This window comes from Megascapheus bottae, chromosome 10, assembly GCF_031878675.1.
Source record: "Megascapheus bottae isolate mThoBot1 chromosome 10, mThoBot2.hap1, whole genome shotgun sequence".
In the NCBI taxonomy this organism is placed as follows: domain Eukaryota; kingdom Metazoa; phylum Chordata; class Mammalia; order Rodentia; family Geomyidae; genus Megascapheus; species Megascapheus bottae.
In genome coordinates, this window is record NC_143518.1 from 7837845 (window position 1) to 8079697 (window position 241853).

The window sequence follows — 241853 nt, forward strand, 5'->3', positions numbered from 1 at the left end:
GCGGTTCAAGTGGTAGAGCGCTAGCCTTGAGAAAACTCAAGGATAGTGTCCAGGGCCTGAGTTCAAGCCCCAGGACTAGAAAAAAAAAAATATATATATATATTATATATCCTCAGGGAAAGTGATTTTATGCTGTAGCTTTTGTGGTTTTACATCTCTTTCTCTCGTGTGTAGGCCTGTGCTTCGGCCCCTTCCACAGTTACTTTGTTTTCTGCTCTGCTGGGTCATTTCTTGTAGGTTTAACCACATGTTCAAAAATTAAAAATAGAACCACCATATGATCCATCTATTCCACTTTTGGTATATATTAAAGAAAATGTGATCAGTTTAATGAAGATACACCCACAGTCACTATGACACCATTCAAAACATACAGAATCAACCTAAGTGTCTATCAAGGACACTTGAACAAATGGATTGAAGAAATGATTTGTTGTTTTTTTGTTGGTCCTGGGGTTTAAACTCTGGACATGGGCACTTCCCTGAGCTGAGTGGTAGGCTAGCACTCTACCACTTGGGCCACAGTGCCGCTTGCCACTTTTTCTCTGATTAATTGGAAATAAGAATCTCATGGACTTTCCTGCCCAGGCTGGCTTTGAACTGCCATCCTCAGATTTCAGCCTCCTGAGTAAGTAGAATTACAGCAAGCCACTGGCACCCAGCCCAAAGAAAAATGAATTTTTAAATGCTAGTTATCTTTACAATTGAATTCTAAAAAGAACGAGGGCCAGATGTGGTAGCATATAGCTGTAATGCCAGCTAAGTAGGAGGATAACAGTCCAAGATTAGCCTGGGCAAAGTCTAGATAGACTAAAAAGCAAACAAAAAAAGCATGGCTTAAGTGATACAATGTTTGCCTAGCAAGCACAAGACCTTGGGTTCTATTCTCAGTATAAAAGAGAGAGGGGGAGGGAGAAAAAGAGGGGGGAAGGAAGATAAAGAGAAAAATGCAAGCAAGCTAAGGGAACAGATAAAAAGACTTCTTGAAAGTAGGAGAAGACATTTGCAAATTATGGTTGACAAAGGCTTAGAATCTAGAGCATTTCATTATAGTATGTCTTTTTCTTCACTATAGCCTGTCTTTTTCTGAGTGTTCACAGTTGATTTTGGTTTTCTGATTTATTTATTTATTTATTTTGTCAGTCCTGGGCTTGGGCTCAGGGCCTGAGCACTCTCCTTGGGCTTTTCTCAAGGCTAACACTCTGCCACTTGAGCCACAGCACCACTTCCAGCCTTTTTCTATGTATGTGGTACTGAGGAATTGAACCTGGGTCTTCATACATGCTAGGCAGGCACTCTACCACTAGGCCAAACTCCCGGCCTGATTTTTTTTTTTTTTTTGTCATGTGGCTTGAACTTAAGGCCTGTCCCTCCTCTTTTTTGCTCAAGGCTACACTCTACTGCTTTGAGCCACAGCTCCACTTTTAGATTTTAGGTGGTTAATTGGAGGTAAGACCACTAGTATCTAGCTTTGTCCATAGTTTGCTTTAAAAAAATTATTTTCTTTGTAAAGGTGCTGTGTAAGGGGGTTACAATGACAGAAGTTAATTCTTCCCTTATTTTCTCCCAGTTTTTTCCCTCTTGACCCCTCCCCCCACGTTGTATAGTTCATTTTCAACAGGGTCTAGTGAGTATCATTGCTGCATTTGTTCACCCTTTGTTTCTATTCACCTCTTGTTTCCATTTCTTGGAGTTCATCTAGAGAGACATCATTTTACATGATCATATGCGCATAGCTATTGAGTCTTTATGATCCTCTCCTGAGAATATTCTTTTTCAGTTTCAGTGTGTGAATATTTAGAATCTTATGTAATTTGTCATGTTCACGTGAATTTTTTTTCTTTTACAACCCATTGTGTTTACTTGTGGATTTATAGGCACATTCTAGTTATCACAAAAGAGGGAAACCATACAACCTATGTTTCTTTGGATCTGACTTACTTTGCTTAATATACGTTCTTCCAAGTCTTTCCATTTCCTTATGAATAGTACAATATAATTCTTTCTGATGGAAGCATAGAATTCTAACCAGCATGTCAGCACCTTAAGATACGCTAAGAAGCAGTACACATGGGTCTCAGGAGTAGAAGGTGAAAGGCTCAGAATACTCAGGAGGCAGTGAGCAAATATAATGCATTTGGGCGTTATTGCTGAGTTTTAATTATGATGAAGGCATATGATATGCAAGATCACTGTGGCTCAAGTAGTAGAGAATTATAAGTATCCAGAGGCACTAAATATTCAGTATTACTAGGCATACAAGAGTCATTGAATATTCAGGATAACACTAATTATGTAAGAGGCACTAGACATCATGGTTACTAAGTATATAAGAGGTTCTCCAAATTCAAGATTATTAGGTACACAGGAAACACTAAATATTCAGACTATATAGTAGGCATGACACAAAACCTTAATTCTGTCACTGGCTGGGGACACATATGTCAGCCCACCTGTCCCTTAGACACAGCCAAGGAAGTCTGTTCCTGCTCAGTAGAATCACACACCTATGCAGGCTGCTCTAGCTTACTCCTGAGCCATGAGGTTCTATGGATACCCATCTATCCAGATGCTCCTTGCTTCTGATGCCCATGGATGAATTAAGGGATAAGATGCCTTATTGTATGATATATTCGCCACCCTCATGTTTTCAAAACTCTCACATTTCTGGCCTAAGGAGCTTTACCTATTTGGTTCCAAAGCTCTTGAAAGTAGGTCATTTCTGCTTACTTCAAGGAACCCCATGCAGATACTGTACATATCACTCTCAGAAAAAAGCCTGTTTATTATGACTTTATCCATGTACTTTCACTTTTTCACAGCCTTATTGAGGTATTATTAACCAATAAGTCCATGAATATTCAAGGTATGCAGTGTGATTTGGGGAGGGGATAGAGCTGGGAATCAAACTCAAAGCCTTGTGCTGTAGCACTAAGTTATAATTCGAACCTACAGAGTGATATTTGCTGTATGTTTTTCCGGGGTTAGTCTTTGATACTAGTCTGCTCTCTTTCCATGAATTAGACCTTTATACTTTTCACATATAAATGAGAACAGAAAGTATTTCTCACCTGGTTTTGGTGGCTCATGCTTGTAATCTTAGCTTTCAGGGGGCTGAAATCTGAGGACAAAAATCTTGAAATTTGTCAACCAAGTGGTTGAACATTACCTAAGTAAGCAAGGGATCAAAAGATAAAGTGTGTATGTGGTGTTCACATATGTGTATGTGTACATGATTTATGGGGCCTGAACTCAGGGCCTGGACACTGTCCCTTAGCACTCTCCCACCTGAGCCACAGTCCCACTTACAGTTTTGTTTTGTTTTTGTTTTGTGCCAGTCCTGGGGCTTGAAATCAGGGCCTAGGCACTGTCCTTGGGCTTTCTCAAGGCTAGCACTCTACCCTTGAGCCACAGCACAACTTCTTGCTTTTTCTGTGTACATGTTACCAAGGAATTGAACCCAGGGCTTCGTGCATACTAAGTGAGCATTCTATCAGTAGGTCATGCTTGTGGGACCTTTTTTGGTATTTAATTGGAGGTTAGAGTCTCATGGACTTCCTCACCCTGACAGGCCTCTGAACTACAACTCACAGATCTCAGCCTCCTGAGTAGCTAGGAATGCGCCACCAACACCTGGCTTACATGTGGTATTTTGTTTTGTTTCTCCACCGTCCTAATTCATAACTCCATAGTCCTTGTTATTTCCTAGCATAATAAGTGTTCTTCTTTTTGTTCAAGTATTTGAACTTTCTGTTTTTAATTTCTGAATTAACTTCAGAATAGCTTTAGAGAAGTAAAGGTAAAAGATTATCTTTGGTATAATGTTGGGGCACTTTAGGTCTTTGAAAGTATACTCTCTCTCTTTTTTTTTTCTCCCTCCTTCCCTCTCATTCTCCTGCCCTCCCTTTACCTGCTTTCTCTTCTGAAGGCAAGAAGGCAGCCTATAGAAACTAAAATTTTTCTTTCCCTAGGTAGGTCACAGAAACTGAAAATATCCCCTAATTGTGTCCCACTTTTCTGTCGATGGAGCTGGCCATACAGACATTATCTAATCTACAGTGCCTGATAATAGCTCACAAAACCCAAATTTTGGAAAAGTCCTGCCCTATACACAAGAGGTTAGAATGTTGCTCAGAAAGACCTGGGAGAATAAGAGCAGACAAGCCTCCATGAGTTTCCCATCCAGTCCATTAGTTTTGGGTCATAGTTGGGTCCAATCACATTTATACACAACTGTCCATGCTTTAAATGTATGCAATGAAAAGGATAGGGTTCAGGAGCTTCTGAAAATGAACACATGGAGGCTCCCAGGAAAGTAAAGTAGTCCACATGGCACAAGGTGCACCCAATACTACCAGGAGAGAAGCTTTGCACATGACCTTTCTAGACTATATCCTATGTTTGTCTTTGTCTGGTATTTGTACACTTTAAGATCATATTTATACTAAACCGGTAAGTTTATTATCTTGTATGTTTGCCAAGTACAGACACATGCCTGTAATCCTAGCTACTCAGATGAGGTTGAGCTGTGTGGTGCAAAGCCAACCTTGACAGTAAAGATAGCAGGACTCTTACCTGCAGTTAGTCACCAAGAAAGCTAGAAATGAAGATGTGGCTAAAGTGGTAGAGCACTAGCCTTGAGCATAAACACTCAGAACATCCAGGTCTAGAATTTAAGCTCCAGGACTAGCATCAAAACAACAACAAAAACTTTAAATAAAATCATAATCAGTTGTTCATTCTCATCCTAATAAAACAAGCAGCATTCAGTGAAAAACAAAGACAAAGACTCAACATGTTCAAAGGTGAATTACATTTCTTTCCAAGTGATAATCTGTGTACACTCAAAGTGCAGTATATACTGGGGCCATTAGCAGGTAGGAAGCCTCCAATGGTCATTCTGATTATTTTGGAGGCTGAATCTGAGCCAGTTCTGATGGTAAGAAATTCCTAGGAGTTTGTTTGTTTTTGAATTTCTGAAAAAATTGAATTCCAAAAGTGTGAGACTGGTCGTCCATACTTTTAGGGACAAGTGAGATATAGGGTGTCCTGTGGCCACAATCTCTGAGAATCCTCAGAATGTTCATGGATTCCTTTAACCATGGCTATTTTTCAATATCCCAGATCCAGGGAAAATTCAGTATTGTCAGCATGTGAAGATGGTGGGAAAGAAGATTCTTTTCTTGACCTGTGGGGAAGGTTTGGAAGAGGAGCTTTGAGAGAAAATCATGGTTTAGAAAGCAAAAAGGTGATATCCACTCCCCCGGGCCATCCAAAACCCACTCCGGTCACATAGGTGCCAAATCTAGTAGAGACAAATATAAGACGCAGGTGGCAAAATGGAGCACCCCATGAACCAATTAGAGTGCAGCCTGCCATCACGCCACTGGGAATTCAGCCACTAGGAACATTGCAAGCTCTATAAAAGCAGGCACAGGAGGGCTCAGGCACTCTGGAAGAAGCAGAAGAAAGGGCCATACCAAGCAGACAGCACTCAGGATCAACAGATCACAAGGTTCCTTGCAAGCAGCTGGCCACCAAAGTGGCCTGCAAGAGTGCTCTAGCCACTGGCAGTGTGAAGAAGCCACACCGCAACTGTTCTGGTGCAGTGCTTGTTTCTCCCTGAAACCCGCTACTACCAGAAATCTACTGAGCTGTTGATCTGCGAGCTGCCATTTCAGTGCCTGGTTCTGCAGATAGCCCAGAACTGACCAGTGCTTCCAGAGTAGGGATCTTTGAAAACACCACCAACCTGTTCCCATCATACTGAAAGATACCCAGCTGGCCTGCCGAATCTGCTGAGAATAGCGGAGGCCATGCAGGCTCCTGGCTTTGCAGATGTTAACCTAGAGGCTCTTTTCAGAGCCATGCACTTGATCCCTAAAAGTAGTTGTACAGTTTGGGGCACAAGAAGATCATGGGGAGGTAGCAGGAAAAAAAGTGTATTATACAGATTTGTCAGTGACTTTCCTTTGATAAGGAGTTAAAGGTTTAGTTCTTATCTTGAAACAGAGATCAAAGGCAACTTAGAAAATTCCCTTGAGGATTTGTATTTCATTATAAAACGGTCACTTCTCCATGTTTCTAGTTTGTTCTGTTTGCTGTCCTACAAATTTATCAGCTTGAAATAATCCTTATGCCAACAGCATATCTGGTGTAGTGTATTCTGGGTTCCCACAGTCCTCTGCTACTCAGCTTTTTTTGCTTTTTTTTTTTTTTGCCAGTCCTGGGCTTAAAGTCAGGGCCTGGGCATTGTCCTTGAGCACTTTGGCTCAAGGCAAGCACTCTGCCACTTTACCACCATTTCCATCTTTTTCTGTGTATGTGGTACCAAGGAATCAAACCCAGGACTTTGTGCATGCTAGGCAAGAACTCTACCACTAGGCCAGGCTCCCAACCACTCAGCTTCTTTAAATATGACAAAACACTGGAGATAATCATCTTAAAGGATGAAAAGTTTATTTTGATGTATGTTTTAAGAGGTTTTAGTTGTAATTGTCTGGCTCCATTGTTTTGGGGCCTTGGGGTGACAGTACATCATGATGGGAGCATGTGCTTCATGGGAAGCAAAAATGAGGAGTCATTGAGTATCCCCTTTAAGGCCATACTCAATGGCTTACACTAGGTTCCATTTCTTAACCATCCAGACCACCTCCAAGCAGTGCCACACTATTGCTAGCAACATTTCAGATTCATTCCAGAGGAAAGCATATTGCAGAAAGCCAGCGGGTCAGGTGGGATCAGGACATGTTACCTCAGTTTATACCACTTTTGTATATTATTTTAACCTGAAGGCAACTTAGAAACAACAGGCACAAAATAATCAATTCTTTATCCTTTTCCACATGAAATCAAGGTACAGATTTCTTTTTCTTTTTTTCTTTTTTGGTGCCAGTCTTGCAAGCTTTGAACTCAGGGCCTGGGGGTGCTGCCCCTGAGCTTTTTTGCTCAAGGCTAGCACTCTAGCACTTAGAGCCACAGTTCCCCTTCCAGTTTTTTAGGTGGTTAATTGAGATACAGGTCTCATGGATTTCCTACCCAGGGTGACTTCAAACCGCAATCTTTACGTTTTAGCCTCCTGAGTAGCTAGGATACAGGTATGAGACACCAGCACCCAGCTCAGATTTCTCTTTTGTAAAGGAAATTTCCAGGAATGAAGGTGTTTCCCATCTTGCACCAGAAAGAGAAGCAGATGTATTACCAGATGTACCTAACCCCAATAAGGGTGTTCAGGCTGGCACCCCATCCTAAGCGACCCCTCAGCAGACTCTTCAATTTCCCCACCTCTCCTGCCCCAGGCCAGGAGACTCCAAGGAGCCCCACCCAAGTTCTCCATCCTTCTCCCATCACCCGTTTTACGCACCCAGCACCCCACAAGTCCTGCCCCATCCTGTCCCCACCGTCGCCAGTATCTGGCTCCCCTCGGGGCCGTGAGGCCCAGCGGTTCCCCACCCCCAGCCTGGGACCCCTCCCCGGCGCGCAGATCCAAGACTCCGCCCCCGACGACGTCACAAACCCCTCTAGGGGGCGGGCCCCAAGCCAACCTCGGTGTTGGGTTCATCGACACAAACCCAGCTTTTCCAGGCCGCAGGAGCACTTGGGCCCACAATCTGTGGCAGCGCAGGACCCCTCCTCTGTGAGTACCAGCTCCTCTCCCGTCCCCCAGAGGCTACGCTTGCTGCGTCCAGAGGAAGATCTCCATCCACCCCCGACGCCATGGCCCCGCCGTCCTGTCCTCGGGGAGGTCACACGTGAGCTACTCCGACCACATGGGTCCCCTGGACGAGCCTTCATCTCATAAAAGTACATTCTTGGGGCTCTAGAGTTGACCAGAGTTCTGAGGACTCCGTCCCTCACGTCATCCTGCCTCGGCTTCTGACAAGGTAGGCAGCAGTGTCACCCCCATCTCCGCTGAGAACCCCAGAGTTAGAACCACCTGTGCTGCTGGCACAAAGCTCTGATAAAATGAACGTGGTGCCCACTCCAGGATATCTGTAGAATTCAAAGATCCCCCTCGAGGCCTTAGGGATTGAAAAGAGCGGAGCAGAGAGCCCCTGGAGTTTACACAAGGGATTCACAGCTCTGAATCCATTCTAATAAGAGTAGAAAGAGTAAAAAGCATTGGGGCTCCATTACAGGAGGTGGAACATTCAGACTCCAAAGGGTGCCAATGAATGGGTGATCTGTTCATGGCATAGATTTGTTTCATGTGTTCCTGTACGGAGGTAGTACATGTGTGTTTACATGTCTGCTGAGCAGTGTGAGCATGTATGTGTGAGCTTTTCCGTGTACATGCATTTGTACATGTTCATTTCCAGGCATATGTAAACGCTGTGAACATTTTGTGTGGACAAGCATGTAGACACCTGTGGGTTTTCAATTGTGCATTTTTGTATGGTGTGTGCATGCATGTCTGTACAGGTAAGGCTTGTATTTGTATATACATATGTTTACATGTACACAGATGAATGTGCTTGTGTCTTTTCTGTACTGAATTTAGTTCCATAATAGAAAAGGTCTGCATTCCTCCTACAGTTCTCTTTTCTGGTTGGTACTAGGGCCTGTTTTAAAAAGAAGTTTTATAAGCCTCTTGCAGTGGGAGTACTGCTTTATGGGGGAAAGGTAGTCATTCTCTTCAAGCAGGAAGACAGCCTACTGGGCTGCCACTGGGCATAGCCCAGCTCAGTGCTGGTGACTCATACCTTTACTCTTAGTTACACAGGAGATAGGAGGATCTCAGTTTGAAGCCATCTTAGGCAGAAAAGTCTGTGAGACTATTTCCAATTAACCAGCAAAAAGCCAGAACTGGACATCTGGCTCAAATGATAGAACTCTAGCCTTGAATGTAAAAGGCAAGCAAGAGTTCAAGACTACTCAGTACACACACACTCTCTCTCTCTCTCTCTCTCTCTCTCTCTCTCTCTCTCTCTCTCTCTCTCTCTCTTCTCTCTCTCTCTCTCTCTCTCTCTCTCTCTCTCTCTCTCATACACACACACACACACACACACACACTCACTCAACATTCACACAACTGAGAATAGACTTTGGTTTGGGGAATGGTAAACAAAACAATGAAGAGATAACTTCTGGAGAAAGCAGAACACTCTTGCTCAAAAGACAGGTCAAGGGCTCAGATATCAAAGTGTCCGGGTAACTAAGCAGTATTTCCTACTTTTTCTTTTGCCAGCCCTGGAGCTTGAGCTTTCTCAAGGCTAGTGCTCTACCACTTAAGCCACAGCACCACTTCTGGCTTTTTCTGTGTACGAGGTACCAAAGAATCAAACCCAGGGATTTGTGCATGCTAGGAAAGCACTAGTCCACACTGCCAGCCCCTTAGCAGTATTTTCTTCGAAGACTTTTGGGCAGTCTGAAGTTAGGTTGGGGTTAAGCTTAGTGGACAAGGATTAGAGGTGCTTGGCTAGCATTTAGTCTTAGAGACTCTTTTCCAAGATACATCTGTGTGCTTTTTAATAAAGCTTAAAAATAAAAGCTTTTAACCTCAATTTGAACATCTTCTTTTATCCTCCTCTGTAAAGTGGCAATGGGAAAGAAGCACACACACTAAGCCAGCCAGAGCACCAGCCACTCCTCAGGAGTTGTAGGAGAAATCCTCACCTTGACCTCTCAGGAACCATGGATGCTATGGAACTTGCTAGAAAGCTACAAGAAGAAGCTACATGCTCCATCTGCCTGGACTACTTCACTGACCCAGTCATGACCTCTTGTGGTCACAACTTTTGCCGCGAGTGCATCAGAATGACCTGGGAGAAGACGAAAGGCAAGAAAGGGAAGAGGAAACAGAAGGGGTCATTTCCCTGCCCTGAGTGCAGAGAAATGTCCCCCCAGAGAAACCTGCGGCCAAACCGCCTGCTGACCAAAGTAGCTGAAATGGCGCGCCAACACCCTGGGATGCAGAAGCGGGACCTGTGTCAGGCACATCAGGAGCCCCTCAAGCTCTTCTGCCTGGAGGAACAGATCCCCATCTGTGTTGTCTGCAGGGAGTCTCGGGAGCACCAGTTGCACAGGGTGTTACCTGTGGATGAGGCTGTGCAAGAGTACAAGGTAGAGGAAGGGGGGACCCGCGCGGAGGGCCTCAAGTCAGCTGTAGGTTCGGTCAGCAGAGGATAAGGGACCCTGATTAGCACTGGGAAGGGCACCCAGGAGACAAGGAGCTCTAGTCAGAGATTTAAAAGTGGTGTCCAGGGAATAAGGAGCCCAGATCAATACTAGAGAACAGTATCCAGGGTCAAGGGCGTGGCTCAGACACCTGGCAACCTAAGCCCAAGCCAACAAAGGCAATTATCTGTGGTCAGCTCCTAGGCTCACTTGCAGGGCTCTTGGTCTCACCCAGTGAGCCACTCTGAAGGGTTAGAGTCTCCCATAGTCATGTTCTATTTCCTCCGTGAGCTCATGGCACGTGTGGCCTGGCTTGTTTAGAAATGTGCTCAAATTGTGGGAGAAAACAGTGCTAGGCTGCTGGTGAGCCAGGTCAGGAGCATAGAGCATCAGTGCCAGTGGTGTACCACACCTCCCCTCTGAGGAGTCCCGAAGGACAAGGGTTCATGGACCAGTCCTCTGGATCACAGTCTTTCCTTTCTTTTCTCTTTTCTTTTCTTTTCTTTTCCTCCTCCTCCTCCTCCTCCTCCTCCTCCTCCTCCTCCTCCTCCTCCTCCTCCTCCTTCTCCTCCTTCTCCTCTTCCTTCTTTTATATTTTGCTGATGGTGGGACTTGTTCTCAGGGTCTGGGGACTGTCCTTGAGCTCTTTTGCTTAAAACTAATGCTCTACCACTTTGAACCACATCTCCACTTCTGGCTTTCTGGTGGTTAATTGGAGACTAGAGTCTCACAGATTTTCTTGCCCTGGGCTGGCTTTGAATCCCAATCATCAAATCTCAGCCTCCTGAGTAGCTAGGATTACAGGTGTGATCAACGGGTACTTGGCTAGATGACTATCTTAATGTAGATAAAAAGAAGGAAACTGAATAATCACAATGTGATTGGACCTTAGTGGTTATAGGGTGGAGGAAGAGGTTTATCTGTACGGATTTCCATTTTCATTCATTGGTGATTAGGACAGTTTTTTCCTTGTACAAGGTGGATTTCTTCCATATGGTGGCTTTTATCCCTCATGCTATAGGAACAAAAAAGGTTCAGAGAGATTACTGCAACTACATTTATTTGGGGTATCTTGTTCTGATCTGCTTCATGGGCAAAGTGGCTTGTTTTGGGGTGGGGTGTCTGGTCCGTTATGGTCCAAGCAGCTTAAGAGAACACAACTCAGGTTTGAGCAGAAAGCAGGCAATCCATTGACCTGAATCCTGTGATTTTTCTTTTTTTTTTTTTGAATCCCACAGGTGAAGCTGGAGGAAGACATGAAGTACTTTCAGGAGGAGATAGAAAAGACAGAGAAGATGCAAGCCAAGGAGCAGCAGAGCTTAGTAGAGTGGCAGGTAGGTGCCCAGGCTGTCGGGGTTCTTCCGGGGTCTTTCTCATCCCCAACACATCCACCAGAGTGTCCTCAGTCCATTTCCACTAAAGACAGGAGATGCCTCTGACATCTTCCTATGTCTTCAATGTAGGGGCTACAGTGAAGGAAAAAAGGTTACTTCTGCCCACCAAGGTCAGTGACTGACCCAAGAATTAAGTTGAAATAAGATATGAGTATAAGAGGGCAGAGACTGTGCATATGGTAGGAAGGAGGAGCATCACACAAAAACGGATGCAGACTTAGAACACTTGAGATATATCCAACTGTGAAACCACAACACGCTTAAGGTTAGAAAAAAACCCCCACAAAAACCAAAACAGGGTTTCAAGCTGTCCTTGAACTCCTGGCTTAAGTGATCCTTCTACTGCCTTAGCCTCCAGAATTGTTGGCACTATAGTCACTGTATCCAGTTAGTTCAGTTTGGCTGGAGTTCAGTAAGTCACCACAGGCCAAGAGAAGTACATGCAGATACAGCAGAGCGATTTCTGGAGCAGAGCTTGCCTGTCCCTCAGCTGTATCACACAGATGGTGTGGTGTCTCATGGCTGGATATGGGTCCCCTGCAGGATAAAGCGAAGGAGAGGAGAGAGCGCATCCTGGTAGAATTCCAGAAGGTGGTCCTTTTCCTGGTGGAGGAAGAGCGGAGGCTCCTCCAGACCCTGAAGAAAGAAGAGGAGGAGACAGTGATGAGGCTGCAGAACAGCAAGGCCTCCCTGGACAAACAAAGCCACTCCTTGCACTCGTTGCTAGAGCAGCTGGAGGATCGGAACCGAGAGGAGCCCCTCCAAATGCTGCAGGTAAGGCTGGTGGGTTGGGGCTGTGGATATACAAAATTGCCTATCCTCAGGATTGTACACCCATCACCACATACCTGTTTAAATTGCCATGAGATTGGGGGGGTGGTATGAGTTGTCTACGCCCAGGGATAGCTAGCATTGGCTAAACTTGTGGGGGTGATGTAGCCCCAAAGAAGGCACTTCCCTTACCAGAAATGCTTAGGGCAGTAGAGTTTCAGATTTCAGATCATTGGAAATCTTTCTATAGATGTAATGAGGTATCCTGGGGAAAGAACCAGAGTCTAAATATGAAATTCATGTTTTACTGAAGTGACTATGTAGTATTTTTAATTCTCCTGTGTTCTGAGTTAACCTGTTGTATGGGGTTAGGTGTAGAAGGTTCCAGTGTGGTGTCATGTCAGTGTTTAGAAAGATTTAGATTTGGACACATTTCAGATTCTTGGGTTAGGGATGATCAATCTGCCCCATAGACAGTGTCACTTACATAGAAAAACTATATTCTCCTGTAGTCCTGGATTCTGGAAGTCTGAGAGCTGAGCTGATTCCTCCAGAAGCTGCTGTCCTTGGCTGGTAGCTGCTGTTTTCTCTCTATCCTCACATTATAATCCTCTGTGTATGTTTGTGTCCTTGTCTCCCTCTCTTTAAAGACACTGGCCAGATTGGATTAGGGCCACTCAATGCCCTCATTCAACCTCAAATCTTTTTAAAGACCCTGTCTCCAAATACAGATGGTCCCCAAACTCATGATGGTTCAATCTAGGAGTTTTGAACTTCATGAGAGTGCAAAAATGATATGTAATCAGCACAAATTGAACTTAGGATTTTGAATTTGGATCTTTTTCTGGGCTAGCAATATGTGGTATTTCTTCTCCATGTTGGGTAGCAGTAGCAAGTTAGCCAGCCATGAGATTCCAAGGGTGCGCTCCTAATATATACAGCATGAGAGCATGTTGCTAACTTGGGATGTGCAGTAGGCCTAGTTCACTATATTTTCAATTTTCAGTGGGCTTAATAAATGAAAGATCATCATACAGTCACATTCTGATGTCCTGGAGGTTAGGAAATGTCTATGAAATTTTGGAGGAAGGAAATAATTCTGCCCCTAGGAGGCTGCAACCCACATTAGTGGAACCTCCCTGCTTCCAGGCCTAAGGAAGTGGTACTGAGCACTAGGTAGAGAGTTGGAGCAAGGCCTCACCATTAGTATGGAGGAGACTCACTGCCTGGTTGCACCTGTGATTCTTCATGGGCAGAAGTGATCTGGGGGCAGGGAAGAGATACTTGCATATTATGGTCCTGGAATGGGGTAGGGATAAGCGGATCTGGATTGACACACATTCGAGTATCTGTCTCATTCAAATACACAGTGATTAGAATCTGTAGCACAGAATGCACTTTTTACTATGATCTCAAAGACACATGCATACATATATTTATGGAACTGAAGCAAATATCTCCTGCCACTCTAATTTGTCTTCTATTAAAAAGAACAGCCTGTTCAAAACTAAGAGCCAGTGGTTCATGCTTATTATCAGGAGGTTGAGATCTGAGGATTATGGATCAAAGCCAGTCTGGGCACTAAAAGCCAGAGATGGAACTGTAGTTCAAGTGGTAGAGCACTTGAACAAAAGAGCTTAGGGACACAACCCAGGCCCCGAGTTAAAGCCCCAGGACTAGAATAAAAAGTAAACAGAAAAAAACCCAGCCTGTTCATACTTACGAGGTTGGTTTTTCTTGACCCATTGGAAGGTCTTTTCTGCCTCAGAGATTGGCCAACAGGTGCCTTCATTAATAGCATGAACAGGAAACTCATACAGAACATCTGCATGAAAATTCTGTGCCTAGAGTTAGCATTAAGTTTTGGAAAGTGAAAATGTGGTTATCTTACTGTTTTTTGTTGCTGTTATTGTTGCTGTCATCGAATACCCAAGACTAGGTAGTTTGTGACGAAAGAGATTTATTCTGGCTCACTGTTCTGGAAATCCAAGATCATGGTACTGCTTCTAGCTCCTGGTTTTTGAGTGCAAGAATAGGCTCGCTTCCTGAAAACAACTACTTTCTCCACTACTAATACATTGTATTATGTATGTGAGGCCTGTGTGTGTGTGTGTGTGTGTGTGTGTGTGTGTGTGCTCACATTGGTCCTGAGGCTTGAACTAAGGAACTGGGTACTGTCCCTGAGAGTTTTTTGTTCAAGGCTAATGCTCTACCACTTGAGTCACAGCTTCACTTTCAACTTTTTTTTTTTTTTTTGGTGTTTAATTAGATATAAGAATATCATGGACCAGGCCGGGAGTTTGGCCTAGTGGTAGAGTGCTTGCCTAGCATGCACTAAGACCCGGGATTCCTCAGCACCACATACATAAAAAAAGCCAGAAATGGTGCTGAGGCTCAAGTGGTAGAGCTCTAGCCTTGAGAAAGTCCAAGGAACAGTGCTCAGGCCCTGAGCTCAAGCCCAGGACTGGCAAAAAAAAAAAAAGAATATCATGGACCAGACTAGTTTTGAACCATCAACCTCCTGAGTAGGATTACAGGCATAAGCCACCATCCATGTTGCCCAGCACTTACCATCTCTTAAAGGCCCACTACCTCTTAGTATTGTGACACATTAAATCGAGCTTTGGTGGGAATAAACTACATATACCCAAACTATAGCAAATGACCAGTGGAAAACATAAATTCCTTGAGTTTTCCAGGTCAGAGGTGTTAATGAGTGTGTTAAAGGTGTCTAGGAACGTGGTAGACTCTTAAAGAATATTTAAAATGCCCAAATGACTTGGGATTTTATTCCAAACCCTCTTCACTCCTCAAACCATGCTCATCTGCACCCCTTGCTCCCATTTTTTTTCCCCACATCATAGCTGTGTGCCTCCTGGCTGAGATAAAAGGAAGTTCTGCATATTGCCTTGACCTCCATCCACGGCTTCATTTTCTGAGGTTTCAGTTTGCCCATGGTCACACTCACCCTAAAAATATGTCATATAAAATTCCTGAACTCAACAATCCATGAATTTTAAATTGCATGTCAATCAAATATGAAATCTCATTGTGCACTTGAGGTGAGCTTTCTACCACTGAGCTATATCTCTAGCTTCTTCTTTTGATTTGTTTTGTAAGACAATATCTACTTATGTAGCCTAGGCTGGCCTCAAATTCCCCTCTTGGCTTAACTTACTTCCACGTGCCAGGATTATATGTGTGCACACCCCACCCCTGGCTGAAGTATTACTTTTTATCTTTATTTTTCTCAGTCTCTCTATCTCTCTGTCTGTGTCTGTCTCTCTCTGTGCCTCTGTTTCTCTGTGTCTGTCTCTTGGTGTCTCTTGTCTCTGTCTCTTTCTGTGTCTCTGTCTCTCTCCCCTCCCTCTTCCCCTACCTCCTCCCCCGCCCACCTTGCTTGTCCTGGGGACTTGATCTGAGCTTCTTTTTTTTTTTCTGATCTGAGCTTCTTTTGCTCAAGGCTAATACTCTACCCCTGGAGCCACAGCTCCATGAAGTACTACTTTTAATGACAATAGATTGGAATCTATAAAAATCAACAAGAAGAGGGCTGGCTGAACCAGTCCTGCTTCATCCCCACATTAGAACCTGCTCTGGGAAGGGAATGTTCTACCTCTGTGGATGCTAATGAGGAAGTAGTGCCAAGGTACAACACAGCAAACAAGAAGCAAGGTACCCAATAAAATATGCAGTTAGATCCTACCTATTTGAAATGCATGCAGGCACATACTTGTCTATACATGAAAAAGATTTGGAAGAAATCCAAAGAAAATGAAAAAATAAGCAAACAAAAAGCACTTACCTCAAGAAAGGCAGGCTGGGGAAAATGGAGAAAAACTTCCAATTGTCATCTTTTATTTCTTTTTAATAGATTTTATTTTACAAAAAAAGGAACATCTCACATTGTCCATCTCTCTGTCTCACCCAGGATGTGAATCACATCATTTGGACAACTGTATCCATACTATGTATGTTATCTGTGGACTAGTCATTAGTAACTGCTTTGGTTATCAAATCTACCATAGTGATGTAGGAAATTAAGAGCTTCCTTTAAGTGAAAACAAGAAAGCTCTGTGTCACAACCCACAGCAACCAGGGACAAGGCAGTAAAGAATACCGGACTGTGGAATTGAGGTTTGGGACACCAGGGTCCTGAAGCCTTCTGCCAGCTTCTGGTGCCCTAGCTCCATGTTACAAAATATTTATTGAGTAGGGTACAAGGACATACACACAGAAAGTGAGGTTTCAATATCCTTGAAGTCACAAGCACCAGTCATGTGGTATAATGTCACTCAAGTGATAAATAACTTCTTTAAGAAGTAAGTATAAGCAGTAAATGCCTTATAGTTTGCCTAGGTTTTTGTCTATCCCCAAGCTCCCAGAAAATTGGAGGTGGAACTAGCCAACACCTAGGATAGAAATTGGAATTCCTATCAAGCCAGGACTGACTGGCTAAGATCAACTTTTATTATAGCATATTGTTATAGTTATTATATTTTTCTAAGTTATTGTTATTCACATTTTACTGTACCTCATGCATAAATGAAATTTCAACCCTGGATTGCATACGTGGGAAAAAAAGCATAGTATCTATAGGATTTTGTACTATCTTAGGTTTCAGACAGCCATATGACCTGACAGGGTTATGTTTGTGGAATTATTGTAATCACTGCTCGCTCATCTCAAGGGGTAGACATGCTAGGTGGGGTTCCCAAGTTCTTTCCTCAATGCTTCCGCAAGACTTTCCTCAAGTTTCCTCAATGCTTCCCTCACCACTGACCTCAGACACATATCTGGCTATAGGCTGAGAGGACGGTTTAGGGTAAGGATAAACACCAAGGTCTGATAGGAGGAAAGCTTCTAGGGAGATTATTGAACTTGATTTCTTGGAAGATGATATCTTTTTTGAATGATTTTAATAACAGTGATTTTTACATCATATTTCAAATGTCATGTTTAACAAACAAGTATCCAAGAAGGGAATCTCTATAGGCAATCACTGGCACATAGATTTTAGAACATAGTTAAAATTAAGAGGGTTTGTGCGTCATAGATACATATCAATCTATATGTCTATAGAATATACATCACATCACAGGCTTTTATGTCTATGTAGTTATGTTTATATCTCCAAGACCATGTCCATAACCTTGGGTACCTGAATATTGAGTCATCACTTTTGTACTGTTTGGATCTAATATCCACATATCAAGGATACCATGCTCCTTTTGTTCCTTTGGTCTTATCTCACTCATGATTTGCTCTAGTCTTATCCACTTCCCAGCGAATGCCATTATTTTATCTTGTCTGTGGAAGATACTATCTTACAGAGAACAATCTTTGATCTCTACATAAAAAGTGGACAACAGAAAGGACTTTGAGGGGTGAGGCCAGTTGAGACCACCTCTCTCTCATTTTTTTTCTCTCACTCTCTCATTTTTTTTTTCTCTCTCTCTCACAGGATATGAAGGACACCTTGGCCAGGTATAAGGGCACCCTCAGTGGAGGTGGTGGCAGTGGTGGGTAAGGGCAGGTTTGATGCAGGCTGGAGGGGACATGAGTCTGTGTTCACTGGAGGAAGAACAGCTTGAGTGTGCAGTACCCAAAGGTGGACCTTCCCATGGCGCTTAAGACAGTGTGCAGGGTTCCTGGACAAATAGAAGTGCTCAAGAGTTTCCAAGGTAAGTGTGGACCCAGAGTCTGGCCACTGGCCACAGTTGTCTCAGCAATGCCCCATCCCCAAAGCCACAGGGATCACCATCTGGTGCGGGGAGGCAAGTCTTAAATTATACTGCCCTATTCCTGGATATTCTGCCAGAATGCACGACTTTCCTAATCTCTGTTTGCTGAACTAAGTTTATCTCATTCACTCATTGCCATCCATGTTGGGGAGTAGAACCACTAAGTCACCTCTGACTCAGAACTGGATTGTGTGACAACTTCCAGGAAGTAGAAGATGGGGCCATTTGGCCACTATCTGCCATCTGCCTGAGCCCAAGGAGGGTTCCGGTTCTCCTGCCTTTGCCATTGACTGGCCTCTATTTCTCCCCTCTGTTTACCTGGCCCTGATTCTGCAGAGGATGTAATGCCGGACCCAACCACAGCCTACCCCTACCTCCTCCTGTACGAGAGCCGCCAGCGGTGTTACCTGAGCCTTCCGCCAGAGGGCTGCGCACCCCCTGGCAAGGAACGGTTCATGGCCTATCCCTGTGCTGTGGGCCAGAAGAGCTATTCTACAGGGAGGCACTACTGGGAAGTGGGCATGAATCTCACTGGGGACACGCTCTGGGCCTTGGGCGTGTGCCGAGACAACGTGAGCCGGAAGGACAGAGTGCCCAAGTCCCCGGAAAACGGGTTCTGGGTGGTGCAGCTGTCCAAGGGACAGGGAACAAAGTACATGTCTTCCATGTCCCCTTTCCCCGTCACACTGACGGACCCTCCCAGTTATGTAGGCGTCTTCCTGGACTTCCAGGCTGGGGAAGTGTCCTTCTACAGTGTGAACGACGGATCCCATTTGCACACGTATTCCCAGGCTACCTTCCCTGGACCCCTGAAGCCGTTCTTCTGCTTGGGGGCTCCCAAATCGGGCCAGATGGTCATCTCTACAGTGACCATGTGGGTGAAGGGATAGGGGCTCAGGCGCAGGGATGCTGGAAGTGCCCAGGACTCTCCAGAAGGCGAGATCCTTTATCCACCAGGGACAGCTTCCAGGCTTCTCTCCAGCGAGGAGAGCCATCCCTGTGCCTGCGAGTCAGTTTAATCACAAAGCAGTAGACTATTAGACTGTATTAACAGAGGCTTCAGAGATAATTTTGAAAAGGGCCCCGACATTTCTGAATGGACCGATTTCTAAATATATATCTGAACATCAGATATATTGGTTTTGTTGTTTTGCCTCTGCCTCCCTCATCTTCGGCGCCTGGATTTTCCTAGCGTCCTCTGAATGTCGAGTCCTCTGGGAAGAAATAAAATCCAAAGACAGTAAAGATATTGCGGGGAGGGGGAGATCTCCCACTGGCACCCTTTCCTAACACTTCCTCTCCAAGAACGCCTCCCTCCACGGCCCTCGGTCATCAGCACCGCAGAACTCCATGGAGAAGATACCCCGGAACCAAGTACACGGTCCTTTCCCCGAGGATCTGTGCCCGTGACCCCATGCCCAATCACTCCGATTGGTCTCCAGTCCCTGACGCGTGTGATGACACCCAGTTCTGGGGGGCGCGAGCTGGGGGCGAAAACGCCAGGGGGAAATGGCTCGGGGTTCCCTCGCACGGGATTTCGGGCTCTCTGACCAGCTCCCCCGGCTCCTGAGCACCGTCCGGCACCCCATTCTCTCCCAGGGTAGAAGCAGAGCCCTGGCAGAGCGACCCCAGAATAACCCAGAACCGCCGGGCGCGGCCGGGGGAACCTGGGGAGGAAAAGCCACCACTCCGGAAGAACGCTCTCCAATTGGGTCCCTCCTGCGGGACGCGTGACCGGCCGCGGCCAATCCGAGGGGAAAACAGACTGAAAAAAAATCCACTTCCTGCTTCCGCCGCCATTTCCCCAGTCTGTAGGCGTTCCGGAAGCCGGAGCGTGGTGTTCCTCGAGTCCCCACTGTCTGGATCCAGAACTTCGCATCGCCGGAGCGCAAACACCTGCACTGCGCCCTGGAGTCCCCGTGCTTCCCCCTAAGATCCCGTAGCCGCCCGGGTTCAGGCTGCCTGCCCCGGCCGAGATCTCCGCCTTCCTCCGTTCGGCCCTCGCCATGGCTGCCCCCGATTTGTCCACTAACCTCCAGGAGGAAGCCACCTGCGCCATCTGCCTCGACTACTTCACCGATCCAGTGATGACCGACTGCGGCCACAACTTCTGTCGTGAGTGCATTCGGCGCTGCTGGGGCCAGCCCGAGGGACCTTACGCCTGCCCGGAGTGCCGAGAGCTCTCCCCGCAGAGGAACCTGCGGCCCAATCGCCCTCTGGCCAAGATGGCTGAGATGGCGCGGCGCCTGCACCCTCCCTCGCCGGTCCCACAGGGCGTGTGCGCCGCGCACCGCGAGCCGCTGGCCGCCTTCTGCGGCGAGGAGCTGCGCCTGCTGTGCGCCGCCTGCGAGAGCTCCGGGGAGCACTGGGCTCACCGCGTACGCCCGCTGCAGGAAGCCGCCGACGACCTCAAGGTGCAGCCCGGGAACCACGGTGCGGCCTGTCCGGGGTGGGGACGCCTCTCGATCCCGGACTGGGAAGCCCTGTCATGCCTGCTGGGGTCAGGAGGCTGGAGCACCAAGGGATGGGATTGTGGGGTTCCTGCTGGAGCTCTCCTGCTGGAGAGCTGAGCTCAGAGAGAGAGGTCCTCAGTATACCGGCCCGTCTCGACTCCGTCATGGGGTAGAGGAGCAGATGGATGGGACCTTCGTCACGCAGGGAAAGCTATAAGGCCCTAGCGGATAACTGTTGAGTTAAGATAACAGATCCTTATACTCAGGCATAAGGTCACCAAGTGGGCCTGTTTTTAGAGCTCCATCGTTGTGTGGTGCGCTGGGCTGAGGGGAAAAAAAATCGAGATGAGAAATTGGAGTGAGGAAGAATAACAGTTGTACCCACCCAGTGTGCTAATGTTGATGCTGAAAAATATTGTAGATTCCGAAGGGCTTGGAGCCAAGGTGAAGGGTTCTAAGTCTGTGTGGGACTGTAATACGTGTTTGTTTTAATCATGTTATCTGTTGCACACAATCTTGGAAGTTAGAAGTCTCAGCTGAAGGCATAGCACATTCTAAGTTTGTGAGGTCACTTCCTGGTTTAGAGAGAGCCCTTCTGCCTTAAGAAGGGGCTGGAGCACTTTTTATGAAGTTATTCCCATTGGCGAGGCTCTGCCCTGAATCACTTAGAGGGTTGAGTATTCAACTTAGGAGTTTTGGTGACACTCAGGTCATGGCTTCCTGACTTGGTGCAGGCCCTTGTGAGCTGACTGATTGGAAGGAAGAGGAAGGTACCTTCAGAGTCCGTCTAGGGAATGTTTGAACACTGCCCTGTCAAGAGAGTCTGGGCATGCAGGCTGTGCAGGGAGCAAGCTGGTAGCCTTGCACAGGGGTAGGACAGCAGAGTTAACAAGTGCTTGTCACACCTGTAATCCTAGCTACTCAAGAGGCTGAGTCGATAATAATTGCAGTCAGAAGCCAGACTAGGCAACAAAGTCCGTGAGACTCATCTCCAATTAACTAGCAAAAAACATCAGAAGTAGAGGTGTACCTTAAGTGGTAGAGCACCAATATTGAATGAAAAAGCCAAGTGATAACTCAAGGTCCTAAATTTGAACCCCAGAACTAGCACTCCCTCCCCCTCCCCCAAATGTTATAAAAAGGGATAAAACCCTACTGTGATCATCAGTAAACACTTTAGAAAGAGGTTGAGGATCTCAGCCTTATAGTCAACGGGAGTACACACCGGTTGTAGGGCATCACACTTTCTTGTTCTCTGGACAAATTTCAGCTTGTCCAGTGGGGACGATCTCTGAGCAATAAGTCAGATATGAAAGGGTGTATTTATGAATGGGTCTCGGTGTTGGGCAGGGGGGTCTCATGACTGCCTGGTCTCTTTTGTTGCCTTAGGGGAGGCTGGAGAAGTCCCTGGAGCACCTGCGGAAGCAAATGGAGGATGCTCTGCTCTTCCAAGCCCAGGCTGAGGAAACCTGTGCCTTGTGGCAGGCAGGTGCCAACAAGGGGATCCCGGTCCCTGGGGGCAGTGGGAGGAAGTGTATGGTCACTGCCCCAGATCAGCCTCACTGAGATGGGCCAAGTCAGGATGGGTGACTGGTCTGTGCCTGCCATGTACCTGTGTACATGTGAGCATTTAAGAAACAGACAGATAGAATGTATGATGAAAACTAGCTTTGGGTAGCAGGAGGAACAGGTATGGGGAAGGCCACTGGATCTTACTGGTGATGAATTTGGAGCCTGGCTGATGGAGGCTTTGTGTCCGGGCAGCAACAGGTGGTGGTGGTGGTGGATTTGGGGTTTCTGTGGGCTGGGTTAAGGGTCTGAGAAGTCCCAGGTGGTATACTTTGTCTAACCAGCATGCTGATTTTGGATTGAGAAGTTCCAAGTCATGTGTCTATTGATGCTACCTGACAAGGCTGTTGCTCTTACATCTTACAGAAGATGGTGGAGAGCCAGCGGCAAAATGTGCTTGATGAGTTCCAGCGGCTGCGCCAATTGCTGGTGGAGGAGGAGCAGAAACTGCTGCAAAAACTAGAGGAGGAAGAACTAGAAGTGTTGCCGAGACTGCGTGAGGGTGCCACAAGGCTTGGCCAGCAGAGCACCCAGTTGGCCACACTCATTGCCGAGCTTGAGAGCCGTTGCCAGCTGCCGGCATTGGGGCTGCTGCAGGTGAGCAGGTGGGGGTGTGTGTGTGGGGTGCATCCTTGTAAGTCCCGTGGAGCTCCCAAGGCTCTACATGGTGCATAGTGTCCATGACAGGCACATTACTTGCTTCACCAGACATGGGTGTGTTGTAGCCTCCTTTAACATATATCCCCACTTTGAACCATCATACCCACTGGCCCCATTATACTCATCACTGCTGGGTGTGCCACACAGTGTGTCCCACCAGTCACAGTGAGCTTGACTTCGCTGTCCTCAGGGCCAGAGACAAATGGATCCAGTGAGGGCTAGAGAATGAGAGATCGAAAGAAGCACTGGATAGACATTATCCAGAGGCACAGACACAGGTGTGTGAGGACCTGTCCGTTGTGTAAAAAAAAGTTGGCAGGGCTAAGCCAAATTCTCCTGTATTCTACCATCCCAAACCCAGTATGGGGGGATAAAAAAAGGAAGTGTTCCTCCTCATACTCAAACAGGGCTTTTCTTAAGTGTTTCCTTGCTGGACCTTAGAAAATAACTGGAATTCAAGGATGCTCACTGGCCTTCTGTGAAATGGGATTTGTATATCACCTTCCCATAGCCTCCCATACACCTGCAGTCATGTGTGTAGTGCCTAATACAGTGTAAATGTTGTGTACATAGTTGCTCTTATGTGTTGTTTGGCAACACATAAAAGAAAAAAAAACCCTGTATGTGTTCATTTTCAGACATGATTTCTTTTTTTCTCAAATATTCTCAATCTGCAACTGTTGAATGTGGATGTGCAGAACCTAAGAATACAGAGGGGCTGACTATACTTACAAAGATGACAGTATTTATCTCACTGTCTTCTCTTATTAACTGGCATGAATGTTTTTGTATGGACACAGCAGAGTGGATGGATATTTGTTCTGCCTGCCCAACTTGGAGATGGCATGCGGTATTTGTTCCCTGTTGCACTTTTTCTACTTTGTGACTGCCCTAAGATGACTTGGGCCCCTAAGAGGAATGCTGCCCTCTCTAACCCGACTTGTTCTCAGCTTCAGATCCATACTCCCTGTTCTGTCTTCTTCCTTAGATGATGATGAGTGCCTTCATCACTGGGTACCATCTTGGTTCGGTTGCTATAGTAACCAGACACTAGATTATTTATAAAGAAAAGATAGGGATGCTCATGGCTGCATCATAGAAAGCTGTTATGATCTGTTATCTCTTACTGCCTCACAATGGGACTTTAATCTCACATGCATTTTGAGAATATTCAAACAATAGTTGATCCCTTGGCTCCCTTCTCTACACTTTGGAAGAGTTGTTCTCAAGTATGGGTTCTTGTTCTTTGATCCTATCTCTTCTCTGACCTGGCTTGTCTTCCCTCAAGTGAGGGAAGTTTATGTCCTGTGTCCTCATGACAGCTCAAATGACACTGAACATGCTGTCTGCTCAAAAGCTTGCTCATCCTTCCACAGACTCTCTGCCTCAGTCTCTCAAGCCTGGTCAGTGGGCATTGATAGAGATACAGGAGTAGCCTCTAAGAGTCCCCATGTAGGCTGTAAGTGGCACTTCCTCCAGGCTCAGCTGGATAATTTTGGTCACACGGATATTATGAAAGTTGATTCTGCTCCTGGTGTGGTGTACTGGATGTAGGAAAGTGTCCATGTGTGATTGCAGAGTGAAGGAGAAAAGCCCAAGGCCGACCTTCCTACAGGAGGGAGGAGCCCCTGGCAAGAAGTCACAGCTGATGTGTCAGGGACCCAGAAGAGGCATCATAATACTTTCACCTTGACCCTGTGGTCTTCAATGAACTGTCAGACAGTTGGAACCTGAAAAACACTGGGGGCCTCAGTGAACCTCTAGATGGAGGGTGGAGGAGGCAGAAGCATAGGACAGGGCCTTGTGTGTTAGGGTGCATAAACTGGCACAAACTTAGGGATGTATGGAATTTTTTTTTAGGTTTTGAAACTTTTGCTTGAGTTTATGTAGCGTGCAGCATGATGTTTCTGCATTGTGTATGTTTTATATATTGATTATTAAATCATCAAGATATGGATGTACCCATCACCTCATGATTTGTAGTGAGAGCCTTCAAAACTTCCCTTCTAGCTAACTTAATTGGGAGTGTGTGGTGGTACTGGGGATTGAACTTGGAGGCAAGTGTTCCAGAGCTGTGTCCCCAGTCCTTTTGCTTTGGTTTTTGTTTTTCAAATAGTTATTTGTATATTTGCCTAGATTGCTTTTAAACCATGATCTCCCTACCTCCATTTCTGGAATAGTAGGGATTACAGGTGTGAACAGCTACTCACATCTGGCCGAAACTTTGGACCCAGTACTCTATAAACCACAACTGGTTAGACACCACAATGCTGGGAAGGGTTTAGGGGAAAAAAAAAAAAAAAAAGGTGTGACCTGGAAATGAGGCCGTAGGTGAATATAGAATTTGAGTCATAGCTAAGACCTTTCGGTGGGGAGGGCAGGTGATTTCATCTGTCTGCCTGTATTTCTTATCAGAGAGAAAGCCACCTGCTTCTCTGCCTACATACCCTTCCACTGCCACCTGCCCCCTTACTCGTATGTTTCTGATCTGCTATATCCTTCCCCACCTGCTTCCCCCACTCCTGGCTTGCTCCTTGCTCCTTTCTGCTCAGCTTCCTTCTCTGGCTCTCTGGCTTCCCCTTGCCCAGCTTTGGTCACATGAACGGCTGCTAGGACACAGTGTGTCTGTGTGGTGAGGGCAAAGAGCAACCCCAGCAGCACTGTGTCCCTGGGAGGAGTGAGCCAGTGTGAGACGGAAAGATGGGGTGGGTTATGTCCTCTGCTCTGGGTCAACAGGAGGACTGTTAGGCTCCCAGCAAGGCAGAATGGTCACCCACAGTCCTGTGGATACTCACTGACAGTAAGGGCTCAAGTGAGAGCTTGCTGACTTCCAGGTGCTCATTCTTGGGTCCTGGCAGCCAAGCCAGATGTCTTGATCTCCACAGAGCCCAAATCCCACTATCCTCCCACACCATTGCCACCCCTATCTAGGCTGACTAACCAGCAGCACACTTGTTTCCAAATAAGCAGTGATCAGGCATATTATCCACCTTGAATGAAAGGGAGGGAAGTTTACAGCTGCATTGAACATACCAGGCTTCTTTTGCCCCCCACATCCCCATGTATGCCAGTGAACTCAGTTCAGATTTCAGAGCTCTCCCTTGTGAGTCTCTTCCTTTGAAGGTATGTGATTTGTTTCCTCTCCCAGAACAAATGACATGTTTGTGGGGAAACCTTTGCTGTTTCTCCCACCTGGAGGAACCTCTTGGCAGTTGGTACAGTGGTGTAGAATGGGGAGGAGATGGGCTTCATTCACTTCCCAGTGTGAGTTGGGTCCCTGTGTGAACTGGCTACTATTCTTTTCTTCCTTTCCTTTCCTTTCCTTTCCTTTTCCTCCAGTACTGGTGCTTGAACCCAGGGTCTGAGTGGTTATTTCTTAGCTTTTTGTGTGAGGTTGGTGCTCTACCACATGAGGCACAAATTCACTTCTGGCTTTTTGGTGGTTAATTGGACTCTCTCACTTGCACTGGCTTCAAACTGGGACTTTCAGATCTCAACCTCCCGATTAGTTTACAGGCATGCTTACTAATTAAAAAGACCAAACTGCTGAGTACCCATGGTTCACACCTGTATAGATGCGCAGGAGGCTGACGTTTGAAGTTTGAAGGGAGATCAGCAAAGAAAGCCTGCGAAACACTTAACTCCAATGAAATGCCAAAAGAGATGGAAGTGGAGCTCTACCTCAAGTGGTAGAGTGCTAGCCTTGAGCAAAAGCTCAGATATGGTTCCCAGGTTTAGAGTTGAAGCCCCCAAATAGGCACACACACAAAAGGGAATAAGCCTTCTAGGAACTACCTTCCTTAAACTACCTGCCTTAAACTACAGAAATTTATTTCCATGTCATTTTGGAAGCTGGAAGTGCAATATAAAGGTGTCGGGTGGGTGGATGTGTTGATTCTTTTTTTGAGGTCAGGTTAAAGAAAGATTTATTTCGCTCCTACTTTTGAAGGCTCCAAGTCCAAACAGCATGATGCCAGCTTTGGTAGGAGCCTCTGTGGCAGCATTACTTCCTGGTGGGATGACTTCATGGTATAAGGTCAAGTATAAGAGAGAGCTGTTATGTGGTGGTGGGACCATACCCTGACTCAAGTACCTGGGCCTTGTGCTCCAGGCTTCTGTCCAGCTTTCCATTGTCTAAGCCTTATGCAAGATAGGTTTCTCACCCGCATGTATGTATTTCTTTAGCATAGAGCTGACATGGTCAGCAAAGACCAAGTTATGGTCTAGGGGTATGAGGAAGGGTCCTCAAAAAAGAGATGATAAGTGTTGATACTGAGTGCATGAACCCTTTCTCCCTTCTACAGGACATTAAGGACGCCCTGCGCAGGTATGAGCTCTTGACCCCTCCCAGGGCAGGTGGGCTGGGTGTGGGTGGGGCCAGCTGCCAGCCATGAAGATGAAGCTGGGCTGTGCCCTGCAGGGCCCAGGACGTGAAGCTGCAGCCTCCGGAGGTGGTACCCATGGAGCTGAGGACCGTATGCAGGGTCCCAGGGTTGGTAGAGACCCTGCAGAGATTTCAAGGTAGGTATGAAGGCCTCAGGTGGTTGGACTACAACGAGAGGGGCGGCTGCCAAGAACTCCAGGCAGTGAAGAATATATTCTGTACTCTAGGGTCAAAGGCTTCAAATTCTCAGAACCAGGACAGTGCATCCCTGGAGAAATGTCCTCTGCTGATGCATGATGTCAGTGGTATGGGGTTCTCCAAACTACAGTCTGCCAGCTTTGTGAACACCATGCTTTGTCAAGCAATTCGGCTCCATGCCGATATTGTCTAGGAGTTATTGTAGACTCTATAGCCAAGGACTCAGCCCTATGAGAGTTCCCACACTTGTGTTCCCTTTGCTATGAATTGGGATTTATGAATCTATGACCTTTATCCCCTTTGTGTTAGATAATTTATGAGGGTGACACACAAAATCCAGGCATTACTTGTTATTCCTGGGCTATTATAAATGATAAAGGGCAAAAACATCTGAAGAAGAGATGCTCAGGGCGTTTCTAAGGGCACTGAGCTTCCAGGCTCTCTGGGAACTATATCCTCCTGGCTCCTTGATAGGTTTCTCAACCCATAATCTCACCTGAGCCTCACGAGTTTTGGGGGAGATCCCATTCTTTGGGCACCTATGATTCCATTATAAGTCATCAATAATTAAACTCAATTTTCAGCCCCTGTCTCCTCCCAGGAGGTCAGTGAAATCTGTGTCTCTAGTTCGGTAGCTAGTCCTCTGATAAGCCGAGGCTCTGTGCCTCCCTCTCTCCTCCCACCCCCAGCAGAAGGTCAGGTATGAGGTAAGGAGTCCCGGAGAATAACAAAGGATGGTCTTATAAGGACATTCTGAGGCTTCCAGAACATTTTAGGAGCCAAGGAGAAAACCCAGATCTCTTTCTTGCTCTACTTAGACATCCAAAGCAGCCCTATCCTCAGTTGTGGCCAAGGATAAGTCTATAGGACTGCACAAACCTGGAGGTAGACAGTGGGGTCAGGATGGGAGACAGCAGCCCATGTCTGTGTGTGTGGGAGCATTCAGAACCCTACTGGGCCCATGGGGCCCAGAGGTAGAGAAGAGTCAGGTTTCCTCCAGTCATCTGATGCAATAAGGGAAGGTCAGTCTCCTGTATGTTCCACAGTGCAAGTAGAAATATAGAGGGAAAGCAGTTCTCTGGATGCAGGTCACTGGAGGGTGGAGTCTTCTGCAGGGCAAGACAGGGAAGAGTTTGGCTGACAGCCTGAGCTGGTAGGTGCTAACTCAGGCACTGCTGTGACTGAGTGACCCTGGGATCTTCTTCACAGTGGATGTGACTTTGGACCCAGACACTGCCAACCCTGAGCTGGTTCTGTCTGAGGACAGAAGATGTGTGCAGAGAGGAGAGCAGCGGCAGGCCCTGCCCGACAGCCCTGAGCGTTTTGACCCCAGCCCTTGTGTGTTGGGCCAGGAGCGCTTCACTTCGGGCCGCCACTACTGGGAGGTAGAGGTTGGGGACCGCACCAGCTGGGCTCTGGGTGTTTGCCGAGACAATGTCAACCGGAAGGAGAAAGGGGAGCTGTCCGCTGGCAATGGGTTCTGGATCCTGGTGTTCCTTGGGAGCTATTATAATTCCACAGAGCCAGCCTTCTCCCCACTCCGGGACCCTCCCAGGCGTGTGGGAATCTTTCTGGACTATGAGGCTGGACATCTCTCCTTCTACAGTGTGACTGATGGGTCACTGTTGTTCATCTTCCCAGAGACCCCCTTCTCCGGCACACTTCGACCCCTCTTCTCACCTCTGTCAAGCAGCCCAACCCCAATGACTCTCTGCTGGCTAAAAGGCAGGCCTGGGGATGCCCTAGCTCCCCACTGATATAAGAGATTGAGGAATCCCTTCTCCTCTCCTGGCCCCTGACTTCTGAGCCTGTCAGCCATGCTAGGACCTGAGGGTGGGGAGGCTGCCTGTTGAGCAGTGGGAGGAGCATTAGTGCCTTTCTCAATGTGTCTCATTAAGGCTGTACAGATGGGATTTGGGAGGACTCTACCCTCTCCCTGTGGGACTCCTCCATACTAGGGTGCCAGTTAGTGTAAACAGCCCTCACCAAAATCTTAAACCCTGGACACCAGGTCCTCTGACCTGAGCATCCAGGAATACCGCAAGCCCTTCTAGGCCAAGCTGTGCTGTCCCTCCAAGATGTGCTGTGGACCCCGAACCCCACCTTGGTGAAGATGTTGGGTATGTTAGCTGAGAACCAGGTCTAAACCTGCCAGCCTGCCTTAGGGTTTGGTCCCATAAGAGGCAGGGCTGGCAGGAGCCTATACTAGCCTGCATGTGGTGCTGCATAAGTGGGGAGCCCAGGTCAGGAGTATGGCCTAGTGTAGTGCTTGCTTAGCATGGACTAAGTCCTGGATTCGATTCCTTGGTACCACATACTCAGAAAAAGTCAGAAGTGGTGCTGTGGCTCAAATGGTAGAGCTCTAGCCTTGAGAAAACTCAGGGACTGTGCCTAGACACTTGAGTTCAAGCTCCAGGACTGGCAAAAAGGAAAAAAAAAAGTTGGGACAGTAACCTCAAGAAAGATAATGTGGGAAGATGATGAGGGTGACTAGGAATAAACTAAATAAATGCTCTGTGTGTAGACTTCCTCATCAGTACAGTGTGTGCCCATGCAAAGCTGAGAGACTCATCTCCAATCACTTGAAAACTGGGAAGTGGGGCTGTGGTTCAAGGGTAGGGTGGTAACCTTGAGCTGAAAAGCTCAGGGACAGTGCCCAGGCCAGATTCAAGCCCAATCCACCTCCTCCCCATCCCCCCCCCCCAAAAAAAAATGAAGCTTGCACATATACACCTCTTCTAAAGTCCTACTGAGTATCCCAGGCTGGATTTGTGGTTACAGACAGCTCCTGGCTCTCGTCTGGTATCTGTGGCCATGTGTGCACTACTCTACCTTGCACAGGGATGGTGCAGTCACCAGCACAGAACCCAAGATTGCTTTTATGTTACACTTCATGGAATTGTGTCCTTTTATTTATTGAAAGAATAGCACTCCCACTCAATAAACTTTGTAAATCTGCAACTCTGTTGTCCCCTGCTTATCCTGTGGTAAAATAGCAGGCACCCCAAGATGCCAGTCCAAGTGGAGAGAGTAGTCATGACACACAAGGGGTGTGTAGGCCATGGGACTGGGACATGTGGCTGCTTTCTACATTTTATTCAGCATGTACATCAGATCTATACAGTCACCAATGGTACTTTCAGCTTACCTCTACTAGTGTGTTATGTGATACAAGCACGACATGGTCTATTGTTCTATGCCATAAGTACAACCCAAGGAAACATTCTCATGTATAATAGCTACAAAAAAGTACCTATGAATAAATTTCACCAAATATTTGGAATATCTCCACAATGAAAATTGTGAAGCATTGATGAAATAAGTGAAGACAAAAAAAATTAGAGATTTCCCATGTCACAGATTGAAAGAATATTGTTTTTAAGTGCTGTTGCTATTCATAGTGAGTCCACACCAAATTGCGAATAACTTTCTTTGCAGGAAAACATTCCTGAAATGTATATGTAAACACACAAAACCAAAACAGTGATCTTGAGCAAAGTCAAAACAAGAGATATTGTCTGACTTGAAAACATTAAAGAGCTGAATCAAATGAAACAAGCTATCGGCATAAACACAGACAAATGGGACAGAGTAGAGTCTAGACATCCATGTATCTAGAGCTGGCTGATTTGTAGGCTGAGTTAAGGACATAAAAATATATTCAGAACATGTTGCTGAGGGAAACATACAGAAGAGTAAACCAGCATCCAGTTAATGAGAATCAAATGTACCAGGCACTAGTGGCTCACACCTGCCATCTTGGCTACTAATCAGGCTGAGGTCTGAGGATCACAGTTCAAAGCCAGCCTGGGCAGGAAAATCTGAGAAAATCATATCTCTACTTAGCTACCGGAAACATGGAAGTGGCTTTGTGGCTCAAAGAGGAAGAGCCTTGAACTGAACAGCTCAAGGACAGTGCCCAGGCCCAGAGTTCAAATCCCACGTCCTACCAAGAATAAAATGTGTTAAAAGATTTAAGTGCAAAATCAGAAGCTATGAAACAGGTTATTGTAGACAAAATTTTTGTAAAGAAGTCAAGTATAAGGAAAAGACATGGGATTGCATCCAATTGAGTCAAAGGAAACAACCAAAAAATAAACCGAATCTGAAAATATATGCAGACTACACTAACAAGGAGTTAATATCCAGAACATAACAGGGAGCTCCAAAAGAATAGAAGAATAAGTTCAAGCAGATAATAGATTTAAATAGGTATTTCTTGAAGGAAGAAATACAATGGCTTATAAGTACATAAAGTATTTTTGATAATCAAATTAAAATTGAAACCATAATGAGTATTCCTGTTGCCCCAATAAGAATGGCAATTATAAAAATATAGATGACAAGTGGTAGTAGGAGGTGAAGGAAAGAGAACCCTTGGGAGAACTGTTAGATACTAACAGTCATTGAGAATATTAGGTTTGTTGTAATTATCAAAAGGAACTGCCATACAATCCAGTAGATCACTAAGAGGAAATCTCTGGACACCCGCATTGCCACATTCATTGCAGTACAAAGTAGCTATCATTGAATAAAAATATGAAGTATTAAAAAAGTGCAACTAGAGCATGGGTGCTAGGCAAAATAAGATAGACAATAAATGCCACATGATGTCGCTCAGATATGGAATACAAAGTTGCTGATCTTGGAAGTGGCACTGTGGCTCAAAGTGATAGATTGCTAAAGAACTGCAGAGCTCAGGAGCAGCATTTAGGCTCAGAATTCAAGCCCCATGACAGACCAAAAAAAAGAAAAAAAAACCCCAAAAGTTAAAAATGTTGCTCTTCTGGTTGAGAATAGAACAGTGGTTTACCAGAGACTGGGGCAAATAGGGGCAGATGGAGAAATAGCTGTTCACTATGCACTCAAGACTCAGCAAGATGTAGTGTGCTGTGCGTACTAGCATGACTAGACAACAGTAAAAGCTCTTAAGATTTTTAACATTTTTGCTATTAAGGTAAATGAATAGGTTTGATCAGTGTTGTAAACATGAAATATATACATGTATCAAAACATTACATGGAAGCTGGGTGTGGTGGCTCACGCCTATAATCCTAGCTACTCAGGAGGCTGAGATCTGAGGATTACAGTTCAGAACCAGTGCAGGCACTGAAGTCCATGAGACTCTTATCTCCAGTTAATCACCAATCAACTGGGCAGCAGCTTTGAGCTGAAGAATTCAGGGACAATCCCAAGGCCCAGAGTTCAAGTCCCTCAACCAACAAAAACCAAACATTACATGGCACATCACTGACACCCAAAATCTCAGTTGAAAAACAAAATCCAAATAAAAAATTGAAAGTCTTGTGATCTATTGGTAAAATTTAATACCATTTTTAAAATTATCTGGCAAGTACAAGAATATAGAATACACAACAACCACAACAAAAGCTGTAGTTAATGCTGCTGTTTTTTTTGTCTTCAGTTTTAGTAAGGACTTCATTTAGTATAACAGTTAAAGTAGGGAGGAACAGAAAAATATCCTGCTTCATAGGCAGGAAATGGGAGTTAAAGATTCCAATATTGTGTTTCCAAATAACAGATTGAGTGCTTTGACCTGAGATCAGGAAAAAAAGCAAAATGGTTCTATGTCACCACTCATTCAGTAGAGTAGTGCTGGAAGATAGATCTGGTTAGTAAATTAGGAAGAGGAAATAAAAGCCACTAGGAAGAAATATATCTGCCTAAAAGATTACTTAATGTTTCATGTAGAAAATCTTAAGGAATCTTGGAATTTTTTATGTGTGCTGGTCCTAAATGCAAGGCCTAGGCACTGTCCCTGAGTTCCTTTTCTTTGAGGAGAGATGGGGCAGTCCTGGGGCTTAAACTCCAGGCCTAGGTGCTGTCTCTGAGCTTCTTTTGCTTAAGGCAAGCACACTACTACTTGTGCTTCTGGCTTTTTTGAGTAGTTTATTGGAGATAAGAGTCTCAGAGTTTCCTGCTCAGGCTGGTTTTGCAGCAGGATCCTCAGATCCCAGCCTCCTGAGGCTTGAGCCCTGGATGCTTGTCTCTGAGCTCCTTTCTGTTCAAGATTAGCACTTTCCCACTTGAGCTGCAGCTCTGCTTTTAGCCTTTTTATTCTTTTAGTTGGAGATAAGAGTCTCATCAGTTTTCCTCCCCAGGCTAGATTGGAACCGAAACCCTCAGATCTCAGCCTCGAGAGTAGCCATTATAGGTGTGAGCCACGGGGGCACAGCCCCATGAATTTTTTTTTTTAAAGACATTCCTAAAATAAGTAAATTTAACAAGACCATAAAGGCGTAAGACAAACGGAGAAAACAACTGTATTTCTACACTGGCAATAAACCAATTGACACCAAGATTGATAAGAATCTAAGAGGAACCAACAAAAGCAAATAGTGGAGATATAAATCTGACTGCGCAGTTTCAGGATTTACATGAAGTGAAACATGAAAGAAATCTAAATGTATAGGAGATTATGCACTTAGATTGATAAATAAGTTCAGCAGAATTTCTATCAAAATACCAGTAAGATGAGGTTATTTTAAATTCTATGGTAAGGCAAAGAAAAGTACCTTAAAATGATTACTGTAGGGCCAGGAGTTTGGCCTATTGGTAGAGTGGTTGCCTAGTATACATGAAACCTGCATTTGATTTCTCCATGCCACATACATAGAGAAAAAATCGGAAGTGGTGCTGTGGCTCAGATGATAGAGTTCCAGCCTTGAGAAAGCCCAAGGACAGTGCTCAGGCCCTGAATTCAAGCACCTGGACTGGCAAAAAAAATGATTACTGTACACTGGTTGTGCAAGGAGAATCTGTTGTAACACTTCCACATTATACTTCCAAATATATTTCAGTCTTACCCTCTGTGCCCTGCCCCTCCCTTCGCAACTTAACTTCAACTAGCCTCATTTTCTATTTGCACACACTAACAATATCTAACATATTCATTTTCATTCACTGTCTCCAGTAGCTCAATGCATTCCCCTAAATACCCACCCTCCCTAAAGAGCCTGTTTATCTTTCCATATATTCCCAATACCTTATGGATCAATAGCTCTTACTGAGAATCTTTGTGCCTCTACTGTACACATTTGCAACATGTAACAACATTATTTAGTCTCCATCTATCATTTCCCCTGTTTACAAGTAACACCTTCTTGCTCTTTTATTCTTTAAAAGATAGAGAAAAGGACTGAATTGCCCTTAGACCAAATGAATCTAGAAATCTGGAATCCATAGGCAATAGCTCTGAGTGGGTGAGCTGGATAAGTCCACTCACCCCAAACACAGGTAACCTTCAAGCTTCCTTCTGCCTGACATGCCTCTCATTTTTGTCTCTGTCTTTATCTATTGTATCTACTGAACAAATGCATCTCAATGTTCAATGTCCATTATCTAAAATGAGAGCATTTGCTAGTCATTTTATCTGCATTAAACTTATATACTCAGTACACTTGTGAATAACACTTAAGTATAGCCCACATATTTAGTAGGATGTTAAATTTTAATTACTTAATATAAGATCTTTAAACAGATATTTAAATGACCTGTGATTTCATTATAATTCCCTTAAGCAATTACAGGCTAAAGGGTGATTGCGTGTGTGTGTGTGTGTGTGCATGTGTGTGTGTGTGTATTTGGGCTTGAGCTCAGTGACTGGTCACTGTGACTTAGTTTTTTTGTTCAAGACTGAAACTTTACCACTTGAGCCACAGTTCTGCTTCTGGCTTGTCCGGTGATTAATTGTGGAGTCTCATGGACTTTCCTCCCTAGACTGCCTTCAAACCTTGACCCTCACATCTCAGCCTCTTGAGTAGATAGGAAGGATTATAAGTGTGAGCCATTAACAGAACATTTTTGAATTAAGGAAATCATGAGGAGGGAACTTTTTTTTTGTGGAGCATGGGGCTTGAGCTTGGCCTGGGCCCTGTCCTTGAGCTCTTCAGTCCTATCCCTGGACATAGACAGTGGCCCAGAACTCTTCAGCTCAAGGCTACTGCCCTATCCTTGAGCCAAGCTCCACTTCCCATTTTCTAGAGGTTAATTTGAGCCATTGCCCAGGCCCTGAAGAGGGAATTTTTATTTTTGCTGGTGGGAATGTTCTTTCAAAGGATGTGTTTCACTTCTGCTATACTTCCCTCTTGTTAGAGATAACTCAAAGCAAAACAAAATAAAACAAACAAACAAAAACAACAAACAAGACAAACCCAAAGTGCCTTCTGTCTAGCAACAAGACTAGAAGCCATAGTCCCACATATGGAGGCTCTTGGACCAGCAGGGAGGCCCAGGAAATTCAAGTGAGCCACTTCCCCATGGACAGAGGCTAGAAGGAAACTTTTGCTGAATTGGCATGACACTGACAAACTGAAATCCCCAGGCTGCCAAGGCTGGGCTTGTGTGAATCAACTCTGGAAGGGTTGGCACACAGCTGCTCCTCATTTGTTTTCCAGGAAAGATCTGGAGGAATGGCTCCCTTTGGTGGAGTTGCTTTTCCCTAGCCCCAAGTCAGGGCTTGTCCTGCACTGGCAAGTGACAATGACACTTAGGCCAGGAGGGAGAAGAGTTGCTAGTGCCTGTACTTTAAAAGTAGGCCTGTGTGTCCTTCTGCCACTTAATCCATCTTCTAGATCTGGCTTGTCGGTGTGCAATTTTTTGCTGAGGGATTGGAAAGGTCCTGGTTAGGCCGTGGCAGAGGCCTTTATGAGGGCTCAGGAGAAAGCTGTTTTGCTCATTTTGAGTCTTGTGGTTTTCTGAATCTCATCTAAAATCCAAGTATATGTATAGATGGAAATTTCATTTCATTATGACTTAAGAAAACAAAGTTGGATGTTTGAGAGGATTTTCCTCATCTCAATTCTGTTAAATGGGATAAGTACTGAATTTGTTTAAATGTTTTTTTTGTTATTGCAACTTTTTTTGTACATGTGCATATATTTAATTGGAAAATTTACTCTGAATTTCTTCAGCATGCTTCTATTAGTCTTTCAATTTGGGAACACATTATGATATAAGATCTGGTGGAATTGCGCATTATTCTAGTAAATGGTATAATTTGTGTGTATTTATGATATGATGGGATTTGTTTTGATATATCGTCATGAGTGTTTAACAGATTGTTCTGCATGCCTGCTTGTTTCATATCATGTTTGTTCTTTTCCTACCATACTTTTTCCTGGGTTTGTCTAATAGCTCCTATATTTCGTCAATTTCTTCAAGGTAACAAATCTTTGTAGAGTGAGATAGGATGTCTAGTCACAGTGTCTGGGAATGTTTGAACTTAATATGAGATCTCATTATAAATTTTGAATTTAATATCCCAAGCATTCTAAGTAAATAAAGATCAAACCTGGAGTTGATCGTTTTGCAGTGTTTCACAATGTTCTTTAAATTCACTGAGGTAAATTTCTTTGAATGGTTAAGAAACCATAGCTTGTTATCTTTTGGGGCAGAAGTGCTCCTTCATTATCCACAAATGTTCTAATCCCCATTTAACTACTCTTTCCTCAGAATTTGAAAACTTCTTGGGAACAGAACTCTGGACTCTGTGCTTCTGGGATTTTTTTTCCTTCAGAAAATAAGCCTGAAGTATGGCTTAGGGACAGCTGTTTGTAGTCCAGTTGCATGGGAAGCAGAGGCACAAGGAACACTGGAGCCAATCAGGTGGAAATCAGCAAGATATTTTCAAAAAAAAAGAAACAAAACAGTGAAAGCTTCACAGAAAGAAATTAGATGAGCTAATTCTGTAAGTTCCAGTAATTCAGTTGTTGTTATATTTTGTTTGTTGTTGTTTCTTTCAATCGGTTGATCATATGTTTTGATCTCATTTATAATTCTATTGGATTCATGGGTGAATTGAAATACATTTATAATATGTTGTTGGCTTATTTTCTATGGAAAACTTGAACAATTATACTTAATGTGTCACTCAGAATTAATTTTGTTTTGGTAGTAGTTTATATATTTTCTGCTAGTCTCATTTTATAGGTTTGTACAGGTTTGTACATGACATGTACATTCTGTCCTTTTCTCTAGAATAGTCTACATTTGTTACAGTGAATTTACATTTTTTACAGTTTTGTGTATATTTTCCTTCAACAAAATTTTCTTAAATGAAGTTTTACAGTTTAATTGTTTAAAAACAATTCATTAATATAAACCTTTTCATTTAAACAGAAGATGCATGAAACTAGCCCCACCTTAATCTAAGATTGTATTTAATTTACAAGTTTGTCATGTTTTTTCTTGCATATGAAGAATCACTAATGACCTGTAACCAAAGATATTTCTCCTATTTAATAGAAAGAAATAAAAAGCAATTAAATCAGGGTGCTAGTGGTTCACCTTTATAATTCTAGGTACTCAGTAGGCTAAGATCAAAACAGTGTGGTTCAAAGATTGCCTGGGCAGGAAAGTGTGAGCCTCTCATTTCCACTTAACCAGAAAAAAAGTTGCTGGAAGTGAGTCTATGGTTCAGTGGTACAACACTAGTCATCAGCATAAAGCTCAAGGACAGTGCCCAGACCTTGAATTCAACCTCAGGACCAGCATACACACAAACACACACTAATCTCAACTGAGAGAGACGCACACAAATCTCAGCCCAGTGCCACTGGCTGACACCTACAATTCTAGCTAAGGAGGAGGCTAAGATCTGAGAATCATAGTTTAAAGCCAGCCTGGATAGGAAAGTCTTATCTCTAATTAAGTACTGCAAAAAAGCCAGAAGCATCCAGGCCCTAACTTCAAACCCCACAACTGGCACAAAAATAAACATCCAAAGAAATCTGAAAAATTGTCTATTTCAGTGAGAAGTCACAAGTTCACTTTTCTGGGTGGCTCATCACAAGCACCATGTGAGAATAGCTAAGCTCACCCAGAGAAGCAGTCAGGGAGAGAGCAGGAAGACACAGATGTTGCCAATCCTACCAGTGCATTGTGGGCTCTGAAAGCACTGTCAGCTCAAGGAAATCAGACCTTCCTGACAGCTTCTAGAAAGACAAAATTCACATCTTCTTCATTGACTTGTGCATGTTGAGCCCCTGCTTCTGGTGTCACTTTTTTGAACTGTAGGTATATTTTAGATATGAGGCCCTTGTCTGTTGTATGGTTAGTAAAGATTTCCCATTCTGTGGGCTTTCCATTTTGCTTGACAGCTATGTTCTTTGCCATACAGAAGCTCTGCAGCTTAATGAAGCCCGATTTGTCCAAACTTTCTTTAATTTATTGTGTTTCCGGGTCTTTATTAAGAAACATTTGGCCTGTGCCAAGGAGTCCTAGTATATTTCTTATTACTTCTTGTAAAGTTTTCAGGGTATCAGGAGCAAAGAAATCATCAGTGTGGAAAGATCCTGTGCTGTTGGCTGCCTTTAATAGGAAAGACTTGTCATGAACACGATTAGACTGGTTAGGTAGATCCTAGGATGTCACCGAGAAGAGAAAGGTGAGCAGTCAGTGGTCATTGGGAACTAGACACAGGCACCTTTCACTAGCCATGACGAGAGCTTATGTGGTAGGGTGAAAGCAGGGACTAACTAGAGCCATCAGAGGCCATTCTAATAAAATGGCTCGTTCTTCACCAAGCTCCATGAGTGTCATGGTTTAAAAATTAGGGGGAATTGACAACTCACAGGAAAATTGAATTGTAATTGGAAGCTCACTGACTTTGTGAGATAGAGGATTAATGAAATTGCAAAGGAATGAACATGATCCTCATTTATCCCTCACCCTGTGCTTTCTTCCACTTAATGGCACAGTAGGAAATCACTTGAGGGGTGTGGGTGCCTTCACCCTGGACTTCCCCGCCTCCAGAAATGCAAGAAAATTAACTTTTTCTCCTTCCACATCACACAGATTAAGATCATAATAAAATGGTTCAAAAGAGACTAAGGGTATCAAGGTGTAAACAGTCAACAAATTCCAGATGACATCGAATTTTTAAACAGTGAGAATCTGCAACTCAGCTCCATTTTCATTCAAGTGATTGTCAGGAGTAGATCAAGCAAGAAGAAGGCATACAGAAAGCAGAATGGACATTCTATTAGGACATTTTGCTTGGGAAAGACAGATTTCCTATTAATCAAAATATGATATTAATATAGGCATAAATTTAATTCATTGGAACCAATTTGGTAAACTAAATTGGAGACTGATAATCTTGTTGATGTATATGACAATGAAGGACATGACATTGCTGGTTTGAGAGCCCTCTCTTCTCTCATTTCCAGATAACACACACAATACTACATGATCCCCAGTGAGATGAACACAACCTTTGAATTATGGCACTACTTAGAAAATGCTATGTTTCTCAAATTGGAACTGCGCTGTCAGCCAACATTTTCCTCTTTCTCTCCCGGGTCTTCATATTCCTTCTACATCACAGAGCTCAGCCCACAGACGTGACCATCTGTCACTTAGCCCTGGTCCACATCCTGATGCTGCTATGCACGGTATTCTTAATGTTCACAGACAAGCTCGGAAAACAGATTTTCCAAGCTGACTTGTCATGTAAGATGCTGGTCTACCTGCACAGAGTGATGAGAAACCTCTCCCTCTGCACCACCTGCCTCCTGAGCCTGCTCCAGGCCATCACCATCAGCCCCAGCACTTCCTGGTTGGTTAAGTTCAAATCTCCCTCCAGTCGTTACCTCTTCCATTGTTTGTTCTTTTTATGGTTCTTAAATTTCTCCCTCAGTAGTGATGTGGCTGTTTACATCATGTCTTCCTCTAACACATCTAGGCTGAGCCACATGATTATCAATGAATATTGTTCATTTGCTCCCACAGAGCCCATCGTCAGGGACTTGTCTTTGATACTAACGAACTTCAGGGATAGCTTCTCTGTAGGCCTTATGCTTTTCTCCAGTGCATACATGGTGAGTATCTTGTGCAGGCATCAGAGGCGAGTACAGCACCTCCATAGTACCAGCCTCTCCCCAAGAGTCTCCCCTGAGCAAAGGGCCACCCAGACCATCTTGCTGCTGGTGAGCCTTTTTGTGATCTTATACTGTACTGACATCATCATCTCAACCATTTCCACCTTCTTCTGGACCCATAACTCAATCATTAAGGATATCCAGAAGTTTATGGTTCCTGGCTATGCCACTGTCAGTCCTTTGGTGTTAATTCGAACTGATACAAGGATAATTAAGGTTTTGAAAAGTGTGTTAGGGAAAAGCCATCAACTTCCAACAAATTAATATGGTACCACAGATTCCTCTGCCTTCAGTTAGTGCAGCCTTCCAACCTTTATGAAGAGATCATCTGAGAAAGACCACATTGGTGAATTTCATCATTTCCTGGTGGGACCATCACAAAATGTACTTACTGAGTGTAGATGCTCCAATATCACTAATGCGACAGAATTCTGCAGGATTGACTGCATATATACCATCTTTGGGTTTGAACTCTTTTGCGGGGTTAGAGGAGGATGAAGAAGACATCAGGGATTCTAGCTGTTACCTCTTGGTTCCAGGGAATGGTGACTGGAGCACAGGAGCAGGGAGCTTCCCAGCTGCAGTGGGGAACTGGCATTAGCTGTTTGTTGCTTAGGCCTCTGCTCCATGGCTTTGTCTCCCTGCAGATGTAGTTATGGATGCCTTCTTAGCATGATGATGGTGATAAATGAAGCAAAAGCAGTGTGGAGAAGGGCTAAGTGATGATAAGCCCTGTGAAGACCATCAGGAGTTAGAGGCTAAGTAGTATCTGAGTGTAAATATCTATTCCTTTAGCCCTGTCACTTGAGGGTTTTCTGTTATGAATTTGTGAAACGTCACTATGTAATAATTGGTGATGCCATTTTTACAGAATCCTATGAGACAAAGCATTTTATGACTGGGATTCAATTTGAGGGACATTGTAAAAACTGAGGAATTTCAGACAACTGAGCGTGACTGCACATCACTTGAGTTCAGGTTGTAGATCTAGTGGGCATTCAGGAAGGCACTGCCAGGTGCCATCACCAGAGGTCAAATCCACCAGGAAACCTAAGTTAGATGTTGGGCTCTCAACTTGTGAGCTAAATAAATCTTTCTTTTCACATTACACAGCCTCAGATGTTCTAGTATAGCAACAGAAAATTGACGTTTATTCATTGACACTTGTTAAGAGTGTAAAACAGGAGTTAAGTAGACAGAAGCAGTGGATGGACAGAAGGGGAGACCAAGGGTTAGGGGAGAATAGTGAGTTCAGGTTTTGTTTTTGTTTTTTTTTTGTGTGGGTCATGGGGCTTGAACTCTGGTCTGGGCTCTGTCCCTGAGCTCTTCAGCACAAGGCTACCACCCAACCCCTGGGTCTGGGCATTGTCCCTGAGCTTTTGAGCTCAAGCTACTGCCCTACCCTTGAACCAAACCCCACTTCCCATTTTCTAGAGGTTAATTGGAGATGAGAGTGTTAGGTCTTTTTGTGCCCTCAGAGCTCAGCCTCCAGAGTAGCAGGTGTGAGCCTCTGAACCTGGCGTTGAGTTCAGTTTTGAAGAGGCTAACAATTTCTTACATACTCACTTTCACTTGCACTTTTCATTGGCCCAACTGCTTCCCAATAATACCCACCTGCCCAACAGGGCCTTTGTATCTTTCCCCATATCCTAATGCCCTATTGATCAATAGCTCTCTGTAAGATTCTTTAGGCCTCTTTTGTACATAGTTGCAACAGGTGACAAAATTGTTCACTCCCCGTCCTTCATTTCCCCTTTCCCCACCTCTCACCCCTGAACAGTCCATTGGTCAGAAGTGTATACCCGTCAATATGAATGTTTGTATGTATGAAAGTATATATAATATATATACATATATATTCATATTTCTGAGTATGTTCAGTTTTCCAGATCTAGCTTCCACTAAAGAGCAAAAAGGACAGGATATCTGACTTTATGAGCTTGGCTTAGGTTGCTCAATATGATGTCCTCCAATTCCACCTATTTTCCTGCAAATGAAATCATTTATTTTCTTCCTTTCTGTGGAGTATTCCACAGTATGTATTGGTGAAGATGGTGGTGGTGATGGGTAAGCGTGTGTGTGTGTGTGTGTGTGTGTGTGTGTGTGATGTCTTTATCCATTTTTTATTGGGTACATTAGCTGATCCCACTATGTAGTCTTACATAAGCATGCCAGCATCTCTCTTGGACCTTACTTTCCTTTCCTTTGAATATATGTGCAACTATAGGCTAGGTCTATTTTTAGTTTTTAACATTTATATTTATGCCCTTAGTTTTTTAACTGTATCCTCATAATTAGAATATCTTTTAAAAACCTGAAATAAAAAAGTATGCAAAATTCTTTTACCCAATTTCAAAATTACGCCTCTTCAGTAATCTAGAGTACATTACACATTACTCTACATAATAACACAGTAATCTGCATTATTGGTGAACACATGGACACAGAGACCAATAGAGCACATCATAGAATGCAGAACACTCAGAGACATGTAAGTCCAACAGATCTTTTAAAGTGAACATGTAAGAGCAATTCAATACACAAGCATTAAAAACAGTGGCAAAAATTTAGCAAATAATTGTTCATGTACTTCAAATCAAGGCTCACAGTTGATACAAGAAAGAATGATCATGGAGTTGCATGACGCTACAATGTCATTAATACAATCCTACAGGATTGACTGAGCATGTCTGTCTGCTTAGCGTCTAAAACAATAGCCAGGGGGAAGAAGATATCAGGAATTCTAGTTTTTCCCTTTCTGCTATAGGAAATGGAGAACGGGACCACAAGAGCTAGGAGTTTCCCAGCTGGAGTGGGGAACTGGCATGGCTCATTTGTGGCTCAGGTTTTTGCCCCATGGCCCTTCTTCCCCTGTAGATCTAGTTGTGTATGCTCTCTTAGTATGGGGATGGTGATAAAGTGAAGTTAATTCAGTGTGAAAGCTCACTTATGAGAACCCTAATGAAGATCTTTGGGAAGTATATGTTTAGTAGTTCCAGGGTTTAAATATCTATTGTAACAGAAGGGACAGACAATTTTTTCTTTGCCAGTCCTGGGCCTGAGCCCATGAGCTGAGCGCTGTCCTTGGGTTTTTTTTTTTCAAGGCTAGAGCTCTACCACTAGAGCTGCGGTACCACTTTTGGCTTTTTCTCTGTATGTGGTACTGAGGAATTGAACCCAGGAATTCATGCGTGCTAGGCAAGCCTTCTACCACTAGGTCAAACAAACTCCTGGCCGGGACAAACAATTTTAAACAATATTTCTTTATCCCTGTCACTTGAGGAATATCTGTTAAAAATATGGTTGAACAACATCAGTAACAAAAACTCAGTGATGGAAGGAAAGGAGAACCACAGAATGGTAAAACAAAGGACAAGGGGTGAACTACCGTACCAGTGATACTCTCAAGACAACATGTTGGAAACTTGGCAGGATGTGGGGGTTAGGGTGATAGAAAGTGGAGAAAAATGCAGTATGGGATACTAATGCTGGAGAAGAAATATATTCACTACCTTATGTACGTAACTCTGACCACTATGTATATCATCCTGACGATAAAATGAAATTTGAAAGATTCTGTTTGAATGAGTCTAAAAATGAGCTCTAGGAGTCCATTTCATAGAGGTTTATGTTTGTGATTGATAAGAGTCGCATGGACTTCACTGCCTGGCTTTGAATTTGGACCCTCAGATCTCATCCTCTTGAGTACTAGGATTATAGGCATGAGCCACTGTGCCCGGCTGTATAGGGATATTCTTTCAAGTGTCTGAGTATGTTTGTTTTCCAGATCTAGCTTCCACTAATGAGCAAAAACACATAAGTTTTGGCTTTTTGACTTAGTATGTTCAACAAGATGCATTTTCTGCATTTTCTGCAAATGGCATTACTTCAGTTTTCCTTCTTACTGTGGAGTTTTCCACAGTGTGTGTGTGTGTGTGTGTGTGTGTGTGTGTGTGTGTGTGATGTCTTCCTTCATTTCCTCATAATTAGAATAACTTTTAAAATCAGTAATTTTTTTTTGCTAGTCAGGGGGACTTGAACTCAGGGCCTGGCACTGTCCTTGGACACTTTTTGCTCATTGCTAGTTCTTTACCCCTTGAGCCACAGCATCGTTTTTGGCTTTTTTCTATATGTGGTACCCAGGGCATCATGCATGCTAGGTAAGCACTCTACCACTAGGCCAAACTCCCGGCTCTAGAACATGTTTTTGAAAACAAAGAAACACTAGCGTAGGCAACACTGGAGTTTAGATTTTAGAAAGTGAAGGGGAGGGAGGACACTGATATCAGTAGGAGCCTGGTTACTGAGGATGCTGAGATTCAGATCTCAATTCACAGCTACCATGGGAAGAAAGGTCTGAAAGGCTCATTCTCCAAACTAAACATCAAAAAGCTGGACAGGTGAGAGCATGCAGCCCTGAGTTTGAGCCCTAATATTAAAACTTAAAAAAAAAAGAAAAAGGCGACCACAATAAAATTGAGAAAATGCTCCTAGAAAGATTTTTTTTGGAGTGGGGCATGTGATAGGACTTGAACTCAGATGCTTTTCCTGAGCTCTTGCTGTTCAAGGCTAGCTCTGTACAGCTTTGAGCTACAGCTCCAATTCCAGTTTTCTGATGGTTAATTGGAGATAACAGTCTCATGAGGACTTCCTGCCTGGGCTGGCTTTGAACCTTGATGCTCAGATCTCAGCCTCCTGAGGAGCTAAGATTGCAGGTTTGAGACACCAGCTTCTGGATACAGGACAATTTTCCATAGCAACTGTGACCAGATTAGGTATCCTGTGAGTACATAATTAAGCAGACTGTGGTACAACTATTCAGTGGAATACTATGTATTAACAAGTCACTTGAAGGGTATCATGGGAATTATGCTGACCACAAAGGACAAACCAACAATAAAAAATCATATATTGTTTGATTCCATTAAAAGGACTTCAAAGAAGTTTTAGCAAGGATTTACTTTAGTATGATGGGGTTGAAGTAGGTAGAAATGGATAGGAAGATAAACAGTTCCTGCTCTCTTTGCAAGATCTGGAAGTGAAAGACTCAAAATGACGGTGCTCATTGGCAGCTATTATCCTTTCTGAGCTAGGTGAATACACATGGTGGTGAGAGATAGATATCTGACCCCAGTTAGGCAGTTAGGATTAGAAAGCAACAGAAAAAGGCCCACATGAAAGGAAACAAAAGAGGACACAAATCACCTTTCTTGTTCCCATGGCAGGTTCCAAGTCCTGGCACACACACTTAAACCAGACTCCAAAGCAGAAAGCAATGCCTCCCACTTCCACCAGGATGGGAGGGGTCCACCAGCCAAAACTTACATCCAATCAAAAAGGCCACCACTGAGTGACCACTGATTAACAAATCAAGCAGAGGATGCATCCCCAAGAGATAGGGGTACTAAAGACTAAATATGTGGCAAGAACAGACAAGTCTCAGACTTTGCCCCCTGGAATGATTGAGGGGTCTCCTACCCAATCACAGATGCTGCTTATTGTTCTCACTTTCTTTCATGGCTCTCTACTCAGAATTCAAAAGAACTCACTTGATTTACAAGAAACACTTTCCTATATTCTTTGAAGGGTAGAGGAAAGGACTGAATTGCCCTTAGACCAACTCAATCTAGAACTCTGTAATCCACAGGCAGTGGTTCTGGGTGGATGAAATGGATGCATCCACCCACCTCAAACACAGGTAATCGTCAAGATTTCCTTATGTTTCACATGCTTCTTACTTTTTGTCTCAATCCTTACCTAGTGTAGCTAATGAACAAATGCATCTCAAATATGTTCATTTATCTCACTGTCCATTATCTAAAATGAGAGCACTTTCTAGTCATTTTAACTGTTTTAAGCTTATATACTCAATAAACTTGTGAATGAATACCTCCTAAATATAGCCCACATGTTTAGTAGGATGTTAATTTTTTTTTTTTGCCAGTCCTGGGCTTAAGCTCAGGGCCTGAGCACTGTCATTGGACTTTCTCAAGGCTAGAACTCTACCACTTGAGCCTCAGCACCACTTTCGGCTTTTTCTATATATGTGGTACCAAGGAATCGAACCTGGGTCTTCGTGCATGCTAGGCAAGCACTTTAACCACTAGGCCAAACCCCCGACCTAGGATGTTAAATTTTAATTACTTAATATAAACAGTACTTAAATGATCTGTGATTTCATTGTTATTCCCTTTCTTAAACAGTTATAGGCTAAAGAACAGTTGTGTGTGTGTGCGCGCGCATGTGTGTACGTGTGTGTACGCACAAGCTTGCATGTGTGAGTGTGTGTAATTGTTTACTTGAGCTTGAATTCAGGGACTGTTCACTGTCCTTAGCTTTTTGGCTCAAGACTGAAACTTTACCACTTAAGCCACGGCTTTGCTTCTGGCTTGTCCTGTGATTAATTGTGGAGCCTCCTGGACTTGCCTCCCCAGGCTGCCTCCAAATCTTCAGTCACATCTCAGCCTCTTGAGTAGCTAACATTATAGGTGTGAGTCATCAACAGGACATTATTGAATAAGGCAATTTTGAAGAGGGAACTTTTACTTTCACTAGAGGGAATTTTCTTGCAAGGGATGCGTTTCACTTCTGTTGTAGTTTCCTCTTATTAGAGAGCACGCAAATTAAACAAACAAAAAAACCCAATAAGACAAATCCAAACTGCTGTGTGTCCAGCAGCAGTGCAAGAACTGGAAGCCATAGTCAGACACATGGAGGCTCTTAGAGAAGCAGGGAGACCCAGGAAATTCAAGTGAGCCACTTCCCCATGGACAGAGGCTAGAAGGAAACTTTTGCTGAATTGGCATGACACTGACAAACTGAATTCCCCAGGCTGCCAAGGCTGGGCTTGTGTGAATCAACTCTGGAAGGGTTGGCACCCAGCTGCACCTCATTTGTTTTCCAGGAAAGATCTGGAGGAATGGCTCCCTTTGGTGGAGTTGCTTTTCCCAAGCCCCAAGTCAGGGCTTGTCCTGCATTGGCAAGTGACAATGACACTTAGGCCAGGAGGGAGATAAGTTGCCAGTGCCTGTGCTTTAAAGGTAGGCCTGTGTGCCCTTCTGCCACTTGGTCTGTCTTCTAGATCTGGCTTATGGATGTGCATTTCTTTGCTGTGGGATTGGAAAGGCCCTTGATGGGCCATGGCAGATGCAGGCTTTCCTTTATGAGGGCTCAGGAGAAAACTGATCTGCTCATTTTGAGTTTTTTGATTTCCTGAATCTCATCTAAAATCGACATATATGTACAGATGGAAATCTCATTTCATTATGACTAGGAAACAAAGTTAGATGTTTGAGAGAATTTTCTCATCCCAATTCTGTTGAATGGGGTAAGTACTGAATTTGTTTAAATGTGCTATTTTGGTTACAACTTTTTTGTATATATGCATATATTTAATTGGAAAATTCAGTTACTCTGAATTCCTTCAGCATGCTTCTATTAGCCTTTCAATTTGGGGACACACTATGACATATCTGGTAGAATTGTGCATTATTCTAGTAAATTGTTGAATTCATTCAAATTTATAATATTATGGAATTTGTTTTGATATATTATAATCAGTGTTTATCAAATTTGTCTTCCTTCCTGCTTATTTTACATCATGTTCTTTTCCCACCAGGCTTTTTCCGAGTTTCTCTAGTAACTTTTATGTCATATCAATTTCTTCCACATAACAAATCATTGTAGAATGAGATAGGGTGCTTATTCACAGGATCTGGAAATGTTTGAACTTAATATGAGATTTCATTATAAACTGTGAATTTAATATTCCAAGCATTCTAAGTAAATAGGAAACAAACCTGTAATTTATCATTAGCAATATATGACAATATTTTTTGAATTTGTTTAAATAAATTACCTGTAATTTATCATTTAGCAATGTATGACAATATTTTTTGAATTTGTTTAAATAAATTACCTGTAATTTATCATTTAGCAATGTATGACAATATTTTTTGAATTTGTTTAAACAAATTTTTTGAATGGTTAAGAAAGCATAGCTTGTTATCCTTTGGGGAAGAAAGTGAGCCTTCATTATGCACAAATGTTTCATTTACTACTCTTTCTGCAGAATTTGAAAACTTCTTTGGAGAAGAACTCTAGACTCAGTACTTCTAGGTTTTTTTCCTTTCAGAAAATAAGCCTAAAATGTGGCTTATTGGTAGCTGCCTGTAGCCCAGATGCATGGGAAACAGGCACAAGGATCACTGGAGCTAATCAGCTGGAAACCAGCAAGACTCTGCCACAAAAAAATAGTAACAACTCCACAGAAAGAAAGTGGATGACTTAATTCTGTAAGTTTCAGTAATTCAATGGTTGTTATTTTTGTTTGCTGTTTTGTTCATTTCAAATGGTTAATGAAGTGTTTCTATTCTGATATGTAATTGTGTTGTATTCATGACTGACCTGAAATGCACTTGTAATATGTTGTTGTAGTTATGAAAATTTTGAATAATTGTAGTTAGTGTGTCATTCAAAATGAGTTTTGTTTTGGTAATGGTTCATATTTTTCTGTTAGTCTCATTTTATAGGTTTGTACATAATATGTACATTTTTTACTCTTTTCTGTGTATTTTCCTTCAACAAAATTTTCTTAAATGAAGTTTTACAGTTTAATTATTTAAAAGCAATTTATTATACATACATATTAACTTTTTCATTTAAACAGAAAATACATGCAATTACCCCCACCCTAACAAGAACATATTGAATTTACAAGTTTGTCATGTTTTCCCTTGCATATGAAGAATCACTAAAGACCTTTAACCACCAAAGGTAGTTCTCCTGTTTTGTTGGGGACTGAGTATGGGGTCAGTGACCTTGGACCTGCACAATTGAGTACACAAGGAAGTAAGCTGTTATCATGATGACTTTGGGCGATGTCAATCGCTTCTCATTTAACCCATTTGAGACTTGATTGCTGTTTTGTGTGAATGTAACCCTGGCAGTTTCCTGGTTTTAAGAAAAGTATTTAAGGTTGGAACTTGAAATAAGCTCACGGTCTTAGGCTATAGTCTTAAGCTCGCCTTAGGCTGGAGTCTTGGGCTGCTGACTTAGGCTGTAGTCCTCCCGAACCCATCTTTTTCTTGTCTATTTCTTTCCCCAGTCTTCTCTCCCAAAGTCAGGAATGCCAGTTCGCAGCTGGCTGGCTCCCACACTGTTTAATAGAAAGACAAAACAAACAATTCAACCAGGGTGTAGGAGGTTCTCCTTTGTAATTGTAGGTACTCAGTAGGCTAAGGTCAAGACAGTGTGATTCAAAGATGCCTGGGCAGGAAAGTGTGAGCCTCTCATTTCCACTTAACCAGCAAAAAGGCTACTAGAAGTGCATCTGTGGCTCAATGGTAGAGCACTAATGTTGACCAAAAAAATGGAAGGAGAATGCCCAATCCCTGAGTTCAAGCCTCAGGACCAGCATACACACAAACACACAAATCTTAAAAAAGAGACACACACACAAATCTCAGTCCAGTGCCACTGGCTTATACCTAGCTATGGAGGAGGTTAAGATCTGAGAATCATAGTTTAAAGCCAGCCTGGATAGAAAAGTCTTATCTTCAATTAGTACTGCAAAAGAGCCAGAAGCTTTCAGGCCCTAAGTTCAAGCATACAAGTGGCAAAAAAATAAAATAAACACCAAAAGAAATCTCAAAACGTGTCTATTTCAGTGGGAAGTCACAAGTTCACGTTGCTGGGTGGCTTATCACTAACACCAGGCAAGAATAGCTAAGCTAACAGAGAAGCAGTCAGGGAGAGAGCAGGAAGAAACAGATGGTGCCAATCCTACCAGTGCATTGTGAGCTCCCAAAGCACTGTCAGCTCAGGGAGAGCAGGCCTTCCTCACAGCTTCTAGAAGAAAATTCACAACTTCTTCATAAGCTTATAAGCATATGTTGAGTCCCTCTCCTTCACTAGCAAGAGTGAAGGAGAGCTACTGGGGGACACAGAGCAGCTACAGGTTAGCTGTGCTCTAGTTACCTCCAAATGGAAATCTTAACACACCTAGAAAACCAACCAGAGCCATGTATTGTTTTCTTTTTAGTGCAGTGCAAAGGAACAGGATAGGAAATAGATTAGAAAGAGTTACTCTGTTGTTTTTGGAGTGTGTGTGTGTGTGTGTGTGTGTGTGTGTGTGTGTGTGTGTGATATGCTGGTTTTAGAACTTGAACTCAGCTTCTGATGGCTGTCTTTGAGGTTTTTTTCCCCTCAAGGTTAGTGCTCTCCCTCCTGAACCACTGCTCCACTTCTAGCTTTTTGGTGGTAAATTGGAGATAATTGTCCATAAAAATTCCTGCCTGGGATAGCTTCAGATATAGATCCTCATACTTTAGCTCCCTAAGTAGCTAGGACTGCAGGCATGAGGCACTATCACTCAGCACATTTCTTCATTTCTTAAATACAACAGTAATCTCCTTTGCCGGTGGTTAGAAAAAAATTACCAGACTGAATTTGTCAGCCAGGCCATGCGGGCTCATGCCTGTTTTTTTTTTTTTGTAGTCCTGGGGCTTGAACTCACTGCCTGAGGATTGTCCTTGGGCTTTTCTCAAGCCTAGCGCTCTACCACTTGAGCCACAGCAAGCACCATTTCCAGGTTTTTCTGTGTATTTTTTTTACCAAGGAATCCAACCCAGGGTTCCATGCATGCTAGGCAAGCACTTTACCACTAGGCAAAGTTACCTGCTCTTGTGCCTGTAACCATATCTACTCATGAGTCTGAGATCTCAGGGTCATAGGACACAACTAGCCCAGGTAAAAAACCTTCAGGACTCTTAACTCCAATTAACCAGCAAAACAGCAGAGTGAAGGTGTAACTTAAGTGGAAGAGCGGGTGCTGTGTGAGAAAAGGGGAGAAGGCAAGGCCCTGAATTTAATTGGAGACTGATAATTCTGTTGATGTGTATGACAATGAAGGACATGACATTGCTGGTTTGAGAGCCCTCTCTTCTCTCATTTCAAGATATACACACAACACTACCTGATCCCCAGTGAGACGAACACAACCTTTGAATTATGGTACTATTTAGAAAATGCCTTGCTTCTCACACTGGCACTGGACTGTCAGCCAACATTTTCCTCTTTCTTTCCTGGGTCTTCATGTTCTTTCTACATCACAGAGCTCAGCCCACAGACGTGACCATCTGAGAGAATTTTTCTCACCTCAATTCTGTTGAATGGGTTAAGTACTGAATTTGTTTAAATGTGCTTTTTTTTGTTTTACAACTTTTTGCATGTATGTATATATTTAATTGTAACATAAAAAACAAATTTTACTCTGAATTGCTTCAGCATGCTTCCATTACCCTTTCAATTTATGGACATAGTATGATATAAGACCTGGTAGAATTTTGAGTTATTCTGGTAAATGGTAGAATTTGTTTAAATTATAATATAATAGAATTTGTTTTTATATATAGTAATGAGAATTTTGCATATTGCTCTGCCTGTATCTTTATTTCATGCCATGTTATAGCTTTTCCCACCAGACTTTTTCATGGGTTTCTCTAATAATTTCTATATCTTATCAATTTTTTCTAGGTAACAATCTTTGTAGAGTGAAAATAATGACCCATATTCTTAGTATCTGGAAATATTTCATCTTAATATGAAATTTCATTATAAACTTTGAATCTAATATTCTAAGTAAATAAGAAGAAAACCTAGAGTTGATCATTTTGCAATGTTTCATATTCATATTCATATTCTTTGAGTTTATTTAGGTAAATTTCTTGGAATGGTTAAGAAACCATACCTTGCTAGCCTTTGGTGCAAAAGTGCTCTTTTATTATCCACAAATATTCTAATCCCCATTTTAATACTTTTTCCTCAGAATTTGAAAACTTGTTTGGAGAAGAACTCTAGACACTGTACTTCTGGGTGTTTTTTTTTCCTTCACCCAATAAGCCTGAAGCATGGCTTAGTGGTAGCTGTCTGTAGTCTGGCTGTATGGGACACAGCTAGCCCAGGCATGGAGACGTAATTACCAGACTGAATACTGAGAGTTTTTCAATGTTAATGATATAAGGATTATCATCAAGATGTATTTTGTCAGCTAGGCTATGGTGGCATGTGCTTATAATCTTATCTACTCAGGAGGCTGACATCAGAGGATCATAGCCAAGAGCTAGCCAGGGCAGAAAAGCCTGTAAGACACTTATCTCCAGTTAACTAGAAAAAAGCCTGGAAAGTATGGTTGACATGGAAGCCTAGCAGCTGTTAGAGAAACAAGGAGCATGAATTTAAGACCCAGTTAAGAGAAAGAACAAAATAACCAAAGGAAGGAATGAAGAAAGAAAGGGAAGGAGAGACAAAGGAAAAAAGGAAGGAAGGAAGGGGAAAGAATGGAAAGCAAAGGACATATTTCGTCTGTTTTCTTCTAAAACTTACTACTTTGAGACTTTAAATTCCCTGGTAATCAGCATTTTTGCCTCCAATGATGGTAGCTTACCCACGCCTCAATATTATGATTTGTTCCAAAGACCTCTCAGAGACTTGTTTAATTGTATGGAATATATAGAATTCACAAAAGGTCATTTCCACAAACTGAATGCTAGGGATTCCTTTCTCTCTCTCTCTCTCTCTCTCTCTCTCTCTCTCTCTCTCTCTCTCTCTCTCTCTCTCTCTCTCTCCCTCCCTCCCTCCATCCCTCCCTCCCTCCCTCCAAACTCTGCCAACATGCATCTGTATATATCCTACATATGCTCTCCCATGCATATGTTCATGTGTACGTAACTTCTATGCCATACAATGTAAATGTTAGTTAAATATTTCTTATATTACATTGTTTAGAAAACAACAAGAATAAAATCCTGTACATCTTCAGTACAAGAGGAAAGTTTTGTTGCTGTTTTGGGGCATGGGACTTTAACTCAAGGCTTTTGTGTTATCTATGAGCTCTCTTCTTCATGGCTACCACTTTGAGCCACAGCTTCCAGTTTTCTTCTGGTTAATTGGAGACTGGGTCTCACGGACTTTCCTGGCCAAGATAACTTTGAACTGTGATCTGATTTCAGCTTCCTGAGTTGCTTGGATTACAGACATGAGCCACCAGCACCCAGCCAAGTGCACATTTTTTTTCGAATGTCTTTTTTCAAATCTGTGATTAGAGTTTGGTTTGTTCTTTTTCCCTCATCCCTTGAGTCACACACAAGTTCCTTATTTGATTTTTTTCATACACACTTTCCTTTTAGTACTGATTTTGCTGTATTTTATAGGGTTTTGAAAACGTGTTTCCATCTTCATGTTTCAAGAAAACTATTTTGATTTCTTCACTTAGCCTGTTGACTAGTGACAAGCATGCTTAATTTTCTGTGTTTGAACTGTTTCTAAAGTTCCTGTTGTTGACTTCTCATTTTTTCCCATAGTGATTAATTTGAAGTCTATTTTTTGGCCTAAAATAAAACGAATCTTCAGATATTTATGTGCTGATGATAAGAAATAAGTATTCTTATTGAAATGTTCTTTAGATGCATGTGGGGCCCATTTTTCTGTGATATTATTTAAGTAAGGTATTGGAAGTATTTTGAAGGCAACTTAAAGAAGCCTTCTTATATTCAAGGAGCAAAGAATTCTTCAGAGTATGGCAAGATCCTATGCTACTGGCTACCTGTACTGGGAAAAACTTGCCACAAACATGGTTAGACTGCATATATAAATCCCATGATGTCACCAAGAAGAGAAAGGTGAGTAGTTAGTGGTTATTGGGAACCAGACTCAGGCACCTTTCACTAGCCATGACAAGAGCTTACACTGGGATTCTATGTGGTGGGATGAAAACAGGGACTAACTAGATCCCTCAGAGGGCCATTCCAATAAAATGGCTCGTTCTTCACCATGTTCTATGAGTGTCATGGTTTAAAAATAAGGGGGAAACTGAAAACTCTGGGAAAACTGAATTGTGATTACAAAGTCATTAACCTTTATGAGATATGGAATTAATGAAGTTACAGAAGGATAAGCAGAATAGATTATTACCCTTTGCCCTACATTCTGCCATTTAATTTTCACATATTACTCTGCATACTGCCATTAAATTATACAGTAGAAAGCCTTTAGTGGGTACATGTGCCTTGATCTTGAACTTCCCAGCCCCCAGAAATGCAAGAAAATTATTTTTTTCATTCTAAATCACATAGATTAAGATAATGATAAAATTGTTCAGAAGACACTATGGTATCAACATGTAAAGAGTCAACTAATTCCAGACAACATCCAATTAAAAAAAATGAGTGCTAATTACAAGCCAGCTTCACCTTAGTCAAGTGACTGCTCAGGAGTAGATGAACCAGGAAGAAAGAATACAGGAAAACTGATTTGATCTTCAGTTAGGACTGTTCGCTTGGGAAAGGTTTTTGTTTTTGTTTTTGTTTTTTTTTTGCCAGTCCTGGGGCTTGAATTCAGAGCCTGCTCACTGTCCTTGGGCTTTCTCAAGGCTAGAGCTCTGCCACTTAAGCCACAGCACCACTTCTGGCTTTTTCTATGTATGTGGTATCGAGAATCGAACCCAGGTCTTCATGCATGCTAGGTAAGCACTCTACCATTAGGCCAAACTCCCGCCCCACTTTCCTAGTTTTTTGAAGATGACATTAATGCAGAATTTTTATGAATGTCAGGCATAATTTTAATTCATTGGAAACATTTTGGCAAATGAAATTGGAGATTGATGACCATGGTGATTTATATGACACTGTGGGACATGAAATTGCAAGTTTGAGACCTCTCTTGTCTCCTCTCTCTCTTTTCCAGGTATACACACCATACTACATGATCAACAGAAAGATTAACATATCTGCAAATTATGGTACCATTCAACAAATGCCTTGCTTCTCAAACTGGTACTGCATTGTCAGCGAACATTTTCCTCTTTCTCTCCCGGGTCTTCATATTCCTTCTACATCACAGAGCTCAGCCCACAGACGTGACCATCTGTCACTTAGCCCTGGTCCACATCCTGATGCTGCTATGCACGGTATTCTTAATGTTCACAGACAAGCTCGGAAAACAGATTTTCCAAGCTGACTTGTCATGTAAGATGCTGGTCTACCTGCACAGAGTGATGAGAAACCTCTCCCTCTGCACCACCTGCCTCCTGAGCCTGCTCCAGGCCATCACCATCAGCCCCAGCACTTCCGGGTTGGTTAAGTTCAAATCTCCCTCCAATCGTTACCTCTTCTGTTGCTTGTTCTTTTTGTGGTTCTTAAATATCTCCCTCAGTAGCAATATGGCTATTTATATAGTGTCTTCCACAAACACATCTAGGCTGAGCCACATGATTATCAATGAATATTGTTCATTTGCTCCCATGAAGCCCATCGTCAGGGACTTTTATTTTCTATTGACATTCTTCAGGGATAGCTTCTTTGTAGGCCTTATGCTTTTCTCCAGTGCATACATGGTGAGTATCTTGTGCAGGCATCAGAGGCGAGTACAGCACCTCCATAGTACCAGCCTCTCCCCAAGAGTCTCCCCTGAGCAAAGGGCCACCCAGACCATCTTGCTGCTGGTGAGCCTTTTTGTGATCTTATACTGTACTGACCTCATCATCTCATCCATTTCCACCTACTTTTGGACCCAGAGTTCAGTCATTAAGGATATCCAGAAGTTTGTGGTCAATGGCTATGCTACTATCAGTCCTTTGGTGTTAATTCGAGCTGATACAAGGATGATTAAGGTTTTGAAAAGTGCATTGGAGTAGAGCAATCACTGTCCAAAAAATTAGTTTACTGCCACTGATTGCTCTGCCTTCACTTAATGCAGACTTTCAATATTTTACAATGGAATCTTTGTGTGTGGGGGGCAGGTCATAGGGCTTGAACTTTGCCTGGGTGCTGTCTCTGAGCTCTTTAGCTCAATGCTACCACCCTACCCCAGGGCCTAGGAACTGTCCCTGTGCTCTTCATCTCAAGGCTACCATCCTACCCTTGAGCAAGCCCCACTTCCCATTTTCTAGAGGATAACTGGAGATAGTCTCAGGTCCTTTTATGCCTGGGCTGGCTTTGAACCTTGATCCTCAGATCTCAGCCTCCTGAGTGGCTAGGATAACAGGTGTTAGCCACCATGCCTAGCATTGAGAAAGACCACATTAGGGAATCCATCATTGCCTGATGGGCTTATCACAGACGGTACTTGGAAAATTTAGATGCTACAGTGTCACTAAGGCAATAGAATCCTACAGGATTGCCTGTGCCTATGTGCCCACTTAAGGTCTGACTCTAGATAAGGAGATCTAGCTGTGCCCTCTTGGCTTCAGGACATAGAAACTGGTGCACAGGAGCAGGGAGCTTCCCAGCTGCAGTGGGGAACTGGCACTGTTTAGTTGTGGCACAGGTTTCTGCCCTGTGATCCCTCTGGCCCTGTAGATCCAGTTGTGGATGCTCTCTTAGTATGGGGATGGTGATAAAGTGAAGTGAGTTCAGTGTGAAAGCTCACTTATGAGAATCCTAATGAAGACCTTTGGGAATTATGTGCTAAATAGTACCAGGGTGTAAATATCTATTGGAAGAAAAGGGACAAAGATTTTAAACACTATTCTTTTAGTCCTGTCACCTGAGGAACGTCTGTTAAGAACTTGGTGGAACAACATTACTAACCAAATTTTCGTGATAGTGATGTCATTTTCCACATTGCCATGGCACAAGGAGCCAGGGCTGGGATTCAATTTGAAGGACATTAGAGAAACAATGAAGAATTTCAGACAACTGAGAGTGACCACAGATCGCCTGGTTGTAGATGTAGTGAGTGATCAGAAAGGCAGTAGCAGGGGCCCTCAGAGAGGCCAAATCTCTGAGGAAACCCAACTTAGATGTTGAGCGTCCAACCTCTTTACATACTAGGCAGCCTCAGATACTTAAGTATAGCAACAGAAAATTGAAATGTTTTCATTAATACTAGAGATATTGCAAAACACAAGTGAAGTAGATATAGGCGGTGGGTAGACAGAAAGGGATACTCTGGCTTAGGAAGAGAACAGCCAGTTTAGTTTTGAAGATGCTCAGTTTTTGGTCAAAATATCCTGGGTTTGGTGAGATAATCTGTTTCTAACACACACATTTTCATTCACTCTCTCCATTAGCCTGGCCTCTTCCCACTAATACCCACCCTCCCCAAAGAGTGTGCTTATCTTTACTCACATTCCCATTGCCCTGTTGATGGATAGCTGTCATTGAAATACTTTAGGCCTTTTTTTTTGTACACAATTGCAACATGTTACAAAATTATTCAGCCTCCATCCTTCATTTCCCTTCTTACCTTCATTCCTGAACAGTACCTGGGTCCCAGTCATGTATTAGTTAATATGAATGTATGTATGTGTACGTATAAATGTATATGTCTATATTATCATGTGTCTGAGTATGTTTGTTTCCAGATCTCATTTCTACTAATGAGCAAAAAACACATGATATTTGGCTTTTTGAGCTCCACTTCATTTGCTCAAAATGATGTCCTCTAATTCCATCCATTTTCCTGCAAATGACATCATTCCAATCTTCTTTCTTGCTGTGGAGTATTCCACAGTATATATTGGTGGTGTGTGTGCATATGTGATGTGTATAGATCTGCTGTTGAGCACTTCACTATGCAGTCCTACATAACTATGCTAATGTCTCTTTGATATTAATTTATTCTTCTTTGGATATATATATACATATATATACAAGCAGAGGATAGGTCTATTTTTAGTTTTTAACATCTATACTGATGCCCTTAGTTGTTCCTCCATATCCTCAAATTAAAATATCTTTTAATTAAAATATCTTTTTCAAAAATGGAATGAAAAATAGATTAGGAAAAATCCATTTGCTCAATTTTAAAACTTATGCTTTTCACTAATCTCAAGTACATTACACATTCATCTACACAATTACATGGTAATCTGCATTGTTGGTGGAGAGCTGAACACAAAGACCCATAGAACACATCAGAGAATGCAAGACAGACTCAGAGATGTGTGAACCAACATGCAAGAAAAATTCAATATACAAACATTAAACCAAGCGGCAGCCTTTTTTTTTTTAGCAAATAATTTACATAATTGGTCACCCACTTGAAGTTAAGGCTCACAGTTGATACATGAAAGAAACCCAGAAAAGGTCATGGAGTTACATGGAAATACTAAACTAGAATATTTAGAAACATAAAAATAAAGTTCAGGCTTATGGATAGGCAGAAGTTTTTAGATTTTATAATTAAGAAAGAGAAAGGGGGTGGGGAGGTATATTGGCCAGTAGGGTTCTAGTTACTGAGGAAGTTGAGATTTAGAAATCTCCATTCAAAGCTGGAAAGAAAAGTCCACAAAATTCAGTTTCCAAACTAAACATCAAAAAGCTGGGCTAAGGGGCCGGGAGTTTGGCCTAGTGGTTAAAGTGCTTGCCTAGCATGCATGAAGACCCGGGTTTGATTCCTCGGTACCACATACATAGAAAAAAGCTGGAAGTGGTGCTGAGGCTCAAGTGGTAGAGCTCTAGCCTTGAGAAAATCCAAGGACAGTGCTCAGGCCCTGAGCTCAAGCCCAGGACTGGCCAAAAAAAAAAAAAAAAAAAAAAAAAGCTGGGCTAGGGGGTATAGATTAAGTGGTAAGGTAACAACAAGTGAGAGCATGAGGCCCTGAATTCAAACTCTGATATTAAAACATAGAAAAAAATGAAACCTCAGTAAAATATAAAAATTACAAACTCTGAGGCTGGAAATAATTTTTTCTTTCTCTTTTTCCATACTCCCTCCCTTTTCTTCCTCCTCCTCCTCTTCCTCCTCCTTCTCCCTTTTCCTCCTCCTCCTCCTCTTCTTCTTCCTCCTCCTCATCCTCCTTCTTCTTCCCCCTCCCCTCTCTCTCATGGGGCTTGATCTCAAGACCTGGGCACGGTCCCAGTCAAGGCTAGCTCTTTCCCACCTTGAAGCACAGTTCCACTTTCAGTTTTCTGGTGGTTAATTGGAGATAAGAGTTTTGCAAGGACTTTCCTGAATTTCAGTCCTCATATCTCAGCCTCCTCCGTAGCTAAGATTACAAGTGTGAGCACATGCACCTGGCAACAAGGACAATTTTTCATAGCAACTTTAATCCAAAACTAAAAACAACTTAGGTATCTAATGAGTACATAATCGTTCAGACTCTTGTACATCTATTCAGTGGAATCTTAAGTATTAACATATAACTTAGAGTATCATGAGAATTATTCTGACTACAAAGGTTGATAAAACAACAAAAATAAGTGACATTTTTATTCCATTAATAAGATTTAAAACATGTTTTTAGCAAGGATTTATTTTAATATGATAGGGTTAAAATAGGTAGAAATGGATAGAGAAGCCTAGAGTTTGGCCTGGTGTTAGAGCGCTTGCCTACCATGCAAGAAGACCCAGGTTCGATTCCTTGGTACCACATACATAGAGAGAGAGAGAGAGAGAGAGAGAGAGAGAGAGAGAGGAGGGAGGGAGGGAGGGGGAGGGAGGGAGGGAGGGGGAGGGAGGGAGGGAGAGAGAGAGAGAGGGAGAGAGAGAGAGAGGGAGAGAGAGAGAGGAAAGAAAAAAAAGAAAAGAAAAGAAAAGAAAAATCAATAGAGACAAAACCATTTCCTGCTCTCCTTGTAAGATCTGGAAGTGAAAAACTCAAATTGGCAGCTTTTATACTTTCTGAGCTAGGAGAATACACATGGTGGTAAAAGACAGATTATTTGTTAGTTAGGAAGAGAAGGCAACTGAAAAAGGCCCACATGATAGGAAACAAACGAGGACATAAATCACCTTTCTTGTTCCCATGGCAGGTTCCAAGTCCTGGCACACACACTTAAACCAGACTCCAAAGCAGAAAGCAATGCCTCCCACTTCCACCAGGATGGGAGGGGTCCACCAGCCAAAACTTACATCCAATCAAAAAGGCCTTCACCACTGAGTGACCACTGATTAACAAATCAAGCAGAGGATGCATCCCCAAGAGATAGGGGTACTAAAGACCAAATATGTGGCAAGAACAGACAAGTCTCAGACTTTGCCCCCTGGAATGATTGAGGGGTCTCCTACCCAATCACAGATGCTGCTTATTGTTCTCACTTTCTTTCATGGCTCTCTACTCAGAATTCAAAAGAACTCACTTGATTTACAAGGAACACTTCCCTATATTCTTTGAAGGGTAGAGGAAAGGACTGAATTGCCCTTAGACCAACTCAATCTAGAACTCTGTAATCCACAGGCAGTGGTTCTGGGTGAGATGGATGCATTCACCCACCCCAAACACAGGTAACCTTCAAGGCTTCCTTCTGCTTAACACACCTCTCATTTCTTTTTTCTTTTTCCTTTTTGGTCAGTCATGGGGCTTGAACTCTGGGCCTGGGCACTGTCACTGAGCTCTTCAGCTCAATGCTAACGATCTACCACTTGAGCCACAGAGCACTTCTGGTTTTCTGGTGATTTATTGGAGATAAGAATCTCATGGAGTTTGTGTCCCGGTTGGCTTTGAACCACAACCCTCAGATCTCAGCCTGCTGAGTAAGTAGAAATACAGGAATGAGCCACCAGCGTCCCACTCATGCCTCTCAGTTTGTTGTCTCAATCTTTACCTATTTTATCTATTGAAGAAATGCATATCAAATGTGTTCATTTAACTCAATGTCCATTATATAACAGGAGAGCAAGTACTAGTCATTTTATTTGCATTAAACTTGCATAATTAGAAAACTTGTGAATAAAAAATATAGACCATATATTTAGTAAGATGTTAAATTTAATTACTTAGTATAGGCCAATATAAAACCATATTTAAATGACCTGTGACTTCCTTTTTAAAATAGTTACAGGCCAATGAGTAATTTGTGTGTGTGTGTGTGTGTGTGTGTGTGTGTGTGTGTGTGTGTGTACAATTGTGCAAAAGAGACTGGGCACTGTCCCTTAGCTTTTTTGCTTGAATGAAACTTTACCACTTGAACCACAGCTCTATTTCTGGCTTGCTGGTGATTAATTGTGGAGTCATATGCACTTTCCTTCCCAGGCTGGCTTCAAACCTTGACCTTTACATCTCAGCCTCTTGAGTAGGTAGGATTATAGGTGTGAGCCATCAATAGGACATTGGTTTTTTTCTTTTTCTTTCTTTCTTTCTTTTTTTTTTCCAGCCCTGGGGCTTGAAGTCAGGGCCTAAGCAATGTCCTTGGATTTTCTCAAGGCTAGAGCTCTACCACTTGAGTCACAGAAGCACTTCCAGCCTTTTCTATGTATGTAATACTGAGGACTCAAACCTAGGTCCTCATGGATGCTAGGCAAGCACTCTATGACCAGGCCAAACTCTCAGCCCCCAGGACATTTTTGAACTAAGAAAATCATAAAGAGGGAGAACGTTTATGTTTGGGAGTAGCAATTTTCATAGAAAGGATGTGTTTCACTTCTGTTGTAGTTCTCCCTTTTAATTTTCTCTCTCTCTCTCTCTTAGATTTAAACACAAACAAACAATAAGACAAATCCAAAGTATGCTGTGTGTAGTCACAATGCTGGGGACCAGAAGCCCTGGTGAGTCACGTGGAGGCTCTTAGAAAAGCAGGGAGGCCCAGGAAATTCAAGTGAGCCACTTCCATATGGACAGAGGCTAGAAGGAAACTTTTGCTGAATTGGCATGACACTGACAAACTGAATTCCCCAGACTGCCAAGGTTGGGCTTGTGTGAATCAACTCTGGAAGGGTTGGCACCCAGCTGCACCTCATTTGTTTTCCAGGAAAGATCTGGAGGAATAGCTCCCTTTGGTGGAGTTGCTTTTCCCAAGCCCCAAGTCAGGGCTTGTCCTGCATTGGCAAGTGACAATGACACTTAGGCCAGGAGGGAGATGAGTTGCCAGTGCCTGTGCTTTAAAGGTAGGCCTGTGTGCCCTTCTGCCACTTGGTCTGTCTTCTAGATCTGGCTTATGGATGTGCATTTCTTTGCTGTGGGATTGGAAAGGCCCTTGATGGGCCATGGTAGATGCAGGCTTTCCTTTATGAGGGCTCAGGAGAAAACTGATCTGCTCATTTTGAGTTTTTTGATTTCCTGAATCTCATCTAAAATCGACATATATGTACAGATGGAAATCTCATTTCATTATGACTAGGAAACAAAGTTAGATGTTTGAGAGAATTTTCTCATCTCAATTCTGTTGAATGGGGTAAGTACTGAATTTGTTTATATGTGCTCTTTTTGCTACAGCTTATTTGTAGATGTGTATATTTTTAATTGTAAAATTTAAACAATTTTGACACTGAATTAATTCAGCATGCTTTCAATGGTCTTTCAATTTGAGGATACATTTTTTTTTTTTGCCAGTCCTGGGCTTGAGCTCAGGGCCTGAGCACTGTCCTTGGACTTTCTCAAGGCTAGAACTCTACCACTTGAGCCTCAGCACCACTTCTGGCTTTTTTCTAAGTATGTGGTACCGAGGAATTGAACCCGGGTCTTCGTGCATGCTAGGCAAGCACTCTACCACTAGGCCAAACTCCCAGCCTTGCGGATACATTTTTAAGTAAGATATGGCAGAATTTTGCATTATTCTAGGAAGTAGTAGAATTCGTTAAAATTTATAATATTATGAGATATTTTGATATGTAGTAATGAGTATTTAACAGATTGTTCTGCGTGCCTGCTTATTTCCTGTCATGTTAATTCTTTTCCCACCAGACTTTTTCTGGGTTTCTCTAATAACGCCTATATTTTATCAATTTCTTCAAGGTAACAAATCTTCATAGAGTGAGGTAGGATGCCTGTTCACAGGATCTGGAACTTTTTGAACTTAATATGAGATCTCATTAACTATAAATAATGTTCCAAGCATTCTAAGTAAATGAAAGTCAAACCTAGAGTTGACTATTTTGCAATGTTTCACAATATTCTTTAAATTAATTTAGTAAGTTTCTATGAATGGGTAAGAAACCATAGCTTATTATCCTTTGGGCCAGGGGCCGGGAGTTTGGCCTAGTGGTAGAGTGCTTGCTTAGTATGCACATAGACCAGGGTTCAACTCCTCCGTACCACATACATAGAAAAAAGCCGGAAGTGGTGCTGAGGTTCAAGTGGTAGAGCTCTAGCCTTGAGAAAGTCCAAGGACAGTGCTCAGACCCTGAGCTCAAGCCCAGGACTGGTAAAAAAAAAAAACAAAACAAAAAACAAAAACAAAAAAAAACTACTATCCTTTGGGCCAAAAGTGCTCCTTCATAATCTACAAATGTTCTGATCACTGTTTGAAGTAATTTTTCCTTAGAATTTGAAAACTTCTTTGGAGAAGAACTCTATTCTATGCACCTCTGTGTTTTTTTTTTCCTTCAGAAAATAAGCTTGAAGTGTGGCTTCATGGTAGCTGCCTGTAGTCCAGTTGCATGGGAAGCAGACGTACAATGATCACTGGAGTCAATCACTTAGAAACCAGCAAGACCCTGCCACAAAAGACAGTAACAGCTCCATGGAAAGAAAGTGGATGACTTAATTTTGTAAGTTTTAGTAAGTGAATTGATTTTTTTTGCTTGTTTCCACTACTTAATAAGTTGTTTCTATTCTCATTTATAATTGTGTTTGATTCATGGGTGAATTGAAATATATTTGTAATGTGTAGTTCATTTTTCTTCTCTGGAAATTTTGAACAATTGTGGTTAATGCATCATTCAAAATGAGTTTTGTTTTCATAGGCGATATTTTTCTGCTAGCCTCATGTGTACAGGTTTGTATATTTATTTGTACAGTTCTGTCCCTTCTTCCTAGAATGTGACTTTTTTTTTTGTGCCAGTCCTGGGGTTGAGCTCAGGGCTTGAGCACTGTCCTTGGACTTTCTCAAGGCTAACACTCTACCACTTGAGCCTCAGCACCACTTCCAGCTTTTTGCTATGTATGTGGAGTATCAAGGAATCGAACCCGGGTCTTCGTGCATGCTAGGCAAGCACTCTACCACTAGGCCAAACTCCCGGCCCCAGAATATGTGACATTTTTTATAGAGAATTTAATTGTTTACACTTTTGTGTATTTTTTCTTTAAACAATGTTTCCTTAAATAATGTTTTATTAACTAGTTTTCAAACAACTCATAGATAAACATGTGCTAACTTTTTCATTTAAAGAGGACATAAACAATCTCACCTCAATCTAGGATTATATTTAATTTACAAGTTTGTCAAGTTTTCCCTTATGTATGAAGAATCTCTTAAGACATGTAATCAAAGATATTATTCCCATTAAAAAAAAAAAACTAAGGAAAAAAAAAAACAATTCAAATAGGGTGCCAGTTGCTCACACTTGTAATCCTAGGTATTCTGTAGGCTAAAATCTGAACAGTGTGGTTCAAAGCCCGCCCAAGTAGGAAAGTGTGAGACTTCACTTACACATAACCAGCAAAAAAGCTGATGAAAGTGGATCTGTGGTTCAAGTGGTAGAGTACTAGTCTTGAGCAAAACAGCTCAGGGACAGTACCCAGGCCCTAAATTCAGACCCCAGGGCCAGCATATATACAAACAACACACACACACACACACACACACACACACACACACAGACAAATCTCAACTGAGTGCCTATGGCTTACATCTATATTTCTAGCTATTCAGGAGGCTGAGATCTGAGAATCATAATTCAAAGGCAGCTTGGGTAGCAAAGTTTTTTTTTTAACTTTGTTTTTTGCCATGCCTGGGGCTTGAACTTAGGACCAAGGCACTGTCCTTGAGCTTTCTTAAGTCTAGTGCTCTATCACTTGAGCCACAATACCACTTCCGGCTTTTTCTGTATATATAGTGCCAAGGTATCAAATCCAGGGCTTTGTGCATAGTAGCCAAGCATTCTATCACTAGGCCACAGTCTTGGGCCCAGGAAAGTCTTAATAACATCAAAAGAAATTTCCTATTTCAGTGAGAAGTCACAAGTTCACTTTGTTGGGTGACTCATCACAAACACCATGTGAGAATAGCTAAGCTCACCCAGAGAAGCAGTCAGGGAGAGAGCAGGAAGACACAGAGGTTGCCAATCCTACCAGTGCATTGTGGGCTCTGAAAGCACTGTCAGCTCAGGGACATCAGGCCTTCCTGACAGCTTCTAGAAGAACAAAATTCACATCTTCTCCATTAATTTATGCATGTTGAGCGCCTGCTTCCAGTGTCACTAGGAAAGAGAGTGAAGGAGGAGCTACTGGAAACACAGAGCAGCCACAGGTTGGGCATGCTCTAGTTGCCTCCAAATGGAAATCTTAACACAACTAGAAAGCTAACCAGAGTACATATATTGTTACTGTTACTGCAGTGCAAAGGAACAGGGTAGGAAATGAATTAGAAAGGATTACTTATTTTTTTATGTGTGTGTGTCTGTGTGTGTGTGTGTGTTATATTGGTTTTGGAACTTGAACACAGGGCCTATTTGCTGTGTTTCAGCTTTTTTTGCTCAAGGTTAACACTCTACCACTTGAACCATAGATCCACTTTCATCAGCTTTTTGATGGTTAATTGGATTTTTGATGTTTAATTGGAGATAAAAAAAAGTCTCTTGGACTTTCCTGCCTAAGCTGGCTGCAAATCTAGATCCTTAGCTCTTAGCCTCTGAAGTAGCTAGGATTATAGACAGGAACCATCATAACACAGCTGATTCTTTTTCTTAAAACAGAGCAGTCATCTCCTTAATTGATGCTCAGAGAAAAAGAAATTACCAGATTGAATTACTGAGCATTTCTCAGTGCTAGTGACATATGGATTATCTTCAAGATTCATTTTGTCAGCCAGGCTTTGGTGGCTCATGCCTGTAATCTTATTTGCGCAGGAGGCAGAAATGTGAGAAACTAGCCAGACCTAGTTCAGACCTGGCCAGGGTAGAAAGGCCTACAAGACTCTTATCTCCAATTACCTGTCAAAAAAAGTTGGAGTGAAAGTGTGGTTTAAGAAAAGAGAAACAGTTTGTGTGAGAAAAAGGGAGAGGCAAAACCCTGAACTTAATCCCCAGTAAAGAGAAAGAACAAAATAACAAAAGAAAGGAAGGAAGAAAAGCCTAGTTTTGAGCCTCAATCCTTTGATTTTAGCCTCTTGAGTACCTTCAATTACAAACATGAGCCACCAGCATCCAGACAAGTGTAAATTTTTGTCAAAGGTTTTTCATCTGTAGTTGGCTTCTTCTTTTTTCCTTGTCCATTGAGTTGCACACAAGTTTCTCAGTTAATTTTGAAACTTCTCTCTTAGTACTGATTTTCCTGTATTCTATAGTTTTGGGGGTGTAGTGTTTCAATTTTCATATGTTTCAAGAAAATGGTTATTTCCCCTTTGATTATTTCATTAGCCTATTGATTATTCACAGGCATGATTAATTCTCTGTGTTTGAATTCTTTCTAAAGTTCCTGATGTTGATTTATAGTTTTATCCTAGGGTGGTGGAAGAAGATATTGGTATATTTTTGAGTTTCCTTAATTGCTTGAGATCTGGTTTTTATTTTTTAGCCTGAAATATGGACTAGTCTACAGATGTTCATGATCTGATAATAAGAAATTAATATTCTTACTGGAATATTCTTATTGAAATATTCTATAGATGCCTGTTTAGGCTCTTTGTCTATGGTATTATTTAACTAAAGGAGGTATTTTGAAGGCAACTTAGAGAAGACGCCTCCTTACATTCAAGGAGCAAAGAATTCTTTACAGTATGGCAAGATCCTGTGCTGCTGGCTGCTTGTACAGGGAAAGACTTGTGAACACAGTCAGACTGGTTATGTAGATCCTATTATGTCACCAAGAAGAGAAAGGTGAGCAGTTGGTGGTCATTGGGAAGTAGACTCAGGCACCTTTCACTAGCCATGACGAGAGCTTACACTGGGGTTCTCTATGGTGGGATGAAAACAGGAACTAAATAGAGCCATCAGAGGCCATTCCAATAAAATGGCTCATTTTTTCACCAAGTTCTGTCAGTGTCATAGTTGAAAATTATGCGGGGATTTTAAAACTCATAGGAATATTGCATTTATTACTGCAAATCTGTTAACCTTTGTGAGATAAAGGATTAGTAATATTACAATGGGATGAGCATGATCCGCTTTTACCTTTTGCCCTTCTACATTGTTCCACTAAATGACTCAGTAGGAAAGCCCTTGAGGGATATAGGTGCCTTGACCTTGGACTTTAGAATGAAAAGAAAATTTTCTCCATTCTAACTTGTTCAGATTAAGACAATGATGAAATTGTTCAAAAAGACTAATGGTACTAATGTGTAAAGAATCAGTTCCAGATAGCATCCAATTAGAGAGAGACAATCTCTAACATAGCTTCATCTTCATTCAAGTGATTCTTTAGAAGTAGATCAACCAAAAAGAATACAGGGCATTCAGGGAAATTGAATTGACGCTATATTAGGACTGTTTTCTCGGAAGATACAGATTTCTTACTTTTTCTGAAATGACATGAATGCAGGGTTTTATGTATCATAGGAGTAAATGTAAATTCATCAGAAACATTTTGGTGATGAGAGGACAGTGAGGGACATGACCTTGCTGGTGTGAGAACTCTCTTCTCTCTTTCTCTCTCTCTTCTCCAGGCACACACACCATTGTACTTGGTCATCAGTAAGATGAACACACCTTCGAATTATGACAACCCTAAAGAAATGCCTTGCTTCTCAAACTGGCACTGGACTGTCAGCGAACATTTTCCTCTTTCTCTCCCGGGTCTTCATATTCCTTCTACATCACAGAGCTCAGCCCACAGACGTGACCATCTGTCACTTAGCCCTGGTCCACATCCTGATGCTGCTCATCCTGGCATTCTTACTGTTGACAGATGAGTCTGGGAAACAGATTTTCCAAACTGACTTCCCATGTAAGGTCCTGGTCTACCTGCACAGAGTGATGAGAAACCTCTCCCTCTGCACCACCTGCCTCCTGAGCCTGCTCCAGGCCATCACCATCAGCCCCAGCACTTCCGGGTTGGTTAAGTTCAAATCTCCCTCCAATCGTTACCTCTTCTGTTGCTTGTTCTTTTTGTGGTTCTTAAATATCTCCCTCAGTAGCAATATGGCTATTTATATAGTGTCTTCCACAAACACATCTCAGCTTAACTACATGATTATCAATGAATATTGTTCATTTGCTCCCATGAAGCCCATCGTCAGGGACTTTTATTTTCTATTGACATTCTTCAGGGATAGCTTCTTTGTAGGCCTTATGCTTTTCTCCAGTGCATACATGGTGAGTATCTTGTGCAGGCATCAGAGGCGAGTACAGCACCTCCATAGTACCAGCCTCTCCCCAAGAGTCTCCCCTGAGCAAAGGGCCACCCAGACCATCTTGCTGCTGGTGAGCCTTTTTGTGATCTTATACTGTGCTGACATCATCATCTCATCCATTTCCGTCTTCTTCTGGACCCAAATCTCAGTCATTAAGGATATCCAGAAGTTTGTGGTCAATGGCTATGCCACTGTCAGTCCTTTGGTGTTAATTCGAGCTGATACAAGGATAATTAAGATGTTGAAAAATCTGTTAGGGAAGAACTGCGAGCTTCCAAAACAGTAGTATGCTATCACAGAGTCCTCTGCCTTTATTTAGTGCAGCCTTTCAACATTTTACAATGGACTTATTCTGAGAAAGGTCACATGAGGGAATTTCATCTTTGCCTGGTGGGACTATCATAAAAGGTACTTATGCACAGGATTCTGTGCATGTATGCCCACTTTGGGTCTCTCCCAGGGGGAGAGGAAGATGAAGAAGACATCAGGAATTCTAGCTGTGCTCCCTTGTCTCTAGGGAATGGAGCCTGGAGCACAGGAGCAAGGAGCTTCCCAGCTGCAATGGGGAACTAGCATTGCTTGTTTGTTGCTCAGGTCTCTGCTTCATCGCACTTCCGCCCCTGTAGATCCAGCATTCCCGTAGATGCTTGTTGGGAGCCAGAGTGGAATCAAACTGTACCTTGATTTGCATCAGACCATGGCTTTATTGTCTTATTGTTTTCTGGCCTTATTCTGTTTAAATGACCTGAGATTTACCATATGAATGTAACACCTGGAAGTTCCCTGGGTCTCAAGGAGGGAAGAAGCTGGAGTGAAAAATAAACGCGGCAGTCTTCACCTGGACTGCGAACATCCCGGACCCGGTGTGTCTGTCTCTCTTCTATTTCTTCCTAGTCCTTGCCCCCTATTTCAGGAACCCCAATCTGCGAACCCTGGTTTGCTGCCGGTTGGCCCCGGCAGATGCTCTCTTAGCATGGTGATGATAAAGTGAAGTGAATTCAGTGTGAAGGGCTCACTGATGGAAGCCCAGTGAAGACCCTTGGGAATGATGAACTAAGTAGTGCCAGGAAGAGAAGGGACAAAGAATTTTAAGCAATATTCCTTTAGCCCTGTCACTTGAGGGATGTCTGTTAAGGACTTGGTGGAACAACGTCAGTATCAAAATATGATGCCATTGATGCTGTTGATGCCATTTTCCCAGAATCCTATGGCACAAGGACTGGGATTCAATTTAAGGAGCATTATGCAAACAATGAATAATTTCAGGCAATTGAGACTGACTACAGTTGTAGTCTGAACTCTGGTTGTAGATGTAGTGAGTGTTCAGAAAGACAGTACCAGGGACCATCAGCAGAGGCCAAATCTATGAGGAAACCCAGCTTAGCTGTTGAGCTCCAAATCGATGAGCTAAATAAATCTTTCTTTGCACATTACCCATTTGTATGGCAACAGTAAATCGAAATCTATCCATTGACACTGGAGAGATTACAAAACAGTAGCGAAATAGAGGCAGTAGGTAGACAATAGGGTAAACTTCACGTTAGGGAAGAACAGTGAGTTCAGTTTTGAAGATGCTCAGTTTTCATTCAAAGCATGCTGGGCTTGGTGAAACTTATGTGCAGCTGTTCGGTGTTCAGACATGCCAGTCTGGGGATGGGGAAATACAGTAGACTGTCATTCCTCAGCAAGTGGTAGTTACTGGGCCCCTGAGATGGCTGAGATGTGTGCAGCTAACTGCCAATTCCAATTCAAGATCCTAGGAATGCTACGATAGAACAGGCTGGCTTATGCTACATTGCAGCCGAAGAGTACACATGTTCCACCTAGGTACGTGGCTCAGAAGACTCATTCATGGGATTTGGGCACATTTGTGTCATTTGAAAGAAATATGAGGAGAGAAGGAAATGTTAAGTTAGAATGCTCTTAGAAAGTGAGGATAATTGCCTGGTTAAGTATATCAATATCGTATCCACAGGGAGGGTGTGTTTCCAAGTGTGCGGGGACCTTAGTAGAGGGCAACTTGGCTCTGCTTCATTGGGGTCTCATGCAAGGCTGAGTACTGTCAGGGTGCTAAGTTCTAAGAGAAGGACTTCCCTGCCAGTCTCCAAAGGTCTGGTCTGAACTTGTCTGTTGGCTGTATGTTGAGTGGCTTCCAAAGGCCCTCGTGTTGAAGGCTTTTACCCCCAGTACTACTGGAAAGGAGAGGCCCTTGAACTTCCTCCTTTTGCTTCCTGGCTGATGAGCTGAGAGTGTTCTCTGCCTCTGCTCACTCCATGATATGAAGGCCTTAACCAAAGGCCCCAAATCAATGAGGATACCTGATCATAGGCTGGAGCTCTCAAAACTGTTTGTAAGCTGTCTTGGTATTTTGTTGTGGTAATAGGAAACTAACAGAGGTTCTGTTTGGACAGGAAAAGGCAAGCTTCAGGGCTGTAGGTGTCTGTGATATAGTAGAAAGAAGGTGCACAGCAGTTAACACAAATGCAGAAGCCTGACGGAATATGAATTCTCCTCCAAGGGCCAAAGCTCGAGGTGACCGCGGTGAACTGCAACAAGGAAACCTGCAGCCACCGGCAATAAAACCGAGGACACTTTGGCTGGTTTTGCATTTTTAATTGGCATGTGTGCGCTTACAAATGCAAACAACTGGGAGGGGGGGGTCATCAGGCGCACGCGCGCGCGCACACATCCCAGTGCAGGGCCTGTCTTCAGCGCACTTGGGCCAGGTTGTGCCTCTTGTACAGCAGAGCCCGCCGCTTTTCTCGCTCGCGCACGAAGGCGCGCAGGCGGGCGGTGGGGAAGGTCACTGGCGCGGGCCGGGAGCCCGCTGGGCCTTCCTCAGTCAGCCAGGGACACTGCAGGAAGCTGGAGGCGCAGGGCCGTCCCCTGTGGCAGAGGGCGGTGGGGGGTGGAAGAGAGGAAGGAGTAGGGCGGGGTTTTGGTGAATGGCGGTGCGGGAGGAGTGAGAGGGCCAGAGGACTGGGGTGGGCACGGACCCGAGGGTCAGAGCGCGGGCGAGACGCAGGAGCCAGACCGAGTGGACATTCGAGGGGTGGAAGGATCGGCGCGGCGGGCGTGGGGTCCTAGAGCCAGCAGCCGGGGCGGGGGCGGGGGCGGGGGTGGGACGAGTGGAGGGGGCGGGGACAGTGGAGAGGGGAGGGAGGAGGGAGAGCGGGGAGCTGATGGAGGAGGGTCTTACCAAGGTCTCGCGCACAGGGCGCTGCTCAGGAAGGACACGGCGCCCCCGGACAGCCCTGCGTAGCAGCGGCTCAGCCGGATGAGCCCCTTGCGCAAGCCTTTCTGCAGGTCGCGAGACCCCTCGCTGCTCACCGGGTACTCAGCACTCAGCCTGCGTGGGTGGAAGGCCCCGGGACTCTACTTACCCTGGATGGACCAGGGGAATGCAGGGGCTCCGAGGTTACGATGTTGGGTGGTGGTGCGTGGGGACTGTGGTCACCCTCAGTTGGGCCCATGGGAACACATAGGACTTGGAAGAAGTCATGGTCAGGTGGCTAGGGGCCTACTCAAGGACACCTCGAAAGACTCACATGATGAAGGCAGTCACACCGATGGCCCAGATGTCTGTCTGTGGAACAGCTCCCTGGCCTTCCAGGAGCTCCGGAGCTGCAGAGGAACATAGGTGGGTGAGCACAGATGACATGTACCGATATGTGGGCACTGTTGGGTGGGTTCATTCAGATGAATAGATTCAGGCAGTGAAAACCCCTGAGGGTTAGAGGGTCCCGGTTAGAAGCTAGGCATACTGTCGCCCCAGGTAAATGGGCACAAGCATGTGGGTGTCTGTGCATCTAGGATGGGGAGGCCAGGACAGGCATGGAGGGGCCCTCCTCCCTGTCCCCACAGATCAGGTCTCCATACACACCCATGGTCTCCAGGTAATCTTTGAAGTTGTCCGGAGGCAACACCTTCTCCTGGCTGAGGCTCTGGGCATTGCCCAGGTCTACAATCTTGAGCAGGTTGTATTCCGTGACCATCATGTTCTCGGACCTTAGGTCCAGGTGCAGAATATGCTGGGAATGCAGGTACTGGGTAGCACTCAGCATTTGCCACAGGTAGTCTTTCACTTCAGACTCTGAGTAGGAGGACCTAGAGGCACAGGTGTGTCAGATCAGGCCCCGAGGTGGGTCCGATGGGCACCCATTACTGTAGGGCAGGCAGTAAGGGAGTAAGGACCGAGACTACTGTCTCACTGGGCTAGAAGCCAGCCTTGGATCTGTTGAACTACACATTGGAGGGCTCTGAGAGGCAGAGGAGGTCAGCAGTATCCACAGCCCCTCTCACAGAACTCGGCATTTACCTGTCTCCCCATCCCTGGACTCATGCCAGCTCATGCCACCTTTTACCTCTCAGCCAGGCAGGGAAGCAGCTCAGGCCCAGAACACAGCTCCAGGATGAGCACCAGGTGCCGGGGACTGAGATAGGCAGCATGGAGCTGGGCCAGATGTGGGTGGCGCAGCCTCTTGAGAGCCTCATATTCCCGAAGCACAGCAGCCTTGTCTTCAGGCCAGTAGGGGACAATTTTAGCAGCCAGTGCCCGCCCACTGGCCTTCTCCCGACATTGCCGCACCACACTGAAGCGACCCCTGGGGAAGGAATATGTGGAAAACTTGTGAGTGGTCCCCACAACACTCAGAGAAGCAGGGACCAAGCTGAGCAAAGATCAGAGGCAGGGTGCAGCGGAGGCAGGATGCACTGAGAAGGTGCTTTGACCCAGGGCAGAAGGGAGAAGGGAAGAGTATGGAAAACTAGCAGGGGAAGTTAAGGCAATGTCTTCATTCGCCAACCATCCCCAGAGGCCCCTGCACCTCCTGATTTGCATCTGGAAGGCGAAGGTCTTTGTGCTGGGGAGGGGCTGGACTGGCTGCCCCTGGCCACTCTCGTCCTCAGATGCTGTGGGAGGAGGAGCCAATGAGAGTATCAGGATGGGAAATACAGGTGGCCCTAACTCTCCTTACCTCTCCCATCCTCTTTTCCCAGGCACCAGACAAATGACCTCCCTTTAAGTCCCCCCGCACTCTAATCTCTCATTCTTCAGGCCATTTTGTGAGGGTAGATGGATAGGAGAGCTCAGAGTACAGAACCAGTCACCATTAAGTAAGTGTGTGCATAACCCTGTTAGAGAGCATTGCAGGGCAGGCCAGAGTTAACAATCCCAGGGGCCGGCAGTTTGGCCTAGTGGTTAAAGTGCTTGCCTAGCATGCACGAAGACCCGGGTTCGATTCCTTGGTACCACATACATAGAAAAAAGCCGGAAGTGGTGCTGAGGCTCAAGTGGTACAGCTCTAGCCTTGAGAAAGTCCAAGGACAGTGCTCAAGCCCTGAGATCAAGCCCAGGACTGGCAAAAAAAAAAAAAAAAAAAAAAAAGAAACAATCCCGCCAATGATTTCCTTCTTTAGTCCACATTAGACACAATCCCCAAGGAAAATTACCACTGATTCTCAAAGTAACATGAGGGGGGCTTGTTAACTTCCCAGGGGTGTGTGTGTGTAAGTGGAGAGGAGCCTGGTGGTGTCGGGAGCGTGCAGGCTTCAATTGTTGAGTGCAGTTTCTCTCTCTTAAAGGCTATGGGTTGGAGGATATCTGTGTCTAACCTGTTGCCCACACAACCATGTCCATCCAACAATGACTCACCTAGGTAGCTGGGCCCTCCCAGGAGGACCTGTTCCGAGGGGCTGCTATAGGGCCCCATGCCTGCCTTGCTGACACATGCTGTCCGGAAAGCATACACCCCTCCTCGGGATAGCTTGCTAGTAAGGTAGCAGCAGTCAGAGATGTCAGAGGCCAGTGTGGTCCAGCTTCCACCTGGTAACATGGATATGAGTGAGTAGTAGTTGAGGAGAAAGGAACAACTCCCCAAAGCCAACCATAGTCATAAAGCAGGACAAGTATCTCCCAGGATTCTTCAGTGCTGACGTTGTGTTGAGATCTGAGCCTTAGGGAGCCCCCCAGAGGAATGTGGGCAGAGGGACCATGGTATACCTTCTATGCAGCACTGCACAATGTAGGTCACGGGGCCAAAGGATTCTACGGGCTTCCAGACCAGCAATACCCTGTCCACATATACCTCTCCAATGTCTGGACGTGGCGATGCTGAGGGGCGTTCTGCAAGGGCCATGCCATGGTTAGTGAGGGACTCGGCTTCCAAGGACGTATCTCTGGCCAAGTCCTGCTGCCCCTATCACTTCCCACAGTACCTGCCAGGCTTCCAGACCAACCATCTCCTGGACTGTTCATCTAGAGGGAGCATTTTCCCAAGGGTAAGTCAAATATCTGCCAGGCCGTCCTCCTCCTGGGCTAGCTACCTCACCAGGGCATGCTCAAGGCCTTGTCCTGCTGGCTCAGGTCTGCTGAGTGCCTGAGTACAGGGCATGTGTGGTCAGTAGGCTGGGCTCTCTGGGGTTCAGGCTGGGGATCTTAGAGTTAGGCTAATGATTGCATTGTGTCTACCCCAGAAGAACCCCGAAAGCACTGGTGTGATGTCTGCAATAATATCTGATCCTTTCCCTTTTCCTGGGCATTCTGCTTCCTCTAGACCAGCTCTGAGTCCCAGCTCAAATGCTGCTGACCTTCTAAATAGTCCAGTGTAATGCCCAGCATAGTTGGGAGCATATGACTACTCTGCAAGCATCACATGATCCCTGAAATGTTAGAAGCATTTGTCAGGTGAGCCATTTGCTCAAGCCTCTAGCATCATTCACCTCAAGAAAGGAGGCAAGGTCTCCTGGTACCCTCAGCCCTACTTTCCCTGGTCTGATAGAGACCTCTGATGTAATTACACACCTGCCTTTCGGAGGACACCAGTAGTGGCTGTTGTCCCCAGTGGGTTGCTCACAGTGCATGTGTACACGCCTAGATCCTCAGCAGTCACCACCAAGATGGTCAGAAGCTGGAAGTTCTTCAGGGTGGATGAAATGAGGAGACGGCCACTGCTTTCCAGGAGGGCTCCATCTGTGGCAGACAGAGCAGGCCTTGGTCTTGCTCTTGCAAGCAACAAGTCTGGAGAGTCTCCAGGATAACTCCTTACCTTTGCTCCAGGTGGCCTGGGCGGCTGGCTGGGCCAAAACCTGGCAGGCTAGAGTCACTGACTGGCCCAAGACCACAGCCTCATCAGAGAGCTCCCTTAGGAAGGATGGTGCTAAGAAGGAACATGAGATGAGCCTTGAGGGAAGACCTCTAGGCTACAGAGTTCCGTGTGGACCCTATTCAGCTTCATTTTAACCCTCCCCTACCCCCATTTTAACAGCAACTTCTCCAAAACTGTTCAGCTCGCCATGCTGGAACCCTCTGATGGGTGTCCAGCCTTGGTGGCTGGTCCAAGAGGGGGGTTCCCAGAGGCTGCAGGAGCCTGCTAACCTTGGTCCCTGCCCTTCAGGCCAGACAGCCGGAAAGAAGCTAGGCCTGTCTTCTTCCTGGGAGGTTCCTCCTTCTCAGGCCCTGTGGGAAGAAGGGTGTTGTGGAAGCTTGCACTTGGGAGGTTTGGTGCTTGGCTTGGCAGCAACACCTTCCTCAACCTGGAAGAACTCTGTACTCCCTCAGTTTCCAGGTCCTTCTGGAGAGGCCACAACCCCAGGAAGTTTGTGAAATCCTGGGACTAAACATATTGAGACTACCCCTGCCACCCCCACCCCCCAGCAGCTGGCTATCTGGGGCAGGGAATGGAGCACAGGTGCCTGAAAGTTGGGCTTCAGGACCCAGAGTCAAAGTCAGGAGGATCTGAGGTTGGGGCGGCTCTAGGGATAAGGAGAACCTGAGATCAGAGGGGACTGGGGCAGGGGAAGGTCTGATGAAATTGTCTGCAGACTATCTTCCTCAGAGGTCACCCCTGAAGCTGTCCAAAGCCTGGGTAGCTGTTGGGTCTCAGGGCTGGTTTCAGATATTCAGTAAGGAGTGACATGGCAGGGCTGTAGAGGTGACCCCGACTCTAGCTAAGTCCTGTAGGGTTGGGCTGAGGTGGAGGGGCTGGGCAGAATTCAGCCCAGGGGCTAAGCTGATTTCAGGGAAGGGAGCCTAGTGGGATCCTGAGCTGTCTACCCCTGGTATGAGAGGGCAAGGTGATCTCATGACTGCCAAGGGAAGCCCATTTGGGAGCACTAGATGATGGGGGAAGTCACCTTCTGGTTTGCCCTTGAGGATCCGCGAAATGTGAGCCATAGAAGCCTTCACCCTCTGGCGCAGCCCGAGTTCCACAGGTTCCCTCTCTGATGGCAGGTACCTCCGAGGGAACTGGAAAAGGCCACGGGAGGGGGACCACTTTCGCTTCCTGCCCATAGCAGCCTCTCCTAGAAGAGCCTCCAGGTCATCTGGCTCCTCTGTGATTTCCAGGCCTAATTCACTGGGCCAGGGCCATGCAGCCTCTGGGAACTCAGCCAGCCCTTCCTCCACCTCAGCCTCTGGGGAGGGTGGCTCCTGCTGTTCAGGAGGCTTTGGGACCCTTCGGAAGATCATGAACTCAAATGGGAGGTATTTGATGTCATACAGATCAGAGAGGTTGAGGTAGGCAGGATCCACCTCAGAAATGTCCAGGGATATGGTGTCAGCTGCCTCCGCATCACCAGACAGGTCCCGGATCTGCACCAAGGAAACCTGTCCGATTTCTTCCCATGGGGTCAGCTCTGGGGAGGTCCTCAGGGAAACCCCACTGGCCTCCAGCATAGGTTCTAAGCTGGCATGGGCTTGGGGGCTGTCAACCCCAATTTCATCCTTCTCTTCTGAGGACTGGGACACAGCCCAGGCCATCCTGGCCCACAGGGGACCCTGGCCCAGCAAGCCCCCTGCATCCCCCCCAAAGGCAAAGGTGCCATATCCTGCTACCCCTGCATAGCCCCCTCTGGACTCCAGTGAAAATTTCCGGGTGGTTGCTTGCTCCTGAGGTCTCTGTAGGCGGGGTGGTGAGTCTGGTATATCCTCAGTCTCCTGCAACAAGCTCTCAGTGGCTAGGGATGATCTGGGTTCTAGACAGGCCTTGGGGGCTGGGCCTTGGGAACTTGAGGGGCCTGGCCAAGGCATCCCAGGTGGAGAGATATCCTCAAGCCCTTTCTTAGAGCCTGGCAGGGGGCTTTCTTGGTCTAAAGTGGGGGATATCTGGGGCTCTCCTGAAGGGTAGGGTCTGCAGGGTGTGAAGGCTGTCTCTTTGAATGACACACAGCCAAGTGGTTGTGTTGAATGAGGCCCACAGCCCTGCTGTGGGGCAGCACCAGGTTCAGGGTGACACGAAGGGGCCAGTTTCCCTCGATGGCTGTCCTTGGATGACCCCTCTTGTGGAGCAGATCCTAAGTCACCACTAATAGACAGAAATGGGGGCCCTGCCACCTGAGGTTGGCCCCTGTCCGAGGCAGAGGCCCCTGGAGGTGCTGAAGGTGGGCACTGTCCCTCATGGCAGGCCTCTGAGGGGGCACCAGTAGTGCTTGGTGGGTGGTGATCCAGGGAGCGGCTATGGCCAGGGGCCTCTTGGGCACTAGAGCTGGGCAGCCGCAGGGCAGTCTCAAAGGAGGGTGTCTTGGTCATCAACGTGGCCTGTTCCTCCTCCGCAGCTTCTTCCTCTAACACTTGGTGTTCCATCAGTGGCTCACGCAAGCCAGGAAGGGCCTTTGCAATGTACCCTCCTTTCAGCAGGTGCCTCCGCCTTGCCTGGTGCCTCCTGACCCTGGGGGACAGACCGCCACGTGCTGATCCTTCACCTGCTTGCTGGTAGAACAGGCTGCTGATGACGCTGTGCCTGGGCACAGAGCTGGGGGATGCTGGTGGTCCTGTTCCCTGTGGTGATGCAGGTGGGCTGGCTGCTTCCATGGCTGTGCAGGCCTCAGCCTCCTCTGGCAAGCTGGATGAGGGGCGCAGGAAGCCCCGGGGGTGTAGGAGTGGAGAGTGGGATACTGGGGAGGGTGGCAGTGACTTGGCCCTGGCAAATGGGGCAAGCTCATTGTCGGAGGAAGAAGTGGAACTGGAGGAACCGCTGGCTTCCTGGTGTAGGTGCCGGGCCACTCCCAGGGATGGGCTGTCAGGGGGGCCCTGGAAGAGCTCAGGAATGGAGCGCATCACCAGGATGGACTTGTAGCTCATCAAGGAGCGCTGCAGGGCAGTGAGACCAAAAAGGAAAAAAAAAAAGTCAGGTAGACACGTCTGGGCAGGGTGGTGGGAGAGTGATCACTGCTGACCACTTCTAGACCTCTAATGGGCCAGAGGAGATCCTCAGGGACAAGTGGGGTCGCACCCCACGCCCGCTATATCCACCATCAAGTTCCCATTCCCACCCCTCACGTACTCAAAAGGGCTAGATCTGAAATGACACAGTCTGGTTCTCCCTACAGCCCTGGCCTAGGTGCTAACCTATAACCAGTCCTCTCAAGGTCTTAACTTCCCTTTCCTGGCCCTCAGACCCTCTTAGAGTGGACATAAGTTACCTGCCAGCGACTTCGGGCCAACAGGAACTTGAGCTGCTTCGTGTTGATGAAGTGGGCCTCCTCAGCAGGCACGGATTTCTGGGGTGGGAGGGGAGCAGATAGGCTTACAGATGGGACACTTTGGTGCCCTGGACCCCTCCAGGATAGAGGCCCAGCTGGGCAGGGACCCTTAGGAATTTCATCTTCTCAGATTCTGTGGGTCCAGGACACCAAAGGTTCTGTCCCAGGCGTCCATAAGAGCAGGTCAAAGGCTATGTAGGTCAGAGGAGACAGTGTGCATGACCTCCTAGCAAGTGCTGTGAGAGGTTCAGATTCCTTTGCCAATGAGAATGCATGGATATCCTCTGAACTAGGGGACAGCGGGCCAGGACAATTCTGTGCTAATGGGTCCTGTGTCCCAGACTACCTCTGCCCCTGTTGACATATCACCCTCGCTGCAGAACATGGGACTGAACCCAGCCAGGCCTACTCACCAGGAACCAGGAGTGGGTGAGGCACTGGGAGGCACTAGGCCGGGCCCTGGAAGAAGAAGTCCAAGAATAGGTGGTCAGCTAGTCCTGGGGAATGGAATGATGGTACTCCAGGAAGGCGAAGGACAAGTGGACACTCACCCAGGATCCCTCTGCAGTGTGGCCTTAATGAAGTCCTTAGCATCTTCACTCAGGTGGGAGGCCACAGGGCTGCTCCAAGATACTCGTCCCTCTAGAACGTTCAGGAGGGTGGCACGGTCACTCTCACCAGCAAATGGGGATGAGCAGGTCAGGCTGAAAACATGGGGTAGCAGTGGGCTTTAGATAAAACTTTGGTGGAGTTTTATCTGCTCTTTGGGGACTCTTAGTACCACTCTCATCCAGCCCTGAGAATTAATGTCTGGTTTTTCCAGAAAGATTTGGGACACTGTGTGGAGCAGGGATTCAGTAAAGCCTGGATTGAGTATCTGGTCTCACACTAGGGTGAAGATCCAGGCTTAGGGTCAAGATCCTTAGGAATCAAGGAATGATTAGTCTGCAAAGGTTCCCTGACTTAGCCAGAGTACATTAAGGAGATACTAGTTGAAGCAGGTGTGTGAGCTAACCCTGCTGTGGTTATCTAGGCTAAGGTTGGTATAGAGACTGAGATTCATCCTGGAGTGGGCACCTGGCCTGAGCCTGGGGTGGGGACCCAGGTCTAGAATTGGACAGAAATCTAGGTTCGGCTTGGAGTGGCAAATAGTGTTAACTTGAGGGAGTTCAGGTCCCAAATTAGACAGATTCAAGGTTAGCCTAGAGTAAACACCAGGTTTTGCCCAAAGTGGGGATTCAGGTTCAGTCTGAAGAGATCCACTCTCCCTATATACCAGAAGCAGCATCCTCAGGGCAACTGTTAGGAGTGGCCTTTGGGCACCTCTACCCCACCCCTGCCAACACTTAGCTCTGCCTCGTGACAGCAAAGTATTTGTGAGAAGAGCTGTGTTGGAACCTCCGAGCAGGGTTGGCTAATGGCCTGTTCCCAAGATAGCTGACTCCTAGGTCTGGGGTCTGATCTGGGAGTTGGCCAGTAGAACACAGGGCCTTTGTGGGCCTGCAGGGAATTAGCTGGCTGTCAGGAACAAAGACTGCTCACCTGAGATAGGAGATGACCCCTATGGCCCTGTAGGAACAAAACCATACATGGTGAGTCACCCACGTACACAGGAAAAAGGGATGTGTTTACAGGAAAATTGGAGGGCTTAGGGCTAGAAGACCTCCGAGACAACCTCCTGCCCACAAACTCAGCTGTCAGATGACTCCCCTGGAATGAAGGAGAAGGTAGTTCCAGGGGAACTTCAGCCCTTCCAGCTGGCAAACCCACTCACCAGATATCGGAGCCCGGGCTCACAGGGCTCTGTTCGATGATCTCAGGGGACACAAACTCAGGAGAGCCATACTTGCTGTACTGTGGCTCTGAAGGAGTGATTTTTTGGGCAAAGCCAAAGTCACAGATCTTAATGTCTTCCCGAGCAGGGTGTACCATCAGGATGTTAGGGGGCTGTCAGGCAGAGTTGGAGAGTTGGTAAAGGCTACATCTCAAGGGGGAGGGAATTTCCGGGGCTTCCTAACTCAGGGAACACTCAGGTCCATGAAGCCAGCGTAGAGTAGTAGAGCACCCTCAAAGCAGATAAGGGACTACTTGAGAAAGGACCTTCACTCCTCCAGAGCCAAACCTCATCTGGTGACAGATTGTAGGAAGCAGCTTTAGTGGGAAGCTAGCCTTGCCAGATAACTGGACACAGAAGTACAGGCTGCACCTTCCTAGTCCATAGACCCCAGGCTCACATCAGCCCCTCTTTACCTGGATTCTTGAGGTGCAGGGGACAAATACCTTTATGTCCAGATGGAGGACATCATGGCTGTGCAGATAGTGCAGGCCCTCTACTAGCTGCTGGATGTAGACTTTGACCTGTGGCAAAGGCTGGTGTTCAGGTCAGCTGTCCAGACTCACGAAGGCCCATGCCCAGGTAAGGGGGCCCAACTCCTCCCAAAGGGCTGCATCAAGGCAAAGGGCCTGCATTCAGCCTCCCCATCCAATTCACTCCCAGTGTGCTCTGAAAGACAGGCTTTCCTCCTTCTCACTTGGTACCTGGGCTAGGCCTTACAGAACATGTGGTGAGCATAGCTTTCTAGGACCCTATGTACCACAGGGCTTGGGGATTCTCCAGGGTGAGGTATTTGAGGGAGTGAGAAGCAACAACCTGAGCAAAGTGGGATGTGGGACATGTATAATTAGGATGGGGACAGATAACACAGGATGCAGGGCTATAAAAGAAATGGAGATTCGGGCTGAGGGGCTAGACATCCCTGGATGCCCTGGGGAGCTGCTGGAAGCCTTAGATCCCAAGGGTACTGAGATTTAGGGTTTAGGGTCTGAAGCCCAACATGCAGCTAAGACAGGTGGTGGGTGGGCAGGGGCACAGTCACCTCAGCTTCTGTCACCACACCCTTCTTGAATAAGCGGTCCAGCAGTTCCTCTGATGAGCACCTGGGATTGGTCAAGGAAGAACTTCTGCGAGTTGTAACACATCTGGTTCCCGCATACCATGCTTAAGAGAAGTGGCCATGACCCAGGGGTCTTGGAGACCCTTGGGACACAAGGTGGTGACAACTATCCCCAAGGGGAGGGGCTGTTGGTAGACCCCGAACTCTGGGCAGCAGCTCAGAGGGAATGGGAATATCTTCTCTCTGCATAGAGTCTACCCCAAGGAACTCCTATTATAGGGAGAGTATGTGGACTTGAGAGTGGTTAGGGGAGGCCGATGAATCAGTAGGAGAGCCCAGCCCATGGTCCTCTGAAGCTATCACCATCATATCTCCAAGAACCCTAGTCTGGGAACCCTCCCAGGGTGCCAAGGGCAGGATACAATTCCAAAATAAGAATAAGAGTCTTCCGGGTCTCAAACTGGTCCAACAGTCCAGTGAGCAGGGGATGGCTGAGTGTGGCCAGCATGTCTCGCTCTTGGTATGCCTGGGCCCTGGTTTTGCTTCGCAGGGGGATGAACTTGGCAGCACAGAACATCTTGTTTCCTTTGTGTTGTACCCTTTTCACAAAGCCAAATACGCCCCTGAGGAGGAGGGGGGAAGAGAAAGAGAGGGGGGAGCCCGTGGGAACACTGGTGAGAACTCTTGGGGAGTCTGAAGGTCAGAGGGTGGGGGAAGCAGCTGGAGAGATACCTCCCAATCTCTTCTTTGACCTCGTAGAAGGAATGCAGTTTCCTTCGGTAGCTTTGTTTCTCTGACTCTGGCTTCCTGTCCCCTGCTGTCAAAGCACAGGAAATAGACTGCATGGACAGAGGTGGCTGCCCTGGTCCCCTGCCCCCTGGTGCCACAGGACTGGTGAAGACAGTTCATGGTGGCCCCCAGGACATTAGGTGCCACCATGGGGGAATCTAGAAAGGGTCAACTAACTCACCCTCATAAACCAGCAGCTCCGCCTTGCAGAGCACCTGCCCACCCACATTTTGGGCAAGACAGGTATAGATGCCAGCATCCTGCTGAGTCACATCTTTCAGCACCAGGGAATACATGGTTCCATCCTGCTGCTGGCTGAGCTGGGGGCTATCCACCAGCTGGACATTGTCCTAGAGGCATAGGATAGGCAATACTGCCATCAGTCCACTCCAGGGACCCTGGTACCCTGAGCCCACCCTATCCTTCCATGGTCAGCCAGAGGCAAATGTGGGACAGTGAAGGACAGTGATGCCTGCAGACCACCCCTACCCCATCCCATCTCTCCTGGGCTCCTGTTCCTACCTTGTACCAGGTCACGGTAGGCTGAGGGTTGCCCTCGATAACAGCCTCAAACTGTGCAGTGTCACCTGCCTGTGCCTGCACGTCCTCAATGGTGACCTGCATAAATGGGGGCCCTGGAAGAGGTAGGGAGGACACGTGGGGGAAAGGGCCCCTCCAGGGTGAAGGCTCCCGGATGCTCATTGTGCCAGAGTGAGCTGAGATTTGCCCCAAGGTTATAGACCCAACCTCCCCCACCCCACCAAGACAGTGTCCACTCCCTGTTTTCAAGGCCCCTGGCAGCTGGGAGGTATTTTTTCTATCCACCCCTGTCTCTTCAGCTGGCGGAACAGTTATGGAGAGTCAGGCCAATTCAAGCTGACCTTGGCTCTTACTCTTGAGGAGAAGGAGCAGCGGACACTAAGTCTGCCTCTTGCTTCTCCCCCGAGGAGGGTTCCTGCTCCTCTACACGGTCACAAAGAGAACAAACAAGGGGAACACGGACTGAGGCATGCTGGGTGACTTTAGCAAGTCTCTCATGAGAATGTTTCCTATGCTGGGCACAGATGCATACCCACTCCCATACTTGCAGCACTCGTATCCATGGCCTGGTACAAGTATGTCTTTTGTGTGGTCTCTGTAATCACTTGGCTGTGCACATCCCAAAGCAGTTGCCCTGTACCTGTGCCGGCCCAGGCTGTGCCCTCCACCCTGGAATCAGAACAAGGAGAGCCTTTGCTCAGCAGAGGCAGCTCGAGGCTCAGCCTTGAACTTGGTTTGTAGCACAGTCTCTTGATAATATGAGGATCTTACCTAGCCCCATTGGTGGGGGCTGCAGCAAAAACTGTGAAACAAGATATGCAGGCAGAGGGGACATCTCTCCCACAAGAGTTGTCTCTCTTCCTTGCCCTTCCTGCCAGCTTTGGCTGAGGGCTTGTGGCTGGCAAGGAGTAGACTAAGAGACTCCATGCTAACTCTTTCTGGGCATATGGCTAGAACTGGGAGGGGGAGCGGGCATATCCTAGGGCTTATACTCCAGGGTGTATCTCTAGGGTGACCCAGCCATTTGGGGAAGGTTACCGAATGGGCACAGTCCGCTCCTGGGTCCCAGCAGTGGTTACTGTGTCCCGCTGCAGATCTTCATCGGGGAGAAACTGTGGGACTTTTTGAGTTTCAGCTGATGAGAGAAAAGAAGTCTAGTGAGGACTTGGGTGCTACTCCCTAGGTCTGTGTGCTACTCATGGCATGGGTGCCCTGTATCACTAGGTTGGGTGGATGTAACCATGGCTAACAAAATCTCCAGGTCCCTAGGCCTTAGGTGAGAACTAGGCAGGGACCACATAATCGAACTCTGGGCTCAACACACAGCAGGCCAATCATGCATTCTGGCCACACTGCAGATGCCAGATGCGGGGACTTTCCTGTTCCCCGGTCCCGGTGCTCCTATCCAATAGCCAGGCTGACATGGGGAGGAGCAGCCTCGCCCTCCAGGTCACACCCTGACCAGCCTGGAGAAACCCATGACCATGCTGATTATCTCAGGGCTGTGAGAGCCAAAGGGTTAGAGTAGTTTTTCAGTAACAGACTGATGTGACGGCAGAACACTGAAAGATGGGTATCACCCAGCGCAGAGGCCCAGCGATGGCAGCGTGGGGCTCCACAGAAAATGGGAAAGGCCCTTGACCCGACTCTGCCAAGCAGACTCAGAGAGAAGAGGAGACACACTACACTGACTGACTAGAAAAGGAGGGCTTAAGACAACACGCAGACAGATGGTGCATCAGAGCAAACTGAATCCACAGGCAAGAGAGCAACTCTGAGACCTGCCGCCTGACGCATAGGGGAACTGCAATACTGCAGCCAGGTGTCTAGACACTATCTGAAGGCTGGGATGGGCACTGGTGAGGTATGTGCACTCCTACACCCCCCACCCCAGTGGTCAGGACCAGGAGTGGACACTGCCCATACCTGGTGCAAACAGGGCTGCAGTGAGGCCAGACTCAGGGTGGAACTGTGGTCCACACAGGAAGCTCTAGGTCCCTGGGTTCTTCCCCAGCCCCATCCACAATGTAGAGCCCATTGTCCACCACTTCTGCATCCTGCCCTTGTGGCATCTCTTGGATTCTTGTCCTTCTTGCTCACGTCTGCTCCTGCTTTGTTCACCCATACAATGCTGTGCCCATCCCCTTAAAGAGACTTTGCTGATTGATCGTCATTAGCTGCCCTCACATTCTGTTGTCTCCAGATGAGGCTTCACATGAGGGGGAGTCATCAAGGTGAGTGTGGACCTGGGGCTTCAGTGTTTTCCCCAAAGACCTTAAAGGGCCTCTGCCCCTGGAAATCCCACATATGGTTAGACATGTGAGCTTTCCTCTGCCCATGCTCCTGCCCAACCACCTCACCACTTTTTTTCCTGCAGGGTAGAGTGTCCTAGGTTTTGCTCCCCATGCCTACAAGTACAGAAGCCTAACAACCCTGGGCAAACACAGATTCCTCTCCATTTGGGCCTGGTGCCCTTGGAGTTCAGGGGCACAGGAATGTCCTCTAGGCTCTGAATTGACACATGATTGTCCTAATCTCCTCATCATGGGGCTGGTTGAACACAAGGCTTGGGCCCCAAACATGGTAGTCATTCCTTGTCTTGTCTGTCATCACCTTGGGCAGTGCCACAAAGCGCATGTCCGCAGATATAGAAGGATATAAACAGCATCTCATTTTTACCTTTGCTGTTGTGTGTGGGGGGGTGTGTCTTGCTTAGTCACTTTGGTAAGTTACTTTAGTGCAGGGACACAGTGGTTGAGCAGACAAACTTTCTTCATGTCACTTGGCCTGTCCTTCAGTGATTGTGGTCCCCTTTTACATCCTTGCAAAACAAGTATGCGTCCCCCACTGCAGCCTCAGCAGTTCCCCTCTGCTCTCTCTGTCTGAATGGAAGAGCATTTGTGACTGCAGCATCTGTTGGCCTCACTACCCGGCCCTGCCTGTGTCTCAGTACCTGTGTGTCAGTACACAGCTCCACCCTAAGCCCAGCCTCACACTGGCCCTGTCCTTTGGAGGTTCAGAGCATTAACTATCTCTGGTTCTGACCACCAGGCAGGGAGCAGGGGTGATGTCAGATGCCCACCCCAGCCTGCAGGGAGTGTCTGCACACTGCAGTCCTTGCAACTCAATCTGCATTAGGCAGCAGGGCCCAGACGATCTGTCCCCTACCTAGAGCCTCAGTTTCCTCCAAATCCACTTTCTGTCCTTGGGGAGGAATTCCCTAAAATACTCTCTAAGAGGAGTACCTTACTCACTTAAGGGAAGGGACTTGCATCACAGTGGAGGGTCCTATGGGGAAAAGCATCCTAATTTAACCCTCTTACTCTATTTGTCCCCACACTCCCTCTCCATCCCCCTTCTCCTCTTGCTCCACTCTTCATTCCTTTTGTCCTCCACTTTCTCCTTCACTCCTTGTACGTTCTCCTCCACTTTCCCCTCTTTCACTCTCCCTCCATTGAGATGTATGGGGTAACCAAGCTGGCCAAAACCCAGTATCAGAGTCTCCTGGATCTTGGGAAAGATCTGTAGTGGGAAGATCCTTCCAAAACCCAGCCTGTCCCCAACCCACAAATGAGGCCATGTGAGGGGTGTGTTTCACCTAGGACATGCAGCTCAAGGAACCATAAGGATTCCAAATCAAGGTCCCAGTGCTCTTCTACTTCATGCCCACACTTATGGGATAAGCGTGCAAGGTGACTCCTTAGGTGAGACAGCCAAAGTTTGGATCAGCTTGGGGAGGCGGGGAGAGGTGTCTTTGCAGTTGGCTCTTGTCAAGCCTCACCAGCTGTAGCTGAGGTCACCATGCCTGGAGGCCCAGGGATGGCCTCCTGGAGTGCTGTTGGCCCTCTTGAACTGGTGCCAGTGAAATCTTCTGCTGGGGATCCCAGAGGCTCAGGGCCTAGTAGTTTCTGGAGGACAGATAGGACTTTCTGGTCTGCTCCATCCAGGGCCAGGTAGACAGATTCCTCTTGGGTGGTGTCTGTGAAGTGATGGGTTAGCACAAATGGGATAAGGCAGGGAGGGAGCGGGGTTCTGACATAGCCCATGTCAAGGCAGGGTTCCCATCCCAGTGCTCAAAGATTGCCTAGGTATACCAGTCACTACTGACCCCTCCTGTTTATTTCACCCACCCATCTGCTCCTCATTCAGGAGACCAGGCACAGAGCTAGGAGGGAACACTGAGGCCCACACTGGAGGAGTCATAAGAGCTCAGGGCCCATCCTTCCCCAAACACTTTAGAGATAGCTTCTCGGAGCCAGACCCAGTCATCCATCCTCCACCCTTTTTTGTGCCCTACACAAGCTCCCATGCATCCCCCATCCCAGACTGGTTTTTCTCAAGGATGACTCTGGATCCTAGCATGCTGGGCTGCTACTCCTGAGGTAGCTGGATGCAGTATTAAGGGCTAAGTTATCCAGGTGATCATAGCCATGGACCTCTCCTAAGTACAGGTCCACCTCCCAGAATAGCTCTGGTCCTCAGCCTTCTCCACCTAAGTAGAAACATTCTACTTTCAGGCCCAGAAGCCTTCACCTGGCCCCTTTCTCAGCTTCCCACCTGCCCCTCACCTCATACTTTTCCGGACTCCTCCTAGGCATGGCTCCTGCTCTTGTCTCAGACAGACTCTTCTAGACCTGCTCGTTAGGCTCAGAGCTATCTCACCTAAATATCCCAGGAATATGACCAGTCTATCACTATTAAATTCCTTCCCATCACCTTCTCTACTCTGACCCTCCTCAGGCCCGTGCTGGAAATGATTCCCCTGTCCCCAAATGGACAGGCAACCATCCTTAATTTCTCACACTAAGATGTCAGCAGCATGTCTGAGGCAAGCCCAATGCTAGGTCCTGCCCCCGGAAAAAAATAATGGACTTGTCCTGGGGCATCTTTGTTGAAGTGAAGCCAACCCCTGGATGCTGAGTGCTCAGACCACATAAGGATTACCACATGTCACTCCCAAAAGCTCATCTGTCTTGCAATAAGCTATTCAGGGCTCAGAAAGGGCTGTTCAGCCCTCCTACCACTCCCCCCAAAAAGTCCAGAGTGACTAACCTGGCTAACCTGTGTCCCTGGGACTAGCCCCACAGCTTGTATGTGGACAAATTAGGTATATGTGCTACCACACGTCTACCCAGAGCCTCAAGAAATGCTAAGATAGGGTATATAGGTGCTTCATTGGGGGCAGGTGACTGGGAAGTTGGCCAACTCAGAGGGCCTACATGGCCCCAATGTGACCTTGGGGCAAGGAATGAGGGTAGGTGTGGATTGTAGCTGTCATGAGCCTACCCAGGACTGCAGCTGGAGGGGACCCTGAACTACTGGGTGCAAAAGCAAGAAAGAGCAGAGAAGAGTAGTAGGGAGATTTTTATTGTTTAAATCAGAGCCAAGAGATTGTCTTCCCAAACACAGAGCCTTTATCCACCTTGCAGAAAAGACCCTAGAAAATCTTTGGAGCTGGTGGTGGGGCCACACAAGCCTTGGACGTGGTCCAGGGAAAGTCTCTCAACTGAGGAATCTCAGGGCACAGTCTCCCAATCTGCAGTACAGGCTTACAGCTGCAACCCACAGTGAGAAGACAGATACCCAACTTTACATTATGTGTGGCTCCTGCAAGCCAGAAGGAAGGCGCTCAGAATTGAGCACATGCCGCTCCTTGCCCAGGCTCTCTTGAAGTGACTTAACACTTGCTGACATTATGAGGCTCTGGGCAGTCCTTCCAGCTGAAGATGAAATCCAGTGAGGTAGGAAGGGCCAGGGCAGGAGGCAGGGGTGGCTCAAGCTTCTAGGTGTAGATCAAGGGTGTTGGCTGTTGGAGTGCATAAATTCAGGGTGAGTTTGCGGTTTCCTGAGGTCAGATGAGAGTGCCCAGCAGGGTCCAAGGCTGCAAGCAGCTTCTTCTTCCTCCTGTCCCCATGCCACAATGGCAGCCTATTAAGAGTGTCTGGCCCTGATAGTCTCACAAGGATGTACACTCTCAGTCCTGGGAGGGGCTAGGAGCCTCATCCTCATCCGGGCAGATGTGCAGAGTGACTGTCTCTCCCACAGTCCCAAAGCTAACCATCTGGGTGGAAACTTCTGTTTTGAAGCTACTCTGGCCACTGTCTGCAGAACGCTGGACCTGGGCACAGAAAGACGCCATCCTGCTCACAGGCCGGTCTTGGACCTCTCTCATAAGGAAGGAGACACTCTCGGGGCTGTGAACTTGAGGCCCCAACCTGAAGAAACCAGGTGGGCCTCCAGGGCCTGGTGGGCGCCCCACATTGAGCAGGACTGGCTGGCCCACAGTTGGCTCACTAATCTCTCTCTGGAGCACGGAGACTTCACAGGGTGGGTCATTAGGAATGGAGGGTACAGAGTCCTCACAGCCAAAGTTCTCTCCTTCCTGGGGCACATAATCTTCTAGATCAGCCAGGGTTAGCGCGCGGCCATTATGTGTAAGAATTTTGGGGTCACGGCCCCAAAGGCCATCAGTATCCTCAGGCTCCTCTGTCACAAAGGTGCCTCCTTCGCCATGACTTCCCTCTGCCATCTCCATGATACTCTCCTCCTCTGGAGAGACCTGGACCTCCTCTGACTCCGGACTGGCAGTGTTCCCCGTGTGCACACAGAAAAACAGAGGCTCACCAACACTCTCCACAGCTGGGTCCTGCGCTCCAGACTCCTGGTCCAGACGCTTGTTGTTGGAGTTATTGGTGTTGGGATCCTCCCTAGAGGTCCCACTGGGCAGTGTAAAAAGCAGCTCTCCTAAGCTACCAGGGGTCTCTCTGACAGGAGATGCACCACCCGATCCCGTCTTCTTCACTCGGACTTCAATAGTCTCTTCAACCTCTAGCCACTTAGGCCGGGACCCAGCACCCCCACGAAGTGCTGGAGAGAGGGCCTCGGCTTCTGTCACAAACAGGGTGGGGACAGTAGGCTTCCGGTCTGACTCCACCTGGAGTGTGCGGGGCTGAATGGACCTCGATGGGTACAGCAGCTCAGGGGCCAGTTGGCCTGGCCTTGGAGGGCTGGCAGAGCGGCGGGAAGGTGAGCGGGAAGGAGACTTGCCAGGGGACCGTTGTCGGCCACGAGGACTCTTTACCACGGTGGTGATGGTCTCCTCTCTAGTAGGGGGAGAGGGCCCAAGAAGAGATGGGTACAGAGACCTGCAGATCTCACTCAGCACCATGCCATCAGCATATGCCAGTATGTGAGTAGGAGGAGCAACAGGATTGCATGTACTCCTACCCATGCACTTAAGCCCAGCTAGCACCACCTCTAGTCCAAAACTCAAAGAAACAGCACAAAGTTGCATGTGGCTAGCTTTAGATCTACACATGATCTTAAAACAACAGTCAAGGTTTTTGGAAGGCTCACGCCACGTCACACAGACAGGCATCTCCCCAAACCAGGTAAGATCCAGAATATAACATCCCCCTGTGCCAATATCTCCTAGCTAACCCACAAACAGGCTTTGTGCTGTGTTCTACAGGGGAGGGTGCACTGGCCAGGTCTCATTGGGCACTGTTAAGGACAGCAGTGAATACAGCAGCAGCATGCACAGGGTAAGCGCAGGAAGCAAGTTTAATAGCCTGTGCTCCTGGCCTTTAGGTTGAAGGTGTGAGGCTAGTGAGGCTCCAGCCAGACTGAAGGGTAAACTGAACAATTAGCTCCAGACAAGGCATGTGACTCAGACAGACTCGTTCCTTACTGAGTTATGTCTTCCAAAATGGGATAGGAATGGCTGAGAAGAAGCAGCATGCAACATCAGTATATGAGAGTAGATGTCAGTTATATCTTGGGACTTTACAAGCTTTCTTGTCTGTCAACCTTTGAGTGTTTTACTTTCCTTGTAGATATGAACTGAGAGGGTGAGAATGGTTTCATACTTCTTCAGGGCCAGTCAGAAACACACTAGTCATCCAGGTCCTTCTCTGGATCAGTGACCCTGAACTCGATGGGTGCCAGGACAGAGAACAGGACCAATAGGAGCAAGAACAAACTGACAAGACACAGTGCTAACTTTCCCTCCGTTTCAGGCAAATGGTGATGGTGTGGTACGGTCACCAGATGTGAACTGTGCCTAAGGCATTCCTCTCTCTCATTTGGCTATTCGTGTGAATAATTTGGAGCTTCATTTCAGAAGCAGTTGCTCCCAAGAATGGGTCAGAGACATGTGGCCACTCTATGGGATGTTTTCATCTAGTGAAAACAAAATGATCCATTCCACCTAACATTGAAACTCAGGGCCACCACCCTAGGCCTGTAGTCAAGTCAGAGCCTTCCCCAGTGCCACTGCCATTCTGCTGTCTAATGCTCTAGTCTGCTGCTAGGGCAGGCCTGAGCAGAGCTAGGCAGCTGGATCACTTGACTATTTCCCCTCTGCTGCCTTCATTAGGGCACCTGGGTCACGAATGGACACCTACCTGGGCTACCAGCTCCCCAAGCTGTTCCCTTCTAGCCCTCCTGGCCCTTGATTCCCTTCATTGTGTGATCTGCCTGTGAGGCAGGGCTGCATCCAGGGGTTTGCCTTCCTCCTCTTTTAAGCTGAGGGGCACAGGAGTAGAAGTTCCAGTCTACTCTGCCCTGGGCAGAAGTCACCTCTGAAGCTTCCCAAGTAGGGTTTCCTAGCTCTATTCCTACTTCCCTATTTCCTCCACCAACAGCAACAACAAAAAGGATGATAAAAGCAATGTTCCCCCTCTGGACAGAATGGGTAAGTGTGCTTTAATACGGTAGCCTGTCTCCGGGAATAGGATGCTTATCACCCCTCAAGCACACCTACCTACTGGTTGCCTCTTGGCCCCAAAGGAGCAGACTACTTTGAGGGGGGAATCACAGGAGGACAAACCCAGAATATTGTCAAATGTCTGACCACAGAATTATCCAGAAGCAAGGCCAATTCTGGGCCCCCTTTAGGAGGTTTCAGGTATTGGGGACACTAAGAAATTTCCCAACTTGGGGCATCTTAGTCATCTGGCCAATGGAAAACAACAGTTCCTCCTCCCCAGCCCCTGGGGGCTTGAACTCAGGGCTTGGGCGCTGTCACTGAGCTCTTTTGCTCAAGGCTAGTGCTCTATCACTTTGAGCTATAGCTCCATTTCTGCTTTTCTGGGGGTTAATTGAAAATAAGAGTCTCAGAGACTTTCTTGCCCAGACTGACTTTGAACTGCAATCCTCAGATCTCAATCTCCTGAGTAGCTGGGATAGGCTTAAAGCCACCAACACCAGGCTCTTCCCTGTCTCTGGATTTTGCAGCTTCTGTACCACCTGCATATACTACCTAGTGGAAATCCTCCTGCACTTTGGGCTCTGCAAGCTCCAATCTCTACGTGTGGTTTTCCTCAAGTCTTAAAGGCACTTGGAGGGAGAAGAAACTAGTAAACACACCAGGGAAATGGCTTTCAGCTAACTTTCAAATCTGGGCCACTCTGAGCTTCCCTCCTCATTGCCCTGAACCTGTTTCCTCCCCTTCCAAACATGAGGTTTGGGCTCAAAGACCTTGAACCGCCCAAGGACTGTCAAGATGTCTAGTGCTGTTGCAGCATTTAATTTCAATTCAAAGAAATGAAAACTAAGTAGCATTTAAAACTCAATTCTTGAGTTATACTAGACACATTTCAAGTGCTCAAAACAAACATGTAGCTACTGGCTGCTGCACTGGGCAGTGAAGATACAAGATTCTTGCCATCCCAACTTCTGCTGGACAACACTGCCCTAAATCCTCCAGGCAGTGAGGAGCAGAGTTATATCTCCGGACTACTGAGGAAAGACATTTTCAGCCTAACTCGTGGCAGTCAGGATCCAGGCCCTGAGTGAGGAGGATAAAGCTTCCCTACTGGGGAAAGGGAGTCATGGGTAAGGAAGGCATGGAGACCCTAGCAGAGATGTGAAGTGTGGGAAGCCAGTGGCATAGAAAAAGTGGCTACAAGTATCTGCTACAAGTCTTCAAGTATCTGCAAGGTGTTGGTGTTCCACAGGACAAGCAACGGCCATCTTTGCAGGCAGCCAAGCAAGCAGGTGGCCAAGACACGCAGGCAAGGGCTAGGCAAGTCCAAGTTAGTGGCATGCGGGGACACTGCAGTCAGAAGGAGGGTTAGAAACACGCCTGCACTTACATGATGACGGTTTTCTTGGGGACTTTAGTCTCCTGCTCAGTGACTACAAAGAAAACAGTCGGAACAGCAAGGGTTACCTTCCAGCCAGTGCCAGAGGTGGGGAAGGGAGAGAATGACCATCTGAGTGGCATGCCAGTGTAGAACTCTGCTCAGTTTAGGCGTTTGGGCTAAGTCCCACCTGGCCATGTTTCTCTAGCATACCCTCTGAGCTTGGAAGGCTAGATCCTTCATCTTCAAAAAAGAGGTGACAAAATCTAGTCTGGACTGTTGGGGTTACTTGGTATGTGTGACAATAATGCACCACACATGAGACTAAGACCCATTCTGCCTGTTGGGAGAACTGTCAGCACATGTCTTCCCTTAGCTTATGGGCCAGTTTGCCCTGGAAATTTGTCAAGTCTCTGGTCCCTTCCACAGACATAGAAATAATTCCTGGCCAGGGCAAATAGATGGCTTCAAGTGAGCCACACTGGAACTGGATGCAGATGCCTCTTTTACCCCAAATCCTAAAAGCCAAAAGATCAGGGGCACTGGAGCCCTAAAATGCATGCCTAAGAGGCCAGGAGCATGACCTAGTGGTATAGTGCTTACCTAGCCTTCACAAGGCACTGGGTTTGATTCCCCGGTACCATGTGCATAGGAAAAACCAGAAGTAGTGCTATGGCTCAAGTGGTAGAGTACTAGCCTTGCGAAAACTCAAGGGCATTACCCAGAACCTTAGTTTAAGCCCCAAGACTGGCAAAAAAATGCATGTCTGAGCCTGATGGCATTGGGCTACAAAAATTCTTCCAAAAGCAGCCCCCACAGGGCATTTGAGCAGGGTCTTGACCTCTGCATGCCAAGAGCAAGCTAAGTCTTCTCATAGGAGCACTCATATTCCACAAACTCGGTGGCCTCTCTTGCTTTTCCCAGCTATCTCCTTCCCAGAGCCAGCAGGATGGGGTCCCCATCCTGCTGATGGAGGACCCGAGTCACAGAGATGGGATGGGGCTCACCTGGAGCAGGTAGCACCTGGTTGGCCAGCTGGACAGCAGACAGTCTCTACCAGTACCCTCACATCTATTTAGCCTCTCACATCACCCCTTATGTGTCAAACTGAGGTGGAGGCCTAGAGCTCCTGGCCTGTGGGATTCCCTGTTTTGATAATTGCCACATAAAGGCTTTCCCTTAGGTAGCATTTTAAACCTATCTCAGATGAAGGACTTTAGTGAACTAAAGTACCTGCTGTACGCGTGCATTTGAAGATGTCTTTGCTGTGTGTCTGTGTGCATATACACGCATATGTATATTTTGCAAATATATGCAAGTACATGCATATATACATTGCAGGTACATACACACATACCTCTCATGCATATGTATATATGTGTTTGTGTGTGCATGTGTTTGTGCATGCTTCCTCTTAGGGAAGGATGACCATAGGAAGGGAAAGATTGACACCCAGCCATAAATTTCTGGTTATTTAGACTCCACGGAGCCCAGAGATGGCCAGCACATTCAGCATTTGCAAGAACAGGATGGTGAGAACGCTCAGCACCTCTTCCTCCATCCTTCCCAGTAAGCTCACACGTTATAGCTTTGAGGATGATAGACCAGGTGCTTCTGGGCTGCTAAGTTCCCAGCATCTCCATTCATGGTCCTCAGCTGCCACATGACCAGCTCTGGGCCTGAGTGAGTATCGGCAAGTACATGAGGGGTGTAGCTATGCGAAGCGGGGCTCCCAGCCTGGTGCAATACACACGAGAGAGGACAGTGCCCTCTCACAAAGGCCTGCCAGGGCTGGCAGAGCCACGGGGTTAAGGGGAAGCGGCAGGAGGCAGAACAGGAGTTAGGAAGCAGGGAGGCATTAGGCTCTGACTCCAGGTCTTCAAGAACCAGCCTCTTGCCTCATCAAAGTATCAACGATGCTTCTGGCACTGGTGGGCTCCAGAGGCCTGCTCTCCCACGCTGCCACCCCTCCTCTGTACCCAGAAAGACTCAGTATAATAACCAGATGAATGACCGTAGAAGATGCTCTGTCTCCAACAAGAAGAGGCCCCTCCCCAACCATGAGATGTGGACGTGCCGGTGGCGGCAGAAGCAGGTATGTGTAGTGCTATGGTAATCAGGTGGCGGGGCCCGCAGATATATTGGGGCCTTCAGGGGCATAGATCAGACAGGGAAGACTAATGGTAGAAAAGGACATGGCCAGTACCTGTGGCCCTTTCAGGGACAAGGGAAAACCACCTCCGTCTGTCAAGGAACAAGTCTCTGTGAGAACTATGGACTACATACATTACAAGTCCCAAGGCTGAGCTCTGGGGCTCCAAGTGGATGAGTCAGGACAGTCTTCAGATGGAGAGACCTCAGGTATTCAACCCCAAAGGATTGTGTCCAGTGGCCAAACACCTCAGAGGCCATCGGCTAGGCCTCAGAGGGTGTGAACTCTACACCTTTCTACTGTGGGAGCTACAGGCCCACCAGGGGTTGGTCCAGCCTCAAGAGAAAAAAGGTTTTCCCCAGCTCAGCAGCTCCTTCCAGGTGGCACAGCTCCAACTAGGAAGCATAGGAAAGACTCCAGTTGGGTATTTCTCCATTGTGATTGGCTGAGCCAACTGGAACCTTGCAGGAGTGACAGGTCATAACTTCTGTCACCTTCTGTTACTACTATGGTTTATTCTGAAGCCTAGTTTCCTCTCCCAAACCAATAATACCAGGTCAGGCAAAGGACACTAAACAAGTGTTCTGTCCTCTTCAAGGCCAAATCCAACCTGGAGTAGGAACAGGTCTGATACTTGATTCTGGGAATACCTTCTGCACTCTGTTAAAGCCTCTTCCCTTGCATTCTGTTCTGAGCTGGTCCTGGGGCTTGAACTCAGGTCCTTTTGATCTTGCTTGACTTTTTCACCCAAAGTTGGCCCCATACCACTTGAGACACACCTCCATGTCCAGCTTTTGGTAGTTAACTGGAGATAAGAGTTTCATGGACTTTTTTCCCTGGACTGGCTTTGAATTGTGATCCTCAGATCTCCACCTCCTAAGTAGCTAGGATTATAAGCATGAGTTACCAGTCTCCAATCTCTCTGGGCCTCTTTTGTTACTGTTGTCACCTGCACAGGGCCTCCCTGATCACTACCAGTGAAGTTCTCCAAGGCCCAGATGTGGCCTTCATGCACATTTCCTGCTGTTCAGAGGAATACAGCAGGGCTCTAGGATCCTCTGCCCTCCCAAGGCTGCTTCTCCAGTCTTCACATGGAGCTTATGGCTTAGACTCTGCCAGACCATACATTTACTGAGATTGCCTTGCAGCTGCCTTCTCCAGGCCCCTCTGCCACTCTTAAATGATAGCCCTTTCTTCCCCGAGATGCCATCCCTGGCCCTTCATCAAGAAAGCACACCCTGGTTCCTGGAGGGGTGATGGTTTCAGCTCCACTGGGCTCTGCTCAGGCCCTTGGAGAGTGCAACCCACAAGACTTAATAAGCCCAGCATGGTGGGACCTACCTTCCATAGCAGCCATGAGCTGCTCCCTGTGGCGCTGGTCTTGGGCCCTCAGTGCAGAGCTCTGCATATATAACTCTCCACCACCACGTGTTGAACCTAGCCGATTCACCAGCTGCAAAACGAATGGCAGAGGTCTCCTGAGAACCTAGGGCTCCCTAGAGGGGTCTGGCCATCTTGCTGGCCAATGTACAATGGAGTCCCCACCCTGGCTACCCAATCTGGCTCTGGCAGCTGGCCATGGAGTTAAGAGCATTTGAGTGAATATTAGAATTGTTTTTTGGCTGATCCTGGGGTTTGAACTCTGGGCCCCATCTCTATCCCTGAGCGTTTGTGCTCATGGTCAAGGCTGGTGCTCTATCACTTGAGCTATAGCCCCATTTCTGGATATTTTGGGGGTTTTAGTGGAGATAAGTCTTGTGAATTTTTTTGCCTGGGCTGGCTTCCAACCTTGATCCTTAGATCTCAGCCTTCTGAGTAGCTAGGATTACAGGGGTATGCCACCCTACCCGGCTAATAGTGAGAATCTTAACTGGGAGTGAGCTGACTTCAATTTAACCTCAAGTATCCCATGCGGGCATGCACATCTGTATTGTAAGTGTAGCTCCTGAACTAATGTTGGGCCTTTTGCTCCTTGGCTTCCCTGTGGAGCAGGCTCCCTCAGTTCATGAAGCCACACGGGCAAGAACTCCAGAAGAGCCAGGCAGAGGCCAGAGCTAGGGGCTTTTAGGACATCCACAATGAGCACCACCTACTTAGGGTCACTGCAAGGAGAGGCAGGGCTTCAGAGGCCCAGAAGACTCTGACTGGCTCTACCCACAGACCTGTGGATGGAGACTCTAGAAGCAGGGGGCAACATTGCCATCTGTCAGGCCAAAAGTCCTGTGCTGGGCAAAATCACTACATCTCTACACAAGTGATAAGGAGTCAGTTAGTGGGGACCTGATGTGGAGGAGGAAGCCACAGACAAGGGATGGGCAAGGCCAGTGCATGGGGGTGGGGTGGCTGAAGATGAAGGGTTACAATATGGTGTCCTCTGACACCAGATGATGGCTGGTGGTGAGGCGTGTTCCCTAACCCATATACCTCACCTCGCACTCATAGTGCCCCAGGTCCTCCTTGGTGGCTGCTCGTATCACCAACACCAGCACACCGCTGTGGGGCTCACTCAGCATCCGGTACTTGCTACCAGGGGTCAGCAGGACCCCGTCCTTGTACCACCTGGAACAGGTCAAGGTCATCCTCTGCTCTGTGCTCAGGGCCTTCGCTCAGCTGGGGCACCTTGTGCTGGGGACCCTGCCCTCTCGCTGTGCTGTCCCCAGATTCCATTATCCTTAACCAGCCCACCCTTGGCAAGTCAGAAGATCCAGCCTGGCTATATCCTCCTGGACACAGGGAACCCCAGATGTAGCATGAGTCTTGGCCCCATAATGTCCACTTTCTGTCCCAGCCTGAGCCTGACCCGGGGACTGTGCTACCCAACCTTCACACCACAGACAGAAGCTGTAGTCCCAGGCTTTACCTGATCTCAGGGTATGGGGCGCCTTGAACAGTGCAGGTGATCTGCGCATCCTCTCCCTCCACGAAGGGAGAGGCCCGGACCTTGTTCACAAACCGTGGGGGAACTGCAAGGTGAGGGAAATACCAAGAGGCAGAAACATAAAGGCACACAGAGAGGCAGTGAGAGACAGATACTAAATAAAGGGGCATGGTGAAAGTGAGATGCTGTGATAGTGTAGAAGTGCTAAGGTAGGAAGTTCAGTGCCCTCTGTCACATGATGCCCTTCCTGTGCCCTCAGGCACAGTGCTTCTGGCTCTAGTGAGCTGTCTATACCATCCTCTCAATGGCCCCTTTCAAATGCCCCAGCTTCTGACCTTATTTGTACCCACCAGCCCCACTGCAGTCTATCCCCTTCTCCACAGGCTGCTGCTGTAGCCTGAGCCAGAGTGGTCCCCACACTCAGTCAGGCCTCCTTGCTCACCTTGCACCAGGATCTTCCCCAGAGTACTGGCATTGCCTGCAGCACTAGCCGCAAAGCACATGTACTGGCCAGAATCCACGCCTGTCAGATTATCCAAGATGAGGGCACATGAACCATCCGGGTCTTCAATGAGGATGTGGTGAGGGTCTACTTCCACTGGCTTCCCATCTGCAAAGGAAAAGTGGGGGGCTGTCACAGGGATAATAATTCTGAAGCCAAACCTTTTCAGGTATAAAAGGCTGGTCTGGAGGTTGACCCCTTCAGGGACAACCTGTATCTCTCAACATCTTTATCACTATCTCTAGATGTCCTAGCTCTCTCCATCTAGCTTTCTCTTTATGTCTCCATCCAAACTTCTGTTTCTTTGTCTGTCCTGGTCTATTTCTGACACTACCTTAATATGTCCTTTAGTTTCTGTTTCTTTCTCTATGTCTCTACCTACCTGTCTTTGTCTCTGAATAGCTGTCATTCTGTGTTCTTCATAAAGAGCATAACCTAAACATCTGTCTCTGTGTGTCCACTATAAACACACAGTGGCTAGAAGCAGAGTCTGGCTGGACAAGCCTGAACCCCATAGAAACATCTCATATATAGTCAGTTCCTTGACTACCCTCGCCTTATGGCAACTTCCAAGGAACTCTCATATGCTGCCCATCCTCCAGCTCAGAGGCTGTAGATAGACTCATTTACTTTCAGTCCCTACCCAGCCTAGAATTTCCATGAATCGTATGTCATTCCCACCTCTATTCTTCTACTAGCTAGCCTTTACAACTAGACTTAGCACCCCAAATTTCCCCTAAAACAAGTAAGGCTTGCTAACAGTCCAAGCTTTAGTGTCTACCTCCCCAAAGTCACCCTCCCTTGCTTTCTCTTTCTCAGCTTGGTCTTGGCTTCTTCAGCCCTTTCACATGCTTTGCCTTCTCTATCTAAGGAGACCTTCCTCTAAGGCATGGAGCTGACCCTGTCACCTTAACGTAGTACTCACGCTACCATGTCTCTAGCAATCTACAGAAAACAGATGCCACTTGACTTTTAAGCATTTGTAGTTGTATGGAAACATATTTGAGGATCAAAATTCTAAAATAGAATAAATGAAAAATTTGGCACTAAGTCTGTCTTCTTGTATGAACACCCCAAACATCACTGACTGTGATGCACCTCCTTCCTGCGAGAAGTCTAGGAAAGGATGGATATTTTATTGTGGAGAAGCTCTTCCTGAACTCCATAATGCTGAAATGAACAAAACTGAATAGTCTTAGCTGGGCGTGTTGGCTCATGCCTGTAATCCTAGCTACTCAGGAGGCAGAGATCTGAGGATCGAGGTTCAAAGCCTGCCCTGGCACAATAGAGCCTGAGACTCTTATCTCCAATTAACCTCTAGAAAACAGGAAGTGGGGCTTGGGTCAATGGTAGGGTGGTAGCCTTGAGCTGAAGAGCACAGGGATAGCGCCCAGGCCGAGTTCAAGTCCCATGAACCCCCCCCCCCACAAAATAAACAAACCTGAATAGTTTTACACATTCTAATGGTTCTGGCTGTGGTCTCTCTGAATCCAGAGGAACATTAAGCCTTTTCATAGCCATCCCCGATGCAGAGACCACCAGAAAAATCTCACACTTGAATTGCTCTGCTGGAGAGGGGCCAAACACCAACCTACACAATCTGATTATAAGCAGTGAGCCCTTTGTGTGCCAAGATGAATGAATAATCTAAAAAGACCCAAACACATTCACGTGGCAAACACTTTAGCATATGTTCACCATGCATATGCTGTTCTAAGAATCTCTAAAAGACTTGGCAACTCTGAGCTTCAATGACCTCTGACATTCATCCAAGACGGATGCTTTCTGACATCCATCTTTCTCAAATGCTCTGGTGTAAATAGCGCACAGTCCACCCCCAAGGATGGCCTAAAAATGTAAGATTCAGGGGACTGTTCCTCCTACATGGGCAAAGTCACAGGTCACAGTAATCTTTGCCTCTCAGATCCCCTTCCCAGCCATAGGAGGATGCTTTGAGCATTGGGGACATGACCCCATCTGTGTCTTTATCTTGGTCCACCCATCATGCAGTTCTATGCAGGGCCCAAGCCAATTTCTGTGCTCTATAATAATAGCTCCTTTTAGCTTTACTATAGTTTAGAGCTGGGTTGAGTACCCCTGGAAGCTTAGTCTTCTGGGTGTGACACTGAGGTGGTAGAATCTTAAGAGGTGGGAACTAGTGGAAGTGAATTAGTGTCACTGGGGCACTATTTTTTTTTTGCTTGTTCTGGGGCTTGAACTAAGAGCCTGAGCACTGTCTTTGGGCTTTCTCAGGGCTAGTGCTCTACCATTTAAATGACAACACCACTTCTGGCTTTTTCTATGTATGTAGTATCAAGGAATCGAACCCGGGTCTTTGTGCATGCTAGGCAAGCATTCATACAGTAGGTCAAACTCCTGGCCCATAAGGCACTATTCTTGGAAGAGATAAGTACTGATCGCCAGGAGCAGCGAGTTGTTATAAGAGCAAGCATGGCCCAAGTTCCTCTTACTTCCTGTCTCACCACGATTGCTCTCTCCCTCACACTTCCAAGCTAACCTCACCAGATTGGCACTGTGAGATTTTCAGCCTCTCTGAAAGGAATCTTTTTGCTTTTAAAAGAACTCAGACTCAGGCATTTTGTTAGAATAAAATGGAGACTTCAGTTTTGTCAGGAATTCTCATGGTCTTTAGTAAATTCCAGATTCCTGTGACTATTCTAGCAACTGCAGCTTCTAGCAATAAGAGGTATTGTGGGGTTTAGGACCTCTTATTCCAGAGGCGGCCACCAGACGTGCCACTTTTGAAAATCAGCCTTTTGCATGGGATGGAACTTTGGCAGAAACAAGATTCCTGATACTCTGAAGCTTATGATCCCTCATTCTAGGATGGGACAAATGGGGCTCCAGGATGAGGAAGGTGAGAAAAGGAATGCTCTGCTTTCTGTTCTGCAGAGCTGCTGGCTCCAAGCCTGGCGTGGGTCACTTATCATCCAGCTAAGCTGAAACCCAGTGGTGCACACTGACCACTGTAGCTCCCCAACCTCAGCACCAACCAGGGGGAGGTGGGGTCCTCAGCTCATTATGAGAGCTCACTCGAGTTCTTACAGTTCTGTGCCATGCTACTCTCCATAGGGAATGCTGTTATATTCTTGCTGACACTGGACCTGTTGTAAACAGTCCAGATATTAGGTTTGCCATTTCAATAACTGGTTAATTGTTATCAGCTGGCAGGTTAACTACATGCTTCTTTGGGATCAATGCCGATAGGAAACACTATTGCTCCTCCATAGTCTCACAGTTGCCACTACTGTTCTTGTGTGGAGCCGCTGAAGTATAGTAAAGGCTCAGTGCAGCCCAAACAGAAAAACAATATTTAACTTGGGCTCAAGGCTCCTTGGCTGACCTCAGAGACCTCAGAATATGCTGGCTATCAAGAGTGTCTTGATTTTTCTAGGGGTCATGAGCTACAGATTGTGGACGGGGCTCAGGCTCATGCAATATCAACTTCATGTTACTTCATCAGCTTTATATCAACTTTGTGGAAGGGCTATGTGCATACATACCTACAACCAGCCCCAACATAAAACCCTGAAGTTAAGGCTTGGTGAGCTATCTGGGTGGCAACCCCTCGTGTATGTTATCACATAGTGTTATTAGTGTGGGGATGTGTCAGCTACAGGACTCAACCAGGAGAAGTACAAGGTTTATTCTCCATGATGCCTGGACCCTGCCTGGGAGCCTTCTCTCTTCTCTCACTGACTTTAATGTGGGTCCTTCTGTTGCAATAAATGATCATTATAAGTACAACTGCTTTGTGGAGTTCTTCGGCCTTATAGTGAATTACTGAACCTAATGGTACGCCCCAGTTCAACCTGTGAACCTGTCCAGGTGTGTCGTTCCCACTTGAAGGCTGAGCTGACACAGGGTCTCTACCTTTGCTCGCCACATGCTCTCAGCCACATGCCTGGTTGTTCTTCAGACCCTCTGCCTCCGTAGCCTATCCTTACCTGCCACTCTTTCCCATGCCTTTCTTATTTCCCTGGGTACCTGACCTTACATCATAAGCTTATCTTTCCATCACCTGTCCCCTATCCTACCTTGTCAGCCCCAGCCCCTTGACTTAGCCTGGCCTATCTCCCACCTTCCACCCCAGACCCCTACTAAACAAACCTGATTCTGGGTCCTCATTTCATACACAGCCTGTTTCTCTCCACTGCCTCTTCCCAATATCAGGGCTAGCACCCTTGAGAGTAAGGCTAGGGACCCTTCCCAGGCCCCAGGGGTGTACCTTTATACCAGCTGATGACAGGCTTAGGTGTGCCAGTCACACGACAGGCCAACTTGACTGTCTCACCCAGCTCAGCTGTGCAATCGGCCAGTTCCTCTTCAAAATCTGGGGAACCTGAGGATATACACACGAGGCCTCTGAATAATCTCTGTGTGAGATGCCCCCTTGAATTTACCCTGACAGGTTGTTTTAACCAATATCCCAACCCAGAATCAAGGATGAGTGAGGCAATGGCTATGTACTATGAAGAAGATTCTATTTTTGTTGAGGCTGTAAATTCAGAGGCAAGATTCCTCACTCTCTTGTCATGGAGCCCCACTATGCTGTCTTCCCACTATGTTAACTAAGTCTTCCTTACCTGAGTCAGGGACGACCGACACTTTGTTCAACTCTCACCCTGTGAGGCCCCACCATTGTATCCCCTTCTCCAGAACTGACCAAGGAGAGACAGATCCATCTGCCCTAGAAAACCTCCCATTCCCGCATGCACATTGGGGTAGGGGGCCAGAGGCTTTGCTACCTGAACATTTAAAGTCTTGGAGGGCCCTATGACCTGGATGTTACCCAGGAAGACAGATGGGGTGAAAGGTTCAAGTCATCTGTCCTTCTCAGCACCAGGACCCCCAGAAATAAAACACTCACGCCACACTGGCAGGGCCAGGCGCTGCTGGATACCAGATATCTCCTTCACCCATGAATTTTTGATGATGACCGTCCGTGCTTGCAGCAGGTATTTGCGCACAGAGTCCTCTCGCTCATGCCATACCTCAAAGGCTCGGTCATCCCCCTCTACCTGGTCATTCAGGTCGATGCTGCTCAGCTGTAGGTGAGGAGGCATCAGTGGGGAGAGTGAGGGCTGACCACCTCCTCAGGATGCCAAATCCTGACAGGCATGCCCAGACCACCCAGGCCCAGTGCCTACAGGACTGCTCCCTAGCTCCATCCTGGAGTCGGAGGGACAGACAGATCTCCCCTCTTCCACCCATTTGCCCACCAGAGCCTCCAGCAGCTTCTGGCACCCACAGACCTTCATCATATTCCGGAAGACATAGCTGAAAGTGTCTGTGCGAGAGTCTCGCCGGGGCTTGCAGATCACCAGGTGGTTACGGAAGAGGAAGACGTGGCGGTTGTGGCCCTTCCAGGGCATCCGGGCCCCTGGTGCCCCCTCCCACACGATGAAGTGGCCCTAGGGGTATGAGTGGGCAGTGGTTGGTCTGTGGCTGGTGGGGCCCATTCACAGATTCAAGATCCATTGTCACTCATGAAATCCATCAAGTGCCACCAGCCCTGTAGCCCAACATTCACCCCCACTCCCCCCCCCCCAGCCTGACCTGGCGGATGGGCTCTCCTAGGGCTTCCAGAGTGCCAGGGTAGTTCTCCATGAGTGACACATGCAGCTTATTCTCAGCGCGCTGGGGTAGGGCTGACACCACTGCATAGGCCTGTTCTAGCAACGCACAGTTCTGTCTGTTCCGGGCCTTATTTCGGATTAGTTCCTAAGGTGAAGGACAGAGGGGCAGGGTACCAGATGACTCCAAACCCAGATCTATCCTCTGGTGCAGCCAGATACATAAGACATGGCTATGCCTACCTTCAGCAGGGCCTGGTATTTCTGTACTCGCTCCACTGGTTGTTCCAGATAGTGCTGAAGTGGGGGTGGTGGGGGCTGTGAGGGGTCCTTGGCTGTAAGAGTCTCCTCTGTGTATTTCTGTGGGAATCACAAGGCAGGAATTCATGGTCCTCCCTCGCTGGAGTCACCCAGGGGCGTCACACAGACACCCCTGCACCTTAGGTGATAGCTGCCATCACCCTCTGGTTGGCAGTGGCACAGGGCTTTGGCATTTCAAGTGGGCAGCAGAGGAGCACAGAGCGCAGGAGCTCTGGCTGCATTCCTCATGAAGCTGGAACCCAAGGGATTCAGGATGGGCAGTGGGCAGGTGAGGGAGAGGGTCAGGGAAGATGAACTTCAGGTCTGGGACAATGCCTCAGAAGGAGTTTGGGCAAGGGGACCTTCAGATGGGGCTGAGAGCAGGCATCGAGGTTGGGGAGCAGTCGGTGTGGGGGCAAATAGCCATTGAGCCCAGCAGAGGGCACCTTGTAGAACTCCTGCACTGGTGTGCTGACAACCACTGACTCTGCTTGCACACGGCCCACAAGGAACTCAAGGTACTTCTCAAAGGCCTCTTGGTTCTTGATGAAGCACATGGCCACATCGTCATCTGTATCACAATGCTTCAGTTCCTGTAAGAAGCTGTTGGGAAGGGGACAGGTCAGGGCAGCTACCCACAGAAGGGCTCTAAGCCCTCTCCTTTGGGAGGAGACAGACTCCAGGATCCAGGCCCTGTGAGCGAGAGACTGAGTGATGAATGTGTACACATTCAGTGCATGGATATGTGCATACATTTCCACATATGAGTTCAGACATGTGCTGTGAGTGCATGTATGCACACATGTTAGTGTGTGCATGTGTGGGTACGTATACAGGTAGATATATGCTGTATGGATGTGTAAACATGTACATAAGGATGTACAGATGTGAACAAACATCTAAGCATAGCATGTATTATGTGCATTATATGTGTGTATGTGTAATCTCACACATTTGGGAGTGCATTGGGTAGGGGTGTATGTGAGTGTTCATATGAGCTCTTGTGTACCTTGTATGAATGTGTAACAGTATGCAGGTGCACGTAGGCCTGCACACATGTGCATGTAAATATGCATGTGTGCACACATATACACTATACATGTTTACATAAGTATGCCTTGTACATGTGTGTACATTCACACATGCTGCACATGTGTACATATAACCACATACATGTATGCCTGCATGAAATGTACATGCATATGGGCTGCACACATGCTAATTAGCAGAGGCACATTGCAGACCCTCCCAGGCCTAAGACAGGTACACATTTGTGTTTTCTGTGCACAGACATGATTCAAGGATAGATTAAAGTTGACACAGGTTTTCTTCTTCTTCAACTCCTGACTATCCATCCACTAGGCCTGGTCTGCAGCCAGCATTTGTATGTTCATGTGCATGTTATTTGTTTTTAAACCTGGGCATCTCTTTATTATTTTTATTATCTTTAAGTAGTTGTACAAAGGAGTTTTTCCATTTAACAATTTATGAATACAATGCATTTTGCTCGTGTCACCCCTTTCAATATTTCCGCCCATCCCTCCTCTACCAACTTGTCCCCTCGCTCTTTTAACTTTAACAGTGAATCCATAACTGCAGTTCTCCCTCTTCTCCTCACACCACCCCACACACCCACCTGCTGTGGAAATGGCTGATGTCTTGCACATTTCTGAAGATGACTGACTTCTGGCTGGCCACAGCAGCAGGCACACGTGGACTGCGGTCCAGATGCTGCATGTGGTGACTCTGTAGAAACTGTAGCTCACCAACAAAGGCCTGCTCTGAACTCAGCAACTCCTGGATGACAGAGCTGGTAGGACAGGCAGCCATAAGAGGGACCCAGGAATGGGGCCCAGGAGCTCCCAGTCCTGACAGCATTGCTCGAGAAGAGTTGGCGCCCCTGTGGCCCACATTCCCTCATCAGAAGAGGCTGCTATCTGCAGCCTATTTGCCAGCTTCCAGAAAGGGAGTGATGAGTGAGAGAAATAGTTGCTACTTTGTCCTTCACAAAACTGCCCTCTCCACCATGCAGTCACTTGGCATGTTCCCAACAAACAGCACCAGGCCCCCCCCCGGGGGGGGGAATAGCAATTAGGATCTGGAGCTAGCTCAGCCCCATCCCTGATAGAGGTTCCTATAAAACAGATTCATAGGCCCCCATAAAAGAAGTAGGCCAGGAGGATAAGCTACAGGTTTCTGGGAGTGATGGGCCAGCCAGTGGGAAGCCCCACCAGACACTCACCTTAGCCTGGTCTTATATTCATCTTCAGACACAGCCTCTCCGGGGAATTCAGGGGCTTCCGTGGGCCCCCATTCAGGTGACAGCTGGTAAGAAATAGGAACTCATCATAAACAGCCTGAGCTCTGTCCCTGCCACTGCTCCTGCCAAGATCAGGCTCCCAATGATCCTCTAGGCCAGTGAAGAAGGTCTAAAGTACCCAAGGCTCACTTCCCTGCCACCCCAGCCACCTGGATACCTTGAGCCTCTTGTCCAGGTAGGCAGGTGACACCCAGCCCTGCCTAGAGGGGCTGGATTTGGTGGGCTTGGTGCGTACAAGCCAGCGCAGTGGATGGGCTGAGTCGAGGACCTCCACATACTGGCCTTCTCGAAGAGTGATGGCATCCTGCTCGGCCCCCAGGGGCAGGTAGTCAGCCGTGACCACGTAGATGTCAAAGATCTGATAGCGAACAAGAATAGGGAGTTGCCGGCCAATGGCCTCTAGCAGACCCCAATGATTCTGGGGGTCTCCCAAATTCCCTAACAGTGCCCCAAGATCCCATAGAGGAGGGGCAGGGCAAGTCAGGAAACCCAGGGAAGTACCAACCAGGCCTGCCAACCCAAGCCTGCAGGAGAGATGTGCAGGAGGTCATCCTGCACATGCCCTACTCCACACATTGTGGAAAGGATGTGGAAGATCTGCCCTCTACCATTCCCAAGAGATCACTGCACCCTTCTAGATTCCTCAACTGGGGATACCTATACTTACCTACTGTTGATATCTCATTACCTGCCTACCCACCACTTGAGACCTAACAAGGAGTCTGGTACACTGGAGGCACAAATGGAGGAAGAGAGGTGAGGAAGGAGGGTGGATTCTGACACAGAGCAAGAGTCTACAGAAATGTATGTACAGATGACCAGGGTTCTCACCAGTTTCCATCTCCAGTGCGCCTTGAGTAGACGGTCTCCTCTCTCAGCCAAATGTGAATACTTCTACTCTCAAGCCTGGGATGTGACCTCCCAAGGGTCCCTCTTCACAGAGGGCCTTATAGGGAACCCTGTCCCTGTATCCCTCATCCCCACACCTTCTCTCCCAGAGGGTCAGGGCCCATTCCCACCCTGACCCCCAAGGATCCTACTGGCTCACCTCACCACGGGAGTCTCCATCCTCTGACTCTGAAGAAGACTCTTGGACGCTGGAGGAAGGCCTTGACCGGCCATGCCGTGGTGAAGCTGATGGTGTCTTGGACTCCTCATCACTGTCGCCTCCAGGAACCTGGAGCTTGGCTGTGTGAGAACAAGGATTATGACATTCCTGGAAGGACTACCCCCAATTTCTTTCTATGTCACCAGTTTGCAAGCTTAAGGATCCAGGAGAGACCCAGGCCCAACTTCAGACAGACAGATAGACACACAAACACAACACACACACACACACACACACACACACACACACACACACACACACACACACACATTGGGCCCTCACCCTGTGTAATTTTGGCAGACACCATCTCTGTAATCTGGGAAGTCAGTTTCTGTAGGAACTCCTCTGTGCCCACCTCAGCAAGAGATAGGTGACTTCGGGTCTCCTCGGCTGATCCAGCTCCTGAGGGAGCAAAAGGAACATACAGGAATCTGTGTAGTCTCAAGATATTTACTGACCATTCCCTGTATTGCAGGCACATTCTTGGTTCAGAGGGCCTCAAAGCCAGCACAGGAGACCTGGCTTCCTCCATGTGGTACAATTTGACATGAAGACCAGAAGATTCATCTAGCTGCTGGTTGGGTAGAGAGCCACCAAGGATCAACCAGTTGAAAAGTCACATTGTCTCAATGGGGATCTGAGCCCATGAGCCAAAGGGACTGAGAACAAGAGGAAGCAGGGTGGGGATAGAGAAAGAAATGGATGACCAGAGCACAGGAGACACAGACCAGGGGACAGTTCACCAAGGGCTGGTGAACAGTCAAGACACAGCAGGTGACAAAGCAATACTAGCATGAGTGTCAAAAGGGGAAGATAACATTCTAGGGACAGCAAGTGGACAGAAAACTGTGGACACAGCCTAAGAATGGTGGGAGACTGGCATGGTTACAGGTAGAGAGCGGAGGATGGAGATGATTAGGAGTCAGTTCTCCCAATGTGGGAGGAGCCTAGGGCATGGGGCCTAAGGTATATTTGTGCTCTTCCTTTCCAGATGCCTAATACCCCAGCTTCCATAGTCCATTGGACAAACTCTTCGCCAAGACCTGAGGTCCCACAGACTCTTCCACAGAGGTCAAAAATAGCTCCAATTCTTCCTTAAGCTCAGCGTTTGCCTACCAAAAGGCAGGGCAGGGGGGCTCTCTCCCACTATCCCAGCACTGCCTTTTCCAAACCCCACTCAGTCGCGGAAATGTGCTCAGAGCACCTGCATTCTCCATACCTTTTATCTGCCCAACAAGCTCGGTGAAACCTGCAGACTCTGACATCTGGGATGAGATAGTGTGTGTTGTCCTGAGGGGGAAAAGAGGGATTCTGAGAGGCTTGAGCAGGAGTTCCTGACCATAAAAGAATCTGGGGGCCATGTGTGCCAGGGATATCACATTAGAGGCTCCATCCTGGAAGGGTTCTGGGAAAGCCTTCATTTTATAACAGGGAAACAGAGTCATGAAGTGGGAAAGCAGTAAGCCCAAACTCTATGGCTTCTGAGGGGGAAGATCTGGAAGGTCTGAGGGGGAGTACTGCATTACTCCCTCAGTAATATGGCTGTTCTGAACCCCACTCCTTGATTTCCTCCATAGATATCCCTGGCCTGGGGAGCCTGGTGGCGGGGGCAGCCTCCACTCACCCCTGCAGGAAAGTGGAAATGAGAGCTTCCTTCACTTTCTCTTGCTCCTCTTCCTTGGGCACTATTGGGAGAGTGGGTGAGCCATCAGCATGAGGCCCTAGACCTCAGTGCATCTGATTCTAAGTACAGATCCTACCTGAGTTGTGTGGATTGCCCTGGGGTCCTGAACACACTCATTCCATCTGGACCCCTGGATTGAGACTATGCCTGAGCCCATCACCCTGTCCCATTCCCAGCTTATGGAGTGTCTACTCCGTAGGGATACAGAATAGGAGGCTAGCCTCAAAGTGCCAATCCACAGAAGGACTTAGCAAGGCTCAGGAGCAGAGAGCTGTGGAGGGGCCCTCAGTTGCTGTACAGAGCTGCGCGAACACTAGGTCCAGCAGAACTAATGGTCCCTGGCTTGTTCTCCAGCTTTCCCCAGCACTGTGAAAGGATGAGAGGAGATGGGAGAGGAGTCTCATCCCAGGAGCTGGTGAAGGGCAACCTTCCCCCAAGAAGTCCTCAAAGCTGTCCAGTGTTTAATTCCTGTGCCCCAGGACCAGTGTAACTACCCACCTCCTGTCTATCTTACTCACAGCCTGAGACATGCAGACTGGCAGAGCAGAGCGCCTGGCCAGCAGCATTGGAGGCAATGCATGTGTAGGTGCCCTGGTGCTGCCGGCCCACATCTAACAGGACCAGGCTGTGCTGCTGGGAAGAACTGGCCATCGTGTAGCCTGGTGTGTTGGGGCCAATCCACAGCACACCTCTCTCCGTCTCCTCCTTGAGCCAGTGAACAGTTGGAGCTGGGTGGCCTGTGGATGAGAGGATCCAGTGGGTACATCTTCGCCAAGGACAGGTTTTACACTTGGTAGAATAGAACCATCCTTCCTCAGGAACAGGCGATGGGATACTGCCCATAGCCCTTCCTAGGGTGATAGCTGTCTGTTTGAGAGAATGGCCTACCTTCTACCTTCACTGAGAATGTGATACTGGAACCCTTCTTTACTTTCTTGGGGGTGAACCGTTCCAGGATCCGGGGTGGCACCAGCTGTTCATATGCATCTGGAAGGACAAAGCCTGTGGGTAGCCCCTGGAGCTATCCCTAACCCTCCACCGCTCCTGGAAGACCCTCAGGGGGACTTCTGCATCCTGTGCCCACTGGCCTCAAGTTGCGCCTCTGCCAGGCAGCATCTTGTCCACACCTCCACTGCTAGCCCCAGAGCCATCCACTCGAGCCTTGGCAGCTATAGTCTGCTGCCTTTGCTTGCCATCTGGGTCTATATTACCTGATGCTGATTTCTCTTCTGGCTCACCAGGGCCTGAAAGAAGTAGAGGGAGTGAGACATCCAGTAGAAGAAGTGTACACACAAATGTACCTCTCCTTGGCTCCATACATGGTGCTATGTGAGTCCTGGTAGTCTTATCCATTGAGTAGGGGACTCAGGTAACTCCACCCATGGACAAAGGTCCTCAAACCCTTGCCTGAACTCTCCTACAAGGAGCTATGGTACTCACACACTCATGCATGCAAGAGACATATGGCCACATGGGCCAGACACAATGTGACACCTGACCACCCATCCTCATCTCCTCATTGGGACTCTAGAATATTGTTCTGCTGACAGGACAGGTTTGGGTCCAGCTTGAGATTGGCTTCAATGCTCAAGGTATTTTGGAAAATAGAAGACTATGTAGACTTGTCTCCCCAGGTCAGCTTCTGCTCAGTGTGCTTCTACAGGGTTGCTAACACTTGGTTCTTTGGGTCTAGAAGCTCTAGGCTCCTAACTTTGAAGGGCCAGCTTCTGGTCAACCTGTGCTACTACACTGGGGGTAATGACCAAGGCGTCCTGACCCAGGTCTGACTGGGCAGAATGTGGCAGTCAGCTCTGGTTGGAACATCTCCTGGGGTCTACAGCTTTGCCTGTTCCCTATGAGTACCCACCTTGGACCAGCAGCTGGGCAGATGAGTAGGCTGCACCCACAGCATTGCTGATGTAAGCTGAGTACTGGCCAGCATCCTCCCGAGCAACCGAGACAATCTCCAGGGTATGCAGGGACTTCTTGTCAGTCATGCGGATGTGGGCGGATGTAGTAAGTGGCTGGCCATCTTTGAACCAGTAGAGTCTTGGGGCTGGGTAGCCTGGGGCCACAGATAGGAGTGGTCACACCAGAGCCATCTCTCAGCGTGAGACAAACAAAAGTCCAGAGAAGACCACAGGGTACTAACCCAGGCAGTAGACACATGTGACCACTCAACTTCTTGCTGGTTGGGGTCCCATCCTAACTGGGGCTGATGAGAGTTCTTGATCTCATCGTGGTGTTTACCGCATCAATCCCTACCCCTTACCTTTCACTTTGAGTTGGAATTTGGCCAGGCGTGTGCCAGGAGCTACCTGGAGGTCTTTCAGTTCCTCGGTCACCTGGGGGAGCTGCCCCTCATCTGACTCAGTTCCCTCTTGTTCCCGGCTGTCAAGGAAGACAAATAATGAGGTAGCCATAAAGGGAGGAATAAGAGGGCAAGGATAAGAGAGCCTTTTAGGGGTAAGCTTCATGGATAGATTTTGACGTTCTCTGTCTGCTAAACTGAAGGCTACAAAGACAAAGTTCCAGGGCCTGGTAGAAAGCTCCAAGAATTGGCTCATTAGGCCAAAGCCCATCCCAGCAGCACAGCATGGTTGCTTCCCCAGGGGCTTCTGGGAGTATCCATCACTGGGCTCTGCCATTGCTATGGGAGTCCTACCTGGACAGGTATCCCTGGGCACTGAAGTATGATGAGGTCTCTGTAGCATCCGCTGCAGTGTCATAGTCTGTGCTTGTCACTGGGGAAGGAAGCATGGTGCTGGAACAAGGCCTGCTGCTTATCAGTCTAAGCACTGGCCTTGAACCTGACCACCTCAGCTCCACAATGTTCTGAACATTTAGTCTTACTGGGCACCACTTACAGTTGAAAGTCAGGAGGCTAACAGCTGTATTGTGCCCTGCTGGACTTTGGGCCCCATATTTACTACAAGCCTCTTTAACTCAAAACATTGTAAATGTCACATGATTTAGGATCATCATAAATGGCAATGGCAGTCAGAGAACATTCTGGTTCTATCTTAAAGAACCATAAGGAATTAAATAGATATTGGCCTAAAAACCAGTAGCTATGCCAGGCACCAATGGCTCACACCTGTAGTATTAACTACCCAAGAGGCTAAGATCTGAGGACCTAGATTTGAAGCCAACTTGGGTAGGAAAGGCCATGAAATTGTTCTCTCTAATTAACCACCTCAAAAAAGTTAGAAGCGGAGCTATGGCTCAAGTGGTAGCCTTGAGTAAAAACACTAAAGGACAATGTTCAGACTCTGAGTTCAAGCCCTGGTATAATCATGCACACAGATACACACACACACACACACACACACACACACACACACACACACACACGGTCAGCAGTCAGAGACTTGGACTTCTAGTCAAGTAAGAGTAAGATTGAATTTACCCATTGTTAAATGGCTAAATGTTTGTGTTCCCCACAAAAAATCATATTAATCCAAAAGAGATAGGGCCTTTGGGAGGCAATCAGATCACATGGTGAGATCTCATGAATGAGTTAGTGTCCTTATGAAAGGGAATCTGTCTACCACTGGCTTTCTTCCCTGTTCTTACATAAGGCTGTATTCTTTCCTCTAGACTATCTAACCTACTATGAATCTCATTTACTGTATTCCCTACCTCTAGTATGACTTAAACAGACATATATAATATGTGTAAAAGGCTAAAATTTTTGAATCCACAGAATAGTTTTACTGTCTTTTCTAGTTTGAACATTTGAGTTGATTTAGATCCATTGAGTAGATTAACCTACATATTACAGGTTTTATTTTTTTCCTGTCTCTTTACAAGTCTCTGTATGTTTGGTTAAATACTCTGACATCATAGATTTGTGGGGGGAGGGGGGCTCATGAGGCTTGAACTCAGCCTGCGTGCTGTCCCTGAGCTCTTTAGTTCAAGGCTTACACCCTACCCCTGGGCCTGGGGGCTGTTCCTGAGCTCTTCAGCTCAAGCCTACCACCTTACCATTGAGTCAAGCCCCACTTACTGTTTTCTAGAGATTAATTGGAAAGAATCTCAGGTCCTTTTGTGCCCGGGCTGGCTTTGAACCTTGATCCTCAGATCTCAGCCTCCTGAGTAGCTAGGATTATAGGCATGAGCCACTGGCGTCCAGCCTGACATCATAGATTTTATCTTATGGGAAGCTAGGTATATGATACTTCTATAGATGTAAAATATCTATAAAACATACAGTAAGAATAAGGCCAGGACTAGACCCCCTTTCTATGCTGATTCTCTGGTCTCAGAATTCTAGTCACCAGAACAGTGTGAAAATGTGTTCTTTATAAGACACCCAATCCATGGTAATTGTTATAACAGCCTGAACCAAGACCACTCCCATCTGAAACAATAACAATGGAAACACTGCCACAAAAAGCCAGATAAAAATAAGAAATATGTTCTTTAAAGTCTTTCTCATTAGGCAAGTGGAGGACAACAACAGTTAAATGGTAGGAAATATAAGCAAAACTCTATCATTTATCCAGCTTGAATGATAGGAAACACAAGCAAAACCTTTCATTTCTTCAGCTTTCTGTATTGAGTTTCCAGGCCTAGGCAGGGGAAGCAGAGACAATGTCAGTGAGAGTCCATGAGTTCAGATGCTGAGGTTTGAACCCCAATACCAGAGGGTTAAAAAGAGACAGACAGATGTTGATAAGGAGATACGATACAAAATAGGTGGCCTAATACATGTGTAAATAAAGTTCTTAAGTGAGCAAAGGTGAAGAAAATACTTAAAGAAATGAGAAAGGGTGTCAATGTTTGTGAAGTAATGTACCTTCTATTTGGTGAATATAATGTAACCCTTCTATTAATTACAATAAAAATATGTGAAAAAAAGGAAAAAAAGAAATAATAGTCATCAAATTCTAAACATAAGGAAAACATAAATCCAAAGTTCCAAGTTCAACCAACCTTAAGCACAAGGAAGATGTAAAAACTACCGAAGAACATAATAATCAAATTACTCAAAGCCAGTTCTGAAAAAGGAAACCTTAAGCTATATGGAGACCTTCCTTGCAAATGGAAAAGTTGAACCTAAAAGTCATATGAAAATGTAAAGAACCCTAAATATCCAAACAATGCAGAACTAAAACAAAGCTGATAGGTTCATTTTCCATTTTAAACTCACTACAAAACTTTACTAACCAAAAAATGTGGTACTGATATAATGACAGTCATTTAGATCAACAGAATAGGATTAAAGTCCACCAGTAAACCAATACATTTAGGAGCAATGAACAAATGGTGTTCAAACAACTGGACGTATGCATAAAAGTGTAAAATTGGATCAGATATGGTGGATCATATCTATAATCCCAGCCCCTGGAAGGTTAAAACAAGAGAACCAAGACTTTGACACCAGAATGGGCTATAGTAAGACCATGTCTCAGAAACAAATAAAGAATGAATGGAGAACCTTACCTCATATCAATTACAAAAACTATCTGCAAGTAAAGCAAACATCTAAATATAAGAAATATTATAAAACTATAAAGTGTAGATATTAATCTTTATGACCAAAGATCTTTTATGCATTCAAGAACACCATCCACAAAGTAAAAAGAAAAATCCACAGAACAAGAAAATATTTTTAAAATCATATACTTGATAGAGTCTAATATCATAAACCCATAAAGAATCCTTATAACTGAAACATGAGAAATAATTTAATTCCATGAGCAGATGATTTGAGTAAGCATTTGTGCAAGAAAAACAGTCCATTCCCATGGCAACCAACACGGAAGATTTCTGGGACCCCCAACGCGGGGATTTCTCCACGTCAGCAAGCAGTAAATCCTGCAGCAATAAACACTAACTGGTGTCCTCGAGTCGGTCTGCCTGGAGACACCATCAAAACCTCACAGGCTGGGGAATCAGGCTCCAAAATGACCCCTTTTGGATCACAAGTCTAGACCATTCCTCTGTGCTCTGATAGACCCCACCTCCTTCTCAGGTTTGATCATTTTCTCAAGTGTTGCAGGGAACTTAGGGAAGGCGTTCATTCACTGACTAGTTTATTACAAAGGACAGACCTCAGTAAAAGTCAGATGGAAGGGATGCATAGACAAAGCTTCCCGGCTAGCCCTCTCAACACCTGTATGTGTCACCCACCTAATAGTTCCCTGAACCTCATAGCTTATCATTTCCCATGGCAGCTTAGCACATCTGTTTCTGAGGGATGTAGGGGTTGAACACTCATGCTTCTCATCAAGATTCCATCTCCCTGGCTCCTGGTCACCACCCTGAAGCTATTTGGGAAACCCTCAAGAGTCACCTTATGAGAATGAAAGCTGTGCCCTGTATGTAGGACACTCCAAGGATTTAGGATCTCCAGATGAAGAAACAGGAGTAAAGACCACATATATTTTCATTCGTCCTTCATTATCTCTAAACCTCTCCTCAGAGGTTTTCTAGTGAAGTCCTTTGAGGTCATCCAAGAAAAGTCTCAACGGAGTGGTTGGGGAAGGCTGCCTGCCCATTTCCTCTTACTGCTTACGACTTCCACTTAAAACCTTCTTGGGCCTCTTTCCAGCCAACACACCTCTAACAGACAGACTTGAGTTCCCTCTACCACTTCAGCCTAACAGCTTTTGAGAGGGCTCTTGTTTTGGCCTTAGCTCCCAGAGAAGTCTCCTCTTCAGCAGCCACAATACACGGAGGCTCCAGATCAGATCCCTCCGACCCATCCTCCAGCCCAGCTCAGGAGCCCCCCCCTACCGCAGAGCGGTACTCACAGTCTACACGGAGCTCAGCCTTGGTAGAGGAGACACCCACACTGTTCTCAGCCAGGCAGCGGTAGACACCCATGTCCGCGGGCACCACAGCTGTGATGATGAGCTGGTGACCACCCTGCTGGTCCTCGTTGATCATGTAGTGGTCATCCTCCTCCAGCAATTTCCCATCCTTGAACCAGCGCACATTAGGCACAGGCTGGCCAGTCACCACACAGTCGAAGCTCACAGGGTAGCCATCCTGTACTTCTTGGTTCTGCAGCTGAGTCAGGAACATTGGGGCTGGGACAGACAGGCAGAGCACATGACGAGTTGGCCCAGTCATGCCAATCACACCCATACTCACTTTTTCCAGCAGCCACTGTCCATTTGAGTGTTCAGAGGCCCTGACTGATTAACCCTACTCTGAATCTTGCCTGCTAGGTAGCTTTCTTATCCACGTTCTCTAAGTTTGCTTCCCAAGCTACCATGAGGCAAGAAGAATGAAGAGACCGAAAAAGAAAAACACAAAAGAGGTAAGGTTGTGGCACAAGTGCCACAAACGGGGCAGGACTTTCAAGACGTGATTTATGAGATACTTATGATAATTTCCTAATGTTCTGGACAGCCAGAAGTATATATTAAGATTGACTTTTATTATTTTTAAGCCCCTCTAATTTATATGAGTTACATCTCCAAGTCTCTATTTAGGTAAAAATACAAAAAAACAAAAACAAAAACAAAAACAAAACAAGAACAAATTGTATTTCCATTCCCATTTGCAGATGTGAAAACTGAAGGTCAAAGAGGCTAAATAGCATCCCTGAGATACCCAGCTAGTAAGAGACAAAGCTAGGGTTTATACTCAGTTCTATTTAACCTCAAAGCCAGGGCTTTCCATGGCTCAGTAGGCTACATCTACGAATACCTGATGCTGGAGTGCAGGTAATGAAATGATACCCAGCAGATTCTGTCCTCTGTCAGCCTCACTCCTTCTCCAGTCCACCTCTGGATTCTAACTGTCAACCTGACCAAGGCAGAATGTGAACTCACCAGCATCAGAAGCCTGCAGGCTGGGCACAGGCTCCAGAGGCACCGCAGGGGTGGGCTGAGGGGCCACTTTGCTGATTCGCATCTCCACTCCCCTCGGCCCTTGTTCCACAAGGCCAATTTCTACTCCGATGCCCATGGTGGCAAACATCTCTTTGAAGCAGGTGACTGCCTGGCGGGCTTCACTGAGGGCCTCAAAACGGATGCAGACAAAATGTTCATCTTCACGATACGTCTGCCAGTCTGCAGGCTCCTCTGGTTCTGCAGTGCCCTCATCAGCACTGAGGAAGAGCTCCTCGTCTGACACCTCTGATGGGCCCTTGGTACGGAAGAGTCTGTGCAGGCGCCTGGCGGCTCGGCGGAAGGCATCGTCCAGCTCACCCCCGGATGAGCTCTCGGCTTCACTCTCTGTCCCGCTGACCACCACACAGGCACTGTGACTCACCTGACCAAACTTGTTGCTCACCTGACAGGTATAGCGGCCAGAGTCTGCAGGGCCCAGACCAGTGACCAGCAGAGAACAGGTACCGTCCCCAAGCTGATCAATGTGGTGATGTCGCCCATCAGTCAGCTCCACACCATCTTTCAGCCAGCAGGCCCGCGCATCTGCCTTACTGGCTACCACACATTCCAGCCGCAGGACATCCCCCACCTGTGCCTCAGTGTCCTCAAATGTGCGGGAGAACACAGGCCCTTCCTGCTGCTTCATCTCCTTCCGCACCTTGTAGCCCTTAAAGGCAGCTTGGATCTTTACAGCTGCTTTGTCCATGGAGGGATCACTCAGGTCCTCAGCCCTCAAGTCTCCCTGCAGTGGGCTCACTGCGGCTGGTTGCTCCTGCTGTTTCTGTGGCTTCGTAGAGGAGACTGCTGGAACCCCAATCTGTACGTATAGTATGTGATGTCATGGTGAGACATGAAAGCTGAAGTCAGGAGCACATAGGGTCAAGGCCCCAGTGCCAGGTCTTGCTCTAGCACTTTGGCCTCCCATCTACTGGCAACCAGACTACCTTGAGCTAGGTTCCTGCTGGATTCTGTTGCTACCCCAAAGCAAGACCACCTCCCTGAAACAGCATCATACATTCACACACATGGGAATTAACAGCCTTATAAGGAACACCAGAAAGGCCACTTTTGACTATTCAAGAAAATGTTAACAGTTATGTGGGTAGATGGATACATGAAGAATGAATGGGTAGACAGAAGGTTGGATGAATGAAAGGAAGGTGAAAGGACAGATAATGGTGGATGGATGGATAAGATGGATGGATATCTGTGTAGATGGGTGGACAGATGAGTAAATAGGTAGATAAACAATTTGACAAGTAAATAGATGAATAGGTGAGCAATTACAGGAATGATGGGTTCATGAATGGTGGGTAAATTATGGGTAATGTAATGGATGGGTTGGTGATGGATGATAGGTATGGAACCGATATATGAACCTACGAGGATGGCTGAAAACTTGGTAAACAGACTAGAAGATAAATAAGTAAACTGGCAAATAAGTATAAGAATAGTTGATTGCTGGATCAGTGAATGATTATAAGTAGGTGAATAGGTCAACAGATAAGTGATCAAACAGGTGACTAGGTGCCGAAGAGATGGTGAATGGATGTAAAGATAGTAGATAATGGACAAAGAGATAAATATTAGATGTGCAGATGGATAAACATGTGAAGGTACAGGTGGAAATATGGTGAGTAGATACAAAGGACCAATGAATAGATGGGTAGATGCAAGGAAGGATGGATGGATATAAGAACAGACAGTGGTCTGGGACTGTGGTAGATGATGAATGGGTAGTAGGAAGGAAAGATGATGTACACATGGGTGCACAGGTAAATGCAGGTGAATGACAGATGTGTGGACAGATTAATTGACAGATTAAAGATGAGCACATGAATGAATGAATGAATGAATGAGATGCCCAGGCTTCTCTGCACATTGAAAGGGCTGGGTGGGCAGGGAGCTCACCTTGCTGGCTAGGGGTGATGCCCCAGGCTGTCCCGCTTTCTTGAGGTAGGTAACTAAGGAAGGGGTGCCTGCTCGGGACTCGTCCTCAGAGCTGGTGTGTGACAGGTCGGCCTCTCCAGTGCGCACCAGCTCATCAGCTGTGGAGTAGCCCTCAGAGAGGTCAGGAGCCATTTCTTCCACCTCCCGCCGCAGGGGCTGCACACGACCATCTTCTTCAGGCAGCTCACTGATGGAGTCCAGGGTGGGCTCACGGCTCATGCGGCGTTTCTTGGCCAGGGCCTCCCACAGCAGGTGCAGGTCACCCTCCTGGGCCGCCTCAGGGGGCAGACTGGGCTGCATCGGGGCCTCATCTCCAGAGCCTTGGGTCAGCACCACTGAAGAAAGCAGAAGACTGGTCAGCAGAACAGGACTGGGATGTGAGATCACACTCATCTTCACTGATAACCAGTGTGTCACTTTGCTGGACCTCTGCTCTCCACTGGGCACCTGGCCATTTTACAAGGCCTTAGAAGTTCTGAGCTTTAGCCCACATCAGCTTCCCCTCAGTCCACCCACACAGAACACATGGAGGCCAGAGCAGAAACGACTGCAAGTCACACTGGGATTATTTCATCCCTTCCTGCCCCTTGCTGCTGAGATAGGAGCCCATATTATTTCAAGGAGGAACACAAGGTGGAGATTCATGCACGGGAATGCACAAGGGCCAGGCTCAGAGAGCGGGGGACAGACATATTGATGAGGGGTGGTGCTCAGAGGTAAGGTGCCACTCAGAAAGTGGGGAGGGGGCGTAGCTCAGAACACAGAAAGGATGCAGGAAAGGGAGACATGCAAAGTGCAAGTGGGCCTCAAAGTACAGAATGAGCAAAGAGCAGACTAAGAAAGCATGAGTGCTCAGAGTGAAGAAGGCTCAAAGCACAAGGAGAGGAAACCTCAGAATTCAAGGAAGAGAGCTGCAGGTACACAAGTTTCAAGGACTTTGAAGGGCCAGCACTAGAAAGCTGAGGGCTGCATCCTGTTCAGGGATGGAGAGGCTGGCCTAAGGCAGTAATATGAGCGCTGTCTCATCTTCTACCACGTCTTACATGGGTGTCAGAGTACTCTCAGTCTTCCTTCCAGAGCACTGATGAGGAGGAAGGCCAGGCCAGACATGTTCCCATGCCCCAGAGCTTCCCACCCCAGCCCAGAACATACCCTCGAATGTGGCAGCCTTGGTGGAGACTGAGCCCTGGGCAGGGTCGCAGCGGTACTCGCCCTGGTCTTCTGGTTTGAATCCTTTGATCACTAATATTTGCCGCTGACCCTGACAGTGGACCTCAAAGTGCCCACCTGGCTGGATGCGCTCTGTCCCCTTGTGCCAGACAACCTCACCAGCTTCAGTTGCTACCTCCAACTCTAGACAGACGTCCTCACCAGCCACCACCTGACGTCTCTCAGGGACAGGGGGTGGGGGAGGTGCAAGTTCCGTGGGTTCTGCGGGAAAACAGCATCCAGAGACAGTGGACAGGCCACATCAGCTAGAGTGGACTTCGCAGTCCAGGCCTCACCACATGGGCTCCCTTCCTCCAGCCTGGGTAGGCAGTTCCTCTCCCAGACCTGGACCCGGAGCAGTGAGACTCACCTAGCTTGACCATCTGGGGCAGGTGCACAGGCTCCCCGGCACCTGCCGGTCCCACAGCTGCCACTCGGAAGCGATAGGTCTCCCCAGGGGCCAGGCCATCTACCACACACTCTGGCCCAGGCACCAGCTCATGGCATAAACGCCACTGGCCTGTGGAACCCTCCTTCATCTCTACCCGATAGCCACATAGACCACCACCGCCATCACTTGTGGGAGCCACCCAGGACAGTGTCACAGAGCGGCCACTTCGACCCACCACCTCAGCGTCCTCTGGGGGGTCAGGGAGGCCTGAAAGGAAGAGAGAAAATCAGATTACCCACTATGGCCTGCAGCCTCTCCCATAGCCACTAGGGTCTGGTAGTGACCATAGCACAGGTACTGGGACAGGCCACTTTCCCTGAGATTTGTGTGCTGTTATACCCAGTGGTCCAGCCTTTCTCAGCATCTCAGTGAGACTGTCTACCCACAGCCCTCTCAGGATGGGGTCCACGGAGAGCCCTCAGAAACATAGGGCCTGGAGAACATCATTCCTTCTGTCTTCCTGGACTTGAATCTTCTCTGGGGCAAAAAGCAGGGGGAGTAGGGCAAGATCTCTAGGTCTCCTAGCTTCAGTTCCCAGGTCTGACCTAGACGGCTTTAGTCAGTGATGCTCTTAGACCAGCAGAGGGAGCTACCGAGCGGGGAGGGATGTGACACAATGCCACCACCTCCATTCTCTGGGTCCATCTGATCCACACAGGATGCAGTTGTGGATGGTCATCCAGCCTAAAGGTGTGCAGGAGACTTGTCCCAGCCCAACTTACAGGGGAGGGACCCCGTCAATCACTCACTCAGCACAGAAAGTCTTGCAGAAGCCACAGCATCGCGGGCAGCAAAGGTCACCTCCCCAGCATGGTGAGGCTGAGCACTGCATAGCAGCAGGGTGTGCTGGCTGCCATCAGCAGTGACTTTCCAGGCAGCGTCATCTGGCTGGACTGCAGCCCCATTGATATACCAGGTTGCCTCCCCCACTGGTACCACCTCGCTGAGCTTGCAGGTGAAGTTGGCCTGTGCACCAGCTCGTACCGTCACATCTTTTGGGGGCTCTGTGACCTCTAAACGCCATCCTGTGAGGGTGGAAAGGTGAAGAGATGTAAGGGGAAGGTTCTGGAGGAGCAGCATGAGACTCTTAGCTTCCACTGTGCCTCCAGTCTCCCACTGGAGAGGTCTCAAAAACTACACCTCTCAGCCAATTCTCCCCACCCAGGAAAGCCTCACACAGAAGGGTTTAGAAGACATTCATCCCCTCCCTCAAGACAGCCAGACTCCTAAGGGGAGGGTCCACAAAAACCAAGGACCCCTAGTCCTCTTGCCAGGTGGAAGTGTCATTGATACCCCAGTCCTGTACTGGCCCTTGTGATCTTGTCTCAACCAGATGCCAGTCTCATCCCAGACCCCAATCTTTCTGTCTCACTGAGCTAGCCACACAGACTCCTGCTTGGGGTGGGGACAAGAGATCTCAGAGATTAGCATCTCCTCACCTTGCAGAGCCTTGGGTGGATGGCATCTCAGGGGCTATCCTCTCCTCAACCCTTCCCCTCCATTCTGCATCAGGAAACCATAGTTACCTCTGACAGTGAGGAATGCAGATGTGACCGCGTCTCCAGCCAAGAAGGTCACCCGGCAACTATCCTGGGGCCGCAAGTTTTTGAGCAGCAGCAGGTGCCGCAGGCCGTTCTCAAAGTAGACCACTTCCACATTTTCTGAGGTGTGCACAGGTTCGTCATCCAGCAGCCAGGTGTGGGAAGCCACCTCAGGCTGAGACAAATGGCACTCAAACAGCGCCTCACCACCCTCAAGCGCATCCACATTCTCCAAGCCTCGAACCACCGTGTTCTTGGCTGTGGGGAGAAGGTAAGGTTCAGGATGAGTGTGGGTCTGGGAGTTTCCCACCACTCTCTTGAAAAAGTCCTCAAAACTACCAAGGGTCAAAGACCCCAGTGACCACAGGGAGGCAGTATAATCACTCTGGGCTCCAAGGCTCACAGATGAGAACTTCACAGCTGTTCACAAGATTAAAAATTCACAAACTGTCCCAGTGTCCTCAACCCCACATGGAGGCTCAGTGCTGTGCCCTTACTTGCCACAGTTTCTAAAGCATCAGGGTTGGACTCCACACCCCTTCTTCCTATCCCAAACAGCACAACTAGACTGGTTATGGTTTCTGGAACTTTCCTCACACTTACATCACTTGGGAACCTTCAGAATCTGTGCCCCTCGGTTCTCTCCTCTTGGTTAAGTGTCACTCACTGTTTCTCACAGAAGCCATAAGCTTGTAACTGGTCGTGTCCTAGCCTAAGGGCATAGTGGTGTAGATGTGCCACCTCCAGGATTATTCCCCTGCACTGATCACCTGTATTGCCAGGCTAGCTGCCACAGCTTGCCATTCCCTATGACTTCGTGAACAAAGACACACCATAGGTGTGCTGGGCCTGGGGCTGCCTACCAGGTGGCCTCACCTTGCACTTGGAGCAGTGCCACCACACAGGTGCCCGCAGCCTCACAAGAATAGATGCCACTGTCACTGGGCAGGGCTGGCCTGAAGGTCAGCCTGGCCACGGTCCAGTCCTGCTCTATGATGACACGGCGCCCATCTGCGTGAACCTCCCGCTCGTCCATCTTCCATGTGGCCTGCACAGGCCGTGAGTATTGGCAGAGGAGCTCGGCTGAGCTACCCTCCTCCACCGCCAGGTCTTGCATGGCACTGACCACCTCCACCGTGGGATCTGTCGGCCAACATGCCGGACATGCATCAGCTCCTGGGACAAACCACCATACCCACCCACTCTGCTGTCAGTGTTAGTGGGTTAGCAGCTGCAAGCTTAGCTTTGGTAGGCAATGACTTAGCAATGGCTACTGGTATAGCCAGGAAGTGGCAGCTCAGAGCACTCCACATCAGATATGCCTTGCCCCATTCATGGCTGAGGGTGCTATCAAGCAGGCTGTCTGTCCAGACTGGGCCCTTCTGGCCCAAGGGAAGCACACATATCCCACCTTCAACACTCCTGCTGGGCCCCAAGTCCCAGGCTCAGAGTCCAGAGCCACAGTTGGGATTCTCTCTCTAGGGATTTTGCTATCTCCCATTGAAACACCCACCTTGAGTTGTTGAACATCTACTCAATAAATGACTGTTACCTCAGTCATCCATGTTTTCTCCCTGAGAGCTCACAGGTGGCCAGTCAGCAAAGGCATCAAATGAAGGAGCTAAGTGGGGTCTGTGGCATTCTGCTGTCAAGACAGCACGTCGATACAAGGGTGGACAGGGACAGATTAAGAGAGGGCCTGAGACAGAGTCCATGAGCCCAGGAAAGCTCCTCAAGGAACTGACCTCTGGCTAGAGAAGTATAGCCACCAAGGTGGCAGTGGAGTCAGTAGCATGCACAAGCTGTACCCAATACACGGGCATGGGGTAACGTCCAGCTGAATGGCTCTGTGAGCCTGAACTTCCCGTTCAGGAAGGATTCCCACCTGGGGCTGCCCAGGTAGGTAGAAGGCATAGAAAAATGTGCCCTACAGGCCAATATGTGCCTGCTGCCCTGTTCCCCAAGAGCCTGCAGGAAGCATGCAGGCACAGCACGGTAAGAAGCACCAGCATGGGTGGTCCCCATTGGCCAATACCTTTGACCAACAACTTGGCTGTGGAGACCAGGGGCCCCATGCGGAAGGTGATGGTGCCTGAGTCGGCCACCCCTAGGCCCGAGAGGGTGAGAGAGTGAAGGGTCCCCTCATGCACAGCGATGACACTCTGGGGATTGTCCTGCAGCAGGGTGCCATCCAGCCACCAGCGGGCCTCTGGCCCAACCACACGAGACACCTCACAGGAGAACGTGGCCACCTCCCCAGCGAAGACATCCACATTCTGCAAGCCACGTACCAGGCACAGTGCTGCCTCTGTGTAAGAGTGCGAGAAGGAGTGCTGGGCTGGGACGCCCTGTAGTCTATCAGGTGGGAACTACCCTGGAGATGATGGGTGCACGAGTGTGTTGTAATAACAAATTTGGGTTTTGTTCACAGTTCCTGGAACACAACTCCTAAAGCCCTCAGCATATCCTGAATGGACTGTTGTTATTTATAACAAGCACTTTTGACCATATACAAAGTACTACTAATGAGGGACCCTGATCACAAGAGGTAGCTTTAGGTAAAGAAGTGTGGAACACCTACCCCTATTCATCAGCTTTTGAGAAATCCAAAAGGCTGGAGACTCATCTTCATAAAATAAACTCTCTTAAACAGATTTGATGAGATCAAGATTAGTTTCAAAATTAAATTAAGTGGGACTGAGAATGTTCTTTAGTGGGAGAGGGCTTGCTTCGCATGCATGAAGCCCTGGGTTCAATTCCTCAGTTCAAGTGGTAGAATACTAGCCTTGAGCAAAAGAAGCTCAGGAACAGTGCCCAGGCCCTGAGTTCAAGCTCCAGAATTGGCAAAAACAAAAACAAAACAAAACAGAATTGTTATATTTCTCAGTGTGTGAGGACACAACATACATACACACACAGTGTTCAAGGTGATTGTTTTGTTCTGTGAGATAATAGGAGAAAAGAAACAAGGATGTTTTCTCTAGAATTGGTGTTCCAAGTGAGATATGCTAAAACACGCTTGAGATTCACTGGAGGTCTGCTGGGTCAGGCACCAGCCTGATCAGAAGGATGGTCTCTTCCTGGGGTCTAGAAATCCACCCTGACCAGCTACCTGGCTCTGATCACAGAGAAGAATGCAAAGATCACACTCAATGATCCTGTGAATAGTGGCTCAGGCCTAGGCATGACCCATGCTCACCACTACGCTTCCCTACATAGCCCTTCAGAGAACACAGGAGGCCAGTGATATTGGCATGCCTTCTCAGAAAGCAGAAGGGACATGCCTTAAACCATGGTTGAGGCTCATCCTGACACTGGATGTCTCTTCGGACCCAGTGTGAATAGTAAGGAGGTAGCCTCTGCCACTCACAGAGAGTAGGGGTCAGCCTCATCTTACATCTCCAAGGTGCTGAGGCAGAAGCTTCTCCTAAAAGGACATTTTGTCCTGATTCTTCCAAATCTCTTCAGCCTTAGATCTCTGGGGCTCTAATGATGGATCTATCACACAGTGGGCTCCAGGCTCAAGGGACTTCCAATATGTATGTGGGGCTGTGGCCTGCCCTGTGCTCTCCACTCTGCCTTCTTGCATCCCACCCACTTTTTTGACTGCCACTCAGATGGAGGAGCCAAGAGTACTCCTAGACCACTGGGGACCACATAGATGACCCTTTCCTCCAATTCCCCACAAGCCAGAGAAAAGAACAAGATCACAGGTCTCTTTCACCACCTGCTGCCTGGAGCCGGGCATGGAAGATACGCCTGCCCTCCCCACAGTCTGTGCTTCTCTCTCAGCACTTCCAATATGCCATTCTAGGAGCTTCTTCGTGAAAACACAAACAATCCACAGTTGGACAAGTCTAGGTGTCTTTACCCCATGGGTAAGAGCCAGAGGAGTGGGCAGGGGCCTTTTGCAGAGGTAATAATTCCCATCAGAAAATCACTGGGCAGAGAAATCCCCATGCCCACCCAAGTAAGCCCTCCTTTAAGGGCCTCTCCATATTTTTTCCCATTTACACTCCATATAATCCCTCAATATGTTCTTTGATTGACTTCCCCACATGCACATCTAACCACCTTCCCTTCTTGCTACAGTATCATCTCATTTTCTTCTCCAGCACCAATGTCCAAGTGTGGCTATCATACCTACCTGGACACCCATTTACACATTCTTGCCCAGGACCTTCCCCAAGGCCTCAGGGAGGTGTCCATGTATGAATCAACTCTCTCAGGCTGGGGCCACATAGCCTAGAGAAGTGCTGAAGGACACCCCACATCTCTATTCCATCCCCCGATGAACACAGATTCTTTCTGTTGGTTCCTGTTTAAGACATTACTAAAACTCTCCCTCTTCATGACTCTAATTTAAGGGCATTGGTATTTGGCAGCCTTTCCCACAGGTCAAAGAAGTGACCATATCTAGTTACCTCTGAAGCTTCAAAAGGGCATGAAGCTAGAGTTATATGTGGCCTAGCTTGAGATCCCTCCAAGGGTTGGACAGTTTGATGGTGATAAGTAGTTGAATTAATGGACAAATGGATGGTGGGTGGATTAGTAAATAGGTGAGTGGGTAAGTGAATGGATAACTGATGCTGAATAGGTAAATGAACTGATCTAGACCATCTGATTGGATGGATGGATGGATGGATGGATGGATGGATGGATGGATAAATGGATGGACGGCTGATGAGTGGTGGTATATGTATAGATACGATAGGTGAATTGATAGACATGAAAGATGGATGATAGGTGGATGGAAAGATGAACTATATGGATGTGTAATGGGTTGGTAAGTGGATAACAGAGGGATGGTGGTAGTGAATGGATATATGAATAGGTAATGGGTAGAGAATAAATGACTGACAGGTAGATGAATGAATAAGGGGTGGATTGATGAGACCAGTATGCAAATGAAAAGGAGGATAGAAAGGAATATATAATCAAAGCCAAATCCTCAGGACTGATCAGTTCTGGGGCAAGGCATAATTCAAAAAAATTTTAAGGCTGTTTGTGTGCTGGGGCTTATGTTTACTATAGCCAAATCTATACAGTGTCATGTATACACGGTTTCATCCACATCTTTGAGCCTATTGATTGTGCAAGTGTCTATTAATAATTTTAGCCTGAGACATCCTACAACCCTTGATTTCTCAAGGAGAAGTCTGCCAGCCCACCCCAGAGTCCTCTGTAGTTCACGATCTTGGTGAACAGAACATAGAAAATAGCTATTCCAAGGCAAAATCACTATTGCAAGTCTTGACTTTTTTGCCAGGGATAGATGCTACAGTGTTGGGGAACAGGTACCCACAGGTAGATGGCTGAGTGTGGGAAGAAGCTGCTTACCTGCAACCTTCAGCTGGGCTTCTGAGCTACATGAGCCCACTTGGAAAGTGATGGTTCCAGCATCCTCGAGGGTCACCTAAGGACATAGTAGGAAGATGCTCAGTGCTGGCAGCCTCATCCTGACCAGAGAGGGCTAATTCACCTGACCAATCCCCAGTGACAGGGGTTCATCCCCTTCCCAACCTGATCCCCTGGCAGCAGGGCATCTCCAATGGACATGGACCGTCCAAGTCTAGCTGGAGCCCAGTCACCGGAGCCTACCTTGCGCAGGGTGAGTGAGTGCAGTGTGCCCTGCTCCACAGTGATGTCGTTCATCTCATTGGCCTGCAAGGGCACTCCTCCTAAAGCCCAGCGGGCCTCCTGGCCTGGGGCCCGGGACAGCCGACATCGGAAATGGGCATCCTGGCCTTCACTGAGCTGCAGGTCCTGTAGGGGCTCCAGGATGGTCACTTCAGGGGCTGGGTACAAGGAAAACATGGGCATCAGCCTGTGTCTGAGAAACACTCTCATTCTGCACAGCTCCTATGACTCAGAGGTCCTGGCACACATACACATTATCCCCCAGTTTCTGAAGACAAACAGATGGGGGCCTGTTAACTGCTTCCTGATCCAACTCTAGGCAGAGAGCATGACCTGGGCTCTAACCCATGGAGATGCCAGAGATAATGAAAGGCTGCCGTGTCACAGTACCACCTCCTGAGGGCCACGAGGCAGGGACTTATACTTTAATACTGTGTGAACCTCTGTGTGCCTCCAAACACCTCCCAACCAGCCTGAGTCATCACTCAGCCAAGAAATCACCAGCACACAGTTCTATCTGGCTGCCATCATTCTAGCCCCCAAAGGAGACTTGCTGTCCATCCCTGTCATCTGACAGGGCCTGGACTGGATGGAATTCCCCTCTTAGGTGAGGCCCACCCAATACAGCTACCTCGGACAGTGAGCTGAGCAGAGGATGAGTTGTTGCCCACGTGAAAGGAGACAATGCCGGCATCTTCGGGTGTCACACCCTTCAGCTGGAGTGTGTGGATCCGGCCATCCAAAACAGCCACCTCTGTCACCTCATTGCTCTGCAGTGGCAGGCCCTGGAGGCGCCACTGCACATCCATGGCCCCAGCTTGTGATACCTCACAGCGGAACTCCACATCATCATCAGCCTGCACCTCAGCATCCACCAGTCCCCGCACAATGGTCACCTCAGGCTCTGAGGAGCAGGGCGAAGGAACTCCCTTTACCAACCTGGGCTGAAATCCCCGTGCCCTCACCTTCAGGAATCCTTCCTGACTACTCTTCTGTGTCTTCAGATGGCATGGCACTTAGTAGGCTCACAAACACAGTAACTGGGCTTGGAGCACCTGCCTGCCCACAGAAGAAGCAGGGGCAGCTCTGTTTACAGGACAGTGGATGCCCCCCCCTCCCCGTTTATCCCAACACTACTGCCAGGCCTATTGTAACAGGAACTTCTAGAGGATCAGGGAAGCAAGGGTTTCTAGAGGAACCAGGAGGGACTCAGAGATGGCTGCTCAGGCCAGAATGGGCTACCCCACCTGCCACATGGGGGGCAGGAAGCAGGGTAACCCTTCTCTTGGAAGATTCACATGGAAGGTGGTGCAGGAATGGGGAGAGAGGGCTGTAACCCAAGGGAGGCTTGGCCAACCCTGTGAGCTACACATGCCATAGCCTGTACTCCCCAGGTGAGCTACAGGGGCGTAGGGGCTCAGTCTCCCTTCTGGGATGTCTGCTGGCTTACCTTTGACTCTGAGGGAGGCCAAGGTTTTCTGGCCGCCCACCACACAGGCATATTCGCCAGTGTCTTTCGTTTCCAGCCCATGGATCAGCAGTTCACAAGTGGCCCCTTGGCACCGCATCTCATACTTGGGGCCAGCGCAAAGCTCCATGCCCTCCTTGAGCCACTGCACTGGCACCCCAGGCTCAGCCTCATTCAGCTGGCAAGACAGCCGGGCCACGCCACCTGCCTTCTGCTCTGCATTCTGCAAGCCAGTCTTGAACTTGGGCTTGGGGGCTGGTAGGCCAGAAAAGGACAGTTAGATTCACAGGCTTTGGGCCTCCCTGTTTTCTGCTGAGCAAGATCTATTACCCTTCAACAGGGTAGAAGGAGCTGGGGAACTTGGAATCACAGCCACTCACCTAAAACAGAGAGCCTGGCTGTGCTCTGCTCGTGGCCTGCATCACAGATGTAGTCACCTGCATCCTCCTGTTCCACCTCAGACACCAGCAGTTCAACAACCCTGCCCTCCTGCACCATCTGGTACTTGGCACAGGGGAAGAGCTGCAGGGATCCCTTGCGCCATTCCACACTCCCGCCCACCTGGCTCAGCTCGCAGCGCAGGTGTGCTGTGGTCCCCTCATCCACCTCCTGGGCCTGCAGCTGCTGGAGGAACCTCACAGGTGCAGCTGCAAGGTGGGAGGGACAGCATGAGAGTAGGCCCCTGAACAGGCCCACAGGGATGCACTACAGGAATCACCAGGCATGTCCATAGTCAGCAAGGAAGGTCACAGCCATGGGAAAGAACTGAACCATGAGCAGTGCTGGGAGGGGCTAGCACCGCAGCTCAGCTACAAGACAGACTAAGAGGCTGTGGGACAAATGGCAGAGGAGCAGCACTTCGACTCAGAGGGAGGACCCCAGAGCCACAGCTACTGACAGAGACAGGACTGGGGGTAAGGAGGCAGGACCAGAAAGCCATGGGTGGGGGGGAATTAGAGAACTGTACAGAGCAGAATTGTAGAAGGGAGCACAGAGTCCATGAAGAGCAGGACCTTGGGCAGGGACAAAATGAGAGACTGCCAGGAGATGCTCAGAGAAGGAATTTCATAGACAGGAGCTAAGGCCCAGGGCTGGTTCCACCCGCTTTGCTGAGCTCAGTTTTCTTGGCTAGAACCCCAGAAGCAGGGCTGTGGCAGTGAGGGTCAGCATGCCAACCACACCCATCCCACCCCAGCCACACAGAGAGGTAGGTGGCCCTAGAATATCCACCTGTGACTGTGAGCGTGGCACTCGTAGCCTGCGAGCCACAGGTGCAGCTGTACTCGCCCGCATCCTCCCGGCGCACGTCCCGAAGTACCAACTCCACAATGCATCCCTGCTGCTGAGGCTCCCGACGCTCATCGGCCTGCAGCTCCAGGCCACCCTTGCTCCAGACCACAGCAGTATTCGGTGAGGACAGCTTGCACCTCAGGCTGGTTTTGGAACCCTCTTCCACCTGCAGGCTCTGCAGGGGTTCCTGGAACACCACCTGTGGGGCTGCTGGAAGGTAGGGAGGAGCACATGAAACAGGGTGAGTTCAGGACCCACACCTGAGTATCCCAACACACAGTTGACCAGGGTGAGAGCATCCCTGCAGTGCCTCAACCTACCTCCCAGGGCCTGCTATAGCAGGATTGGTTGGGAAAGGTGGAGGCAAAGGATCTTGGTGGGTTTCAAGGATAAGGAAGATGGGGGAGAAGCTAACAGGGGGCTAGCCCTGACTCTGATTTTCATTTTCTAATATTTGTCTCACCCTGAAGCCCTACCCCAGGAGCTGTGTTCTCAGGACCTTGGCAGGAAAGGGAAAGAGAGTGGTCTCTTTAGTCCACCCAGAAAGCATACAAGTCTAAACTTGTAGTTATTACAGCACTGTGTCAGACCCTTGATTTGTGGCTCTGTTCTTTCTAGGCTCCAGGCCAGGAACTTCTCCTTCTGATACAGGAACAGGGCTGCATCCCTCAGACCCTAGGAACAAGTGAGTCCCTCACGTGTGAAGGCAGAGCTGTATCACAGGCCCAGGTAGCTCTCTGTTCCCCCATGCATCTAAGACTCTGAGATATGGCACACATGCCACACACTGGGAATTAAAATCTGGAAGCAGGCTCACAAAGGAAAATCATGTGCACTCTGAAGACATCAGAAAAAAAGAGAGAAAGAAGGGAGAAGGAAAAGGAAGAGGGGGAAAAGAAGGGAGAAGGAAGAACGGGAAGGTAGAGGAGAGGAGGGAAAGGGAAGGAAGGGGAGGGAAGAGGAGAGAGAAGAAAAGAAAGATGAGAGGAGAGGGGAGGGGAGGAGACTAGAGGAGAAGAGAGGAGAAGAGAGCCGAGGAGAGCAGAGGAGAAGAGAAGAGAGGAGAGCAGAGGAGAGGAGAAGAGAGGACAGGACAGGAGAGGAGGGGAGGGGAGGGGGGAAGGGGAGGGGAGGGGAAAGGAGAGGAGAATGGTGTGCCAAGATGCAGATGAAGGGTGACACTGAATACTGCTGTGAAAATAGCCAGACAGAATAGAAAAATAGACATAAGGCAAGGAGAAAAAGGAACAGCCCTAAGGAACAGGAATAGTGTTGTCTGAGATCAGACAGTAAACAAGAATAGAAAGCCAAGTCACGGGTTCACAACTCTTTACCCCGGACAGTCAAAGTAGCTGAAGTCATCTGGTTTCCACACACACAGGAGTATTCCCCAGCATCAGCCACAGACAAGTCACGGATCTGGAGCTCACACACAGCTCCCTTCTGCCTCAGGCTGTATCGCCCCCCATCCTTTAGGGTCTCCTTCCCCTTCCTCCACTCCACAGCAGACGCCTTGCTCAGCTCACACCTCAGCGTGGCACTGGACCCTTCCATGGCCTCCTGGCTTCTCATGTCTTCTATGAATCTGGTAGGCAGGGCTAGGAAGGACAATCAGAAACCAGGGGACGGTTTGGAAGATGCTGTGTCACACATGGGACACACCGAGTTACACAAACTGACAAAGGACCATGGCATGAACAGGCAAATGAAGGTACAGATGGCAAGGGAGGCAAATGTTCCGCAAGGGTAGAGAAAGATGAGGGAATGCACATGGGCACAGGAACATCTCCTGGGAAAGGGGAAAGGGAGGTGAGAGCAGTCTGATTACAGGACAGATGGTCACGGGGTCACCACAGCTGTGACACATGTACAGGCAGAAAGTCAGGCTACAACATGTAGACAACAAGCCACAGGCTCCTGTGGTCACATGTGGATGCTCTTTACCCCTGATGGTCAGCTTGGCTGAGGTCTTCTCCTGCCCACACACGCAGGAGTACTCCCCTGCATCTGCCACGGCCAGGCCACAGATCTGCAGCTCACACACAGCTCCATCCTGCCTCAGGGTGTGCCTTGCCCCATCTCTCAGGGTCTCAGACCCCTTCCTCCACTCCACGGGGGCCGCCTTGGTCAATACACACTGCAGAGTGGCTGTGGATCCTTCTGTGGCCTCTTGGCTTCTTAGGTCTTCTATGAATTTGGCAGGAAGAGCTGGAAAGGGCCAAACAGCCACTGAGAACATGGAACTCCCAGAAGGACTTTGCACAGAGCATGGACTACACAGGAAACCACGCACACAGCTGTAGAGGGACTATGATGTGAACATATGACTGAAAGTCAGGTGGTTACGAGGCACACTAGAGATAGGGTTCGTGGGGTAGACATGAACTTGAGAACATGCCTTTAGCAAGGAGAAAGGGAGATGAGAGAGGCTGAGAGATCTCTGGTTACAGGGTGCTACATAGCTTGCTACATGTACAGGCAACATGTAATTGAGACACAACATGTAGATAACAAGCCACAGACGCATGTGGTCACCCACGGTCTTTACCCCTGACAGTCAGCATGGCTGAGGTCCTCTCCTGCCCGCACACGCAGGAGTACTCCCCAGCATCTGTCACAGCCAGGCCACAGATCTGCAGCTCACACATTGCCCCATTCTGCCTCAGGGTATATCTTTCCCCATCTCTCAGTGTCTCAGACCCCCTCTTCCACTCCACTTGGGCTTCTTTGTTCAGCACACACTGAAGTGTGGCTGTGGCCCCTTCTGTGACCTCTTCATTCTTCAGACCCTCTGTGAACTTGGTGGGCAGTGCTGAGGGAGTCAGAAAGACAGAGCTGTAGTCATACTCTGAGCAAATGAAGAAGAAAAGATATATAGACAGTACCGAGCAGACACAAAATCCAGTAGTTGTGGGCTAGGTACTACCTATCGATTTTGTCTGCTCTTAGGACTGAAGAGGTTCAGTCCTTGTAAGGGATATGAGTCTCATGTGTAGGGCCAGATTCTCTGCTGTTCTCTGGTGGATGGGACATAATAAAAATAAGAACTAGACAGAATGTACCAGGACAGCAGCAGAAACCCATGATGCACAGACATGGAAAGCTGGCAACAGATATGATTTCTCCTGGTTTATACAATTGCCTAGGAAATTAGGATTCCCAGCAGTTATGGAAAGATGGTGACACAAAGGAAGAAAACATGGAGTGAGCAAACTGAAGTACTTAAACATAAACACAAGAACATGGATCTACGTGGCCATATGTCTTTACCCTGGACAGTCAGCTTGGCTGAGGTCCTCTCCTGCCCACACATGCAGGAGTATTCTCCAGCATCTGTCACAGCCAGGCCACAGATCTGCAGCTCACACACAACTCCATCCTGCCTCAGAGTGTGCCTTTCCCCATCTCTCAGGGTCTCAGACCCCTTCCTCCACTCCACAGGGGCCGCCTTGGTCAATACACAGTGCAGAGTGGCTGTGGATCCTTCTGTGGCCACTTGGCTTCTTAGGTCTTCTGTGAATTTGGCGGGCAGAGCTGGAAAGGGCCAAAGAGCCACTGAGAACATGGAAATCTCAGAAGGATTTTATACAGAACATTGACTACACAGAGTCCCACACATCACTGTAGAAGGACCACGATGTGAACAGGTAACACAAAGTGCAGGTGGTCAGGAGGCACACTCCCAAGCAGATATAATAGAGAGAGGGTGGTAGGGTGGGCAGGAGCATGGAAACATGCTCTGAGTGAGGAGGTAATTGAGAGATGCTAAGAGGTCTCTGATTACAGGACGGATGGTCACGGGGTCACCACAGCTGTGACACATGTACAGGCAGAAAGTCAGGCTGACACAACATGTAGACAACAAGCCACAGGCTCCTGTGGTCACATGTGGATGCTCTTTACCCCTGATGGTCAGCTTGGCTGAGGTCTTCTCCTGCCCACACATGCAGTAGTACTCCCCTGCATCTGCCACAGCCAGGCCACAGATCTGCAGCTCACACACAGCTCCATCCTGCCTCAGGGTGTGCCTTGCCCCATCTCTCAGGGTCTCAGACCCCTTCCTCCACTCCACGGGGGCCTCCTTGGTCAATACACAGTGCAGAGTGGCTGTGGATCCTTCTGTGGCCTCTTGACTTCTTAGGTCTTCTATGAATTTGGCGGGCAGAGCTGGAAAGGGCCAAACAGCCACTGAGAACATGGAACTCCCAGAAGGACTTTGCACAGAGCATGGACTACACAGGAAGCCACGTACACGGGTGCAGAGGGACTATGATGTGAACATATGACTGAAAGTCAGGTGGTTACAAGGCACACACCCAGACACAACAGAGAGAAGGTGTTGGAATGGAACTTGAGAGCATGCTCTGAGCAAGGAGAAAAGGAGGTGAAAGAATCCCGATTACAGGACAGATGGTTACTCAGGTGACGCAGCTACAGGTAGCAATATTTCTGAGACACAACAAGTAGATAAGCCACAGGATCATGTGACCACACTGTCTTTACCCCTGATGATCAGGATGGCTGAGGTCCTCTCCTGCCCACACATGCAGGAATATTCCCCAGCATCTGCCATGGCCAAAGTTTGGATCTGCAGCTCACACATTGCTCCATCCTGCCTCAGGGTATATCTTCCCCCATCCCTCAGTGTCTCAGACCCCTTCTTCCACTCCACTTGGGCTTCTTTGTTCAGCACACACTGAAGTGTGACTATGGCCCCCTCTATGGCCTCTTCATTCTTCAGACCTTCTATAAATTTGATGGGGAGAACTGGGAAAATCATAAAGACAAAGCCATAGTCATGTACTAGCAGGCAGAAGACAGGCTTTGGACATCACCAGGAAGATAGGAAACTCAACAGGGCAAAGATCAGATGTTGGGCATGCTAAGCACAGTCTGTGGAATGTGGTTCTCCTCATGCGCCCTGTACATGGAGAGCACAGTCCTTTCTTTATTTTCTTTTTTGCAAGTCCTGGGCCCTGAACTCAGGGCCTGAGCACTGTCCTTGGGATTTCTCAAGGAGGTCACAGCCCTTTCTACAGCATCCTCAGTCCTTATACTTCTTATGCATTTTGCAGAGATGATCGAAGGTAGAGTCAGAAAGAAATAAACAATTTCAAATTTCTTTGAGATCTTTGGAGATAGGATGTGACAGTACAAGGACAAGACAGAACCCAAGAAAATTGAATCCACAGTGGTGCAAAGGGTAGAAAGTTGGCTGTAGGCCTTAGATCTCCTGTCTCATAAAACAGATCAAGAAGTAGAAAAGGAACATGTGCAATGATGAAGTGCACCAGAGCATAGGAAGAGAATGTGGAATAGGGAGGGCGCATGGGATGAGTGTAAATGGATGGCATGAGGTCAGTACTTGGGTACCAAAACATGGATCTACTTAGCTATCTGTAGTCTTTCTCCCCAACAGCCAATATGGCTAGTCTTTTGCTTCCCACACATGCATGAATACTTCCCCAAATCTCCCAGGGCCAGCCTATGTATCTGTACTTCACATATGGCCCCGCCTTGCCACAGCCTGTATTCCCTGCTTCCTCCGCAATCTCTAAGCATCTTTGACCCTTTCCTCCACTCCATAGGGTCCTCTTTTCTGAGATGACACTGTGGAAAAGCCGTGGCCTCTTCAGGGACTACTTGGGCTTCAGATCTTCAATGAATTGTATGCAGTAGGAAGAATCAGACAGAAGCCATCCCAAACCCTTCATGGGTTTGGGAGTTCATAATTTGAATAACCATGAAGGAACTAGAAAAAGGAAAACTGGAAGGTCATGGGACAAGGCAGATCAATAACTATTTTCCAAGATCCTGTATTGTGTCTGGTGGAGTTCAGTTTAGGTGAGAAATGAGCTCCATTCCAGATGTTCTCGGCCAGCATCTTATCCTCTTTAGGATCTCCTATGTCTGAATTGCATACCAGGCCCAGCCAGCTTGCAGCTTAGGTATGCAATGATGTGAGGAATGTCTCTCAGGTCATCTCCATGGCAGAAATTGCTTTTTCTCATAGATGGCAGGTAGGGAATTGCAGGTAGGGAATCCATCCAGTTCTCCTAGGCATTACTACTTCATCTGATAATTATTTGGAGTTGGGATCTTTGCACATGAAATGATGTATGTGTACTAACCCAACAGAACTAATACCTTTATAAGCAGTTAGGACATAAACCCTGGAGGGTGATCATGTGAAGTCATGTAGAAGACAGTTGTCTGGAAGCCAAGGAGTGGACTCAGACTGAACAAAACTTACTCTAATCTGATCCCAGAACTATGGGGAAATGAATTTCTCATCAAACATCCCATTCTATGATACTTTGTATGAGAGCCAAAAGAATATTGTCTGGGCACTACTGTAACAAATGCTCCAAAATATAGATGTGTCTTTAGAACTGTATAATGATTAGAAGCTAGGAGACTTTCAAAGTTCACATTAGATGGAAACAGCCCAGATGCCCTACTGCAGATGAATGGATACAAAACATGTGATACATATATATATACAATGGAATTCTACATAGCCAACAGACAAGATAAAATAATGGCATACGTGGGGAAGTAGATGAAGCTAGATCAAATCATGTTGAGTGAGACAAGTGAAGACCAAAGGAACAAAAGGCACATGGTATCCTTAATATGTGGCTATTAGATCCAAACAATACAAGAGTGAGGACTCAGTATTTGGGTACCCAATGATATGGACATAGTCTTAGAGATATAAACTATATAGATATTAATATGTACCTATGACATATAAACCCTCAGCTTAAATTTAATTATGTTCTGAAATCTAAGTGCCAGTGACTGTATATAGAGATTCCTTTCTTGAATACTTGTTTGCTAAACATGACATTTGAAATATGATGTAAAAATCAATCCTTTAATAAATCCTTTAATTAAAAAAAAACATTTTGACAGTCCTGAAGACAAGTCAAATCTGGTTAGGCCTCAAGTGGGAATGAGAAAAGAGGCACTGAACTTAGGAACAAATTGCATTCTAGTACTTTATGGAAGGTAGACTTTAGAAACAATGAAACTGAATGTTTAGCTGAGGAGATGGTTAGGTAACATGTTGAAGATGTATCCTTGTTTCTTCTTATTGCCTACAATAAAATGTGAGAACAGAGAGATGAGCTGAAGAAAGAACTGTTAAGATAGAAGGAAACTGAACTTCAAGTTTTAGAAAATTTACAACCTTGCCATAAAGTGAAACCCAGAAAACATTCACTCGAGAAAACAATGGGATGTGGTTAGTCATGTCAACTCAGTCCAAAAAGTAGAGATGAAATTATCCAAGAGAGACCAAAGAAGGATCATGTCTAATCGCTTGAAACCCCAAGAATGGCATGGAATGATATGATTTTTGAGAACTTTATAGAAGTAGAAATGCTGCCAGTTTAGAATAAAAAGGACAGAGATAGGATGAATCAGTGAAGGTTTCTCCAGTCTTCTATGAACTAGACAGGCAGGGCTGGAAAGGGCCCAATAGCTACTGAGAATATGGGATTTCTTGAAGGACTTTGTGCAGAACATGGAATACAAAGAGCCAAACACTCCAGTGTAAAGGACCATGATGCAAATATATGACTGAAAGCCTAGGCAGTTGGGAGGCACACATCTGCCTCCTAATAATGACAGGATGAGGTGGTTGGACTTCTGGTGTGAGCCAATAGAGCCAGCCAATTATACATGTGTTACCCCTCAAGTAAACCCTGTGTTATCCAGGCACTGGTAGCTCATGACTGACATCCTAGCTACTCAGGAGGCAGATATCTGAGGGTCATGATTCAGAGCCAGCCCAGGCAGTAATGTCTGTGAGACACTTGTCTCCAAGCTGGGAGTGAAACTGGGATTTAAATAGTACATCACTAGCCTTGAACAAAAACGCCTAGGGACAGCACCCAGGCCCTGAGTTCCTGCTCAGGTCCAGCAAAGGAAAAAGGAAGGAGGAAGAAGGTAGATGTAAGGAAAAGAAGGAAGAAAAAGAAGAAGAAGAAGAAGAAGAAGAAGAAGAAGAAGAAGAAGAAGAAGAAGAAGAAGAAGAAGAAGAGGAGGAGGAGGCGGAGGAGGAGGAGGAGGAGGAGGAGGAGGAGGAGGAGGAGGAGAAAGCTGATGACAACAATAATGACTGTGAAAGGTATAGGTCTGAGGTATATAAGGATGACACTGCTAACAGGGATTTTGAGATCACAAGCTTGGTGAGTGAGGCTCTCTCCTCAGTTCACCAGCACGAGTATACCTCCATTCAGGGCACTGAGTCAGAGAGGACTATTCGCTAGACATAAGCCTATTGCTTATGTTTCAGACTGGCTTGGGGCCATCTTCATTCTAACTGACCACTCTTTCGATAAGAATCCTCATCCTACACCTTTCCCCATATGATCTGGAAATTAATACTTTGCCAGGTTTCATGGGCTCCCAGCTAGGAAGACACTTTACCTCAGAGTGAAGCATCTGTGGGGTTTTGTGGTAGCCTGAGCAGACCAAGGCAGCAACTTTCAGAAGCCTAAGAATGCTTGTGAGACTCAGTAAATGCTCCAGCAAAATTAAAGAATTCCTGGCTCTTTATTTTTTCCAGCACCCCACCTTCAACATAGCTAGACACACATACTCTCAACTCTGTGGCCAAGCCCGAAAAGCTGGGGTACCTCCAAGTCCCTGGCACTATACCAACAGCTCTAGCACATCGCCTGGCACTGATGCTTAGCTACCAGTGCTCCTTTTGGCTTCTACATGATGTAGCACTGGGGCCCATATCCTGCCCCTAGACTTGCTAACAGAATGAATCCTCAGAAGGCATTTGTGGGATGGGCCACAAACACCAGTGACTTGGAATGAGGTAATGGCATCGAGACACAAGGGGAGTGCAGAGCACACATGGTCAGGAGTGTGAGTTCAGACAGCTTGGATGGCCACACGTGGTAATTACTACCCTCTACGGCCAAGATAGCAGAAGTTCTTGCGTGCGTAGACATATAAGAGTACATCTGCCATTGAAGACCTTGAGGTCCATAGCTCACACAAAGCCCCAGATTGCCTCAGGCTGTATCTGCCTCCGCCTCTCAATACTTCTTTCCCCTTGCACTGCTCCCCAGGGGCTGCCTTGCACAGTGCACACCGCAGCATGGCACAGCCCCTTCTATGACCTATTGGCTTCGCAGAACCTCTGTGAATCTAGCAGGCAGGTCTGGGAAAGGCCAAGTCATCACTCAGAACATGGGGAGAGGTGAAAAACACAGTGGATAGGAAACACGCTCACGCACACATGCGCATGCGCGTGCACATGCGCGTGCGCGCGCGCGCACACACACACACACACACACACACACACACACACACACACACACACTGCCCAAGAACAACAGCAGAATGGATGGTGAGGAAGGACAATGACCCCTGAAAAGGCCAAGGTAATGGACATTACAACAAGAACATCTGGGCAAGACAAAGGGAAATGGAAGTGCCAAGAAGACCATGATTTACGACAGATAGTAGCAGGGTCACCAAAGTGAGCCAAACATTCAGGAAGGGAGTAATATCGAAACACAATATGTACACAACAACCACAGACGCATGTGGTCACATACGGTATTTACCCTTGACAGTCAGCATGGCTGAGGTCCTCTGCTGCCCACATATGCATGAGTATTCCCCAGCATCAGCCACAGACAAGTCACGGATCTGGAGCTCACACGCAGCTCCTTTCTGCCTCAGGCTGTATCGCCCCCCATCCTTTAGGGTCTCCTTCCCCTTCCTCCACTCCACAGCAGACGCCTTGCTCAGCTCACACCTCAGCGTGGCACTGGACCCTTCCATGGCCTCCTGGCTTCTCATGTCTTCTATGAATCTGGCAGGCAGGGCTAGGAAGGACAATCAGAAACCAGGGGACGGTTTGGAAGATGCTGTGTCACACATGGGACACACCGAGTTACACAAACTGACAAAGGACCATGGCATGAACAGGCAAATGAAGGTACAGATGGCAAGGGAGGCAAATGTTCCACAAGGGTAGAGAAAGATGAGGGAATGCACATGGGCACAGGAACATCTCCTGGGAAAGGGGAAAGGGAGGTGAGAGCAGTCTGATTACAGGACAGATGGTCACGGGGTCACCACAGCTGTGACACATGTACAGGCAGAAAGTCAGGCTACAACATGTAGACAACAAGCCACAGGCTCCTGTGGCCACATGTGGATGCTCTTTACCCCTGATGGTCAGCTTGGCTGAGGTCTTCTCCTGCCCACACACGCAGGAGTACTCCCCTGCATCTGCCACGGCCAGGCCACAGATCTGCAGCTCACACACAGCTCCATCCTGCCTCAGGGTGTGCCTTGCCCCATCTCTCAGGGTCTCAGACCCCTTCCTCCACTCCACGGGGGCCGCCTTGGTCAATACACACTGCAGAGTGGCTGTGGATCCTTCTGTGGCCTCTTGGCTTCTTAGGTCTTCTATGAATTTGGCAGGCAGAGCTGGAAAGGGCCAAACAGCCACTGAGAACATGGAACTCCCAGAAGGACTTTGCACAGAGCATGGACTACACAGGAAACCACGCACACAGCTGTAGAGGGACTATGATGTGAACATATGACTGAAAGTCAGGTGGTTACGAGGCACACTAGAGATAGGGTTCGTGGGGTAGACATGAACTTGAGAACATGCCTTTAGCAAGGAGAAAGGGAGATGAGAGAGGCTGAGAGATCTCTGGTTACAGGGTGCTACATAGCTTGCTACATGTACAGGCAACATGTAATTGAGACACAACATGTAGATAACAAGCCACAGACGCATGTGGTCACCCACGGTCTTTACCCCTGACAGTCAGCATGGCTGAGGTCCTCTCCTGCCCGCACACGCAGGAGTACTCCCCAGCATCTGTCACAGCCAGGCCACAGATCTGCAGCTCACACATTGCCCCATTCTGCCTCAGGGTATATCTTTCCCCATCTCTCAGTGTCTCAGACCCCCTCTTCCACTCCACTTGGGCTTCTTTGTTCAGCACACACTGAAGTGTGGCTGTGGCCCCTTCTGTGACCTCTTCATTCTTCAGACCCTCTGTGAACTTGGTGGGCAGTGCTGAGGGAGTCAGAAAGACAGAGCTGTAGTCATACTCTGAGCAAATGAAGAAGAAAAGATATATAGACAGTACCGAGCAGACACAAAATCCAGTAGTTGTGGGCTAGGTACTACCTATCGATTTTGTCTGCTCTTAGGACTGAAGAGGTTCAGTCCTTGTAAGGGATATGAGTCTCATGTGTAGGGCCAGATTCTCTGCTGTTCTCTGGTGGATGGGACATAATAAAAATGAGAACAGGACAGAATGTACCAGGACAACAGCAGAAACCCATGATGCACAGACATGGAAAGCTGGCAACAGATATGATTTCTCCTGGTTTATACAATTGCCTAGGAAATTAGGATTCCCAGCAGTTATGGAAAGATGGTGACACAAAGGAAGAAAACATGGAGTGAGCAAACTGAAGTACTTAAACATAAACACAAGAACATGGATCTACGTGACCACATGTCTTTACCCTGGACAGTCAGCATGGCTGAGGTCCTCTCCTGCCCACACTCGCAGGAGTATTCTCCAGCATCTGTCACAGCCAGGCCACAGATCTGCAGCTCACACACAGCTCCATCCTGCCTCAAGCTGTATCTGCCCCCATCTCTCAGGGTTTCAGACCCCTTCTTCCACTTCACAGGGGCCTCCTTGGTCAGTTCACACCTCAGCGTGGCTGTGGCACCTTCAATGGTGTCTTGGCTTTTCAAGTCTTCTATGAATCTGGCAGGCAAGGCTGGGAAAGGCAAACAAGCACTGAGAACTGGAAGCCATTAGAGGTCTCTGCCCAGAAATGAAATTCACAAAGACCTACACACTCCTAAACATCACAACAAAACCCAATAAACTAACGTATGGATGGTGGAGAAATTAGGAGATGGAAGAAACAGAGACAGTGGTGGGATGACATGAGAATGAAGACATTTTGAGAGGAAGAGATGGGAGATGCCCTAAGAACACTAGAGGTGAGGGCAGATGGTCACGCATCTCCACAGGAGCTGTGCTACCTGTGAAGGTAGCAGATGCTGATGGAGTCGATATGAAGACATCAAGCCACAGGTCCATGAACACATATATAATCTTTTCTCGTGATGGTCAGCGTGGCTGAAGTCCTGTCTTGCCCACACACACAGGAGTACTCCCCAGCATCTGCCACAACCAGGCCACAGATCTGTAGCTCACACGTGGCCCCATCCTGTCTGAGGCTATATCTGTCCCCAGTTCTAAGGGACATCATTCCCTTTCTCCACTCCACAGGGGCCTCTTTGCTCAGCTCACATTGCAGAATAGCTGTGGCCCCTTCTGTGGCCTCTTCATTCTTCAGACCTTCTGTGAACCTAGCAGGAAGGGCTGGGGAGACCCAAAAGCATGGACATAATCATGCTTCTTGAGCACATGGGAAAGGTGGTAAGTCCTAACCAGACTGGGAAAACACAAAATCCAACAACACACAGGCCTGTGCTAGGCTATGTGCTTAGCATGAAGGCTCTGGACTATGCCTGCCATTGGCCTAGCCTGTTTCCCATGCCTGTGGCACATCCTATGGCTGCCAGAGGCCTCATACTTTGCATACATTTGACTAGCAGGGCTGAGAATAATAAACACAAAGAAGACAGTATATGACAGTCAACAGGGAAAAACACCCTGGAAGTTACAGGAAAGAATCAAATGGCACACCTCAAGGAAAGAACACAGTGAGGGCATAGAACAGATTGGCCAAGGCTATCCAGGTAAGGCCAGAGGAGAGAAAGAGGAGGACCTCAGGAGGAGAACAGATCACAGAATACCCACAGGACTCGTGGAGGTTGATAGAAGCACTGACCACAAGGGACAACCATGCCCTAGTCACGTTTGTGCCTGCTTTGCCTTACATTGTAACTCCAATCTGAAAGTCCCAGCCTGGCTAGGTTTCATAGATCCTATCATGCCACAGGCCCATTCTGTATTTCCTTTCTTCACAGTTTTGAGAATCTTGGTAAATTGTCAGAAACACCAGAGAGGGTACTTGAAACTTTCACAGAAAGCTATGCCTGATACCATTTCCCAGGACACACAAGGAGCATCCTGACTCAGTTGGAAGAAGTCACAACTTTAGTCCTGGAGCAGGTAAGCCACAAAGCTCCATCCCCTTGTCATTATGGGGCAGGCATGTTCCTCGATGCACTTATACTCCCGTATAAATGAATAACAAGATGCACACGTGAACAAATGAAGGAACAATCCACTCATCCACAGACAGCACGTGGCGGCAGCCAGAGAGAAGCAGAACAGGAGCTGTGGACTGAGGACTTCTGGTCATCAGCTGGAGAATGGGGACTCTGGAATGTTCAGTTTCATTTCCCTGGAGGTCGTTAATCAGTGGCTCCGGGTGTCCTTTGGATTTGGTCCAGTAGTAACTTCTGAAAATGCAAGATCCAGGCAGGCTCCTCACCAGGCCCAGCCCTTCTTGGGACATGTCCAACTCTGGAATCAGCTCCTTTAGGTAGACAGTAGCTGGCCCACTGGGATCCTCTACAGATTAGTCATGGACAGCACTTCTTGGTAAAGCAGATTTCCTGGTGACCTCTCTGTAGCCACAGAATGGACTCTGGAGGCCACATCCCATCATCTCCTGGTGGGTCTGAGGACTGGCTCACACCAGTCCTCCATGCTCTGATCCTATGTTCCGTCCAAGCAGTTTGATCCTTAGTGACAGACTGACCTTTCTACAACTGTCTCCAACATTTGTTCAAGAGCTGCCAAACGTAGGCCTGGACAAACAGGTGGCCATGCAGAGACACAAACCTTCTTCTTCTAAGAAGTCCATCCTTGAGGTAAGAACAGAGCTCTCTAGATCAACATTCCTTACTCTTACAGGCGTCTCATTCTACCTATGTTAAGATACCCGTACTACCCCTAATCTCTGTGATACGTCACCCATTATTCATCAATCTTCCCTGAGCTCCTGGATCTCTCAGGGAGATGACCCAACATGGGACCACCAGCCACACCAAGACAAAGGTGCCAGCTCTCTGGACCTAGGAACACTATGGGATCAAAAGCAGAGTGCAGCATGCTGGCTGTGGCTAATGTCTGATCCTGTATGTATGGTCCACATGTATGAAAAGCCCCAGGACCTGCCACAGCTAGCCATGAGACTCCCTATATCCTGCTAGCTATATCTGTCTGTGCCTGTGATCCCAGGCCTCTTCCTCTACCTGAGGGTGGGGTACCACTCGGTTCAGTCTGCATTGTGGAATCTATATAGGTCTTACCTATCTGTGGGCATGAAGATCTTTGAACTCTTGTAGTTTGTAGACAGGAAGTGGGACACTGATAAGGACTTTGTGGGCAATAGGACACAGAGCAGACACTGACAAAGGGAGGCCTCTGTAGGGTCCTTTCACACAGGGGACCTGATCAGAAGATCCCTATGGGAATAGCCTTCCTCTCCCTCTCACCCACCACCCTGACATACAGTGGATATACCCACACACATCTTACTCCATGGGATACACCTTCATTCTGCTGCATACTCATAGCACAGGCCCTGCTGTCCACCTGATAGCTCTCACCTTCACCTGGTGCCCAAGGATGGAACCTCACACCCACAGGATGGAACACCTTTGTGTTCAGAAATATACCTCAAGGCTTCCCTCCCCTCTTGGATTCTTGCTTTGTTTCTGCATCATCCCTCCATCTTCTGCCAACCCTTCTTTCTTTTTTTTTAATTTTCTTTTTTTGCCAATTGTGGGGTTTGAACTCAGGGATAGCACCCGAGCTCGGGTGCTATCCCTGAGCTTCTCTGTTCAGAGCTAGCATGCTACCACTTTTAGCCACAGCTCTTCTTCCAGTCTTCTGGTGGCTAATTGGATATAAGACTTTCCTGCACAAATTGGCTTTGATCCACAATCCTCAGTAGCCTCCTGAGTAGCTAGGATTATAGGTGTGAGGCACCAGCTCCTGGCTAACTCCCTTTCCTGATGTGTCCCCCACCACCCTTTCCCAGGACCTATAATTGCATTTTTCTAATTGTCTGCCTTTCCACATATCTGCTGTCCTAAACCATGACCTACATGGGGCAGGGAAATAGTCATCCATTCTTTACTGGGTTTTTTTTGCTTCTAAGATGGGTCCTAAGGTGTGAGAAATACCTAAGGGAATGAAGAAGAGACACAAAAACCACAACATAGATGGGGGTGAACACAAGGGCTATGAGAAAATGGTCAAACACAAAGCCACCCATGCATGTGAGCACACACGGTCTTTACCCTTGACAGTCAGTGTGGCTGCGGTCCTCTCCTTTCCACATACACATGAGTACTCCCCAGCATCTGCCACAGCTAGGCCACGGATCTGCAGCTCACACATAGCCCCATCCTGCCTAACGCTGTATCTGTCCCCATTTCTGAGTGTCTCTGTCCCCTTTTTCCACTCCACCGGGGATGTCTTGCTCAGCTCACAGTGAAACGTTGCTGTATCTCCTTCGGTGGCCTCTTTGCTTCTCAGTCTTCCAATGAAGTGGACAGGCAGGGCTGGAGAAAGTCAGATATTAGATATATCAGATTTGTTGTAGTCTATTGGGGAGCAGCACGTGACAGGTGAGGGACAAGACACAGATCTCAACAGGATAATAGGAAAGAACCCATGGCCCATGCATAGGAAGCTGGTTGAAGACATGTTAGTTTCCTAGTTCATACAACATCCCAGGAAGCAGAAACAATTTCTGTGGTATAGGAAGAAGTGGCACAGATATGAAGAGGGAACATTGAAGGCATTAGATAAACTACATATGGTCAGAGTTTGAGCATCAGAACATAAGTCAATTTGGCCCTATGGTCTTTACCCCTGACAGTCAGTGTGGCTGAGGTCCTCTCCTGCCCACACACGCAGGAGTACTCCCCAGCATCTGTTTCAGCCAGGCTATGGATCTGAAGCTCACACATGGTCCCATCCTGCCTCAAGCTGTATCTTTCCCCAGCTCTGAGAGTCTCTGTTCCCTTTTTCCATTCCACCAGGACTTCTTTGCTCAGTTCACATCGCAGAGTGGCTGTAGTCCCTTCTGTGGCCTCCTTATTTCTCAGTTTTCCTATGAACTGAGCAGGGAGGGCTGCAACAGGGTCAGACAGAGACAGAGAACATCATTTTCACTCTCCTATACTAAATGAAGAGTTCAAATGGGCAGGGTGGACAGGAACGCTTACCCTTTACAGTGACTGTGGCTGAAGTCACCTGGTCCCCAAAGGAACATGAATACTGCCCACTGTCCTTGGGCTGCAGATCTCGGACAACCAGCTCCAACATGGCACCCTCTTGACGCAGGCTGTACTTCCCACCAGATCTCAGTACATCGTCTCCGTGGCGCCACTCCACAGGTGCAGCCACGGATGACAGCATGCAACGCAGTGTGGCAGCCCCACCCTCTGGTACCTCCATGTCCTTCAGGACCTCCCGGAACCGTACTGGCCGTGCTGCAGACAAGAACAGGCTCAGGACAACCTCCCTAAGCAAGATCCCACCTGGGGAAGCAGCTGTGATATATAGGCAGGTCACATACAGGAGGCCAGAAGCAGGGGCCCCCAAGACCTCTGGGAAAAGGTAGGAAGTATGTGAGTGGAACAGTGAGCCAAGATCTTATCAATGGGAAAGTTGGGCTTAATGACACCTATCATCAAAGATACAATGGGAAATATAAAATAGGCAATATTTTGGTACAGGTTTTTCCGCAAGTTCAGGCAAAAAACGAGACAATTTCAAAATAATGAGCACAAAAAAAAAAGTGTTAGAGGTTTAGCTCAGTGCAAAGTGTCTGCCTAGTAAGGGCTAGGCCTCAAGTTCAAACATTAGTACCACCAACATCAATGAAGAATAAGTGATAAAGTAAAATGAGCTAATTAGAGTAGGCCCCAGTTACATAGGACTGGTGTCCTTATAAGAGATCAGGCCACAGATATACACAGAGAATGTCAGTGTGAGGATTCAGGAAGAAGACAGTATCTGTAAGTCAAGGAGAAAAGCCCCCAGAGTAGTTAGTAAGGATGAACACTTTGATCAGGACTTCTGCTCTCCACAACTGTCAGACAGTACCACTCCTGGTGTTTAAGCCGCCCCATCTTTGGCACTTGCTTAGGAGAATACAAGGAGTAAAATAGAGAAGCAAACCAAAGGATGGAAAGAGTGCCTGGAGGTACCATATAAAAGACATTATTGGCCACAAACAGAGGTTAGAAGACTAAGAGAGGGTGGGGAGTTTGGGGTGGGGGTGAGTGGGGCATGAGATATACAGGAAGGGGGCCAAGCAAGGCATGCAGGTGCCCACATAAACAACAGAGATGGAATCCTGTGGTCCTCATTATCTCATACTCCTGCTCACTCTGATTATGAATGTTTCCATAAGGCAACAGCCACGGACACTGTGGAACGCACCATGGATCCTGACAATGGAGCTGCTCCAGGCCCCGCTGGCCTCACACTTGTATCGTCCACCATCTTGAAGGGTGGTGCCAGTGATGACCAACTGGGCCCGGCAGCCCTCATAGCTCATTTGGCACCGTGCAGATGACCGAATTGTCTTTCCATCCTTTGTCCAGCACACAGGGCTTTCCAGAGTGGTAGTCTCACAGACAAGGGTAAGGTCCTCGCCTTCTGTAACTGTGACATCCGTGAGTGGCTGGGAGAAGATGTTCGGCTTTTCTAGGGAACAGAGAACGAAATGAAGGTTGCTTAAAGGTATAGAGCAGCCATGGGAGGGGGTAGCACTACGGCCAGTCCCTGATATGCTACTGGTGTCCCTGACATTGCAGGCTCTGCATGGCTCCTGTCTGGAAAGACACAACCTACATGAGCTATGCTAACCACAAACTATGAGGATCACTTAGGAGGCATTTATCCTAGAATAGCCCAATTCAGGGTCCCAAGCCTTGCTCCTGGAATTGTAGTCCCCATAATGCTGGCAGCTTAATCGTGCCTTTTCTATAAGCCCCAGAAGCGTGCTTGAACACTTCTACCTGACATGTTGCCTGTGTCTTTTCAAGGCTCCCCACACACTATGATAGGTGCCCCGACCATGGATTTCCCTGGCCTTTCAGCACAAAACCAACCAGTGACTCGCAGGGTGGCTGAGGTCCTCTGGTCACCCGCCTCGAAGTGGATGGTACCCGAGTCCTTGAGTGCCAGCTGCCGCAAAGTGAGCACATGGTAACCCCCAGGTCGAACCTCAATCTCATTGAGCTCATTGGCATGCAGCGGGGTCTTGTCCAGGAACCAGTGCACGGGTCCGTAGTCAGCAGGGGAAACGCGGCAGCAGAAGGTGGCAGCAGAGCCCTCCTGCACATCTGTGTCCTCCAGATCCTCTGTGATGAGTATTTTCTGGCCTGAAAGGTCACAGGAAGGAATGTCAGTTGCTCACTACCTGGGGCTAGATCCTATCAGCTGCCAAGAGAAGTATGCCTCTTCCCAAGATCTGATGTAGAAGGGGCTCACAAACATAAGCAACAGACTTCACTTAGCAAACTCTAATTGACAAAACAAAAATATTTGTGAAGGTCAACCAGTGAGCCACAAACTCACTACTTCCTTCTCTTAGATTCTTCTGCAAAGCTAAACTGGTTGAACCTTCTGGAAGCCTAAGCCCCTATTAATATGCTTACCAACAAATGGGCTGGGGGCAGGGTATAATCCAAACCTACAATCCTAGCTACTTAGAAAGGCTGAGATCTGACCAAGATTTAAAGCCAGCCCAAGCCAAAAAAAAAAGATCCCCAAGAATCTTATTTCCTATTAACCAACAAAAAGTCAAAAATGAATATGTGGGGCCGGGAGTTTGGTCTAGTGGTAGAGTGCTTGCCCAGCATGCCTGAAGACCCGGGTTCAATTCCTTGGTACCACATACATAGAAAAAAAGCCGGAAATGGTGCTGAGGCTCAAAGTGGTAGAGCTTCTAGCCTTGAGAAAGTCCAAGGACAGTGCTCAGGCCCTGAGCTCAAGCCCAGGACTGGCAAAAAAAAAAAAAAAGATGTGGTTTCAGTGGCAGAGTGCCAGCTGTTAAAAAATAAATAAATAAATAAATAAATAAATAAATAAATAAATAAATAAATAAATGCAAGCCAGGTGTCAGTGGCTCATGCCTGTTATCTAGCTACTTGAGCTCTGAGGATCTTGGTTCAAAGGCAGCCCGAGCACACAAGTCCATGAGACTCTTATCTCCAATTAACCAGAAGTGGTCCTGTGGCTCAAGGTGGTAGAGTGCTAGCCTTGAGCTGAAGAGCTTAGGGACAGTGCCCATGACCAACAACAACAACAACAAGCACAAAGAACTCGATCACCAGACCAACATACATAGGAAATACAAACTAGGACCAGGGCTTGAAGTCTGGAACTCAGGCTCTCATTAACCTCTCTTGCTTATAGGTTGGCACTCTGCCACTTTTAGCCACACTTCCAGTCTAGCTTCTTCGCTGGTTCATTAGAGACAGAGTCTCACAAACTTTTCTGCCCAACCTAGCTTCAAACTTCCATCTTCAAAGCTCTGACTCCTGAGTAGCTAGGAGCACAAATGAACCCAGCTATGTGCTACACTTTAAAAACAAAACCCTTCATTACTTCATGACTCTCACCTTAACTGAATTCTTGTTGTTAATTCCCCTGGGAATTCCTAAGGTCCCCTGGCTACCACCTAACCTGGGTCAGGCTTCTGAAATGACAGTGCCACATCATGTGCAGATAGATACCTGCAGAGCACATGCCTTGGCTATAGCACATGGCTGAACATCAAACAAACATACACTGAGCAAATAAATTTGTAAGTCAAAGAAGGCCATGGATTCATTTATAGACAGTTGCATTGGAAAAGCCTCAAAAATCGCTTATATGATTAATTCTACCTTAGAGATGGGAAAACTGAGGCTGGAAGCCCAGCCAGGCCCAGGAGAATCTTGATCACTGATAACCTCTGGGTCTCTAGGGTCTGTACAAAGCCTATAGCTAAGCCCACTAAGGTCCCCAAAGCCAGCATGCCAATAAACAATGCAGTAGGTATCCCTCCCTGCCTCACCCTGCACTAGGAGCCGGGCCTGGGACTGGGCCTGGCCAATGTCACAGGTGTAGGTGTCGCTGTCGGCCTTTTCCAGGGCTTTGATTGTGAGCTTCAGGGTCAAGCCCTCCTGGCTTAGGATATGTTTTCCTGAAGCCCTCAGCTGCATGAGGCCCTTGCGCCAGGTCACAACAGATGCTGGGTATTCTGTCTTGCATGTGAACACAGCTGTGCCTTTTTCCTCTGCCTTCAGGTCAGCCAGCAACTCGGTGAACTGATTTGTCTTTTCTGGGAGAGAGACAGAATAGGTCAAGGGTATAGGTTACAGATTACATGCGCACAGCAGCCCTGTTCCCTTCTTTGCCTGGCCAGAGAGAGAGAAGCAGACCTGAGTCCTTTCTGAGGCTCTGAGTAAGGTTTCAGGACAGAGATCACTTCCTGGCCAGGAGCTGGGTCTCCCAAGGCATTTACCTTCCACATGGAGGCTGGCAGTGCTCTTGGAAGCTTCTGTCTCACACGTGTACTTGCCGGAGTCCTTGAGTGTGGCCCCTCGGATGACAAGCACAGTCCGAGTACCTTCACTGATCATGTCATACTTCTGACTCTTGCGAATGGCCTTTCCATCTTTCAGCCAGCGAACAGAGGTTCCTGCCCTTGACAGTTCACAGCTCAGCATCACCTCCTCCCCCAGCGTGGCCCATTGGTCCTCCAGGGGCTTTGTGATGTCCACTGGCCTCTCTACAGAAAGCAGAAGTAGCCAAGCACAGCCATGGGTTCCAGCCACCCCCTAGCCACACACACTACTATAGCCATGGCTACACAACCACTCATCCAAAACCACGGTTGTAGCCTTGGCCTCAATCTCAGCACTAGCCAGGATGAGAGTAGGGAGAGGTACTTTGGAACATTTAGTCTTGAGACCAAGACCACAGAACCTATACAGTCCTGAAGCCCTGCGACTTTGGACCCCAAGGGCAGCAAGACCTTGAAATAGCCCTGTCAGAAAAGGTGAGACCTGGAAGTCATGGGGAGACCTGGAAATAACGGGGAGACCTGGAAGTCAGGAGCTGTGAAGCCACGGGACCTTATATTCTCAGTGACATTCATGATGCACGAGGCTGCCCTTGTGTACACAAGCTCCAATAAATATCAGTGGGGGTTTCCCAGCCACGCACCTGGCCACAAGATCAATTGTCAGACTCCCTGTATGAATGGGAGACACCAGCCAAACAGGATAATCAGGCCACAGATTGGAGACCAAATTCCTAGACTTGCTCTAGATGTGCAGCAATGCATACATTAAGCCCTTTGGATGAGTAAACCTCTTCCTACCCTAACAGGTTCTCTGAATCATTACATCCTTTCAAGTAGAATTCACTAGAAGCTGGGATGGTAAGACAGTACCTGAAGCTTCCCCCCTCACACACACTAACCCATGGAGATAAGCCCCTCCAGCCTGTGAGGCCTACCTTTGACGATGAGTGACGCCCTGGAGGTGAGGTTTTGGATGGAGAAGACCACCTCCCCAGCATCACCGAGTGCAGCCTTGAGAACAGTCAGGGTGTATTTGCGGCCCTGACATGCAGCCCGGAAGTGGCCAGAGCTGCCCACTGTCTTCCCACCAACTGTCCACACAGCTGGGTCACCGGAACTCTCGTGAGACAGAACACACTCAAAGCTGCAGCTCTCCCCCTCTAGCACTTCCGTTGTCTTCAGCCTCTTGGTAATGCCCACGTGCAGATCTGTGAGGGATGGGAAACTTGTCACAGCAGATGGCCCATAGACACAGGACCAACAACACATCACTGCCAGACCCCAAAAAGTGCCAAATCACGCTTCAGGGCTTGTGTTCCCACTCAGTCTCCCTTCCTCACCCCCAGGTTCAACATCATAGCTTGAATGACCAATGGCTGTGAGCATAATCAAGGTGGCCAAGGCAGCTGGGGCCCTCTGTGCATCTCATCAGCTTGGAACATCTGAGAAAGGACTGGTGTCCCCAAAAAGATGGCTCCTACAAATGGCCTGGACAAATCCACAATTCTCCTTTAGATCACAAGCCAGCAAAGACTATCAGACCTGCCATGAAACCAGTAACCAGCAAGCCCGTGACGAGGTGTTTTCTAAATAAGAAGTGTTGGGGACTGAGATCAGGATATCAAAAACTGAATTAGGATAGTGGGCACCCTCCCTGCAGTTAGAAACCCACACAAGCTGAGAGGGATATGTTCAAAGCAACCCACAAATTCCAGGTCACTGGGTTAGACCTGGATGCTGATACAAACTTAGAAATGTTCTGTGGCTCTATAAAGAACGAGAACTGTGTCAGTCTATAGCCACACTCACCTCCATTACCAGGCTCTGCCCTGCTCCTGGAGCCCTTCCCAGACAGCCTCCTGCCCACATCCCTCAGCACCCCACACCTGCACAGCCAGGTTCTACTCAGAAATCAGTTATTTGGATACTCACTCTGTACCTTGTGGTACCGAGCAAGTGTCTCTGGCCTGATTGGGGCCATCAAGTAGATCTATAGCAGTTGCCCACCCTTGGTACTGTGGCCTGTTGTCTACTGGCCCACCTTCCTCCACCTGGACCTCAGAGGACTACACTGAGCCCAGCTCCCGGAGAAAGCTGCTACCACAGACTTCTCCTGGCCCCTCTAAGCAGTCCTTCGGTCTCAGTGAGTGCCACAGGCCACCCAAGTTGGAGGAGGACGGCTCCCCAGTGCTGCCCACCAAACCCTTGCCTACGCACCATGCACGCTGACCCGGGCACAGGTCTCCTCACTGCCCACATGGCAGGTATACAGGCCAGCATCCTCATGGCTCAGGTCATGCACCACAAGCCCCCGGGCACCGGCCGTGTTCAGGAAGTCATACTTGTCACTAGGACCCAGCTGTACACCATCTTTGCGCCAAACCACATGGGCTTTGGGGTCGGAGACCTCACACTGGAGGGACAGTGTGCCATGTTCCTCCAAAGATACATCATCCAGGGCTTTCAGAAACACCACTGGCTTTGCTGAAGGGAAGGTATGGGTTGGTTAGAGAATGTGGGCCCATCCAGAGGGCAGAACCTCAAGATTCCCCACAACAATGACTCACCTCTGACCACCAGGCGGGCAGAGGTGGACACCTTGGGAGAGGTGACACTCACGGTGCCTGCATCAGCCTGTCGGACACTCTTCAACACCAGTGTATGACGACAGCCTTCATGGCTGATCTCATGGTAGCTGTCATTGTACAGGGGTGCCCCATTGAGTGACCATTCAATGTCCTCATCTTGATGGGACAGCTCACATGAGAAGCAGACTCGGCCCTCTTCTGTGGCTTCAGCATCCTGCAGTGGCTGTGTCACCTTTACTTGCCGAGCTAAAAGGAACACATCAGGGCCTCAGCGCTGCATTGCCAGCTGAGCTCACACGCTCTTACGGTTCTCTACCCTCCTCACAGCTCCCTACCTTCCACGGTAACCTCAGTGCTGCTCTGAGCATTGCCTGCCTGGCACCGGTAGGTGCCGGCATCAGTGGATGTGAGTCGGAGGATGCGCAGCTCTGCCATCTGGCCCTCCAATGTCATCTTGAACTTGTCCGATGGAACCAGGGGTGTGTCCTCCTTGTACCACTGCACAGCCTTGGGGGCTGGCTTGAAGTCACAGGACAGGACCACTGACTGCTGTTCACGTGCTGCCTTGGGTTCCAGCGGCCGGGTCAGCACCACTGGGATGTCTAGAGAGGGGGGTGAAGGCAGAACCATGGGGTCACAAGAAACCAGATCAACCTGCCCATGCTCGGAGCCATGTATGCCCGCAGTCCCACATCCATGTACAGCCCCTCCCCTTCTGCCAGGCTCTTCTTTGCATGCCTCTTCCTTGTCCCCACATGCCCACATCCTCCCCCATATACACTGTCCCATGCATGCTCTAACACACCATACATGTTTCCGGCCTACCTTCACCAAGCACCTGAGAATCTTTATCCTGTTCAGCAGACTAGACCTCTGAATACTAGCCTCACCACCCTGTGCCAGCTCACTCTGGGCTCACCATGTCCTACCTTGTGCTCATAGTCTGCTCTACTCCCCCACTCCCAACTCCCTAAGCTGTATCCACCCACAGCCCTGAACCCAGGCATGGCTGCACAGGCCTCTGATCAGATCAGACTTTCCTTGCTTCCTTCACTCAGGCTCTCCCACATCCTCATGCTAGCTTCCAACACAAGCCACCTACCATCCGGTGCTCAGAGTCCCACTGAACTCTAGCCCTGTTGCACATCCCTACCCCACAAACTCTACAGCATTCCCACTCAAGGCCTTGAGCCATAGGCATCCATGGCCTTCAGCCATGTTCACTATGGTACTGCCTGTGTTTACTCATAACTTGGAGCTGTGTTCACCCCCACCTGCGCCTCTGCTCACTAACTCACCTGAGACAATGAGGTGGGCAGAAGAGCGGGACTTGCCGATGGTGAAGTGCACAGGCCCAGTCATGGTGGAGCAGGTCTTCCTCAGCGTCAGCCGATGCACGGTGCCTTCTTGCTCCAGCCCCACATTTGCTCCTGATTGGAGCACAGTCTTACCCAGGAGCCACTTGGGAGGTCGCACAGAGGGGATGGAAGTCTCACACTCAAACCAGGCAGGGGCAGGCTCCATCACAGTCACATCCTGCAGACCCCGCACAATGGTGATGGATTGCTCTGTGGAGGAGGGACTGGTCACCAATGGGATCCTGCTGAGAGGACCAGTGTCCCACGGCCACTTCCATGTTCCTGGAAGTAAACCCTCTTTCTCCCAGGAAGGTGGCATCTTGGAGGACACTAGGACAAGCCATCTATATCACAGACATCCCCCGAAAATCAAGAAGACCATCCACCTGGCCCCACGCACCTTCCACAAAGAACTGAGCACTGGTCTTAATGTCACCGGCGTCACAGGTATAGGTGTCCTCGTCCTCAGGCTGCACATCATTGATAACCAGCTTCCGGTAAAGGCCATCACTAACCATGTCATACTTGAGCCCAGGGCGAATCTCTGAGCCACCCTTGAACCATCGCACCTGGGCACTGGCTCGGGACACCTGGCACTCAAGTATACCACGGTGCTTCTCCATGGCAATCTTGTCCCGCAGGGGGCGCAAGAGAGTTACAGGCAGCTCTGTGGACACAGCCAGGTAGAATCAGAATAGCAGGACTAAGTACTTTATCAGCCTAGGCACCAACAAACAGGTATGCAGGCAGGCACAGCCTGTTCCTGGACTTAGTATCCCCCTCAGGGATGGCATGGGATCTGCTGGGTACAACTGATCACCAGCAAGGTAAGATACTACACCCTTGTTGTCCAAGGCCTACGTTCCCCAGCACCAGGTACCCATGCCACATTCTGAACACCCAGCTCCCTCCCCAATGCCCATTTTCTGCTCTGCATACCTCAAATCTTCTTCCCTACCTGCTCAAGCCACCCCATGTGACCCAACACTGCCTCTGATACACCCACATCCCCTCTACAGCTTCTTCATGCCCCTGAAAGACCTTACCTGCCCATGCAGCCCTGTCCACCCTCTCCTCATTGTCCACACCCAACCTGGAGCTCATTCACCAGGTACAGCCCTACCAATTCCTCTCCCAGAGGGCTCACATCCCATTCACACACACCCCAGAATGCCCTCACCTGCCTGTCAGAAGGTTATCCCGCACACCCTCCTCTTGGCCCCCCTCTCAACTGCTATCAAGGGGAAAGGCACCCTGGCTTGTCAGAAATCCATACACCTTTTCTCCAATGTGAGTTGCAGCTTTAGGATGGAGAATTCACTATAAACTCCCCATTTAATCACAGTACAAGGCCTAGTCCTTACATCTCCCATGGTTGCTCGACATCCCTGCCCTTATCTTTCTGCTTACCTTCCTCCTGAGTCATTGTCCTAGGATCCAAGGCACTTCAAGGCCTGTCTTGAGTAAGTTGCCTTGTGCTTCTGACCAATACCTACCCATCCTTCCTCCTGCCAGCTCCCTGCACCTCCACACTCACCTTTCACTCGGAGATGGGCTCGAGATTCTGCATTTTCAGCTACAAATTTTATCTCCCCTGCATCTTCTGCCAGTACTTTGCGGTAGATGAGAGTGTATGTCCTTCCTGGGGACAAAGGCCACTCAGTACAGGAGTGGGCCTGAGGCCAGGCCCTTGCCCACATGCAGTCTGCTTTGTCCTCTCACCTTCTTGGCGAATGCGCACATTGTCACTGGGCCGCAGCTTGCTGGTCTCTCGAAACCACTGTCCAGGTACCTCATCATGGGACACTTCACAGGAAAAGGTGGCACCCTCCTTCTCCATTACCTCCACATCCTCCAAGGGCCTCACAATCTGGACATTGCGCCCTAAGGAAACAAGTACGGCACATGTAGTACTCCCAGGATGCCCACCCTCCAGCTTACTAAGGGAGAGCAAAACGGCCAGGCATCTTGCTGAGGGACACAGATACACAAGGAGACCCTTACATTCACTGGCCATATCCCAAACACCTCACCCAGGACTCACCTTGCACCTTCAGGGACGCAGAAGTCTGAGCATCATGGGCATCGCACACATAGACACCCTGGTCCCCCACCTCACACCGGTAAATAATGAGACTTCTGCAGGTGCCCCGGGCCACCATGCCTACTGCTTTGCCAGCCCGTAGCTCGACGCCATCCTGTGGAGCAAAGAGACCTGTTTAGGTGCTGGGGTGGCTCAACCAAGAGGTCTCCCTCCTGCTTGCTCACAGTGAGAGGTGAGGAAGGGACAAAGGCACCTTAAGCCAGCGGACATTGATGTTGGGACGTGAAAGTTCACACTCCAGAGTCACTTTCTCTTTCTGAGTGGTCACTACATCTTGCAGTGGGCGGCTGAAGTGCACAGGCAGCTCTGGGAAGATAGGAGGAGGAAGGTAAGGGAAGACATGAAGCTATGAGGTAACTGACTTGTAGGCTAGGGTGGTGATAAGGGGGCTAATTGAGTCACACAAGGGGGACTGCACATTCTGTCCCAAGGGTGGCCAAATGCCTGCCTAGGCCATCTTGGGAAAGGAGCTGACATGCTCTAGAATGAGTCCACTCACCAGTGACCACCAGCCTGGCTGATGTGTGCACACCCTCCGTCCTGAAGGCCACCAACCCACTATCCTGTGGCCGTAGTTCAGAGAGCTTGAGAGTGTGGACGGGGCCATGCACTGCCAGGTGGCACGTGGGCCCAGGTTGGAGCCGCAAGCCATCCTTCGTCCAGCTGCCTTCCACATCTGTATGTGACAATTCCACCTCCATGGTGGCAGCGCCCTGCTCCTTCACCTCCACTTCTTGCAAGCCTCTAATCAGTCGGACTTGGCGCACTGAGGGTATATAGTAGGGGAAGGGGGAACACTGATGAGATGCTCCACTGAAACCCTCCTGTCCCACCAACCAACACTTAGACTGTATGGGCACCCTCCCTCCACCTTGCCCACCCCCCGGGATTTGCCCATTCAAATATGCATTTCGCAGATTTTGCCCATTCAGATCTGCTTCTGCTCTACTCCTGGAGCTCTCCTTCCAGGCCCTATCCCCAGATGCAGCTGTCCCAGGTCCTGCCCCATAGGTCCTACCCAGGCCCCTCCAGAGAGAAGTCTACTGATCTCTCCTTGCCCCATCCTCAGAGCCCCTAGGCTCACTTTCCACGTTGAGCTTGGCCTGCGTCTTGTCATCTGGTGTCTCACAGCCGAAGAATCCTCTGTCGACAAAGCCCACACTGCGCAGCACGAGGCGGTGCCGTGTGCCCTCGGCATGGATCTCCACATTCTCGCTTGGTGCCAGGACCGCAGCATTCCGGGTCCACTTCACCTCTGGCCATGGCCGTGTCAGCTCCACCTCCAGTGTTACAGAACTCCGCTCCTCCACCGTCTGTGGTTCCAGCTTCTTTTTAAAGAGCACTGGAGCCTCTGGAGAAAGGGGGGTGGGCAGGAAGGCAGGGGTTATCCTGGAGTGGGGAATTTAGTCCCAATCTCCAGACCGGGGGGCTGAATGGCCTCCTCCAGTGTCCGAAATCCCATTGCAAGCTTCTGGACAAGGTGTCAGATAGACACTTGCACATTATGAAGGAGCTCCTTCCGCTGCCCCTCCTAAAGCCTGCCCCCTCCTCTCAAAGAATTGTGCCCTGCCACCAATGCCTGAAATGTCTACCGTGGCCAGCTGCATCATATTTCTAGGAACTGAGTGGGCCAAGTTTATAGCCCCCAGAACAGCTGTACCATCATTTGTGCTTTGACAAAGCCCAAGGATGCTTGCCTGCTCATGTTAAGGGAAAAAATAATGGCCAGTATCATTATTGGTTTATGCCTGTAATCCTAGCCACTAAAGAGACTAGAATCTGAAGATTGAGCTTCAACGCCAACCAGGCAAGGAAAGTCCAGGAGACTTCCAATTAATCACCAAAAAGCCAGAAGCAGCACTAGCCTTAGGCAAAAAACCAAGGGGTCAGCACCCAGTCCTGAGTTCAAGCCCTAGTACCTGCACTAAAAGGAGCAGGCTTTAGATCACTTCCACGTATCACGTCAGGAGGTGCACATGTCCAGATCGCTCACTTACATGACTCCATCATGGCTACCACTTTCTTTCAAATGAAATCCTGGCCTGGATAAACTCAGACATACTTCGGGTTTCTGAGCACCTGGGCTGGCATGCTCACTCTCTTCTACTTAGCTATCAGATTGGCTAGAGGCCCGCTTCTGCAAGTCTTCTAAAGTGCCCCATTCCCTACCAGGTAAAACTACAGAATTGCCTCTTCTATCCTTCAGACTAGGAATCCATTATCTCAAGTCCTGAGTCACCTTTCTGTAATTGACAGATTTCTTGTCACCTAACGTCAGCCAGATCAGCAAACCACTCAGCCTATCCAGCAGGCCCTGCTCACCGACCAGCCTCACCTCTGACTCGCAGGGCCGCAGAAGAGGAGACACCCTCAGCCTCCACTGTGATCTGGCCAGCATCCTCCACTGCCAGGGCTGAGATGGTCAGGCTGTGGCTGGCACCACTCTGGGATATAAGAAACTTCTCGCTTGGCTGAAGCTGGGCACCATCCCGGAACCAAGTGACTGCCACGTCACTGGGGGACACCACACACTGGAAGGTGGCCTCACGGCCCTCCTCCGCAACCACGGTGCTCAGCCCTGATGTGAACTTGACTGTTCTGGGAACTGCAGAGAAAAGCTCTGCTTGAGAGGCCATAGAAAGGGCTTCGCCAAGACCCTTCTCAGAATCAAGAGTAGGCTCACCTCCCCTAAGGAGTCGCCTGCCTTCTCCACGGACTCATACATACCATTAACAGTGAGTTGTGCGCTGGTGCGATCGTTCCGGCTCTCACACATGTACTCTCCCGCGTCCTCCTCTCGCAGGCCTAACACAGTAAGGGAACGCAGGGGCCCCTCGGCTGCCATCTGGAAGCGCTTGCCTGCCCTCAGCTGTGTGCTCCCACAGCGCCACACCACCTCCGCCTGCACTGGGAGCAGCTCGCAGACCAGCCTCACTGTCCCCCCCAACTCCCCAGTGACAGGTTCCAGGGACTTGGAGAACTTGGTGACGACCTCTGCAGGCACAATGGGGATATCAGTCTGAGCCCTGCTTGCATACCCTGTACCCTGTAAGCCCCACACCTCTAGTCCTGCTAGTCCTTAGGTCAGACCCTTCCACCTGCTTACCTTCCACCTGCACAGGGAAGTCCTGCACCTCGGTGCCCACACGGCAGCTATACACAGCACTGTCTAGTACCTGGGCTCCATGCACAGTCAAGGTGTGCGAGTCCCCTAAGCTGGTGGTTTCATGCCGCTTGCTGCGACGAATCTCAACACCATCCTTGAGCCAGGTCACTGTGGCCACAGAGGATGTGGCAAGTGTAGCGGTCAGGACAATGTCTTCGTGTTCCCTGACCACCAGAGGCTCCCTGCGGCTGGGTTTTTCTGGAACTGGGGGTTCAAGCTCTGGCTCTGGGGAAGAGAAGGAAAACTGGCATGAAGGTAGAGCCTGGATAGGCAATTTTCCAACAACTGCCCTAACTGCTGCCTTTCTGTGGAGCCAGAGAGACATGTACCACCTAATGGCCACTGTTTAGGTACTGGGGAGCTACAAAGGATGGCCTGGACCATCAGGCTTGAGGATCACCAGCTCTTTCCCAACCAACTGCTGAGAGCCCAAGGGCCTTGCCTTCCAGAAAAGGATCATTCCACAGGCAAATGTGATGCCACAGTAAAACCTTGCCAGCCTGCACTGAAGCTGGCAGTCCATAGAGACAGCCAGGGAATACAGCATGAGGTGAAAACCCCACTAAGCAAAGGCTGAGCCTGAGAGGGGACAGGGCACTAAGGAGGTTGGTACATGCCTCATCCACATAGAAAGACCATATAACCGAAGAGTGGGAGTGACAGGAAAATGACAGAGTAGTGGTTGGGAACTACAGCTAAGGACAGGGATAGCCAAAAGAATCCATAACATCAGCCAGGTCAGGACTGAAGTTTCTAGCAAGATACTGGAGGATGTCATCTGGTTTTACTGAATGGTGTTTACACTATGAGGATGTCAGGACCCTCCTGGTAGCTTTCCTGAGAGTGGGGCTGTATGTACAGGGAAAATACTGAACCCATCGGAGTGCTGCCAAGACACAGGGATAGCTAGGGGCAAGGGCTGGGAGGGAGATGGTAAGAGACAAGCCAGCTTGGCCCAGAAGCAGGCCTGAATGGACTTGTGAACAGGAATCATCACACAGTGCCAACCTATAAGTGACTATCAGAACCCCAAAGCCAACTTGGGGATCCCACATCTACATAGGGAAGAGCATCCAAGAGCAGAAGCCCCTCAAACTGAGGGTTTTGAGCTCAGAGCTTGCATAGAACAAACTACTGAAACTAAGAATAGAACGGGCTAATCACAAACACCAGCAAGGCTGAGGCTCATTCCACAGTCCTAAGACTTTAAAAGCTCCTCCACCTCAGGAAACCACACCAGAATTCATGACAGGCAAGGTGGTTGACATTGACAGGCTCCACAGTGTGGGACAGAAGATGCCTGGAAGGTCTTGAAAAGGAGTTCATTGTTCTCACCATATGCCTCAGATAGCAGAGAAGAGAGTCCAGCAGCCCAGGAGCTACAGAATGGAACCCAGCACTGATCCAAACACAGGCCCAGTCCAGCCTTGCATTCGCATGATAAGACCTATATCCCAAACCTGAGCTAGTCTAACACTGACCTGTGACATCCAGACGGAAGGAGACCTTCTTGCCCCCGGCCTCACAGCTGTACTCCCCAGCATCCGCCTTGTCCGCCTGCTGCACCACCAGCCTCCTCGTGCAGCCTGATGCCTCCATGCGCACCTTCGAGCTCGAGCTCAGCTTCTTCCCATCTTTGTACCAGGTCACCTCTGCCTGTGCCTGGGCCAGCTCACAGCTCAGCATGGTATCAGCCCCGACCTTGGCCTTCACCTTGCTGTGTGCCGGCTGTTCCTTAGCAAACACCACTTTGGGCTCTGAAGACAAAGGAAGAGATACACAAGGTCTAGACCAGGGAGGCCATCCAAGGGAAAGAGAACCAGGATGAGGTGTCATGGTAGCTGATAGATTGTCTGGGCTCTGTGTGGCCAAGACACATCCCAACACCTGTCAGTATAAAACCGTGTTAATGTGCAACTGCTCCATCATGCATTTCCAGAGGACATTGTGCCATGTCTCTTTGTGCATGCTTCTTCAGGGGGGTGCTGGAGTAATGCCAGTGACATAACAATTGCCAGTGACAAGTTAGCGTCTCCCATAGGACCATAAAGGGCATGTCCTCACTGCAGGAATGAGAGTTGAACTCAACTCTTCCTATGGGAGATTTTTAAAGTATGGTTCCTTTATTTTATTTTCTTTTATCTTAATTTATTGTGCCAATACTGGGTCATGAACTCAGAGCCTTATACTCACACTTAGTGGGGGTTTTTTGTTTGTTTGCTTGCTTGCTTGTTTTTGCTCAAGGCTGGTGGTCTCACTTGAGAGACATGACACTCACAGTTTTTTACTGGTTAGTTGGAGGTAGGAGTCTCTCTGATTTGTCTGCCAAGGCTGGATGTGAACTGAGCTCCTCAGATCTCAGGATCCTTAGCAGCTGGGTTCCATTTCTTTAAAAGTTATCAAATGCGCTGAATATCCTATTTTTATATACATTTTGATGTAGCTTTACAGGAATTGGTAAAGTTGTTGAAACTTTTGATTTACTGGCATAAAATGATATGTTATTCACTAGTTTTTCAAAAAAAGATACCTGGTGGGTCTTTTGTTTGGTACAGGTATCAACAAACTATCATGTCCAGGTACAATACCAAACTGGCATGTCAAGTGGAGCCATGACCCATCCTACTGAAGGTTATGCTAGCTCACAGACCTCTCGATGACCCTGTCTTGGCGGCACAGACACACAGGAAATACTGGAGAAATTCTGCAGATGTAATCTGCTTTGCCAATGCAGGCTGCCACACATCTCTTTAACAGGATGGGTAACACAGCATGACGTTCAGAATCCTTTCCACTTCTATATTTACAACTCAAACTCCTGTAAGTTTACTAATGTAAAATCTTCTCACTGAAGACAAAAGAACAAGACCTGCTTTATAAAGAGAATTCCAAAACACAGAGGTATCATACGATCCTAACTACTACCTACCCTAGACTCTTGGTCTTGCTTGCCTAGGCATTGGCACAAAACATGGTTCAAGTTTGTGCCCCAGCGGGGGACACACAATGCTTTATGTGAAATGCAAGAACTACTTTAGATGAACTGAACTTCTGGGTACAACTGGGAAGTTGGAACTTCCTCTTACTTGTTTTAAAGACAATGAAAGATGTCTGACTTCAGAGAGCCTTCATGGGATCCTGGATGTGGGCTTTGGGAGTTGTCAAAAGCATCAAAAAGACAGATTCCAGGTGAGGATATATGACCTAGCTCAGATGGCAAAGATAAAGCTAGAGTCTTGAGTCTGAGGCTGATCAGGATTGATCAGGCAGAGACAGGGGAACTGGCGAGGACTGAGCTCTCCTATCTGGAACACTTCTTGAAGTGCATAAATAGGGCAGTAGGCCTCCCATCCATATACTTCACATTTCCTGTTCCCTGGTTCATCATGGGCATACAGAAAGGAGGTTAAAAAGGGATGATCTGAAGAGATGGTGTCTAATGACTGCAAGGCTACCAATTATCACCTACAAAAGAAGAGAACGGATTCTCAACACTAACCTGTGACATCCAGGTGAAAGGAGACTTTCTGTCCCCCAGCCTCACAGCTGTACTCCCCAGCATCTGCTTTGCCCGCCTGCTGTACCACCAACTTCCTTGTACAGCCTGATGCCTCAATGCGCACCTTCGAGCTCGAGCTCAGCTTCTTCCCATCCTTGTACCAAGTCACTTCCGTCTGTGCCTGGGCCAGCTCGCAGCTCAGTGTGGCACTGGCCTCTGCCTCAGCCTTCACCTCGCTTTTTGCCTGTTGTTCCTTGGCAAACACCACCTTGTGCTCTAGACACAGACAAGAGCAGCAAAGAATGCACATCAGACCTACGCCCAGTGATGACCAAGGCAGCACTATCCATGCCTAGCAGAGTGTTGATGACCATACACAGAATTCCAAACTGTACATTATTCATGCTGTATGCTCTGCATCTGTGTACAGACAGGATGGGCATAGCCAGTCCTCATGACAACCTTGAGAATTCCAAGCCCACCCAAGCACTTGCTAGAAAGCTCCTACAGTGTGAGAGGACAGTATGGCAGTTCAAGTTCCTGATAACATCTGCTCCCTGATCTGTGTGGATAACTAACCTCAGCGCAAACCAGTAGCACACATCTTTCTTTATCAAAGCTTCACACAGAACAGAATGTCAGTCCTGGTCAGGAGGAGGATGTTAGCTGAGTGGTGGTGACTCCTTTCCCCACACCAAGGGATAGGACCAAGGAGGCAGCCACACACAGGTAGTCTTGTAGGAACACCATAAGCCCAAAGAGGGGCTTATAGAACTCTGGGGACCAGGCCTCAAAACTACCTGTGGTTATCATACAATCCACTATGACTGCCACATTGGCATCACCCGGGTGCAGACCACAGTGAGCTGTCCACCCGCTTCTGGTCTCTGCTACAAGCCAGGAAGCCTCTAATCATACCTGGAGATGGGGTGTGCTAAGGCCCTGGAACACTGGGACCTTTCAGTTGCCCAAGCTGCCTGGGATGCCCTTAATTGTTGTACCTGCCTCTGAGGGTCTCCTCTTATTCAACCCACCTCTGAAACTAACCTGTGACATCCAGGTGGAAGGAGACCTTCTGGCCCCCGGCCTCACAACTGTACTCCCCAGCATCCGCCTTGCCCGCCTGCTGCACCACCAGCCTCCTCATGCAGCCTGATGCCTCCATGCGCACCTTCGAGCTCGAGCTCAGCTTCTTCCCGTCCTTGTACCAGGTCACCTCTGTCTGTGCCTGGGCCAGCTCACAGCTCAGTGTGGCACTAGACCCCGCCTCGACCTTCACGTCACTGCATGCTGGCTGCTCCTTGGCAAATACCATCTTGGGCTCTGGTCACAGACAAGAGAATTAGACCATGGACCAGATCTGGTTTATCCTAGGACAGTGATGCTCAAGACAGTACTACCCATGAGAGGAACTGTGTGGCTGCACAGGGACTCCAAGACTCTTGATCCATGCTGCATGCTGTGTATAGAGAGGCTGGGGCTACCAGTCTTCTTCACAGTCTGCCGCACTCCAGGCCCACTCTAGTACTTGTTTCCCAATCGACCGGGAGAGCCTAAGAGGTCACTGAAATCAGGCCTCCCTCCTAACAATACTATTTCCCTGATCTTTGTGGACAAGACCTTGACCGTTCCTGGCCTCAGTCAGGTTGCCCACCCAGGTCATCCATGCCATCTCGTCTCTCACGTGCCAGTCAAAGGCCATAGGAAAAGTGGAGGTAGGAAAAGCATCTACCACTCACTACACATAAGCAGAGTACATATGTCTTGGTCAAAGCTATGGAGGGAAGCAAAGGAACAGAGTACCAGCCTGGGCCAAAAGGAAAGATGGTTGAGCTATAATGGCTCCTTTCCCTAGCCTCAGGGGCAGGGTAGAAGAGAAAGACACAGAGAGATAAAGTTTGGGGGACACTACACACCAAAACAGGGGCTTGCGGAGATCTTGTGATCAACTAGTGGAGGCAGGCAGACCTATGGAACCTCTACCACCTGCAGGACTCACTGCAGTCATCAGGTGTCACCCACTGCCACCCTCTCTCAGAACACACATCAGACTAGACTCCAAACCTACCTGTGAGCACTACACAATCCCTCCCCTGACCAGCATGGGAGTGTGACCATGGTGCATGGCAAAATCAGGTCAGTCCCTCAGCCTGTTTTGGTCTCCTGAAAATGGCAAAGGCCTGGGAGCCACTGAGAAAAGTTGAGGCTACAGGTGCTGAGGTCCAAAAACCAAGAGGACACTGGAGTCTTTCAGCAACTTAAGCTGCCTGGAATATCCTTCAGTCTCATATGCACCGCTGAGGGCCCTCCCCATTCAACCCAACCCCGACACTCACCTGAAACATCCAGACGGAAGGAGACCTTCTGGCCCCCGGCCTCACAGCTGTACTCCCCAGCATCCGCCTTGCCTGCCTGCTGCACCACCAGCCTCCTCATGCAGCCTGATGCCTCCACGCGCACCTTCGAGCTCGAGCTCAGCTTCTTCCCGTCTTTGTACCAGGTCACCTCTGTCTGTGCCTGGGCCAACTCGCAGCTCAGTGTGGCAATGGCCCCTGCCTCAGCCTTCACCTCACTTTTTGCTTGTTGCTCCTTAGCAAACACCACCTTGGGCTCTGAGGACACACAGGGAGGAACACATGGTCAGAGATACTGACAAGGTCACAGAAAACACCTAGGGACAAGAAGACATTGACATGACTATGGCTAGGGGACAGAATCTTTTCCAGGTTCTGCACCAGCTGTGTGACCAAGACAAGCCCCATCACATCTCAGCACAAATCGTGATAGTTTATCTATATGTCTTGCCACTGTTCTATGGCCCATTCTCTGTGCACAGGCTCCTCCAGGGAGGTACTACGGTTATGAGGCATGTGTTCTTGTCTCTTGGTGACAATGTAGAGGGCTCCATAGGCATGTTCTCACCACAGGGCTGAGGATTCACCAGGCTCCATGATTCATTGTTTTTATCATAGTCCTCTGCTGTATCTGGGAATTGGTGGGCCATTTGTGCATCTACTGCTTTATTCTGATAATAGAGATCTGTGCTTTATCTTAATGTGTTATGTCTGAATCAAGTTTGGCATATAGATTTTTTCCCTAGATACTAAATTATAACTGAGGTGGGCACAGACACTAAGGTATTCTGTTCCAACAAGATGAATGTCACTTGTAATCAATCATGCTGCAACTATTTCACTTCCTTTTTCTATATGTCACTTCTTTTTCTCTGGGTATAAATATGAACTGTAACATGATAAAACAGAATATTCTCAGTCAGCTTTAGAGTAGACTCCTGTCTGACTCTGGTTCAGTAAATACTCTCTTTTCTCCTTCTTCCAAGTAAGTTGACTATACTTAGAACAAAAAAATTTGAACTCCTGGGGCCGGGAGTTTGGCCTAGTGGTTAAAGTGCTTGCCTTGCATGCATGAAGACCCGGGTTCGATTCCTCGGTACCACATACATAGAAAAAAGCCAGAAATGGTGCTGAGGCTCAAGTGGTAGAGCTCTAGCCTTGAGAAAGTCCAAGGACAGTGCTCAGGCCCTGAGCTCAAGCCCAGGACTGGCAAAAAAAAAAAATTTGAACTCCTCACTCCACTATGGAATGAAACTAAACATCTTCAATTTTTCCCATATATTCCTGTCAATTACGTAGATCTTTGCTGTCATTTGTAGTTTATACACTGAATAGCTTATATTAAGCTTACAATAATAAACAGGACACCTTTGACACCACTGAAGATCTTTTAAGCTTTCATTTTCAAATCACACATTTACTCATATAGTGAAGGTTTTCTTTATATTGTTTTTTTGTGGAATTCTTTCCCAACTCTTAGTAAATCTACTAATTGGTGTTTTGGTCAGATCATGTCATCTGTGAATCTGTTTCTAAATTTTTATTGTCTTTAATCTTTCTTTCTTTTTATTTTATTTTTGTTGCTATCGGGTATGAATTTAGAGCTTTCTTCCTCAGCTGGCAGTCTACCACTTAAGTCATACTTTCAACTCTGCATTTTGCTGATTAGTTTGGAGATGGAGTCTTGTAGACTTTTCTGCTTGGGGTGGCTTCAAACTTGGATATTCTGCTCTCAGACTCCTAAACAGATAGTATCACAAGCATAAGACACTGGTACCCAGCTGCTTTAGTTATTTTTTCAAAAACTATACCCTAGCCCAACTGGATAGAAATCATCCCACACTCATGGGATACCAACATGCACTATCACATCCAACTATTGCAATGGTGACCTTGAAAACTATTATACATAAATATATATAATCAAACTGACTGAATTATAGTATACACAGAAATAGGTTTTCATAGTATAACCCCTTTGAACAACTAAGTTTATCAAAATAAAAACCAAGAGACTGAAACATGTCTTGTCTGAGGAATAGAAAGCTAAGAGAAAACCAGTAGATGAATGGAGAGAGGAGTGGTGGGAAAATAAGTCATAATACTCCATGTACATATGTGTAAACATAACTAGAAAGCTTGAGAATATAGATGGGAAAGAGAGAGATGGTGTGGGACTTGCAAATGATGGAAGAGGTAACAGATTACGATGCATTGCATATTAAATTGAAACCCTTTTGTACAAGTATTTCAAAATAATAAAGAAAAAAGAGGGGAGAAAAGTATTTTGTTTCACAAATAAACCTTGATACTATAACAGACTGCCCTAAAATATAAATTCTTATTTTCTGGTAAGAGTTAAGTTTTGAAGTTATACTTCATATATAAACAGAATTAGAGTCTATCTGTTTTATAGTCTCAGTCTCCATGAACATAAAATAATTAATTTTGAGAATGTTTAGAAGAATGTACCACTGGAGTCACTTGGTTAAGATATTACTCATGATAATTTTACTACTGGCTTTACTTTTTTCTTTTCTTGTCAGTCACAGGGCTTGAACTCAGGGCCTGGATGCTGTCCCTGAGCTCTTTTGCTCAAGGTTAGCACTCTACCATTTTGAGCCATGGTACCACTTCCAATTTTCTGGTTAACTGGGAGATAAGAGTCTCAGACTTTCCTGCCAAGGCTGGCTTTGAACCTCGATCCTCAGATCTCAGCCTTCCACGTAGCTAGGATTACAGGCATGAGCCACCAGTGCCTGGCTTGGCCTTACTTTTTGGCAGGTTATAGATCTGAATCTTTTCCTGTTTCTTCTTGGATCAGTATTGATTTGCTTTTATCTAAACTGGATAACTTCATTGAAACTTCATATCTTCTTGAATAAAATAAGGTCATCTTCTATTTAAAAAATAATGTAGGGGGCTGGGAATTAGGCCTAATGGTAGAGTGCTTGCCTAGCAGACTCAACACTCTGGGTTCCATTCCTTGGTACCAATACACTGAAAAAAGCTGGAAGTGGTGCTGTGGCTCAAGTGGTAGAGCGCTGGCCTTGAGGAAAGCCCAAGGACAGTGCTCAGGCAGGCCTTGAGTTCAAGCTCTAGGACTGGCAAAAATAATAACAATAAAATATTTTAGGTTATGGTATCTATAGAAACCAAACCTTTATATATAAGTTGCAGGTTCCTTATTTGAAATATTTGGGGCCAGAAGTATTTCAGATTTCAGATAATTTTGGATTTTTTAATATTTACATATGTATATATAGTGAAATCCCAGGGCTAGAACCAGATCTAAACACAAAATCTATTTGTGTTTTATAGACATGCATAACACAAAGCCTGAAGGCAATATGTAATCATTTTAATGTGTATGAAATAAAATGTCATGGTATACAATTTTCCACTGTGGTATCATTTTGTCACTAAAAAAAAGTATGATTTGGAAGTATTTTGGCTTTCTAAATGATGGACACTCAACAGTACTGACACAACACTCTTATGGTAGCATTTGGATGTCACTGTTGAACCACAGCCAGCATACAAGTTTCCTAAAATAAAAAAAAATGATGTTGGCTCTCATACTCTATGAATCATCCACAGAGACACAGAGTCATTACTGAAATGTCATGAAATAAATTCTGAATGGCCAGTGTGAAATAAATCTATCCTAAGCCAGGTATGGTGGCTCATACCTGTAATCCTAGCTACTCAGGAGGCTGAGATCTGAGGATCAAGGTCCAAAGCCAGCCCAGGCACTAAAGTCTGTGAGACTCTTATCTCCAATTAACCACTAGAAAACCAGAAGTGGCGCTGTGGCTCAAGAGGTAGGGTGGTAGTCTTGAGCTGAAGAGCTCAGGGACAATGCTCAGGCCCAGAGTTCAAGCCCCATGACCAACAGTAACAAAAAATAATAAATCCATCCTTACGAAAGTGTGCCACATTGTGCCATGAGCTACTTATTCTCTTCCATTCTAAAATCTATACATCAGTCAGGCACCAGTGGCTCATGCCTATAATCCTAGTTACTTAGGAGGCTAAAATCTGAGAATTGCAACTTAAAGTTAGCCCAGGAAGGAAAGTCTATGAGACTCTTATTTCCAATAAAATACAAAAAGAAAAAAAGAAAAAGAAGAAAATAGAGCTTGGCTCAAGTAGCAGAATGTTATCCTTGAGCAAAAAAATAAATAAATAAAACACTCAGGAACAATGCCCAAGATTTGAGTTCAAGCCCCAGGAATGGTATGAAAACAAACAAACCAAAAAACCTCCAAATCTGTAGGTCAAATTCCAAAAGAATTCTCATGCAGAATAGTAAAGCTTGGAATGCCATGTGGCACGGTGGTAACTTGTTTGCTTAACACACATAATGAGCTATAACTTAGTACTGAAAAATAAAACAAAATAAAAATCAAAAATAATATTTTCACTGAACACAAAAGAGAAACAAGATTTGCTCTTTGGAAACAGAGCTGCAAATTCCCACAAAGGTAGCATAGCAGTGTCTACCACTCCACTGCTCTCTCTGTGATCTGCACAGACATGCCACCAAAGGTGGATCTAGACTATGTCATAGGGCACACAGACCTACATCCATGAGAAAGGGGGAAAGAGTATTCCAGAACACTTAACTGAACATCGATAGCACAATAGTCAGTGTCGGCATCATTCTAAATATGATAGATTTACCCCTAGTCTTTGCTAAAAATTATATATTTTGACCTTTTTGAGTTTGGAAATACTTTTGTGTAAATCTAAGGAAAAATATGGAAGAGCTATAAGGAGAAATTCTAAAGACAGACATCTGGTCTACCTCAATTATATGCATCTGGTATGATTCTGGAGCACTAAGGAAGAATGATACATTCTTGACAAATACAGGGGATATGAGATTGAATATTACAGTACATAGATTCTGCCCGAAAAATACAAAAGACTCTAGACTCTGCTGAACACACACATACACCAAGCCTATTGGCTCAGCCATGAGAATGAAGGTAGGCAGAGGGAGGATAAAAGACATGCAGAGATAAAACCTAGGAAAGAGCTCCAGGATCTGTCCTTGTTATCAGCAATGTTTACATTCTCTCAAAACAAAGGCAATCTCCTGAAGGACTGACCTGCAACATCCAGACAGAAGGAAACTTTTTGGCCCCCGGACTCACAGCTGTACTTCCCAGCATCCGCCTTGCTCGCCTGCTGCACCACCAGCCTCCTTGTGCAGCCGGATGCCTCCACTCGCACCTTCGAACTTGAGCTCAGCTTTTTCCCATCTTTGTACCAGGTCACCTCTGTCTGTGCCTGGGCCACCTCGCAGCTCAGAGTAGCACTGGCTCCAGCCTCGGCCTTCACCTCACTTTTTACTTGCTGCTCCTTAGCAAACACCATCTTGGGCTCTGAGGACAGATAACAATGAGTGCACAGAGTTACATATGACATCTAGATCAGGAAGTCCACAGGAGAAAAAGACCTAAATCAAGTAGCTGGAGGACAAAACCTTTATTTGTCTCTGTATGCCTAGAACAAGTCTCTCTTAGCACACCAGAGTTTACCCACACATTCTGTATGATAGGGCTGTTCCAGAGAGAACATTGTGACACAGTCTCTGTGCACAATCTCCTCTAAGGAGCCAATGTGGCTGTGATATATGTGCACCTCCCTCTAGGTGAAAATAAAAGACTCTTGCACAACAGTAAAGGACACTCCCTACAGAGCTGAGAGTTTCTGAGAGTCCAATATCATCTCCAAGTCCAAGTTCTTATCTGCACTTACATTACCTGCTGCATCTGGAGAGATCCTGAACTACCTGTGGCTCTACTGCCTCACAATGCCTAACAAAGGCAAAGACCTTTTTCTGTTTCTAGCCACTGGTGCTTAATCTTCCACAGTGTGACTTTTACTTAATAATCAAGTGTTAGTCATCCCCCCCCCCACCGCCCGTTTTCCTTTTCACTTTTAGGAACACTGCTTTATTTGCAAAAGCTCTGATTGTTGTGTATATGAACAACTTGCCCATATTTTCTATTCTTCTTTATCGTTTTTCTCTTTTGGGGTGTTCTCCTTTTCTTTTTTTTGAAATGGAGTTCTACCACTGAAGCCATATCTCCAGCCTGGCTTTTTGTTATTTGGTTATTTTGTTTTTTGTTATCTGGTTATTTTGGAAGCAGATTCTCACAGATTTTTGCCTGTACTGCACTTCTCCAGATCTCAGCCTCTGGATAGCTAGGATTACAAGCGAGCGCCACCAATGCCTAGCGAAGGATGACAAGACGATCTTAGTTATAGTAAAGGCAAAAAATGTCCATTAAACCTTCCCACTGAGTGTCCTTGTGTCCTGTTCAAGAAATATTATTCTAAGAGTAAAAAATAATCAATTCTAGATCCAAGAGTGTGGCCTACTAGTACAGTGCTTGCCCAACACACACAAAGCCCTGGGTTCATTCCTTGGTACCACATACAAAGAAAAGTCTGAAAGTCGTGCTGTGGCTCAAGGGGTAGAGTGCTAGCATTGAGAAAGCCCAAGGACAGTGCCCAAGCCCTGAGTTCAAGCCCCAGGACTAACAAATAATAATAATAATAATAATAATAATAAGTTAGAGTATATTTACTTTTGTCTCCTACTTATAAGAATCTCCATGAATGTGGAATTTTTTTCATCTTAACAGAAAATTGCATATATTTATAGGGCAAATTTGACATCCCCATATATATATATATATATATATATATATATATATATATATATATACAGTAGAATGACCTATTCTATTACCTGAAATATTCATTATTTCTAGATGTGAAAATATTTCATGTACTCTTGGTATAGCATTAAATACTATATTTTACATAGTCTTAGTAGCTACTTTAAATTACACTGCACATTATCAATTATAGTCATCTAAATGTTCGGCAAAACACTAATAATTTCCTTCTAGAATGTTTGGTATGATTTACCACTGATCCCCTGGACTTTCATCTTTCTCTACAATGAGATAGATTCGTGGGCCATTTCTTAAAAGAATGCTCAATTCCTTTCTCTCCTGTGTTACTTTTGATAACTTTATGCCAAATGGTCATAATTTTACAAACTTATTATCATAAAATAATTGGCCATATTCTCTTAAAAGTTGGCAAGCATACAGACTTTTTTAATGTATGCATTCTCACAAACCAATGCAGAATGGAACTGTATTAAAATGTCATGCAGTGACACTCAGGTCAACGGACAACAGCCATTGCAATCTGATATTAGGTGACTTAGGGACTTAGTGAAGGGAAGTGACTGTATTTCTGAGACAGCAGCATGACTAGCTGATATGAACCATTAGGAATTTCTGTGCCATAAACACCACCTGTAGACAATTGCTGCCTCTAAAGGAACTCATCTAACGTTTCAAGGATAGAGAAATGTCATAAAGCCACTTGTGCTTTGACTCATACATCAAATAACAAAGAGAATACAAACAGAATGTTCTAAACTGCAGTTGGAAAACAAAGAGTACTGCAGTCTCCTAGGAGCATGCCCACCAACATGCCACAGTACACACCTGATACCATGTACCGTGTACCATGGCACATCAACTTCTATGTATATGGAATGTATTAGACTAAATTTTTGTTTCAAGATAATTTCAAGTATAATAAAGTAGTCATTTTATAACAATGAAATGGAAACAAGTCTCACTAGCAGGAAACATTATGAGTTGCCCAGAGAATGCAGGAGCTGCCAGACACTGGACAGAATATTCACATATCCCAGAATAACAGCACACTTGTCCCAGTCCCAGGCAGAGCAAGGTACATCCCTGGATACCAAGAACCAGCACAAGGTTACAGTTGCTGCTAGAAATGCATAATAACGCATTACTGCATGGAAGCAGCGTTCAAGATGCATAGAGATGGCCCCTCCTGGTTACACCCTTTCCATTCCAGTGCTCAGAGTCAGGCAAAAACAGTGTGAAAGATGACATGTCACAAAGCCAACAAGACCTCTTCTTTGTGCAAAAAACTGACCTGTGACATCCAGGTGGAAGGAGACCTTCTGGCCCCCGGCCTCACAGCTGTACTCCCCAGCATCCGCCTTGCCCACCTGCTGCACCACCAGCCTCCTCGTGCAGCCCGACGCCTCCACGCGCACCTTCGAGCTTGAGCTCAGCTTCTTCCCATCCTTGTACCAGGTCACCTCTGTCTGTGCCTGGGCCATCTCGCAGCTCAGTATGGCACTGGACCCCACCTCAGCCTTCATCTCACTTTTTGCCTGCTGTTTCTTGTTAAACACCATCTTGGGCTCTGGACACAGAGAAGAGAGTAAGGCAAGGTACCAGTGACTCATGCCTGTAATCCTAGTTACTTAGGTGGCTGATAAATGAAGATCATGATTCAAAGCCAGCTTGGATAGGAAAAAAAACTATGAGATTTTTTAACTCCAATTAACCACAAAAGTTCAGAAGTAAAACTGGCTCAAGTGGTAGAATTCTAGCCTGTAGCCAACTCAAGGACAGTACTCAGACCTACAATTCAAGCCCCAGTACTGATGCAGAGAGAGACAAGACAGAGACAGAGAGGGAAACCATAGAACAGACTCAAACTCTCTTCAGAGTCTAGAGCTTACCTGAGCCCAATGATGGCCAAAACAGGCCTATCCCTGATTAGCAGAGCACTGTATGACAAAGCTAAGGTGTGCCCACTGTGCATGTTCTGTAGCTGTATGTGGAGAAGCCTTGGGGTAGTCAGCCCTCATCAGACACCCTTGAGCTCGTCAGGTCCTGCCAGCACAGATGATCTGCTGCTGTCTGTGTGGTCACAGAAGCCATGCCAGCCTCCTGATAATACCACCTTCCTGATCTTTGCAGACAGGATCCTGACCCTTTCTTGTCTCTGATTGCCCACAACCTGCAGACCACCAATGACCTCTCAATTCTTTCCCACCATTCAGAGGCCACAAGAAAAACAGGACAAATAGAATTGAAAGAGATATCTATCCTCAGCTCAACAAATAGCACACATCATTCTTGGCCAAAGACATAGAGGGGATTCCAGAAAACAGAGTGCCAGCCTGGGCCAAGAGAAAAGGAGGCTGAACTATAGTGGTAGCAGAGGAGGCAGACATACAGAGATGGATATCTGGGAACACCACAGACCCAAGCAAGGGTTTGCAGAACTCTGGAGCCAGGCTAATAGGGCACTATGAGCTTCTGCAAGTCATTAGAAGGACCCCACTACACAATAGCCTCCATGACTTCCATGTCAGAGTCACCAAGGTAGACTCCATGGTAAGCTCACACCACCAGCCTGCTCCAGTCTCCTGACAATGACACAATGGCCTGCGAGAAAAACTGAGTATGTGAATGAGTCCCAAGGACCTAAGTGGCCTTAGCTGCCTGGTAGGTTCATTTTCATACCCACCAGTGAGCATCCCGGTCCCTTCAACCCAACCCTGACATACCCACCTGCAACATCCAGGTGGAAGGAGACCTTCTGGCCCCCTGCCTCGCAGCTGTACTCCCCAGCATCTGCCTTGTCCGCCTGCTGCACCACCAGCCTCCTCGTGCAGCCTGATGCCTCCACGCGTACCTTCGAGCTCGAGCTCAGCTTCTTCCCATCTTTGTACCAGGTCACCTCTGTCTGTGCCTGAGCCAGCTCACAGCTCAGTGTGGCAATGGCCCCTGCCTCAGCCTTCACCTCCCTTTTTGCTTGTTGTTCCTTAGCAAACACCACCTTGGGCTCTGAAGACACACAGGGAGGAAAACATGTAAGTGAATCAATGCAGGTCCCCAAAAGTAGGTTGACTCTTGCAGAGTGCACTGGATCCTGTAGGTGTAATGTGGTCTTTCAAGAGCAGACTGATATAAACATCCATGCATTTGACCTCCTGTGGAACTTGCAGGCTCTCTTTCTCTCTGATTTTTCACCATAACATGGTGCTAAGACCCTTACCAGCACCCCAGCTCCATGCTGTTTGCAATCTTTCAATCTTTCTAGAAAAGTAAGCCAAATCTACTTCTTTCACTTATCATTCATCCAGCATTCATTAATTTTGTTATAGCAATACAAAACAGATTAAAACAAATGTCTTCTAATTTAGCTGCTATTCATTTCAATGTAGTCAGATGTGTACTCTAGATACACTGTAATTATTTTCTCATAAGAGACCTTTCTGGGCCGGGAGGTTGGCCTAGTGGTAGAGTGCTGCCTAGCATGCACAAAGACCCGGGTTCAATTCCTTGGTACCACATACATAGAAAAAAGCCAGAAGTGGTGCTGAGGCTCAAGTGGTAGAGCTCTAGCCTTGAGAAAGTCCAAAGACAATGCTCAGGCCCTGAGCTCAAGCCCAGGACTGGCAAAAAAAAGAGAGAGAGAGACCTTTCCTTCTCTTGAGGTCATTCAGCAGCCCATGTCATCAACTAAGAGTATTATGGTGTACTTGAGGTGCTGAGGTCTCTAATTCACCTAGAATTAACCTCCATATCCATTATAAGTTCTATACAACTTTTTGTTTCCATGTTGTATACTATCTATCTAAAACATATTTGTGGTGGTGCTGCCTGTGTGCTCGTTCGGTGCGGACCGGGGACCTCTTTTGTGAAGCGACATCTGAGGAGATTCGGGCACTCGCGATGGATGACGAAAAGCCCAAGGAAGGAGTCAAGACTGAGAACAACGATCATATTAATTTGAAGGTGGCGGGGCAGGATGGTTCTGTGGTGCAATTTAAGATTAAGAGGCTACACCACTTAGTAAACTAATGAAAGCCTATTGATGGGCAGCCAATCAATGAAACAGACACACCTGCACAGTTGAAAATGGAGGATGAAGATACAATTGACGTGTTCCAGCAGCAGACAGGAGGTGTCTACTAAAAAAGGGAACCTGCTACTTTGCTCCAGAACTTTGTTCTTACAGACCAAGAATACATTCTTAATTAGAAAACTGCAATTTGGTTCCACCACATCCTGACTACTACAGTATAGTTTTCTCTATTCTTTCATTTTCCCCTTCCCCATTCCTTTATTGTACATAAAGTAACTGGTGTATGTGCACAAACATATTGCTTTTCTTTTTTCCTTTTTTAACTAAATGGCCAATGGTATATTTTGATTGACATCAAATGGAGATGGGATGGGGAAAAATACTGGTTCTGTGAAAATATCCCCCTTCTCCATTAGTGGCATGCTCATTCAGCTTTTATCTTTGTATTTCAGTAAGTTATTTTGCTCTCACTGTTTTAACAAAAAAAAGAAAAAACAACAAAAATTCTTGCATTCCTTGTTTGATTGGAGAATTTTAATGTTTCCATTTATCATTGTAAAACAAAGGATAATTTTATAACTTTTTTGTACGTAGCTGTTACATGTAGGGCAAATCTGTCTTTAAGTAGGGGTAAATTACTCTTAAAAAAAAAGAATCCTAGATAGTTTTCCCTTCAAGTCAAGCGTCTTGTTGTTTAAATAAACTTCTTGTTTAAAAAAAAAACATATTTGTGAGTAAAACTTCTTGTTCTATTCTTGACATTTCCACAAATGTGAGTAATTTCTTTCAAGTATAGTTAGTATAACTTATGAATAGAGCCACTAAACTCTTCATAAGAAGGGGGTTACTTTTTAAATTTCTCATTACATTTCTTTAGAAGTTATAGGACTTATTTATCTATGTCTTCTTTGTTTAAGAAACTGCTCCATTTGTCAAAACTTTCCAAACTTACTACCGTAAAATTTTGTCAATCTCAAAATAACACTTTGGAAAAATACATACTGGGTCTGAATCCTACACAATCATCTAGATGCAACACCAAGCTATGGGCTGGTACCTAGGAGCTTCTATGGCGGCATGCACATACACACACACCACATATATGAACACTCCTAGTTAACAACCCTCCTTGTGAAAGAGAGATAGATTTGGTTCTCAGACCTTGGGCTCTATGACTCACACCAGGATGCACAGACACACACAAATAAATAGGAATCCTTATGAATGGATTCTGTTCGATCAGTCAGAGGCTACTTCTGTTCTAACTCATCTTCATGAGTTTGAGCTACTTATTTCTTTCCAGTTCCACATGTATACACATATTCAAAAAAGAATTTCTGACAATGTTTTAACTAAAGGTAAAAGAAAAATGAGACTTCCCTTCAAGGTATAGTTTCCAATCTCCAGGTATACTTCTACCAACCCTTGGTCTGCTTTGCACAAACATGAAAAGAAATCATAGATCTAGATTTTTCTCTATGTAGTAAATACACAAAGACAACCTTCATCCCCATAGGAAAAGACAAAAGAGCATCCCCAAACCTTAAACTTTGACAACCCACACTTCATTCTTTATATAATTCCAAGGATGTTTATGGGGCCAAAATATCTTCCCCTTCTGGTTGAAACCAATTCAAGGACCTTTCTCAAATGAGCATGACCATGTGGTTCTAGGACAGACACATGAGTCACAAGGCCAAATGCAGCAAAACTCCAAGACAGAAAATCAGGTGGGTTCTCCACAGGTGTTCATGATGAATGGTGAACCACTATTACATGGAAATATCACTCAATTTGTATGAGAACAGCCTCCCTGGGCTTTGTCGCAGGAATGAAAATGAGAGGCAGAAGGAAAGAAGACAATAAAAGGAAGGCTAACATAAAGAGCCAAGTGATCAATCTGGCTCACATCACCTTGAAACAAAGCTAACTTAGTGTGTCAAACACTCACCTGCAACATCCAGGTGGAAGGAGACCTTCTGGCCCCCAGCCTCACAGCTGTACTCCCCAGCATCTTCCTTGCCTGCCTGCTGCACCACCAGCCTCCTCGTGCAGCCCGATGCCTCCATTCGCACCTTCGAGCCTGAGCTAAGCTTCTTCCCATCCTTGTACCAGGTCACCTCTGCCTGTGCCTGGGCCACCTCGCAGCTCAGCGTGGCATTAGCTCCAGCCTCGGCCTTCACTTCACTTTTTTCCTTCTGTTCCTTGGCAAACACCACCTTGGGCTCTGGAAATACACAGGGAGGAATAATGGTCAGAGATACTGTGTAGGTCAGGCCTTCTTCAGACTCTGCATTTGCTGTACACCCAGAAGAAGCTCCAGTGCTCCTTGGTATCGCCTCCGTGGTTTATCCACATATGATGCCACTGCGCAATGGATCTGTGCTAGGGCACACTGCGACATGGTCTCCATGCACTGATACCTACAGTGGCTCTCTGGTGATTTGTCTGGATGATGAGCAGAGCTGAGATCTTCAGACATTTATTATCACAGTGTTTACTCTTCATGTGTCACTGTGCCCTCCATTTTCACTATGTTTGGGTCTAGGTCCTTATTTATTGAAATGCCAAAGTCTCACCAGTTATAGGCATTTAACACTCTGTCTATGTGCCTTAACTTTTCACTCTGTTATAGTGTCTTTTGATAAAATTAACTTGGGGGGGTTGCTTTGTTTTGTTTTACATATACAAAATTAATCATATTAACTGATTCTGTGTGGGCAGTGCATTTATGTTCGGGTTATAAAACAACTCATGGGCCAGGAGTTTGGCCTAGTGGTAGAGTGCTTGCCTAGCATGCACAAAGACCCGGGTTCAATTCCTCGGTACCACATATATAGAAAAAAGCCAGAAATGGTGCTGTGGCTCAGTGGTAGAGTTCTAGCCTTGAGAAAGTCCAAGGATAGTACTCAGGCCCTGAGCTCAAGCCCAGGACTGGCAAAAAAATAAAATAAAACCACTCATTATAAGAAACTCCTTAAATAATACATGTGACTAAGTCTTTTGTTCACACTCAAGTGGCTGACTCAAGTGTTATTGATTCTTGCATATGGCCCAAGGGAGATATACGAGGTTATTTTATCATCACCTATCAGTGATGACCCATCCTCTTTCTACCTCCCACTAGCTCCAACTTGCTCCAAAAACTTGTGTTTTGATTCTGACTTCTGACAAAATTATATCTTCTATGGCTTCTACTAACCTCTTGAAATCTTCAATTTATCTCAACGCATTTTAATAATTTCCCCCACTGAGCTCTTATCTATCATTTGTTGGACCTAGGATATGGAAAAACAGTGCTTAAAGCTACTGTGAATCTTCAATTTTTTTCATTTTTCAGTGCTTACTGCTAGTATATGGATATTCAAGCCTTTCTCGTGTGATGACTTCTATATAAGGTGCTCTTACCCAAGACTTTTGTTCAATGAGTCTAACAATCTTTTGGGTTTTTTTTAAAGTGGTAGTCTTATGATCTGTAAATCGCACTCTCAGTTTTCTCCTGTGTCATACATTAGACAGAGGGAGTGACAGAGTATCCTCTTCTTGTCCCCATCTGAGGCAAATGAGGTGGAATGTCAACCAGCTTCCCAAAATAGCAACCACTGCTGCTGCTTCTCAAAGCTTTTTTTTGTGTTATGAATTGATGCTAAATGTTGTCAGATATTTTTTCCAGGATAATTACTAATCTTAAATATTTTTCCTGTCTTTAAATAGCTCTGTTATTTTCTTATAATCCACCAACAGACATTACTGTGATCTTCTGTGTTTCTAATGGGAAATCAACTACAGTCCCATGAGCTACGACTTTCATTGTAGAATATGGTCCTTATGTACCTTATAGTAACTTGTCAATATCATGCGCAATATTCTTGCCTTACAAATGAAAATGGCCTGTAACTTTAGTTTTGTCTGGTTTCTTGGTAAGATTTTGAAAACCAATCCATATTGTCTACGTAAGATGAATTGGAAACCGTATCTCCTATTTCCTGTTCCCCAGAAGAATCTCCAAAAGCATGGGATTTTCAGAATAATTTATTAGCAGAATCACTGTGCTTAACCTTTTTCTATGAAAAGCATTTTTCTCAAATACTGCTTCCACTTATTTGAAGATTATGGGGCTGTGCAAGTTTTCTATCACTTACTCAGTTTTGATAAAAATTATATACGAATTGACATAACTTGCCAATTTTTGCCATAAAATAATTTGTTACATCTTCTTCAAATAATGCTTTACAAAAACAATAATAAATCTTTCATCATCAAATTCATAACTGATTTTATACCTAGCCTTTTGTATTCATCGATCCATCCAACAGATCTCAAAGGTACCTTCTTCTTGTACCTGTTCCCTAAATATTAAATTTTGTGATCCATGGGGGTCTTAAAACCAATCTCCCAAAGATAGAAACTGAGAACTGTTTACATATACAGTATCCAACTGATATGTGGTGCTACCTACCAGTAAAACGTGGGTGCACAGCCTACATAAAACCTCTATTAGCAAAAGGAAAATTCATTAATTTCTTGGCTTCCTTTAGAAGCCAGCTAAAGAACACCTAATCACAAAGGGAATGCCAGGCAATGTGCACTGTCCAGCAGCCATTGTCTGCCCCACAGAGACTGCATTCACACTACATTCTGACTCATGGGCTCCACCTGCCTCTCCTCTCTAATTTTATACATCAGTCTCCAAGGGCACTTCTGACAGAGAACATTGGAAGACAAAAGGAACACATGACGTGCTTTAAAAAGATCTTTCCACCCTCATAAGTGTATGGCACAAATCAAAAATTAACCAATCTCTGCTCTGTACACTTTGAAGAGACATTGCAACAAAACACAGGTTGGGGGCCAGGAGTCTGACCTAGTGCTTGCAGGAAGACCTGAATTCAATTCCTCAGTACCATATACATAGGAAAAGCCCAAAGTGGTGCTGTAAGTCAAGTGGTAGAGCTCTAGCCTTGAGAAAGCCCAAGGACAGTGCTCAGGCCCTGAATTCAAGCCTCAGGACTGGCAAAAAAAAAACAGGTAGGAATTTTTTACAGTTAGACATTCAAAGAACATCTATCTACTACGTGGGAAAATAGGAAATGACTCCTTCAACACCCAACACTTTAAAAATAAAACAAACCACAAAGGCCAGTTGATACATTTAAAAGTATGACTAAGCACTTGAAATATCTCCTTATCTTTGTTCAATGGGACTCAGACCTCAATAGCTGTAAGAACCAGATGTGGCTCTGGGAGAGAACCTGGGAATGGACATGGTGGAAAGTAAGTGAATCTCCCAGGTGAGAGTCTCAGGGCTATTCTAGAGCCAAGAGCCCAACAATAGAGTATACCAAGTGGGTTCTGGGAACAAGGAGCTAAGCACCAGTAAAAGAGAATACCACTAGTGGGGCCTCTGTGGCTCACAGGATAACCCTAGCTACTTAGGAGGATAAAATCTCAGCATCATAATTGCAAGCCAGCCCAGGCAGGAAAGTTTGTGAAATTCTGGTCTGCAATTACTGTAACCAAAGTGGATCTACGGCTCAAGTGGTAAAGCACTAGCCTGGACCACGAACAAAACAAAACAATTCAAGAACAGCGACCAGGTCCTGAGTGAAATCCCCAGGACCAAAAAAAAATAAAAGAAATACCACTCAAGAGGATCCTGCCCCTACCCATTTATCCTTACTGAGCCCAAATGGTATGAAAGGGCAAGTGAGAGGAGATGGGAGAAATTAAGAGACGAAGCTTAATGGAAAGACCGCAAAGCAACCAAAGTTGAAGGCCAGTCATTACCTCCAAACGAGGCCAACTTTGTAACTCAAACACTAACCTGTGACTTCCAGACGGAAGGAGACTTTCTGGCCCCCGGCCTCACAGCTGTACTCCCCAGCATCCGCCTTGCCTGCCTGCTGCACCACCAGCCTCCTCGTGCAGCCCGATGCCTCCACGCGCACCTTCGAGCTCGAGCTCAGCTTCTTCCCGTCTTTGTACCAGGTCACCTCTGTCTGTGCCTGGGCCAACTCGCAGATCAGTGTGGCAATGGCCCCTGCCTCAGCCTTCACCTCACTTTTTGCTTGTTGCTCCTTAGCAAACACCACCTTGGGCTCTGAGGACACACAGGGAGGAACACATGGTCAGAGATACTGACAAGGTCACAGAAAACACCTAGGGACAAGAAGACATTGACATGACTGTGGCCAAAGCAAACCTCTTTTCCTTATAAAGTATTCGGCATTCAGTGCCCACTATTTTGTTGTAGAAATGAAAAGCAAACTAGTGGGACTCTGTTTAAAAACAGAGTTTAGTTTCAGACTCCCCAAGGAATGCTCTCAAAAGGTACAGGCACCAGTAATTACTGGGATATGACATGACGTAAACAGTGCTATATCAGCACTGTATACAGTATTTTGCGGGAAAGAAGGGGACATGAAGAGAAGACTTAATGTTCTAATACTCAGTATAATGAATTAGACAGAAATACATTGCATCTATGAATATAGATATGAAATAAAACTCAATGAAAGCTGTTGAAAAATAGGGAAAAGTGTAAAAGGGGTCCATTTGATTCAAGAACAGTATATACATGTATGAAATCCCAAGGTGAAACACCTTCAGATATTAGCATGCACTTTTTTTAAAGTGCTGTCTGACAGGGTTTTGGATATTAGGGACAGGAGAAAGATGAATGGAGAGGATAATGGAGAGTAAATATAATCAAAGTACTTTACATACACATGCAAAAATGAAAATATGAAGCTTGTTGAGATTGGCTTGGAAGGAAAACAAGAAGAGGTGAGACTGAGCAAGGTACATTTATACACATATGGACATGTCAAAATCACACACACACACACAGAGCTGCTAATAGAAAAGTATAAAAGGCTGAATGCTGGGGCCGGGTGTGTGGCCCAGTGGTAGAGTACTCACCTAGCATGCACAAAGCCCTAGGTATATGTACCACATACACAGCAAAAGCTGGAAGTGTTGCTGTGGCTTACGAGGTAGAACACTAGCCTTGAGAAAGCCTAAGGACAGTGTCCGGGCCCTGAGCTCAAGCCCCAGGACTTGCAAAAAAAAAAAAAAAGCTGGGTGCTGATGGCTCATATTTGTCCTGGTTACTCAAGAGACTGAAATATGAACACCAAGGTTTGATGCTAGCCAAAGTAGAAATTCTTATCTCCAAAGAACCAGCAAAAAGCCAGAGATGAAGTGTCCGTTTTAAGTGAAATAGCTAAGGGATAACACCCAGGCCCTGCATTTGAGTTTAAGAGTTATGATCAAAGCAAGAAGTCTTTCTCCCTTCCTTATCAGTTTCCCTTGATCCAGCCAGTCAGGAAAATGAGAGAAACTGGGAGACTAGAGACAAAGTCTAACAGAGAGAACAGCAAGCCTATCATTGAGGCAGTCAGTCTATCCCTTTGAAGATGTTCAAATAATGACACAAGGGACTCACCTGCAACATCCAGATGGAAGGAGACCTTCTGGCCCCCAGCCTCACAGCTGTACTCCCCAGCATCCGCCTTGCCCGTCTGCTGCACCACCAGCCTCCTGGTACAGCCCGACGCTTCTACACGCACCTTCGAGCTCGAGCTCAGCTTCTTCCCATCCTTGTACCAGCTCACCTCCGTCTGTGCCTGGGCCACCTCACAGCTCAGTGTGGCACTGGTCCCTGCCTCAGCCTTCACCTCGCTGTGTGCTTGCTGCTGCTTGGCAAACATCACCTTGGGCTCTGAGGAAGGTAGGGACATGTTACCAGATGCAATGTTGGTACCAACAAGGCTTCTGAAGCTTCAGGGTTCCATAAATTGTATCCCTGAGGTCAATGACATTGTGTGTCCAATGCATGTTTACAGACATGAGTGTGTGTTCAGGAATACCATGTTTTCTGTCTCAGAGACTCAGGTGTACATCTTGGGAATGTCTTGACTTGAGAGGAACTCAGAGGCGGGAGGGAACAAGCTGGTCATATTCCAGCACCTGTACCAATGAGATTTCTGTTTCTGCCACATGACTGTCAGCTCTGCATGTCAGGTCCTGTTTGTGCAATAGTGTATCTCTACTGATAGCCCACAGTATATGTTCCACACAGTATCCTATGCATTACCTTTGTATAACTCACACATAAATTATGAGAATAATGAGAATGCACAGCTCCATGAACCTCTCTAATTAACCAAAATGTGTCAACAAAGAGAGCAACCCTAGGTCTTATCCATATGGAAAAATCCCCAAAGCAGCCACTATTCTGACCTCTATCATCAAAAATCATTTTTGCTTGATCTTATGACTTCATATAAATGAAACTAATCATACATTGAATAATCATATGCCAATCAATAACAGACCCTAAGATTCCAACAACCAACATCAACAAATGGCCTCCAGGTACAGGAAAGCATGGCCAAATCTGAGAGCTACAAATTAATATGTACACAATAAACATAAGAACCCAATGCTTTCACAAAGAATGCAGAGAGGCATGAGAAGCTTGGTAACTCAAAGTCAGTGGACAGGAGAAAGCATGGGTAATGTTGAAGGGACGGGCAGTGGGACAAACACTGAAGGAAACTCTAACAGAAACAAGGGCTTCCTGTATAAACAGGCCTAAAGTGTGAAGGCAGGCATGTGCAGAGAGAACTCTGGAAGAATATAAGATGCCCTGGCTTCAAGGAAGGACAGTTACAGGTAAGGGCCACTCACAAGTACGGACCACACCAGGATGGCTCTGGCAGGACAGTGAAATCCAGACTTAGAAACAAGAAAAACAATGATGCTACACACACATCTCTGTTGACACTATCTTGTGAACAGACATGAAATTTGAGATTGAGGAGCCAAATCACTAGTGGATTGAGATAGTATGACACTGAATCTCACACACGGACACTTCCCTCTTAGGATATTTGAGGGGTTGTAAAGCAGCATGGAGTATTACTGTATTATATTATTGTCATAAAATGCCTGAGGCTGAATACCTTGTAAAGAAAAGAGATATATTTAGCTCACAGTTTCAGAAATTCAAGGGGACAGCCCTGGCATAGGCCCAGCTCCGGTGAGAATGCTGTAGCAGGTGGCACCTCAATGACAAGAGCATGTATGGAAAAGAGACTCCAGAGGTACCAGACTTACTAAATGACAACCCACTGTCTTGGGAACTAACTTAATCCCATAAGAACTAATCTACCTCATTAATCTACTCAGGAGGTAGAGTTCCCATGATCTGGCTGTTTCCCATTTCGTAAATGTCCCCACTCCTCAAAACTACCACACTAGGGACTAAGCTCTAGCATATAATCCTCAATGGACACACATCCAAACCACAAAAGCCAAACAGAAAACCTCTGAAGACCAGAGGCTCTTCCAGTACCTCACATGACTGAAGAGACAAGAAGGCTGAAGGTTGGCTAAGAAGTCACAAAACACCCCAAGGCTCTGCAGGAATCTCTGGAGGACTACATTCAGGGTCACATTGCAATGTCTTTAGTCAAGAATCCCTTGAATGAGTCTAAGTACTTAGCTGTGTGGGGGGAGTGTAATTTTCAATACAAAGAATAGAATCCACAGACTCTATAAAAAAAGTATCAGATACAAATTTTAAACTTGAAAATGCAATAACTGAAACTAAATCCAATTTCAAAGAAATTAGAATGGTATTAAATGTAGTAGAACAAAAGATTGATGAATTAGAAGACAGGTCAAAAGGAAATATGCAAATTAAAGCAGAGAGAAAAAGAATTATGAAGCAGAAAAAAGAGATATATAATAATACAGGTGAGAAAATATGAGAAAGTCTAACAACATAATAGTCCTAAACGAAGATAAAAAGTATTATGAAGCAGAAAAAGGGATATATAATAATACAGGTGAGAAGAATATGAGAAAGTTTAACAACATAATAATCCTAAAAGAGGAGAGAGAAGACAGAAGACACAAAATCCATGACTGTCCACAACTAATAAAAAGTCATAATCCCAACAACTCAAGATACTCTAGTCTCCAGCCAGAATAAAAAATGAAGCAAAGCACACAAAGTCAACACGGTAGCACTGCTGAAAAACAATCATTGGGAAAAAAAAAGTTAAAAGCAACAAGATGAAGAAAAGACATGTGAGTCTTAAAGGAACCATCACAAGTTAACAGTTGGTATTTCAAAAGAAAATATAAAGTTATAGCGATAATGGAGTTAAGACCCTAAAATGTTGGGGAACAAAATAGCTGCTAAGCTGTAATTATATTTCCAGAGAAAATAGCACCTGATATTAAAAGTGAGATGAACATGTTTTCAAGAAAGCAGAAATCAAGAGTGTATGGAGAGTAACAGAACTGCTAAAATTAATGCTGAAGCCATATCACTCCATATAGAAAAGGAGGAATGGGAAGAGGGAGGGAAAGGAGACAGGGGAAAGGGGAGAGAGAGGAGGAGGAAGAGGAAGAGGTGACAACATTGGAGCCAATTCTTAGCTGCCTCTGCAACTTTCAGACTGAACAAAATCTTGGCAGGTTACCAAAAGTTAAGTAAAAAGACTAGAAGCACTTTACAAAACTCAGGTAATTCAAAAATTAACTGCCTAATAGTTACCCTAAGGGAAAAAAATTAAATCTCAAGAAACCAGGGGCCGGGAGTTTGGCCTAGTGGTAGAATGCTTGATTAGCATGCACAAAGACTCAGGTTCCACTCCTTGGTACATACATAGAAAAAGCCACAAGTGGTGCTGTGGCTTAAGTGGATGAGCCCTAGCCTTGAGGAAAGCCCAAGGATAGTGTTTAGGCCCTAAGTTCAACCCCAGGACTGGCAAAAAAAAAAAAATCTCAAGAAACTCACCTGTGACATCCAGACGGAAGGAGACCTTCTTGCCCCCGGCCTCACAGCTGTACTCCCCAGCATCCGCCTTGCCCGCCTGCTGCACCACCAGCCTCCTTGTGCAGCCCGATGCCTCCACGCGCACCTTCGAGCTCGAGCTCAGCTTCTTTCCATCCTTGTGCCAGGTCACTTGTGTCTGTGCCTGGGCCAGCTCACAGCTCAGTGTGGCACTGGCCCCCACCTCAGCCTTCACCTCACTGTGTGCAGGCTGCTCTTTGGCAAACACCACTTTGGGCTCTGAACACAAAGAGGAGAAACAGGGATGATTAGTTGCTAGAAGTGAAGGGTGGCCCATATTCTTGAACTCCAATTTCTGGGGCTTTTCAATGTATTTGTTACTTTAGGTTAAATTTTCTTCTTAGGGCAGCAAGCTTTTGTGAATAGCAATCTTTGAATGCACCATCTGAAAAATATTCTTATTCCATCTTCACGTCTGAATGACTCTAGCTGGGTAGGAATTTGAGGGTGATGTCTTTCACAGTCCTGGGGATCTATGCCACCATTTTTCTCTGCTCCTGGCTGGTGCTGCAGGAAGATCATTGCTGTTCTGCAACTTCCTTCTCTCTGACAATTAAAATTGCCCTGGGCGTTTTGCCTCCTACAATTTGCTAAATATGGATAGCTGGGAATTTTTTTCCTTGTGCTTCCTATATGTCATCTGAAACTTGAATTTTAGGAGTAATAACTTTCATTTCTAAAAATCCTCTGAATGGGGTCAGGAGCATGGCCCAGGGGTCGAGTGCTTGCCTAGCATGCACAAAGCCCTGGGTTCATTCCTAGGTACTGCATAGACACAAAAAGCCAAAAGTGGTGCTGTGGCTCAAGTAGTAGAGTGCTAGCCATGAGAAAACCCAAGGACAGTGTCCAGGCCCTGAGTTCAAGCCCCAGTACTGGCAAAAAAAATTATCCTCTGAGGACCGGGAGTTTGTCCTAGTGGTAGAGTGCTTGCTTAGCATGCAGGAAGACCCAGGTTCAATTCCTCGGTACTACATACATAGAAAAAAAAATAGAAGTGGTGCTGAGGCTCAAGTGGTAGAGCTCTACCTGTGTAAGGCCAAGGACGGTGCTCAGGCCCTGAGCTCAGGCCCAGAATTGGCAAAAAAAAAAAAAAAAAAATCCTCTGAATGCATCTCTTTTCTTGCTACAACTTCCTTTTTCTCACTAAGTTCCCGAGAAATTCTGGTTTTAATTATTTTTAATGACACTCTTTTCACTGATTTATTTTGTGTTTCAAAATAGTTCATTGATATTTTAGTATCTGATTTATATTAGCATGCAGTGGGTACATTAATGTATTTTAAATGTATTAGTAGATACATGTTTTTAATTTTTTCTCAGCTTTAAATTACAATATAACTCATACCAATTCCTATAAATAGGTTTGGGATAAAATTTCAGGGTTGAAAGGGTACTGAGATCAACTTATATGCAAACCACTGAAGTAGACCCCCCCACACACACACAGAGGGCTCAGGCAGATATTAGTGATGATATTTCTGGGGCATAGAAGGATGTGGAATTCCTGAGCAGTCACCTACAGACCTGAGCAGCCCAGGAATGCTTACCTCAGCCCCTCTCTCTGCCTAGCCCTGTGAGGAGCCCTCTGACCCCCAGGTTTCAGGGCAGTTATTTTTAGCCAGCAAACCCTTTCTGTGGCATTCTTCTGATATATCCTCAGGGACCCAGGATTTCAGAGGGGGTGTTGCTTTTCATTTTTAATTGCCACACAAAAACCATTATCTTGAAATACATACATTGAAGAATTACTAAATGGAGCTAGTTAACATATATATTTCCAGCTGAGTGCTGGTGGCTCACACCTGTAATGCTAGCTGCTCAGGAGGCTGGGATCTGAAGATTGTGGTTCAAAGTCAGCCCGGGCAGAAAAGTCCTCATGAGACTCTTTAATCACTCAAAAATGACAAGTGGCACTGTGGCTCCAAGTGGTAGTACACCACCCTTGAGCCAAAGAGCTCAGGGACAGAGCCCCTGAGCTCAAGCCCCACAACCAACCAAAAACAAAAACAAAAATCAAAACAAAAACAAAAAGCCATATGTATTTCCTCACACACTTATTTTTTTCACATACTTATTTTCTTGAGGTAAAAATATTCAGTCTACTCGATGATTTTCAAAATCATGTTATTAGATATAGTTGCCATAGTATACAAAATATCTCTTGAGTTTATTTACTCTATCTTAATTGAAATTTTATAAACTGACAAATCTCTCTTCTACCTCCCTTCTTCTCAGCCTCTGTTAACCACCATTCTATCTCAATCTCTATGAAGTTGACATTTTCAACAGGACTTATCTTGCCTAACATGAAATAAGTTATAAGAGGACATGAAGGAAAGAACTCACTGAAAGTAATGGCTATTGCATTTGTTGTATCTTTCACATACTAGGCCTTTGACAAAAAATAAAATTCTCATCAATACCATCCCCCCAAAAAATGGGTGAAATCATGCAGCATTTATCTGCCTGTACCTGTTTTATTTCAGTTAACATAGGGATCTCCAGTTCTATCCATATTGGCACAAATGACAATCTCATTTCTCATTTATGGCAAAGTAGGATTGCATTGTATAGATCAAAAATTCATATTTAATAATAAATTTACAAAACAATTGTACATCTTATAGACTAAAAGTATCTCTGACATTTTCAAGAAATAAACCCAAAAACATCCCATGTTCATGAACTGGAAGATTTAGAGTTAAAACAAAAATACCCTTCAAGATGGTATACATAGGGCGGGGAGTTTGGCCTAGCGGTTAAAGTGCTTGCCTAGCATGCATGAAGACCTAGGTTCGATTCCTCGGTACCACATACATAGAAAAAAGCTGGAAGTGGTGCTGAGGCTCAAGCGGTAGAGCTCTAGCCTTGAGAAAGTCCAAGTACAGTGCTCAGGCCCTGAGCTCAAGCCCAGGACTGGCAAAAAAAAAAAAAAAGATGGTATACATATTCAATGTAAACTCTATGCAAATTCCATTTGACTTTTATAAAATTTGAGAAATTATCTTAAATTTTTCTTGTGGAAATTTAGGGAATCTTAAGGACCAGAAGAATTGTATGATTGTGTGTGTGTGTGTGTGTGTGTGTGTGTGTGCATACATGAGCACGTGTGTCAATACTGACCCTGGATGCTGTCCCTGAACTTCTTTCTTCAAGGTTAGTGCTCTATCACTTGAACTTCCCAACTTTTGGTGATTAATTAGAGAACAGAACCTTTGCTGCCTAGCTAGCTTCGAACCACAATCCTCAGACCTCAGCCATCTGAGTAGCTAGGATTACAAGCATGAATCACCAGGACCCAGACAAAGGAATCATTTTTAAAGAGGAAAAACATGGAGGAGTTCCACTTTACAGCTTCAAAACTTACTACAAAGGTATAGCAATCAAGGAAACTAGACCCTTATCTCATGCCTTGCCCAAAAATCAACTCAAAATAGATCAAAGACCTAGATGTTAGACTTGAAATTTTATGAGACTGATAGAGGAAAGCACGTAGGAAACACATTAAAATAGCAGGAAATACTTTAAATTATCAGTACCAGTATTGATAGTTTTTGATGTGACCCCAAAACACAGGAAACAAACACAAAATTGACAAATGTGTTGGAGGTGGCTCACTCTGTAGCCCTAGCTACTTGTGAGGTTGAGGTCAGTAGTCTGAGGCCCGTGGAACAAACAGCCTGTGAGATATATCACAACCATTGTGTCATGCACCTGTCATCCCAGTATCAAATAGGCTGGCCCAGGGAAAAAGACTCTATCTCAAAAATAACTTGAGCAAAAAGGGCTGGAAGAGAGGCCCAAGTGGTGAAGCACCTACCTAGCAAGTCCAAACTACCAAAGAAAAAAAAGCAAAACTAGGCTAGGTGTGGTAATGCAAACCTGTAATCCCAGTCCTAGAGAGGCTAATTCATGATCATGAGCGTGAGGCCAGCCTGGACTATAAAGTAAGGTTTTTGTCTAAAAAAAAACAACAAAAAAATATGCAGGAAATAAGTGCAGATGATAATAGGGACAAAAAGTAAGTTTTATGTATACAGTACTGAGAATTTGACCCAGAATCTCACATAGACTAGTCTATACCTCCAGCACATTATGAAACAAAGTCTCAGTAAGTAGCCTAGAATGGCCTGAAACTTGCCATCTTGCCAAGTTAAACTTGTGAGTAACTAAGATTACAGATGTACAACATGGCACTCTACTGAAAAACGTTTTTATGTTTGTTAGCCTGATTAAATCAATTCACATTATATACACTTATCAAACACATTATATTCCATGAACATATGTGATCATGTGCTGTAATTGTTAATATTCTTTTTATTGATGTTCAACAGTAAAAAGACAACCCCATTTTTAAAAGTAGGTAGAAGACATGCCTTAATTCTGAACTTAATTCTGAAGAAAATAAAAAGTCAAGCAGCAAATGACAAAATAGTCAATACAGTAGTTATTAGGGAAATGCACATCAAAATCACAACACAATACACTTCCTATCTTCTGAAATGGCCAACACTACAAGAAGGAACAGGCCCGCAGGCTAAGCACAGTTCCTCCTACCAGAGCCATCTCAGCTGAAACATCAGACATAAGAAAAAGACAGAGTTGGATCCCTAGCCCCAATGATGTCTACAGAACAAAAATGAGCTGCCTCTACTACCATCCAGTCATTTCCCCATGTAATACTGAGAAGGAAGTCAGTTGTCCTTTAGGACTCTGTATTTGGGGATGCATTGTTAGTTAGCATTACATAACTAGCGGATATGAGTCCTGAGAAATTACCCTTTCCCAGTACACACTTCGTCAAGCCCCATTCCCATGATGTTAAATGCCTGGTCAACTGACCTTCAATATCCAAGCAGAAAGAGACCTTCTGGCCCCCGGCCTCACAGCTGTACTCCCCGGCATCCGCCTTGCCCACCTGCTGCACCACCAGCCTCCTCGTGCAGCCCGACGCCTCCATGCGCACTTTCGAGCCCGAGCTCAGCTTCTTCCCATCCTTGTACCAGGTCACCTCTGTCTGAGCCTGGGCCAGCTCGCAGCTCAGTGTGGCACTGGACCCCAGCTCAGCCTTCACCTCATTACGTGCCTGCTGCTCCTTGGCAAACATTACCTTAGGCTCTGAGGAAAGACAAGGATGAATGCACTGGTGAAACTTATCTTCCTAGACCACAAAGGTAATTTTTTGTTTCAGCATTTATCTAAAGATATAAAGCAATAATGCTGACTTAACTTCATTAGAGATTGCTGAAAACACAAGATCATGGTTTACCAACTAAGACAGTTTTTCCAGTCAAACTTCCTCACCCTTAGTGGAGAAGAAATCTGCACATTGAACGCTTGCCCACTATGCCACACTTCCAACCTAGTTAGAAAATATACTACTACCCAGATACTACCTAGTCTTACATTAACTCTAAGAAATCTGAGAGATTAATATCTCCAATTAACCAATGAAAAGCAGAGTAATGCTGTGACTCAAGTAGTAAAGCACCAACTTTGAGTAAAAGTGCTAGGCAAGCGCATGAGGCCCTGAATTCAAGCACAACGCCCCCACCTAAAGGGAATGATTAGTAAAATTAAAGAGTAGAATATCAGCAACTCACATCTCTAAGCCTAGCTTACCCACCAGGCTGAGATCTGAACATTGTGATTCAAAGCTAGCCTGGAAAGGAAAATATGAAAGACTTATGTCCAATTAACAACAAGAAAGCTGGAATAGGAAGTGTGGTTCAAGTGGTAGAATGCCAGCTGTGAGCTGGGTACCAGTGGCTCACGCCTGTAATCCTAGCTACTCAGGAGGCTGAGAACTGATAACAGCAGTTCAAAACCAGCCCAGGCATGAAAGTCTGTGTGACTCTTATCTCTAATTAACTACCAGAAAACTAAAAGTGGTAGATCAATAATCTTGAGACACCAGATAACTGGACGTTCAGAGACAGCAAGCAGCCAGGCCCAGAGTTCAAGCCCTGCAACTGACAAGAAGAAAGGAGGAGGAGGAGGAGGAGGAGGAGGAGGAGGAGGAGGAGGAGGAGGAGGAGGAGGAGGAGGAGGAGGAAGAGGAGGAGGAGGAGGAGGAGAAGTAGTCCAGCTGTGAGTAAAAAGGAGTTAGAGTAAGAGGCCCTGAGTTCAAGTCCCATTACCACACACACACACACACACACACACACTAAATTAAAGAGGAGATGCATAAACAAATGGAAAAATTCACAGAACCTACAAAGAAGTAACTGAGCTCAAAGACAACTCAAACAGCTGAATGAAATAAAGAGGACAATGAATTTGAAGGAAGAATTCAAGAAAGATACAGGAGCTTGAAAAAATGAAGTTGAGGGGTCTGAGGATATATCTCTACTCATACCTATCAAGTACAAGATGCTGCATTCAAACTCTAGCACCACCAAAAAAGAAAAAGTAAAATTGAAATCTTGAAAATAAGCAGCTCAATAGCCAAAATTATTTTTAACTCAATACAAAGCCTCGCTAACAGAACAAGTTGGAAATAGAGTAAAAAGGCAAAAGGATAAAGTAGAGGGATTAAATCAATCTGTCAAAGACATTGAAACTACTATGAAAATAAATGGATTATGAAAGATCTTCCAGGCACCGTCACAAGACCAAACTTATGAGTCATGAGTATAGAAAAAGAAAAAGGATATACAAACTAGATGAGCATAAATAAGCTAATCAATAAAGTAATTACAGAAAACATACCCATGCCGGAGAAAGAGAGGGTCAAAACAGACAAAACAAACAAATATCCATATATATATGATAATTAATAAAATACTAAATATGCAGAAGGAATTAACAGTAAAAGCTGCAAAAGAGAAATGACAAGCCAATGAAAAGTCCATTGGAATAACAGCAGACATCTAAACACAAACTTCAAATTCAAAGAGGTCATAGAAGGATAGCATCCAAGCCCCTAAAAATAATAATTACATTAATGTACCCAGCAAAGCTTCCCTTCGTGAGGGGAAAATAAAATCTTTCCATAAAAAAACAAAAGCTGAAAAAAATTCATGACCACAAAGCAGAACCACTGAAGATACTTCAAGGAATTTCACATACAGAAAAGGAAAACAAATGAAAATAGGAATGCACAGGAACGAATGAACTCCACTAGATGAGTAAAGTAGCAAAGTAGGAATAGGTAAGAAGTAAATATAAGAACAAAACAAGCTGGGCTCATGCTTGTAATCCTATCTACCCAGGAGGCTGAAATTTGTGGATCAAGGTTCAAAGCCAGCCCAGGCACAAAAGGACCTGAAACTCTTATCTCCAATTAACCTCTAGAAAATGGAATGTGGGGCTTGGCTCAAGGTCAGAGTGGTAGCCCTGAGCTGAATTGCTCAGGGACATTACCCAGTCCAAGTTCAAGCCCCATGACCCACAAAAAGAAAAACAGGAAATATGACCTATTTTTCTATACTAACACCAATGTTAATAGCTTAAACTATCTAATCAAAGCCATGCCTAGCATGCATGAAGCTCTGGGTTCAATTCCTTGGTACCACATTCACAGAAAAAGCCAAAAGTGGCACTGTGGCTCAAGTGGTAGAGCACTAGCCTTAAGAAAATTCAAGGACAGTGCCCAGGCCTTGAGTGCAAGCCCTAGCACTGGCAAAAACAAAAAGCAAAAGCAAAAAAAAAAGACATAGAATGCCAAATTCAACTAAAGAGCAAGATGCAATTATTTGTGGCCTACAAAGAGACAAAACCTGATTCAAAAAGACAAGCAAATTTAGGGTGCAATGATAAGGAAAAACTTCCAAGAAAATGTATCTGAAAGAAAACAGGACAAAACAGGTTTTAAAGTAAATTACTCAGAAGAAACAAAAAGATCCTTCATATTAATAAAGGGGAACATTCATCAAGAAGAAATAATAATTGTTAATATACGCACACCAAATGTCACATCAAAATTCACTAAACACAAATATTTATGGACCTAATAAGTACTGATAGATCACAGCTCAATAATAACAAAAGACTTTAATCCTCGACAACAGATATATCATGAAAACAAAAAGGTCAAAAGAAAGCTCAAAAAAAAAAAAGACATGGGACTTGAATTCCCACAACTTTAAAGAGCTTCATAATCATGGGTAAGCTATTTGATTTTCTCTGCATTTTTTCATTATATAAAGGAATTACCATCACAATCACAATTAAATACTTGTATTAAATGTAAAAAAAGAAATCTCAGAAATAAATGGTGTTATAGACCAAAGGAACTTAATATTCATTTCCAGTGCATTTCATTCTGCACCTATAGAATTTCTCCAAAATATAACAAATTCTAGAACATGAAGCACATCTCAGCAAATACAAGCAAGTTGAAAAAACTCTCTCCATGCTACCAGGCAATAACAGAATAAAATTAGAATTCAACATCAAAATTACTACAGAAAATATTCAAACACATGGAGACTGAACCACACATTATTTAGTGATGAGTAGGTCACTGAAAAAATAAGGATGGCAAAAGAAAGCTTCTAATGAAAATAAAAGCATAGTAGAGATGTGATTCAATGGTAAAATGCCAGCCTTGAGTGAAGAATCCAAGAGAGAGCACAAAGCCCTGAGTTTGAGCCCCAGTTCTGGCACACACACACACACACACACACACACACACACACACGCGCGCGCGCACACACACAAAGTAAATAAAATATAGAAGCTTTAGACTACAACAAAGACAGTGCTAAGAGGAAAGTACAGTCCAATGAAGCCGACACATAAAAAGAGAGAGACCTCAAATAAATAGTCTAATGTACCTTACATTATTAGAAAAAAAAACAAGAAAAGCAAAACTCCAAATAAACAGACTGAAAAAAGTAAAAAATATTAATAATAAGATTAACAAGCTAGACATTGCACTGGTAGCTCACACCTGTATTCCTAAATACTCAAGAGGCTGAAATCTGAGGACCATGGTTCAAACCCAGCTAAGGCAAAAAAGTGTCCGTGAGACTCCAATTAACCACTCAAAAACCAGAAGTGGAGGTGTGGTAGAGCAGTAGCCTTTACCAAAAGAATACAGGGTCAGTGCCTAAGCACTGAGCTCAAGCTTCACAATAACAACAACAACAACAAAAAAAGTTCAACAAAATGAAGACTAAAGACGTATACAAAGAATCAACAAAACATAAAAGCTGTTCTTTGAAAAAGAAAACCAATACATACAAATAAAATTCAGAGAATCATGAAGGAAGTCTTTAGTCTTTGAAAACATATATTCAAAGAGCCTGGAAATCTAGAATAAATGGTACATTTCTAGGTATAGTTAACTGTCTAAAACTGACCCAAAGAGAAACAAACTACTTAAGCAGACCTATAAAAAGCCAAAACACACACTAGAGAAAAGATAGCCTTTGAATTTTATTTGTATTTGTTGCGATTTTTCCTTTTTTATCCATTTGTGTCTTTCCCTCTTCTATTGGTCTGACAACTGGGAAAGAGAATAGATGAGATTAATCTGAGTAAATTATCTACACAAATTAATTACCATGAGACCTCTTCAAACAATTATACATGCTGAAAGAAGAAAAAACTTAAGGAAATGAAAGAGCTGTGTTATGGACTGGGTTAGGAATAAAGCACAGTACTACCAAAAGGAAATAGCACTGAAGATGCAAAGGCCCTTCAATTCGCATCCTTCCCATTCCTGCACATACAACCAAGCCTTTTATAACAAAACACAACTGTGCAAGGTAAGATATTCCCGGTAACATAAAGCAACATCACTAATACCTACAAAGTTATTAGTGTCGTAATGTGCACTAAAGGAAACAGTATCTGCAAAGAACATACCTGTGACATCCAGGCGGAAGGAGACCTTCTGGCCCCCGGCCTCACAGCTGTACTCCCCAGCATCCGCCTTGCCTGCCTGCTGCACCACCAGCCTCCTTGTGCAGCCCGACGCCTCTACACGCACCTTCGAGCTCGAGCTCAGCTTCTTCCCATCCTTGTACCAGGTCACCTCTGTCTGTGCCTGGGCCAGCTCACAGCTCAGTGTGGCACTGGCCCCTGCCTCAGCCTTCACCTCACTGCGCGCTGGCTGTTCCTTGGCAAATACCGCCTTAGGTTCTGGACAGAGATAGGATATGTGTATCAGGTGAGATATTCTAGACCACAGAAATTCAAGTGTCAAACTCAGGGGTGATCTGTTAGGGGCCAGAGGACCATAGGCCTATCATCTAGAAACTGAATCTTCAGCGCTTGATGCAAATTTGAGCAAGAAAAGGAAATGTATGCTGGAATCTGATAGCACTGAGAAATGTTTCTTCTTTTTCCTTTTCCTCCTTCTCCTTCTCCTCCTCCTCTTCCTCCTCTTCTTTTTCTTCCTCCTCCTCCTCCTCCTCTGTGTGTGTGTGTGTGTGTGTGTGTGTGTGTGTGTATGCACACACACACTGAGGCTTGAAACCAGGGCCTGGGCAGTATCTTATAACTTCTTCCCTCAAGACTGGAGCTATACCAGATGAGCCATAGCTCCACCTCCAGCTTTTTGCTGGATAATTGGAAAGAAGAACCTCATGGTCTGGCTTCAAAGCACAATTCTCAGGTCTCAACCTCCTGAACGGCTAGGATCACAACTGTGTGCCATAGGCACCCCACTGAGGATTGGTTTCTGAAGAGTTATCAGAAAAGTAGAGCAGGTCACAACTTTGTGCAAAAGAGTGCCACCAAGGGTCCATGTCCTTCTGTAAATGAAAGCCACTGGTACTCTTGAGATGGGACATGCATCGGAGACCTCACAATCAGACCCCTCTTAGGTTCACAAAACCAAAGAAACACCATCCAAACAGACCTGGGCTAGCTGCTTCTCATGGTTTACATCTCTTCCCTGCGCCTGCGTGCATTGTTCCATGCAGGAAGAGGAGAGTTCACGGGGCACAAAAAATTGTCCTTCATTTCTCTTAGGTAGGAGAAAACACACAGCAAGTGATAGTGATAGTGCACAACTCAATATGAGCCTGGCAGTTGAGCTCATTCCTACAACCCATGCTCCATCCCTCAAAGCGAGTGGCTCGCCCGCTCAAAAGCAGCCTCTTCTCATTCCTGATCCTGAGTCTTGTCTTTGGACTTGAGATAGCCAGAATCCTACAGGATGGTACTGATCTCCTCAACTACTAAATGAACTCAAAAGCCAGCTTAAGATATACAAGCATGAAAGCTAGCAATGAAAATCACAAACATGCAAAAATAGTGAATTTTTTGTTTGTTTTTTGCCAGTCCTGGGGGCTTGAACTCGGGGCCTGGGCACCGTCCTTGAGCACTTTTGCTCAAGGATAGAGCTCTGCCATTTGAGCCACAGCACCACTTCCAGCTTTTTCTGTGTATGTGGTACTGAGGAATTGAAACCAGGGCTTCATGCAGGGTAGGGAAGCACTCTATTACTAGGCCACACTTGCAGCCTAGTTAATGCTTAAATTATATTACACCAAGAAGCATCAGTCTGCCAGCTACCAATTGCTCACACCTTTAATCCTAGCTACTCAGAAGGATGAGATCTGAGGATCATAGTTCAGAACCAGACTGGGCCAACAAATCCATGATACTCTTATCTCCAAATGAATAGGAAAATGCTGGAACTCAAGTGGTAGAGTTCTAGCTATGAGCAGAAAAAAAAACTGAACGAGAGAAAGAAGCCCTAAGTTCAAGTTCCAGTGCTGGCACAAAAATAAATAATAAACATATTTTTAAAAACCTATCCTTCATCCAGAAACAAGAACATACTAAATCCACTAGCACAGCAATGTTTATTGCAGCACTATTTACCATAGCAAAGATATGGAACCAACCCAGATGCCCCTCAGTTGATGAGTGGATCAACAAGATGTAGTATTTGTACACAATGGAATTCTATGCTGCTGTCAGAAAGAATGACATTGCCCCATTTGTTAGGAAATGGAAAGACTTAGAAAAAATCATATTAAGTGAAGTAAGCCAGACTCAAAGGAACATAGGCTCAATGGTTTCCCTCATTTGTCATAATCAGTAGAAACCTTGGGCAGAGATTTACAATAGAACAAAATCTAGATACTTAAGGCCATATACAACGATGCTAAATGGAAGGACCTCCAGGATATAGAAACAAAAGCCATATAATGAGTGATTGTTGTCTTTAATGTACTATGTTATCTCTCATCTCTTTTGCTGTCCCTTGGTTATTTCATATTGTTACAATATTTCACCTAGTTATCTGATATATTGTATATATGCATATTTGGTTATTTGAAATTTCATAGGGAAGGGGGGAAAACAAGACGAGGGGCAGGGGTGGGGGTAGGGAAATGGGGACCAAGACATGAGAAAGGGTATCAATGTATGTGAAGTAATGCACTTTCTATCTGGTGAATATAATGTAACCCATCTATTAATTACAATAAAAAATATATGAGAAAAAAATAAAATAAAAACCTATCCTGCCTAGCTCTGCAAAACTTCCAAGTTGAAAGTCTTTGTGTTTGGAACATGCACAGGCTGTTGCTCAGTGGGAGATGTAAAGGTAAAGCACTTGGATAGGATGCACCAAGCCCTGAGTTTCATCCCCAGCACTATGAAAAGAAGGGGGAGGAGAAGGAGGGAGAAAAGGAGGGAGGGATCAAAATAAAAACAATACAACAACAACAACAAAAATAAAACCACCATTAACATCACTGTCCAGCACCCACCCCGCAAGGTGAACCAGTCCTGAGTCCTGGGACTTCAGATACTTGTCCCCTCTGTGCATCAGCTTCCTCATCTCTAAAACAGAGTGAGGACAGAGGCTAGCAACATACAAACACAGTATTCCCAAGGAAATGTAGGTACAAAATAAGTGGTACCTGCTGTTTGTTTGACATGCTGCTATTAAGCGGTATCATGCCTACAAAGTCACCTTTGTTCATCTGCTATCGAAGGCCCTTCCTCACTCTCCATGCTGTGTGCTACTTCAAAGAACGAACAGGTTGGGGTAGGAGTGTGGCTTAGTGGTAGAGTGCTTGCCTAGCATACATGAAGCCCTGGGTTCCATTCCTCAGTACCACATGCACAGAAAAAGCCAGAAGAGGTGCTGTGGCCTCAAGTGGTAGAGTGCTAGACTTGAGAAAGCCCAAGGACAGTGCTCGGGCTCTGAGTTCAGGCCCCAGGACTGGCAAAAAAAAAACAAAACAGGTCAACATTGAACAAGCCATTCTTCTGTCATGTGCTTCTGTTCATCTTGAATTTCATTATTACAAACACTTGAGTTTGATGGTTCTTTGTTAGTGTTTCCAGAGCAGTAAGATTAGTCAAAATCAGGGTCCACAATGACCTGCAGAAGCCCCTTCTATTTTACATTCATCATCTCTGGGATAAGAAGAATGTTCTCAGGTTTTCCTCCAGCAAATTCTCTCCTTAGCCTGTCTATTTAGCCACAAAACCAAAGGGCACTTCCCTACTCGCCCACAGAGTGTATGGAAGTGGACTTCTTTCATCCCCTTGACCAACTGGCACTCCAGGAAACACAGAGCACCGATGGGCACCACAGGGCCACAGAGGTCAGTGCCCCACAGAGGCTGACAAAAGCCCATGATGCAGTCTGCCTACCAAGCTGTGGCTGGAGCTTGAGATTAGCACCAATGAATATTTTTATACCACAGCAAGTGGTCCAAGCAGAACATAACCACCAGGGTGGGTCGTCAGTGACCAGCACCTTCTGGAAGATGTCAAAACTAATGAGATATGGCCCAGCCACTCTGAATCACTGAAGCAACATATGCTGAAAGTACCAATAACCAGAGAGAGTTCACTGGGGGAGGGGTGTAAAGGACATGTGGCTTGGGAATAGGGTGCAATAAGATAATAGCTTTGACAGAGACAACTCATTTCTCACTCAAGGAACCACACAGGATAGGCTGAATGATTGGGAAGACATAGCCCACACAGTACAACCAAATAGACCCTCACAGTCAGAGGCATGTTGAAAAATCTCACCCCAGGAGTTTTATGAACCCCAGAAGGGCCAGTCAGGTCATCTAACAGCATTGTCAAGCAAGTGAGAGCTAGTTCCACATGAGAGGAAGGCTCAGAGTTTGGTCGGCCAGGCCCTTCTTGGGAAGCAAGAGCAGAGTGTGTCTTACCCTCCTCGACTAGGGAGAAGACAAAGGGCCATTTGGGCTAGAATAACCCCAAAGGACCAAAGATTCTGAGTGGTCATTGACAACTGTGGTGCATCACACTAAGAATACAACTTTAGTAACCTACAAATGAAGAGCAAAGCCACAATTCCATTCAAACTCTCCATCAAGTCAGCAGAAAGTGCACCAATCCAACAAACACAGCCGAATTCTTCCTCACCATACATCGGGAATACTAATTGCTACCACAACCAATTACGATAGAAAATAGACTCTTTTGTGACAGACTATATCCAGGATAGATGATGATATCAGACAGTGTCACCTAGAAAGGTGCCATCCACATCACCAGAGAACTTACCTGTGACATCCAGGTGGAAGGAGACCTTCTGGCCCCCGGCCTCACAGCTGTACTCCCCAGCATCTGTCTTGCCTGCCTGCTGCACCACCAGCCTCCTCGTGCAGCCCGATGCCTCCACGCGCACCTTCGAGCTCGAGCTCAGCTTCTTCCCATCCTTGTACCAGGTCACCTCCGTCTGTGCCTGGGTCAGCTCACAGCTCAGTGTGGCACTAGACCCCGCCTCAGCCTTCACCTCATTTCGTGCCAGTTGTTCCTTGGCAAATACCACCTTGAGTTCTGGGGACAGAGGAGAGGGTGAGAGACTATAGATCAGACTCAAACCTTCCTCCCAGCCTGGGATTCACCTGAGCCCAGTGATGGCCTAGGCGGGACTGGCCCTGATTAGCAGAACATGACACGTCACTATATAAGAGTCTAAGCTGTCCCCGCTGCATGCTCAATAGCTCAGTATAGAGATGCTGTCCTCATCATAGCCCTAGGCACTCACCACTTACTGCACTCAAGCACTTACTGGCAAAGTAGCTATTAGAGTCCAGGAGGTCACGAAATCCAGGCCTTCCTCCTTATAACATTATTTGATCTTTATAGATGGAACCCTCACATCCCCTTCCCCAGATCCCCCAAGACCCCAGGCCATCAATGGCTCCCCACCTCTTTCCCACCAATCAGGGGTGACATCAGGACAGAAAGAGATGGGAGAGATGACTATCTCCAGCACTAACCAGCAGTACATATCTTTCTTGGCCAAGGGAACAGAGATGAAGCAAGAAACTAGAATGCCAGACCTTGCCAGGAGGTGAGAAGCACCTGGACTGTTTCCTTTCCCAGAGTTAGAGGCACAGTGGAGGAGGCAGATACAAACCAATGGACTTGTGAGGACACCACAGGCCCAACCAAGGGTTTGCAGAAGTCTGGGGCAAGCATAATGAGCCCTGTGCCTTCCAGACTCAGTCTTCAGTCAATGTATCCCACAATCATCACCCTACAAAGAGCTCATTAGATCAAACTATATCCGAAACCCACCTGTGGGATCAATTCCCAGTGTTCACAATAGGAGTGCCACCAAGGTCAGCTCCACCCATCAGCCTTCTCTGTTCTCATGACAATGGCACAGGCCAGGACCATGTGTGGAGCGTGGATGCTGAGGCTCAAGGACAATGAAGACACTGTGGCCTCACAGTGGCCTAAACTGCTTGGGTTTTCCTTCGTTTCATACCTGTCACTGAAGGCCCCTCCTTCCCATTCAACCCAATCTTCACACCCACCTGTGACATCCAGGCGGAAGGAGACCTTCTGGCCCCCGGCCTCACAGCTGTACTCCCCGGCATCCTCCTTGCCCACCTGCTGCACCACCAGCCTCCTCGTGCAGCCCGAAGCCTCCATGCGCACTTTCGGGCCCGAGCTCAGCTTCTTCCCATCCTTGTACCAGGTCACCTCTGTCTGAGCCTGGGCCAGCTCGCAGCTCAGTGTGGCACTGGCCCCCGCCTCAGCCTTCACCTCCCTTTTTGCCAGCTGCTCCTTGGCAAACACCAACTTAGGCTCTGAGAACACAGAGGGAGGAACACAGTAAAATGGCCCATGCAAGTGAAGTCTATTTAACATGTTCTGGTTCCTAGGCCACCCCAAATCCTTCCACGGGGTTCCTCCAAGGTCCAACAGATCTAATGTGGCTCTCTCGAAATTTTGGAGCTTCAATGCCTGCCCTGAAGTCTTCTGGGCAATAGCACATAAGCAGGACAGGCATTCCAGAAACTGCCATGACACCCTTGCCAGATGTAAGGAATATTCTCTCACATTTCCTCATCTCCTACGCATACCTCTACATGATACTATCTACAAAATGGAAGAAGCTTAGACTCAAGTCCATATCCCCAACAGGCTCCAGCAGATACTAACTAATGTCCATGCTCTGTTGGTGAAGGTGTGTTGTTCATGGGTGTAATGTCATCATACTGACTGTAGACAAGTTTTCCATTTTGTGCCTGGCAGATGGAACCCTCCTGTCCTCAGGCCTGTGAGCTGAAGCCATGTTCCCTGAAGAATACTCCCTCACCAAGCCCTGTGGGGATTGCTCTTCAACTCCCAGAAAACATGTCTGAGCCCTGGAACTCTAGAAAGACCACAGATTTGGCCAAACTCACGTAGGTTTACATCTTAACCATTATACTATATTCAAACATTATATACCTCCTCTCTACCTGAGTTTCCTCAACTTTCAAAGGAAAAGAAAGGCTTTTTTCCCTGACCCTGAGCCAGCTGCAAACATGCAGTACACAGGAAGAGTCTCAGCACTATAAAATAATGTGGTTGCACAGATGAGACACAAACAGATGTTCAGAGGAATAAAAAGAATGGACAGAAATCAATAAAAAATTCTCTTAAAGATGGTTAAAACTGACTTCGTGTTCAGTGTCCCTCAATTTAGCTATTGTCCAATTTTCTTTACTACACTTAGATAGTTTGTCTATCTAAACATTAGTTTAACTATTCCCTGTCCAACTGTTCACTGAAAAACATGGATCTAGAAAGTCACTATGCTTTGCTGGATACAGACAGACCTGCTCTCCACCTTTCAAGAGCCCAGACACACAAACACCCTCACAGGAACTCCCCAGCTAGAAGTCCAGGGTCCTCACCCAGATGGCAGGAGGAGATGCCTTGTCCTGCCTGGAGACTGAGGCCAATACTGAACCTAAAATCCCCTTTTCCCGTGCCCATAGCTCTTACCTTGAACCAATAACTGGTAGGTAATATGGCTTCCTCGACTAATGCACTCATAGAGGCCAGCGTCATCGTGCACCACATCTCGTACCAACAGTGCCCGCTGTCCAGCTGATGCCTGAACCTCATACTTGGGGCCTGGAGGCAGCACCCGGCCATCTTTCAGCCAGGTCACAGCAGCAGCCTGATCTGACAGCTCAGCCAGTAGCTGTGCCTCCTCGTGCAGTCGGGCCAGCACCTCCCGGGCAGCTGAGGCTGGTGGCTTGTTTGTGGTCAGTCCTGGGGCAGCTGCAGGCCCAAGGTGGTGAGACACAAGAGGTAGAGAGGGACCACAGATAGACAGAAGGGGTGATAGGCAATGGAGAAGACAAAGACAGAGATGGAGGGTAAAAAACAAAAAGGTATGGAGACCCCAAGAAGAAAGGAGAGATCCCAGGGGAGAGAGGAAGGGGAAAGAAACAAAACATCCCGAAAGCAAAGGAGAATGGAGAACCACATAAGAAAGAAACAGATATGGAAAGATGGGCATGAGAAAAGATGGTGTGAAGAGACAGAAAAGGAGGAGAAAAAGAGAGATGAGGATCCCACCACAGAGCCCCTGGTCCACCCACACCCTGCCCAACCATACCAGGCAGCCTGGGTGAGCTGCCTCGGGCACCCTGCCATCCTCCCCTTTATCCTTCTGTTGGAGGGCTGATCCTCTCCCAAGACTCCCACCAGATCTCCACCCTCTTCTAGAGAAAAGGGAGCTCCGGGTCTCAGGCCTACCTCGAACCTCCATTCGGATGCTGCTTTCAATGCCATCAGCCACAAACTTAAGTTGTGCCCCATGCAGGCTGGCTGGCACCTCTCGGATGGTCAGCGTGTGCCGGGTACGGTCATGGCGGATCACGTACATGCTGCTGGCCTTCAGGGCGTTCCCATCCAGGAACCATTCACCAGAAGAGGCCACTGTGAGGTCCACGGAGAAGGTGACCTCACCACCCTCCACTGCTTCCAGGGCCTTCAGAGGCGTCCTCACAGCCAGCTGGGGGACTGCAAGGTGGGTGGCATTAAGAAGAGCTAGGGGCCAGGAGTTTGGCCTAGTGGTAGAGTGCTTGCCTAGCATGCACGAAGACCCAGGTTTGATTCTTCTGTACCACATGCATAGAAAAAGCCGCAAGTGGTGCTGTGGCTCAAGTTTTAGAGCTCTTAACTTGAGGAAGCCCAAGAACAGTGTCAGACCCTGAGTTCAAACCCCAGGACTGGCAAAAAAAAAGAGCTCAGGCCAGGACATGGGGCAATCTCTGCCCTTTCTGTCTCTTCCTACAGAGGCTGAACTCCAAATATCCCCTGCTCCCAAAAGCCCACCAGCATGCACACAATGACCATGAGCACCAGTCAGGCACATGACAGATTGGGAGGAGTTACAGCCCCCTGAAAGAATCCCAGCTTCCCAAACACCCCTCCTGGGTGAGGCAGCCGAAGCCTTATTCAACCCCTACTGCTAGAGACAGTTTCTGAGGAACTTGAGTCCTGCCTGAAAATCCCCATCTTTCTGAGAAGGCCCCAGTGCCCCAGCTTCCTAAAGAGTCTCCATAAGATCATTGCCTCACAGGAGGCTGGGCCATGGCATTACTAAGTGATCCTACTCACCCAGGTGGATGGTCCCTGGAAACTCAAGGTGGGGACTCTGACCAAAGTTGTTGACGGCTGACACTCGGAACTGGAAGTCCCCCTCTTCAGCCACACCAGCGACAGTAAACTCTAACAGGGCTATCCATTCCGCCTCGTGGCATCGACTCCAGGCATAAGCACCAAGCCGCCTTTTCTCCACCAGATAACCATTGATGGTGACAGGACGGTCCCCCTGGGGTGGTGGGGACCAGCTGAGGGTCACAGAACTCTCTGTCCTGGCCTTCACCACAGGGTCAGCAGGGGGATACAAGGGTGGTCTTCTGGGGGCTGGATGGTGGATAGATGGAGATCACCAAGAGAAAGAATGGGTAGAAATCACTGAGAGTTCCCTCCCAAGCCTTAGGTCTCTAGAGACGGGCAGAAAGTGACTCACAAAACCTCTTCCCTCCTGGAGATACTGCTCTAGTAGCATCAGAGACACTGTGGGCTCAGTATCCCCCGCCCCAGATCTATAGACACTTGGTTGTTGTGGAGATCCCCCAGCTTGGGAAGAGGAGTTCCGAGAGAGTGAGGTTACTATATTTTCCCACTGCCCTCCCTGCTGCAGGTTGAAGCCCAGAGCATTCAAAGGACAAGGGCTGATGCCAGCCTTACACAATGGACTGAGGCAGTAGAGCCATAGGGAAAAGATGTCATTTAAAAACTGTTTGCCAGACCCTTACCAGACACACAGAACTGGGTAGATGTTCTGCAGTCACCAGCCACAAAGGCTACCTCACCAACATCCTCCAAGCTGCACTGGAAGATGGTCAGTGTGTGGCAAGTGCCTTCTGAGGTAATGGCCACACGGCCCCCAGCCACCATCTCTTCTTGGTTTCGGAGCCAATGGACAGGACCCTCTGGGACTGCCAGCTCCACCCAAAATACAGCTGTGTCCCCAGCACGCACAGCTGTCTTCCGAGGTAGCTTTCGGGTCAAGTTCCCTGGGAGGAGAGACCCCAGAGATGGTCAGATTGGTCTCACACGCATCCCTTACAGCTCCTCCCTGGTGCCATCTCCAGGTGCCTGTCCTGCGCTCCCATCAGCATCTTCCCAAGCCTGTCCTCTTCTGCCCATCTCCTGTATGTGGTCCTTGCCAGCCTCCCCTCGCTCCAGCTAGCCCCCATCCGTCCCCAGTCTCCCTGACCCAGCCTTCACAGGCCTGTTTCCCAAGTTCCCAGGCCCCTCCTCATCCCTCCCCACTCTCACTGCACCACCCCTCCCTCACTTATATCCACCCTTCACTCATTCCCACCTGCTCTCTCCCACCCTGTTTCCACTCAGCCCACCCCATAACGCCTGACTTCCACTCCCCACACATACTGAAGCCCATCCCCACCCTCTACCTGACCCCTCCACCCTACCTCCGCTCACCTGGGCCCTTCTCCACATCTCCTGGCACCTTCTGCTGGCCCCATCCTTGCCCCTTAGGTGTGCTGTCCACCTATCTTCCCTAGGCCCGCCTGGCCGCCCCGCTCCCGCCCCTGGCTTGCCTTGGACTGAGAGCTCTGCCACGGTGCGGCTGCCCTCGGTGGTCTCGCAGATGTACACAGCGTCGTCATCCGCGGAGACGTTGTGCACTGTCAGCCGGCGCTCGGTGCCCTCCTCCTCGATGCCATACTTGGCGCTTGCCCACAGCCGTGTCTCCTCCTTGAACCACGCAGCTTCCGTGGCCGGCTGAGCCACCTCGCAGAGGAACGTGGCAGACTCTTTCTCCCACACCTCCAGGTCCTGCAGCCGCTTCTTGAAGGGCACAGCAGGCTCTGCGGGGGACAGGGGAGTGAGAGGGCTGGGGGAGAGGGCACAGGATCTTCCGCAGGGCAAAAAGAACCAATAGGGCTGGGCGTGGACACAACTAAGAGGGCCTGGGGTTGGAGGTGAAGAGGAGGAGGTATGAGGCAGGAGGGGACAAAAGAGAGGGAAGGATATCCTTCCTTGGGGGGGGGTGAGGAGGGGAGACCTAAGCTGGGAGGGAGAGGTGGGAGGAGGTGGGAGAGGGTGATGGGGGCATAGGGCTTTGAGAGTGTGATGGCAAAGGGCCCAGAGGAAAGAGAATAGAAATTCAAGTAGAAAGCTGGACACAGTGGCTCACATCTGTAATCCTAGCAACTTGGAAGGCTAAGATCTGAGGACTGTAGTTCGAAGCCAGCCTGGGCAGGAAAATCCATGAGACTCCTATGTCCAATTAACCACCCAAAAAAGTGGAGCTGTGGCTCAAAAAGTAGAGTACTAAACTTGAGCACAAAAGTTCAGGGACAAGGCCCAGGTTCTAAATTCAAGTCCAGACAACACAGAGAAAGAAAAGGAAAGAAAAAGAAATGGAAAGGAAAGGAAAGAGAGACAGACACAGAAACAAAGAAAGGAGGGAGAAAGGAAAAAGAAAAACTACGTTTGGTACAGTGAGAGAAGAATAGGGCAGGGCACCTGGAGTGTAGGAGAGTAGTGGAGAGGGTAGAGGGGAAGCCTGCAGAGCAGAGGAGGGGGTGAGAGAGGGGTGATGATGAGGGGCCAGTGGCATAGCCTACTGGTAGAGTGCTCACCTAGCATGCACAAAGCCCTAGTTCAATTTCCCCATACCACATACTCCGAAAAAGCCAGAAGTGGTACTGTAGCTCAACTGGCAGACCACTAGCCTTGCGCAAACGTGTTCAAAAAAAAAGAAAAAGAAAAAAGGGAAAGAAAGGAAGGAAGGAAGGAAGGAAGGAAGGAAGGAAGGAAGGAAAGAAAAGAAAGGAAAAGAAAAGAAGGAAACACAAGAATGAGGTTGAGGCCGGAAGTGTGGACAAGTGGTAGAGTGCTTGCCTAGCATGCACAGAGACCCGGTGTTCAATTCCTTGGTACCACATACATAGAAAAAACCAAGTGTGGTACTGTGGCTCAAGTGCTGGGGCTCTAGCCTTGAGAAAACCCAAGGACAGTGCTCGGGCCCTGAGTTCAAAGCCCAGGACTGACCAAAAAGGGGAAAAAAAAATGATGTCGAGTGGCACCCAAACAAGACAGCCCGAGGGCCACTGCCCTGTGCATTTTGTGGAACACAGACCCCTGACGGGCAAGAGCCGCTCAACCTTCCGCTCTGGATGCCCCGCCGCTCGCGGTGGTGGCCCAGGACCAAGGAGCCTGGAGAGCGTCCAGGGCTCAAGGCGGAGCCCACAGCTGCTTTGCCGAGTCACCGCGCGCCCCTCGCCCTGCGGCTCACCTCGCACGACCACCAGCACGGAGCTGTAGGTCTGGCCCACCAAGTTGGATGCTGTGCAGGTGTAGAGACCGCGGTCCGATTGCTTGCAGAATAAGATCTTCAGCACAAAGTTCTCTTGCTCATCCTCGTACACCACGTGTCGCCGACCCTCGGTCACCAGCTGCCCGTCCTTCTTCCACACCGTCTCAGGCTTGGGCTCGCCGGTCACGTAGCAGCTGAGGCGTGCATGCTTGCCCTCGGTCACCGTGCAGGTGCGCGTGCCGGCGCCGGGTGGAGAGGGCGGGACGCCCTCGGCGCGCATGGCCTCGCGCCGCCGCTGCAGGTGCGCCAGGAGCGCGGCCGTGGAGGTCCCGGGGGGACCGGCGGCCTCAGCCTCGGGGTCCACCACCAGCGCCGCGGCGGCGCTGGCCTCACCCAGCCGGTTCTCCGCGCGCACCTCGTAGGTACCACCATCGTGCGGCCGAGCGGACTGAATGCGCAGCGCGCTGGCCTCTCCCGCCTCCTCCACGCGCACTCGGGGGGCGTCGGGGGCGCCCAGGCGCCGCCCGTCTTTGGACCAGGTGACAGCCGGCTGGGGCGAGCCCTGCACGCGGCAGCGGAAGGTGGCGTCGGCGCCTTCGCGCACGCGGATGGAGGTGGGTCGCAGCAGAAAGTGGGGCGCCTGCTCCGCACAGGCCGCCTCGGCGTCCACCTGCAGGCCCACGGCCGCGAAAGCCTCGCCGATGGCGTTCCTCGCGCGACACACGTACTGCCCGCTGTCGCCCAGAGCCAGGTCCAGGATGGTGAGACGGTACATGTCGCCGTCCTGAGCCAGTCGGAAGCGCGCGCCGGCCTCCACCGGCTGCCTGTCTTTCTCCCAGCTGACATGGGGGATGGGGTTGCCCACTATCTGGCAACTCAGCGTGGCATCTTTGCCCACGGACACCACGAAAGCCTTGGGCCTTGTCAGGAAGCGGGGCGCGCCGCTGAAGGAGTGCTCCATGGCGGTGGCGGAGGTATCGGCGGTGTATCTGCTCGTTGGAAGTGACCACAGCGTTGGGGTGAGCCACTCGCCTGTGCCCCACCAACCAGCCCACCCCCTTATGGACTCCTGTCCACACAGCCCAGTTTGACACAGAGTGGACGACTCCACAGGTGCTTTCTTCCTAGCAGGCCTCGTCTCTTTCCCCTCCACCACGCATCACTAATGGGCACCTGGAGCCAGCACTGCAAACCTCTCCATTCCTGGCCTTTTGGAGTCTGACATTTCAATAAACTCTTCTAGCTGAGGATAGCACCCACCCACACACCCACGTCAGCCTCTCCACCCAAGGAAAATTCCTCTTGAGACCCAATCTTAGTACCCTCCACCAGCGAAGCGTGCCTCCTGCCAAAGAGCGGTCCTGCTGTTTAACTCCCCCTCCTATCCCACTTGTAACTCCCAGTGCAGGTCTACAGGTGAACCATTCCGCCTGTAGTGCCCTGCCTCCTGCCACACACAATGTTGCCACCAGGGGACTGAAACTCTTTTTTGGCTAAATATTTGCCATGCAGAGATGGAGATATGTTGAGCCCGCCAGGACTGAGGTTCATAGTGGGAAGCCATCGTTTTCATGTCTGTTATATACTCTATTATATACCATAGGTCAGGGGTTCTCTACCCTGGCCTGCCCTTCTCTGTGTCTCTCTCAAGGTATGTCCATGTTATCTTTCTCCTCCTTGCCCAGATCCCCCTCTCCCAACAAGAAGGTAACCCTGCCTGCAGCTACTCTAGATCAGAGTAGGCCTCACCTTTTCTACAGGATACCTCCTCTCCCCTCGTCCCCCAGAGAGTATGTTCTTCATTAACCAGCCAGAAAGGAAAGGCAATCTCTAACCACAGGGGCTCCTCCTAGTCCATATGGCTGGCATCAGAACTCACTCTGGTCACCTACCCATCCCTGCCCTCCACCTACTGCTCTGCCTCCCTCCAGGGCCTAGGCTAGTAGGAGCAGGGAGGGGTGGGTACAGAGCTCACAGTCAGTGATGTGAGTGAGAAGGACACCTAGAGGATCCTGGTAGCCTAGAGCTTGGCAAAGTCTCAGCCTAGGAAGAGCTAGAGCTCAAGACTAAGACTGGCTGGGCCTAGATAGCCTAGGGTGACTTGATCCTCAATTCTCAGCCTTGGCCCTGCTAGCTATGTCCCCTGCTGGGATGGGATTGCATGTCCCTGTCTTGCAAAGGCTCTATATGGCCCCTGCTCACCCAGAGCTGAGCTCCAGCCAGCTCCCGTTAAAATGGGGTGAGATGAGACTGTCTGCCTGCATTGAGTCTTATGTAAGGATGCCGGGCACCACAGCCTGGCAAAGCATACTTTAACTCCCTCCACTCCTGTGCAGACATGCTCACTCCAGTGAAAAGAGGCTTGCACCACATCACCCTGTATCTCCCCTTACTCTGTTAGCCCACTGGAGCACTCAGTCTCTGGGCATGAGCTGCCCACTGTGGGATGAGTGGAGTCCATGTTCAGGGGGCCCTCCAGCTCTCAGTCCTATGATTCAGGTATCTAATCCCCTAATCCCCTAATCCCCTTCCAGGAGGCTGAGCCTGGACCAGGCTATGTTTTACTCACTGGTTTGCTGACTCACTGTACATTCAGCACCCCTGTCCTCCAAGCACAACACACAGTCCATGGCCAGACTACATCTCTCTGTGCTCCAGGAGAACTCAGACAGGGGCTACCTGCAGCACAGATCAGGGCTCAAGACTCCTGGGCTTTCAGCATTTGCTTCATGGAAGGGTGCTTTGAGATCATCTATCCAGGAGCACTGAGCTCTGAGGTCTTTCTAGCACTCCCAAAATGACAGCATCAGTCTATGAGGTCCTCAAAGCAGGACAGGACATCTTTCTACTTTAACTCTTTTCTTCCTCTATCACAGGAAGAACCTAAACTGGCCCTGAAAGACATATAGCTCCTCTATGTTTAAGAGGAGTTGGCCCCACACTTTGGCAATCCCTAACATGGAAAGATCCCCTGGCCTCATAGGCCCTTCAATACCATGTCACCACGGCCCCAGCTGTCAGCTCAGAGACTATGTTCCCACCAGGAATATGTTGCCAGCTAGTGGCATGCCTACCGCTCATGAAGTTTAAGAAGTCTTATCCTGAATATCAGTCTTGGAGCCTCACAGTCACCCTACCACGCAGGCATCCCACCCATCAGTAGACATAAAACACATCAGTAGCTCGCAAAACACATCCATTTCAGGACTGGAAAGCTGCTCTCCTTCCTGGGTACTCCATTACAGATAAGGAAACTGAGGCCACCTCAGAGGCTCCCAGAAAATCCAGACAAGGATAACTTTAGAAGCTTTCTCCTCTTCCTGCCTCATTTTGGAGGCTTCTAGATTTGTATTCTGGATGATAAGCCCTCCCATCAACAGAAACTGAAACCCAAACCCTCAAGCTCTCCAGAAAGCTCCCTTCTTCCTTAGATGTCTACCTGGGAAGACGTCTGCCTCATTAGGCATGCTTGGGTCCCTTTGCCCTTTAGAAGCCTTCCACAGCCTGGCAGAATCAGGGCCCTTACTTACTCAACTAATACACAACTAATACCCCAGCCACCCAATTCCCTCACCCCAACTTTAGCAGAACTTAACCACTCTTGGATCCTCCTGGGTTGAGACTGGCTTTCAGAAGGAGCCCAGAGTGAGTGTGGCACTACACAAGAACGCCAGCACCCTCCTAAGAGCCCCTCCTTACCAGCCCTCTCTCCTCCTACCACCAAGCCTGACAACATGCTCACGGGCCTGTGGCCCCAGTGCCCTTGCAGAAAGGATTTCCAAGGGCAATTTACCCCTCACCTTAGACCCCTGGGCCTGCCGGCTTCCCCCACTTCAGAGGAAATTCTTTCCTGGAGTCAAGTGTCAGTGCCCCTCTGGCTGTCCCCTCTGCTGAGCCAACAGGCCCAAAATAGCCCCAGCTGTCAGCAGGCATCTATCTCTGTAGAGCTGGGGGCAGGGCCAGCCAGACCCCCGAGCAACTCTCAGAGTGAGGGGCAACCCAGTGAAGTGATGGGCACACCATGGCAGTCCCAGCCTTCCCAGACCTCAGCAGGACAAACTGGCCCTTCCTAACCCGAGTGCTCAACTCTGTGTCACTGGATGAGAAGTGGCAACCTGCCCCCCCTCCATACCCAGAGGGTGGCACAACCCAGCTGGACCCCTACAAGTTCCATAATTCTACAAAAGGACCCTGACCTTCAGCTCAACCACTATCTGGGAGCCCAGGATGCCCTACCCCCCCACACACACACACATGTTGCAGCTCTGCCTCCTCACCTGTCTCTATGGGGCCTCAAGACAGCGCCCAGGCTGGGGGCACTGACGGTGGACAAGGGGCTGCCGGGTCTTGCCTCCTTCCTAGGGCCCAGGACTGTGTGGTTCCACCCGGCAGCCCACACTCCAGCTGGTCCTCAGACTGGACAGGGACGAAAGGACAGGCAAACACTGTCAGCTGAAGAAGGCTGGACCCGCCCCACCCCACCCCCACCACTGGCCAGCCCAGCCCAGCCCATCTCCAAAATAGACTGGGTGTCACTGTCCGGGATTTGATTTCACCCTCGGCCCCAGGAAAGCAAAGGGCAGATGGTCAGGGACAGGAAGACGCCTGTGCCCTCCAGCAGTGCTGCAGGATGGGGGTGTGTGCAGCCGGTCCTGTCCACCTCAGACCAGCATCCTGGAGTCAGGTGGGAGGAAGGAGCCCTGGGACTCAAAATGACTCTGAAGGAGTCAACAAACAGCCTGGAGGAGTACATCCAGCCCTAACCACAAAGGGACCCAGGCCTACCCCCAGGGACACAAACCCCACCCCGGGATCCAGGACCAGCCCCAAAGACCCAGGAGCACCTGGTCACGGGCACCTAACAGAAGAAGGGGGTAGCCAGGAGCCACAAACAGGTCTCTGGTCATACTTAACTGTACCCTAAACAAGAGTGACCACAGCCATCCTGATCCCTCCTGCTGAGCTCAGCCTGTCTAGATCCAAGGCATCTTCAAATAAGAGATGGGCTGCCATGAAAACTCAGCCAAAGGACCAGGACCTGAAACGCTGGAGTGCTGATAGCATAGGCTGCCTGCAACTTCCCAGGGACAAATGTGAACTGGACAGTGTATAAACCCTGCTAGGAAGATGGGCTGGCAGCAAGGAGCCCCTTGGAAGCCTGGGTCTAAAAGGGATGCACAGCTCTCCCCACAGACTCCATCTGAGGACATGTGGAGCCAAGGCAGAAGGTTGAGGCAGGTGCACTGTGTCCCATATTCTGGGAGCATCTTCTACACAGAGCTGTTTCCCAACTACCAGCACTAGGGGAGCCCAAGAAGTAATTAGCCTGAGCTTGGTATGGTAGGATGGCTCCGGGACCAGAGAACTGAACAGGGCCTGCAGGTGCCGGAGTGGAAGTAGGGAGGAGGGTAAGCCCAGGTGATGGGCTTATCACCAGTCTTCACCTTTATTCCTGAAACAGTTCTTGGGCTCCATTGTTGTTGCTAGCAACCTAGCTTATGGTGAGGATCCTTCTCTATCCATTCTTGACCATTATCTCATGTCTTCATGTGGCAGAAAGAGGGCCACAAAGCTCTCTGTGGTTCTTTATACAAAAACAGTAATCCTACGCATGAACTCATCACTTTTGCAAAGCCACTCCTAATAACATGACCTGACTGAGAGGATTGTAGCACTGAATTTTGGAGGAGGCAAGCTTAGTGCATAATACGGATGATGAAGGAAATAACTAGGACTGAGGCATGGCTCAAGTGGTAAAGCACCTGCCTAGCAAGCTGGGGAGAAGGAAGGAAGGAAGGAAGGAAGGAAGGAAGGAAGGAAGGAAGGAAGGAAGGAAGGAAGGAAGGAAGGAAGGAAGGAAGGAAGGGAGGGATAAAGGAAGTGGAAGATTTTACCCCCAGTAACATGACCAGGAGCCACAGCTATGCACACCTAACTATGCATATATACACGTTTGTGCATTTATGTATGATGCATTGTGTGATTGTGTACACACATGTATGACTTCTAACATTTACATTTGCAGATAAGTTGTGGGGGTGTATGTGTACTTGATGTGCATGCATCTGTAGCTGTGTTAACGCATACATATGTACATACATATAAGCATGTGTGTACATGTGTGAACTGGTACAGGCACACCTGTGTGTGTGTAGGCAAGCATGAGAGTATGCCCCACAGTCTCCCAGGATAGCAAAGAAAATACCCATGCTGCTCAGCTATCTAGAAGTCCTCCTAGAAGAAGTGACATCCTCTTAACTCCAACCATCCTCACACTTGCCTCACCAGCACAGCCTCACAGTACAGCCCTTCTGGCTGGTTTTCCATCCTCTCCAATCCTTGGAACCTATAGGTTTCCTCCCTTTTGTTTCATATTTACCTAAAATAAATATACTTCGTCATTATTAATTTATTTTGGGTGGTCAATACTGGGGCTTGAACTCAGGGTCTTGGCACTGTCATTCAGCTTTTTTGCTCAAGGCTAGTAGCCAACCACTTGTGCCACAGCTCTACTTTTGCTGTTTGTTTTTTTTCTTATAAAGGTGATGTACAGAGGGGTTACAGTTACATAGTAAGGTAATGAGCATATTTCAATGTTACCTGCTCCCTGGCTGTTTAGTGGTTAATTGAAGCTGAGTGTCTCAAGGACTTTCCTGCCTAGGCTGGTTTCAAACAGTGACCCTTTGATCTCAATCTCCTAAATAGCTAATATTACAGGTGTGAGCCACCAGTGCCTGCCTGCCTGCCTGCCTGCTTTCCTTCCTTCCCCTTCTTTTCCTTTCTTCTTCTTTTCCTTTTTTTGTGGTAATAGGGATTGAATTCAGAGCCTCATGCTTAAAAGTAGGTATTTTGCCACGTGAGCCACACTACCAGTCCTTTGTGCTGAGGTAAGGTCTTGCTTTATGCCCAGGCTAGACTGAGCTGGTATCCTGGTACTTGTACCTCCCCATACCACTGGGAATGATAGGTACAGAGGACTACAGTCGGCCACTGTGCACTGAAACAGTCACTGAAACAACAGGCTCACATGCTATGGTACCAAGCCATTGGTGGAGATATTCTCTGAAACTTCTTTTTCCCAGCACTGGCCTTGAATCTTATCTTAATCCTCCATCATTATCATAGAAACAATTAATATCACAGGCTTGAGCTGCCACACCCAACACTTTTTTTTACTTAAGTTATTGAAATTGATGAGACAAGATGTAACTATTCATTTCTAATGAATGACTGTGTAACGTTTGTAACTTTTCTCATAAGTGTGTGTGTGTGTGTGTGTGAGAGAGAGAGAGAGAGAGAGAGAGAGAGAGAGACAGACAGACAGACAGACAGACAGACAGACAGACACTGGGGATCAATCCTTCAATGCCCCTACTAGGTACATAGTCAGCTCTCAGTATCCACATGGGACAGATGGGCTCCAGTGCACCCTCGGACGCAATTTCGGATTCTGTTTCTTCATATAGTGTCATGACTGGGGAAGGTAGCTCATACCGGAAATCCTGGTAACAGAGAAGCTGCGATCAAGAAGATCATAGTTCCAGGCAAGTCTCAATGGAAGTGGCCTTGTGCCAGTCACCACAGCTACAGAAGGAAGTGTAAAATAGGAGGATTGTGGTCTAGGCACACAACCAGGCAGAAAGCAAGATCCTAGCTCAAAAATAAGTAGCACAAAATAGGACTGAAGGTGTGGATCTACAGTAGAGTATTTGCCTATCAAGTACAAGGTGCTAAATTAAAACCCTGGCTCTACAAAAAAAAAATAAAGCTGTCATTTGCATTAACATGGATGGGACCTGGATCATTATATTAAGCAAAATAAGCCAGGCACAAAAAGACAAGTAGCACTCACCACTCACATTACACATCATATTCCACATTTCATTCTCATGGGGAATCTAAAAAGTTGGCAACATAAACTGTGAGGGGAACCAGATATAACAGTCTAAGTCTTCAAAAAAAAAAGATATTAAAACAAGGTTTAAAGAACTTGGACAGACATTCTTAGAATAGTTAAAGGAGATGTAAGTATGATGTATTATTAAATAGAGAATAGCAGTAAATTTCGGATATTAAAAAAAAAGCTTTAAAACATCCATCTTATGTTTTATAGGAAAGGTGATACATTCCTGTAATACCAACACTTGGGGGAAGGCTAAGGCAGAAAAGATTGCAGTGTGGTGCCAGCTTGTGCTATGTAACAAGATCTTGTCTCAAAAAGAGAAAAAAAATAAGGGCTAGTGGCCTAGAAATAGAGTGCTTGCCTAGTATGCACGAAGACCCAGGTTCCATTCCTCGGTACCACATACATAGAAAAAAGCCAGAAGTGGTGCTGTGGCTCAAGTGGTAGAGTGCTAGCCTTGAGAAAACCCAGGGACAGTGCTCATGCCCTGAGTCCGAGCCCAGGACTGTCATTTGAAATATGATGTAAAAATCAATGTTAATAAATTATTTAATAAAAAAGAAATAAGCAGTGAAAAAAAGAAAGATGATACTGTTACAGTTACATCTCTTCTGGACAATTTCTCCACCTCCTTCCCTCTCTCTTTTCCCTCCTGTCCTCATTCACAAGCTATATATATATATTTTCCATATAATGGCTAGGGACTGCTACTGCTACACTTACATTTCAGCTTTTGAAATAAGAGTAACTCAAAGAAGTTGCCTCCTGCAGGGTTAGCATCTCAAAGCTTCATTTCTTTCCTGGATTTTTTGGTCTCTCAACAACTTGATGCTGCCAGAAGATGATAGATAGATAGATAGATAGATAGATAGATAGATAGATAGATAGATAGACTATATTTACAGATATATCCATAGCTATATATGCATATAGATATCACTTTATTTTCCAAGGTACTATAGTAATTTTTAGTGGAAAATTTTGAAATAAATAAGCTAGTTTTATATTCATGGAGTTTTTTTTCTACAAGAAAATAAACACTTTTCAGTGGTCATCCAGTTTACTCAAATATGTAAACATATTATTTCTAATATTTAAACAACAGTAGTTGTCATATTGAAACAATAAGCCAGGCCTTCCCAAATTTCTCTATGCCAGTTTTCTCTATGTGTTTGTTTAGTCTTCTGTTGTTTGAGATGACAATGTAACTCTTTTGAAGGAAAAGCAACTACATTCATATTGAAGGTGGAAACTACATCTTTCAATAAATCAAGAAATATGCTTATTTACCTGTAAAAAAAGAAAAGAAAGAAAAAATAAAAATAAAAGCAAAAATCAAAATAAACACAGATGTGGTACTTAGTAGACACTAAGTTGAAAATGAACTATTGAACTTGTGGGTGAGTACTGGAGGGAAAAACTGGAGAAAGGGAGAGAGCAGTAACATTGTCCAAAAAGAAATACACTCATTACCTGACATATGTAACTGTAACCCCTCTCTATGTCATCTTTATAATAACCAAATTTAAAAAACAAGACAAAAAAAAGCAAATGGAAATTCTAGAGGTAAGATGTATAATAACTGAATTGACACATTCATTAGAGAGACTTTATGGTAAAATTTTAACAAGCAGAGGCAAAAAGCAGTGAACATGAAGATTGATTGAGATTATGCCATCCAAAGCAAAATAAAAATGGTAAAAAGAACAAAGAAAAGGATAGATGATAGTGGCTCACATATAAATCCTGGTTACTCATAAGGACCAGAGACAACCTGGACAGACAAATCTGAAAGTCTTTATTTCCAATTAGTCAGCAAAAATTCAGGACTGGCCGGGCCCAGTGGCTCACGCCTATAATCCTAGCTACTCGTGGTTCAAAGCCAGCTCAGGCACTAAAGAACGTGAGACTCTTACCTCCAATTAATCACAGAAATGGTGCAATGGTTCAAAGGGTAAGGTGGTAGCCTTGAGTTGAAGAGCTCAGGGACAGCACCCAGGCCCAGAGTCCATGCCCCACGACCGACCAAAAAAAAAAAAAAATCATGGTCCAAAGTTAACCTAGGCAAAAAGCACAAGGCCCTACCTAAAATAATAACTAGAGCAAAAAACTAAAACATTCCTCAAGGCGTAGAGTGCTTGCCTGGCAACTGTAAGGTCTTGAATTGAAACTTTATTATTGCTTCCAAAGAAATAAAGAAAAAGATGTTTGAAACTTAAATGCACGTGTTTTAATATATCCTGTATTTACTGAGAAACATATTCTTTCTTTTCTTTTTTTTGCTAGTCTGGAGACTTGAACTCAGGGCCTGAGTACTATCCTTGGGTTTTCTCTACCACTGGAGCCACAGCACCACTTCTGGCTTTTTCTACATATGTAGTACCAAGGAATTGAACCTGGGTTTTCATGCATGCTAGACAAGCACTCTACCACTAGGCCAAACTCTCGGCACAGAAACATATTCTTTGTTCCAAAGTATTTGCCAAAGTTTGTGGAAATCTGACAAAGTTTGCGGAAGAAAGAATATCATAGGCAAGTCAAGTATCTGTGGCTCATGTCTATAATCTTGGCTACTCAGGAAGCTGAGAGATCTGACAGTACTACTTTAGAGCCAGATGGGGGCAGACAAATCCACAAGCCTCATATCTCTAACAGCAAAAATCTGGAAGTGGAGGCATGGTCCAAGTTGTATAGCATCAGTCATAGGATAAAAAGCCTAGCAAGAACTTAAGGCCCTGAGTTCAAGCCCAAGTATCAGCATAAAATGAGCCCCCCAGAAAGCATGGGTACTCCTCGCTACCCATGCATGTAAACCCTCCCTCTCTCAGTCATAATTTAAAATTAGAGCTGATGGGCATGGAAGTCACCGTGGAACGGAGTTCCACCACCTACCCCCCAACAGCTGCCTCCTCTCCTTGAGAAGCTAAGATTAGGACTGCCCAAATTCCTGGAGTAAAAATTGAGGGCCACAATTAACTGGGTGACTTAACTTGGCATCATGGTTAGAAAGTGACTTTTCTTACTACTATGACTGCCACAAAGTAACTCTGAACAATCCCCATGTCTGTAGCCATCACAAGGAACTTCAACAATTTACATTCTCTTGGAGCCCAGACTCTGGCCAATAACTCATTGAAGAGCTGAACTGGCCTTTGTATCCCATGCCTGTCCTGGAGATATCAGATGAAATCACCCAGAGGACGTGCCACATACTATCCAAACCTCTGAGTGGTTTTCACTAACTGACTCTTCAAGCAGTTGGAGCCAGCACATCTGGAGAGTCAGTGAGAAGGAAAATCTGTCCACATGTGCAGCAGACTCCACTCACTAACGACTGTCAACAGCAACCAGAGATGTTCTCTAAAGATCTGTTACAGTGATTTTAAGGAGTGTGGGAGAGAATAACTATGGGAATGTGCATGCCACAGTAAGCTACAGAAAATTCTAGCAAGTTGAGGTGAGGGAAAGTGTATAAAGACAAAATGAGAAGGATTCTGAAATGATGGTCCTTGGCCAAGAGGTTTGTAAGAAGGGTAACATCAATCCAAGGTTGGACACACAAGTGGGAGATGTCCTCACTGGATTATTTTCTCTGTGAGGTTGTCATATGATGTCTGTGACCCTAACCATCTTTTGAGACACTTCCTCTTATCAAGAACATATGTGTGCAGTCCCTCCTTCACAACCTTCTATCTTCATATATTTGGTTTTTACTAGGGTTGACACAAATGACTCCATGTTTGATTGTACAACAGTCACAACTTCCACTCTTGAAGGATTAAACAGCCCCATGGAATTGCATACTACCCCTCACATTCAGACATGAGGCAGCTAGAACAATAACTATCTTCATTTTTTTTCCTCTTTTTTTTTTCTTGCCAGCTTGAACTTGGGGCTTGAACTTGGGGCCTAAGCACTGTCCTTGGATTTTATCAAGGCTAGAGCTCCACCATTTGAGCCACAGCATCTCATGCAGCATTTTCTGTGTATGCGGTACCAAGGAATCAAACCCAGGGCTTCATACATACTAGATAAGCATTCTACCATTAGGCCAAACTCTTGGCCCAAATTGGCTATCTTCTGAAAGAAAAAAGAAGAAAGAAATTTATGTTGCTATTTCAATTTTTTTTTCATTCCTGGGGCTTGAACTCAGGGCCTAGGTACTGTCCTTGAACTTTCTTAAGGATAGGGCTCTACCTCTTAAGCCACAGCACCATTTCCAGCTTCTTCTATATTTGTGGTACGAAGGAATCAAACCTGGGTCTTCGTGCATGCTAGGTTAGCACTCTACCACTAGGCCAAACTCCCAGCCTCTTGCTATTTCAATTCTATTATGACTTGAGTGGTGACCCTTCAGTAAATACACATTGAAGTCGGGCACGGTGGCTCATGCCTGTAATTCTAGTTACTCAGGAGGCTGAGATCTGAGGAACGCGGTTCAAAGCCAGTCTGGATACTAAAGACTGTGAGACTCTTATCTCCTATTAATCACTAGAAAAGGGGAAGTGGGGTGCTGGCTCAAAGGATAGAGTGCTAGCTTTGAGTTGAAGAGCTCAGGGACAGTGCCCAGGCCCAGAGTTCAAGCCCCATGACACCCATACACACACACACACACACACACACACACACACACACACACACACACACACACACACACACACAAAGGTATGTTGATGTCCTTACTCACAGGACTTAGGAACTTATTCAGAGGTACAATCTTTGCAATGATAGTCAAGTTGAGATAAGGTCATTAGGGTGACCCAACAACTGATAAACTTAGGAAAATAAGAAACTTAGACACAGAGACTGACATGAACAGAGATTAGATGATATTGATTCACCAGTGAGATGGAATGGAGCTAGAGAGAGACTGGAAAGATATGCTCATAAGCAGAGCAACACCTGGCACCACCAAGAGTCAGAAGAGGCAGGAAGGGTGCTCTCCTGGGGCCACTGCGGGGAGCATAGCCCTACCCACATCTTGCTTTGGAGCTTTCATGAGGTAATATATTCTGTTATTTAAAGTCTCCCAATTCATGGTAATTTATTACAATTGCCCTAGAAAGGTAATACAATATCATACACAAAATTCAAGTTGGTTAAATAGAGTTCTCATAAGGTTAATTACGACTTCACTGTTTGATACACACTTGAGAAAACTGAAATAGTAATAGCCACAGGGGGAAAATGCTTGAAGGTCATAGCAGTATTACTCACAATCGTAAAAAAGGTGAAAACAATCCAGATGTCTCCCCACAGATGAAAGGAGAAACATGCACAGTACTGCAGTTAAGCTCTCCTTAATGGAATTTTCAGGAGAAACCCCTAATTAAGACTTGCTGTTTGTACATTGGATATTATTAATATCATTATAATAGAACACATTGTAGAAATGGAAAATTGGTATATAACTACCTGCCACTCAACACTGTTCATCAGGAAGGACTTCTTCTGAGTGAGGGACCTTCCAACCCTCCACTCAATTCAAACCCACCTTAAAATTTTCCATACACATCTTCCAAGATTTGAAGCTCTCCTGCTGAGGCTCAATCCCCCACCAGTACAACATATTCCCATGTTACTGTCTTTACCGACTCTTCAACAAACCTGTGCTTCTCTAATGGGGTGTGTGTGTGTGTGTGTGTGTGTGTGCTCAGTTGTTTACTCCAGATGCCATGAACCTGGGATACAATACCTAATCAAAACCACCATCCACAGGAGGGAAATGGGGACCATGACATGAGAAATGGTATCAATGTATGTGAAGTAATGCACCTTCTATCTGGTGAATATAATGTAACCCTTCTATTAATTACAGTATAAAAAACCACCATCCAATAATATATCCACATAATGGAATTTTTGTATGTGTGTTTGTCAATATTGGGGCTTAAGCTCAGGGCCTGTGTGCTTTTTTTTTTTTAAGCTTTTTCACTCAAGACTGATGCCTTACCACCTGAGCCATAGTTTCACTTCTGGCTCTTATTGAAAATAAGAACCTCACAGACTTTCCTGCTCAGGCTGGCATCAAGCCTTAATCCTCAGATCTGCCTCCTGAGTAGTTAGAATTACAGGTGTGATCCACCAGGGTCAGGCCACACAATGAAATCTTATTTATCCTTCAAATGGAAGAAAGACCTGATATATACAACGTATGTGAAATTGCAAAGACATCATGCTAAGAACAGGAGCCATGGCACATGCTTGTATAACTCCATATATAGGTGAAATGTTCACAAAAGGTAAATTCTTAGTGATAATAAAGTTTTTTGGATGGGAATAGAATTCGAAATGACTGTTTCCTCAGTACCAAGTCTCCTTCTGAGCTGATGAATATGTGCTGAAATTGTGTAGAAGTCATGGTTCTGTGATATTGTGGTTGTATTAAATACTCTGAATTTATGCTTTAAAATGATTTTTATGTGAATCCTATCTCAATTTTTTAAAAGCTACAGTGAATTTTAAAACATAATTTTTTAAAGCTACAATGAATGTTTAAAACCAAAACAAATTAGAAGAAAATTAAGATAATTTTAGTGTGGTTCAATTAATGTTTCCCCTGCTAGAATTTTTTAAAGCTACAATGAACTTTAAAACCAAAACAAATTAGGGGCCGGGAGTTTGGCCTAGTGGTTAAAGTGCTTGCCTAGCATGCATGAAGACCCAGGTTGGATTCCTCGGTACCACATACATAGAAAAAAGCCGGAAGTGGTGCTGAGGCTCAAGTGGTAGAGCTCTAGCCTTGAGAAAGTCCAAGGATAGGGCTCAGGCCCTGAGCTCAAGCCCAGGACTAGCAAAAAAAAAAACAAAAACAAATTAGAAGAAAATTTGAGAGAACCTTTTGTGCAAGAATTTCTTAAATAAACATGCTGATCATCAATCTTGTTGTTTCTGGTATCCAAGGTGACTAAATGGAGGCAAAGATGTCAGATTTTAATGTTGCTTTTGGTTAACTTTTGTGCCCAAATGCGGAGCCAGTATTTCTTGCAAAAGCAGTTTAAGTACCTATTACAGGGTTACCATCATTCTTGCATATTTATCACTTCATACTGAGAACATTCAGTCCACTCTTTCAGCTATTTTTATTTATATGAAAGTGTTTTGACTAGTCACTGTGTAAGAACAGAACTTGTTCCCCTTGCTGTGATTTACCTGTTAATCAGTGTCTCCCTTCCTCCATTCTCCCAAGCCCCTAGTAAATAACCACTTGTATGTTCCTACTCAAATGTGAATACCTTATTTCTCTAGATATATTTATATTTATTTTATATATTGGGTTACTTTAATATCTTAAACTTCTGGACTTGAGTGTACTGTTTTCCTAATAGATCTGGCTCATACACAGTATTGTAATGTTTTTGTACTTTTGTGGGGTTCTGAGGAGGAAGGGTTATACCAATATTGAGACTTGAACCAAAGGCCTCAGATTCTTGCACAGTTTTTTCCACTCCTGGCTGGCACTCTACTTGAGCTGTGCCTTCAGTTCCTGCTTTGGTTTTGCTGTTTAACTGGAAATAAGAATCTCACAGACAGATGTGTCTGCCCAGGCTGGATTTAAACCTTGATCCTTGAGCCATCTGAAGAGCTATGATTATAAGCATAAATTATCAGGTCCATGGTTTAATATTTAAAATAAATAGAAACAAAAATAAAATTTCGAAAGCCTCTGGAGAGAGAACCTGACCCCTTACCTTCACTATTCCGTATTCCCTCCAGTTAGTCAGTTCCCACAAATAATGACACAGTGCATTGGCTTGCCTTTATTATGTAAACCAAAGTTTAAAGCCAGCTGCTCTACCAACATTAACAACAGGCAGTGTTTCTCCCTTTCTACCTGGGGTCAGGTACGGGGAAATTAGGAAGCACCCTTAGAGCTTGGGCCCATGGAAATCACTCAAATCAGTCTCCCAGCCATGTATGACTTTGGCTGAGGCCAAGGCTCTCCTGCTCCCCTGCCCCATCCCAACCTCCTCTCCTGAGGCATGCAGGAAACCCCCTCTAAGACACTGTACATAACCACCATGGTTCCCCAAGTCCTCCCCTTTCACCCAGCCAGGCCTATGCCTGACCATTTCACCAAAGAACACAAGAGAGCTTATTTCCCTGGAGAGGGGTGATGATTTCTTGGAATGTTTTTCTCTAAGGGATGACTTGAACTGGGTTGCTCCAAAAGGTTTACACCAAATACAGCTATATTTGTTAAATTATGATAGTTCACTTCACACCGCATACATACACGCCAGACATTCCCATAAACCTGAGTCCTTTTGCTAAAAGAAAAGTCATCGATTTTTGTTCAGTTCTTTGGGGTTTGTAGGGGGGGCGATGGGGGAGGGATTGTATGGATTGAGCCACACCTCCCCTATTTATTCTATCTTGCTTTAAGATGATTTTCACTGGCTTTGCCCATGCTGGCCTCAAACTCATGACCTTTCTGGCTCTAGCTCCTGAGTAGATGGAACTACAGCTATGTACCACCATGCTTAGCATAGCTTAGTTTCTCCAAGACACCAAGATAAACTATAGCAAATACGTATTTGTTCAATATGAACCATATAGTTTAAATTTTCAATACTTAGAGAGTAGTCCCCAAAAAGCATCATGCCTTAGACTCCACCTCCTCATTCCTTAGGCAGGCTCCCGCACAAGGCTGGAATATTTGACTGACACTGTTGTACCAGAGCACAGTTCCAGCATATGTCTAGCTCAGGCATAAACACTCATGCCAGAGTCACAACTGACTCAGGGCAGCCTTCAGTCACATGACAGCTGTAACCTGAGAGGAAACTGGCCTCAAATCCTAACCAGATGTCTCAAAGTTGACTAAAATGCTGTAGGAGTAGGGGTGGCAAGGAAGGGATATCTGCTGAGAAATGTCCTCTACAGGGGCCAGGCAGTGCCACAGAAGCCTTCCAAAGTCACTCCTGATGGAATGCCCCCCCTCCATTGCACCAGTGCCTAATAAAACTCACCCATGTGTGTTTCTCAAAGGGGAGCTGGAGGCATGACTGTGATAAACATGGGTTATCATGTGTCACTGGCTTGGACAGCCCACCCCAGGACAAGGCAGGCAGAGCCTATTTGCACATGCCAGGGCCTGCACAACCTTTATTTATATTCCCCAAGAGGGGTCTCACAAACTCCTGTCTAGAAGCAGCTGGCCAGCCCAAAGCCTGGGGGTTTCCAGGAGTGAGCAGTCACACAGTACTGTGGGATCTTGAGTAGGAGAAGTCTTCCTTGGTCTGCTGTGCTGGCTTGGTCTTCATACCCAATTTATCAGTTCATGCCAGGCATTGCCCAGCCACCTCCTCACTCCTTTTCTTCTTGCTCCTCCCAGCCTCCTCCCAGGCTATTGAAACCTGCACTTCAGCTCAGAGGCACCTAGGATCCCCAGGCTCAATGGCCTCCAAGGTTCCCTGCTCTACTGGCTTCCAGAATAGTTATAGGCTCCCTCCCTGCCCCAGCCATCTGTGATCCAGGCTTGGTAGCCCCTTCACTTGAGACCTGTAAACCACAACTTAGAGCCACCCACTGCCAAAGCCCTAAGAACTGAGCACTCACTTGCCATACCTCAGCCCCTGGGCTTGTCACAAACAGCAACATGTGCAGAACTCTGCTGAAATAGGCTGATTTTACCTGGTGTTTGCTCTTCTTAGGGAAGGCAACTACCAACCCCCAAAACACATCCCAACCTCCTTCTGCCTGAAATGAAACCAGAGCTCTGAAGGGGCTATTTGTAGGCCACACTTTAATAGCACCTCTGGGCTTTAGGGGAGGGACCCCTTCCCCACCGGTGCAACATGTTCACATTACAACAGGAAAAAAGCTGGTAGTTCCAAGGAGGGTGAGCCCACTGCTCCCCCCACACCCCGACCATTGACAAGTTACTCCCTTACTAAAACCACATGGAAGTTTCTCAAACTAGAGAAAAAGAACTCAAGGAGAAGCCCCTCCATCAGGACTTAGGTTCCATCCTTCCTGCAGATTTCCAGAGGCAAAAACTGGAGATACGTGTGTTGTGGGTGCCTTTTTGGACCCACAGTGTGCGTTAACTAGCGAGTCATTTGAGTGTACAGAGATGCACTTAGAAAGTGTGCACTCCAGTGTACAGTGCAAGCTCCTCTCTGCACAGACCTCCAACCCAGAGAGCCCATGGCTCCAACCTACAGACAAACTCCCACCATGAAGCTCTGCAAGGTGAACAAAGCCTGTGGACTCAGCAGACATGCAGGCTGTTCCCACCTCCAACTGGGAACAAGGTCCAGGGCACTGCCAAAGCCACACACAAATGTCATGCTGTCTTTGGCCTAAGAACACATGTATGAACCTGTTTGGGTCTGGTCTGAATGGGAGTCAGGCCCTTCCTTCTGACCTTAGGGAATTCCTGCCAGCCCTAGGAACAGAACTTTCAAGGAGAGGATATCTCACAAGTATGGGACCCTCCCCAAGAAGAATCAGTGGTGGCTGGTCATGATTGCGGTGTGGGACACACAGGGACTTTCCAGATGAGTGCTTAGGGGGCCACCATGAAAAGTGAGGCTCAGACCTAGCAGAACACAGCAGACAGACTGTGGCACCCCAGTTAACTATAAAGCCAGCAGAGCACCAGAACACCTGGGGCTACTTGGTGGCTGTAGGCCACCACTCTGGCACTGAGGCAGTGACAGCCACCCGACGGCTATCAGAGGTCTTAATGTAGAGAGGACCTTTGATTGTGTCTGACCGAAGCAGGGCCAGTCCCACATTCCCCTGGCCAGCTCTGAACTTGCCCGCTTTCTGTCCTGTTTCAGTTAGCACCACAGTGCCCAGGCTGATACCACTATCAGGTAGAGGGCCCTCGAGATGCACTGGAAAGAGGCGCTTTCGAATGACACCCATATGGTGAGTTCGAGCCGTCAGCTCTTGGCCAATGTAGCATCCTTTGGTAAAGCTCACACCATTCATGAAGGCCAAGTTGGACTCCAAGGGTAGGGCCACTCCTGGGGGCAGGTCACGAACCCCCTCCGGGATGCCTGTGGGGATCAGATACCAGAGAGATGAGTGCATCCAAACATAAATCCCCACCCATGGTCCTTTCAGTCTTGTCCAAATTGGCATAACAATCCCACCCAGCCTCTCTGCCTGCCCATTTGGGGTCCATACAGCTATGTGGGCTCCCCTTCTCCACCCCTCCTCTCTACCCACCTTGTTGATATCGATGTGTGTGATACTCCTGGAGGTCCCCAAGACGGCCCATGGGCACAAGAGTTACACCCTGCTCTTGGGTGAGAAGCCGCCACCCCATACATGCAGAACGGGGATCACGGGTAAGGATGGCAGTGGCTTCTACCCTCTCTTGCAGTGGCACAGCTTTGGTCATATGGGGGGTTCTGGGCAGCACAGCCCACACACGGAGCTCTGGACTTGGCTCTACTGTGACCTTCCGTCGGATCTTGTACAGCGCAAGGTGCTTTTGTAGGGCTCCCAGCACAGAGCTGTCACACTCCAGGAAGAAGCCTGATGCCTCTTCTGGGCACACAGGAAGCCTGTCAGGAGAGAAGGAGGGGTTTGGGGAATGGGTAAGAGTCTCTGCCCACTGTCTACTCAATAATGGTGAAGACCAAAACATCAAGAACAGTGCCTGGGGCTGCACCTGGCTGCACCTCTAGTGAACAGCATCACAGGCAGACAAATAGGCATTGTGAATTGTGCACCTGGCTGTTCACAGCCATGTGGGACTACACTACCACAGTATACCTGCTGCATGTGAGGAACAGACAAGCAAACTATGACCGACATGCAGAGTCAGAACATTGGCTGTGTAGAGCAAGACTTCCCAATATTTGTAGGGTTGGTGACAGACGAGTACACTGCAGGCCTAAGAGTCCCAGTCTCATCAATGAGCACAGACAAATAAATAGGAAACAATGCAGACAGCCTTGTCCTTGGGCAAACACAGGGTGGAGTTTCATGGCTACATTTCCAAAGTACCAACACACAGAAAGCCACATCCATGGCTACATGGCACTGTCCCTGCATAGCACAGACAGAAATAGAAAGGGATCACCTTGTATAATTGCTGAGCCCCCAGACCCTACAAAATCTGGTGTCCATCTAGCCTCCAACCACTTGGATCTTATGCTGGAAACCCCACTGGATCCCAAGGCAAGAAGCAGTGCTCCAAAATGCCAGGAGAGTACAGGGAAAACAGATGGGCAGAGACTAGATTCTAGATATCCTGCCAAGGAGCCAGCTAGATTTACCAGTAGGCTCCAGGGCTGCCAAAGGGCCATGAGAAGGTGGTTAGACTCAGAGCAAGGGTTTGCAATCAGGTATTTGGGAAAATAGCTCTTGGAAAGGTTGGCTACACTGAGGACTTGTCATAGCTTACCTCCCTACACATCTCTTGCCTGTTCTTTAGTGCATACCCAACCAGAAAATGAGACCCTAGCTCAAAAATAACAAGAAAAACCCAGGCTAGAAGTCTGGCTCAGAGGTAAGACTGACTACTTAACAAGCACAAGGTTCTGAGTTCAAATCCCAGCACTGGCAAAAAGGAAAAAGAAAAATTTCTAAAATATAACAGCCAACCATTAAAAACAAAAATCTAGAGCTTTATCTGAGAAAAGATACTGATTCAAGAAGCAGAACAGGGTACTGAAAGGAACGCCTCAGGAGAAAAAATTTAAATAATAATTTAAATAATCAGGAGAGTTCAGCATGGTGTTCACCTGTAATCCCAGCTGAGACAAGGAATAAAAGTTTGAGACCAGCTTGGACTTGTTAGCAAGACTCTCCTCCCCCCCCCAAAAAAAAAAAACTCCAGAGAAATAGAGATAAGGGGACGACTGGAGGAGACAGAGAAAATCTCTGAGAAAGAACAAGAAGGCAGAGAAGGGCATAGTGGGAAGGGCACCATAGCTGCAGCAGGCTCACTCCAGAGCTTCCAGAAGAGCCACGTGACTCACAGCACTGCCCTCTCCCCATAGCAGCAGCCAGGGAGGGAAACTGACAAGCAGCCAACAGCAGCCAAACAAGGAAGAGTATAAGCTCAGAGGCTCTCCACCAACAATCCTAGGCTGCAGTGCAGGAAGGACAGCAGAGCTCAGTCTTAATAGGGCACAAGCCACAAGCAGAGCAGGGCTGGGTAAAATATCTGCCAGCACCCAAAATCCCCAAGAGGAGGCTTAGATGGACCATCATCTAATTGCTGAGGAGTGAAAGGACCATGAAATGGAATGGAAGAGAGAGGTTTGAATGAGACATTAAGACATCCTGAATTCCTACCTCTCAGTCCCTGCTCAAGGAGTCCCTAGCATGTGACTTGAACTAAGCCTCAGAAGATCAATTCTAAGTCGTGTTGTCCTTAGTGCTCTCAGCATACAGAATAGAAACTGACATGGCAAGTGCTCAGAATGGAGGAAACAGCTGTTACCAATGTAGGGTGGGCTATGAAGAGATCACCTGCAAACCAAGCATGTGGTTGAAAACCACTCAAGTGACACACCCTGGGCTAGGCAGAAAGATGTGACGAGGAGAAACAAGCCCTAAAAAACAAAACTGAAGTCCTTTACTTGCAGTGAATAAGAGTTCAATGAAACAAGGACTCACGTGGAAAGAGGTCAAAAGAAAATAACAGCCAGCACTAAGTGGCTCACGCCTGTAATCCTAAAGACTCAGGAAACTGAGATCTGAGGATCACAGTTCAAAGCCAGCCTAAGCAGAAAAGACCAAGCAACTTTTATCTCCAATAAACTACCCAGAAAAAGCCAGAAGTGGTGCTGTGTGGCTCAAGTGGTAGAGTGCCAGGCTTGAGCATAAAGCCAGGACTGGCAAAAAAAAAAAAAAAAAGCAGATTTAAGAACAGAATCTTGAGGCCCCACACAATATTATAAAGCAAATATGTTAACAGCACTGATCCGAATAGACATCAGAGTAACTCCGACTTACAGTGTTGTTACATCCATATAAACACATTGTATGTTGAAAATAGTGGAACATGGTGGGGCATTTAGCCTAGTGGTAGAGTGCTTGCCTAGCATGCTCGAAGACCAAGGTTTGATTCCTCAGCACCACATACATAGAAAAAGTCGGAAGTGGTGCCAAGGCTCAAGTGGTAGCACTCTAGCCTTGAGAAAGCCCAAGGACAGTGCTCAGGCCCTGAGTTCAAGCCCCAGGACTAGTTTAAAAAAATACTGGAACATGAAAATGCACTGAATATAACCTGCTATTCTAACTTTGCAACACATCCTACCCTATAACCTGTTGGTCTCCTGACTATTCTGGAACTGTGGTTCCTTATGACTGAACAGCACTGTCACAAATTAGATAACATCCAATTCCAAAATTCCAAGCATGGAATTACATATTATATTCATATGTGTATTCCAAGCATACTGAGGCTTGAACTTCAGGTTTGGCACGAAGGACAACAGAATTCAGTCTTTTACAAATAAGCCTGGCTCTCTATCACTTTAGCCACAACTCCACTTTTAGCTTTTTGGTGGTTAATTGGAGGCAGAGTCTCACAGACTTTTGCAGATCTCAGTCTCCTGAATAGCTAGAATTACAGGTGTGAACTACTAGCACACAGCTTGCATATAACTTTTGAACAAATACAAAGTAAATTTTCTAAAAAAGGTTAAGTTGGGGAACCACATGTACTATAAATTACAAAATAACAAAAATAATTAAGATGATCAAAGAACATAGTTTTGCTGGATGTTGGTGGCTTATGCCTGTAATTCTAGCTGCTCAGGAGGGTAGGAACTGAGAATTGCAATTCAAAGCCAGTCTGGGCAGGAAAGTCTATAAGACTCTTATCTCCAATTAACCACCTGAAAATAAAAACTGAAAGTGGAGCTATGGCTCAAGCAGTAGAACCTTGAACAAAAAAGCTCAGGGACAGTGTCCAGGCCCTGAGTTCAAACCCCAGTACCACCACAAAAAAAGCAAGAGAGAGAAACATAATTTTCTTTCATGTCTGCTTATTTTGGTTGGGTTTGGGGTTTGTTTTTTTTGTGGTAGTGATACCTAGGGTATTTGCCAGTTTGGGCAGAGGACCTAAACTACCACAGCCTTGACTAGCATGATGTAGCCCAGGGTAGACAAATGAGCATGGCAGGGCTCTCACAGAACTCCATTTACAGAATCAGCATTGGGCTGGACCTAATCCAAGAGTTATCACTTGCTCACCCTTTCCAGATCCAAGAGTGCACTAAGAAATGTGATGTGGAAAAAGACTCCAAGAAGGCACAGCATAATGGCATTTCAAGGCACAGGAGCAAGGAAAAAAAAAAAAACCCTAAGAATGCACCAAAATTCAGACGGCAATTAGAAAATGCCCCATAGCTGCTACACACTCTTGGTGACCATTTTCCATCTACAATTTCCATTCCAGCCAATGCTCATGGAAAACTTCTGTAGTGAAGGGAGTTGGGAGGGTAAATGAGGTGCTTCCCAGACTCAATGCAGGGAGACACCAGATAGGAAAGAGAGCAATGCGGGGCATCAGGAGGGAGCCCTGTCCTATGGCAAATGGGGGAGGAAGTCAGTGCTAGCACATGCCTGGTATTACACTGAGGTTTCAAGACTCGGGTTCTGTGAAGATGGGCAAGTGAAAACCCAGCTCTGTAAGCACCTGACTCCTCGTGAACGTCGTTTAGTGGCTAGGGTGTGCATGCACATCTACTGGGCCCGAGAGGCCTGCAGAGGAGAAACAGAGAAACCAGATGCCAACCTGATATTTCAATACTGGCACAGCCTGTCGTCTGAGATAAAGGTCAATGACCCCGTTATCTGTGCATTGAGGAGGGAATGGAGGACGAGCGGGGTTGAGGGGAGGCTCCACCTCAAAGAAGCCAGAGGGGCTGGGTGCAGCAATTCCTGATCTGACTGATTGGCAAGCCCAAGCCCTAGGCTGGATGCAAGTCACTGATGCCTTCGACGGGGCGTCAGCGCCACCCTCCTCCCAACCCCTCCCGGGGATGTCTAACACCGACTCCCCAGGGCCCCTTCCCTGGGGCCCGCGGCTGCCACTCCCCGCCCACTCTCACCCGTACAGGATGACGTCATAGAGAGTGCGGCCCTGTACGTTCAGGAAGTGCGCGTACGCCGCGCGAGCAGAGGGTGGGGCCGCGCCGTCTTCGGAGCTCAGAAGAGGCAGTTCATTGGTCAGCAACCCCAACAAGAAGGGCGCCGCGTCCGGGCCGCGCACGCGCAGCAGAGCGCGCTCGTCTAGCAGGAAGCAGTTCCAGGCGGCGCCGTCCGCAGGGTCGCTGCCCAGAGAGCTGGCGCTGAGAGTCAGGCGGCGCCTCGGAGCCGCGTGCAGCCGCCAGCGCCAGGCTGGGCTGCCGCGCCCCGGAAGCGCGCCGCGAAGCAGCGCCGTTGCCGCCATCTTGCTCACGAGTGACAAGACGGGCGCCACAGCGGCCCCTGGCGGCGACTGCCTAGGAGGAGCAGGAGGCGCGTGCGTGGGTGGGAGGCGGGAAGTGGCCTGAGGGGCGGGGCTTCCGCCCGCTCACAGGCCCCGCCCCGCCGGGCCTCTTGAAAGTGGAATCCGACGCTGTCCAGAGCTCTCGTATGGGAAAGAGTAGCTTGTCTCGTTGAGGTTAAGTACATACAATATGACACTTAACCATCTTAACATTTCGGGGATTTTTTGTGTGTCAGGGCCTGGATATTGCCCCTGAGCGGCTTTTGGTCAAGGATAGCTCTCGACCACTTGAGCCACAGCTCCACTTCCAGCTGTTTCGGTGCTTACTTGGAGAGTGCCATAGACTTTCCTGCCCCAGGGCTGGCTCTAAACCCAGAGCCTGCTGAATAGTTAGGGTTACAGATGTGGGCCACTGGCTCCTGGCTTACTACTGGCATTCTAGTGGTTTATTGAAGATAATTGTTTCATGGACTTTCACTTCCTGGGCTGGCTTCAGTTCCCAATTATTGGTTCTCAGCCTTCTGAATAGCTAGCATTTCAAATGCCAGACTATCTTTTCCCTTTTTATTGTTGTGGTAAAATGGCACAACAAAAGTGTCAGTTCAATCAATTGGATGTATGAATTTAGTTGCATTAAAGTGCATTTACAGGAAGTGGTGCTGTGGCTCAAGTGGTAGAGCACTAATCTTGAGAAAATCCAAGGACAGTGCCCAGACCCTGAGTTCAAGTCCCAGGTCTGACAAAAAAAAAAGTGCTTTTGCATTGCTTTTCAATTGTAACCTACCATCTACTTCCAGAACTTTCTCATCTTCCCAGAGGGACACTGTCTTCAACACCAATTCCCTATCCACTTCTCCCAGCCTGTGGTACCCACCAGCGTTTTTTCTGGCTCTGTAGATTTTATTACTCCAAGAACTTCCTGTAAGTAGAGTCAGTGTTTTTCCTTTTGTGTCTGGCTCATTTCATGTGGCATGTCATCTTTCAGGTTCATCCCTGTTGTAGCAAGCATCAGAACTTCCTTTTGGAAAATTAAATGGTATATGATTAAATGAATAAATCACATTTTTGTGCTCATTCATCTATCAATAAACACAGGTTGTTTCCACATCTTGACTGCTGAGTAATGCTGTTACGAACTTGGGCTTGAAAAATATCACTTTGCCACCTTCAATTCTTTGCTGAGATGATATTGCTGGATCATCTGATTATTTCATTTTTAATGTTTTTGAGAAACTGCCATAGTGCTTTCTTGAGATTCATTTTCCCTTTGAGTTGTTTTAATAACACTGAAAGGGAGAGAGAATTCTGTAAAAGACATTCCACTGCCAATTCATGAGGGTTGAAAGGACTACAATGTGGAATTTATTTGTTTGTTTGTTTGTTTATTTTGCCAGCCCTGGGCTTGAGCTCAGGGCCTGAGCAGGAAATTTTTTTTTTTCCAGTCCTGGACTTAAGGTCAGAGCCTGAGCATTGTCCTTGGATTTTTCTCAAGGCTAGAGCTCTACCACTTGAGTCTCAGCACCACTTCCGGCTTTTTCTAAGTATGTGGTACCAAGGAATCGAACCCAGATCTTCATGCATGCTAGGCAAGCACTCTACCACTAGGCCAAACTCCCGGCCCCAGAAATTATTTTTTGATAAGCAAATGTTTTAGAGCTTTCTTAAAAAAATATATCACTTTCAGGTAATTATGAGGATCATAGGCCATAGAACAAAAGTTATTAAAGGCTCCTTACATGAATTTTATACTTGTTCAATAAATATAGTTATATTTGTTTAAAAGGGAAAAAAAACATGATTTTGGGGCTCACAGTTTTAAACAGTGGAAGTTCTACCCACAGATCAAGATGTCCATGGAGCTAGCTTCTGGAGAGGTCTCGCTGACAAGCCTCACACAGTCATCCCTCTGTGTGTATGTCTTGTTCTACTCTTCTTTATGACTACACCCGTTCTGTGTACTAATTCTGTGCCCACCCCAACTTCCTTAAAAGCCCCATCTCCAAATTCAGTCACATTGAGGCTCGTTGACTACTGAGAAATGAATGTTTCTGTTTCCAAATGATATGCTAAAATCTTCAGCCCCAGTTATTTGGAGGCGGTGGGCCTCTGGAATGTGATTAGGTGATGAAGGTGGAGCCTTGCCATAGGATTCGTACCCCTGTAAGTCTTTCCCCTTCCTCTACATAAATATTTAGCAAGGACTGACTATGAACCAGGAAGCAGCCCTCACTAGACAGGGAATTCACCACATAATGTCAGATTTTCATCCTCCAGAACTGAGAAATGTTTGTTGTTTATAAGCCACCCAGGCAATGACACTTGGTTGTAGAAGCCAAACTGTAGAGAGGCAAAAACAAAAGTACAAGACGAGTTCTTGATTCCCTCCCTGACCGTGCCTTCAGTTTTTCCTACCCCCCCTTTTTTTTTCTGTGGGTCATGGGGCTTGAACTGGTCTTGGGCACTATCCCTGAGCCCTACCCTTGAGCGAAGTCCCACTTCCCATTTTCTAGAGGCTAATTGGAGATAAGAGTCTCAGGTCCTTTTGTGCCTGTGCTGGCTTTGAACCTTGATCCTCAGATCTCAGCCTCCTGAATAGCTAAGATTATAGGCGTGAGCCCCCACACCCAGATTTTTCCTACCCTTTTAAGGAAAACTGAAAGCCTATGAGCTGTCTGTCTTTCCCAGATCCCTTGCTTCTCATTCTCTCTTAAGCCCCACACACCTGCTTCCTTAGAGAGGTTGCTACCAAGCTGAGTAGTAGGTGACCCGTCAAAGCCCTGGTAGAGCTTCATGAGAATGGAAATGATGGGCAAAGCCACATCAAGCCACAGTGGTAGAGTTTATGAAGCAAATAGTATCAAACTATCATGAAATACCTCCACATTTCCCAGAAAGTCGTCAGGGCTCTCTCCTAGGCCCTTTGCTTGTATCTGGCATGGTTCATCCTTCTATCTCTTTAGCTCTTAGCTCTTCCTACCTCTCCAGCTCCTCTTTAGGATTTCCTTGATGCCCTTTATCCCAGCCCCTTGGTATGAGGCTCCATCTCGCCACCAATCAACCCTCCTTCCCATATTCTTGGAACTCCAAACTTTATTTGCTGCTCCAGGCACTTTCCCTGTATCCTAATCACCTCCATTGCACATTTGATACCTTCAACTTGGCATGTACAGGAATAAGCTATTTATATCTCCCCTAAACCCCTGGTTCTCTGTGGGCAGCAGCTTGCTGTCTGCTAGGCTCTGCCCCCCCACCCCTTCACATGGCTGCACTAATAAGCTTACCTTGTCTTATCCCTTGAGCCATCTTGACCTGGATTGACCATTCACAGCTGTGACCTGGACCCCTGCCCACTCTCTGCTGTGTCTGCCTTCTTCATACATCAAGTCCTGCAGTCTTAGTCCATTTCCCATCCATATAACAAAATGCCAGTTTTAAGAATAGGAGTTATTTTCAGTGGTTGTTCCCTGAATGGCTGTACCCATGATGGGTTGCCTTCCTTAGAAGGTCCCTGTGCCCTGCTGTGGGTGAACCAGCTTCAGGGTAGTTCCATCGGCCTTCCATAGGTGATCTTTGCATTGGACCACCCTGGTGGCCTCCTGGGACCCACATGCCTCACTTTTTTTCCCTCCATGGTCCATGACCCCTAACACTATACCGAAGATTCTGCCTTGATGTGTGTGGCCCTGAGTTCCATGCAGACTTTTATTTAGCCATTAAAAATACATGGCACTTTGTGAGAAGAAGCCTTTGCTAAGCGGCCCTCATGACATAGGTGTAAGGGAGCTTTGAAGCTGGGAAAGATTGAGCTCCATTCTGCATATCAACTAGGCTAGGAGGCAGAAAGGGACTATCACCACCTGACTTAACAGGTTTCTCACTAAAGATGCATTTTTAAAGAGGCACGGACATGGGCCTAGAAGTTTCAGGTACCTGACTACACAGTTTTGTCAGGTACAGAATCCTAATCACTACCATATTCCAAGGGCCTAGGACAGTGTCTGGAATGTATTAGGGGCTCAATTTACATTGGGCAAATCAATGAATTATTGTCTCAGGTAGATCTCTAAAAAAAAGAAAAAAAAAAAAAGAGGCCCTAGTGTGTGTTTTTCTGACTGTGATCAGACCCCAGGCCCTGGACTTTGACATTCAGGTCCTCTCCCATCTGCCCCAAATCCTATAAAACTCTGGATTCCTCCCAGTTGGGCCTGGCCAATTTTAGGGCAGTCTAGACTGATAGAGGCCAACAGCCACGAGTTCCCCCAACTGGGTCCCAACCCTCAGTCACCCTTGACTACAGGTTTCCGGACTGACATAGCTGTAACAGGAATGCATGTCCCCGACAGGTCACAACTTCCTCTTCCCTGGGCCTGAGGGTGACCCAGCACCTTCCAGCCAGCCTGGGCAAGGACAGAAAGGAAACCAGGCCAGGCCAACACTGCGGGGTCAGCACCCATGAAGTGAAGGTCACGTTCCTCAGGCCTCTCATCAGCTCATTCCTCTAGCCGAATGTCATCTCATCCCTGGGCCAGCAGCAGAGTTGGCTTCCCACCCACACAGGACGGCAGGAAGGGCTAGCAGGCAGACCACCAAATGCCCTGATGCCCTGGGCTTGGTCTACTTCAAGTGCTCTGGAATGCTTTCACCAACTTTGTGCTGGCTGGCAGCCATCGGCAACATGTATCATTTAACAGCAACTGGTCTCGAATGAAAAAAAATGGAACGTTTAACTCCTGGAATGTATGGTTATGGTGGCTCCAGGACCCTACCCAAGAAGCTTTCCAAGCTTCCTGCTTTGCACTGGCCAAACTTAATGCCTAGCAGTGCATCCAAGGGGTTGGACAGCTGGGCTACTGTCTCCCTTCTGAGGAGGGGTATGCAGTCTGGTTCCAAGAGGTTCCAGGGAACCCAGAGGCCTATTTTGGCCTAGGGGTAGGAAAACCTAGAAAATTGGCCTACTGGGGGCCCTAGACCCCACTTCCCAGGGTGGTGATAGTTTCCTGTTTTTCTCTCCTATGGCTTCCTCCCTTCCCAGAGGAAGGAGAAAGGAACTGCCCCCTTCTGGGGGTGTTGATGAACATCCCCCTCTCCACCCAGCTCTCCACAAATTCCAATGAGCAATGACCAGTTGGCTGAGGCCATGGAAACAAAGGAGGGAAAAGATGGTAGGTCATTCCTGACTGATCCTGTTCCAGCACTGCCAACCCATGCCCTACTGAAACCAGACTGTTTAGACCCTAGGCCCAAACTCCATGAATTCTATATCAGGTTTGGTCGCTCACTGCTATAAGCCAACTAAGGAGATATGGTGAGCGGCAGAAAAAGGAGATTTATCATATGGCAGTGGTATGCCAAGGGAAGACAACACTTCAGTATATCTACAGCCAGTATATGGTTAAACATTGTCAGTCACAGGTACAGTGAAACATTCTTTTAGACGTTGTCTCTGGAAGGTTTCTGCAAAAGTTATCACTTTTAGTACTTGAAAGTTGTAGGAACAATCACTGTTACCTAGTCACTGTACTTAGTGAGTGATTTGCCCTGAGCCTTTGCATGTTTTCTTTTCTTTGTTTGAGGCAGTTTTGTCTTTTACAAGATGACGTTAAAAAAATAAAAAAAGAGGGGCCAGGAACTTGGCCTAGTGGTTAAAGTGCTTGCCTAGCATGCACGAAGACCCGGGTTCCATTCCTTGGTACCACATATATAGAAAAAGCTGGAAGTGGTGCTGAGGCTCAAGTGGTAGAGTTCTAGCCTTGAGAAAGCCCAAGGACAGTGCTCAGGCCCTGAGCTTAAGCCCAGGACTGGCAAAAAAAATAAAAAATAAATAAAAAAAGGTATTCTGTCATAAGGCACTTTGCCTTATTTCTCAATATGTTTATTTGTAAATCTTGTCCTTCCTAAAACCCAAGATAATTACAAGCAATTTTAGGAAAAGTCAATTAAAAAAAAAAGAAAAAAAAACACTAGGCCAGGACTTTGGCTTACTGGTAAAGTGCTTGCCTAACATGCACGAAGAGCTAGGTTCAATTCCTCGGTACCACATACATAGTAAAAGTTGGAAGTGGTGCTGTGGCTCAAGTGGTAGAGCTCTAGCCTTGAGAATGCTCAAGGACAGTGCTCAGGCCCTGAGTTCAAGTGCCGGGACTGGCAAAAACAAAACAAAATAGAACAAATAAAAAAAAACCCCAAAGATGTAAAGGGATGACTAATCTTTTATTCTGCTCCTAGTTAATTTGTAGGCCAAACAAAAGCAGCTTTAAAGAGTTCTTACACCATCTGGACAAGGTTTGGCCCATCAGCCAGGGGCTATGATCCTGCTCCATGTTTTGGACGATGGGGCAGGAAAAGGGTCCTGATGTACCCTAGGCATTTGTTTGTCAGCAATGTCCAGATTCTGCCTAACATCCTTACACTTGCCTCAGGAAGGTGAAGAAACTGAGGCACATAGAATTTCGGTGGGTTTTTTTTTTCTTCTTCTTCAGTCATGGGACTTGAATTCAGGGTCTGGGCACTGTCTCTGAGCTTTTTTGCTCAATGCTAGCATTCTACCATTTGATCCATAGCTCTACTTTTGGTTCTTTTGGTTAACTGGAGAAAACAATATCTTGGGCTGGCTTGAACTATGATCCTCATCTCTTAGCCTTCTAAGTAGCTAGGATGATAGGTGTGAGCCACCAGTACCCAGCAAATTTGGTGTTTTTTAAGTAGTTAAATTATTATCATGTGCCTGGTTTGGTAGTTGGGTGGATTTAGCCTCTAGGATTTATTAGTGTTGAGCATCTTAAATATACAGTAGGAGTTGACATTCTGGGTGAGAGGCTGAGAGACTGGTCATAGGATTGTAGTAATGTCAACACTGCCCAGGAGCTGATCTTGGAGGTAGAACCAGGAGATGGTGGTGGGATTTATCCAGCATAGGCCACTTCCACTGTAAGGATGTGACAACAAGACCTAAGTCACCCAATCCTCCAGGTCTCTAAGGAAAGAGGCATGTCTTGCAGGGTCACTTTCTCCTCATCCAAGTACACAAGCATTCAGTTTGGGCAAATACATTTTAGAATGGAAAGAGTTGCCTGCCATACCCTCAAAATTTACATGTG

The 241853-nt window shown here is 46.8% G+C and overlaps 7 protein-coding genes and 1 pseudogene across 8 annotated transcripts; 6 read left to right on the forward strand and 2 right to left on the reverse strand.

Moving 5' to 3' along the window:
• Positions 1 to 7824: 7824 nt before the first annotated feature.
• Trim17 (tripartite motif containing 17) lies at positions 7825 to 19155 on the forward strand. Its single transcript, XM_090340166.1, has 7 exons — positions 7825 to 7883; positions 9537 to 10062; positions 11355 to 11450; positions 12054 to 12284; positions 17746 to 17768; positions 17862 to 17965; positions 18362 to 19155. The coding sequence occupies exons 2-7, from the start codon at positions 9634 to 9636 to the stop codon at positions 18913 to 18915; spliced, it is 1437 nt and encodes a 478-aa protein (XP_090196292.1). The 5' UTR covers positions 7825 to 7883; positions 9537 to 9633; the 3' UTR covers positions 18916 to 19155.
• A 774-nt stretch (positions 19156 to 19929) lies between these two features.
• On the forward strand, positions 19930 to 30590 carry Trim11 (tripartite motif containing 11). 2 transcript variants are annotated; one of them, XM_090340167.1, is made up of 6 exons: positions 19930 to 20439; positions 21868 to 21963; positions 22414 to 22644; positions 27012 to 27034; positions 27110 to 27228; positions 28499 to 30590. In XM_090340167.1, the coding sequence occupies exons 1-6, from the start codon at positions 20032 to 20034 to the stop codon at positions 29044 to 29046; spliced, it is 1425 nt and encodes a 474-aa protein (XP_090196293.1). In that variant the 5' UTR covers positions 19930 to 20031; the 3' UTR covers positions 29047 to 30590. The 2 variants fall into 2 exon arrangements, with proteins under 2 accessions (XP_090196293.1, XP_090196295.1); XM_090340169.1 differs by having other exon boundaries at positions 27128 to 27228; positions 28499 to 30589.
• A 9124-nt stretch (positions 30591 to 39714) lies between these two features.
• On the forward strand, positions 39715 to 40844 carry LOC150057398 (vomeronasal type-1 receptor 90-like). The gene is made up of 3 exons (XM_090339997.1): positions 39715 to 39869; positions 39996 to 40362; positions 40731 to 40844. Exons 1-3 carry the CDS (start codon positions 39715 to 39717, stop codon positions 40842 to 40844), a joined length of 636 nt encoding a protein of 211 aa, XP_090196123.1.
• A 13006-nt stretch (positions 40845 to 53850) lies between these two features.
• On the forward strand, positions 53851 to 55882 carry LOC150057399 (vomeronasal type-1 receptor 90-like). Its single transcript, XM_090339998.1, has 3 exons — positions 53851 to 53870; positions 55090 to 55320; positions 55537 to 55882. Exons 1-3 carry the CDS (start codon positions 53851 to 53853, stop codon positions 55880 to 55882), a joined length of 597 nt encoding a protein of 198 aa, XP_090196124.1.
• An 11054-nt stretch (positions 55883 to 66936) lies between these two features.
• LOC150057400 (vomeronasal type-1 receptor 90-like) lies at positions 66937 to 68643 on the forward strand. Its single transcript, XM_090339999.1, has 3 exons — positions 66937 to 66967; positions 67862 to 68057; positions 68274 to 68643. The coding sequence occupies exons 1-3, from the start codon at positions 66937 to 66939 to the stop codon at positions 68641 to 68643; spliced, it is 597 nt and encodes a 198-aa protein (XP_090196125.1).
• Positions 68644 to 70980: 2337 nt separating this feature from the next.
• On the reverse strand, positions 70981 to 211400 carry Obscn (obscurin, cytoskeletal calmodulin and titin-interacting RhoGEF). The gene is given in 121 exon segments (XM_090340000.1): positions 70981 to 71243; positions 71557 to 71706; positions 71906 to 71981; positions 72241 to 72464; positions 72722 to 72961; positions 73184 to 73268; positions 74011 to 74181; positions 74359 to 74481; positions 75160 to 75327; positions 75404 to 75514; positions 75733 to 75813; positions 76491 to 78444; positions 78777 to 78854; positions 79250 to 79295; positions 79388 to 79540; positions 80379 to 80405; positions 80611 to 80783; positions 81117 to 81194; positions 81713 to 81773; positions 82153 to 82353; positions 82463 to 82537; positions 82697 to 82869; positions 83042 to 83154; positions 83604 to 83728; positions 84098 to 84194; positions 89150 to 90162; positions 93157 to 93199; positions 96638 to 96749; positions 97726 to 97855; positions 98157 to 98259; positions 98617 to 98784; positions 102926 to 103039; positions 103568 to 103745; positions 103953 to 104111; positions 104257 to 104421; positions 104517 to 104633; positions 105020 to 105176; positions 106210 to 106383; positions 106816 to 106898; positions 107051 to 107251; positions 107942 to 108081; positions 108284 to 108391; positions 109206 to 109291; positions 109626 to 109686; positions 110204 to 110422; positions 110574 to 110672; positions 110897 to 110929; positions 111553 to 111750; positions 111958 to 112076; positions 112351 to 112429; positions 116447 to 116725; positions 117476 to 118352; positions 119447 to 119820; positions 120638 to 120919; positions 120922 to 121013; positions 121061 to 121352; positions 121895 to 122170; positions 122672 to 122944; positions 123563 to 123829; positions 124722 to 124994; positions 128027 to 128102; positions 128288 to 128484; positions 128958 to 129230; positions 129777 to 130049; positions 130175 to 130441; positions 131025 to 131291; positions 132419 to 132682; positions 133029 to 133292; positions 133633 to 133896; positions 134355 to 134618; positions 134988 to 135251; positions 135588 to 135851; positions 136502 to 136683; positions 140668 to 140944; positions 141291 to 141554; positions 141895 to 142158; positions 142617 to 142880; positions 143216 to 143494; positions 146395 to 146658; positions 146970 to 147233; positions 147328 to 147594; positions 148550 to 148816; positions 149224 to 149496; positions 151176 to 151442; positions 151626 to 151892; positions 152624 to 152896; positions 153906 to 154172; positions 154256 to 154522; positions 154612 to 154878; positions 155575 to 155844; positions 156035 to 156301; positions 157172 to 157276; positions 157357 to 157518; positions 157679 to 157832; positions 157932 to 158044; positions 158238 to 158504; positions 158823 to 159089; positions 160074 to 160343; positions 160466 to 160732; positions 160845 to 161129; positions 162386 to 162661; positions 164404 to 164679; positions 165451 to 165726; positions 166740 to 167015; positions 171875 to 172150; positions 174768 to 175043; positions 176204 to 176479; positions 179455 to 179730; positions 183328 to 183603; positions 184951 to 185226; positions 188320 to 188595; positions 193222 to 193497; positions 198196 to 198471; positions 202846 to 203121; positions 204111 to 204386; positions 205573 to 205854; positions 206335 to 206601; positions 207202 to 207510; positions 207906 to 208166; positions 208716 to 208985; positions 210419 to 211400. Coding segments are annotated over 121 exon segments (28653 nt in total). The 3' UTR covers positions 70981 to 71065.
• On the forward strand, positions 177309 to 177797 carry LOC150057402 (small ubiquitin-related modifier 2 pseudogene; annotated as a pseudogene).
• Positions 211401 to 228073: 16673 nt separating the features above from the next.
• On the reverse strand, positions 228074 to 234723 carry Iba57 (iron-sulfur cluster assembly factor IBA57). Its single transcript, XM_090340132.1, has 3 exons — positions 234377 to 234723; positions 229527 to 229867; positions 228074 to 229354 (listed from the first exon to the last, which is right to left on the reverse strand). Exons 1-3 carry the CDS (start codon positions 234715 to 234717, stop codon positions 228963 to 228965), a joined length of 1074 nt encoding a protein of 357 aa, XP_090196258.1. The 5' UTR covers positions 234718 to 234723; the 3' UTR covers positions 228074 to 228962.
• Positions 234724 to 241853: the final 7130 nt, after the last annotated feature.

What these genes read in the sequence shown, in the direction of transcription:
- Trim17 (XM_090340166.1), top strand. Translation starts at nt 9,634, where the DNA reads ATGGATGCTATGGAACTTGCTAGAAAGCTACAAGAAGAAGCTACATGC. An exon ending in AGGCTGTGCAAGAGTACAAG is followed by an intron (nt 10,063 to 11,354) that starts GTAGAGGAAGGG and finishes TGAATCCCACAG; the next exon opens with GTGAAGCTGGAGGAAGACAT. An exon ending in AGCCCCTCCAAATGCTGCAG is followed by an intron (nt 12,285 to 17,745) that starts GTAAGGCTGGTG and finishes TCTCTCTCACAG; the next exon opens with GATATGAAGGACACCTTGGC.
- Trim11 (XM_090340167.1), top strand. Translation starts at nt 20,032, where the DNA reads ATGGCTGCCCCCGATTTGTCCACTAACCTCCAGGAGGAAGCCACCTGC. An exon ending in CGGCATTGGGGCTGCTGCAG is followed by an intron (nt 22,645 to 27,011) that starts GTGAGCAGGTGG and finishes TCCCTTCTACAG; the next exon opens with GACATTAAGGACGCCCTGCG. An exon ending in GACCCTGCAGAGATTTCAAG is followed by an intron (nt 27,229 to 28,498) that starts GTAGGTATGAAG and finishes TCTTCTTCACAG; the next exon opens with TGGATGTGACTTTGGACCCA.
- LOC150057398 (XM_090339997.1), top strand. Translation starts at nt 39,715, where the DNA reads ATGTTCACAGACAAGCTCGGAAAACAGATTTTCCAAGCTGACTTGTCA. An exon ending in ATCAGCCCCAGCACTTCCTG is followed by an intron (nt 39,870 to 39,995) that starts GTTGGTTAAGTT and finishes TAACACATCTAG; the next exon opens with GCTGAGCCACATGATTATCA. An exon ending in TGGTTCCTGGCTATGCCACT is followed by an intron (nt 40,363 to 40,730) that starts GTCAGTCCTTTG and finishes TCTTGGTTCCAG; the next exon opens with GGAATGGTGACTGGAGCACA.
- LOC150057399 (XM_090339998.1), top strand. Translation starts at nt 53,851, where the DNA reads ATGTCACCAAGAAGAGAAAG. An exon ending in ATGTCACCAAGAAGAGAAAG is followed by an intron (nt 53,871 to 55,089) that starts GTGAGTAGTTAG and finishes TCTACATCACAG; the next exon opens with AGCTCAGCCCACAGACGTGA. An exon ending in ATCAGCCCCAGCACTTCCGG is followed by an intron (nt 55,321 to 55,536) that starts GTTGGTTAAGTT and finishes GACATTCTTCAG; the next exon opens with GGATAGCTTCTTTGTAGGCC.
- LOC150057400 (XM_090339999.1), top strand. Translation starts at nt 66,937, where the DNA reads ATGACGAGAGCTTACACTGGGGTTCTCTATG. An exon ending in TTACACTGGGGTTCTCTATG is followed by an intron (nt 66,968 to 67,861) that starts GTGGGATGAAAA and finishes TCTGTCACTTAG; the next exon opens with CCCTGGTCCACATCCTGATG. An exon ending in ATCAGCCCCAGCACTTCCGG is followed by an intron (nt 68,058 to 68,273) that starts GTTGGTTAAGTT and finishes GACATTCTTCAG; the next exon opens with GGATAGCTTCTTTGTAGGCC.
- Iba57 (XM_090340132.1), bottom strand. Translation starts at nt 234,717, where the DNA reads ATGGCGGCAACGGCGCTGCTTCGCGGCGCGCTTCCGGGGCGCGGCAGC. An exon ending in TATGACGTCATCCTGTACGG is followed by an intron (nt 229,868 to 234,376) that starts GTGAGAGTGGGC and finishes CTCTCCTGACAG; the next exon opens with GCTTCCTGTGTGCCCAGAAG. An exon ending in CACACATCGATATCAACAAG is followed by an intron (nt 229,355 to 229,526) that starts GTGGGTAGAGAG and finishes TGATCCCCACAG; the next exon opens with GCATCCCGGAGGGGGTTCGT.